This window comes from Misgurnus anguillicaudatus, chromosome 23 (genome assembly GCF_027580225.2).
Source record: "Misgurnus anguillicaudatus chromosome 23, ASM2758022v2, whole genome shotgun sequence".
Taxonomy (NCBI): domain Eukaryota; kingdom Metazoa; phylum Chordata; class Actinopteri; order Cypriniformes; family Cobitidae; genus Misgurnus; species Misgurnus anguillicaudatus.
In genome coordinates this window covers 16,755,047-17,015,651 of record NC_073359.2, presented here as the reverse complement: position 1 = coordinate 17,015,651, position 260,605 = coordinate 16,755,047, and the positions used below count along the sequence as shown (strand labels likewise).

Here is a 260,605-nt window from a genome sequence, read left to right as displayed (position 1 = left end):
AGCATGCTATTGAACCAAGTTCCTACTTTAGTGTTCATTGCTGGACCTGGACCAACTTTCTTATCAAACAATCATGGGCACAACTGTAACCAAGCTTTAAAGTTAATAGTCAATTGTAATTTAAATGTAATTTAAGCTCTTAACCATCAACCCTAAACATAACGTTAAAACCTGATTAGTTGATAGGATTGGATGTTAATCTTTCAAATCATGTTTAAAGTTGAATGTGCCACTAGTTTCACCCAACAAAACAGCAAAAATATGTATTTTTATTGGTGTCTTGAACACTCTTTTGGTGAGTCAAACAGACACTTTTGTCCCAGTCACAGGCCATTGGTTTGAAAATAAAACCGTTATCATCCCGTGCCAATGTCAAAAAGGTGAATTCTTGTAAATTGTGACATCATGTACACGTATTAAGGTACATTCACATTATAAGCGACTTTGTCACTGTGTGTCGCTCGTCTCTTTCAAAAGAGGCGTTTCTAAATCTGGTTGTCAAACAAATGAGTAGCGTCCACTAGTGTTGTAGTCAAGACCACCTAAACCGAGACCAAGTCATGACCAAGACCAAGACAGGCCGAGAATGAGACAAGACCAAGAGTTTAAAGGGTCGAGACCGAGTCAAGACCAAAACAAGCCGACACCAAGTCAAGACCAAGACCATTGCAAGTCACTCATTAAAACAAGCAAAAAAAATCTGCCAATGGGGTAAGCAAAAAAATCTTGAACTTTTTTCTTAAATACTAAATTCAAGAAAAATTCAAGAATTTTTTGCTTGTTTTATGTACAAAATCACTTAAATTTCATATTTTTGCTCTAAAAACTACACTTATTTTCTTGGTTTGTTTTGTTCATCAAGAAAAAGCATCTTCATTTAATAATTTATAGATATTTTTACTGAAAACATGACAAAAATACTAAGATTTTTTTCTTGTAAATAATTTTTTGCAGTGTGCCATCAGTTGTGGTCTTGGCCGGTCTTGAAATAAAATTCCGAGTCCTCTTTGTCTGAGACCGAGTAAAAATGCGGTCAATTCCAAGACGAGACCAAGACCTTTTAAAAGTGGTCTTGAGACCGAAACCAGTCTCGAGAACTACTACCGTCCACTCCAGTAACTGACGATAGACAGATAACATGAACTCCACTGCTTCGTTCTCATTGGTAGTCGCTCCCGAAAGTCGCTCATAATTTGTACACTTATGTTTATGCATTTTGGCAGACACTTTTATCCAAAGCGACTTGCAGTGCTTTACAAGGTATACATTTTGGATGGGTTTGAACCCTTGACCTTTTGCACTGTTAACGTGATACAGCAGCACAGTGTTTTTATTTGGATCAACTTTAACAACGTTGTTTGTATGCAAAAAACGCAAAGGATAAACGTTTCAGTTTTTAATACAATGTTCTTGTAAACCTAAAAGGGCATGAATTCGATTATCTGGACTCTAATGCTGCGTTTACACCAGCCGCGGTAGAGGCGGCAAGCGTGGGTGATTTACATGTTAAGTCAATGCAAAGACGCGATTAGGCATCCTGCGGCGTGTTAGGAGTGGCGCGGAACGCGCGGATTGAGCGGTCCCGCGGGAAACGCGCGAGTTGAAAAATCTGAACTTTAGCGTTAACCAATCAGGACCTTGCTGTAGTAGTGACATGATTACAGGAAGCGAGTCGCAGAAGCCCCTCCCATGAGGCGGATTTCCGCGTGAATGTCTCTAATGACTAGAATTTCACTCGCGGCTTTCACACACGAATGAAGCGAGTAAACTCAAATGTTCAAGCGTCCAACTACGCGCAAATAGCATGTTTTGCCGCTGGTGTTAACGCAGCATAAGGGTGAACGAGTTTTAAAGAGCCTGTAGTATGTTGCTAAAAATAACATATTTGGTGTAATGCAATGTGTTTGCATGGTTTATGGTTAAAAACATTATGTACTGTACAATATTGTTGCTCCTCTATCCCCTGAAACGCGCTGATTTTGAACCAATAGGGTATATGCGCAACTTACTTCCAATTTTTTTTTAAACATAGGCTGCGTCCGAAAACTTTTTGACTTGTTGCCTCGCTGCCTCATGAAGCAACTATTTTGAAGGCAGCTAATAGAAATACTTTCGGGCACACTTTAAAAGCAACGTGTTTGAAATGTAAACAGAGAGCACCTTTGTGATAACTAATCAAATATTTGAAAACTATAATACTAATTTCTCGCTAGAAATGCAATCTGAACTTTTATTTACACTAAATTTGTGCTCCAGCCGCTTTCTTGGCCGCCATTTTATTTTTTCGAAACTCGACCAGGCACAACCAATCACATTCCCCATGCGCGCACATGCATAGAATTGCGGGACAAGATCTCAGGAGTCAGGAAGTAAACCTAACATTGGATTCGGACATGCCTTGATGCCTTCCAGCCTTGGAATGCTGCCGCAGAAGTTTTCGGACGCAGCCATAGTATATCGCTTCCGGTTCTGTATGCTCTATGCCGACATGGTGCTGTTTTCATACATGAAAGCTTTAGGAGCTATCAGAGACGAAATTAACCGATTTATAGCTTTTGAGAAAAAGGTATTTTCCTCTCACATACATTCAGATATTAGAATTAAAAAGAACATAACACAAATAATAATACTACGAATAACAATAACAAGCTACGATTGCACATACTGGCAACCGGAAGCGATCAACCCAGTTTTCCGGTTTGTTCACGTGACGTTCGACATATACCGTATGCTCATCATTCTGAAAGGCATGTGTGCTCAGATTGGACAGCTATCCAGTGCATTGTGATTGGCCAAATACCGTAAGCATATGACACGCTCCTTACCATATTTGGAAGATTCGCTACCAATGCAATACTGACAGAAGTTAATATCGTCTTTACTGAGCACGAATCTGATCCAGAAAATGCAGATGACCCAGCTGATCGATCAACTTTGCCAGCGTTGCTTAAGCAGAACGTATCAGGTTGGTAATGTAAGGATCGTAAAACGACAAACAAGCATTACTTTACACTGCTAAAAACGCGTGTTTGAATCATGGTTTGAATCATCAGTAGCAAAATCTTGTAATATGAAAACATAGGCAGCGGGTGGAATTATAATAATGTCCGTCATGTCCACTTCAACTCTCTGCATAAGTTAACTGTTGCCTACAATTCTTGCGTTCATTGTAGTCCAAGAAAAGAGATTTCGGTTGGAGACGATAACTGTGTACACACTCTTACACACCAAATGTAAAATCATGAATCGTATAATAGTGGCTCTTTAAGTAAAAAAAATGGTGCCCGGATCTTGATTGCAACACACGTTCACAAAAACGGCCTCTACCTCAATCAACCCGTGGATGCTTGTTAAACGTGACCTCTATTCTCAAAGTGGAATGAAATCAATTGAGCGCTCTTGCGCGGTCGCATCTTGAGCTTCTGGTCCAGATGGAGGCATTGTTCTCACAGAGTGCAGGGCCAAGCAAGGTGCCAGCCTGATGCATTCAGCCGCAGACTCCCCTCTGCTCTGACACGCACACAGCCAAATGAATATCCTCAATAGTGGCCAGGCACAATAGCTCAGTGGTCCGTGCTTTGATCCATTGTGGCAAAGGGCCATTCATAACACGAGGTTCAGAAGAATACTGTAAACCAAGGCATTACACACTTGACGCATAAAGGATTAATGTTCTCAACATGGCATGTGCTGATTTCAAAGACTATTATAGGTTTATTGTTTTACAGTACCATTGGGGGTTTGGCGTCTTTTTTGTGTAACTGCTCAAGGTTACACGTTACAGAATCACTCTTGAATGTCAGTGTTGGTTGTTAATATTGATTCTGACACTTGAATCGTTTGATGAATGGATTTAATCATTTTGAATGTGCACAATGACAATGGTTTTGTAAAGGAAACAGTTTTTGCTCTTGTAAATGAGTTTGGTTCTTTTAAGGTTTTTTTTTTGGTCTTACCCAGACTGCAAATATCACTGTGTGAAAGAGAGATTACAGCTAAAGATGGTGAATTACTTGAAATGTCACACCTGCTAAAGGGATAGTTCATCCAAAAATTAAAATTCTGTAATCATTTATTCACTCTTATGTTGTTACAAACCTGTATACATTTCTACGAAGAAAATTTATTTATGAAGATAGATATTTTAAGGAATGTTTGTAACCCAACCGTTTATAAGCGCCATTTACTTACATAGTATTATTTATCCCTACTATGGAAGTGAATGGGGCTCATAATTGGATTGGTTACAAACATTCCTCAAAATATTTTCCTTCGTGTTCATCAGAACAAAGAAATTTATAAAGGTTTGTACAACATGACAGTAAGAAAATGATGACAGAAATTTCATTTTTTGTATATATTTTTTTAACAAAATGTGTTGTTTTCACAATGAACACAAGCCAGTATGATCAAGCCGCATTATATTATATAGATTGATCACGTAAAGCAATATAGAGTTAAATGTTTGTGCACAGCTGCGGTTAGTGTTTCTTGGCATTCATCATGATATTGTTGCAGCCAAAGTCATTTATTATGGGATACTTAACTACCAAGTGCTCAGATTGGATTAATAGATGAATTATCGTGCACAGAAAATTGCATCCACATTTGGTTTGTAGTGTTGTCTATTACAAAGTGATGCTACAGCTCCCTCTAGTGGTTACATACAAATGAGCATCACAGTCAAAAGCAATCTGAACAGTTACAGCCTTGCCTACCATATCTTTTAACAAATTAGCATATAAACACATGCTTTAGATGTCAGTTATCTAAAAATACTATTGATCAAAAGAAGCAGAACTTCAACATTCACACATTTGGCAGACGCTTACACTCACCTAAAGGATTATTAGGAACACCATACTTATACTGTGTTTGACCCCCATTCGCCTTCAGAACTGCGTTAATTCTACATGGCATTGATTCAACAAGGTGCTGAAAGCATTATTTAGAAATGTTGGCCCATATTGAAAGGATAGCATCTTGCAGTTGATGGAGATTTGTGGGATGCACATCCAGGACACGAAGCTCCCGTTCCACCACATCCCAAAGATGCTCTATTGGGTTGAGATCTGGTGACTGTGGGGGCCATTTTAGTACAGCGAATTCATTTTCGTGTTTAAGAAACCAATTTGAAATTATTTGAGCTTTGTGACATGGTGCATTATCCTGCTAGAAGTAGCCATCAGAGGTGGTCATAAAGAGTTGGACATGGTTAGAAACAATGCTCAGGTAGGCCGTGGCATTTAAACGATGCCCAATTGGCACTAAGGGGCCTAAAGTGTGCCAAGAAAACATCCACCACACCATTACACCATTGCATTAATGAGAAATTGAACAGGTGTTCCTAATAATCCTTTAGGTGAGTGTATATCCAAACGACTTAGTGCATTCATGTTATATATTTTATCAGTATGTGTCTTCCTTGGGAATCAAACCCACAACCTTTGTGTTGCTAACAGGTAAAGATACTCTATTTCCCTTCACGTATGAATCCATAGAAAATAAACCGTAAACATCCACAGTCTGAACAGTTCATCGTTTTTAAAAACACACTATTTGTTATGTATAACTTTTATAATAGTTAATCATTTGAAATGGTGTTTTGGTCTGTTATAGTAATAAACCATGAGGAAATATGTTAAAGGTCAGTCATACATCCATGGATAATAATGCATATAATACTGTTAAGGCATCTTCTTTCATATACAGTTTTTATCATTTGGATTATTCTGAAAAGATTGCACACCTAAGCTTTTCGAGTGATTATATTTTTTAGTGGCTCTATTTTTGTGCTTGGAGAGCACATGCTCAGTTTCATAAATATTAATGTAGAAGTAAATTCAGTTCAGTCAGCAATTGTTCAGTCAAGCTTTGTCCCTTGAAAAATGAATTTCAAGTGATGGCCTTCGTATAAAAGCAAATCCAGGTTTTGTAATCCTCGGAGGGTCGGACACGAAATCTAGTAGATGCTTAAAATATTAAAATACAGGAACCGTCACAAAGCATTTTGGGTAATAACACAAAATCCTGTAGTGTGCTTCCCATATTAAGGTATTTTAGAACTTTCCCAGAGAAGGAAGTGCGCTTGCTTTGATTAGCACAGCAGACAGGAGGTCACCTGGAGCTGCCGGCACCGTGTCCCCATGCTGGTGGCTCGAGTTTGCCGGAGTGGACACTTTACTTCTCATTATGGTAGATCTGGCTGCCCCACTAGGTGCCCCGGCCATACTAGATTTGCTGTTTTCTGCAGTGTTGATGACTATTCCTGGGAGTGCCGCCCCCGCTGTGGGCATCGAGTCCAGAGGCGTGGGATAGCAACAACAGCACAGCACGCGGACAAACGCGGCCCGCATCTCCCGGCTGGAGAGCGTGTATATGAGGGGGTTCAGGGCGGAGTTAAGAACGGCCAGGCCGATGAACCAGTCCGCCTGATACAGCACTGGGCACTGCTTTGGACCGCAGCCCACATCCAACAGCAGCAATAGAAAAAGCGGAGACCAGCAAAGCACGAAAACCCCAAGTACAATCACCACCGTGCGTAGTAGGGCGAACGAGCGATCCGAAGGCCGGGAACTCACTCTTCGCCCGCTAGACGTCACCAGCAGGTAGATGCGCACGTACAGCACCACAATGGCTGCCAGCAGGGCCGTAAAGACGCTTATGCAAAAGGCTAAGTAGCTTTTGTCGTAGAGTGGCAGAACGGTAGAGCAGTTGTGCATTCGCCCCAAACAGTTCCAGCCCAGGCTGGGCAGGGCGCTCAGCAATATTGAAACGACCCAACAGGCAACCAACAAAGCTAGTAACCTTCCCCTTCCTGCGGCCTCGCACGGCCTTAAGCGAACCATCGTCATATGACGCTCGATCCCAATGGCGAGCAAGCTGAACGTCGAAGCACTGAGTGCCACAAACATGCTTCCCTCCCTCAGCAGCCACTGATACTCAGTAAGGAAAAAAGTGTTGCCACCAGAGGTGAACATGTTGATCACGTACAGCACTCCAGCCAACAAGTCCGACAACGCCAGGTTGCCAATGAGAAAGTACATGCGGCTGTGGAAACGCTTGTTGCGCCACAGTGCCAGTAACACGGTTACGTTCTCCAGCACTATTAGCACACAGATGAAAATTAGCAAGGCTTTTTTGCATATTCCCGTGCCTCTTGGTCTGCCCCACTTACCAGAGTGGTTGTAATAGTTAACTATAATCTCATTCATTCCTGGCTCAAACTCACTATCCATTTTTTCCCGTGCTGCACTTCACCTTTCCAACAGCAGGTGGGGCCTATGAGCGTCTTCTGATGAGAGAGGTGCAAAGAGGATGCGTCGCTTCACGCATTATGGTTTTCTTTGAAGACCTAATGACACAAAGAAAGACAAACAGAAAGAAAATGTGTTAGCAAAAAGATCATAAAGCGGAAATCTGGTTTAGGTTGGTTAGGTTATGTTCAAATCAGTCTTTTTTTACTTCCAAATAAACCAAAGCCACTACTAATGCATAAATAGATTTATATTAAAATAAAAATAAAAAGATTACAAATCTAAAACGTATTTAAATGGTCAATTTTTTATCAATCAAAAATTTATACATTTGGATTTGCTATGTGAAATACCCAAATATGGTAACTATAGTGTTTTGGTTTATTTGAACTAAAATCCTACATTATGCACATATTTAACATTATCTTACTATAGTAATCCTACTTTAATCATGACTTTTGTACTAGAACTATAACAGTAGACAAATAGTAATCAATGCACCTTGGTTTCAACATAGTTGCTACATTTACTTTAATAAAAACATGTTTCATTTTCTCAAAGGTACCGTTTGCTAAATATTTACGTATTTCAACCTTATTTGCAAATGATCTATAGTTCACATCTGGCACGAGGACACAACAAAAACTGTATTTCACCCCCGAGCTGACATAACACTGAGAAATGTTATGACTTTCATTTGACTTATCATGGCATTAAGTTGATATATAGACTCTGTGTTATCGTTTGGTCCTTTTTATTAATCTATTAATCTAACACACCGACTGCAATACTGCCTGAAATAAAGCACGCTCATTTTACCACATTCTTATGTATGGTTACTAAAGTTTTGAAAATGCCAAAAAGAAACAAAAGGAAATGACAGGAAGACTAAAAACACACGATTTTTGTTTAGAAAAGTATTAGAAAGGTGTTTAGTCAATGTATGCTAGCCTACATCTCTACACCACTCTTAAAAGGGTTGCGTTAAAACTACACATTTTGTGTTTAGTTAAATCGTTAGACACATATCTGTAGTATTATTGGAACACATTTTGTGTCGTGTTAACACATCTTGTGTTGTCCCTTTTTTTTATTTGAACACAAACTCAACAAATAGCATAACAACACAAAACAATGTGTAAAAAAATGTCACATCCTTTCCGTGAATTCCATGTTACACGAAATAAGCTTTGCATAAATAATAAGCATCAAACTCATTTTTACATATTTATAACTTTTTCAATGTGTTGAAAACAAACTTACCGATTATTTATCCAGAGAGATGCACCTACATCGTTGGTCACTGGTTTATATTTCGCTCAGGTCAAAGTTGATAAAACTGCCAACATGCTGATGATAAATATCCTTAATTCTGCCTTTCTCACAAACCTTGAAACCTTGCCTTTTAATATTTCAACGTAAAGTTTAAACTTCAAGTGCTGTCAGTGTATTAATAGAAAAACAATTCACCTGTGTGTCGTCTGTCTAATGCTAACTCTAAACGCGCGTGCCCTCATCTCTCCTCCTCACAGTCTGGGCGGGAACCGAACAGCGCTTTCTGTTTTTTTAAGCAACGGAGCACCGTTTATAACCGTCTGTTTTTGAATTCACCTGAATTTAAATTCCTGTATTTGAGTCTGTTTAGAGCTCGCGCGCAGTCATGTTTCAGACAAACACGTGTGCAAGCATCCTCTGATGTTTGTGGGTTTCTGTCCACTCACGGGTGTCATTATCGACATACTGTGTGTACTGCGGGAAATTATCGGGATAAGTCACGCAGCAGAATGACATATATCATGTATGTCATAATAATGGCATGTGACTTGGGACGGTATGTTATAGCCTAATACATGTTTGTGTAAGTGTGTTTGAGAGAGAGAGAGAGAGAGAGAGAGAGAGAGAGAATTTCAAAGCTCACACCACAGTTTAAGAAGCAGATGAAATGCAGATGTTACTGAGGGAAGACAGGCACCCATCAGCTGCTGCTAAATTCATTTCCTCAGTTGCACACACTCAGAAACAAACTACAGGCCAATCTGTACATTGCTTATTTCATATTACATTCTTATTTCATATGCATTTGTTTAAAATATAAATTGATATACTTTGAATGTTTCCACCTTAGTGTTTGTTATTATTGTTATTGTATGTTGTTTTAAAGGGGACATTTCACAATACTTTTTTAAGTGTTAAAATAACTATTTAATGTGTCCCCAAAGTATGTATGTGAAGTTCTAGCTCAAAATACCAAGAAAAAACAAATAGAAAATTTGTTATAGCATGATAAAATTACCTTTTAAATGCAAATGAGCTGATCTCTGGACTAAATGGCAGTGCCAATATTGAACAGTGCACATTAAGAGGCGGTATTATTATTAGATGATCCCCTTCTGATATCACAAGGGTAGCCAAATTTCAATGACCTATTCACATTTTTAGGTTGATAAAAGCACTGGGGACCCAATTATAGCACTTAAACATGGAAAAGGTCTTATTGTCATGATGTGTCCCCTTTAAGGTAACTGAATGCTATTAAAAAGTGTTCATCTGAGGGTTGCCAAAAAATAGCCCATTGACCTTAGGTCAAGTGCCAAAACTCAAACTATGCCACACAAATACATATTTTACATTCACTTTAATGCATTACACACAATTTCTTTTTAAAAATCAATTATTAAAGCATTAAAGGTGACATATCATGAAATCTGCCTTTTTCCATGTTTAAGTGCTATAATTGGGTCCCCAGTGCTTCTATCAACCTAGAAAATGTGAAAAAGAGCAACCCAGTAACTTATTTTTGGTAAAGCATTTTCTGTAAGCATGTGAAAAAATAGGTTATCTAAATTTGGCTCCGCGATAATACCGCCCCTTAACTTGCACTATACAATCACGACACTGCCATTTAGTGCAGAGATCAGCTCATTTGCATTTAAAAGTTCACACCCAAAAAACGGCACATTTTTGCTCACACCTACAAAAAAGGCCATTTTAACATGCTATAATAAATGATCTATATGATATTTTGAGCTAAAACTTCACATACGTACTCTGGATAAACCAAAGATTTATTTTATATCCTAAAAAAGTCTTGTAAAATGTCACCTTTAATATGAACAGCAGATTGTTCCACCTTAAACCTAACAATAGTGTTTGCTGTAACTCTTTTCTGATAATATGGAGACGGTATGATAATTGTGTTGAAGAATTTGCGGATAAAGGTAAAACATAAAACAATCATCCCAATTTGACACTTAAAATCTAGTAAATATACACACACTGACAAATACTCCAAAAACTTTTAATAACGTTTTAACCATTATCAGGATAAATGAAGACCTAGAACTTGAAATATTGCCTAATGATGTAAATGGGTCATTCTACAAAAAAGGTGGAAATGCTTGTTCCTTGATTTTGGAGACCCCTTAATCATTTAATTTGACCCAATAATCCCATAATGATATATATTTAATAAATATAGACTGCCCTTAACATGATGAGAGTGTTTATTTATGTATTTTTCTTTTTTTCCCTTTTTAAACTTTTTTTTAAATGTCTGGTCCTGAAAATTGCCCTGTCCCTTTGATCATACATGGAAGTTGAACTGTGTACTTATTATTTAAAACCATGTTTTTATAAAACAATTTAATTTACATTTACCTTTAACCCTGTATGAATTTACTACAACACTGAAATTTAAAAAAAATACACTATTAATATGAATAATATCAAATAAATATTTGTCCCCCAAATTTATGTCATTGGTGTTACCCTACCCAAAGCACCTTTATTTTGAAACAATGCATCAGCTCTTTGAAGTTTTTCTTGGGGCAAGAGGTCAGTGGAAGATACAACGTCATGAATTCTTTTTTTTCATGGATTCTTTATTAAAATGTATTAAAAATTAAACATAGATTAAGCTCCCCGTTTTTGGGATTCATAGATTTGACAAGTTAATTAATGCTATTATAGAAGTTTTGGGTGTTTTGAAAGAAGTTCATTTAAGCAGATTTCCATCACCTGAATTCCACCTTTTCTGTAGAATGACCCAAATGTATCAATGTGCAAATAATTTTTTTATATGTTGATTCTTTTTTATATTATTTTAATTTAGGTTTTCACTTACTAAAAGTATTGGTACAATAAGAAATATTTTAATTATTCATTATCGTTGTGTATCATTGCATGTGTTTACAGTATATACTGTGTGTAGACTGTTTATACTGTGCCACAGTGCCATTAACACTGTTTTTGAACAATGATCATAAAGCCTCTTAATGGACCATCCAGAAAAACGCCCAAAAGTATGCAACAGGTTTTATTTATTGACTGAATGCTGACCTCATTTGATATTTTCCTTGAACGCAAGCCAAGGCCCACAACATTTGCGCGTACAACATTTCATATCCATTCTATGATCAAACATTGTTTTTCATCGTAAAATGGGAAATGCCATTTTTTTCCTCCTACTGGGCCAGCGGGTCATCACTCTCCCAGAGCCTCGCTTTACAGAAAACACACACACAAAAGCAAAAAACTTCTCTGAAATAACTTTCCATTCCATCCAATGATTAATAATGTAAAAACTTCAAAAGTTTCTTGTGTAACTTAAGCGTAGCCTCTTGCACACCCCTCTTCCAATGCTGTTCTCCCATGCTGCATGCAAACCAGACTTCACATTCTCACAGTATTCCCGAAGGATGTCCAATTTAGCACTCCAGCCTGGGGATGGTGCATTGGCAAAGGAATGTTTGGGAAGGGGGAGGTTGCGTGGACCACTATTACAAACCATTAAGAACATCACAGTTCTGATCTCCTTCACTCCATTCTGAAGTCCAATCAGATGGAAGATCTCAAATTGGGTGATGGTGAATGTAATTGCTACATTTGAATGGGAATTATCATGCCACTTAGTTCCTTTGCACACACTATTCCCATATTTCAACGAGTCCATTCAGCTGTGACTTGCCGTTTGATAGATTGAGGTCATTAATACCAATAAAAACATCCAGACGACATTGTTATGGTCTTTGTGATCATTACTTCCATGTTTTGTTTAACTTGGAGTTTGGGAAAAGGAGTTGGTGTAGGCGTCCGAATGGGCCTTGTAATTTCCCTTCAAAGTAATCAGGCAGTCATTTCATGGGCATGTTTTAATAGCAACATGTGCCAAATTTATTGTGCATGCTTATGGGCACTGCTGTGAGTCAAGACTTCCTGACACCGAACACAGCGGTGAGTTGGCTGGTTTGGAATGTGAAGTTCAGTGGGAACTGAAGGGGTATGTGTTTATGAATGTCGGAAAAAGTGAAATCTCCTGGGCCTTCACCTTTATCCCCCCGCCCATGCCTTCGTCCCTACTGCCCCATAGCCGCCACCCACCCCTTTGCGCTCAGACACCAAACATCTGGCTTTTGCTTATGCAGTAGCGTACCGCATTTTAATAGTTCCCATCAATAATGGCTTTCTTTTCCATCAGAAGCACATCCACATTAAAACATTACAGCCTGTTCTCACATTAACATTCTCATGATCCTTCATGGCTCCAAGCAAAGGTTCCTACAAGAACATCTAAGCTGTGTTGTTGTGTACCTTTCAAAATACCTCCAGGTTTTGTGATGATGTCTGAATGAGTATGATAAGTTATCTTATCTGCTGTAAAGTTCAGGACATTCTACAACCCTAAATAGCTGCGAACACTCCTGACGTTTGTTTTAGCATCTCCTAACGTTGAACTCATTATTTTGCAATGAACATTGACGTTTTAAATCATTATGAATGTGAAACAATAATGCTGGAAGTAAAGTCTAACTATCGTATGAAGCTGTGATGAATTAGTTTTAGCATGAAGAACTGTTGCTTCAACACAGTCTTGTGGCAATTCGTACAAATTTTTAAGAGGTGGCTAATTTGTATTAATTCATACAACCGCATTCATGTTTTTGTACGATTTGCCTTCACCCCTGTGATGTTGGGGTTATGGGGGTATTTTTTATTGTGGAGTTTGATTATTGTTTCTTTTCTAATAATCGTACATTTTCTATGCGTACAAAACTCTTTTTCAACTTAAATTTTTTACTTAAAGATTTTTAGGTGTTTTTGATTGTAGTAAATGAATCCAACTTTTACTTTTTACAGTGTATAGCTTATTTTTCTTTAAAGTACATTTCTAAAGTTAATTCTTGTTTACTGTTTTGTGCTTAAATACATTTTCTGTAAAGCTGCTTAGCAATGTAAATTTTAATGCTAATTTGGAAAAAAAATTGATGAATTATATAATCAGCATTTGCTTATAGTAATACTTTTAGACACCTGCTAAACTCCTGCCGTTGAAAATAACTTCTGGAAAAAATGTGGATTGCTGTTATATAAACAACCATCATCGTTCTCCTATTCAGGACAGCAAGAAGTCTGGGAATGTATTCCTAATCCAAACTAATGCTAGAAGGTTATGACATACAGTTGGGGAAATATATATTAAGCGTGTCAACATTTTTTTCAGTACATATATTTCCAATGAGGTTATTTACATGAAATTTTTACTAGACATCAGAATTAACTTAATAAATCCACAAATATAAAGAATTCACAACATTAAGGTTTATAAATAAAGTTATGTGCAATAAAGTTGAAAGACACAGGAAAAAAGTATTGAACACGTTAGGAAAAACCCAACAAAAAAGTGCTAAGAACGTTCCTTGAAAGTTTCCAACGTTCCCAAAAACGTGTCCAGTTTTTTAAACATTCTAAGAACCTTTCTGGGTTGTCTGAACGTTAGAGGTTCTACCGTTTTCTATATTTACTTTTTGCTTGTTAAAATGATAGAGAAACATTGCATTCTATTATTTTAAACTGTTATAAAACATTATTTCTGAATGTTCTATAAAAATATTGCTGGAGAAAACACAATTCACTTATTAGGTTTTGATGGTAATGTTTTGTTTCATTTAAACCATATTGGTGATCTGTGTTTGTTTTAGTTGGACACTTGCCCCTTGACATTTTGCTTGCTAGTTTTTCGCTAGTTCCATTAACCTTGTGTGTGTATAAAAAATTGGTCATAGTTATGTAAAGTTAGTGCAATTCTATGGTTGTTGGTAGATAATTGTAAAGATCATGATCTAATTGATTTACATATCAAAAGTTTCTTTCAAGTCAAAATGAGATCCAACACTCTCACAGCAGTTTGTCATTAAGGATTATTAGAAACTATGTACAAAAATGAACCGCTATATATTAGGGACGCACAAACATCAATATTTAGAGTATAAATCTCAACAATTGTGACAACTAAATGAAAACTTCATGCTGCAATGCATGCTGTGGGTATCAACAAATTACATATCTCACCCAGGACTCCCAGCATGCACTGCGGCATAGTTCGTTTTTAAGTTTCTAAAAATCCTTAATGACAAACTGATGAGTTACCGCATATATACAATAAAAAGTCTAAGAGTGTGGTGGAACGTTTTTGGGAACGTTGGGAACTTTCAAAGAAATGTTCTTAGAAATGTTAGCTTAGCGTAGCGTAGCGTAAGTTCTACCATGAAACTTGAATGTTACGTCATTCATTTCACAAGACGCAATCAATCACCCCTGATACTGAGAGTATATAAGCCTCGTACTCACCTGTCTTTGCGTTCGCAGATACTGATGCCAGCATTTACAACCCACCCTCCCTACCACCATCACCACGTCGGTTCCGTCCATACTCGAGAAGGATTAGATTCTGGCCTGTCTTCATCTTCAGACAGGAACCGCAAGAATCCGTGACCCCCGGATTTGAACTATGGTCGGGGCCTACGCCAAAGAACTATACTGTGTTACATTCCAGGGTTGCTAACTACTGTTAAATAAACTCATATCAATTCTTAACCTATCTTCGAGTCTTTCTGGTAGAACTTTGTTCTGTTAGCTGGGAAGCTAGTCACCAAGGCAAGGAACCAACTGAAATCCATAAGTATTTAGAAAGTAATTATATTTCCTATGTGAGCAAATTATTATCAGCTGGGTTATGAGCTATAAAAAGGCTTTTCGTTATCAAGGTGTCACACAAGAAACAATTCATGATGGGTTAAAGCAAAGAGCACTCCTAAGACCTTAGCAACCTTGTTGTTGCGAAACATATTGATAGAATCGAATACAGATGTATTTCAAACTTCTGAATCTTCCTGTAAGCACCATTGGAGCCATCATCTGCAAATGGAAGCAATATCACTCCATCATCAACCAGCCAAGCACAGGAGATCCTCGCAAGATTTCTGACCAGGGAGTCAGAAGAATAGTCAGAAGAATAGCCCAAGAGCCAAGGACCACTCGAAAAGAGCTCCAGATAGACCTGGAGGCAGCAGGTACCATTGTAACAGAGAAAACAATACACTGCACATCACCCTTAGAACACTATACCAACAGTGAAGTTTGGAGGCTTTACGAAGAGATTCTTGAGAAGAATCTGCTGCAATCCACCAGGATAATGAAGATGAGACGTGGTTGGACCTTCCAGCAGGACAATGATTCAAAGCATACAGCAAAGGAAACTCTCAATTGGTTTCAGAGAAAGAAAATCAAGGTGTTAGAATGGCCCAGTCAATCACCTGACTTGAATCCAGTTGAACATATATTTGGTAACATTTTTATAGCTCATCAGTGTACTAACCCAACTGATAATAACTTGCACAGATGGGAAAAATAATCACTTTCTAAATACTTATGGATTTCAGCTGGCTCCTTGCCTTGGTGACTATAGCTTTATCTTAACGTGTACAATACTTTTTTCCTGTGTCATTCAACTTTATTGCATATAATTTTATTTATTGACTTTAATGTATTGAATTCTTTATATTTGTGGATTGCTTGAGTTATTACTGATGTCTGGTGAAAATGTTATGTGAACAACCTCACTGGAAATATATGGACTGGAAAAAAATTTTGACGAGTTCAATACTTATTTCCCCCACTGTATATCTTACAGTATATTTCTTGACAAATTGCTAATTCATGTTTAGTTCACTCCAAGTTAGAGGTCAAGTTTGGAAATAGGTTTATACTGAGGTCCATGATAAATCAGACCGCATGTGTCCTAAAACATTAGACAAAACCATTTGTCTTTACTGGCGTTCAAGAAATATACATTTTTGGCACCATATGTCCAAACAAAAGTAATTCTATGTATAGCAACAGTATGAGACAAGGTCAAAAATGATACTCCCTCAAGATTGTTTAGGGAAGGCCTGAAGCAATTTTGAGTGTGTCTTACAGTATTTTAAATGTCTGCCAAGCTTTTACTGTTTTCCAGTCTTGACCTTCCACATCTTTTTATGTCTTTTCAAACATCTGGACCAGTACGTCTTCAAAGACTTCCAGTACGTCAGACAGACCTCACAACGATCTTCAGACAGAGCCCAAGAGTGTCTTTAGGAAGCGTAGGTTCGGTTCAATCTTCTCAACACATCACCACGTCTTCATTCTAATCTCAGTTAACAGTTTGTGCTTCTGTTTCAAGTCATAGTGGTATTCAAAGATATATTATTATTCCACTATTTTATGTTTAATTTGTTGTCAGATAGCTTATGCACAAACACAATGTGCATAAGCTGACAACACACAAATAAGTTTCTTGAATTATTTGACATAACAAACTAGAATTATTTGTGTGTTGTCAGTTTATGTCTATTGTTATGACCTGGATCAAATCACATTTTATGGCAAATCACTGTAGAAAACCAGTTTATTCCTAGGGGTACAAATACTTTTTCTTACCAGTGTATAGGACTCAACTGGGATTTATTTATTTGTAAAAACTGAACATATGGTTCATACGTACAATAATACATACATATTAAAAGTATAGGGTGCATGTCCCTAAACCGAATTGTCCTAGGAATGACCTAGGAAAATAAGTCTAATTTTTAGACAAAAAATATAAACTTTAATAAAATTAGTGCTTAAAACAAGCAAAAAAATTCTGCCAATGGAATGAGAATTTTTTTCTTGAAAAAAGTTTACATTTTTCATAAACACTTAATTCAAGAAATTTTTTCTTATTCCATCGACAGAATGTTTTTGCTTGTTTTAAGCACAAATTCGCTTACATTTTATATTTTTTGTCTAAAAACTAGACTTATTTTCCTAGGTCATTTTGCTCATCAAGAAAAAAATTCTTAATTTAAGAATTTTAAGATGTTTTTACTCAAAACAAGACAAAAATATTAAGAAAAAAAGGCATTTCTTTGCAGTGTGGCTTTTTCCATGCATTCAAAATCTATCAAACACACTCCTATCCGTTAACAACAGGGTTCTCAATCGTCTTTATTAGGATGTCAATTGTATATTGACGAAACATAAGGCGTGCTGCATCAATAGATACGTATATTTAGCTTTTGTTATATTACAAACCACTTTAGTGTTTAAAATGTTTGGTTCTTTGAGCGTACTGAAAGCCATACCCTTAAAAAAACAACGTCACCAACTACACTTCAAAAATGCTGGGTTATTTTTAACCCAATGTTCGGTCAAAAAGGGACAAACTCAGTCATTGGGACAAATTAACCCAGAAATTGTATATATTTGACCCAACAATAGATTAAAACAGTCCAGCATAAGAATTACAACCCAAGTGTTGTCTACAGAAAGAATAAAATTGAAGTAAATCAGCCAACAGTCAGTCTATTTCCTAAAGGTTGTTTAACATAACAGGATAAAGATCTGCAAAGGTAGCATGTGCCTCGCTGACCTTTTCACCGTATCCGATCGAGCTATTGAACTGACCTTCGTAAAGCTCCATGACTGTGCCTCACCATCTAAAGTGCTAAAAACAACATTTCACGCTGTATTACCCTCAATAACGACAAAATCCTGCTGCTAAGAATGGCTGCCAAATAAAAAATCCTTATTAGCCAAATAAGGGTTCTTGTTCATTCAGTGTTGATGTAGTTCAGTGATATTTACTTTTAAAAATGGAAATAGCTTAAGAAACAATCTATACTAATAATAATGTAATTATGTCAGATTTTCCACATTTAATTTTTCCTTCAAACCATTTTGTTCCCTTTATGCCACAGATAGCCAAGCTATGTTGTTGATAACGAATTCTTGTTAAGGTAAAATAACAGTTTGCCAAATCTCTTCAACTAAATTTGATACTTTTGTTGTGTAACTCGTGTCTCACTGTTTGTGGATGATATGATATGTTCATTGAGGAGAACTGTGCCGCTTTTGAGCAATCAGATTTTTAAGCAAACATGCATGGCAGCAACGTTGCCAACTTAATGATTCTGACCATTAAGCCCCTTAAAGCGTCTAGCAACAGATCTAGTGACTTTTTGGATAGCTGTGTCACCATTACTGCCCGTACAAAAGTACTTGGAAAGAACTTAAAAAACTTAAAAAGTTTCCAAGGACCAATTTTTTATCCATATAATATCAAGTACAAATATGATGTAATGACATCATTATTATGCTAATTGTGCTTGATATCATCTCTACACTCCATACAAAATATATAAATATACAAAAGCAGTGGCGGCACGTGACTTTTTTTTGAGGGTTCACGATGCGAAGCTCGCCACAACATGTATGTAGCCCATCATGTGTGTGTGGCTTGTCATTTCAAAATATGTGTTTGGCACGTCATGTAAACTTATGTGCATCACGTGTCATGTCAAAATAAGTGCCTGCTGCAGACGCATTTTATAAAATATTATTTTATAAAAAACCTGGGCCCCCCGGCACCATCTCAGGGCCCCGTTTGAGAACTGCTTTAATCCATTTTCTTAAAAGAAAAATCCAGATAATTTACTCACCACCATGTCATCCAAAATGTTGATGTCTTTCTTTGTTCAGTCGAGAAGAAATTATGTTTTTTGAAGAAAACATTGCAGAATTTTTCTCATTTTAATGGACTTTAATAGAACCCAACATTTAAACTGCGGTAAAGTTGGTTTGATATTCAGACATTCGGACTTCCGGGGTCAATAACTTTCTTAGTAGACATGGCAGAAGTTTAATCTTAGCAATTTCTAATTACCAAGTGTCTTGCCTATAACCTACATTTTTCACAATCGCTTAAAATATCCTAGTATCGTTGTAATGTCCTACCTTGTTGCGAATGTCTGTTGAATATCCAACTGGGTGCTGAGAGAAGCCTAGGGACCGTCTACAAAGTGATATTTTTCTTCATTAAGTGCGACCACTTAATGATTGAAGCTGTTTTAATTACCTATATAGACCTATCAGAAACTATCAGCTTGATTTGCTATGTCTGCTAATGATGTTTAATGACATTTTTAGCAAGAAGATTTACATTACAATGATATGTTGAATGCCTAGAGAATGGAAGATATAAAAATGTAGAAGAGTAGTTATTTGTAAGCAGTCCAGACAGAAAGTCAATTGTTACCTCAAGAACAAAGATAATCTCTGCATTTTACAACTCTTTATATGTTTCTGTTTGTCTCAAAATAAAGAGGCACTGTGTTGGTTTTCGTAATCATATGTTTCTGTTCAATAGGTTTGAAAGAAGAAGCCTGATTACCCTGAAATTTTCACTGGACCCTCAAGAAAATACTTCAGGCCACATTTTGATGTTTTATTAAGTTCTAAATTTGCGGTTGTGAGTGTGGTAAAGAGCAGTTATATTATTAAAGCATGTAACGGTGTTCTCAATAAATGAACTTATGAATTTACTGTTTATGATTTTTGGGTGTATTTGTTTTATTACTTGTATTTCTTAAAAAAATGAAATTGTCACAGTTTCATAATTTTTGTGCATGTATTGATTTTTAACATTTTGCAAAACAGTTCCCGTCCATGGTACTGAACATCATGTTGTTCACACTTAAAATTGTAGACAAGCAAAACGTGTGGCATCAACCTGTATGTTTATTTGAAGTGAATGATACCCAAACTAGTTTTCAACATGTTTAAGATGTGTAGTTGAGAATTATTTGTAGTAAAGTTTGACTAGAAATGCAGTATGCATTTATTTAATGACACATGATACGGTTCAATAGCTTTTCAAACGTGGGATGCATGATCTTTATTGAACTCTAAAGAACATACTATATCTCTTCTATGTACAATTATTTATAGTACAATTTATAACAGCACATTTCTCTATGGGAAATCTCTATGCAAATACATTCTTTTCAATAACTTTACAGATAAAGGGTTCACCACTCAATACAAGGATGGGAATTCATCAATGTGCTCCAGGGAACATATTACAACTCTCAGATGTTCACTTATTTGCTCACAACTGAATATTCATCACAGTTCATTTCTCTATGGGAAATCCCTATGCAAATACATTATTTTCAATAACTTTACAGATAAAGGGTTCACCAATCAATACAAGGATGGGAATTCATCAATGTGCTCCAGGGAACATATTACAACTCTCAGATGTTCACTTATTTGCTCACAACTGAATATTCATCACAGTTCATTTCTCTATGGGAAATCCCTATGCAAATACATTATTTTCAATAACTTTACAGATAAGGAGTTCACCGCTAAAAAACAACATGGGAATTAATCAATGTACTCCAGGGAACATATTACAACTCTCAGATTGTTCACTTATTTGCTCACAAATGAATATTCATCATAGAACATTTCTCTATGAGAATTCCCTATGCAAATACATTATTTTCAATAACGTTACAGATAAGGAGTTCACCGCTAAAAAACAACATGGGAATTAATCAATGTACTCCAGGGAACATATTACAACTCTCAGATGTTCACATTTTTGTTCACAAATGAATATTCATCACAGAACATTTCTCTATGGGAAATCTCTATGCAAATACATTATTTTCAATAACTTTACAGATAAGGGTTTCACCACTCTATACAAGGATGGGAATTAATCAATGAACTCCAGGGAACATATTACAACTCTCAGATGTTCACTTATTTGCTCACAACTGAATATTCATCACAATTCATTTCTCTATGGGAAATCCCTATGCAAATACATTATTTTCAATAACTTTACAGATAAGGGGTTCACAACTCTATACAAGGATGGGAATTAATTAATGTACTCCAGGGAACATATTACAACTCTCAGATGTTCACTTATTTGCTCACAACTGAATATTCATCACAGAACATTTCTCTATGGGAAATCCCTATGCAAATACATTATTTTCAATAAGGTTACAGATAAGGGGTTCACAACTCTATACAAGGATGGGAATTAATTAATGTACTCCAGGGAACATATTACAACTCTCAGATGTTCACTTATTTGCTCACAACTGAATATTAATCACAGTTCATTTCTCTATGGGAAAACCCTATGCAAATACATTATTTTCAATAACTTTACAGATAAGGGGTTCACCGCTAAAAAACAACATGGGAATTAATCAATGTACTCCAGGGAACATATTACAACTCTCAGATGTTCACTTATTTGCTCACAACTGAATATTCATCCCAGAACATTTCTCTATGGGAAATCCCTATGCAAATACATTATTTTCAATAACTTTACAGAAAAGGGGTTCACAACTCTATACAAGGATGGGAATTAATCAATGTACTCCAGGGAACATATTACAACTCTCAGATGTTCACTTATTTGCTCACAACTGAATATTCATCACAATTCATTTCTCTATGGGAAAACCCTATGCAAATACATTATTTTCAATAACGTTACAGATAAGGGGTTCACCGCTAAAAAACAACATGGGAATCAATCAATGTACTCCAGGGAACATATTACAACTCTCAGATGTTCACATTTTTGTTCACAAATGAATATTCATCACAGAACATTTCTCTATGGGAAATCTCTATGCAAATACATTATTTTCAATAACTTTACAGATAAGGGGTTCACAACTCTATACAAGGATGGGAATTAATCAATGTACTCCAGGGAACATATTACAACTCTCAGATGTTCACTTATTTGCTCACAACTGAATATTAATCACAGTTCATTTCTCTATGGGAAAACCCTATGCAAATACATTATTTTCAATAACGTTACAGATAAGGGGTTCACCGCTAAAAAACAACATGGGAATTAATCAATGTACTCCAGGGAACATATTACAACTCTCAGATGTTCACTTATTTGCTCACAACTGAATATTCATCCCAGAACATTTCTCTATGGGAAATCCCTATGCAAATACATTATTTTCAATAACTTTACAGATAAGGGGTTCACAACTCTATACAAGGATGGGAATTAATCAATGTACTCCAGGGAACATATTACAACTCTCAGATGTTCACATTTTTGTTCACAAATGAATATTCATCACAGAACATTTCTCTATGGGAAATCTCTATGCAAATACATTATTTTCAATAACTTTACAGATAAGGGGTTCACAACTCTATACAAGGATGGGAATTAATCAATGTACTCCAGGGAACATATTACAACTCTCAGATGTTCACTTATTTGCTCACAACTGAATATTAATCACAGTTCATTTCTCTATGGGAAAACCCTATGCAAATACATTATTTTCAATAACGTTACAGATAAGGGGTTCACCGCTAAAAAACAACATGGGAATTAATCAATGTACTCCAGGGAACATATTACAACTCTCAGATGTTCACTTATTTGCTCACAACTGAATATTCATCCCAGAACATTTCTCTATGGGAAATCCCTATGCAAATACATTATTTTCAATAACTTTACAGATAAGGGGTTCACAACTCTATACAAGGATGGGAATTAATCAATGTACTCCAGGGAACATATTACAACTCTCAGATGTTCACTTATTTGCTCACAACTGAATATTCATCACAATTCATTTCTCTATGGGAAAACCCTATGCAAATACATTATTTTCAATAACGTTACAGATAAGGGGTTCACCGCTAAAAAACAACATGGGAATTAATCAATGTACTCCAGGGAACATATTACAACTCTCAGATGTTCACATTTTTGTTCACAAATGAATATTCATCACAGAACATTTCTCTATGGGAAATCTCTATGCAAATACATTATTTTCAATAACTTTACAGATAAGGGGTTCACAACTCTATACAAGGATGGGAATTAATTAATGTACTCCAGGGAACATATTACAACTCTCAGATGTTCACTTATTTGCTCACAACTGAATATTAATCACAGTTCATTTCTCTATGGGAAAACCCTATGCAAATACATTATTTTCAATAACTTTACAGATAAGGGGTTCACAACTCTATACAAGGATGGGAATTAATCAATGTACTCCAGGGAACATATTACAACTCTCAGATGTTCACTTATTTGCTCACAACTGAATATTCATCACAGAACATTTCTCTATGGGAAAACCCTATGCAAATACATTATTTTCAATAACTTTACAGATAAGGGGTTCACAACTCTATACAAGGATGGGAATTAATCAATGTACTCCAGGGAACATATTACAACTCTCAGATGTTCACTTATTTGCTCACAACTGAATATTCATCACAGAACATTTCTCTATGGGAAAACCCTATGCAAATACATTATTTTCAATAACTTTACAGATAAGGGGTTCACAACTCTATACAAGGATGGGAATTAATCAATGTACTCCAGGGAACATATTACAACTCTCAGATGTTCACTTATTTGCTCACAACTGAATATTCATCACAGAACATTTCTCTATGGGAAAACCCTATGCAAATACATTATTTTCAATAACTTTACAGATAAGGGGTTCACCGCTAAAAAACAACATGGGAATTCATCAATGTACTCCAGGGAACATATTACAACTCTCAGATGTTCACTTATTTGCTCACAACTGAATATTCATCACAGTTCATTTCTCTATGGGAAAACCCTATGCAAATACATTATTTTCAATAACTTTACAGATAAGGGGTTCACAACTCTATACAAGGATGGGAATTAATCAATGTACTCCAGGGAACATATTACAACTCTCAGATGTTCACTTATTTGCTCACAACTGAATATTAATCACAGTTCATTTCTCTATGGGAAAACCCTATGCAAATACATTATTTTCAATAACTTTACAGATAAGGGGTTCACAACTCTATACAAGGATTGGAATTAATTAATGTACTCCAGGGAACATATTACAACTCTCATATGTTCACTTATTTGCTCACAACCGAATATTTAACACAGGTCATTTCTCTATGGGAAAACCCTATGCAAATACATTATTTTCAATAACTTTACAGATAAGGGGTTCACAACTCTATACAAGGATGGGAATTAATCAATGTACTCCAGGGAACATATTACAACTCTCAGATGTTCACTTATTTGCTCACAACTGAATATTCATCACAATTCATTTCTCTATGGGAAAACCCTACGCAAATACATTATTTTCAATAACGTTACAGATAAGGGGTTCACAACTCTATACAAGGATGGGAATTAATCAATGTACTCCAGGGAACATATTACAACTCTCAGATGTTCACTTATTTGCTCACAACTGAATATTCATCACAGAACATTTCTCTATGGGAAATCCCTATGCAAATACATTATTTTCAATAACTTTACAGATAAGGGGTTCACAACACTATACAAGGATGGGAATTAATTAATGTACTCCAGGGAACATATTACAACTCTCAGATGTTCACTTATTTGCTCACAACTGAATATTCATCACAGAACATTTCTCTATGGGAAATCCCTATGCAAATACATTATTTTCAATAACTTTACAGATAAGGGGTTCACAACTCTATACAAGGATGGGAATTAATTAATGTACTCCAGGGAACATATTACAACTCTCAGATGTTCACTTATTTGCTCACAACTGAATATTCATCACAGAACATTTCTCTATGGGAAATCCCTATGCAAATACATTATTTTCAATAAGGTTACAGATAAGGGGTTCACAACTCTATACAAGGATGGGAATTAATCAATGTACTCCAGGGAACATATTACAACTCTCAGATGTTCACTTATTTGCTCACAACTGAATATTCATCCCAGAACATTTCTCTATGGGAAATCCCTATGCAAATACATTATTTTCAATAACTTTACAGATAAGGGGTTCACAACTCTATACAAGGATGGGAATTAATCAATGTACTCCAGGGAACATATTACAACTCTCAGATGTTCACTTATTTGCTCACAACTGAATATTCATCACAATTCATTTCTCTATGGGAAAACCCTATGCAAATACATTATTTTCAATAACGTTACAGATAAGGGGTTCACCGCTAAAAAACAACATGGGAATTAATCAATGTACTCCAGGGAACATATTACAACTCTCAGATGTTCACATTTTTGTTCACAAATGAATATTCATCACAGAACATTTCTCTATGGAAATCTCTATGCAAATACATTATTTTCAATAACTTTACAGATAAGGGGTTCACAACTCTATACAAGGATGGGAATTAATTAATGTACTCCAGGGAACATATTACAACTCTCAGATGTTCACTTATTTGCTCACAAATGAATATTCATCACAGAACATTTCTCTATAGGAAATCCCTATGCAAATACATTATTTTCAATAACTTTACAGATGTTCAGAAGCATGATCTGAAAATTATCATTGTACTCCAAAGAAAATTTTACAACTCAAAAATGCAGAATTATTTGTCAAATTTTTAATAACACAGTTCTCTATGGGATTCTTCATTGCAAAATCATTTTGCTCAATAGCTCTTAAGAACAATAATCTGCTTTTCTTAAACTAGTTGGGAAATGTTGATTAGACCATCAATAACATATTACAAGTTTAAAATGTACAATTATTTGTTTAACATATCCAATTTATAATAACACAGGTCTCTATTGGATTCTTCAATGCAAAATCATTTTGCTTAATAGCTCTTAAGAACAATAACCTGCTACTCTAAAACAAGATGGAAAATGCTTATTGGACCCTTAAGAACATAATACAAGTTTAAAATGTACATTTATTTCCTTAGAATTCATTATTTATGACAGCACATTTCTCTATAGGAATTCTCTATGCAATATCATTTTCTTTACTAGTTCTTAAGAACAGGAACATGCTTTCCCAAAGCAAGATGTGTTTTGGACCCTGAAGAATATATTACAACTTTTAAATGTACAATTATTTGCCTCAGTTGTTTCATTTCTTATACAAATCAAAGGACCTCAACACAGTCTTAATGCTGTCCAAGATAGCATGAGCTGACTGGTGCTTTAGGCCACCAAGTCATGGTGGTCACCACTGTATTTTGCAATATTTATTTACAATGTCAAACACCTTTTCCCATGGCAGTTTGTTTTCCATGACTTCTCGGACTTGATCTTTGTTACTCTAATATGAGGCATACCTTTTCAGATTTAGTTAAATTTCTTTATCATACTATTTCAAAAGGGAAAGGGTGCAATGTAGGTGTCAAAAGTAAGTTTAGAATTTCTGGACAAAGGTACAGATTGTTTTCAATTGACATTGGCTTGTGTGACTGTCGTTCCAGGATCTCTTCAAACAGCTGAAGAAAAATGCTGTTAAAGGTTATTGACTTGCTTTTAAGTGATCCGCCTTTGGTTTTTCAAATGGAGCATTCACATAAATGCATACTTGGACACTTTTTATATTATGGTTAATCAACAGGACAGTTCACACAGCAGGGATTGGCATTGGAATTGCCTGATATGAGTTGAGCAGAGCTGTAGTACAGTGTATTGCCTGTAAATATATTATTTTCTATATATATTATTTTCCAGCAAATTATATTCTTTGTACAGATCAGTGTTGGGCAGAAAATATAATATTTTACCCATTACTAGTTACTACTTTCAAAAATAAAATGATTACTTATTACTGCAGCCAACCGTAATTAGTTACAATACTGGTTACCATGGAAAATAATATTATTACTGAAACTCGTTACTAGTAACTTGTTACTGCCCAACACTGGTCCACATAAGAAGTAATGTTTCCCTTATTAAACACTAAGAAAACAGAAGCAGAATAGAAGTGTGTAATGCTGCAAATTATTTTGTAGATTTGCAAATGGATGTACAGTCTTGTTCAAAATAATAGCAGTACAATGTGACCAACCAGAACAATCAAGGTTTTTAGTATGTTTTTTTATTGTTACGTTGCAAACAAGTTACCAGTAGGTTCAGTAGATTCTCAGAAAACAAATGAGACCCAGCATTCATGATATGCACGCTCCCAAGGCTGTGCAACCGGGCAATTAGTTGAATTAGTTGAAAGGGGTGTGTTCAAAAAAACAGCAGCGTGGCATTCAATCACTGAGGTTGTGAAGAAACAGGTGTGAATCAGGTGGCCCCTATTTAAGGATGAAGCCAACACTTGTTGAACATGCATTTGAAAGCTGAGGAAAATGGGTCGTTCAAGACAGTGTTCAGAAGAACAGCGTACTTTGATTAAAACGTTGATTGGAGAGGGGAAAACCTATAAAGAGGTGCAAAAAATGATAGGCTGTTCAGCTAAAACGATCTCCAATGCCTTAAAATGGAGAGCAAAACCAGAGAGACGTGGAAGAAAACGGAAGACAACCATCAAAATGGATAGAAGAATAACCAGAATGGCAAAGGCTCAGCCAATGATCACCTCCAGGATGATCAAAGACAGTCTGGAGTTACCTGTAAGTACTGTGACAGTTAGAAGACGTCTGTGTGAAGCTAATCTATTTTCAAGAATCCCCCGCAAAGTCCCTCTGTTAAAAAAAAGGCATGTGCAGAAGAGGTTACAATTTGCCAAAGAACACATCAACTGGCCTAATGAGAAATGGAGGAACATTTTGTGGACTGATGAGAGTAAAATTGTTCTTTTTGGGTCCAAGGGCCACAGGCAGTTTGTGAGACGACCCCCAAACTCTGAATTCAAGCCACAGTACACAGTGAAGACAGTGAAGCATGGAGGTGCAAGCATCATGATATGGGCATGTTTCTCCTACTATGGTGTTGGGCCTATTTATCGCATACCAGGGATCATGGATCAGTTTGCATATGTTAAAATACTTGAAGAGGTCATGTTGCCCTATGCTGAAGAGGACATGCCCTTGAAATGGTTGTTTCAACAAGACAATGACCCAAAACACACTAGTAAACGGGCAAAGTCTTGGTTCCAAACCAACAAAATTAATGTTATGGAGTGGCCAGCCCAATCTCCAGACCTTAATCCAATTGAGAACTTGTGGGGTGATATAAAAATGCTGTTTCTGAAGCAAAACCAAGAAATGTGAATGAATTGTGGAATGTTGTTAAAGAATCATGGAGTGGAATAACAGCTGAGAGGTGCCACAAGTTGGTTGACTCCATGCCACACAGATGTCAAGCAGTTTTAAAAAACTGTGGTCATACAACTAAATATTAGTTTAGTGATTCACAGGATTGCTAAATCCCAGAAAAAAATTGTTTGTACAAAATAGTTTTGAGTTTGTACAGTCAAAGGTAGACACTGCTATTTTTTTGAACACACCCCTTTCAACTAATTGTCCAATTGCACAGCCTTAAGAGCATGCATATCATGAATGCTGGGTCTTGTTTGTTTTCTGAGAATCTACTGAACCTACTGGTAACTTGTTTGCCACGTAGCAATAAAAATATGCTAAAAACCTTGATTATTCTGGTTAGTCACATTGTACTGCTATTATTTTGAACAATACTGTACTTAATGCAGGGAAACCCACATCAAACAAAATCAAAATTCACTCAAAAAAATAAAATGTTGGGTTTAATTAAAAATATTATGTCAACAGGTTCCACGCAATTTGTTTAAGTAATCTAAAAATAAAGTTAGTTAATTTTACAAAAGATATTTAAGTAAACTTAACAAACCTTAGTAGAGTCAACAAACAAAAATGTATTTATTTGTACATGAAAAATGCAATTGATCACATTTTTTTTAGTAATGCCATTTTTATTGATGGGCGATTTCGAAGCATGCTTCATAAGGCTTGGAAACATTTACAAATCTTCGGAACTTGTTTCAAACTGGCAAAAGTCACGTGATTTTAGCAAACGAGGCTTCATTACGTCATAACTGTTTCGAAACGTTTCGAAAATCCGACAATTCACCACTACGGGGAGTTGATCACAAATGACCAGTAGGTGAACTGGGGTCAGTTTTTTATAAAAGTTCATAAACATTCATCCTTCTGACTAATAGCACTATCATTTTGTCTACTTTTTTGTTTATAAACAGATTTAATGACAAAAATGTGCATAATTAAAAAGGGAGTTCATACGTTTTAATGATTTGTTTGCCCTAAATAAAACTAAAAACACATAATAGACATTTAACTATGTCTTAATTAAGTTTAATATTTTTTTAACATATTTTAATACAAATCTTGCTATTATTTTGTTAAACAAGTTTAAAATGTTTGGACATATCTGCTTTTACACTATTTGACCAGCAGGGGTCACCAGCGTGTGTGGTGTATCAAACTGCTTTGAAAAACTGAATCAATTTTTGAAGCAATTGGTTCAATTGATTAAAAGCTTCAAAAAGATCCATTCTCCCATCACTAGGTTCAATTGATTCAAAGCTTCATTTCTACCAACCCTAATTACAGTTTGTTAAACACATCAGAAACTAATTTGAACTGTGTGATTGTTTGTTTGTGTGTTTAACAAACATCCTAGAACAAATTTATTGCCTAATATATGGCTATTTATTACTCACATACCTATCTAATGGTGCTACACTTCTGCAAGAGGGTGCCAGAACAACAATTACCCATAATACACTGCAAAATCCTCAGCCAATGGGATGCAAGTCTGTATTGGTTACTTAACTTAATCTGTTACAATGTTATGTTGGCTAAACAAATAATTTCAAAGTAAAGCTGACAAGACACACTTTTTTGTTGAATGGACTAGATTAAATTAAGATATATTATAAATATAAAATGTTTTACCGGCGTTTTGCAAGTTTTTACAATTCATTGCATTGTGGGTGCAATAACCCCTGCTGCACTCTTTCACTTTTGCCACTCTATCGCCATCTCTGTTTAAAACCTAAAATTACAATTTGTTTGCAAAGTTATTTTCTAAACATGGATGATAAATTTCAAACTTCTAAACTGCTGTGAGAACAAGATACAAGTGCTCAACTATTTTAGCATTCACACACGTTATTTAGTAGAAAGAAATTATTTTTCCACCAATTTTGTTACATTAAATCAACAGTTTGTGTTTGTTTTAGATTCCTTTGAAGTCACCATTATCGCGATTACTGTTTCCTTTAGTTAGGCATTTGTCCCTTGACTCTTGCTGAACTGATTCTTGATTCTTCTCTTTCAGTAATTGCAACAGTGTATTATTAAGACTGCTTGCTAGCTGGTGGAGGAAAAAAAATGTTGTACATTATTCAAAAGGGCCATGGCATGAAAATCTGATTTTTTTTCCTGTTAAGTGTTATAATTTAAATCCAAGTACTTCTCTCAATTTAGAAAATGTGAAAAAGATCAACCCAGTAAATTAGTTTTTGTAAACCATTCTTTTTGCTTCGCAAATTGATTCAGTTTTTCGAAGCATTCCAAACACCATGCATGCTGGTGACACTTGCTGGTCAAAATAGTGTGAAAGCAGCAAGATCTGTCCAAACATTTTACACTTTTTACAAAATAATAGCAAGATTGTTATAAAAATATGTTTTTACGAAAAAAAAATTATTTAATTTACTTAAGACTTTACTTAAGAATTTACTATGTTTTTAGTTTTATCTATGGCAAACAAACCATTAAAACAAACTCCCTTTTAAATTATGCACACTTTTGTGATTTTCAAAACGTTTCGAAACAGTTATGACGTAATGAAGCCTAGTTTGCTAAAATCACGTGACTGGCCAGTTTGAAGCAAGCTCCGAAACAATGATTCGAATCAAAAGATTCGTAAATGTTTCAAAGCCTCGTGAAGCGTGCTTCGAAGATCGCCCATCACTACTGTGCTGTGGTTGGATAGTGCAGTTTAACGGGGCGGTATTATTATAATAATATGTCCTTATGACATCATAAGGAGAACCAAATTTCAATTATCTAATTTTTCATGTATTTGCAGAGAATGGTTTACCAAAACTGTTACTGGGTTAATCTTTTTAACAGTTTCTAAGTTGATAGAAGCCAATTATGGGAACCCAATTATAGCACTAAAACAAGATCAAGATTTAGCTTCCAGACTAAAGAATTCCAGAGTTTTAGGAATTTGAAAGTGCATATCACATTTTCACCCCCCCCCCCACACACACACTCAAGGGGGGGGTGTGTGTGACAGTTAAAGGGTTAAACATGGAAAAAGTCAGATTTTCATGTCAGTCCCTTTGAACATGTAATGAGAAAAGAAGAATAAAGCATATAAAGTAGATTCTCTATAAATGACACTTTATTGAATAAGACTGATGTAATGCGTTTTGTTTTTTGTTTGTTTCTATTGTTTACCTATTTCCTTAAAGCCACTTTCTATTTTGTGTAGCTCAACAATCTTTTGCTGACAGTCTTTGGTTTTACCCATTGTGATAAATGAATTTGTTACATCATATTTATTCTCCTGTGGAACTGGAAGATATGACTGTTGGGCAACATCATGTTTCTAGTCACCTTGATGTGCGAAGAAAATGTTTATATCAATGGGAATATAATTCAGAAATATTTTACTGATAAAAATTTCTGGGGGGGGGGGGTAATTGTATCCAGTGTGTATTAGAGAAAACCATTTATTTCTTAGTGTAATTCCCCCCCCACTTTTTCCCACAATTGTTTAACATCATATTTTTTATCATATATTTATTCAAACTCAAAATGAGAAACATTGTGGGTTTATTTTCACAGCTTTCTTTGCTCATATTTACCAAGGGGGGTAATATTTTTGTTCACAACTGGTACCTTAAAGGTACACATCTCTAATAAAATGGTACATGGGACCTTTTTTTCTGGGTGTGTAAATCTTCACATTGTCTTGGCCTGCATTAAGACTGTGTTTAAGTCCTTTGATTTGTATTAGAAATTAATTAAACATCTGAGACAATATAATACAATATATTTTTGATACCTTGTTTATTTAAAATGTTTTTCATTTAATAATCTCATAAAGAAGCATCCTTTTATAAATTGGAAATATTAAACAAATAATTGTACATTTCAAACTTGTAAACTTTTAGGGAAGCAGGATCTTGTTCTTGAGATCTATTGAACAAAAGGATTTTGCATTGAAGAATCCCACAGAGAACTGTGTTATTCTAAATTGGACATACTTTGCATTTCACCCTTGTAAAATGTTCTTGAGGGTTCAATACACATTTCCATCTTGTTTTAGAGTAGCAGGTTATTCTTAATTTGACATATAAGGGCCAAAACTTTATATTTCACCCTTGTAAAATATTCTTGAGGGTCCAATACATATTTTCCATCTTGTTTTAGAGTAGCAGGTTCTTGTTCTTAAGAGCTTTCGAGCAAAATGATTTTGCATTGAAGAATAAATTGGACATATTAGGCAAATAATTGGTCATTTCAAACTTGTAATGTGTTCTTTGGAGTACAGTAAGCCCCTTGTTTCCAAAGATATTAAATAAATAGTTGTATAGAGAATTCCCATAGATAAAATGTGCTGTGATAAATAATCAATTCTAAGCAAATAATTGTACATTTGAGAGTTGTATGTTCTTTGAAGTACAATGCTGATTTCCCATCATGCTTTTGACCAGTGAACCCATTGTTTTTAAAGTTATTGAAAAATAAAGTTGCATAGAGAATTCCAATGAAGAAATGTGCTGTCATAAATAATCAATTTAAGCAAATAATTTTATTTTTAAAAGTTGTAATATGTTCTTTGGAGCACAATGCTGATTTCCCATCATGTTTTTGAGCAGTGACCATACTGTTTCTAAAGCTATAGGAAAAAATAGAGTTGCATACAGAATTCCTACAGAAAACTGTGTTATTATAAATTGGATATATTAAGCAAATCAGGGCCGGCCCTGGCCAATTTGCTGCCCTAGGCAAGATTTTACCTGGTGCCCTTTAGAATCACAGAATCACAATTGTGTTCCAATCATTTTGTTCATAAACTTACACAGAAACAAACTGCACAGCTGTGTCTTGTTTTTCTTTATTTTGAAAATATTTTGGAAACACCCACAAACACACGCACACGAAAACATACACACAATACCCTGTTACTCAGGCATTTGATCTTGACATTGTTAAAATCTTATATAGATCTTTTTTACATGTTTTAACACTGTACATTTAACTTAAAATATTTAATTGTGTACAAGAAAACGGCTCTTATTAATGAATTATTAGTAGCATGTTGTAGTGTCTCGGGAGATTGTGCTCATTGTTAAATAGCTTTGTGGCTATACTGCACTGAATTCAGCGAAAGTCAAGAACAAGAAAAAAACAATAAGGCCAAGACGCGGGATTTAAATTACGTTACACGGACCATGTATAAATTTCAATGTTTCTGGACAGAAATACCAACTTTGTCTGGTATTAATAAGCTGCTCATTGGAGTGCTGGCTGCTCCCCGCGGTGCTGAAGACGCGTGATGGCACATATATACAGATATCTACGTGCAATCTATTGGAAAGCGAATGAGTCATTAGTTGGGTTAGTAAAATAACAAAATTACAGCTTTTAAATAGAAGAAAAAAATTTTTTTTGTAAAGAGATATTTTTTTAAAGTTTAAAAGTGCAGAACTCTTCTCAAGGGGAAGAAAGCTATACTTTTCCCCTTACATGCAACCTATCGGAAAGCGCAGATGAGTTAGTTGGGTTAGTAAAATAATGAAATTATAGATTTAAGTACAAAATAGTATTTATATAAAGAGAAATATTGAAATAAAAAGTGCAGAACTCTTCTTAAGTGGAAGTAATAAAGTAAAATAACGAATAATAATTATATCATAACGAATAATAGTTTCCATTAGGTTGCACGTAAATATCTGTGCTACCACTCCGTCTGAGCGCGTCTTCAGCACCGCGGCCAGCACTCCAATGCGCAGCTTATTAATCCAAACAAAGTGAACAAGTTGGTATTTCTGTGCAGAAACATTGAAATTTAAACATGGTCTGTGTAACATTATGTAAATTCCGCGTCTCTGTCTGATTGTTGTTTCCGTTTTCTTGTTCTTGACGTTCGCAGAATTCTGGGTTTATATTTTAAACTTCCGCTTCAGTGCAGTATAGCCACAGAGCTATTTAACAAGCCCGATCTTCCGAGATACTATGCTACTAATAATTCATTAATATCTGCTGTTTTCTTGTGCAAAATATTTATATTATAAAATATATAAATATTTATAGTTAAATGTTTATATACATATATTAAGAATTTGTTCAAAGTTAAATAAATTTTAAATAATAACAAGTCTTTATCTTTACAGAATAAAATTATACAATAACAGCCTCATGCAAAGCATTCTGGGAACCAGAAATCATCATCAACCTTTTTCTGTTTTTTGCTTCAGATTTTGTTTACCAGAATGTTTTGCTTGATGCTGTTTTTTTAGTTTTACTCTATAAAGACAAATACTTGTAAATGTTTAATGTTCATTTAACTTTGAACAAAATGTTGCCAGTTAAAAACAAATTTAAATCTACTGTAAATTACCGGCAACCCAGCTGCAATTTCTAAGGAATTTTTTTACAGTGTAGATCATATCTCACTGAAGTGAATAGAACACAGTGCTCGAAGACCAAATGATCTGAGACATAAATTGTTTACAAAACATTTCAACATTTTATTTTTAATTAGTTAGAATTGAATGATAATTAAATAAACATTCTGTTTGATGACATGCTTTCTGTGTAGTCAATAACATGATGAGTTCAGTACCATGGACAGTGAAACACTGTAAATATGAAATAATCAAATCATAAATTAATGCACAACACAACAGTAAATACTGTGAGAGTTTAATGTAATAAATAAATTAAAGAAAATCTCATACAACAGGAAAATATAAAAGATGGTATACCTTGTCATTCAACATTTAACACATGAAGAACACTGATACGTTTTATTATAATGATCTCAACTCTTTATTACACTTAACAAAAACAGATAAGAACTCGAAAAACTGGGGTGTAACTTGTTCTGTATGGTACAAAATAGGATTTTTATTGGAGCACTCAGTCCATCTTTTCCAAACCTATTGAACTTCTTTATGACATTAATAAATCAACACAACACAGTGGCAGAAAAAAATCTTCATCTAAGGCAAATAGTTATACAATGAAAACTTCACAGGACATCATCTGAAACGTTTTTAATCAATAGCAAAAGCAGAAATTTTCAGTTCACAATAATTTTAGCAGGTTATTGTAAAAGTATCATGTAATTTGTAGACGGTCCTTCAGAGACTGATGACGTCACACCATTCCATAGAGATTAACGTGTTTAAAAGACTCTTAAAAACCGCGACTTTTACTAAAATACGGCTTGTAACATATGCACATTTCGATTGGTAAGTGTAATCTAATGAAATTATCACTATTAAATGCATATTAACAAAGTTATTGAACCTAAAAGTCCGAATGTCTGAATATCAAACCAACTTTACCGCAGTAACATTTAATACTTAACTCAACACTTAACAGTTTTTTTCAACGGAGTTTCAAAGGACTATAAACAATCCCAAACGAGGCATAAGGGTCTTATCTAGCGAAACGATTGTCATTTTTGACAATAAAAATAACAAATATACACTTTTAAAGCACAACTTCTCGTCGTGTAGATCCGGTCGTGATGCACCAGCTGACCCCACTACGTCACCGCAATACGTCATTACGTCAAGAGGTCACAGAGGACGAACGCGAAACTCCGCCCCAGTGTTTACAAGCGTCTTAGAAGAGGACCGTTCCTACGTTGTTGTATGTGGAATGATACTAATTAATGTCTTTGTGGCAGTTTATTGTTTAAAATGGTCCGCAAATGTGCGTTTTATATATGTAACACGTGACCTCCCTACGTCACTACAAGCATTTACGTTAGGTCGCGCTGGACCGGACCTTGATGAAAAGTTGTGGTTCAAAAGTATATATTTTTTATTCTCCTTGTCAAAAATGACAACCGTTCCGCCAGACAAGACCCTTATGCCTCGTTTGGGATTGTTTATAGTCCTTTGAAACTCCGTTGAAAAAAACTGTTAAAGAGTAACTAAACCCTAAACCAACTTTTTTTAGTTAATGATCTGTAAGAATGATGCTTTATTGGTGCCGTTCATTGATTTTAGTTACTTTTTTGACATTTGGATATAGTGTTTCAATGCTACAATATATGGTGTAAAAACGTCTGAGTGCTGCCCTCTTCAGGTTAAACGGTGGCTACTGCAGTTGAATTTTCCTATTGGATGTTGGGTCCAAAAAATGACGTGACGCAGGTTCAAGCTCACCACGTCCTTGTTATGATCTCACCACACACTTGGTGCGAGCTTAGTTCGTCCCCTCTATCTCTGTTGGGATCTGCCCACTTTTCTTGCATTTTTCAAATATTGCCAGTGGGCGGAGTCAGGCTCTGACCAGGGGTTTAGTTACGCTTTAAGTGTTGAGTTAAGTATTAAATGTTGGGTTCTATTAAAGTCCATTAAAATGAGAAAAATTCTGCAATGTTTTCTTCAAAAAACATAATTTCTTCTCGACTGAACAAAGAAAGACATCAACATTTTGGATGACATGGTGGTGAGTAAATTATCTGGATTTTTCTTTTAAGAAAATGGACTAATCCTTTAACAGTTTAAAGAACCTTTGACTAAATGTTTTTTTTTGTGGAACCAAAAAGGTTCTTCTATTGCATCACTGCGAAGAACCTTTTAAGTACCTTTATTTTTAAGAGTGTGGCAGACAATTAAAAAAGAGTGAAAAACATATAGACATTGTTAGAAAAACTAGACTTTTTCTATTTCTTCAGATCAGATTATCACAGAAATTTAGAGGTGAGCTGTTTTAGACACCTCTTACTTGGCAAAATCAGGTTGAGCCAATGCAACATGTTGTTTTGAATAGAAAATGCTCTTGCAAAATAAATAAATTATAGCTTACAAATACGCCTATGATGGGGTGTTTCTAAATAACCAAAATCTTTTTCAGAGTCGGTATAAATTTAAAATGTCTTAAAATGTGTGCGCTTAAAATGGGTTGTATCCATTTGGTCGACATATTCCTAAACATCATTCCACAGAAGTACTTCTTCCATCACAAATATAAACAACACCCTTTTATTTAGCATGAAATTCCTCCGAGGTTGTGATGTGTGACGAGTTAAAGCTGCATTAATTTTGCACTCATCTGTAACATTTCAAGCACAAGATAACAAAGTCTGGCTCGATGCCTTTCCCTACGGGTCTAGAATCAGCCTACGCATCCCAAGCTCATCTCGGATCAGCTTTGAACTCTCTGAAGAGCATCTGTGTGGCACATTTTCTACCTACCGCCCATGTCAACACCTTCACCACCTGTGTTTATACATTATCTCTGTATCGGACACATTGAGTCTGAAAATGTTGTTTAAAACACATGGGTTCTAACAGGACTACATTTTGTCTTTCGTGGGTGGTCAGCGGGAACAACGTGCTTGAATTGGTGATTCGAACAATCTGTGGCGAGGTGAAGGTGTGGCGGTTTATTTGTTAAGATGCAGAAAGGTCATGTGGTATTGGGAGGGTTCCTTACGAGAATGTGGCGTGAAAATAAACTTAGGGAAGGAACAAGACTGAGAAAGAAACACATTATCTCTTTAATGAGCTCATCCTTTCCTCCGCATCTTCCCAAGAAACAGGCTGGATGAAAAGCAGTGTCTTTATGAAGCGAGAGTTTGCATGATGGGCAGTGTTGGGGAAAGTTACTTTTAAAAGTAATGCATTACAATATTAAGTATACTACCAAAAAAGTAACTAAATGCGTTACTTAGTTACTTTTCATGGACAGTAATGCTTACGTTACTTTTTAGTTACTTTTGCGTTACTTTTTCTTGGCTAAGGCTTGATCTCTTTCAGGCCTTGCAGGTGTTTTTATGACTGAATATTTTTTAGCTTTGGCCTGCCATTTCAGTTTCTGACTCAAACTGTTCCCAGACAGGCGTGAATAATATGACTATATGTTCAGTTTAAATCAGTACTTTTTTAAATCAAATGAATTAAACTAAAAAAGTAACTTGCATTACTTTTTTTAAAAAGTAACTCAAATATTAATGTGTATATTTAAAAAGTAATGCGTTACTTTACTCGTTACTTCAGAAAAGTAATATTATTACGTAATTCACATTACTTGTAATGCGTTACCCCGAACACTGATGATGGGTAAAATAATTTTCAGGAGCAGAAGACTTTAATACAGTTATCTGCATTTGATAATGCAGTCTAAGAGAAAAAATAAGGCATTAAAGAGATCTTATTTTATAATTCTTTGGGAATCAACACCAAAGCAAACTTTCCAGTTTGATCATAGACTGACATTCCTGTGAACCCACTTTGGTCTATTACATCCTGAAATTGGTCTGTGATATTACATCAGAGTTTTTAAGTATTTTTAGCCATTGGTCAGCACACCCATAAATGGTTAATGTTGAGGTGCCTCCAGGGAATGAATTTTATCAGCAATAAAGTGCCTCATATCAAATCATGCTGTCTCAAGACTCGTTTATTCTCACGACATCCATTGCATACAAGCTCTGAAGAATTGTTTTCTATGGACTGGAACCAAGAGATTATGAACAGAGCCCTCGAAGGAGGGCGACGGTCACGACTTTCTTTGCAAGGCTTGGCTGTCCTTGCTTCATTCGGAAAGTGTGAGGAAACATTAATAGTTTTTCCTTAGGATAGTCATTATGTTTAAGGATTATGTTTTGTTTAAGATACAGTCAATTTGCCATTCAAATACTTCCAGTCAAATTTTTGGAGGGCCTTATTTTTTATAAGTAGTAGTGTAATCCAACTTTGCAATAACACAAATGGAATTATAGGAAATATAAAGCAACCAAAAATTGTAAAGGGAACATTTTGTAGTTGTGAAAAAAAGGTGCAGTTTTTGGGTGTGATTTTTTTTAAATGCTAATGAGTTGATCTATGCACTAAACGCAGTGTTGTGGTTGGATAGTGCAGATTAAGGGGTGGTATTATCCCCTTCTGACATCACAAAGGGAGACAAATTTCAGGGTTCCCACGGGTCCTTGAAATCCTTGAAAGTTTGTGAATCTGGGGGAAAAAAAATTAAGGCCCTGGGAAGCTTTTGAAAATATATATATAGATACAGGTCATTGAAATTGCTTGAATCAATTTTATGCAAGACGTTTTCTGGAAAAAAATCGATATTATTCCCTGTGTAGTGTATAATATCATAAAAATTCTAGAATTTTTAAGCACACAATGCTAAACTGTTCGCTTTAAATGCTTATATCTTCTGTATGCGAATGTTGATTCATACCAAAATGCTTTTAGCATATTGTGTTTGACACATGAAAATGTCTCGGGTTACGTATGTAACTGTTGTTCGCTGAGAAGGGAACGAGACGCTGCATCTCCCTTGCCATACTTCCTGTGTCCCTGTAATGCCGTCTTTGGCAATATTTCAGATAGCGATATACTTCCTGGCTCCCACGTTACCCTGTCTTTGTCGTTAAGCCTCACCATTGGTTGAATTTGATATACACATTCAGACGCACTTACCCTTGGAGGTGTCCCCAAAGTGTCACCGCAGTGACGCAGCGTGAGTTCCCTCGAAAGGGAATTGTAACAATGTATCTTTAAAGGTAACACGATGTAACATTTAGTCCTTGAATTTGAGGGTATTGGGCCTGGAAAGTCCTTGAAAGTTCCTTGTGGGAATCCTAAAATTTCAATGACCTATTTTTTCACATGCTTGCAGAGAATGGTTTACCAAAACAAAGTTACTAGTTTGATCTTTTTTTTATACTTTCTAGGTTGATAGAAGCACTGGCAACCCAATTATAGCACTAAAACATGTAAAAAGTTAGATTTTCATGATATGTTTATTTCTAAGATCGTGAGAAACATAAATCCAGTGAAGTGCGTCTAAAAATTTAACTGGTGATGTTAATAAAACAAAACCTATCAAACACTTTAAGTTTTAAGGCACTGAATATTTTGCAGTTGGATTTTAATATGTTGCTTTTCAGGCCGTGCTCTGTATAAGACCTTCAACGTTGAAAACGACGGTTGAATGATTCCACGACACTTCAAGTAAATCAACAATGTTGTATAATGAGCAAACTCTGAGCAACTGAGTTCAGATCCCACACAAGTGAGGAATTGTGTCGGATATCTATGGCACTTGTGTACACCTTGGTCTTCTAGGAGAGCGTGAAAGCTCCGTGTGTCTGGGTGATTTAATGACACCACTCACCGCCCAAATTACCCTCAACACGCTGTGTACGTTTGGAAAAATAACACTTAAAATCCAGCAACACTGAATCTCTTGTGTCACATCAAGAGCTCAATTTAACATTACATGGCTAAACCTATAAACATAGGCCTATTTTGTATGTTTAGCCCCCTCTCAGCACACTTATTTTTTATTTTATCTCACTGCTTGGAGGAGCATTAGACAATATAAGTGAACTACACTTAAAGAATATGCGAAGAGAAGGGGGGATATTTTTTAAAAAACAGAGGGGATTGGAAACAGAGAGACTTCTGACAGTCTCTGGAAAGTTTACAATATACTATAAAAAACGAAATAAAAATGGCAAATAAATGCCATCCTGATTTACAACTAACATACATTTAATTATGGCTATATGTAATTGTCAAATGGGGACATATAGTGTTGTTTTGTATTACTGTTTTTCCTTTTTTATGGGAACGTGTGGGGTACTCGCAAAACTCACTACCGTGATGTTCATATATTAGGATGCTAGAAAGGTCTGGTTGGTTGCCAGAACTTTGTCTCGGGGTTGTTATGTTGAAATTGAAAATTTTATAACGTGTCTGAGCCAATGGTGTGGTGGGCAGTGCTTCACCTATGGTGACTTTTGGCTACCTGAGTTCGATCCCGGGTAGAGGGCCTTTGCTGATCCTGTACCCCTCTCCCCACCATGTACTTTCATGTCCTCTCCTTACATACTGTCTATCAAATAAAGGCAAATATATATATATATATATATATATATATATATATATATATATATATATATATATATATATATATATAGCGCACGATGCGAAGTTCGTCACAACATGTATGTAGCTTGTCATGTGTGTGGTTCGTCATTTCAAAATATGTGTTCTGCGCTTTGAGAGATCGTGTGTGCATCACGTGTCATGCCAAAATAAGTGCCTGCTGCCTCGAACTTGAAAAGAGACGCTCGCGTTTGCCAGATACACACATAATCTCATGCGTAATCAGAGTTTACTATTAAGGGAGTGTCTTGCGTGTATTTAGGGAACGTGAGCGTCTCTTATATCATAAACGGTTTTGACGCGTGTGCAGCAGACACTTATTTTGACAAAACACGTGATGCACACAGGATCTCTCCACCCGCAGGACACATATTTTGGAAAAGGGAACCACACACGTGACAATCCGAAACACTTATTTTTAATTAGCGTATCCTCGGAAGAGCAGTCACGAGCCGCCACTATATACAGTATATATAGTAAGCATAAAGCATAATGCTATGACTATTCACCTGTCTGCAAAATTTGTTAAAGGGGGCATTTCACAAGACTTTTCAAGATTTAAAATAAATATTCGGTGTCCCCAGAGTATGTATGTAAAGTTCTAGCTCAAAATACCATATAGATAATTTATGTTAAAATTGCTACTTTGTAAGTTTTTTGGGTGTGTCCTTTTAAAATGCAAATTAGCTGATCTCTGCACAAATTATGCTTTTCCATTGGTTCCATTATGTTTCCAAGGTTCCAAGCGACCCAAGCTGTTGTCATCTGTGCTTTGCTGTAAGTTCCCAAACTCACTTTTAGTGATGAAAAACATCCACAGGTTGAGAATCAGGAACACCATAACAGTTTTTTCCAGACTTGCAGTTTATGGCGGCACATTCGCGAAGCGCACGTCCGCATATATGCTTAAATGCAACTTAAATGAGGCTCAGCGGAGCATGTCGACGAACGCCACAGTTTTTTATACAGAAACTGTCATGTGAGACAGAGATAGTGATAAACGTGATGTGCAAACATCTATTTGTGGTCGTCAATTTAAATTTTGTCGCAGACTGAGAAATAAATGAATGTATGGGAATGTACACCGGCGCTCTCACTTGTGTGATGTCACAGCAGTAAGCAGCAAATATATAATGACATGCCTATAATCCCTTTCAATCCGAAGTGTAACTAAACTCGATGGAAAAGCTAACCAAGCCAAAATGAGCTGACCCGACCCAAACCAAACCGTGGAATGGAAAAGCGCCATAAATGGCAGTGCCATGGTTGGATAGTGTAGATTAAAGAGGTGGGGGTTATTATAATAAGATCCCCTTTTGACATCACAAGTGGAGTCAAATTACAATGACCTAATGGTTTACCAAAGTTACTGGGTTGATTCCCCCCCCCCAATTTTCTAGGACTGGGGACCCAATTATAGCACTTAAACATAGAAAAAGTCAGATTTTCATGATGTGACCCCTTTAAAACAGAACAGTTATGTCTGTAACACAAGCATTGCGGGTTTATAAACTACATTTACATTTATGCATTTGGCAGACACTTTTATTCAAAGCAACTTACTGTGCACTACAAGTTATTGTCCAAAAATTGTCCCAAGCTGTCACTGGGCCAGTACCCTTTGAAAAGGTACTAATATGTACCATTTAGTTACATTGGTACATGTAACTAGGTACTAATATGGTTCGTCTCTTAGGTACCACATATAAACTCTTTAAGTGCAAATGTGTACTTTTTGAAAGGGTACAGCCCCATTGACAGCTAGGAATAATTTTCTGACAATTTTCTGACTTATTTTATCAGTATCTATATTGCGGCTGATTATGTGTTCCTAGGATCGAACCCATGACCTTTGCCACACTAAAACAATGCACTACCAATAGACCTTTAGGAACATATCTAAATTTATATGCATATTTTTTATATTTTACCAGACCAGTTTCACTAAAAAAATTATCAGTACAATATGTTTAAATATGTTATATTTTCTATGCATGATTTTTGCATATGTTTGCAAATGTACGACGGTTACCACGTTTGCATTAATACACTACTACTGAACATATCTGCCAACAAAACTTCACACGTTCACTCTCCCTGACAATCCTGTTTTTCCAAGGGCTTAGACTCGGTGTTGGCGTTGTGAAAAGAAACCCATGCTAAGTGAAATATACACAGGCATATGGGATCTGATCCTAAACGTGGTAACTACCACTACAGGAAGTGCTTCAGCCCAGTTGAGCCCCGCGGCGCTCTGAACCTAAACAGAATAGAGGTTTAAATCCATGTTAATCTAGATTGGAGGACGAGGTTTACTCTGGGAACTCACTGAGGCTATCTGGCCATCAGTGCTGGGTTTGTCCGTGGCCTGCGCGCTGGCATAAACATCCTGTTTATACTGGGAGAGGGAATAAAGAGAGAGTAATGAATTCATCTTAGAAGGACAAAAACATTTCTTTTGTATGAATGCTTTCTTAATAGAACCCATAGGAAAGAGAAAAGAAAAACGAGATCTTCTCGAGATAAAATAATGGATAAGTCCTTACTTGAGTCTCTTTTAAAGGACACCTATTATGCCCATTTTCACAAGATGTAATCTAAGTCTCAGGTCTGCCTAGAATGTGTATGTGAAGTTTCGGCTCAATAACCCGTAGATGTATGTTATAATACGTCAAAAATTGCCCTATTTGGGTGGGAGCAAAAAGGCACTGTTTTCGTGTCTGTACCTTTAAATGCAAATGAGCTACAGCTCTCGCTCTCTTACCAACAGTGTTTTCAGTTAAAAATAGATCTGATTTCTATGAATACAGTCTGAGACAACAATATATTTTGCCGCATTAGCGCTACCGTGTGTTAACAAACACATATAAAAAAGCTTTGGGTAAAATTAACCAATCAGTTAGTGCCATGATCAGGGCTTTGTTTGTGTGATGTCACATTAACAAGAGAATCAAAACTGCATGTCTAACGAGACTGCTTTGGTTATTTTGGGGTTAAAATAGGGTGGATTTTTTCACTGTAGGGTTGCTGAGGGGCAACCTTCTGATCTCTCTGATGAAGCCAATACGGAAGTGATTTAAACTGCAATTCATTGACTGGCCGCTAGAAGCAGGCTCCAAAAGGAAGTCAATTCCCATAGACCTCCATGTTAAAATGTTCAACTTTACAGTAGAAAATAATATGTTTACAGCCTGGTACAAAAGTGTTTTTGGTCTGAATAGCTAATTTTTCCCTTCATGACATCTGTGAGGGGGTGAATTTTTTCGTAGCTCACCCATTTAAATTATATTAAGCCTTAAAGTTCTGCATAATTAAGGGCGTGGCCACTTGAGTGACCTTTGAACAGCCACTGCTATCACTGAAGTCGACCTAGGCGGGCGTGGTTTCAGCAACTAACACCTCAGCTTCACCCACGTCCCGCCTCATTACACATGTTTGGATATCGGCGAGTGGTGCGCGGTGATGCGCGACCAAGATGGCAACGGAAGACACCGCCTACTTTAAGCTTCAAAAATGATCTTCAAAAACCTATGGGTGACGTCACGGACACTTTGTCCATCTTTTTTACAGTCTATGGTTCACACACTACCAACACACTTTTATTTCCAAAAAGTGGATTTTACATAATATGTGACATTTTAGCATAAGATGTAACTCTTAATACAAAGTGTTTTTCCTTTGGTGTTTAAGAAGACAATTCAACAGTGTCTCAAAATGTTCACGATTTACCAGGATTTTAAAGTGTGCATTCAAGACTTCCATTATAAAGTTCACCTGATAATCAAAAATTCTCTCATCACTTCTTTATTCTGTTGAACATAAAAAAGATATTTTGATAATTAATGTAAGCACTTAGTTAATGGTACTCATTGACTTCCATAGTATTTTAGGGGATACTGTAAGAGATTCCTCTTGCTAAATATTTTGTTTTTATGTCTTATTGATCCTTAACAGATACATTTCAGAGATTGCAGAAAATATACACATTAAATACAGCGATTTGTCCAGCTTATTCACATGAGAAATACGTTACGCACATGGCACAAGGTTTAAATCAGATGCTTAGGCTTGAACTTGTGACATTCACATATTAGACCACAAAAACATGGACCACAAACGTTGTAACAGTATGTCATATATGTTCCTTATTTATCTGTAGGCTATGTCATGGTTTAACAAACAATTAGTCATCATTTCCCTAAATGGTCAAGGAAGTCAGCTTTTGCTTAAATCTGTCATTTATTTGCAAATTCACAGGTGCTTAACAATCCTGTACAGAAGAACCAATTCTGGCTGTATGGTTCCATGAAGAACCTTTAATATCCGAAGAAACTTTTTGTTTCAAATAAGGGTCTTTGTAGTGAATAAAGGTTAAAAAAAATGGTTCGTCTAAAAATCTTTAACTGAATAGTCCTTCTAGAATAACTATGAAGAGCCTTTTAAGCACCTTTATTTAGTAGATTACTTCTTATACCCACACATTTGTAAAAAAAATCCTTGTTGCAGTTAAATTTCTAAGTTTAATAAGCTTGAATTACAATTAATTTAAACTTTCTTGACTAGTGAGGAGTTGCTATAAATGATAAAAATAAAGTTAAATTAGCTTAAGTAATTTCAACTTTATTTTTATAATTTATAGCAACTCCTCACTAGTCAAGAAAGTTTAAATTAAAGGGGCTATGGTATGAAAATGTTAGCATTGCCACTTTGTAGGTGCGAGCAAAAATGTGTCGTTTTGGGTGAGTCCTTTAAAATGCAAATGAGCTGATGAAGTGCAAACACTGATCACATTGATGGTGATTTGATGCAATTCAAACTCAATTGTGCTGTCAATAATTTTTTCTCTCTCTCTTTCTCTCTGCACTAAATGGCAGTGCTGTGGTTAGATACTTATGGATAAGATCTCCTTATGACATCATAAGGAAAGCCAAATTTCAATGACCTAATTTTTGCTCACACCTACAAAGTGGCAATGCTAACATTTTCATGCCATGGCCCCTTTAATTGTAATTTCAAGTTGATTAAACTTAAAAATGTAAGTGCAACAAGGATTTTTCACTGTGCATGTTTTTAAAGGTACAATTTATAACCTTACTTGTATAAGTCACAAGTGGTTCTTGTGATGCAATTGTCTACATGTCTGTGGTCAGCATATTTCAGCACAATGATAGGAAATAATACTGTAGGAGACTGTTGGGACAAGCGGTTTATTGGAACTAGTTGAAATCAGACATTTAGGCCTTGATGTGGGATTTGACATTGGTCAAGTGTATACACTATATTCTATATTTGTTACTTTTCAAACTGATAATATGATAATGCCATGTATTCAGCTGGTCATGTGATCTCAACATGACTGGCATAGGTTATAATCTTTTTTAGGTCACTGATATGATCTGAATCTCTATCCTTTGTGAGTTTTATTAAACGTACAGTATTAGGTGTAAAACCTCTTCAGTCACTTGCTTGTTGATGACTTGCTTTTTGGTTATATTGCCCTCTTCTGGCAGTGCGATAGTGTCACAAACCACATGGAGAACCCTGCTTATCATGTGTGTGTGGTAGAAAACAAACATAATGCTGGAAAGCAATGAAGTTAAAACACTGATAAAGTTGAAATAAAAACATTGTGAATACCACACAGATATTTTACCGTCAACTATGATGGGGAACATTCTGAAAAGGAACATTCTGTAATGAAATGCTTATCTGTAAGTTATTGCGACTGATTATGATGTCAGATCTGGACAGGACACATTATTTATGTTTTTAAAGGCCCGACTCATTCATTTAAACTATCAGCGCTGCTATTTTAAACGTTCCAGCCGAAATCATGCAGTTCACTAAAAGTATGTGATTTCCGACATTTACTGGTAAAATATTTGAACAAAAAAAGGGGATAAAGTAAAGAAATTAAGTGGGAATGCATATACATTTATGTAAAACTCAGTTTTAAGATGGCAAAACTATATGGAAAATAGTAGCAGACACATCAATAAATAGTACACATGACACTATGGTCTCAGCAACACATTTTAACCATCTCTGTGCTTGTTCAAAGAAGTTACCCTCTTAAAAATCCAATTGAAGAACCATTTTTGGTTCCTTAACCATTTCTTTCATATCTTTTTATAATCTAAAGAAACTTTTTTTATAAATAGAATAAGCGCCTTTTTGGTTCTTCAGATGTTAAAGATTCTTTAAGGAAACATTCTGCCAAATGATTTTGCAGTACTCTATGCCTTAATCGTGTGCCAGGCAGGGATTGTATTTTCTATTGTGGGTTAGTACATGTTAGGGGTGGGGACATTTTGTTTATTTCTTTGCTTTGGTCTGTGCAGCCCTTCCCTTTTCCCAGAAGTTATTATTGTTTATTATTCACACTATTACTGTAATAAAAGCTTTGTTTTATATGGATATGGTTTTTATGTCCTTTTCTTGCACCATGACTCCATGCCTTCCTTGCTGGCAACGGTGGGCCCGAGTAGTGGGTTGTTGGGATCCCCTCCCTTTGGGAGCAATAACGTAACAGAGGTGATTTATTAACATTTGAGCATTTTAAGTAATGACATCAATAGTGGAGGACACATTAATATTGTGAGATAACATTGACGTTGGCAAAACTACCCCATTACAAGCACTTTTTAATCAGACATATCAGTAATGGGAACAATCTGTAGTCTACTAATGATTTAATAATTCACAACAGTTTTAGATGTTATCACAGTCGCCAAATCATGAGAAAAACTAAACTAAAAAGTTTTCTAATTATCCAGGACATGTGAGGTAAATAAAACTAAATTAAAACCCAATGGATGAATATCTGCTTTTATTTATAACAAGTGATCACTGAACCCAGAGCAGTATGTAGTACATGCATATAAATGTGGTTATACTCTATGGCCTGGTTTACAGACAAGGCTTAGTTAAATTAAGGTGTTTATGTATTTTTTATAAACATGCCTTAAGATGTATTTTCAGACAAATCAATGGCATTGGCATATTTTAAGATCTGCTTTAAGGACTTCAAGCCAGAGGTGGACACTACTTGAGTATTTTAGTAACATTTTCCAAGCATCTGAGCTTTATCAGAGTGTTTGTCTTTAAAAAAAATTTACTTTACTTTACTAAAACATGTTCACTACATTCTAAAGCATAAAATCATACTGTGTATTCCTTTTATATTGCATATTAAAATTGATTTAATACCTAATTACATAAAAATTGTGTACTTTTACTTTTCTTGAGTAAAAGAAACTACTCTTTACTTCAGTAAGAGTAAAAAAAATGACTAGATGTTTAATGTACTTAAATATTAAATATAAACCAAAAACTTGAAATTATGAAATGTAGTGGAGTAAAAATTTATATAATATGCTTTGGAATGTATGTTTTCCAAAGAAAAACACTGATAAAATACGAATACTTGAAAATTTACTTTTATGTAGAAAGTAAAAATACTTAAGTAGTGTGCTGCTTCAAGCCTTGTCTGTGAAACTGGGAGAATATCATTAGAAGTTTATCCCTGTTTTAGGATCCAGCAGACAGTGCCCTCTGGTGGGTATCAATACTCTGCACAGAAAATTAGGATTTTTACTATGGTTGTCTGCAGTCTTCATTAAAAGCACCTATTGACCGATTCACGATTTTACATTTCCTTTGGTGTGTACATGTTAACGTTATGCAAAAGGTACAAACCCCAAAGTAAACGATGATGCGAGTTATCGTCTCCAATGTAAATCTCTTTTCTTGGAATACAACAAACACACGGATTGTAGGCAACAGTTTACTTCCTGGGATTGGTGATGTAGACAAGACCGACATTATCATAATTCCTCCCGCTTCGGACTCACAGCCTGTAAGTTAATTTCTGTCAGAATTGCATTGTGCGCAAATCTTTCAAACATGGTAAGGAGCTTCACATTTCCGGCTGACGTCGGAGGTATTCAGGCCAATTTCAACGTACAGATTAGCTGGCCAATCAGGGACACAGAGCTTTTCAAATCAATGAGTTTTGTACAAAATCAATGCGTCTCAGGAAGAGAGTGAAATTTGGAGCTACAAAAATGTACGGTATGTGGAAAATAATGTGTTTTTTAACCATAAACCACATTGTATTACACCAAATACACAAAATAACATTGTTTTTTAGCAATGAAATAGGTGCCCTTTAAATGTATTATAATTAACATTCATGTAAAAACTTATTTTTTTTGTTTAAAATATACATTTAAAGAGTTTCGTGGCAAAACCAGATAACTCCGTTTTTTTTCAGAAATCTCGTTTTTTGGTTGTGCATTCCAATTAATATCAATTCAACTGCAGTTGGTTTGTTTTGATTTAAACCTTCAGCTAAGTAGCACCATAAAACAAAATAATAACATGATAACATAATAATTAACATGTTTCGATAAAAATGTTAAAAGCAGAGTTATCTCATTTTGCAACGAAACTCTATTTGTAACTTCATTCGAAACTTCATTTGTATTTTCACTATAGGTGGCTATAACTGTTCTCCTCTATGTTTTAAGTTAATTCATTTTAATTTATTTTATTTCTCACTGTCTTAATGTCCACCTAAAGAAGGTCTGTAACTGAGTTTTTGCAGTGCATGGGTCATTGGGTCCACATATCTAATTTCATATACGTCTGCAATCGATGTGTTTATTCTCTTCTGTGCATGAATCAACAGCAATTGCAAATATACAGCAATCATTATACTGTAAGTTCTCAGTTATCTCTTGCATGTGGTTTTGTGGCTTTGTTTTTTATATGTCCAGATCCTTTAGTCTAGCCTGAAATAACAACCCTTTCATGTGTGTTAACAGACGTTACATGCTAAATTGTCTGCACAAGGTGCATAGATAAAAGCCATACAGTCTAAAAAGTCATAATGTTTTTTTTAATTTTAAGTTGCTTTAGAAAGAGTGTCATAAACATGGTTTAACATATTTAATAATTGGGGAAATAAAATAAAATTGCTCTATAGCTTATATATCATTTAAAAGCATAGAGATGCACAGAAACTGTGGTCCAAATATTTTTTTCAGAGATGAATATTTAAGAATGAAAGCACCATGTCTTGAAACACATATGTAAAAGAAAACGTATGAATCCTTCACCCATACACTTACTGAAGTCTCATTTATTATGTGTGACTGTGAAATCCCATTAACTTGTATGTATAATTTGATGTAATGTGGGTCAATTTCATACACAGAACACGAATAAACTATATTTTGCTATATTCCACATATACATTGCACATGACAATTGACAAAAAAATGACAATTTTGTCAATTTTACAATAAACATAGACATGGTTTAAGCTGTTGAAGCATATAGACATTTAGGTTTGGTTGTGTCTCGTCTAAAATAAGACTAAGGAGATTAAAACTATTAAAATCTCTCTCCATGACCTTAATATTTTCCATAAGTCAAGTCAAAATAAAGGCAGTGACATAAAAGATCTTTAGATCTGCTACATATCACCACCGCACCACCTATATTTTGCATTGAATCTAGGCAAAGATTACTATTTTTAACAGTTTCTTTCACCTTCATGGAAGACCTCTGTGGCTGTCATAGTCAGCACTTCTCACTTAGACCACATCCTCTGACAAACTGATACACAGGTGCTTGCAGACTGATCTGAAACTGTTATCTTCTTTCTGTTACTCACTGTATAGGATTGGACTTAGTGCAGGGAAACCTCAGGGCAAAAAGATCACACACATGTACTGATACACATGATGAGTTTATCTGTGAGCAACACGCTCACCACTCCCTCCAATCAATCTCTATATCAGATTAGCGGATCACATGGAGTCTAAATGCCATCTAATGTCGAAACAACACTTCGTCTGTGAGCATTCGTGAGTCATGCAGGAATTTATGCCTTTTATAGATATCTTTTGTCTTTTTCTGATGTTACATTTGTAAAAAAAAAACAGGATAAAATATTAGGTTAGTTTCTTTGTGTGTTACCAAGTGGGCTTTGATTTTGGTTGCCAGGTCTTCGGATAACATACAATGTGTTGTTGCCTTAAATTTTTATGTATCTGATTGTATTGTACAGGGCAAAAAGTCTTTGACGTATTATTTTAAATCTTGACTAGTGATGCGTTGCTATATCTTACTGTAGAAAAATGTGCGAGTAATGTTACATTTTATTTTGGCATGATTTATTGATCACAATTGCTTTGGACATAAAATCTGCTACTGTTGAATTGTATTAAGCTTAACATGTTGATGGATGTGATCTTTAAAACCACTTTCTGCATGTTATTTTCATCTTCCTCGTGTTGTTATTTTATTTATTTTAATGAAAATAAAGAGGTTTAAAACCCAAATAAGCATTATTATATGTGTGACTCATATTCTTTACCATCTACATTAAAGTGTACTGAAAAGGGCTAAATGCATATATTGAACTTATTAGAAACAAATTTAAGTAACAAAACTATTCTACACATCTTAGTTTTGATCATTTGAAACATTTTTAATGTAGATTTTATACAAAAACAAAGTTTATACGTAAACATCAACTCCAGTAAAAGTAAACATTACATTAACCCCTCACATTAAACTTGCTAGAGTATCAAGCACTAACTAGAATATATAAAAGGTAACTATCATAAGTTAGCTACTTAGTTAGTTAAAGAATGTAGGTTCAATAGGAGTTCGTCCTACACAACATCCGGGCATTGCGCCGCTTGCGCAGAATCGGAATGGCGGAGGTAAGTAAGCTTCGGGTCTCGCGGGCACAAGAATATAACGATTATAAGATCCACGCGCTCCGGTGTGCGATTAAACCGCGCGTCGCGTGCGAACGGACACGTTAGGACCCCGGCCGTCTGATCGACCGAGCCCGACGGTGTCAGACAAACGCGTTCAACATTAAATAGGAAGTTAAAGTGTGGTCCACTCCTCAGTGTTTCGCCTGTCTCTCTCGGTCTCGAGCGTTTCATTCGCCCGATCGTGCGCCACGCGAAACAATAGCGTGCACCGTGGTGCTGATCCGCGTCCCAGGTGCGCGCCGGGCGGGTGTCAGTTCTGAAGTTTCACAAGTGAGTTGGAATAGATGTCACAGATACTGTCAAGGGCTATTGGACTTCCCCAAAAACTGTTTCCTTCTCGCGCCGGTTCAGGCTGACGATGCAAATGTTCAGCACCGACTCACAGGAAAGCGCCCCGTGCACAATTGATGCCGCTTTATTCATTTACATTTAGCTGACGCTTTCGTCCAAAGCTACTTAAAAATATGAGAGCTATTAACCATTTTGTCTAAGGAGACAACAGTAAGCACAGTCTACAATGCTAAACTTCATCAGTAAAGTCTCAAACTTTAGTAAAGTGCTTTAGTGAAGCCTTAAACTTTAGTCATGTGCTTCAATGAAGCCTCAAACTTTAGTAAAGTGCTTCAGTAAGGCTTTAAACGTTAGTAAATTGCTTTAGTAAAGCTTTAAACTTTTGTAAAATGCTTCAATGAAGCCTCAAACTTTAGTAAAGTGCTTCAGTAAGGCTTTAAACGTTAGTAAATTGCTTTTTTAGTAAAGCTTTAAACTTTTGTAAAATGCTTCAATGAAGGCTCAAGCTTTAGTAAAGTGCTTCAGTAAAGCCTTAAACTTTAGTGCTTCAATGAAGCCTCAAACTTTAGTAAAGTGCTTCCGTAAAGCTTTAAACTTTTGTAAAATGTTCAATGAAGGCTCAAACTTTAGTAAAGTGCTTCAGTAAAGCCTCAAACTTTAGTATAGTGCTTCAGTAAAGCTTTAAACTTTAGTAAAGTGCTTCAATGAAGCCTCAAACTTTAGTAAAGTGCTTCAGTAAAGCTTAAAACTTTATTAAAGGGGTTTAATAAAGCATCATACTTTAGTAAAGTGATTCAATAAAGCTGCAAACTTCAGTAAAGCTCTTCAGTAAAGCTCCAAACTTCACAAAAGCTCCTTAGTAAACTCGCAAACTTCAATAAAGCTCTTCAGTAAATTCTCAAAATTCAGTAATGTTGCAAAGTTCAAGAAAGCTTTTCAGTAAAGTTACAAACTTGTGTAAAGCTTCTTTGTAAAGTTACAAACTTCTGTAAAGCTCTGTAGTCCTGTGTTTTAGTGTGTTAGTTTTTAGTGTTTAGTGTTTTAGTAGTTGAGAAGAAGTTACAAATAGTCTTTTTTGTGTGTGTGTCCTGATCAAAAATTTTTGCTAGTCCTGGATCAACATTTTAATCAATGAAACACAATCTTACCCTTAACTCAAACCCTAACCATTTTTTACACTTCAAATTAGTGTGAAATAATAGTTTGAGAAGAATTTTTAAAAGTCCCTAACCCAATACTAAACCTAAATATAACATACACCCTAATCCTAATCCTTCAATCTAATTGGTTAATGAAAATGTTGATCCAGGACCAACAATGGTGTTGATCCAGGATCACATCCTTGGTCGTGAAATCACGTTCACCTTTAAATACCGTTGGCTTTTAGGTCAGGTCCAGAAATGTTGTTGGGGTGGTTTCCCGGACAGGGCATATCCTAGTCCCAGACTAAAATGCATGTTTCGGCTGCTTTAATTTAAATTGTTTGTCTTAAGATGCACACCTGTAGTGTTTTTTGTAAAGTTTGTTGGTAAAAACTTCTTAAATGACCTAATATAAATAAGGCCTAGTCCTGGATTAATCTAAACCATGTACGGGAAACCACCCCTTAATGTAGTGAATAATTGTTGAAATGATGTGTCATATAGCAATTTTTTGTATGAGGTTTGTTGTATAAGTGAAGTAGAATAAGTAGAAAAGGTTTCTCCTACTGTACCTATTTATTGGTTGTTATGGACACTTTTGCGTGTGTTGCTTGTTACGTCAGCTGGTAGAGCAAAGAGATGTTAAGATGGCGGCTGCGCCCTTTAATTATGAGGCCAAACCAAAACGTAATTACTTAACATCTTGGAAGCAGACATTTACTTGGGTAAAACATGACGGAAGAAATAATGCAATGTTTTGCACAGTTTGCCGTCAGTTTACAGGTAAAGCAGACAAGACAGGAGCCTTTATTGTTGGAACATATCTGTTGTATATGTAAACTTTTTTTTTTTAATATGTGACACTGAAATAATTTTTGGTTGGGCCAGTAAAAATTTTGGCAGGGCAAGTGAAAAACTGAACCAAAATAATTTTTTATAAAAAGTTATTTGTGTTGAGCCCTGCTAGATCACATTGTATAGTATAGATGTAGTAATTTTTACTCTATCCCTTATAAATACGAACTATTGTAGCCATAGTTTCCACCTAAATACTAGTTACTAGTGTGGTTTATGCAATAAAATAGTACCAACACTGTCATTAAAAATATATTTGAAACAAGATGACAGATAGCGTACAGTATTTCGATTTTTAAGTTTTTATTTGGTGAACAAAGTAAATTATATTTATTGACATAAAATCTTTTTTTAAAAAGGGGGTGGTTATATAAGTGAATTAGACTGTATATGGGTGTAAATGGATCCAAATTTATAATAATAGTAGGTCTAGTAATTTTAATTGTGTCCTTTAATCATTTACAGTTACCATATTTTCCACCTAAATTCTAGTTACAAGAGTTGTTTTTACTATTAAGTTAAGATAACTTGCTATTAGCTACTACTATCATCCAAAACATTGAACAAAATAACATTTGAGGGTATGTTTTTAAACGACAAACAAGGCAAATCATATTTAAATAGTCAAAAAGTTGTGTCTAAAAGAGTCTTGTCGTAAAAGTCAGGTAGAATGAATAGATCATGTTTTGTTATGATAGTGTGGAAAAAGGTAGTAATCTAGTAATCACAGTAGTATAGTTATTTGTAGTTATTTCTAGTAGTTTACTCAGATTTTACCTTACAGTTTAACTGTTGTAACTATGGTACTGTAATTCATATACCGTATTTTACGAGACGATAAGTTGCTCCAGATTTTAAGTCGCATCAGTCAAAAATGCATTTTGAAGAGGAAAAAACATATAAGTCACACTGGACTATACGTCACGTTTATTTAGAAAATTATTTCACAAAATCCAAGCCGAGGAACAGACGTTTAATCTTGAAAGGCAAGTTATTTAACAAAACAATGGCACACGGAACAGCAGGCTGAATAGGTCTTCGTACATGTTAACGTAACATTACCATTAATTCAGCTAACACAATAGCAAACAAAACATACCTGGGAGGCTGAATAGGCTAAATTAAGTTCAAAAAGGTCCCGAAGTCATTCCACATCACGGAATCCATTGAATTACATAAATACAGGAGCAGCATAGAGTGGACTCTCGCGGCTGTAGACGGTAATGGTTTCTCTTGGTCCATATGAAATAATTTTGACGTCTAAGTCGCACCTGACTATAAGTTCCAGGACCCGCCCAAACTATAAAAAGTGTGACTTATAGTCTGGAAAATATGGTATGATTGCCAATGCATTAGATATAGGCATTAACTTTATTATAAATGCTTAATTTAATCAGTTAATTATTTAAAAAGTTATGTGATTGTCAATGCTTGATTTCATTCAAAATATCATCTAATATATTACAGTCTTTTAAAGAATGGCTTTTTTTATTGTACCGCAGCTGTGCGAATGGGCTCCAAAGAACAGCGCCACAGTCGTGTAGACATTTTCCACCAGGGCTATGTGGGGCCACTGGAGGGTGTTCCCCGGGCATCCACATTCCTAGAGGGACAGGACAGGAGACTGGGGTCCCTTTGGAGGCAGCCGGCAAAGATGGCAACCCAGTCTCATACAGTGAGTGCAGACCCTCCACTCTGATCTGTTGATTTGTTAAGTGTATTCATAGTGAAGTGTCACTTTAATTAATAGATCAAGTTTAAAAAATATAATTTCTGTGATTTATTTATTCACACTCATGATTCAAATCTACACTAAATATGGCCCAGTGGGTCTGTGAAATCCCAAGTCAATTTTTTGTTTATAGAAAATGTAAAGAACGTTCTGTGAAAATATAACCTTGATATCTTTAATATTGAATGATTAAGGTCATGTCAAAGATTGATTCAATGAGTCAATGAGAGAAATCAAACTTTGATTCTATTCATATCATAATTATATTATATGACTTAAGCCTGGATTTCACAAGTTAAAACACATCCCATTGTGTTCTTAAAATCAAAAATGTTAAGGGTGTGTAAATAATGATGAAAAGTTCACCATCAAAATGTGTGTGGGTTGAAATGTATTAATGACCTGTTCACAGGGTGGTGAGATGCCCCTTGAACAATTGCTGGCACTTTATGGGTACAACCTGTCTGGTCCTGTCCTGAAGCAACAACAGGAACCCAATGAGCTGGCAGCCAGTCTGCCTGAAATGACACTGGACAAGGTGACTGTCATCTTATTTATAAAATCCCTGCTAAGAAGACAGTAGTATTTAATAATTTATACTGTGACCTGTTAGTCATGACATACAGTTAAACAATAAACTAATATATGTAGTACTGTGTACTGTATATACAGTACTATTCAAAAGTTTATGATTGAATATGTTTATGACTGAAATGTTTTACGTGATCTTAAAATCTTTTGATCTATAGAAATATACTAAAATATTTTACATTTAGTTTTGCAGTCAAAAATGTAAATTTGCCATTGTGTTATTTCTTCCATTGCAAAACTAACTTTTTTTAAAAAACGTTTGATTGAAAAAGCAGCCAAAAAGAACCCAAAATACACTCACCTAAAGGATTATTAGGACCAGCTGTTAAATTTCTCATTAATGCAATCATCTAATCAACCAATCGCATGGCAATTGCTTCAATGCATTTTTGGGGTGTGGTCTTGCTCAAGACAATCTCCTGAACTCCAAACTGAATGCCAGAATGGGAAAGAAAGATGATTTAAGCAATTTTGAGCGTGGCATGGTTGTTGGTGCCAGACGGGCCGGTCTGAGTATTTCACAATCTGCTCAGTTACTGGGATTTTCACGCACAACCATTTCTAGGGTTTACAAAGAATGGTGTGAAAAGGGAAAAACATCCAGTATGCGGCAGTCCTGTGTGTGAAAATGCCTTGTTGATGCTAGAGGTCAGAGGGGAATAGGCCGACTGATTCAAGCTGATAGAAGAGCAAATTTGACTGAAATAACCACTCGTTACAACCGAGGTATGCAGCAAAGCATTTGTGAAGCCACAACACGCACAACCTTGAGGCGGATGGGCTACAACAGCAGAAGACCCCACCGGGTACCACTCATCTCCACTACAAATAGGAAAAAGAGGCCACAATTTGCACGAGCTCACCAAAATTGGACAGTTGAAGACTGGAAAAATGTTGCCTGGTCTATGAGTCTCGGTTTCTGTTGAGACATTCAGATGGTAGAATCAGAATTTGGTGAAAACAGAATGAGAACATGGATCCATCATGCCTTGTTACCACTGTGCAGGCTGGTGGTGTGATGGTGTGGGGGATGTTTTCTTGGCACACTTTAGGCCCCTTAGTGCCAATTGGGCATTGTTTAAATGCCACGGCCTACCTGAGGATTCTTTCTGACCATGTCCATCCCTTTATGACCACCATGTACCCATCCTCTGATGGCTTCTTCCAGCAGGATAATGCACCATGTCACAAAGCTCGAATCATTTCAAATTGGTTTCTTGAACATGACAATGAGTTCACTGTACTAAAATGGCCCCCAGAGTCACCAGATCTCAACCCAATAGAGCATCTTTGAGATGTGGTGAAACGGGGGCTTCGTGCCCTGGAAGTGCATCCCACTAATCTCCATCAACTGCAAGATGCCATCCTATCAATATGGGCCAACCTTTCTAAAGAATGCTTTCAGCACCTTGTTGAATCAATGCCACGTAGAATTAAGGCAGTTCTGAAGGCAAAATGGGGTCAAACACAGTATTAGTATGGTGTTCCTAATAATCTTTTAGGTGAGTGTAGATGTGAAATCTTTCAGTAGGCTAGTGTTTGAAAAGCACAGGGTGAAACCTCAAGAAGCTGCTTGATAAAATGACAAGAATATAATTCTGCAAGGGTGGCTACTTGCTAAATATGAATATGCTAAATAGTATGCCAAATATGTATAATTTGTTGACAGAATTAAAATGTCATAATTTTGATAAGTTTAATATTATTAAAAAATGTGGAAAAATATTAATAACAAATGAGTAAGTGACTCTAAACTTATAAACAGTAGTGTATTTAAAAAGTTACACATATAAATATAAACATTACAAATTATGAAAAAAGTTAATTATATATAAAATTACAGATTTTTTTAGATTTTGGAATAAAAAGATTGATTCATTTTGACTATTAACTTCTTTTAGGTTCAGATAGGTAAAGATCTGTTTTCAAGAGAGAAGGACGGGGATAAAAAACGTCCCTCTGCTGATGACCTCACACCCTCTGACACATCCCATGAATCTGACCTCTTACAATGTCACCTACGAGGTGATGACATCACATACTGTTACAATACCTCTTAAGCTGCATTTATACTGCAAGCAACTGGTCTCTTTTTATGAGTTTGTTAGCATGCATTCCTAATTCTGGTTGTCCTAGAAATGGTTATGTTGCTGGACGTTGCCAAGCTTCCACTTAAATGAATGATATGTTACCTGGACCACAAAATCCCCCCCCAAAAAAAAGTTTTTTTATGCCAAAAATCATTAGAATATTATGTGAAAATTATGTTCCATTAAGATATTTTGTACATTTCCTACCGCAAATATCTAAAAACTTTATTTTTGTGAGGTGATGCAAGTGCTAAGGACTTCATTTGGACAACTTTAAAAGCGATTTTCTTAATATTTTGATGTTTGTCGCACCCTCAGATTCCGAATTTTCAAATAGTTGTATCTCGGCCAAATATTGTCCTATACCAGTGGGCGGTATTTTCATTATTTCTTGCAAAGACAAATGACAAAATATGTTTGCAGTTACATATTAACAAGTTCATAGACATGTATATTTACTAAAAACAAGTGTTACACAAAAATCTATCTTGTTGTGTTACTTTTGACTCACCTGTGTGCTACTTTTTTCCTGCTCACAGGGTCAAAAGTAACAATGCGCTACTTATGTTCAAAGTGAAATTATATTGAAGTCATTTTACATTTGTTGAAAATTCCACCTGGTATTGATAGACCACACTTGTAAGTTATTGACCACAGCAAAAATAAATATCTCTGTCTAAAACATTGGGTCTCATTCACTAATAATTGCATATTTTTCTCACGGAATCTTTCCCCCTAAGTCAAAACACATGCACTCACATGAATTTGTTCTTATACTTGTTCTTACGTTACTGAATTTGGAGTGTTCTACATGAGCGGCCGCGTGCACAATGTTGGTAATTTGCATAAAACACGCCCAAACCAGCTCCATATAAGGGCTTTCCGCAGCGCAGGTCCACAGAAAATTTTAGAGCAGTTTGTCACCACATCAAAAGAGCTTGAAAAGAAATCTATGATCATATTTATTATCGGTAAAGTTCAGTTTTGCTTTGCATTTTTTATTTCGGAGGATTTGCTGTCGCTGGGAAAGCCAGCTGCTGTGTGTCCACCGGAGTAACATTAAAGAAGTATTGGATGCATTAACAAATATGATATTTAGGGCGTTTTCACATTATCACTTTTGGTGCGCACCCCGGTTCGATTGACGTCAGAGTTTGGTACATTTGGATGATGTGAACGCTGTCTTCCAAACTCGGGTGTGCACCCGCGAAACATACTCGAGTCCGCTTAAAAAGGGTGGTCTGGGGTCCGATTCATGTGAACTTCAGAACGGTTCGCTGCTGATGTGAGCGCAAACATACCAAATCGCGGAAGTGAACCGCTGTTAGTTACGTATTATGTGGAATGTCCCACCAAAACAGACGTGTGCATGCACTTACCTTGACAACAAAATGCATAGAATGCTTTGCTTGACCTCTGTTCTTATTTTTTTTAACCTTTGGTTTTGTTTTCAAAGAAATAATACAGAAACACACTTGCGTCTGTCTGCCCCAAATATACTAAAGTCGTTTCGACGACAACGAGCTGTCCGCCGACGTCAATCATCTCTCTGCTGGCAGTTCGTCAATCACGCTTGTCGTCTTCTCCATTACAGCGGTTGCCAAGCAACATGAGTACGCGCCGGCTGCAGCTTGATGATGCAAGCATACCGCGGTTCGGATGCAAAAATAATATGTGAACACAGTCCATGGGGGGCATGGGGAGGGGGGAGCAATCGAACTCAGGTTCGGACCAGGCAATCGCACCAAATGTGAAACCGGCCTTAATTAATATGAGGAGATCTAGAGATTGACGTTTGGACTTTTGTTGAATCACGATTTGTTCGTTAAAACATCCGTATGCATCTAAATCACAATTATAATTATTATTTTTTTTTTTGATAATGGTACTTTCGCCTCTGCTCTCCCCTAGTCGCAAGACGCTAACTTAAAGGAACAGGGGCCCGTTTCAATAAGGAGGTTCAACCAACTCTGAGTTTAAACTTGAACTCTGAGTTGATTTACTCTGAGATAGTAAACTCTGAGTTTTTGGTTACAGAAAAGCTGATCTGAGTTAGTTCAATCGACTCTGAGTAGGTTGACTCTGAGTTAAGCGCGTGCACAGCCACAATGAAAAGCCATCATCAATGGAGCTCAGATATTAGGATTTACCATGGCAACAGCACGTGACAAAGAGGTCTTAATCATTTTTACTACTAAAATTGAAGGTGTTACTGCAAGTGTAATGCAACTACGAGAATATATTTTAAAGAAAAGAGTTGTTTTTGTAAATTGCTACTCTAGTAAATGCGTACATTAAATTTTTCATCACAGTTAAAAAATCCGAAGTAAATAAACTGAGGACTGTACGTTATTATATTAATTTACATGCAGATGCAATCCCATGGACAAAAAGATGACAGCAGCTCAGCTAAAAATGAAATTAAGCATAATACTTTGTCATATAAGGCTACGAACTTTACAAATGTTTGTCATGAATAAAACAAAAGTTCGAACTCCGATCGCCGACAGTACGTCTACCCTTACTACTGTACATAGCACTACCCACTAGACCAGCGATAATGACGAGTAGATGCGTAAGAAATGTCAAGACAACTGTATAGATGTAAGAGCACCACAAAGAGTGATATTAGTCATATAAGGATATTTATATATCTAAAATGACTGCAAAAATTAATTAAAAAAAAATAAAATAAAAAACTTTGCTCACATAAATGTAAGTGGATATGACAAAAAAACACTCGGGGTCTCAAAATCCACTCGCAACATAAATCTACGTTAACTTTCTACAAATGAATGCAACATCATCATCTACAGGATTCTCTATAAAAGTACATGACATTTTAGTCACTAAGACCATCTATGCACCTAAGTATATCATATTAGCTTTACAAGTCATTTCAATTTACTGTTTTAATTTTTTAGTTGAAAGTTTAGTGTAATATATAAAAAAAATAAACTAGTAAGTTAAAATGGTTTGCACTGGCAATTTAATTATAACTTAAAGACAGCTAATTTTTTTTTTACAGTGTACATGATAAAAATGTGCACAATGGATGAATGTACTAAAGCAACTAACAAGATTAAACACCGCTACTCCTTTAAAAATGGAGAGGAGAAACTCAGAGTTTACAGGATAAAACCTGCTCCCGACCAGGTTAGGTTCAGAGAGTATGTTACTCCGGAAACAGACTCTGAGTATAAGTTACCTCTCCTTCTGAAACAGGCTTGACTTACCCCACTGTCTCAGGTTTAACCTACCTCCCTTTTTGAAACGGAAAACTCCGAGTTTCCCTTATTTCAGGGTTAACAAACTCAGAGTTTTCACTTAACCACCTTTCTGAAACGGGCCCCAGTATGTAAGAAATTTATATCAATTAATCATAAAATGGCCCTGATATATCACTAGACATTAAGAAATCATTTTCATTTCAAATACTTATATCACTCACAACAGTGGTCTGGCCAGGATATTGTCATTTCAAAAGTGGAGTTGCAGCCCTCAACTGATGTTTATGTTGTCATTTCGTGTATTGGCCACCAGTTATGTGATTGCAGTACCAGTTTTAGCCACAAGTTTTGTGATTGCAGTACCAGTTTTGGCCACAATCCTACATACTGTTCCTTTAACTCTGATTACACATGATATTACGCAAGTATCTGCAAACGCGAGCATCTTCTCTTTTATTATAAACCCTTCGAAACATTTGCATCAGTTACATATTTTGAAATGATGCTGATGCACATAAGTTCACATGATGCGCCAAACACATGACGGGCTAAATACATGTTTTCACAAGCTTTGCATCATGCATCCTCAAAAAAGAAGTCACCAGCCGCCACTTCTCAGCTCAGAAGTGGATGTTCTTGTTATTTGATGTTTTCAGATATTCAAAATCTTACTTGGTCTTCATTTTTGTTTTAAATTTCAGAAGGATTTAAATTCGACTGTATCTATCTGTTTGAAGAATCACTTATATATTCAGATATTTCTTATATTTTCTTGTCCAGTCTGCATGGGTTAACTCTGTTCATTCTTTACGAGGTGATGACAAAGACACTTCAGTCAGCTCCTCAGAAGATGACTCAGAAAATTCTATCCACTCCAGTGATGGCCGCAAGGTAAAAATATGTTTATTGCTGGGGTGCGATAAAACCAAACACTTATGGCTTTTCTATTGCTTAGTACCCCACTGGTTGGTTCAGCTTAAGGGCTCATTATAGTTGTGCGTAGGTCCTGCGGCGTAGCCGCGACGGCGTAGGTTCCGCGTCGGTTTTCATTTATACTTTTGCGTCGTCGTCCGCGTAAACGTGCAAACACACACACAGACCGCTGGTAGGCAGTATCTACGCGTTTAACCACAGTAGCAGTGCAAACGTCAAAGAAGAAGAAGCTTTGCAAGTTAACCCACAAACGAAGAAGAAACAGCTACTTGTTGTGAATGATTTGAGAAGACCAGCAATGATGGAAGTAAATAAACAGCAACTTTTGTTGCAGTTTGAGTTAAAGGTGGAAAAGAGAATGTGTGTTTAATACATTTTTGCAATATAACTTGAAATTGTCTTTACTAAATGATAAAAGAGGTGCACTGAAAGTAATAAAATTAATATATGTCATCTGTGCATAAGGTAGGGCCTTAAAAACATCAGCCAATCGTTGACGCAATCATCACGTCAACGTTTGGCGCTCTGGCTTGTCAATCACTGCCATTATGTTCCTTGTGAGAGACGTGCACGCTCCAGTAACTTTACACGAGTAACGCATGTGCATAGCGCATGAAACTCCGTCTTTAGTTTCGGTTTGTTTGCATTGTCGCTCCTGCTTTCCTCCTCGAATTTGCACCATGGAAGAGAAGAAATCCGAAGGAGGATGCAAAAGAAATACTTTTTTTAAGTCGCTGAGAAGAGTAGAAAATTGTCAGAATAACATATTCTAACCAGAGTCGTTATTGGAGAAATAATATATAATAAGTATTGTTGTACTTTTATTCAGGTATATCGACGTTGTTCTTGTACTGTAGTTGTAAGGCAGTGACCAGTCTGCTACATGCTAGTTGAAATGGGAGTAGCGTCGACTGATCTAACTTTACCTCTTATGTGTTTATTATCATATCATTTCACATAATGAATCCGCGACACAGCATATGCCAGTGGTAAACAAACACTCGTGTTCAAATACTCGTGCACGAGTTTTGGATGGCATTCCCAAGAAATGAGCTGTGAAGCTTCTTACGCATGCGCTTATATAAAAAAAATCAGTAACGGTCTTTGGATTCTCAGTCGTCGGAAACATCCTCTTTTGCGCCTTTAAATCACTCCTCAACGTGGCTCATCTTTGTTTTCACCATCGCAAACGGAAATACCTATGACACAGTTTTTTTTACCTGATGGGAGGGGTTCTGGTGGACCAATCACAGCGCTTGCAGTCCGCGTAGATCTGGCTACGCAGAGCTACGGATAACCTACGACGTAGCTACAGCGTAGAGCTTACGCACGACTATAAATCGGGCTTTACTTCTGGGGGCTTTTCCACTGGGTACAGTACGTAGTACCCAATACTACTGAGCTGATACAAAAATGTGACGTGAAAACACTGAGAGAATCGTCACTATCAGCATCAGGCTAAACACAAGAGTTTTGCAACATTTAGCGTAGCGCATCGACTGACGACACGGGTGTTTGTACAGAAACTGTCATGTAAGACCAAAGTAGTAATAAATGCGATGTGCAAACATCTATTTGTGGTGGTCAATTTTGATATTGTGGTGGACTGACAAATAATAAATGTATGGGAAACACTGCACTCCAACGATGCTCGCTCCCACTTTTTGTATGATGTCACAGCAGTAGGCAGCGCAAATAATCCTATAATCCCTCTCACTCTGAAGTGATCCTAAACTCAAAAAGCTAACCAAGCCAAATTAAGGTTATTGTTTTCTACATAAAATCATCCTACACATTGTAAAGAACTTCTGTGAAAATATAACCTTGATATGTTTAATAACTTATCTCATATAGACAGGGTTACGTGTATAAAATGTAGTGCGATTTGTAAATGACAGTGTGATTAATTGCTTGTAATTATAATGCTTTTCTATGTTTTGGTTATTAGGCCATCATGGTGGGCTCCCAGTATCAGGCTGTAATTCCTTCTCTTAATTCAAACACATGTAATGAAAGAGGTGTGTTAATGTTTCCTGCATCAATATTTGAATACATAGCCCCAAAACACAACATTTTCATTAAGATGTGGGCTTATGATTATATTATAAAAACTGGAAAATGATATTTGGTCAGTAAATGCACAACTTACAGTACCTTTACAGTCAAGTTTATAACTGATGGCACATATGATAAAGCATATAAATGTGAGTTTTGCTGTGATATAAAAACGCAACACAAAATATACATTGGTCTTATGTCTGGTTTACTTTACTATGGATGGCATGTTGTGCATCCACTTGGGACTTACACCTGTTCTGTTACTGTTATCACCAGCTTATGGGTACGAGGACCAGTTGTTGTGGACCCCCGATGTGTTGTCCAGTCCAGCTGTAGAGAAGTTCCTGGTTGAAGTCCAGGGAAGAGGGAGTGACAATGGAGCTACAAACACTTCGATCACAGGGGACACAGTTAAAGATAATGAACAGGTTAGGTTCAACCGCACACATTTCAGGGCTGTATTATTATATACACTTGACTGTTCATGACTGAATATTTCAAATTGTCCAATTTGTGACAATTCATTGCGTAGGATTGGTTTGTGACTATTGAAAATGTACTGGTCAAAAGATAAACCCAGTGTACTCAGTAGATTACAGCATTAGGTTATAGTATTAGAACCAAGCATGTCATGGCGTTCATAAACCAGACTTTTTCTTAACTTAGAAGTTCCTGTCAATATGTATGTAAAGGAGTACAAATTGTTTTGAGATTAAATGAATAAAAAAGATGTCAGAAGGGTATAAAACTGTCCCTTAATCTGCACTATACAACCACGACGCTGCCATTTAGTACAGAGATCAGCTCATTTGCATGTTAAAGGACACACCCAAAATGGCACATTTTTGCACACACCTACAATGTGGCAGTTTTTACATGATATAATAAATTATCTAGATGGTATTTTGAGCTAGAACTTCACATACGCACTCTGGGGACACCAAAGACTTATTTGTCATCTTAAAAAAGTCTTGTGAAATGTACCCTTTAAATTTAATTGCATTGCTGTTATTCAGTTAAAATATATTTAATTTGTTGTCCTTTTGAAGGCTCTGTATGAACTAGTGAAATGCAACTTCAATGCAGAAGAGGCACTTAGAAGATTTCGTTTTAATGTCAAGGTTTTCAGTGGTAAGTCATTTTGATAATCCCTTTCTCTCTTTACTTTTCTATCTTGAAACATTGGTAACACTTTAGTTAATGCATTAGCTAACATGAACTAACAATGAACAATACTTATACAGCATTTATTCATCTTAGTTCATGTGAATTTCAGCATTTATACATTTTTAAAATCAAAAGCTGCAACTGAATATGAACAATTTTGTTGACTTTAACTCTTTCCCCGCCAGCATTTTTTTTTTAAATTGCCAGTAAGATGAAGCATTTTTTTTATATTCATAAGTTTAATGCCTTCCAGAAAATGTTCTTCTTTAAATATATAACATACAATATGTCAAACTAAAAAAGTTTCATCCTATTTTCATTTGTTTTTATCACCTCTCAAATATGGGTAGGTTTCTTCAAAAACACCAAACATACACAAACATACACAGTTTTTACTGTTTTTAAAACCATTGATGCTTTAGTGTTTTATAATCTTGTGAATAATAGTGGAAATATGGATTGCCGTAAAAACTCGTCATTGGCAGGAATGCGTTGCGCGATGCAAACCTTTTCTTACATACTTGTAAATTTTTTTTTATGATATTGGATAGCCATACATTTAAAACATTTAAAAGCCTGCTTTTTTACTTCCGTGACTAAAAGAAAACGGGTTTTAAAGGTTTTAATAAAAAAATAACAATTTCAATACAAGTGAAAAACAATTTAAACTGGGGATCTTCTTCCTCGGCTTAGTTTTTTACTTTACAAAGTCCGTCATCTAAATAGGGATTAGACATAGCACCAGGGCAACAGGCTTTTAAAGGGGATGAGAGCTGAGACTCTCATTGGTTTATTGCACGTTACGCCCAAAATACTCCCATTACTCATTAAAATAGGACCAACCCTTTTCAACCGTGCGCTCGGCGCACAAACCATTTTTTCCGTCGTTAAATTAGTGGATTCGGACACGCCCATTTAGACGTTGCGCTGTGCGCTTTAGACAACGCACTTAGATTGTTCAAATAGGGCCCCATAAGTTACATCCTACCTTCATAAGTTCTCTTTTATTACCTCTCAAATATGGGTAGGTTTCTTCAAAAACATAAAATTTTGAGCAAAAAGATGAGATAGTTTTTGATAGAGATCAGATTCAGAGTGATCCTCAAAACATACACGGACATACAACTGTTTGCCCTAGGGTGATACTTCCGGGTTTATAAGTTGCGGAAGAGCGCCACCTGGTGGATAATACGGATTGCCGGAAATACTCGTCATCGGCAGGGACGCGTTTTTGCTTAATTTACGAGTGAATTCGTCAATGACAGTGAAAGAGTTAACAATTAAGTTGACAATTAATAAAAATAAATAAATGCTATAAAACTACATTGCCCCAATGTTACTTTGTAAACAAACACTCCTGTGCACATACACTTTCTTCTACAGAGTGATAAATAGCAACAATACATTTTACAAGACTGCACAAGCATTTAGCAGTTTTGTTAAGAAAGATGCTGAAGTAGGTTTAAGTGACCCTGGATTATAGAGTGCCAAAACTTTGTTAAACAGCAGTCCTGTAGGCCGGCATTGTTATTTTGGTTATACTCGCGCATGACCAAATTAACAAATGCGGATGACATCACCATTATCACAGATTCATGTTTGCATAGTATACGTGGGGATGGCAAGGCGTCATTTTCAAAAACTTGAACGTTGAAACATGTCTTCAAAGTTTTTGTTTTTGATGTGTAAACAAACAGCTAAACCACATAAAACTTTTCTGTTTACGGCTGAAAATGTTGTCTTGTAAAGGCCCCCAGTAGTCAAAAAAAAAAAATTGTGACTACTGCAAGGTATGTACAGTGATTCATTTTCCAAAAATTTTCTAGAGGAACTCTGTGGCTGGAGTGAGGATGAGTGTCGTAACTTCGAACTTGGCTACCGTGTCCATGGGAAAAACTTTCACCTCATACAAGCCAACAAGGTGACCTTTTGATTTTAAATCAGGAACAGGTTTTCTCATAGCGTACAGCAATTTTGAATTGGGTGTAATTCTGATACTTTTGGCTTGAACATGTGACATCTCTCTTATTTGCCCTGTCTAAGGTCCGCACGCGCTCGGTAGGTGAGTGTGTAGAGTACTACTACATGTGGAAGAAATCAGAACGGCATGAGTATTTTACACAGCAGGCCACCAAGCTGGGTCGGAGAAAGTGCAATATGCCATCTGGGAACATGTGAGTAAACTACTTTTTCCTCACTGTGGACTTAACAAAGATTGAAAAAGTGGTTATAAAACAATGCAGATGGTAAACAAAGAGGTTTTAATACCTTTGTTGCCCTTATTAAAAAGATTCAGGGTACATTTGAACTTGTTGAAGATTGTATTTTCAGAGATGGTGGCATCAAAAATTCAGAAATATTTTCAATGGAAAAGAAGACCAAGCTCACCAAAGTCAGGAAATGCATTTTTAGATTCATTTTAATTCAAATTTAAAAATAAAAATTGAAGTGAATTTGGGTCCAAGGGTTTGATCTGATATATTCAGTCCTCAGTTTTAAAATTCATTAAACTACTGCAATTATAATGATCCGAGAATAGAGCCTTGTGGGACTCCATAGATTACAGTATCAGAAGGCCATTCCGTGCTAAATAAATCCAACAGTTTATATTGACATTAGGCCTCCAAGAGACCTTATAGAGGAAATAGATGAACAGATGAGCTAGTTTATGACGGTACATCTCTGTTCATACACATTATGAGAACAAGACGACATTCAAAGTGTGCATAATGTGAAACCAGCTCTGTGTTTTAACACCGCCTACGAGGGCACGAGCGGTTTCTGTAAACAAAACACTGATTATACCATGTCATCAATCTGTGCATGTAAGCGACATGTAAATGTACATTGAGGAAGTGGAAAAGAGAGTATTTTCATTCTCTTCAACCACAGTGTGTTTTCAGAACTGTACACCGTCAAGCCAAGACTTTACAGACTAGCTCAGTGTTTATTTACTACATGTATGGTTTATAAAACTACACAGAGCCAGTTCTTAAATTGCATGCTTCAGTATGATTGGCTGGCTTCTGCACTATTACACTATACTAATACTGCAGTTCTGGGGTTCACTTTGATGTTTGATATGTGCGTCTTAGAGAGGATGCTGAACCCGATGGAGATGTTGGTGAGGTGGAAGGTGCCAAGCAAGGTTTGCCAAGTAGATCCATTCAGCTCCAACCTGCAGTCATGAATCTGGATAAACAAGGTACTTTACTGGGTTCTAATCACCTTTACTTGTTCATCTGACACCAGATTCTTCATTTCTGTTTTATTTGTACATGTTTTACATAAAATGCCTTTTTCTGGATGATAACTGAGCTGTTATGGTTTGTTTCACTGTTGTTTTCCTCCATCTGCCAGCTATTGCCCATTGTATTTGTGTTCTTTTATGTTCCGTCTTCTTTCATTTGGTTGCTTGATCCAGAAGCGAGCCTCAATTGCACGGCTCAGGTTCAGGGTCGGCCTCGACGGAAACGCACACCGCGCTTCCTCTTAAAGCCCTGAGCTTCCTGATCACTGACAGCCTAAAACTGACAGATACGCAGGTAAAACCTATAGATAGACATCCAAGGAAATGCTAATATAATAAACAAAGCATTTCAATTGCTTAACCACATCTTGTTTTTATTTGCAGGTTCTGAGCAGAACGCTTGGGAGACGGGACTACGTGCAGATTCTGTCTGCTGTTCGGCCATTTTATGCCTCCCATGTAGGTTCTTCAGACATCAGGCAAAGATTGTCTAGGCATGGCCTCTCTGTCCACCCAGCTTGACCTCCCCCTACTCCCTAGTAGCCACACCGTCGTCCCTTCTTCCCAGCCAAACTCAGGGCTCCTCAAAGCAGGTGTTTACCAGCTACAGCTAGGGTCTTTTTCTGAAGATGCCGTACCTGCTTGAATGGAGTATGTTGCTTCCAAAAGACCTCAAATTGACTTTTCCTTACCCGTCTCATCCTATCCAACACCATCGCTCCTCCACACAGTGACTCATCTGTTCACCAAACATTCCAGTTATGAGCAAATAACTTTATTGCAATCAATGATAACGACAAGTGTTATGTACTGACACGTTACTTTGCTGTCCTTTTCTGGAAGTAGCGCCCTGAAGACGAAGCAAATGTTCAAGAGGTTTTTGTTTGAAATGGGTCTACCACAACCTACAAGACTGCAGCACACTTTATTAATGTATTTTATGGAATGGTAAGGTGCCAGAAAAGGTCAACTAAGATCAATGCCTAAATATTTTTCAATGTGGGCGTAATGGTGGTCTGCATTTAGATCACCGTCTAAACCTTAGTAGCGTGTTATAAGGAAATTGGTCATTGTCTGACTACTACATGCTATGAAAATGTTTTTTTTTTTTCATTTAATCTACCTTGTAAAGATGGCAGCCTTCATACCAATCCAAGAACTGTTATACATTTTTCTTTTCATTGCATGTAGTTCTTACAGCTAAAACCTGTTCTTTTTTTCTTTTTTAAGCAAAAAACAACTTAAGAAGATATTATCAATCAACAAATGAACTACTAACAAATTCGATCATTTTCGTAATACCCTCCATGGGACGTTAGCTTTCCCAATGTAGCTCCTCTTTGTGCAATAAAGAACTCAAGTTCCTCAGGGACTCCGATCGTTTCCCTCTCGGTCTGGTCCGTCAGTACTTCAGTACTAAGTGTTGAAGAGGGTTTATGAATGGTTTATCATTACATGCCCTGCCAACAATCCTGATTTGTCAGTGTTGCGACACTTTTAAACAACTCCATGAAGTTTCTCAGGTTTTGCGGACAGTTTGGAAACCTCTCCCTTTGTAAAGGGTCCAAAATCCTTCACCACCCAGAGAAACTGGCACCATCAAATCCAGTGTAGTGCCTCATTTACTGTCACCAACAGGACTGTTATTCAGGAATGAGGGCTTCACGTGTCATCCTCTCTATCGGTTTGAATATGCTCAGATTCATGTGTGTTGCTTTTAATCGGCTTTAAGTTTTGTTTTTAGTTTACACGAGGCTCAGAAGATACAAAAGGAACACACACACACTGCCTTTGCTTACATGACTTGTATTATGTTTTTTAGCAATTTATATATTACTGCTCATGTTGATTTATTGTCCTTATTATATTTTGTAAATAAAAAGATCTCAGCAATATTATTTTTGGTTTATGCATTACTACTTTAGCATTTGTAGTGTTTTTCTGAAATGATACTACACGTAAAACATAAAAATGCTGTTAACGCTGATAAAATGTTATTATTATGCTGTGTTTAAAAGTTAAGTGCCTAAACAAGCTTTTCCTGCATAAGCAGCTTCACTATGGTAAGTGGCATCAGAATAAATGTGGTTTATAAATTTGGATTACACATCATCTTGCTTCATAACATTTTGACATGAGAAATCATATTTAAATTTTTTCAATTCAAGTTTATTTATATGGTAATTGTTTCAAAGCAGTTTTACATTAATAGAAGCAGGGAAAAACACAGAAAAATCGACAGACAACATAAGTAGCAACATACAGCGGCTATGAATAAACTTTACAAGAGAGCGTATTAATAATGTAATGTATAGAAGAGGGTGCTAAGTTAAGCCAATGTCTGCTGACTCCCCGGGGTGAAAAAACGAGTTTTATATATATATATATATATATATATGGAATGTAAACGGTATGTAAATGGATAGAGGGATATTAAACGGGTTCCGTCGGTGGTTGTTGGTCAGGCATCGGCTGGGCATCATGTTGTGTGTTCACTAGAGGTCTTCTCGGGTCCAAAGAAATGTACCCGACCCGAAATGACCCGAATCACTTTATACCCGAACCCGACTTGCATAAATAATATTTTTTTTAAAAGAAAGACCCGAGACAGAAAAATAGACACGAGTCCGACCCGAACCAGTGGCATTTATTTTAACCCGACTGGACCCGAATGTAAACGGCACTAATGTGTGTGCAGTCTGCAGCCTCCACGCAGCAGTCAGACAGAAAGAAACCCCGCTGGTCTCACAACTAATTCGGGTCCATTCGGCAAAAACACATTCATTTTAACCGAACACCACACCTAAGTTCTTAACTGTGGAAGATGGCACCACAGTGCAGCCATCTATGGGCAACTTGTAATCTGACTATTTTGTTTTGAGCGATTCAGTTCAATAATAAGTATCTCTGTCTTATTGGAGTTTAGTATTAAGAAGTTATGTGCCATCTAGTCACTTATATCGCTAATACAGTCTGTTAGTTTACAGAACTGGTGTGTTTCGCTAGGATGAGAGGAGATGTAAAGCTGGGGATCATCCACATAGCAGAGAAAACGTATGTTATGTTTCCTGAAGATGTCTCCTAGAGGTAACGTATATAACAAGAACAAGATAGGACCTAAAACTGATGCCTGCGGTACACCGTATTTTACCGGGGAGTGATATGACTCTTCCTCATTTCCTTACCTTAACCTCAATCCTCTCCGCACCAGAAGGTGCATAAGGCCTGGACATTTTCTTTCCATTGCTTCCTGTTCTTGGCTGCTTTTCTTTCTCTCTCCCACGAAGACCACCTCTCTCTGTCTCATTCCTTTTCAACAGTTCTACACCATGTTGTTTTTGGCCGTCATCTTCGTCTCCGTCCTTCTGGCCTCCCACCCAAGGCAACAGCACAGTCACTAGTTGGATGTTTCCTCAGCACGTGACCAATCCAGGTCCATCTTCTCCTCCTCACTTCATCTCGGACTCTCCCAATCTCTGCCAGTTCCCGTACCCTCTGATTGGTGACATGTTGCTGCCGGTGAATCCTTAGGATTCTCTTGAGGCATTTGTTCTACAAAGTATCGAGTTTTTTTCATCCCCTTTGGTAAGCTTCCAAGTTTCACACCCATACAGTAGTGCAGACAGCACCAAAGTCTTAAACAATGTCACCTTGGTCTTCCTGCCGATGTCTCTGGCATAAAATACTTTGGCCAGCTTGTTAAAAACTGCACTAGCCAGAGCTATTCTCCTTTGGATGTCAACTGTGCCACCTCCGTCATGGGTAACTTCTGCACCAAGGTATGAGAAGCATTCCACCTCCTCTATGTCATTTTACCCTACTCACAGTGAACCTCTTCAGTTTAAGTCCTACCCTTCCTGCATTTTCTATCAGTCTTGTTGTATTCGTCTGCAGCTGGTCGAAAGTCAATGACAGTAGGGCTATGTCATTAGCAAAGTGTAGATCCTCAAGTACTGTTGTGAAGTTCCATCTTATGCCTGTCCTCTTGTTCCCTACTGTCTGCCTCATGACCCAGTCGATAATCATAATGAACAGAAATCCTGACATGCAGCCGCCTTGCTTGACTTGGTGATCACTGGGAATTCAGTTGTTTACCCTTCGTCTATCACTGTGAACTGAAAGTCTTTGTATAGTGCCTTGACGATAACGATCAATTTACTTGGTATGCCATATTTCTTCATAATCGCCCACAGGCTTCTTCTGTGGATGGAATCAAATGCCTTTTTAAAATCCACAAAGTGAACATACATTGTGGCATTCCACTCGTTTGCCTGTTCCAGAATGTTTCTCAGGATGAAGATCTGATCAACTGTGCTCCTTCCTGCCCGAAATCCGGCTTGCTCTTTCCGGAGGCATCCCTCAACTCCATCCTGAATTCTTCTGATCAAAATCTTCCCAAGTACTTTACTGGTTATCGGTAAGAGGGTGACCCCTCTCCAATTTCCGCAGTCTTGTAGGTTTCCTTTCTTTGGGATCTTGCATATCAGTCCCTTTTTCCATTGGTCCGGTACTCTTTCCTTCTGCCAGATACGGTCAAAAATTTCTTTTAATTTTTCACAAGAGCCATTCAGGTCTGCCCTGATCATCTCTGCTGTAACTTGGTCTATCCCTGGGGCTTTGCCAGTTCGCATAGACTGGATTGCCTTCTTGGATTCCTGTTGTGGTAGGCACTTTAACCTGAATCTGAGTTGTTTCTTCCCTCTCATCCTCTTCATCTTGTGGTGGTTCTAGAGGCTCTTGCCTATTTAACACTTCCTGGAAGTGCTCTTTCCACCTGTTCAATCTTTCTTCTTTCCTTTTCAGCAGTTTCCCATATTTACTCTTAACTGCAGCTGTCTTCTTAGGATACTGTCCTGTTAGTTGTTTTACTATTTCATACATCTCTTTTTGCCTGCCATTCTCCGCTGCGCTCTGCGCCTTCTCTGTCATTCATCTTCTTTTGTCCTCCCTGACGTTCGTCTTGACTTTCTTGTTCTTTTGCTTGTATATTTCTTTCAGCCTGTCCTTGATTCTTTCAGATTTTGTACTGTGGATTTTTCCTTTATCTCCTTTCTCTCATCAATTAGCTGCCATGTTGCCTTACTAATCCATGGTTTACTCTTTCCTTTTCTGTATCCTAAGACGACTTCTGCAGCATCAACATAGGCTTTCCTCTGCTGTTCCCATATGGTATTAATGTCCTCACTGTCACCACTTGCCTCTTTTAGCATGGTCAGCTTGCTTCTGACTGCATCAGTGTATTTCTTCCTGGTTTCCTCATCCTTCATCACGATGATTATGTCTTGCCTGTTGCATTGGTCTACAGTCTGCTGCTGCATCTTGTAGAACAGTTCTTTCTCCTCATCGGTTCGCTCATTGTGTGGAGTATACGCCTGGATTACTGTCAATCTTCTAAAACGAGAATAAAACCTTGCTGTAATTATCCTACTGCTGACAGGTGTCCACTCCACCAGTGCCTTCCCTGCTTGTTTACTGACTAGTATGGCAACTCCACCTTTGTGCAGTTCCTCATCTCCTGCATACAGCACTGTTTGTCCTGTTGCCATCTTCTGTCTGCCTGCTCCTGTCCATCTGCATTCGCTGATCCCAAGCAGGTCCAGCTTGTACTGATCCATCTCTCTGGTGATCTGTGTGGCTGTCCCCGCTCTGTACTTACTCCTAATATTCCAGTGCCCGATGGAGAGTTCATTTTTGGGTGTTACTATGTCATCGGTCGTTGAGCTTCCCGAAAGGTTTGACCCCACGCCGTCATACTGCCATCGCTGGCCACCTCAGCTTCACCCTGTTTACTTCTATCTGTAATGTCCATTGTATCTGTAACAATATTTTTTTGACGGGAGAAGGTTGTTAGCCTGCTGCCCAACCCCCTTACTAGGAGGACCAGTGGTTTTCTGTTGGGGTTTTCCTTCCTTAGACCATGTTGGTTCACGACACCTTATTTCGTATTATTCGGTGTACCCCCCCCATACGAGGGATCCCCTATCCACCACCCAGGGGACGTGCCTTTATGCTGTATGGCACCAGCACTTCCTCATTTACATAAACAAAATGATAGCGATTGGTTAGATACGATCTAAACCAGGCTAACGCCTGACCACTGATGCCAACATAGTTTTCTAGTCTATGGTGTGATCTATTGTGTCAAAGGCTGCACTAAGGTCTAGTAATATAAGAATTGATATTTCACCACGACCAGTTATTAAGATCTCCCTGGTCAAGGTGTGGTTTTTTAATGAGAGGTCTAATAACTGCTAGTTTGAAAGCTGTTGGAACGTACCCTAGTTTTAGCGATGAGTTAAAGATATTTAATACTGGGTCTGACACTACAGGGAATACCTCTTTAAGTAATTTTGTGAGAACGGGGTCTAATATACAGGACAATGATTTGGATGATGTTACTAATTTAGAGAGCTCTTTTATTGTAGTAGCCTTTAATGACTCAAGATGTTTGTATGGTAATCTAGTATTAAATGTACTAGCTGAGGCAATCAACAGTTGTCTCATTTTTTTAAGGACAGGAATATTTGATATGCCGTTCAAATATTACGCATTTATTTAAAATAAATCTATTTACAATAAATGCACTAATATTTTATGGAGTAAATAAATACATAAATGCAGAAATAAATAAATACAGGAATACATACATAAATAAATTAATAAATACATACATGCAGAAATAAATGTATAACACAAATGGTACAAAAATAATAAAATTAAACGTTGATACTTTTGACAAAAACAATATATTTATTTTATAAATCTTATTTATTTCATTATTTATTTTATTTTTTCATTCTCCATAATATTTGTCATAGCTGTGTAAAAATGGTTGCATTAATGCTGGTGCATTATAATCATTTTCATCTTTTTTAAATGTATCATGCACTGCCACATTTTTTCCACTGATAAAAATGCAGTTTTAATTTCAATGACTGGTGCTTCTGTTTTTTGAATAATATTTCAGTCAGTGGTTACCTTGAGTCTTAGTGCGTTTTAGTATAAGACATTTATGCATTTTGGCAGATGCTTTTATCCAAAGTGCTTACAGTGCCTTACAGGTTATACATTTTATCAGTAGTTGTGTCCACTGAAGCTCAAACCCATGACCTTTGTATTTCTAATTCAATGCTCTATCATCTGAACTATAGGAACAATATGGTAACACAAGAGCAGGTCTTACAATATAAATGCTCTTATATGTCTGCACTTTTTTGTTGATGGGGTTTAATTGTTGTTCACAATAGAATTGGTTTCAGTTGCCAATGTTTGTTCAGATTATAGTTGGCCTGTAGGATATTGATCTTTGGCAAGAAAACTTTAATAACACATTATTATTATTATTATTATTATCATCATTGATTATTGTTTATTTATATTAATAATTATTATTATTATTATTTAATTATTATTACAACAGAACTCTTTCCGAAATATATTTATGCTCTGTTGTTTGCAAATATTTATTAAAGTTAACGAATTAGTTTTAATGCGATAGTGCAATGCAAACCTGCAAAAACAGTTGTGGAAAAAAGTTACCACTGACAAAAAAGTGAAATGAATCATTTCCCAATTCTCATCATTTAAAACTAATAAACATTAGCAAAAGCGGGAGTAGAATTTGAATGTGAGTAAGCCTGCATATATTAACTTATGAGTGTGTTGACTCAGAGGGTGTGAGGAGGACTAATGTGAACTATTCTCCCACTGTGAGCTAATAAAAACCTAACACTGTCATCCTAAATAAATACAAACAGATACAGTAAATGCTTTGCTTGTGTTTAATAATTTGATCTCATGAAGTGTTAAGTCCATTAAGATGACTTATATTATTTACAAGCCATTAGAGCGAAGGATAAATATTTTTGTGGTTTGTTGACAAATTACATCATTAGGTGCATGTAATATTTATTAGGCTGTTTAGTGTTTTAAAAATGTTGTCTTTTAATTCAGATCAATCCTTTCTTAATTAAGATTTAATTAAGACGTTAGTCTATGCATCATTTTGTTTAATGAATCAAAAACTGTTTGTATAAATAATCCTATTTCATTAATCTGTAAAGGTTGTTTACGCACAGCTGCTATTGTCCACCAGGGGGCAGATGTACATACATATACACAATACATTGAGATACCTCTATCAAACTCCTTTTATTTTTATTCCTACGTTTCGTGGGTATATCATTTTATTGCATGCTGTGGGATGAGTTTTGTACAAAGCATTTCACTATATATTATTCATACTGTGTATGGTTATGTACGTGACAAATAACACAAAACAAAAAAAACTAGATATACTTATAGTACAAATATAGTCTTAAGCATTCAACAAGAAATGTTCAATAGATGTACAAATAAATAATTGTTTTCAGATATTATACAACATAAAGGCGTGCGTCATTCCAAAGTGTAGTTTACTGCATGCGCACCAGTTCAAAGTGCACACTGATTTTCGCCACGCAACGCGTCTGCGCAGACGCGTCCCACTCGCACACAAACACGAGCACTATCAGCTGAAAAAGGTGCGGAGGCGGCGAGCGGGACACACTGGCGTGTTTTTAGGAAACGCGCCTTCAAATACCAACCGGAGGAGTAAAAAACAGAGTAACAATATGCGCTCCTGCGGGGGATTATCATCAGCACACTTTGAAGTTTTAGACATATAAAGTTGCGTACTTCACCCCGACACCTATGAAGTAAAGTGCGCATCCATACAGGGCAGGTAGTGAAGCGGAGCCGGAAGAACTCGCAATACTGGTTGCGTTGAGTTTGTTTGTCCTTTTCCCAAGTGGATTATCGTTGACATTCATAATAAATGAAGTGACGTTCTAGTTTAAAACTTGCATACAGTTTGAAGAAATTATGACGGATTTGGGGAAAAGGAAACTCTTCGTCGTCGTGGACGTGTTGTGTGTTGCCGTAGGTAAGTTAAGCGAGTTTAAATTTGTATGTATGTTTCAGTTCAGTAATTCACATCCATTCCTTATTTCACTTCTATTCTCTTATTCACTTCCTTTGACTAATTCAACCTTTTTTTCTAATGTAAACATGTTCAGTCAAAGTTTTTTTTGAGTTTTTATTTTATATTTTCACATTTTCCAAATATAATTTATTATGTAACTGGGTTGCATAACACACATTGAATTGAAATAATAACATATATGTTCCTATTTAAGAGAAGGTGTTTAAAATGCAGTAACCTGTTATCGTATTACAGTTCAGAGTCCTGTCGTGCAAGAGACAAATATTGCAAAGTAGCCTAGTTTTATGTGAAGTACAGCAATACAGTGTACCAACTAACTTAAGTATACAGTTAATGGTGTTGATATAAATCAATATTATCTAATTTGATTTTAACTGGCTTAGATAGTTTTCCTCATTTCTTCAAACTTGCATAAGAACAAGACCATGCAAAACTGCTTTGGCAGTTGCTGTAACAACTTGACATTCCTCTTAAGAAATCTGTCTAAGCATCTGTACTTGACATTTAATTTACATGTAATATATGCACTGGATTACATTAAATGTTTGTAATTATGTTAAGTGTGTTTGTGTAGTGCCTTGGAAAGTTTTCATATTCGTATATATTTGGAGGTGTGTTTACTCATGTAGAAAAGTAGAAATGTTGCATTTGTCCTCATTTCTTGTCCCCTTATTTTGCTGGATACATTCATGCGTTCAGGTTCAGGAAGTCGAATATTTGGTTATGGAAATGTGATCCAAGGCTGTCAGTATTTCCCGCAGTGTTTGGCAGCTCGTACAGCCTCAGAAATGTTCCTCTTTTTGCATTTACGGCTTTATTCCTGGAATACCGACTTATACGCGTAAACTTTGTGTCTTGTCGTTGACCCTGTGTGGAGAAATTGTGCTGCCATGCTAATGTGATTGCAAAACATTGCTTCCTTTTGGAAGTGGTGTGTTTTTGCCTGTTTTCTTCAAACGCATGAGGTCACCCGACTATGACGTGAACAGGATGAAGTTACTTGTTGACTGCACCTGCACCTTAAAGTCTCTAATGTTGTGTCTGTCCTCAAATCTTTGAGCACCTGGCTCAATCTTTCACCTTCAGTCTCAGGTTAGACGTTTATCATTGTGAAGGTAACTTTATCTTGATGGAGTGATGACTCTTCATGTTATGGACAAGGACAGACTGTGTCACTCTACAAATGGCTGGGTTATTTTTAACCCATATTTGGTAAATATTGGACAAAACACACTGCTGGGTTAAAATTGACCCAATGCTGGGTTGTTTACACCCAACTGCTGGGTTATTAATAATGCATGCTTGCATAACAACAACCCAACATTGAGTCATTTTAAACCCAGCATGTGTTCTGTCCAATATTGACCTAATATGGGTTAAAAATAACCCAGCCATTTTTAACCTGCATAGGTTCATTTAAACTATGGCTGGGTTATTTCTGACCCATAATGGGTAAATATTGGACAAAAGACATGCTGGGTTAAAATGACCCTATGCTTGGTTAAAAATTACTCAATCATGGGGTAAAACATGTTGGTTAAAACAACCCAGCATTGGGTCAATTTTAACCCAGCGGTGTGTTTAAATAAGTAAGTAAATACACACGTAAATGTTTCTTAAATATAGGGCTGCACGATTACAGGAAAAATGATGATCACGATTGTTTTGCTCAAACTTTTGATCACGATTAAAAATTACGATAATTTCTTATTTACTTCAGTATTTTTATTACACTTTACAACCATGTATATAATATTATATACATTTTATAGGCCTATATTATAAAATATTTTATTGTTTTATAATATTCACAGATCCCATTCTCTTAAATGTTTTTAAAACATTTTAAATAATTCTGCAAAATTCTGCATAGATTTTACAAAAGAAATCCGCAGAAATAACAAAAAAAAAACTCCTTACACAGATTCCTTACAGCTGTACTACTATTGCATTTAAAGCAGTTCAGTTTTTTTTTTTTTTGCTTGATTCTAGACTGTCTGTTTTGTGCTTGGTCTTTACACATTAATCGCAACGATTGTCATTAATTAATCGTGGGTCACGCATATCGTTATCATGATAAAAATAAGATTAATCATGCAGCCCTACTTAAATACATACATAAATGTGTGTGTGTATTTATATTGTTAGACTTTTTATTGCATATATGCGGTAACTCACTGGAAACTTGTTGCCAGTGAGTTACTGTAACTGCCCCATTACAGTACCATAACTGTACATGTTTTTTACAGTATGATACCTTTACCGCAGTTCCATTTTACAGTATAATACCCTTACTGTAACCTAGTTTAAAAAAAATATTGTCTTGAAGGGGATTCGAACCCGGGTCCCCCGTGTCGTAGGTCCGAGTCACTTAATAAAAGTTACTCGGTACACCCCTCAAGTAGCCTCTTCTGTCACTCTCCCGACACCCTGAGGAGCGAAATCTGGCGTTGCTAGTGTTTTGAAGTCTTGAGGTCAAATTCAAATTTGACGGTCAAGCATTTATCCATAATCCCTTTCTTGTTTCTATCTACAATTCTCAATAAATTATTTACACTGCTGAAAAACAATTCACATTTTGAAATTTGCTTCACTGCTAAAGGCATAACAAATAAAATGTATTTAATTTCATAGATATATTTTATTTTTCCATTTTATATGCTTTTATAGCACTGTTTTATTCAACTACAGTAGCACTACTGCTGTTGTTTTACAGCAGTCTACCGCAAATTCAAAACATACAGTAAATCACTGTTAATTAAATGTTAATACCCATAATGCAATGCATATTAAAGTAATGCACTGGAAATGAAAATGATGTTTTTTACTGGGCATTTTGTGGTAAATAACTGTAGAAATCACAGTTAAAGGAACACGCCCACATTTTGGGAATTTAGCTTATTCACCGTATCCCCCAGAGTTAGATAAGTCCATACATACCTCTCTCATCTCCGTGCGTGCTGTAACTCTGTCTGACGCAGCCCCCGCTAGCTTAGCTTAGCACAAAGACTGGAAATGCATGGCTCCAGCTAGTATACTGCTCCCAATAAGTGACAAAATAACGCGATCATTTTCCTATTTATGTGTTGTGATTTGTATAGTCAAACCGTTTACAAATAACAAGGTGATATGAGACACAGCGATCTTTTAACAGTATACATACTGAGAACTATATTCTCTGAAGACGAAGCACTGCCGCATGGGCGGAGTGATCTGCTCGCAGCACACGAGAAGCCCCTGGTGAGGAGCAGAGAGTTCGGTCAGAGTTGTGCAAATCACTCCGCCCATGCGGCAGTGCTTCGTCTTCAGAGAATATAGTTCTCAGTATGTATACTGTTAAAAGATCGCTGTGTCTCATATCACCTTGTTATTTGTACACGGTTTGACTATACAAATCACAACACATAAATAGGAAAATGATCGCGTTATTTTGTCACAGCATTTTTTGGGAGCAGTATACTAGCTGGAGCCATGCATTTCCAGTCTTTGTGCTAAGCTAAGCTAGCGGGGGCTACGTCAGACAGAGTTACAGCACGCACGGAGATGAGAGAGGTATGTATGGACTTATCTAACTCTGGGGGATACGGTGAATAAGCTAAATTCCCAAAATGTGGGCGTGTTCCTTTAAATCTAACAGTGAACATAATAATTACACTCAGAACACACTTGTATATTCTGTTACAATCACTTTTATTTTGTATGCGATTAATCTTTGCCCAGCACTTTGCACTAAACACATCTTGAGAGTTCTTGAGCAGAATGAAGACAAATTTCTTTAAAATTAGAAATTAGGATTTAATTTTATTTAGGTTTAAGAGATCCTGCAGTTTCCTGCTACTGATCAAGTGATACATCACTTTACATTTTTATACAGTTTTTAATACTAAATACACATTTCCTATATTTTCTGGATGTATTCTGAGAAACAATTATGTGATTACTATAACATTGCAAAAACAACTAATTTAATTCTGGCATGGTGGGCCTAAGACTTTTGCATAATATATGTTTAAGCTTGCAATGCACTGTAAGTCACTTTAGATAAAAGGGTCGGCCAAACCGATAAATATATATAGTCTACTAAAGTTTATGCTTTCTGTATGAACACTGGCTTGAGAAAATGGGGTTATTATTTTCATGTTTGGTTTGAAAACTAATAATGTATTGTCTAATATAATAATGTTACTAATAATTTAACAATTACTAAACCCTATTAAACTTTTAACTCTTAAACTATTTTCTGCTAAAAAAAAGAAAGGAAAAAAAATGAAATATTCATGTGTTGAAACAAGGGCATTTCTGAGAAGGATGGACAATAAGTTCAGCATGTCTTCTTTTAATGATAATAGACCTACCCAATTATATCTTCTTTTGCATAACCATATATCATTGTTTATGGGTTTTTGATTGGTCTACAAAGAAATTCAAACCAAAGTTTAAATTCCTGTTAATTTGAGATGTTAGCCTTGCGGCAAAGCCAAAAATTCTCCCAAGTGCAGGTGGAATAATTCAGTCATTGTAAAATAAATATCAGCCTCTCATATTGCTTTAGTAACAACAAAAATTCCCCAAATCCAGTTGAGTTCAGCTACTGGAGAAATTCTGTAAGCGTTTCTGGCCATTTATATCCTTTTCCCAGCCCAGCGTTTGACATTCAATCCAGTCCCCCACCCTCTGCTCTCTTTTTCCCTTGTCTAAGTAAACTTTCCCTCTACACAAATCCAGTCTGGCTGTCGCTTCTGCTCAGTTTGTATTTTATTGCTCCCTGCATGCTGGTGGAGTAGGCATTCTGTAAGACTTTACATACTTCTGGTTATACACAGATATGTGTCGGTTTTGAAAACTGAAATGCAGCTTGCAGGATCAGCATTTTTTTGCTTTTTAGTGAAAGTGGCATTGAGCTCTGGCACGATCCTCTGTGTTTATCACAAAGATGAGCATTTGGCCCAAAACTAAAGGACTTTCTTTGGTCATTTTAATGAGTCAGGCATTCATAGGGTTTCACGGTGGGATAATGACAGTGTTTCCATCGTTACAGACATCCTCAGTCATGAGATTTCATGTGATTTGTGCCAGACAAAGAAAGGATTGAGTCAAATGTGAATCTTTGAATGATTCAGAGTTTTGTTTGTGGTGCTTAGTAGCCAGTAAACTTAAACTAGTAAAAAGCAGAACATACAGTTCTGCACATGTATGAGTAAAGTTTTTGAACTTTCAGTTTAACCCCATTCACAACACTTTGATCCCCCAAAATTTCTGTTAAATTGGCAGGGAGCCTTCTATGTGAACACTTCCCGTAAATGTTCTGGGATCACTCCCGTAAAGGGGACCTAGTAACATTGACGTAACAATAAGTACATTTACATGCACAGAATAAGCGGATAACTATCAAAAATCTGCTTATTATAAAAAACTTTTTTCATGCATTTACATGCGAATCAATAAACCGGCTATGCAGACAACTGCGTTTACATGGGACTTGGAGATTTGTCAGGTTTCTCGCAGGTAGTGACGTCATCGCCTATAGTACATAATAGTCGATCAAAAAGCAGACGGCATATCTGTCTTAAAGGTGCAGTGTGTAATTTTTAGAAGGATCTCTTGACAGAAATGCAAAATAATATACAAAACTAAATTATCAGGGGTGTATAAAGACCTTTCATAATGAACCGTTATGTGTTTATTGCATTAGAATGAGACGTTTTATCTACATACACAGAGGGTCCCCTTCATGGAAGCCGCCATTTTGTGCGGCCATGTTTCTACAGAATCCCTTAACGGACAAACTTTTTTACTAAGTTGTCTCCAATGATGACATGTTTGTCTGGTGGCGGCTACCGTAGCTTCTCTATGTGTTTCAAAAGCAAGAGGTGAGTAGTGGACTGAGCCGTTGGCTGCAATTCGCAACCTCACCACTAGATGCCGCTAAAATTAACACACTGCACCTTTAAGCTATATTGTTTTATCTCTTTTCGTGTCTCCATAACCTGTAAATATAACATCAGTTATCACTGCTTTAGTAGAGCAGAGACTTTTATGCGTTACTTTGCACTTACTTCCGCGTCTGGCGTTTATCTTTCACACGCGGAGACATGCGCACATGGACAAAACCGTGAGAAAGCCGGTTAAGTTGTTTACATGCCATGCGAAATTGGGGTAATGACTTGAGCAAGAACTACCTGTGCCAATCGGTTTTTGCTTACGCCGTTTATGGGCTTTCCCCGATTAAAGAAAACCATTTTATGCATTTACATGACCCCACGTTGTCAGTTTATTAAGCATAATCGGCGTAAGACTGTGCATGTAAATGCACTCATTAAGGCAAAAACAATGCCGTAAGGGCGTGCCTTAGTGAGGACGTGCGTGTCATCGCAACAAGAATATATCGTTCAGCTCTTTGACACAGGGGATTGCAGATTAACATTCACGACGAGAAATATCTGCAAACTGGACTGAAGCAGAGATCAGGGTGCTACTCACTATCCACGCAGAAGTTAAGATCATGAACAGGACGTAAATGCATGCGACGACAATAAGCAAACTTCAGACACTGTGGAAAAAACTTATCGGGGCGGTTTCCCAGACAGGGATTAGACTAGTATACTAAACTAAATGTAAGAGCTGTCCAAACTGAAAACAACTTGCACTGACATATCTTAAAATACATCTGTGCCCTACCATTTATTAAGATTTATCAAGTATGCAGGGAAAACAGATGGAAAAATACTTGGATCATGCATAGTGCCAAATAACGTAAGGTAGAACAAATATATAATAGACTTTCAAAATTTTGTTTTACTTGAGAAAAGATAATATTTATATGAAACTTACCTAGTTTTTTCAATAACTAATTTTGCTTTTGTTACTTTTGCAATAGACAATAAACAATGAATATTCATAGACGATTCATTGTTACATTGTTAATCTATGACTTTACGATTACGATTTGTAGATAATTTTTCTTTTAGAGGGTGTTCGCATCAAGTCGCGCTCAAGTTTATTTTAAATCTTGAAGCCTGGAAAGCATCCTTAAATATAGACACGTCTGAAACAAAACTCACAGGCGAGTGCTTTGAAAAGCAGAAGAAAACGGCGCATACTGCGTTTAAGATGTTAATGCAAGAATTCTTCCAATTTGGACAATTTGGACATAAAGCGGCGGGGATATCTCCCACCCACAAATTACACGAGTGGGGCTGGATAATATTTTCAGTGCTGGCAGCTTATAGGGACAGCAACCTTCAAACCGGTGGCATTGACAACACTGGTCCTTGTGGTTAAATAAAACAGACCGGCCCACCGGGAATACTCCCGATCCTCCCAATGGCCAATCCGGGCCTGAATCCAAACTTCTTTTAGTAATTGTTTAAAGGAGAAGTTCAACAGAATGGCAGCACGTTGGTAAAGTTGAGTTCTTTGGTTCTCGCCTCTTGAGATTGTTTGTAATGAGACACAAAAGAAGAACCAATGAGATTCAACAATATTGATGTGCCGCCATATTTGAAATTAGTTACCATTACGATCCCTGTTGCCAAACTTTTGTGACATAACGATCACTAAATAAGCTTAAAATATGAATTGTTTTCTCTAACAAATGTATTGTTTCCCTTCATACAACATTTATTAACCCATTGGGTTTTTTTACATTAATGATTGATGGATGTGCTTTTTGGAGCTTTACTATATTGACCCCAATTAAAAATCATAACATGATATTGTATAAGTATTTGTTTAAGTTCAACTGAAAAAAGTCGCATATATTTGACGTGGCATGAGAGTGAGTAAATTATGAAAATTTTAACATTTGAATAAACTATTCCTTTAAGAGTAAGTGCGTTATAGTTGTGTCGTGTGGATCTTGTAACTATAATTTAATTAATGTCGCCATGAAATGGAAGTAGTGCCTTATTTTCCACAGGGGGATGTATATCCGAGTGAAACCGTCTTCTGAAATGAAATAAGGCAGAGCTATTTGAATTTTTCCATTGAGATCTAATTGGATCATTTGAAGTCGGGTCGTATTGCTAATTGCTAATCGCAGGGATTTTCTCCCGGACTCTTAATCGCAGAATTATAGTTTTGCCGCTTTCAAAAACATATTGCCACATATTTGGATTCAATCCCTAAAACTGTCTGTGAGACATGCATTAGAGGTTTGTGCTAGCAAGGAAAAATTTGCAGATTGCATGAACCCCCATTTATTATATTACAAGTCATGATACAACTTGTTCTGAAAGGTTTCGCGACATGGCAGTTGCAACACCAACAAAATTGTTCACAAATTGGTCACATCATGAGACTATTTAGATAATGATGCTGTTACCCTTGATAGCAAAAACAAATATTTTAGGTAAAATACATTTGCTAAATGTCTCCTATAGCAGACAGCCAGTAATCTCGTTTCCTACACAGTGTTATAAATTGTCACGATGTTCAGTAGTCTTGCTTTCATTAGCGTGGGGAGGTGTGGGGCTGGGATGGATAGAAAATGAAGTATGTTGAAAGCATAGAGGGAAAAGAAGGGCGTTCTGGTTTGAAGTAGGATTGCAGACTCTCCTGTCAAGGTTGTACGCTCAGCACATAGCTTCCAAATGAGTCAGATGGCCTTGCCAAACTACAGTCGAGGGTGTGCAGTCGAGACAGACCGCCCTGAAAACTCACACTTAAGGGGCGACAGGGTTGTATTTTTAAACCACTTACCACGGACCTCCTAAAAAAGCCACAAAACATCAAGAACTTTTAATTTTCTACTGGAGTAGGAACGTTGTAGTTGACCATTACGGATTCGGCCCGTATTATTGAAATGAGGCCAGTTTGGATCAAGTCTGGTGTTAAAAGCCAACTGCTTTTGTTGACTCTCCCACAAACTAGCTTGGATTGTGGTAAAACCACAGCTGTCGATAAAAACAGAGGGTGTGTGTGATAATGAAAGGCAGCGAACCACTTTAGGGTGAAGGTTAAAGCTGGGAATAAGTAAACAGGCCATTCCCTTTACAGGCTGTGGTCTAGTCAAAACCAAAAGCTGGATTTATCCTGCAAAAACTTTTAGGATCTCAATTATGAGATTAATTCATATAACACGCCGACAAACAGTGGGGTAACTAAATATTTAGTTACAAGATGATGATCCAGAGTGCCACACAAGGTCTTCTGTATAGGGACTGATTCAGGATTTTTTCGAACTGTAGGGGTTTTCAATGCCACATGTGAAAGAGAGTTATTATTGAAATTTTTTCAATGTATCCCCTTATTTTGTTGATAGTTGTAGATGCTTACATTGTAAAAATTGCGTGTTGGACTTTAATCAACTTTCTTGACTAGTAAGAAGCTGCAATAAATTATAAAAATAACGTTGAAATAACTTAAGCTAATTCAACTTTATATTTAAAATTCATAGCAACTCCTCACTAGTCAAGAAAGTTAAAATTATTGTAATTTCAAGTTGATTAAACTTAAAAATTTAAGTCCAAAAAGTAATTTTTAGTGTAGATGCCTCCTGAAACAAGTATTTAGCGGAAAAGCTACCCTAACAGCTAAGCTACTGTTTTTACCATTACATTTTTGTAAGTTAGTTCCCAACACTAAATCCAACTAGTTATTTGATTATCACCTCAATTTGCTCGGCTGTAAAGCTCAGCATGCAATAGAAAGTGGCAAAAAATAGCATTTTGTAGCATTACGTCAAACTTGTGGTGAATGCTGAATAAATGTGAATGAAACTGGCGCATTTGTTGAGTAATGCCTCTGGGTTTCCTCCAATGGTTTTGGGAGAGTGTGACTATTTCAAACTCTGACCGTTTACTTAGATTGCCATCCAATTATTCCACATACGGTAACTGCACATCAGTTTAGCCTAAATAAAGCAACACTTCATTTCAGCCCTTTGTATTTATAGCGTTCGTAAAGGAGGAGAAAGACGCGCCAAACATGAAAGAAAGCGTAAATGAAGAGGCGGAGACTGCAGGATTGGTGGGCTGGTTTTATCAACGTTCGTTGCCAACATTTGTTTGGTTGCGTTTTGCATGGAATACTGTAACTTATTTTGTACTATATACTGTGTATTATACACTTGACTTGACTAATAAAAAATAGTGAGGTCATTAATGTTGCATACCTCTCTGTTACTACATGTGCAGTTGCGAAATAAAGTTACGTAATAAATTTGTCACTCTGGAAAAAAGATCAGGCTATGTGGATTGCATCATGGGATATGCTGTAGTGGCACGATTAAACAAAATGTTATGTCATCTGAGTATACAGAAATTGTGCATACTGTGATTAGTATGCATACTAGATACGTCAGAAATAGTACAACTTATTAGTATGCTATTCGAGACAACCACTGTATCCTTGACAGCTTGGTTTAGTCTCCATGCTGATATGTTGCTGTTGCCTTCACATACTAAAATTGCTTTGCATTTAAATGTCTGCTTTAGGACTTCATGGTTATTCTCTAAACAGTTACAGTACATTGCTTGTACTCACATAGCATGAAGAAAAACAGCGTATAGACTCGTAAAAACAGCCCATACCAAAATAGAGTCCTGTAATCTTTAACAGGAAATTTCACATCCTGTACCTTCTAATGGAAGAATTTTCACTCAGGGTTCATTGTTGAAGAATGACGTCTGGCAGCTGTCAAGGTTCAATTTCTCATAAACGTAACCCTAATATTGCAACGTGTTGGGTGTAAATCGTGACTTTCTCGACGTGTCGATTGTATCTAACGCCTATTTCCCTCCAGTCCTGTTTTGCCACCATGCTCACACCTGCCAAGTGAGGCTTTGAACTGAATCTGTTTGAAGCTCTGCCATGTTCACAATTTTTATGTAGCTTACGCTGCCTGAATTCCCAAAAGTACACAGTCACATTCCATAGGAGTAATATTTATAAATTTAACTGATGAGAGCTGGAATATACTGTTGTATTTTTGTTGTATATGTACAATTTTATATGTTGGACTTAAGTGTTGCTTGTTATCTTGATTAAGTTTCCCATTTTCCATAGATATGTTGAGCAGTCTCTTTGTTTTTAGTCTTATCTGTTTTAGTTTTCCAGCAATGTGGTTCAAGAGTTAAACAAGAGTCTGGAGAGGAAAAGAAAAAATAAAGCAGTTTTATTGGGGATTTCTGTTTATTTGTTTGGAGTGTATTGAGCTGGCAAAAGGAAGGTTCATCCAAACTCGGCTCCATTTCCTGAATCCTTGATCCTTGAATGTCTAAAGAGTGATAAAACTATAGTCATTGTTTGGGGTCTTTGTCAGTCCTGAAACAAAAATGTGCTTTAATGGCAACAACGTGTTTTCAGTTTGCACATTTGATAGCCTTGAGGCTGTAACAGTTAAGGCCATAGTAGTTTGTCTTTTTTACGTGTATATGAAGAGACGTGCACGGTTGAACACACAGCCTTGCAAAGCATAAGTTATTGGACTCGCAGACTTTTGACGCATTCCTGTATGCGCTTGCGCGACCTATGCATACAATGTAAAAATTGCGTCACACGCACTGTTCGCGGATGCCTGTACCATACTTCGGTCTTTAAAGGTGCATTGTGTAACTTTTAGAAGGATCTCTCGTACATGTACGTAGACTTTGGACGCATGTGCGTTGCGACAAAATGCAATGCATCTTCAGGGGCCTCATTTATAAAACTGTGCGTAGGATCCTTACTAAAAGTCTACGTACATACAAAAGCCAAAAATGGCATACGCCAAAAATATCAAATGGGCGTACACGTTATGATGAAAATTATGAAAATATTCTTATTTAAAAACACTCAAATAAAACTTAATTTTGAATAAACTATGAGAGAAAATGAACACATACTAGATTATTAATGAATTAAATGTCTTTACCTTTAACGAGAATAGCTGCGTGATGAAGTGAAATTAAGGGTTAATAAACACAAAATTAAGCAGATGTTGTAGAACTTCTGGCGAATGATGATAGATAGCGCAAAAATTGTAAAAACTAATTATTTCCCACTATTTATTACATTATCTTAAAGGAGTGTAACTACTGTAGCATGTAAATAATGCACATAAATAACGCGAGCAGAGCGCTCAACAATTCTGTTCTAATCAACAGGCACATGAAACCTAGCTAGCAGGTTGCTCAAACAACAAAATCACCAGCTAACTTACTTTAAATTTGCAAGAACTAATACAATAACAGGCTAAAATAAACCCAAAACATAAGTCCACTTACAGTTCTCACAGACATGCGTTTTTATCAACTTGCTATCTTCCAGACAGTGACGGACCATTTCGGCGCGTGCCCGCTCACAGTGTGAAGAGCGTCCGCATTATTCTCCGAGATGTACTTGACGGCCTTTGTGCAGCGAATTATTATTATTATTATTATTATTTTACAAACTAGTTAAGGCGGTAGGGTTTCCCAGCTTAGGCGGGCCGCCCAAACTGCAAAGTGCCCACGGGAAACCCTGATTTAAATCAAACAATTAAAAGTGTTGAATTCATTGAATGAATGTTTCTACTTCAAAGTTTGTCATCATGCATCAACACCGTCCAGACCACATTGTGTGGAAATGCAGTGTCATTTCACACATCATTGTACTGTTGTTTTGCAACACAAAGACCTCTTCTTCTAAAAGATCCTTTTATGACTCTTCTTTATGACTCTAAGTCTTAGTTGTCATGAAAACAAAGCCACAAAGAACTACAAAAAACTCAAAACAATGTTTTATTATAAGTTCTGTCCATGATTGTTACACTTTTTTTGTACATTTAGCTTTAAAGTGAAATCTATAATTTGGGAAAAGAAAATTAAAGAATTTATTTCTATGTTTGTGTGTTTTGTTTGTTGGCTGTTTTATTGTTTTGATTTATAATCTTGTATGGAAGGTGGTTTATAGTAGTTGACCGATTTTTATTATTATTTTTTTTTAATGGCTGATGGCGGTGCCGATATTAAGAAAGCAGTATGGTCAATTGGCCGATATGAGGCAGATATATAACGTAATTATAGTAAATGAGCGACAAATTGGTGAAACTAAATAAACAATTGTTAAGCATAATATTTATAAATATATTTTTAAAATACAAAACATATTTAGAAGAGATAATTTATATGGATCTGACATCCCACGGTACTGTTTGAAGACTTTAAAAGTCAAATTATATTAATATGGGCTTGTTATGTGTACATTTAACTAACCCTTGTTGACAATACACTGTCAGAAAAAACTGTAAAAAAAATGGTCCCAAACTGTCACTGGGGCAGTATCTTTTTAATAGGTCCTAATATGTAACTTTTAGGTACATATATGCATACATTTGGTACTAATATGAACTCTTTAGGTGCAAAGGTATACTTCTTGAAAGCATACTGCCACCAGTGTACTAAAGAATAAGCCATTCATAAACATATAACTCAGTCTAAGTCAAAGCAACAAATCATATTAAGAACAAACAGAGTTAAATATGTGATAACTTGCCCAAAGAGATACGTCCTCTTGTACATCATGACACTGCAGTAGTATAAATAAACAGAAATGAGCAATGCTGCATTTGTGTGGGATGTTGGCCATCCATTTTAAGTTTAATTTTGCTTCTTGAATACCTAAATTAAAATTTTAACCATTTTTGTCATGTATTCAAATATAACATGTTGAACTAGATGGATTTTGTCACAGAGGTATTTTACATTTACATTTATGCATTTTGCAGATGCTTTATGTAAAACAACCTCTGTTTTTAATGAAATGTCACTATTGTGTGTGATCCCAGGGATCGAACCCATGACTTTTCCTTAACAATGCTCCACCAGTGATCTGCCAAGTGAGCTACAGGATCATATTCTAAAAAATATCTTTTAGCAGGAAACCTATGTGGGATTAATACAACAGAAACATATACCACTTTATCAAAACCAATTGGAAATACAGGAAATGCAAACGTTCTGGCCTTGCACAGGTTCACACGGTCGATGAGTGATTTCTGACGTTTCCGAATATCCCAAGGACATTTTCCAGTCATTAAACAAATGTGCATCTACAACCACATCAGTCCACCTACTAAGCAGTGGCGGCAGGGATGTCTGGGCTGTGGGTGTGTAGGGGCATGTTTGTGATGGGGCTCACAACGTGTTTTGGGTTAAGATTGTCCGGTCAGATGATTTACTCCTGGCTGTGGGACCAATCTTTTCCATGTGACTCACTAATACAGCTTCCACGACTAAATTCAGATTGAAATCTCTGGATGCCTGCCAGGTTTAGCTAAAAATAGCATCTGGATTTCATGGAAACGCCTTTTTTGCCTAAGTGGAAGTTAATTGCAACATGATAAATTTTCGTACTTTTTAGACGGTGTTTATTTTTCGTCTAGGGAAGTGTTCGATTTTGGCTGAATTTTATGTTATCGTTCAACCATAAATCCCTGCAATGAAGAATGATTTTGCTTAACATCTTAATGAAGCCTATTTTTATGAACTTAATGTATTTTTTACATTGTGACCAAATTTTATTGACCGTTAATTTTGTAAACATTTACAGTAATAAATATTATCATATATATATAAATTTGTTTCTATTAAACATTTAATAAAAATGATGATGGAAATATGTGCTTATTTTCTTTCTCTTGATATTGGGATATAATTTGTCATTATGAATCACATTTATTTACATTTCATCTCTTTCTCTTTCCTCTAGCTTCTCTGCCCTTCATCATCCTGAACATTGTGTATCAGCCGTACGTGCGAGGCATCTACTGCCAGGATGAGAGCATCGGTTACCCCCTACGGCAAGACACCATAACACACGTAACCCTGGCTGTGGTCACCATCACCTGTACTGTGATTATTGTAAGTCATCCATTATTGCTCCCATGATGTCACATGAAGGGTCACGCGCTGACCCTCAACAAAGTCTTCCTTCATGTCTTTGCACAGCGGAGGGTTTTATTATGCGCAGCACTGCTGAACAATGAGAGACTTTGAAAATCTGGGATTTAGGATTCCCAAAGAAGTCATTTTCTTCGGGAATGCAACATTATGGATAAAGAATTGTTTGTGAATGGCAATTTTTATAGATTTTAAAGCAGTAAACCACTCTGTTAACATACTTAAGAACACCTTTTACAATGGTCTCCTTTGCTTTCTTGCTTTTACGAATGCTCGACCAACTCTTATGGTGCGTTCACACCAGCCGCGCTAGAGGCGGCAACATAGACGCTTTAACATTTTAAGTTTACTCGCTTCATTCGCGCATGAAAGCCGTGCATGAAATTCCAGTCATTCGAGACATTCACACGAAAATTCACGTCATGGGCTTCTGCGACTCCGCTGAAACTCTGCTCGCTTCCTGTAATCACGTCACTACCACAGTAAGGTCCTAATTGTTTAAGGGGGCGTGGAAATCCGCCAAAGTTCAGATTTTTCAACTTGCGCTCAATTCGCGCGGAACGCGCCATCTGCGCCGCAGCATGCCCAATCGCATCTTTGCATTGACTTAACATGTAAATCACCCATGCTTGCCGCCTCTATCGCGTCTGTGTGAACGCCCAGTTATAATGTCAATGGGGGCGGTTTTCCAGACAGGGCTTATCCTAGTCCCAGAGTTAAATATATGTTTAAGCTGCTCTAATTTAAAAACACCTTGTACTTACATATTTTAAGATATGTCAGTCCTATTATTTGTCTCAAAATGCACACCAGTATTGTTTTTTTGTGAAGTATGTTTGTAAAAACTACTTAAATGTCCTAATATAACCAAGGCCTAGTCTTGGATTAATGTAAACCCTGCTTAGGAAACGTTTCTAAATCGCTTAAGTGTTGCTTTTTATAGTGTTAAATAAAACTGCATCACAAAGATAACCAATACAATTTTCTCTATCTGTTTCCCCTTTAGATATCATCAGGTGAGGCGTACCTGGTGTACAGTAAAAGAGTTTCATCCAACTCTACCTTTAATCAGTACGTGGCAGCCATCTATAAGGTGCTGGGCACCTTCCTGTTCGGCGGAGCTGTCAGCCAATCACTGACAGACATGGCAAAGTACACAATTGGGCGACCACGGCCACATTTTTTGGCAGTGTGTGCTCCCAAAGTCTGCAAAGGATACGTGGCAGCAATCAACTGCACTGGTGATGCTCGGGAAGTCACTGAAGCCAGGTATGTGTTCATACTCTGGTGCATTTCATGTGAACCATTAAATATGGTACCACCTAGCAAAGCTTTATGTATACATTATATATACATTTGTGTGTTTTAGGTTATCCTTCTACTCAGGGCACTCCTCTTTTGGGATGTACTGTATGCTGTTTTTAGCGGTGAGTGCTACAATCAAGTTTTGTTGGGGGCTGTCTGTCTGTCTGTCTGACCAATGGCAGATGGGGGAGTGTTTGCTAAACCTGTTTGAAAGACTTTAAGGCTTAAGCGATAACTAAATTATATAAATTCAGTCAAGACAAGTCTGACATCATTCCTACAGAATGGTTTCCTGATGGACTAAAAAGCAAACTTTGCTGAGTAATGGGGTTTATTATAAACATACAGTAATAAGAGTCATCTGAGATAATCTAAACTTTGTTTTCCATCATAAATTTTTTCCATACATGTGTCCCACTCTTTAAATGCATTTAGATTTCTGTAATGAAAATCTGCTTTTCATTGACAATGTCTTTCTTTTTCATTGAATCCAGTTGTGAAGTTTAGATAATAAGACCAACATGGACATCAGTCAGTGTTTGGGTGGGCATTAATATGTGTGCCAGTTTAATATTAACACTACGATTGGTCCTTAGTGCCAGGTTAGGTCATTGTGGTCTTAAAAGAGTCGTTAAAATATAATATTTTTTAAAGGGACACTCCACTATTTTTGAAAATATACTAATTTTCCAGCTCCCCTAGAGTTAAACATTTGATTTTTACCGTTTTGGAATCCATTCGGCTGATCTCGCTAGCACTTTTGGCATGGCTTGGCACGGTCCATTGAATCTGATTGGACCATTTGGCATCGCACTCGAGAATGATCAGGGAGGTTTGATATTTTTCCCATTTGAACTGGACTCTTCTGTGGTTGCATTGTGTACTGAGATCAACAGAAAATTAAATGTTGCGATTTTCTAGGCCGATATTGCTAGGAACTATACTCTCATTCTGGCGTAATAATCAAGGACTTTGCTGCCGTAACATGGCTGCAGCAGGCGCAATGATATTACGCACTGCCCAAAAATAGTTCTCTTGGTAACTTTCAATAGCTGGGGACTATTTTCGGGCACTGCGTAATATCATTCTGTTGGTCTTAGTGCACGATGTAACTACAGGGGAGTCAAGTTTTAGATGGAAATAATATTAAAACTCTTTGGTAATTTTTGAGCGCGATGCTAGTGGTCTAATCAGATTCAATGGATGATGCTAAGCTATGCTAAAAGTGGTACCGCCAGACCCCGAGAATGGCTGAATGGATTCCAAAACGGTAAAACTTGGATGTTTAACCCTAGGGGAGCTGGAAATAAATTTTTTTTTTTTAAAGTGGAGTGTCCTTTTAAGATTAAGCATTGAAAATGTATGTAATGGTTATCCCAAATGTTGTCATTACAACCTTGCCAATCCAAATGTGCAGGTTTGAGTTTGGCACCTCTTTGCTATATCTACCAAACAAAAGCGACATCCCTCCGTCCGAAATTGCATACTGTGACAATAGGTACTGAATTAAATGAAGTACCTACTCATCGACCGTTGAAACAGTAGGTACTATATGAATAGTATGAATATGGATAGTATGAATTTGGACATATTACATCCGCCATGTTGACACATTATGTGACAGATAAGTTAGTCGTTAACTGAAATGATGTTAAACAAGCGCAATTTAATCACAAGGGACAGCTGTTTAATATATTTGAATTTGAATAGAGCCATGTTACCGCTTTCTGACATTTTGTAATAAAACAACGCCTATCCTTCTTTTTTATTGGATGCCTCCTCTCCCGGGGGCTCACGGAATAGTAAAGTGTCCATCAAATGAACACTTCGGGATCGGGAGTAGTAGGTCATCCTGGTATGTTTCGCCTACTGTTTTTTCGAATAAAATGTGGACATATTACTCGCCTCGCCTACTGCTTTTAATCTACTATATAGTATGGAAGTAGGCAGTTTCAGACGCATCATGTCCCCCCCAAAACTTTAAGCAAAATTCCTTTATTTTATATACTATATTATACTTGTAAAGGTTGGATGTATAATTATAAGGCATCAGGATAAATGGCTTACATTTTTTAGATATAACTTTATAGATATCATCTTTCTCTCTCTCTTGCAGTTTTACGTTCAGGCGAGACTGAACGCAAAATGGGCCCGTCTCCTCAGACCCACCATCCAGTTCTTCCTGGTGGCCTTTGCTGTGTACGTAGGATACACCCGCGTGTCCGATTATAAACACCACTGGAGCGACGTACTGGTTGGACTCCTCCAGGGAGCGCTCATCGCGATTCTTACAGTAAGTCGCACCTTTATCTCCTGTGCACTTGATTTCTGTTTCTAGGACTCACACCCAACGCTGGCTTTATTTTCTACCAGAAACACTGGTATACAGGTTTGAAACATATCATTGGAATGTGGTTCACGCTTTTAATCGTCTCTATCTCTTGCAGGTGAGATATGTATCAGATTTCTTCAAGGTTCGCCCTTTACCACAGTGCTCAAGTACAGAGATACCCGAAAGAGAGGCTTTAGAGCGGAAACCCAGCCTACATTTGGGAGAGAGGGAACACAATAACCATTACAACTACTCTGGACCCGTGTGAGTAAATGGGGCTGAATACCCGCACTACAGCTCCCATAAACCACTGGACTGACGGAAGGGGGCGGAGCAAGACTGCACATGCTCACAAATAGTCCTGCAGCACCAGCCTCCTCAAAAAAAACCTTTGGCGTCTCTTTCATTCCTTTTGTGTGAAAGAAAGACTTTATATATATATATAAAAATATATTTAATCAATTTATTTTAATCAAAATGATTTGCAGAGGATTCCAGATGTTGGGGGACCGAATCAAGTTTTTTAGGTTGGTACCGTATGCTGGACCAGGTTTTATATGAACTTGTATATGACGCATGAATCTTCTTTCACTGAGCTATACAAAATCTTGCTGAACTAACTTACAAAATGGCTTGCCTTTTTTTTATATCATCCGACGAACCCAAGTGATTTAAATGGTGAATATTACTAAGTTTTTTATTGTTCATTCCCCAAATATTGTGCTCTTCAATCCTGATACTTGATTGATCTGGCCCAGCTTCCAAACAGGTTTGGACACCCAATGCTGACTGCAAAATAGTAGAAAATAATATAATTAAATTGTATTGTAAGGATTTTGTTCCCCTGTTTAAAATTTAAACGTAAGATACCACTACAGCTTTTGCAAGCCTTATATGCTTCTGTCTTTTTAATTTTTACATTTTAAAAAGCTGGCTTTATTGAACTTTTGTTTTAACTTGTTGGTTGCTTTTGTCCAAATTTGTATTAAATATTTGTAATAACAATTTGCTTGTTTGTCATTGTGGTAAATGGCAGTTTGTATATCTACACTACATTTCCAGTTAATCCAGCTATGACTTTTTAAAGGGCACCTATTATACCCATTTTTACAAGATGTAATATAAGTCTCAGGTGTGCCCAAAATGTGTCTGTGAAGTGTCAGATCAAAATACCCCACAGATCATTTATAATAGCATTTCCAAAATGCACCTATTTGGTTGGGAGCAAAAATTTGCTCTGTACCTTTAAATGCAAATTAGCTGCTGCTCAACAAGAGTCAGTGAGCACATTCAGGTAAAATAGATATGAATCCTGTTAATACAGTCGGAGACAACAGTATCTCACTATTGAGATATGGCCGACAGCATACAACTTGCCAATAGTGGAAACTGGTGTGCAGGACCGGCAGTGAGTTGTCGTGGGCGGGGCTTTATCAGTGTGACATCACATTAACAAAAAATCAAAACGGCATGTTTAAAGAGACTGTGGGTGGATTTTTTTCATTGTAGGGTGATTTTGTTCACACACTGCCAATACACATTTATGTCAAAACATTTAGTAAAAGTGGATTTTGCATTATAGGTGCAAAAATTTAATATTTTATTTGTATGCTAGTAAAAAGATGTCAGCACATCTTTAGTTCATTTTTTATATATCCAGTAAATACATTTTTATCCAGAGGTACTTAACAGGTTGTTTATCACTTTTCATTTATTTCAGTACAGCATTAGCCAAGTCTCCACCATTTATTCAGCTTTAGCTCTGACTATAAAAGGTTTTTTTTTTAAATAAAGACGTTTGTCCTCCATTAGAAATGATGTATATTATATAATATTATTTTTATCTAGCTAAACTTATAACAAATAAAACTGACAAACTGCACATTCTTTTTATTACTGGGATGGTACCTACCTCAAAGGTACCAATATGCATCTTTTAGGTACAAAATGGTACTTTTGAAAAAGGTACTGCCCCATTGACAACTTTTGTACCTTTTATGTACCTTTTATTCTGAAATGAGATCTGAATCCATGTTTTTTAAGTCTAGGTGTGAACGCAAAAACAAGTGTGTTATTATTTCACTTTGTTCACTTTTTGCTCTAGTAGTCAAGTGGGTGATTCTCACGAAATCCAGACTTAGAAGGTGTCCAGAATCAGATATTTTTTAAAAGCCTATAAAGCCTATTTTTTTAGCACATAAGATTAAGGTCTGAACTTACTATTATTTTTAGAGGATTTAAAAAATATTTCCTATAGAATTATTAAAAATTTTTAGATTATCATTATAAAAATTATCATTACCGCAACATGATATTACATTAAATATATGCATTTACAAACGTTAATAAGAACGAAAAAGTTGTGTAGGTACTATGACAAACAAAATTTCCACTTTTATCTAAAAAATAAGAACTGCTTACCTGGTAGCCATCTGGTGTCACAATCATTTATGTCCCTACCAACAATGTTAGTTCATTGATGGCTTAAACAATGATTGAAAATTGTTGCGGAGGATGAGAAAATTTTTCTTGGACACATTTATATTCCTTATTATTGCCTCTACATTTACCAATGATCACCAAATACCACATGTTTCTTTACTGTAAATGTTTATAGTATAACATGCACTGAAGCTTTTTATTTTTTAGATTTTTAAATTATAAATATTATTTCCATGTCAAAGAACCCAAATCCAGTAATGAACACGTTGCGGTAATGAAAATTTTCCCCTTAAATGTGGAAAAAACAACAAAATTGGTTTGTATGATGTCATTTGAAATCATGTGCAAAATAGTACATGAAGAGATGTTTGTAACTGTATGCTCCTTATTTTGATACTCTTACTTTGCTTTTACTTTTTTTATCAAAATGTTTCATGACACCTCGTAAGTCTAATTTCGCAAGAATCACCCAAGTGTAAAAATGTCAGTAGAAAAGCGACATGTTTTATCTGTTATCTTTCGAGTTTTTAAAACACTAAGTTTTGATGTTAAAGTCATTATTAAAATCACACTTTTAAAACAAGTTTAAGGTGCTCAATCTGCTGTAAAATCAGTGTTTACTTTTAGGCACATTTATAATTGTCTTCTCATTAATATTTACATATTATACAAATGACATCTTATATACAAAATTATAAGAATTATAAATATAAGGGTTGTGTTTTGGTGGATGTGCTGACTGGGCGGGCCTAAACCCAACCCTAGCACTATAATATGAGCCAGGGTAGTAACAATGCTTCCATCCTACCCTTGTGTTCCTAAGCTTAGCACGAAATCTTCCTGCTCCTCTGCATGGTGTTGCTTTCGTTTAACCTCAAATGCAAGTTGTTATTTTGTGGGTTCCAACTGGCCTGATGCCTGTTGGCTAATGCGAGATTGGTTTTTGGTATTTAGATGATGTCAAAATAAATTTCCCAACTTTCTCCCTCTGGGTATAATCTAGGTCAGTTTTCACACCACCCTTTGGCTTTGTATTGTTGGTCATTCTCCTGATAGCTGATTTTGGGTTTGTTTTGTGTCACAATATGGAAACATATTTAGTCAAAAGTTTCTTTTTAAAGTGTCACATCCCATAACATCCCAACTTTAGTTGTTTTGCACTCTTAATCGTAAACATTTAGAGGCACCACAACCTAAATGCACTAAAACCATGATAGAGGTTTTGGTCTGGTGTGGTTTCATCTTTTGTTATATTGTAATAAAGTCTTCTTTATAGGTTTTGTCAATGCAGTACAAACTTTTCATTTGGATTTAAACCCACAACCTTGTTGTTTCTAGTTGTATCTCACATATTCAAAAATGAAAGCTAAACTATCTAAGCACCAGCCAGACTGGGAGACCGGCTTTACCCAAATAAAACCAGTAAACCACCTTCAGCTCATTTAAGACGATTTGTCAGCAGTAATATTTTGTATAGAGCTCATTGTGTACCAGAGGAGGTCTTCTCCTGGCCTATGGCAGTGGAAGTACCTCTGACTCATACAGTATGTGGCATAAACCGGCAAAAGCAAATAATCCAGGAGAGACCTGCCCCCTGACTCATGTACATTTTTAAATACACCGAGTCAGAAGCGCCTAGAGAGACAATGCTACACTTCTTTCGGCCCGGGGTCAGTGAAGCCTGGCTCCCGGCCATCCTCACCGCTGGCCTGATGGGTTTATATATATTTACACTCCCTTGCTGTCGCTTGCATTCACTGCTGCCCTGTGCAGAATTATTAGAAATTGGGAAAACAAATTTTTGGTGGGTCTGTTTATAATGCAGAAACGGTGACTTTAGCTTCTAAAAGCGATGATGGACAGGTTCAGCTGAGTGAACGTAAAGTCTGCACATTATTGCTTGGTGTAATGAACAATATTTCGTAATATGTGACATCCAGGTTAAAGTCTCAATCTATTTATGAGATTAGAAGCATCAAAGTTTAATTTCAATCTTTGACATGATCTTACTCAGTCAATATTAAAGATATCAAGGTAATATTAAGAGTTCTTTATTATGTAGGATGATTTTATGTAGACAACAGTAAATCACAAAAAATATGAAGGGTCTCATATATGATCTTATTATTCTTGTAAAAATATAAAAATAGTTCTTAAGCAGACCCCTCCAGTTGAACTGAATTTTAAAGCTACAGGCTCTTGAGAAAGTGTGTCTTTGAACCTAAAATGAAATCCTGCTGATTCTGTGGCAAAGTATATTTGGCTCTGTGAGATGAAAGAAACCACAGCCTACCTTCAAAACTGGAGAAACACCTGGACTGGGCAGCAGTGGCTCCGGTGTGGAAAATCCCTGTCTGTTTATCTGCCAGACGGACTGCAGATTGTAAACAAAGACGGAGGGTATGAGATAGTGTCATGAAAAATTCGTTTTTTTTCCATAAAGGCCAAAAAAAATCAAGTCAGAAGGGCATAGAAAGTTGGTGACCAGATGTCCCTGCTGAAAAAAAAACAATAAAACCATTAAAGAAAATTCTAATGGTTTCCATTAAAATACCAATAGGAACCATTAGCTTTTACCATTAAAACCACTACACTATAGTGTGTTTTGGGCCATATTCCATTATACATACCAATACATACCATTAGAGACCAACAAAAACCAATACAGTGTCGTGTGTTTTGGGCCATATTCCATTAGAAACAATAACATACCCAATAAAACCAATAGAATTTCTGTTGTTTTTTAGCAGGGGTTCCCGTTTCCGAGGACAGTCCCGTTTTTTGGTGTTCGGTTCTCTATGAACTCACAACAATAAAGAGATGAAATCATTCAAAAAGATTTTGTCCTTGTAATCAAATTCATTGACAATAACAAATAAGATTTAAAGGATATTTTAACCATTGAACTATGACATGTTCCTACTTGTCATTTAAATCTGGTCACGGTTTATGTGAGTTAGATATAATTCGCAGCGAAATTTGTCAGCTAACAATTAGCAAAACTTTTTTTGTGTGTGTGAAAAATAAACATTTTGTATTGCTGTAAATGATAAAACATTTAATTACATTTGTAAATAATACATAACAGTTTACAATCACAACGCATTCTCGTTGTTTAACTTACCTGAATGCATTTTAATATGTAGGCTATACATTTATGTTTGTGTAATAAATGTATCAAAATACATAAAAATGCCGTTATTACATACGTATAATAAAATGCATGCACACATTACCATATTCGTGTTTAGAAAGCAGTGAATTAATTAATTAAGATGTATTTTTTGGTAAAGAGTTTTCCACGTTTATGTATAATGTCATATACTGACTCCTCGTGGGCTTTTTAAGAATAGCATCTTAATGGTCACGTGACTACATTCTGAAAACTTGGAATTTTACTTTCGTAGTTACGAGTTATTGCTTAAACTTCTTTATTTGTGACCCCCAAAAGAAAACGGTAAACCTTTCAGGACAACCATTTGAAAATATATATTTTTAAATAACATTTACCAAACTACTCATAGTTTTATACTTGCATTACTATAATGTGCATAACGTGTATTTTCTAGATGAAATACTAAGATGACATACTAAATGTACTAAAAATTATTATTATTAAGATGTTTTTTATGCATTAACCTAATGTAGTCTACTCATATTACACAAAACAATTTGAAAGATTTGTTGTTTCAAATACTACACATACTAGCATTACAAACGCAGCCAGGAAATTCTCTCATTGTGTTGACTCCACTCTGGTTGATTAGCAATGTTGTCCTGTGCTAAATGTTTTCTGTGTGCATATTAACATTTGCGATACAACAGTATCGATAAAAACGAAAAAAGCAGGTTCTACCGAGATTTGAACTCGGATCGCTGGATTCAAAGTCCAGAGTGCTAACCATTACACCATAGAACCACGTGCACGATAAATGGAATCTTGTCGTAATATTTCTTAAGGTCTGTGGGAAGATTTAGTTTTTCGTTCGAAAGTGGTAATCGCTACTTTGTTTGTGTCTAAATGAAAGTGGAAAATGAGCAGTTTTTTTTAAACAGAAATTAAATTTTGTATAAAAATACAGTGTAAATGTGATAACATTGTCCTCTCAACTGAGTTTAAATGGCAGCAATCGAGCAAGTCAACGATCTTCAATATCTGCCAATAAATACAAAATGTATATTTTGAACTATGACAAAATGTATATTTTGTTTTTTACGAAACGTTAAACGGAATTTAATATATCGCGAGAATAGCATAAACCCTCGCGATACCTGGGTAAAGTTAACATTACATTTGTAGCTACATTGTATTGTGTCCAGAATTCAAAATGTAAACATATTCTTGGACAAACTAAAGGCAAATTGTCAGGTTTGCACGCCCACCGTGAACATGTTCATAACACTGTATGCTACGCATCTTTTATGAATTTTAATATGTAGTTGATGTTTGCATTAACCTGTAGGGGGAGCTCGGAACACATATCGTGTATATATTCATTACAGTTAATATTAAAGGGATAGTTCACTTTAAAATGAAAATTCTGTCATCATTTACTCATCCTCATGTTGTTCTAAACCTGTATGAATTTATTTTTTCTGATGAACATATAAGAAGAAATTGAGAAATTATGGTAAACACACAGCAGATAGTGACCATTGACTTCCATAGTAGGTAAAAATATTTAAAAAGTATTGTAATAAATGATGAAGATAAATGATTTTGATAAATGATTGTAAGCACACAAGTTACATTACCCATTAAATTCCATCATATTTTCTTATTCCTACTATGGAAGTCAATGGTCACTACCTGCTGTGTGTTTACCATAATTTCTCAAAATAACTTCTTTTGTGTTCATCAGAAAAAAATAAATGTATACAGGTTTAGAACAACATGCGGAAGAGTAAATGATGACAGAATTTTAATTTTAATGTCAACTATCCCTTTAAGCTCAAACTATAAGCTCAACTAGAAAGCATATTCGACACGTTTTGTTGTTTTTATATTTAACATGATACAAAAGGAAATAAAATTGATTATTAAAATTGTAGCTAAATGTATATTACAGTTATTAGCAAAATATATTAATAAACAATCTGAGAAATCAAATATAATTTAAATTGGTTTATAAAATGCATTAATAAAAATAAAACAATAATATTAGGATCCATTTTGTCCTATTAAAGGGCAGATGATACCCATTGCCAATATGCCTATTGCCAATACGAGTCTTAAAAGAAGAAATGAACTGAAAGCAGCCAACAGCAGGGAAAATATCTGTGTTTTAAGACCTAAATCTCTGTATATGCAAATATACAGACTTGGTTCCAGCTCATTAGAAGGATGCTTTCTAGATTTCCGTTATATGTGTGGTATTCAAGCATCCTTTTTAGTCTATATGAATCATAAGCTTTTGGTTTCACCTAATTACCATTGGAGTAACTGATGCAGTGGAATTTCTGAATCTTGTGTTTTTGAGGTTTGATATTGCATGTGGGTGCTTTAATGATGGTGTGTGTGTGTGTGTATTTGTGTGTAGCTCCTGATGTGGGTCATTACCCTTCTCTCCCCCTGGGGAAACAGGAAAGAGGAGGAGGGATGGATGGATGGGGAGGTGAGGTGGGGGATGGAAAGGGGGGTTCCCAGGGGAGGAGAGTCCAATAAATCAGCCTGCCGTCTCTGCGCTGACATGAGACTTGTCTGCAAGGGGTGTGTTTGTGTGTAAAGTGTGTGCGTAGAGAGGCATCACAACAACAGCATAGCCTTGTCTAGCTGTCAGTCAACCTCATACTGGCCATGCAACATACTCGCACGCCTCCATTGGGAGGCCAGAGACCTTCATTATACCATCCATCGCCATCCATTCATTATTACTTCTCTGTAAATTCGGGCAGGAGGATACATCGGGTGGGCAGTTTTTTTGTTTTGTTTTATTTTGGAGTTTTTTTTTTTTTTGCTTGGCTTGTGCGTTTAGGCTTTTATTCACATTAATATTTATTCTATTGGCAGGTAATTGCCTAGCAAGGTCGGCGTCTTGTAGGTGCATTTATTGCAACACTAACTATGCAAATAGTCAAGTACCAAAATGAAACCTCAAGGGCCACACCAAAGCAAAAGTATGACCACAAATGCAAACGAATTCTCACTCTGACACTGAATTAGCAACTATTTCTGCTCTAAATATAGTACAGGATGTAAAGATACTGATGTCGGTGTGCAGCATGGTAAATTGTCTTTGTTGTGATTTATTTAAATTTAATCTTTTGCCAGATTTACCTGGCAGTAAATATGAATTTCTTTAAATGCTGTTTTTCCACTGTATTAAATGGTTTTGCAATGTATTGTATTACAATGTCAGTCAAGGTGCGCCATTAGATACTATCTTGTTTATACAGGTGCTGCAGCTCCCCCTTGTGTTTTTTAGAGAGATATGCAATCATTGCTGTGATTTAAAATCAGGTCAAACAATCGCAATGAGACGATTATTTAATAATTGTGACAGCCCTAAGAACAACGTGTATATTCTTCGAAATTAGGGATCGACCGATATGGATTTTTCAGTGCCAATGCCGATATCGATTTTTGTTTCATCAGCCTTAGCCGATGCCCGATACAGGCTGCTGTTTTTTTAACAAACATGCCTAACTAAAAACATTACCTGTGTCCATTTTGAGGACAAACACAGGGCACTGATGTATTTTAAGATATGTTCAAAAGAGATGTTATTAGTTTGGACAGTTCTTAGGTCGAGTTTTCGATGTTGTCATGAAAAAGTTGGTTGTTTTTAGACACATGACCTGCAATCTCTTGCGGCTTCCAGCACTATGTCTGTAAATAATACTATATCGGCCAGACGATATATCGGTGTATCTCTATTCGAAATATATCATTTTGTGTCCCACTGGAGACAACTAAATATCCAGTTCAGAAATTTTCCAGTAGCACAGGGCATAAACAAGTGCAATGCAATTGCATGGTCATATATGCTATATTTATTTAAAAACTCCCATTTTTTGTATGGTAAAGTTGAATATGCATTGATAAAATATTGTGTGAGCTGCATTTAGTTGACCATCTGAAAAGGGTTGACAAGTTTGAATGAATAAAATAAAACCATACAGATAAAAAATGTCTGTTGTTCTGGGGTTATCTAGGCTCAAAAGTATCAAAAGCTTTTTTGCCTTAACCGAAACATTGCTGTTGCTTGTAAACGTTTGTGAAATCTGAGCTTTAAAAAAGCTTTACTCTCTCTTCACACACACACACCAAACATCATCAGACGTCCTGCAGCATGACTCTATAATATGTCATTTTCTTATGACTTTTTCCTAGACATATGGACCACAGTGGCTGGAAGCAGACCGTCTCGTGCATTAAAATTCATGGGAAAATGGCAATAATGCCCCTCCTCCTTCAATCCCCTTACTACATCCTTTAAATCTGTATCTCTCTTTTAACCAGATCCCTCTATATTCCTCCTTTCCTCTATTTTCTCTCCTCCTCCGCATCCCTTCTTTGTGCATTTCAGCCCTGCTGCCAGGTAGTGATTTCTACAGTGGGAAAATTGCTTTTTCAATATCTGCCTCTCTAATTATGAGCCCAGCTAAAGGGGTCATGCCACTGGAATACTAATAAATGTCTCCTGCATTTTCTTCGCACTGCAAGGGAGTTTACATTTTACATTAGATGCGTCACAATGGTGCTCATTGTCTTACCTTGCAATTGTCTTGTCACATAAGTAAATCTGAAGATTTGTGCTGACTCAAATTCAGCAGATTCCTCGCTGCTCATCATGCCTTTGCGGGCATATTAAGATGTATTCCCTGACACGGTGCACAAGAGATTTGAATTAGGTCACACACACTGCTTCTTATTGCCCCGGGTGCCTGTTATCTTTATTGAAGAGTTGTTTCATGTAGATCAAAGATCAGAATGTCTGTGCATTTGAGGAATCATCAAATCGTGAGATATTTCATAAACAGATTGATGCTCCGAACAAAATGGTGCAATTTGCATAGGAAACAAACCCTCGATTTAAAACACAAGCCAGCTCATTGTGTGCGTCCTGAAACAATGCGACGTGATTTAAAAATAATAAAAACAAACAAAAAGCTGTTTTACATCACAAAGGGACTTGAATTTAAATCTCTCAGCGCGGGAACCGAAAGAGTTAAACGGTTTTCTTGCTAGTTCTCCTCAACGCTTGATTGACGTTGGGGTTCTATAATCGTGACGCAAACCTATCAGCAAACGGTCAGCGTAGCCCACGTGGGGCATTTCAGGCGCTGATTGGCTACCTCCGCCAATGTTGATTGTAGCTGGGTCAAACCCCACGTGGAGATTTCATTCAATCATTGTACAGTTAGCTGCGCCCTTATTTTTCAATCGAAAATCTCCAAGTCCTGTGCATGAAATTAGAGAATGTAAAGGATGTGAATAGGCTTTAAAAATGTGTATATATAGCCCACACGGGATTTTCTAAACATTAAAGAGGACAATAAAACAAAAGCCCTTATTTTAATCATTAAATATATACGTATACATGTGGATACATTTTTTTTGTCGCACCTTGCATCAAGTTGTTGTTTTTTTGCACATAATTTGCACAAAATAACCCATGCGTTTAAAGAGTCCCTCTTCCCACCACAGCCTAAAATGAATGTAACATGAGAATTTAACCCTTTCCTGGTTACCACAAGCCAAACCCCTTCTCTTGGCACGGGGGGGCATGCGTTTCACTTGAAGAAAACAACTCGCATGTCCCATTGAAAAACAGCTGAGGACCCGAAAGGAAGGAGCGGATGAAGAGAGAGCAGCAGACAAAAGAAGCCGCGGCTGCGTTGAGCGTCGCGTCTCGGGAGCAAGATTGCCGGCCAGCCACTTCGTTTCTTTTTTATTTTCATCAGTAAAGCACATCAAGGGCGGGGGAGCTGTGAAGGCCGAGCGCGTGCATTCTGATATTTCGAGGTGCGTCGCGTCGAGGGACTCCATACAGCATCTTATATTGCGCGTTAAAGCAGAACAAAGGGAGTCTTGCGCGAGGAATGAGCGAGGCGAGCCTGGCGCCGCTGAAACAGGGCCAAATGTTCTTCTGAGACGCGCAAACTCTTCTGAAACAACATTTAAGCGAGCCTGGAAGAGACCCGAACCGCAACAAACCCGTTATTTACAATGTTTCCTCAGAATCGAACACCGGTAAGTTGCTTACACACTCCATGCATATCTGCTTGGTGCGCAATGCGTTTCAATGTATTTCACGTTTAAAATGAAGGTTGTTTACACTCTTTGTCTAAACATATTTTGGGTAAGCGTTCACGTGGATTGTATAACTGTAGTTGGTCGAGTAGTGGGAGTAAAGCATGACTGGATTAAACCAAGCTAATGTTACACTGAATTAGGATGGGTTAATTCATATATTATCCATCGGTTACGATTAATCGGTATTATTAATTAATCGGTCACACGAATCGACACTGGATTAATGGAATATGTTGCTTTAGGTAAAGTTTGTAATTATTTACAACGTAACCTTCAATGGTAACACTTCCCTTGCTGTTGTTGTTGACCCCCTTTCTGCACTGGGTATAGCTGTTTTGGCCAAATGTCTGGACTTGTTTTGAATTTTACTGTGTTTGGAGTTGTAAGTGTCTGTGCACTGCCTTTTCATCCTTTTTATATTTGTGTTATGAATTCTTACAGTCTTGCTCTGTCATTGAACTTCTGTACTCTACCTTTCTTGCTAGGTCACCTTTACATCGACCTGGTTTTGGTCTTCACCAAAACGCATGATAAACTTATTAACCTGTTAAAAAAGGTTTAAACTATCCTTCCTGAGATTTCCCTACAGTCATCATCCACCCCTCCCCCATCACCCCCCACCTTCTCTAAGAATGCTTTGACATTCATTTCCTAAGGGATGGAAATTAGATTCCACTGGGGTGTGCAATTTCATGATCTGAAGGAGGTGCACGATACATTGGTCAAGTATTTGGGGTTTTCGCCCTTTATAGCTGTACTCTACACTGAGCAGGTTGCTTGTCGTATATGTCTTCAGTAAACGTGATTGGTCCAACCAGTTTTCCCAGGATAGAGATTTTGGTAGGTCAAAACGGTTTTTGGCTTGAAGAGCTCAATGGCCCAAAACATGAATTGGTGGTTGGGCAGTGAAAATGTTGTGTTTTGGCCAGGACTATGTCAGAAGCTTTTCGAAGACCACACCACTACATGCTTTCTTAATGTGGAAATAAATCTTCCATCACGTTCCAAGTAATAGGTTTAAGTTTGTAGTCATTATCTTTACATAAACATCTTAATGGCTTTGGCTGAGTAGTCCTATAATACCGTGCGTGGGTAGATTCAAACGAGAAGAGACTTAATACTGCCTAATCTTTAAAATAAGTAAAATATCTCCTGTTGTAGAAAACACGCACATTACTCAATGTGAGAGCAAGGTTATTATAGCTAAACTGGGTTAAAATAAGCAGTTTAATAGAAAAATATGTTATTGTTGTGGTTATATTTTGGCGGCTTTATTCAACAAACTGTTCACTTTCCCTCTCATCAAGTACAATAATTTTTCATGCTTATTAGCCAGGAGATCGTTTAAAGTGCTTTAGACAATGAATGCAGAAGTGGTTGTTGTACACAATTTGACTTTTGACTAATAGGGACACCCATACCAGTATTTGATGTGTTTATGTAAGGTCTTTTTTGTTTTTTACAAAAAACTATTTGTTTGCACCTGCTAATTGCTACACAAGTAATTTGAACTACCACTAAATAGCTATTCAACTTTAAGACCTCAATTTTGAAAAAATCTGTAAATCGACTTTGCATGACGAATGTCAGAAAATTGGGTATGTTGCAAATCACTTAAATTTTAATTGCCCAGTTGAAGCACTCAGCAATCCCTACAGTTTACCTACTGACACCTGAGATGATCTTTGACAGTTAGGGTGTCCCCCACAGAAGTGCACCTTTTATCCTTCCTATGTGAGGTATTTATCAATATACCTCCTCCTGTGACCTTCCCATGCCCCCAGCCTTTTCCTTCCAGGGAAATCCGAGGGAAGTCAAGGGATTGCTTATTCCAGCCATGGCACATGTCTTGGCACCTTCAGCTATGAACAGAAGCATTCGGTGCCAGCTTTAGAAAAGTCATTGGAAGAAAGTGCAGAATTTCTTAAAACAGAAAGAACAAACAGACCGCGGGTTACCTCATAAAAGGAGCACCTAGAGCAATTACCACAGCTGACAAGCCAGCATCGTGGTGCTGCTAATGTATCCTGACAGCGGGGAAATTTGAATAACGAGCTCGCGGAGAGGGAAGAGAAAAGATGTGTGATGTTAATGAAACAGGTGCCTGGCACCATACCACCTCCCCCCGCGAGTAAGGGATTACTGGGGCATTCCATAAAGCTTCGTGCTGCTGGAGAGTACGAAATCAATGAAACAAGGCCGCGCCTAGGTCAGGTTCCCGGGGAGGTTTTTGAAAATGCAAATAGGTGGCGGTTGTTGACACTGTAGTTGAGGGATATTTCATATAGAATGCCTGAACTTCAAATGTTTCTGCAGAAGGCATCGTCTGGTTCCTTGGAATCATGTGTGCACATTAAAACAGGTTCTTCTGTAGTTGGTTCAAAAATAAAGTCTTTATTTGGAATCCTCTATCTGTCCATGGCTGGATGGTTATGTGATTGTTCCATTTTCATTTTGATAATTGGCGGACTTAAAAAGTCCTTTAAAATGTAAATACTGCTTCACTTTAACATAATGATCTCGGCAAAGAATAAGAAAGTTTAGAGAATCCCAAACTAGACTTTTCCGCTATTGTCTGGGAATGGGAAAACACAAGCAAGTGTGTGGTCAGTTCTTTCAAAGTGATTTGTGTGTGAAAAAAGAAACTGCTTTATCAAAGGTTAGGCCACTGTGTTGACAGCTTTTGGGATGTTGGTCATAATGGCCGGCCACACCATTTCACAGGCTTTGTGGCATTTCTCGGATGTAGGCCATGTGGGAGTCATGTATGTCCCTCAGCCAGACCTCTGACAGAAGGGGAGAAGCTGTGGTTTGGACAGGAAAATGGGCATATAAGCAACAATTCCGTGTGTATGATTGGCTGTGGTCTTCCTTGTTTCGTGTTTTAGTAAGTGGGTGGGCAGGAGGGTTTGGTAGATCATTTTGGTTTGATGCGACACAACATGTAATTAGAGGAAAAGAAATAAAAACATTGCATGCACGCTCACACTTTCCAAGACTTGTGTGAGCGTGTAAAAGAAATAGAATTAAACATGCCTATAATGTAGGCATACTGGTCTTTTAATAGTAGCCAAACTGTTCAGGCTATAATTTCCAAATGACTCCTACTTATATCCCGGACTGTTCCCTACCAAGTGTCATGTCAGGGTTTCTTTGGGATTATTATTTATTTAAAGTCCCAAGGAACTTTCTTGTTTAAGCCATGACCTTGGCACAATCAGGAAGGTTTAATTGGTTAATCGATTCGGGTGTTCTGCGATTTGGTGACATGCAGATGTCTCACTATGCAGTTGATGCCCTGACAAAGCCGTGGCAGGTTAAATTCGTATTGTAAAAACTGTCAAGGTCAAGTGATCCATTTGTTCTGACAACTATCAAGAAACTTGCACAAAGCAATTTAACCCAAGGAATGGGTTATAAGGGTTTTGAATCAAAATGGCTGCCATTTTGAGGTTGGACCCAATGTAGAGCCACAAAAATGTCTAATTAATCAACTTTCAGCCTCCAGAGAAGCTATGTGCGACTGGGTCTTTGCACTTACCCTTTCAGCAATGGCCCACTTTCTTTTTCATCCCCTTTTCCCTGTTCCGGAAGTCTTTTTGCACCTGTACACAAAATTCATTAAAAAGAGGTGAATATCAGAGTGAGAGGCTGGGTGGGGTAGATAGAGGGGAGATAAAAAGGATGAAGGGAATAGAGCCAAGTGTCATTCCCCCTTTCTCCCACCTCCCCATCAAATGGCCTTCCTCCTCCAGAGCCTTTTCTTTGGCTCACGAGGAGTAATTGTGGTGTGTGTGCGCTCCCTGCTAGGCTAGAGCTGTGAGAGTCTGGGGATCTGGACAGTAGATTGAAATGCAGGGCTGGAAAGAGGAGCTCGTTAGAGACACTAACAATGCATTGTGTCTCTCGTGAGCGAAGTCCGAGGGGCTCCTTTTCCCTCGTGTAGTTCACTCCAACCCCCCTTCTTTAACGCTCAGTGGTCGAACGCACCGAGGTTATTTCTATGAGTGTTGTTACTAATTGTGATATTTCTATGAAACGCATGGTAATACAAATTGCATTTAGCCAACACGGTTGCTATACTTTTTATGTAGTAAAACTATGGTTTTTATAAGGTACACTTGTGATATTATATCAAAATATTTCATTAGTAGTGTTCTCAAAATCTGCCTTGATATATTATTCTAAATAAACCACAAACAAAACAAGTACATTTTTTAGCAAAACATACATTCCTCGCATTCTTGTAGTTCCCCCTCACATACCTACCTGTGAAAGGCTCATTATGTGGCTCATTATGCAAGTCTTTGTTTCCTCAGGTGTCAATCATAGATTATTCATGAGCTTTCACGCCTCCTCGCATATGGCCTTTCTAAGCAAAAAGTGATTTAGAAATTCTAAATCAATATATTGTTTTATGCGAACGAGTAGGCAGAATGATTTTCACATCAATTTGAAGAAAAACCTTGTGACTGCTAGATCCAGTTTTGAAAAGTCTTGTGAAAACATGTTTAGTCTAGGTTTTGTGGCCTTACATCATTGACTTAAAAGTTTAGATTTTCAAAAATATTTTCTTTAAAAAATACAAACATGAACATACATGTTGCTCACATATTATTGTAGCCCAGTTTGTGCTGAGCACAATGTTGAGCCTGTTATAAGCAACTGAAAAAAGCACAAATGTCAGTGCATGTCTTTTCAAGGGGGGGCAATACACTTAAAGACCCCAGAGAGTTAACACAGTGACCCCTTTTACCCACAGACACCCCTACGCTCATTTGATATGTTTAGCTGCCCCTATCCATTTAAGACAAGATTTAGGCTTAAATTGTCAATGTACCAATTTCATTTTTCTCATTAACTCTTGGCAAGGTCAAGGTTTTTCCCATGTTGATGTGGGTCACACACGCTCATTATAACCTATGACACTGTACCGATGGTTAGTTGCATTTGGCAGTAAATGCAACAACCGTCAAAACCAAATGTGCCATACTAATTGAAGTAATAGGCTTTATGCAGTTTCACATTTGATCAATATCCCTATTAGTGCTCCTCTCCTTTAGCTCATTAAAAGAATAGATTCTCATGAGAAGTGCAAGAACCTCTACAAGGTACAGTCGCAAGGAAGGGGACCTTCATCGACTGAAGTGCTTTGGGATGGATAGATGGACGGACAGGTCCTACTATATGGCAAATAGGCTTTTGTCTTTGTCTTTCTGTGTTACCCTAAGGCCAAGCTCCTCTAATTGCTGGAGCCAGTGGGATTCGGTTGGCTTGGCGGGGTCCCTCACTGTTGGGGTGGTCCTTCTCGTACCCTCTTCTAATCCATGAGTAATTTTAAACAAATGTCTTAATTTTAGCACCGAGCCTGGTCCTCACCCTAATCCACCCCCATCCTTAGCACACCCACAACCATAGTAATATAGACACGCATCTGTCTGTAATGCTTTATCCCTTTACAATGGAGCCTATGTCATGGAACTACCCCAACCCCCATCCTCTCTCATTCTTTCATAGCTTTCTTTTTCTCATTCTGGGGAGCTTGTCTTTCATCAATGTCCTTCATTTCTGCTATATGCACAGCACTCTCTGTCTTGCACAGTGACACAGCCCTCTATGCAAAGTGCTCCTCAAACCATGTTCGCAGTAAATGATTCTCATCAGTACTAGGATTGTCTGATTTTTGCAGAATGCCTTACTTAGAAATTTCTTGAGATTTATTACTAGTGTCAAAATTGTTCTAAACAGCAAGGTCTTGCATCAGGAGTGGCAGCCTTTTGCTTTTTAACCGATTCTGGTTTATGTTTTAAGGAAGTTTTAGATGTTAACCCTCCTTCATTTTTTTGCAGGCACCTCTGCAGCCACCCCCTGGGTCATCGGCGTCAGCTGCAGCAGCAGCAGCTGCAGCCGCTGCAGCATCGGGGTCAACCCAACCTCTTAAACTCACCTACCCTGAGACCCTGGATCGTATAAAAGAGGAGTTCCAGTTCTTGCAGACCCAGTATCATAGGTACAACCCTTTTGGCGATGCATACACTCATTAAGATCTAGGATGTCCAATGTCAATATTATCCAAAGGTATTTTTTTAACAAGTCTGTTATTCAGTTCACCCTTGGGAGGACTTCTTTGCAGAATTCCTGATGCAATGTATTAGTAGGAAGAAACCTGGGAAGATGGGTTAAATGTCAAGTGTTTCTAACCCAGTCAGAGCCCTGGTGGAAAAACCAAGTCATAATAGTTTAAGGTTGGATTTATTTTGGTGAAAACTGGTATATCAGCTCTAACCACCCAGAAAACATGTTAAACTGGTTACTGTTTGAAACTCCAGGCAGTTTAAGCTGGGAAGGCTATGAAACGTGCTTAGTATTGCTTTGCTCCAGTTTTCGAATGAAGGGGCCACCACTTTCTCAAAATGCACACTTGCACACACATGCACCTTTGATTCAGTAGTCTTGTATTTGATGTGTACTCTGAGGCTCAGGAATGTGGCCAGACCAGGCATGACCTGCATGTGATTTTTATTTTTTGGGTAGGTGCTGGCATCTACTCCAGTAGTCTATGCCCCCGCTGCACATCCGTGCACCCCTCCTTATTCCTGGCATGCCTTCACACAGCTCTAGCTTTGATTCCACACTCCAGAATCTGCAAATCCACAGAGGCTCCACATTCCTATTGTTAGGTCTCCTCTGTTCCCGCCTTCAGAGTTTGGTTAAATAAGCTTAGAAATCCTCTGTACAAACAGGGTTCAGTCCTTCTTATGGCTACATCTACTGCCTGTAGCGTCATGGATGCATTTGCTCAAAATCTTCCCCTGAAGCAGTTCCTTACCAGATAAACTTTATATAACCAAATCAACTTTAAATAATATTTTAGTTATTAATTTGTTCTTGGCTGGTAAAACTAAAAACAAATTGCTCAAGTCTAATGCAGAGGGCCAAAGACCTGTACGCTGCTTGTTATCAAATTTGTATAGGAGCCATTTGTTGGATGCATTACCATTACGTAATTTTTACAAATTCAGACTTTGCTCTAGATACTGTATGTTTAACTGAATTGCATTTCCTGAGATAAAGTTTAATTGAATCACAATTCAGTATACAATAGTAAAGTAATGCAATCTTAGAGAGTTACTTTCTAGTCATCCTGGGAAGTTTCTTCTAGAGGTTAAATGTGGAAATCGTATCTGCACTGTGCGTGCCTTTAATTGATTTTTAGTCTGAATAAAATAAATGTGTTAGGAAATTTCATATTCAATTTCCTTACACGTACAGGAAGCTTTGAGTGCTAAAGCAGCACACGTAGAGCAATAGATGCACATGAGCTGTTGAAGCATGATGGGAAATGTAGTTTGGTGCAAGCCAATTTATGATCAATACAGCTTAGCTTCTGCATGTATCTTTAATTGACATGCACCCACCTGGGAATGTCTGCAGGGATCCCACGGGTGTTTGAAATCCTTGAAAGTTTGTGAATCTGAGGGAAAATATCCAAGGCCCTGGGAAGTTTTTGAAAATATACATACATAGATACAGGTCATTGAAAGTGCTTGAATCTATTTTATGCAAGAAGTTTTCTGGGGGAAAAAATCCATATTTCCTGTAGTGTAGGATAATATCATAATTATTCTAGACTTTTTAAGCACACATGCTAAACTGTTCGCTTTAAATGCTTATATCTTTTGTATGCGAATGTTGATTCATACCAAAATGCCTTTTGGCATAGTTGTGTTTGACACATGAAAATGTCTCTGGTTACGTATGTAACTGTTGTTCCCTGAGAAGGGAACGAGACGCTGCGTCTCCCTTTCCATACTTCATGCGTCCCTGTAACGCCGTCTTTGGCAATTTCTCAAATAGCGATATACTTCCTGGCTCCCACATCACGTTATCTTTGTCGTTAAGCCTCACCATTGGTTGAATTTGACATACACATTCAGATGCACTTACCCCTGGAGGCGTCCCCAAAGTGTCACCGCAGTGACGTAGCGCGAGTTCCCTCGAATAGGAACTGTAACAATGTGTCTTAAAAGGTAACACGATGTAACCTTGCTCTCACTTGAAATGTGTCCCCACATTTAGTCCTCGAATTTGAGGGTATTGGACCTGGAAAGTCCTTGAATTTGAAGTTAACTAATGTGTGGGAACCCTGTGTCTGGACTCAAAGGAAATCCAGTGTCCCACTGGCAATCATATATGTACACTTGCCCCCCTATCAAACATTTTGAGATTGCAATAGGTGGTTAACATCCTAACTATTAAATTTGTTGCTAAACAAAGCAAGCTAGAAAGTTTGAGATGTCAAAATTTAGGCCTTCTTTTGCTTTCTGCTCCAGCTGCCATTTTATTTTAGACCAATCACATTTCCTGTGCACACACACGCACGCACGCACGCATATAATTGTGGGACAAGATGATGAAGGTATCTCAGGACAGGAGTCAGGAAGTAAAGCAAACCTTGGATTTGGACATGCCTTGATGCCTTACTGCCTTGGAATGATCCTTCCAAAGGCTTCTTTTGGATGCAGCCAGGGTGTACCAGACAGGCACAGACAGCTTTTAGCTATACACGGTGTGGCTTAGATTTTAATTTTAGTTCTCGTAATTTGTGTCTGGAGGCTGATTGATGTTGGATTAAAGGATAGGAAAGAGATTTGGCAAGATGATTCAGGGTGAGGTGTGTTTGGGTGTGTGTGGCTGCTGGGCTGTGAGAAACACACTTAGACCGAGGTCAAGTTACAGAGTATGGTCCGGCAGGAAATACGAACCGGGCAGGAACTGTATAACAAAGAAAGCAGGCTCATATGGTGTTAGCATGCCGAGTCGCACATGTTCTGCGCATGCCTTGTGTGCGTGTTTGCCAGCGCGTGTTTAGGTTTGGGGTTTTCTGTGTAAAAGGTCTCTAATCAGCAGACATGAGGGCTTTAGACCGGAGGTTCTCATTACAGTAGTTCTTGTTTTTCCTTGCCCTTTCCAAATCTGTTCCATGAGCACACGTACCTTGCAAATGTCCTCCCTGTTCTTCAGACAACCAACCCACAGGCAGCCACCCGCACACAAACAACAGTACCAATACCCATTATATCTTCTTTACTCCTCCATAACAGTCTTTTTAGTGGATTTTAGGCATCTTTATGATGAAGTCTGGGGTTTGTGGCTTATGTCTACTGTGGTGGATCCGTGTCTCCATGTGTGTGGCCCGGCATTCCCCCGTCGAGCGTGTGTGTATTTAAGCGCATGTGTTTGTGGTAGGTGGTTTGGGTTGTAATTGCGCTTTAATGTTGGTGTGTGTCTGACAGAGAGTTTTTTTGGGAGGAATGTTTACTGTATATGTGTGTATTGATGATTAGACGGCTTGCACCATGTAGAAAGGCCTTGTTTGACACAGATATGTTTTGTGTACTTTGTGTGTGGCCATGTTTAGAGTATCATACTACTGCTCTTATTACTTTTAGTACTGCTGCTGTACTATTTTTGAAGTATATAGTGTGTACTGTACTGTGAATGCTGTTTGAAACACTATATCCCACAATGCAATGTGCTCAACTTGAACTTACATTTTCAGGTTGGCAAATAATCCAACATTAATAAGTAGTATTGTGTGATTTTTGTTTTCCCCTCATAATTTGTTATTTATCTAGACTGTCAAGATTTTTACCCATAATTAAATGATTACCCATAATAAGAATACTTGACCCTGATAAGAAAATTCTCTCAAAATTAACTCACCCTTATGCTGTCCCAGATGTATATGACTTTAGGTAAATTTAAATATGGCAGCACAGGGTTTCCTGCAGAAAATTTGTTAGTTAAGGTAGTATGGTGCCGGGGGCGTGGCAATCAAAGGGGTGGGGCATACGCTAGGGTTGCCACGATAGTCGGTGAAACGGTGACTACCGGTGCTTCAGCCTCTCACTGGTTAGATCACTTGCCCACCGTGACCCCGTCTTTCACAGTCGTTTTGATTTTTTCGTGTAATTAAATAATTTAGTTTTGTTAGAGAGAGCAAACACTAACAACTGAATGTGTCTACTGCCTGAATTCAGCGGAGCAGGCGGTGTCAGGTTTCATTTATTTCTGTCAGTGTACGAGGCGAGCTGTTCGAAGAGACGATGGCAGAAGCCGCGTGCTTACTCGTTTTAGATATAACATACATATATATGATGTTTAATAAGCAAGATCATTTTGTTGTTGTGTTTTTCATCAAGAAAAATAATAAACCCATCATTCAAGCAGCGCTTTATGGAGAAGTAGCCGGTTGCTCTGCTTGGGACTGACGGATTTTGCGAGAATTACTTGTGCACATTGACTCAAGCACTTAATTAAACCAGCTGTTGCACTTGCATTGCACGCAAATTCATACGCGATTTAACGCAGCGTACGCAAGCACTGCATAAAATGCGCACGTCTGCATGCGTATTTATAAGCCCCTCCCACACGTTGATACCGGGATCACTTTGTTTGTGACGCGCCGATTAACCGGTGGGAAAATTCTGACACCGCGGCAACCCTAGCGTACGCGTCATGATGAAAATGAAAATATTTTGATTAAAAACAATTAAATAAAACTTAATTTTGAAGAAACTATGACAGAAAATGATTGTAAAAACTTGTAAAATCTCTTTTTCGGCTGTGTGGCGTGTGTGCCCGCTCGCGGTGTGAAGCGTGTCCGTGCTATTCTTCGTGATGCGCTTGATGGCCTTTTGTGCAGCAAATTATTATTTGTATTTTTTTGACGACCTAGTTAAAGTGGTAGGGTTTCCCAGCTTAGCCGGGCCGCCAGAACTGCAAAGTGATGTGGAAAACCCTGCAGCACGTTGATAACTTGTATCTCATTGGTTCTTGCATGTCTCATGACCAAACATGCAAATGACAACTAGCCACGAGACCAATGAGATTCAAAGATATCAACGTGCTGCAGGGTTTCCCGCAGCACTTTGCAGTTCGGGCGGCCCGCCTAAGCCATATTTGAAGAAGGCCTTAAAGAGCACCTATGGTCCGATTTCACATTTTTCATTTCATTTGGAGTGTAAGTGTGTATTAGTACATGTTAACAAAAGGTACAAACCCCAAAGTAAACGATGACGTAAGTAATCGTTTCCAACGTAAATCTCTTTTCTTGGACTACAACAAACACACGGATTGTAGGCAACCGTTTACTTCCCATTGACGTTGACACGACGGTCATTCATTATCATAATTCTTCCCGCTTTGACTAACAGCCTGTAAAAAATAACAGCCTGGAAAATAATGTGTTTTTTAAACCATAAACCAGGAGAACACATTGTATTATACCAAATACACAAAATAATGTTGTTTTTAGCAATGAAATAGGTGCACTTTAACAATATTGGTTTAGAAACAGACACTGCAATGTTTAGTTTTTCTGCAATGTATATTTGATAAATATAATTGTCTCACGCTGTATCACATCTAATTTAACTGAAAGTGCTCTTTGTCTCTTTTGGTAAGGGGGTGAGGAGCTGTAGCTCATTTGCATTGAAAGGTACAGACTTGAAAACAGCGTGTTTTTACTCCCACCCAAATAGGACATTTTGGACATGCTATAATAAATGAAATGTAGGATATTTTGAGCTGAAACTTTAGACACATTTTGGGTAGAACTAAGAATTATATTTCATCTTGTAAAAATGGGCATAATTGGTGCCCTTTAAAATGCAAGATAACTTTGATGCCACTCACTGAGAGTATACTTGCAAAGTAACAAGGTCATGTGACGGCACTATTTATTTCATACTGCTTGCACATTCTTACGCTTCACTACGTATATACTATGTGTACTCCGCAGTACGCAGAGTACCATATGCTAGTTATTAATTCCGAACACAGCCGGTGCCATAAATGCAAATTTGCCATAAAGGCAAAATCTTCATCAATCCTTTCTCGGGCAGTAATGGGGTTTAATTTAGCTCTGAACTGGACTATTTCACTAAGTAATTACTGCGTGTGTGCGCACGCTTTAAGCAGAGAGATGAAAAAGCACTAAGAGAAGACAGAAGACACAAGGGCTTTTACTAATGAGCCGCAGGCATGGCAAATGAAGACGAGATCTGTGAGGAAGTGTCCTCACTTCCTCTAATTGGACTGATGCTACTTGGCGTCAAACAGAATATTTGCTTTTTATTCCGACGCTTCACTTTGAGGCGTCGTCACGAATTCGCTCGGTGTCGCATGAGATGATTAAAAGTGCAGTTAGCGTGCGTTTACATATTGAAGTGATGCTGCTTGGCTGACAGAACTGTTGGCCTGCTGATTTGTTGCCCGTTTCGATGATTTTCAGAGAACGACCGGTCTTCGTTTATATCTTTATTACCTTTACTAATTTTTACTACAGTAGTAAACTAACAATTTTTTATGTGGCTATATGATACAACACTACTTAACAAGGCTAGGTGAACAGAGATGTATTTAAATAAAGTACATTGCAGTTATGGTATTTTTTATAAATAAGACACCATCAGTGTTCACTGAATATAACTGTAGTTACACAAACACTGTTCTTTTAATACTTAGTTAATGAAAATGCCATAGTATTGGCATTAAAGGTACAGTTCACAGAAAAATTTAAATTCTGACATAATTTTTCACCCTCAAATTGTTTCAAACCTGTATAAATTAGTTTGTTCTGCTATAACAAATAAAGATATATTTTAACAATTAAAAAAAATTAATAAACAAATGGACCTGGTGCACCATTCACTTCCATAGTATTATATTTTTCTACTATGGAAGTCAATGGTGCCCCAGATTTGCTTGATTACAAACATTCTTTAAAATATCTTCATTTGTATTTAGCAGAACAAAGAAATGTAATTTTAGAAGTTAATAAGTTCGGATCAACTCAAGGGTGAGTAAATAACAGAATTTTAACTTTTCAGTGAACTATTCCTTTAAAGGGATACCCAAAAATGAAAATTCTGTCAGTTACTCACTCTCATGTTGTTACAAATCTGCATAAATTTCCTTTTTCTGATGAACGCAAGGAAGATATTTTGAGAAATGTTTGTAACCAAACCGTTCGTGGACCCCATTTGCAGGTATTGTTAGCAGTGTTGGGAAAAGTTACTTTTAAAAGTAATGCATTACAATATTAAGTTACTCTTAAAAAAGTAGATAATTGTTACTTAAGTTACTTTTCATGGAAAGTAATGCTTACATTACTTTTTAGTTACTTTTGCGTTACTTTTTCTTGGGTTAGGCTTCATCTCTTTCAGGCCTCGCAGATGTTTTTATGACTGAAAAGTTCTGCATTCAGAAAATGTCGAACTCTAGCCTTCCATCTCAGTTTTCAACTGTTCCCACACAGGCATGTACACACAGAGTGCATAATGTGACTATGCTCAGTTTAATTCAGTACATCATTTTTTTTAAATCAAATTAATTAAAATAAAGTAACTGGCATTACTTTTTTAAAAAGTAACTCAAATATTAATGTGTACATTTAAAAAGTAATGTTACTTTACTCGTTACTTCAGAAAAGTAATATTATTACATAATGCACGTTACTTGTAATGCGTTACCCCCAACACTGATTGTTAGTACTATAAAATTACGATTTTACTTTTTTTGAACTTATTGTTTGTGCAAAACCTGCACTACTATGCTACTGGATTTTTTCCACTCGATTTATATTCTTCAGGTGAAATTTATTAGTCCAGTCACTTAGAAGAGTATTAGCGTTCCTCTCCGCAATAAGCCACACAATTTGAGTTGTCATTCATACCGCAGGTCTAATACTTCGGATTAGGGATTTTCAAACTCCTGACAATAGTTACAGTGAATAGAGATGATTGTAAGAAGCTTTTATATTCTTTGTCGCTGTTATTTCTTAGTCACAGTCAGAGCAGGTTAACTATGGTTAAAATGGTAATGTTTGTAAAAGGTGATAAAGAAAGTCAAGTCACCCTTTGTTTATTTTGGGTCAAGCAGTTGCTTTGCTTTTTAGTCCAGTTGGTTATTTTGATATAGCAAAGTTTAAATTTTATTAATAAAATAAATATGTTTGTGGGTCCCGGGATTGATTATACCCATTTGATTGGGTTGCAAAAATGAAAAGTTTGGTAACTCCTGGTTTAGTGCATATCACGGCAGCCTGCTTGCGTTTAAAAGATTTGACCTTTTGAAGCTTAATTGCACATTAGCCTTGATTTACCTTTGTAAATTCACTCCGGCCTCGTGGCACACTGAACTCTCTGCACCCTTTCACATGGGAGACTAGAATATAAATGATTGCGTTTATATGTATGCATATGTAAGCCAGGAAACAGATCCAGCATCTTTCTCCAACGAACCTGACAATCGTTGGAGCCGTCATCATGCCATTTTCTTCAAATTCCTCCACGATTTTCCACAAGGGAGCGATGTCTTTGCCGCATCGCATAATTGAGGCCAACTCGTTCAGGCGGGAGGGGAAATAAATAAGCAAAGACAGTCTCGGCAAAAAGCGCACCGATAGATTTGTCAGTTCTCGGAAATGCTGCGACGGGGGTGACTTTTGCAGCGAGGCAATTCCAGCGTAATAAATTCTACCGGGGGAATGAATTTAATCCTCCCCGGCTCCCTCTCTCACTTCCCGCAACCTCCCAGCACCCCACGCCCATCATCTTTTTTTTCCCGCCTTTCCGTGCTCTTCCTCACTCGCTGTGATAAATGAGTCAATTATCGACGGTTGTGCGCAGTCAGTGAAGGAGAGCGGATGTGCCGTTATTACCTGTTGCGGCGCGGTAATGTTGCAGTATTAATCATATTCTAATTTTCCCAGGCCTTCCCGCGTGCTCGCATAAATCTGACGCCTGCAAACAAGTCAGTGTGTGTGAAGTGTTGAAATACAGCCAGAAGATGAAAGTGTGTGTGTGTGCTATGTGCTTGCATGCTGTTTGAACTATAGAGAAATGACCGTAGTGCTAGTCTTACTATGTAATCTTGTGAAAACCCAGTTTACAAGTAATTTTTTGTTGATTTACTGTTTTCTTCATAAAATTATCTTTAAATAACATCCATATAATATCTTTAATATTGACTTGGATCATATTTAATTTTGACTTAGATCAATGTGAAATCAATGAATTAAACTTTAATGTAAGATTGTAAGATTATGAGATTTTAACCTGGATTTCACAGACAGGGTCATACATATCTGTCTGTGTCCTACGTAGGGTATGCATTTTACCCATCAGCACAATTTTTGCATATGAGATGACCAGATATGTCTGTCAGCAAGCATTATAACATGATGTCTTATTCGATAAAAGAAATCAATAAAACTTAGATGGAAAATATTTCAGTTTTATTTTATTCGGTAGTGATAAAATGATGCACCACTGGTCCGGCATGCTCCAGTGTGCAACTTAGAGGGATAGTTCACGCAAAAATAAAAATTTGGTAATTTTTCATCCTCGTGTTATTCCAAATCTGTATGAATTTATTTTTTCTGATAAATACAAAAGAAAATATTTTAATAAATGATGGTAATCACAAATGGCAAGCTAGGGCTGTCACAATTATGAAATAATCATCTCATCGCGATTCTTTGACCTCATCGCCAAGATTTCAGATCACCGCAATGATTGCACATCGCTCTTAAAAACACAAGGGGGAGCTGCTGTGCCTGTATAAATGAGACAGGGTCAGATAACGCAATACATTGCAAAGCCATTCAATACAGTAGAAAAAACAGCATTTAAAGAAATGCTGCAAAACTTTGATAAGCAGTATGAACTGCCAGGTAAAACATAAATTTCCAAAACAGCAATTTCAAATTATGGGAAATGAAGGATGCTAATCTTAATTTTCAGTTATTTTTCAGACACTGTATTGTGTTTATTTCTTATTAAGAATTTTCAGTTTTTTAAAGATATATTAAATAATTGCTTTTAAATATGTATTGTGTATTAATAAAATATTTTTGCAAAATATTTAATAAAAAATTAAATAATAAATTTATTTCATGAACAAACAAAAAAGGTTTGAGTATTAAATGTCAAAGCAATAAAACAGACAATTAATTGGCATAATCGTAACAATTTATTAGGCAATTAACCATCAGCAAAATTTCATAATCGTGACAGCCCTAATTGTAACCATTGACTTTCATAGTAGGAAAATGGGTGCCGTCAAGTGTGTGTTTGCCATCATTTATCAAAATATCTTCGTCATAATTTATCATAATACTTCTATAATATTTGTTTTCCTACTATGGAAGTCAATGGTTACAATCAGCTGTGTGCTTACCATCATTTATCATCATGATTTTGTGATTATCAGAAAAAAAGAAATTCATACAGATTAAGAACAACATGAAGACGAGAAAGTTATGAAACAATTTTCATTTTTGGGTGAACTATCCCTTTAATTCCTAATATTTGCATGACAAAAGTAAAGCGCCAAGCTGTCATTCTGAAACCTTTTCGTGTTTACATCGAGTTAATCTGGACCTCAAAAATATGAATCTAATCTAAGAGGCTTGTTCTAATAAAACCGTCAAACTATCTTCTGAATCCTTCACCACAAATTATATAAACCAGTCCTGTGAGAAATAGCTCTAGCATTCGTTCAAATTGGCTTGACACAAATAAAACCTGATACAGCATGTCTGAGTTAAATCCAACAAAATCTCTTTCCAGCAATCCAAAAAAACTCTTTTTTTCTCTCTCTCACAGTCTGAAGTTGGAGTGTGAAAAGCTGGCCACGGAGAAGACAGAAATACAGAGACATTATGTCATGGTAAGACAAACACACACACTAACTTTGTTTCGCGTCAGGCATCGGATGCTGCACACATCCGAAAATCAAACGTCTTCAGAAGTTGTTCAAACACTGCTTGCCCATCACCGAGGATGATTTCTGTGCCATGTGCCCTATAGTGCCCACAGATATGGCAGCTATGTGTGCCTGGCATGCCATTTGCTCTTGGCAGACGGCTTAACCCTTTTTCTCTGGCCGTTTTCACTCTCGTTTTTTTCTTCTTGGCTCATAATTTTTTTAGTGTCGGAGTCGCCTAGCAACACCGTGGGCTCTTGGCAGAGCTGGTGAATACAACAGGCAGCTGTCAGGATGGCTTCTTTCATTGCCAGGGTCTTTCTATCCCTCCATTTCTTGTTTTGGCCCTTTTATCTGTTGTTTTTTCTTTTGCTGTCCACTGAAAATTTTAATTTTTAGCACACAGCTGACCAAACTAGTTTCAAGAGTCCATCTTAAAATTCTGCAATTATTTATTCAACCCCTATGTTCCTCCAAACTTGCATGCTGTTGTTTTTTATGTGAAACGCAATCATGTTTGAAGTATCAATATGCAGGTTTTTTCATTTAACAGCAGTTTATAGTAACCAGGAGCTGTCAAGCTTTTAAAAAGGATAAAAAAGTGGTCAGTGTGTGACTCTCACGCAATATTTTCGCCATATGCGATGAGCCGACTGTAATGCTTGCAGATGTTTGCGTCCTAATTTTCTTAATCTATCATTTTTCGATTTCATTCTTTTTTCTTTTTTGTGAACTTTTAATATGTATATAATTTCTTATCGTAAACTGTGGGAAGAAGTCACTACATGTCATGTTATGTGTGTGTGACCGTTAAAAAACATAAAACTGCATAAAATTTTCTTTTAAAGGGATGGTTCACCCAAAAATTAATGCAATTTTTGTTAGAAAAATTAAAATATTTAAAATTTAATAAATCGACGCACTAGGGGTGGGCAATATGACCAATATCTTCTATCACGATAAGATACATTTTATATCATAAAAACGATATGTATCACGGTAGAGTTTGTTTTAGTAAGGTTTTTCTGTTATTAAAATCTTTAATACCATAGAAATGTTTATAATTCTCACAAAAACCTTATACAAACATAAAAAGAAGATAAAAACAAACAAAACTCAAGCTTTTTGAAGATAAACAGTCAATGATTAAGGGATGATAATAAATAATTATGTATGCATGTATGTAAATATATATATATATTTTTAAGGTATAAAAGTGATTTAGTCAAGAGCAGTGAGAGATTTTCTCTTGATGTTGTTTTATAAACATGAGTGACAGACTAAATAAACTTCCCCTTTAAGACCAAAGTCGGGACCCCATCTTACACATGGGTTTTCTCTTACGTCCTAAATGGTCGTGTTTATGAGGATACTTGCAAAGATGGGGATTTTGACGCATATATGTATTTAAGGCCCATGAAGCGGGAAAAATGCTCACGAGCTTAATGAGCAGCGGTTGCGCGACTTGCGCGCTCCTCACACACAGAAAGAGCGTATATAGATTTGTTGTTTGATTTTAAATGGCTTAAAATAACTTGTTTTAAAACTGCGGTGTTTAAATACGTGTACAAACGTTACGTTTTCGTGACCACGCGCACAGGAGCGTGATGTGGGTGCGTAACCTCGATAGAGACGATAGTCGAAAATCTCTACCGGTTGACAAATTTCTACCGGTTAATCATGTCCAGTGTTGGCGGTAACGCATTACAAGTACCATATTTTCCGGACTATAAGTCGGTCCGGAGTATAAGTCGCATCAGTCAAAAATGCGTTTTGATGAGGAAAAAACATATATAAGTCGCGTTTATTTAGAATTTCACAAAATTCAAGCCGAAGAACAGACATTTATTCTGAAAAGGCAAGTTATTCAACTAAACAATAGCACAGAACAGCAGGCTGAATAGGTGTCCGTACAACATAAACAGTTATTTACATGATACACAATATCATACAGAACATACCTGGGAGGACGAAAAGGCTAAATTAACACGTCAAGCCAAATCAAGTTTAAAAAGGTCCCGAAGTCATTCCACATCACTGAATCCATTAAATTACATAAATACAGGAGCAGCATAGAGCAGAATCTCGCGGCTGTAGATGTTAATAGTTTCTCTTGGTTCATATAAAAATAATTTTGACATATAAGTCGCACCTGACTATAAGTTCCAGGACCCGCCAAACTATGAAAAAAGTGCGACTTATAGTCCGGAAAATACGTTAACGTGCATTACGTAATAATATTACTTTTTTGAAGTAACAAGTAAAGTAACGCATGACTTTTTAAATGTACACAATATTTGACTTACTTTTTCAAAAAAAGTTACTTTTTTAGTTTAATTAGTTAGATAAAAAAATATGTACTTAATTAAACTAAACATAGTCACATTATGCACTCTATGCATACACGCCTGTGTGGAAACAGTTTGAGTCAAAAACTGAGATGGCAGGCCAGAACTCGACATTTTTGTGATGAAATATGCAATTTCTGAATGCAGAACTTTTCAGTCATACAAAACATCTGCAAGGCCTGAAAGAGATCAAGCCTCAGCCAAGAAAAAGTAACACAAAATTAACTAAAAAGTAATGTAAGCATTACTTTCCATGAAAAGTAAGTAAATAACGCAATAAGTTATTTTTTTGGGTGTAACTTGATATTGTAATGCATTACTTTTAAAAGTAACTTTCCCCAACACTGATCATGTCTACCAGTTTATCGCCCACCTCTACGACGCACGTTCACACGAGAGTGCATTTTTAGTGTAAGAGACGAAGTTTGCGGTTCAAGGTTGGCTTTATTGCTTTGTTCAGCTTTTCAAACTTCAGCCACATGTTTTTTACACCATTCACCTTCACAAACTGCACTTTGTTCAGTGCTAAAGAGTCAATTGGGGCTTTGCGACTTCTAAATGATTTCCCGAGCTAATATCTTAAAATAATGTCACTATTAAAAACAGCCATTTTCGATGCTATGCCTCACTTAATGCACACATTTAATGATCTCTTTCTTTTTCAGTACTACGAAATGTCCTACGGTCTCAACATCGAAATGCACAAACAGGTAAGACTGGCGTTTTCCAGCAATTATACGTAAATTGACTTTTTGTTTTTTAAACGGCTTTTGTTTTTTAGCTGACCTCACCACAATCTATTTTGCATTACCAACCATTTGTTATAACGACTGTTTTTTACAATCCAAATCATTTCTGATAAAGGACTCAAAACCCACCCTACTTACTTTAGTTGTGTCATTATTCTTACATATATTATTATGTTATTTCATGCCTTATCAGGTCACAGTATTAAAAATTTATTAAAACCATAGTTATTTTTTAAACTTGTGCTGATAGTGATGTTGAAATTTATGGATAATCTTGTCTTGGGTGGAGTTTTGTGGAGCTCATAACTGAAATTCGATTACTCAAAGTCGGAAAGTTGTTTTCTCATGTTTTTATACGTTTACGTCGAAATCCTCTTAGGTCCGACCCATGGCACTTGTTTTAAAAATTAATCTGCAAGCAAACTAATTAGATCTACAAACATCCCGTCTGCAGCACACACTTCAGCTTTAAATACACACACCGGTGTCTAAAAGTAGCTAGCTGTGACTTTCCTGCTCTCCTTCCTCATAAATTGTGTCTGCTACTGCATCTGCATTTCGCTCGCTCGCTCGCTCTCTCGTGCAGATGTCAGGTCAGTTTAAATTAGGTCACTGCTCTCCAAGGTCTGTTCTCTTTCTCCATTTCAATTGCACTTCTTTTTCGACATGCTCCACGAATTCTCGTCTCCTAATGTAACCCCCCCCATCCTTTCTTGCATCTCCCATCACTCTGTAATTTTCTTAACTGTGCCTTTCTTTTCGCTCGCTCGCTATCTCTCTCTCTCTCTCTTGCTCTCTTTCCTTCTCACCCTCCTATTTTCCCAGCCTCCCCCACTCTCTCCTCTGAAGATGTCATTTTGTAGTTGCCGTTCTCTAACAAGAAATCATTGTGCTTCCCTGGGGAGGGCTGTGATGGATGGATGTTGGGGGAGGTGGGAATGGGAAGGGGGGCAATTTCTCTTCTCTCGAGGGTTGGGGGGGTGTTCACACAGCCACTAATTCACTTAAGGGATATTTTGTGGCATACGGCCCACATCCGCGCATGCCGGCGTTAGTCCGTTATTCTACCTGCCGGCAAAATAAACAACCACAGGGACGGATGTGTGCATACCATTAGTGTGCATGCCATTAGCCAGGGGAGCTTTTGTTTGGGTAGCTGGTAAATGATTACAACGGTACAGAAATAGATGTATTGCAACCCACTGCCTCCTAAGACGGGCAGATGAGCTGAATAGGGCGAGAGCACTGACCTCCAGAAAGGGAGCTCACAGGGGGAGACGCTGCTGCTCATCTCAGCAGATGCGGAGCATGAATATTTTAGGCATTCCCTCTCCTCACTGCGCAACAATTAGCATGAGCCAGATGTGAAGGTGTGAAATATTTACTAGCTTTATTTGTATGTGTAGTGGTTGCAAGAAACACTTGTGTAGCATCTTGGTTGAGGTGGTATGATTTTTTTGTTGCTGAAATATCAGTGATAACGCAAATTTATACAGGCCTGTAACTATACAGTAGTGGCCTAAAGTGATGTTCAGACAGCATATTTGTACATTATTTGGATTGAATTATTAAATATGAGTAGTGTGGTACAACATGGAAAACCCTAAACTTAAAAGTGGAAAAAGTTTTGGGCAAAAAAGGTAACAGGTGCAACAACTAATCGATAAAAATGTAAAAATTGATTATGAAATTCGTTGTCAATTTAGTGCCTTATTTAGCTAGAAGTAGTGAAAATTCTAATTGAGGAAATTTTTAGGTTTTATCTGATATTAGTCGATTAATCGAAAAAAAATAATAAGAATAATCGCCTGATTAATCGATTATGAAATTAATTGTTTGTTGCAGCCATAGGTTTTTGGCAAAAGTCAACAGCGTATCAGGGAATATGGGGGGCCACAAAAAATGCATAAAAAATAGGGATATCCCGATCCGATATGCTGGATCGAGGACCGACAACATGACCAATCCAATTCCGATATGCGTGTTAGCCGTGGTTGTTACTGACAAGCTATTAAAAGGACAACATAATATAAAAGCACCATAAATGTTTTTGCACTATATTTAAAGTCTTTTAATGCACTCAATAGCTTCATGTGAAGGAACAAACGCACATTTAAAAACAAAGTTCACAGGATATAAAACGTACATTGACTAAAATATAGTAATTTATTCATATTTTGTTGATCTCCTCTGTTGTTTTTAATTACAGCATTAATTTCCTGTTCTTGACTTGATAAGCTTTGTACATGTGGTGTATTTTTTTTTGCTAAGCCTTCTTAAAATTTCAAAGCTGATCAAAGCTTAGCTTCACTCCAAGCATAACAATGCAACATGCATACAAAATGTTTATATTTTATATATCAATCATATATGTGAATAAATGGTAAGGGTGTCAGTTTTCCAAAGTTGGACATCATTTTTTGGCCACTAAATTATGTAATTATAGTCTTATTCCATCGTCACACTAGACTTTCAGCTTGCGAAATGTCTACCCAGACCCCTGCATACACTGTAAAAAAAAGTTTAAACAACTTAATTATGCAATTTAACCTATTTTAAGTTTAAGTTTTTTGATGAGTTGACAATTACTAAAAATTTTTTTAAAAGAAAACACCACCGTTTTTCAATATTTTACTGTGTTCTTACCTCAACTTAGACAAATTAATACCTATCTTTTTTCAATGCGCACACTTATAATCTTTGTACAGCGCTTTGTGAAGGTGTTAGCATTTAGCCTAGCCCCATTTATTCCTATGGCTCCAAACAGGGATGAATTTAGAAGCCACCAAACACTTCCATGTTTTCCCTATTTAAAGAAATATGGAGGCACAAAATAAAACTTTTGTTTGGAGCCATAGGAATGAATGGGGCTAGGCTAAATGCTAACGCATTTAAGAAGCGCTGTACAATCTTTTTGAAAAAAGATAGGTATGTATTAATTCATCTAAGTTGAGGTAAGAACATAGTAAAATATTGAAAAATGGTGGTGTTTATCTTTAACTTAATTTGTTTAGTTATAGTAACAAAAAAATTTTTGGTATGATAAAGTGCCGTTTTATTTACACATCATGGATTTCAACGCGCTTGCACCGTTATTATTGCTTTTGTTGTACTAAATGAGATGCTGTTATTTTCAAATTGATCATTTACTGGTCATGGTTTTACATGATACAAATTTGCAGGTCAGAGTTCACAAAACTTTGAGACATGCTTTAAAAAAAATCATGTTTCAATCTACCACATTCACAAGCACATAATTAGAAGTAAATGGAACGAAAAGTCCATTGCGACCCATGGATAAAAACACCAGTCAGTGTATTCGCAAACTTGCTATGCCGATGTAATTGAATCTTTGAAAAGGTTTTACATAATTAAGTAAAATAAATATTCTTAAGCAACTAATTTCTCTAAGTAAATCCAAAAGTGTACATTTAACTTGTTGAAAGTTCCTGTCACGCAAAAAAAACAAGCGGTGGGTGGTTGCTTTTTATGTTGGTCAGACTGTCTCTTCCTGTCTAAGTGGGCTGTTCTCAGTCATAAAAAGCTAAAATGTTGGGCTTTGTTGATAACTAAAAGTGTGTGAGAATAGCTTGTAACGTTACATAATTCAGCTTTAGTTTTTTTCCTTTCAATTTGTTGTAAAGAATGAAATAGTCGACGCTGTTTTGCATCCCTAATTCTATCTCCATATCTCTGCAGACGGAGATCGCCAAACGGCTGAATGTGATTTGCGCCCAGCTCATTCCATTCCTGTCACAGGAGGTGAGATGAAACCAACACGCATACATGGATAAACATGCTTAGTCCCACAACGACACATCATGAGACTCACACATGCCACATTGCGTTCATACAGTCTGTGATTGATGCAATTCTCTCACTTGTTGCCCACACACACATGGTATCGGTTTATTTCTATCTCACACACACACTTTTTTTACTTCCTCTCATTTTTCCTCACATTCTCTTTTGTATGCCTCTGGGAAACTTATTGTTAAACCCACTTCCACAAAAAACGCTTACGGTTTGCCAATAGCATTTCCTGACTGACCCTTTCGTTTTAAGTGTGTGTATTCAAATAAATGTTAGTGTGTGTGTAAGTGTATCAGAAGGTTTACGTACACACACTACAGAAAACTCACACAACACAAAGACGCACTAGGGTGGCCATCTGCCTTTTTTGTTGGTTGTTTATTTATCGTTAACGGCCGTTTTTCCTCTTCCACCTCTTTATCCACAGCACCAGCAGCAGGTGGTCCAGGCCATGGAGCGCGCCAAACAGGTGACTATGGGGGAGTTGAATGCATCGATAGGGGTACGTGGACTCCCCCCTCTGCCACCCACAGTGTGTACTTCCATCTTTTCATCCTTTTTGATTTTATTCAACACTTTACTGTTGAGTTTTTTTCATGGCAGTTTTTTTGGGCAGGGATATTTGGCTTAAAAGGTTTGTGGATGGCAGAGTCGGATTGTTTGAAATAGTTGTATTTAGAAATGGGGAGATTGAAGCACCAGATCGCGTTTTCTGTATGGATTGGAGCTTTGGTCAATCACACATCAAAGCATTGATTAAAGGATTAAAGGAGATAGATAGATAGATAGATGGCTAGATAGATAGATAGATGGCTAGATAGATGTCTAGATGGAGAGAGATGCCTAGATGGAGGGATAGATGGAGGGATAGATGGAGGGATAGATGGAGTGATAGATGGAGAGATAGATGGAGAGATAGATGGAGAGATAGATGGAGAGATAGATGGAGAGATAGATGGAGAGATGATAGGTGACTAGATAGATTATGTGTGTCATTACATATTTGTGTATGGATAGATAGATGGATAGGTAATGGGTGGATCGATAGATAGATGACGGGTGGCTAGATAGATAGATGTGTACAAATATAGATATGGATAGATAATTGATGGGTAGATCAATAGATATCTGTGTATAGATAGATATGGATAGATAGATGATGGTGGATCGATACATAGATAGATAATGGATAGATGGATGGATAGGTGGATAGATAGATGGGTTTCCCGCAGCACTTTGCAGCTCGGGCGGCCCGCCTAAGCAAGGAAACCCTACCGCCTCAACTAGGCCATCCAAAAAAAATACAGATAGACAGACCGACAGATAGACAGACCGACAGATAGATAGACAGACAGATAGATAGATGATGGGTGGATCGTTAGATAGATGATGGGTGGATTGTTACATAGATGATGGGTAGGTAGATAGATAGATGATGGGTAGGTAGATAGATAGATGATGGGTAGGTAGATAGATAGATGATGGGTGGATCGTTAGATAGATGTGTACAAATATAGATAAGGCTACATAATTGATGTGTAGATCAATATATATGTGTATAGATAGATATAAATAGATAGATGACGGTGGATCGATACATAGATAGATAATGGATAGATGGATGGATAGGTGGATAGATAGATGGGTTTCCCGCAGCACTTTGCAGCTCGGGCGGCCCGCCTAAGCAAGGAAACCCTACCGCCTCAACTAGGCCATCCAAAAAAATACAGATAGACAGACAGACAGATAGACAGACCGACAGATAGATAGACAGACAGATAGATAGATGATGGGTGGATCGTTAGATAGATGATGGGTGGATTGTTACATAGATGATGGGTAGGTAGATAGATAGATGATGGGTAGGTAGATAGATAGATGATGGGTAGGTAGATAGATAGATGATGGGTAGGTAGATAGATAGATAGATGATGGGTGGATCGATAGATAGATGTGTACAAATATAGATATGGATAGATAATTGATGGGTAGATCAATAGATATGTGTATAGATAGATATAAATAGATAGATGATGGTGGATCGATACATAGATAGATAATGGATAAATGGATGGATGGGTGGATAGATAGATGGGTTTCCCGCAGCACTTTGCAGCTCGGGCGGCCCGCCTAAGCAAGGAAACCCTACCGCCTCAACTACTGTAGGCCATCCAAAAAAAAATACAGATAGACAGACCGACAGATAGATAGACAGACAGATAGATAGTTGATGGGTGGATCGTTAGATAGATGATGGGTGGATTGTTACATAGATGATGGGTAGGTAGATAGATAGATGATGGGTAGGTAGATAGATAGATGATGGGTAGGTAGATAGATAGATGATGGGTGGATCGATAGATAGATAGATGTGTACAAATATAGATATGGATAGAAAATTGATGGGTAGATCAATAGATATCTGTGTATAGATAGATATGGATAGATAGATGATGGTGGATCGATACATAGATAGATAATGGAAAGATGGATGGATGGATAGATAGATGGGTGGCTAACAGATGATCGGTGGATCCTTGGATAGATGATGGGTGGATAGATAGATGGGTTTCCCGCAGCACTTTGCAGCTCAGGCGGCCCACCTAAGCAGGGAAACCCTACCGCCTTAACTAGGTCGTCCAAAAACAATAAAACATACAGATAGACAGACCGACAGATAGATAGACAGACAGACAGACAGACAGATAGATAGATAGATGATGGGTGGATCGTTAGATAGATGATGGGTGGATCGTTAGATAGATGATGGGTGGATCGTTAGATAGATGATGGGTGGATCGTTAGATAGATGATGGGTGGATCGTTAGATAGATGATGGGTGAATCGATCGATAGATGTGTACAAATATAGATATGGATAGATAGAAAGTGTATAGATGTAGATGTGTATAGATATGGATAGTGTGGTTATGGGTGGATTAAAAGATAGCTGTGTGCAGATTTTGATATGGGTAAATGTGAATAAATGTGATAAAGATGGTGAGTGGATAAATAGATATTTATTTGTATAGATATAGAAAGATGTGTATAGATATGGATAGATAGATGATGGGCGGATAAATGTCTAGATGGATAGATGCCTAGATAGATAGATGCCTAGATGGCGAGATAGATGGCGAGATGGATGGCGAGATAGATGGCCAAATAGATGGAGAGATAAATGGAGGGATAGATGGAGGGATAGATGGAGGGATGGGGAATAGATAGATTATGTGTATCATTACATATCTGTGTATGGATAGATAGATTGATAGGTAATGGGTGGATCCATAGATAGATGACGAGTGGCTAGATAGATAGATGTGTACAAATATAGATATGGATAGATAATTGATGGGTAGATCAATAGATATCTGTGTATAGATAGATAGATGATGGTGGATCGATACATAGATAGATAATGGATGGATGGATGGATGGATGGATGGATAGATAGATGGGTGGCTAACAGATGATCGGTGGATTGTTGGATAGATGATGGGTGGATAGATAGATGGGTTTCCCGCAGCACTTTGCAGCTCAGGCGGCCCACCTAAGCAGGGAAACCCTACCGCCTTAACTAGGTCGTCCAAAAAAAATAAAAAATACAGATCGACAGATAGATAGACAGACAGATAGATAGATGATGGGTGGATCGTTAGATAGATGATGGGTAGGTAGATAGATAGATGATGGGTGGATCGATCGATAGATGTGTACAAATATAGATATGGATAGATAGAACGTGTATAGATATAGATGTGTATAGATATGGATAGAGTGGTAATGGGTGGATTTAAAGATAGCTGTGTGCAGATTTTGATATGGGTAAATGTGAATAAATGTGATAAAGATGATGAGTGGATAAATAGATATTTATTTGTATAGGTATAGAAAGATGTGTATAGATATGGATAGATGGATAATGGGTGGATAAATAGATATCTGTTTATAGATATGGATAGATGGATAATGGGTGGATAAATAGATAGCTGTGTATAGATATAGATTGATGTGTACAGATATGAATAGATAGATAGCTGTGTGTAGATATAGATAGATGTGTATAGATATGAATAGATGGATAGGTGATGGGTGGATAGATAGATATCTCTGTATAGATAAATAGATAGCTATGTACACTGGACAGATATAGAGATATAGATGTGTATAGTTATAGATATATGTGTATAAATATGAATAGATAGGTGATGGGTGGATAAATAGATGATGGGTGGATAGATAGATATCTCTATATAGATAAATAGATAGCTGTGTATAGATATAGATAGCTTTGTACACTGTACAGATATAGAGATAGATAGCTTTGTATAGATATAGATATAGATAGCTGTGTATAGATATAGACATTCATAGCTGTGTATAGATATAGATACGGATAGAGGTGAAATGGATAGATGGACTGAGGGGGCGGGGGGTATTGGCAGAGCTGTTAGAATTTTCGTATGCCATTTGTTTTTACTTGCTTTCATGTTTTGATTTCTGTCATTGATCACTGGCCAAGTTTCTTTAAGTTTTGGTAACATTCATTTGATTCATTTAGATTTTTTTGAGTTGTGCTCATTACTGCAGCAGTGTTGCTGTAAACCCGGCCTTTAAAGCAAGTCAGCATCAGTGTGAAGGCCTCTCTCACTAGCAGAACTCTGGGAACGGGTCATGAATGCATTCCCTTTGTAACAGCTTTTTAGAGCTGTGGTGCAGATCCAAGTCTTAACTCTTGTTGTTTTCTCTCTGTCTCCCTCTCTCTCTCGTCCCCATGCTCTTTATTTCCTGTGGGTATCTGTTTCTTCACTGCACTTCAATCTCTCTCTCTTTAATCTCTTACACACCCTTCATCTTTTCTCTCTGTGACCCTCCGTCCTCCTCTTCCTCTTCTTCCCTCTAGCAACAGCTGCAAGCCCAGCATCTTTCCCAGCATGCAGCTCAAGGCCTGCCTATGGCCCCTCACCCCTCCGGCCTTGCCCACCCGGGTCTGGCTCTGGGAGGAGGCTCTGGGCTACTGGCCCTTTCCGGGGCTCTTGGGGCCCAGCTGGCCTCCAAAGACGAGAGGGCCCATTTGGAGGCCGTGGCAGCGGCCGCCGCAGCTGAACACCACAGAGGTACAACAAATAAAATCATAGTAAAATAACAAGCTGTTTAGAGCAGAGTACTAACTGGATTAGATGGTTAAACTTGAGTGTCCACTACACATTTCTGACTCAAATTATTGCTGCGAATTATTTTGTTTGACCGTCATAGTCACATTGTTTGTTTTTGGTTTGTTTTGACTGGCAACGGGGACGTTTACCCACCCTTCCCATGATCCCTTCAGACCGTGAACCTGGACCAGTGAGTATCCGTCTATCTAGCCTCTCTCTCTTTCTCTCTATCTCTTTCTCAGTGCAGACTGGTATGCATTAGGCAACTCTATTGCCTGTGGGTCCAGCAGTTATAGAGCTGATTTGATTTATCCCTCGTCTCCTACATCATTATCTCTTTCTTCTCTCGCTGCTCGCTCACACACACACACACACACACACACACACACACACACACACACACACACACACACACACACACACACACACTCTCTCTCTCTCTCTCTCACTCATGTTATAATTTCACACTCTACCACTCTCATATTCTCATATCTCTTTTCTTCTTCCTCTCTCAGAGCTCCCTCTCAAATGGAGACAAAGGCAGGCCTTCAGACTACCTCAGCAATGGAAAAAAGAGGAAAGCGGATGAAAAGGAGTTTATGACAGACTATGTAGGTGCTTTTTTGATGCTTAAAAATAAATGTGATTCAACGTCATCTTATTATCGTTCACATGTTTTATTTAAAAGAATTGTTTACCCCAAAATATTAAATGTTTCCCTGTTATTTCATTGCAAGCATGTATGATGTTATTTAGTCCATGGAGCATATGTGGTAAATTTTTGAAGAATATTGTGGGTCATGACTTTTTTTTCCGAGGAGGCACGAATGCGAACCTCCTCATGTGTGGTCGTAATGTCAAAATGTGTGTTCCGTACGTCATGTTAATCTATGTGCATTGCGTGTCATGTCAGGGTACGTGCATGCTGCAGACACCTCGCAAGGGTTTATGATAAAAGAAACGCTCGCGTTTGCTAGATACTCGCTTAATCTTAAGTGTAATCAGAGTTTAGTGTTAAATGGACATTCCACCTTTTTTGAAAATATGCTCATTTTCCAGCTCCCCTGGAGTTGAAGATTTGATTCTTGCTGTTCTGATGTCCATTCAGCTGGTCTCCGGGTCTGGCGCTAGCACTTTCAGCATAGCTAAGCACAATCCATTTAATCGGATTAGACCATTAGCATCGCGCTGGGATATAACCAAAGAGTTTCGATTTTTTTCCTATTTGAAACTTGACTATTCTGTGGATGCATCGTGTAGTAGGAGCGACAGAAAGTTAAAAGTTGGGATTTTTTTAGGCAGTTATGACTAGGAACTATACACTCAAATTGGCGTAATAATCAATGACTTTGCTGATGTAACGTGGCGCCAGCAGGCGTAGTGATATTACGCACTGCCTGAAAATAGTCCCCTTGGTTATTTTCAATGGCAGTTGACTATTTTCGGGCAGTGCGTAATATCACTACGCCTGCTGCCACCATGTTACATCAGCACTTTTAATTTCCGTCAGTCTTAGTACACAATGTAACTACAAAAGAGTCAAGTTTTAAATAGGAAAAATATCGAAACTCTTGGTTATTTTTTAGCACTAATGGTCTAATCAGATTCAATGAGTTGTGCTGGGCTATGCTGAAAGTGCTGGTGCCGGACACGGAGATCAGCTGGGTGGATTCCAAAACGGTAAGAATCAAATGTTTAACTCTAGGGGAGCTGGAAAATTGGTATATTTAAAAAAAAAAGTAAAATGTACTTTTAATTAAGAGATATAAACATCTATCATGAACCCTTTCGATGCGTGTGCGGCAGGCACGTGTTTTGACATGACACGCGATGCACATGTTCCCATAATGCACCAAACACACATTTTGACATGACGAGCAACACAAGTGACAATCCGAACACGCATTTTGTTTTTCGGAAGCACTGGCCGCCACTTGATTGTGGTCACTCTTTCCCAAAAAACTACTAAATGATAAGTTATAGTCCCCGTACAATGGTTTTCAAAGAATATTCTATTTTATTTTTGGCACAAATCAATGCTATGACTATGCTATGCTATGATGAATATTATGAGTTATTTTTTGTTTATCAATAAAAATTTTATCCTTTAAAAAAACGATTGATTACTGACAAGTAATTATTCAGTATAAATATATATTTGTAGATCAAAAGGTTCTTGCGCTGGAATGAGCTTTTCTCCTATGTTGGCACAGATTTACGATTAACCTGAAATTTCATTACGACTGCCACTAACAATCTCTAACAATCGTGTCCGGTTGTAGTGTACAATGAAAAGGCGGTCTAGCCTATATATCTTTAAAATATTAATAAAGAAAACAGGAAGTGCGGTTTTAGTCATTAGGTGAAGACTGACTGACTATATGTTGTGTATACTTGAAATATAACGATTTATGAAAGTTAAACAGTTATAAACAAAAGAAGTTTAAGAGCTATTATTTACACTTACACTTTTTGTGCAGTGTTCATAGAGTGCCTTTACATGCACAGTCTTACGCCGATTATGCTAAATAAACTGATAACACGTGGGTTTATGTAAACACATCAAACGGTTTTCTTCAATCGGGGAAAGCTCATAAACGGCGTAAGCAAAAACCGATCGGTACAGGTAGTTTTCTGCTCATTACCCCGATTTTCGCGTGGCATGTAAACACCTTAACTGGCTTTTCTCACGGTTTTGTCCATGTCTCTGCGTGTGAAAGATGAACATCAGACGCGGAAGTAAGTGCAAAGCAACGCATAAAAGTCTCTGCTCTACTAAAGCAGTTGGCAGAGAAACTGCGAAAATAAAAACTGATGTTATATTTACAGGTTCTGGAGGCAAGAAAAGAGATAAAGCAATATTAAAACAGATATGCGGTCGACTTTTTAATCGACTATTATGTGTACTATAGGCGATGACGTCACTACCTGCGAGAAACCTGACAAATCTCCAAGTCCCATGTAAACGCAGTTGTCTGCATAACCGGTTTATTGATTTGCATGTAAACGCATCAACACTGTTTTTTTATAATAAGCTGATTTTTGATAGTTATCTGCTTATTCTGTGCATGCAAAGGTACTCCTAGTTGAACTATTAACATTTGGCTCTTGCAGTGTTAAACTGCATTTGATTTTGAAATATTAAAGAAAATATGAGTTTTCAGTAATTAAAAGGCAAATTCTGGATACAGAAGTGTGTATCATTTTTTAAAATGCATGTTTTTTTATATGACCTATAGCAAAAACAACAAAGTTATAACATAATAGTATATTTAATAGGTAAAAAAAAAAAGGTAAAAATAGGGGTAAAAGTTTGGCCCGCATCATAAGTAGTTTTGACGAACAAACCTTACAAAAAACAATACAGGTGTGCATCTTAAGACAAAACAATGGCACTGATATATGTTAATATATGTCAATACAAGGTGTTTTTAAATAACATCAGCTCAAACATGCTTTTAAGTTTGGGACTAGGATAAGCCCTGTCCAGGAAACCGCCCCAATATGTTTTTATTTCTATCATATGACTTTTAAAAACTTTAGTGGTCTGGTCTGCATTATGTTTTTGGTCATTTTGTTCTCATGTCAATTATATGTAAAACAATTCTGTGTTTTCCAGTAAAAGCTTGGAATTATGTAAATGAGGACAATATACATTTTTGGGTGAACTCTTCCTTTACGTTCCTTACGTAAAATGCATTTTACCTCTGTTTTGTTTTAGGGCAGTGACGCGGAGAAAAGTGACGATAATTTAGTCGTTGATGAGGTCAGTTCGTTTTAACGACAAACTATAAACCTGGCCGACCATCTGAGCGTCGCGTTTTCCCCTAATTAATCCATCCTGTTTTGTGTGTGTTTTCCACCCTCAGGATCCTTCTTCTCCACGGAGCGTGCAGTCTTATTCCTCCAGAGAGAACGGATTAGATAAACTCCCCCCTTCCCGTAAGGAAGCTCTGCCTCAGGCCAGCCCGACCTCGCTGGCTTCCTCCAGCAGCGCCGCCTCCCCCTCACGCAGCAAAGAGCCCCCACCGGTACATTACATACATATACGCATACACATGTACACGCAAACAAGCACCTTTTGAAGTTATGCGCAAGCATCTCATTTATCAAACTAGTTTTGCACCCCTCCGCTTTCAAAACTAACACATGCATGCTTTTCAAGGACACTTTCATACAGTTCCCCCCCAACACACGCACACTTTGTTCTGCAGTTCTCGCTTTAGTTGCCAGTCACTTAAAAAACGCAAATACAGACAGTTTCAGCTTGCAACCGCTGCATCTTTTTCTCGCTTTTCATTGACTATACCGTCCTTGAATAATTAATGTGTGCAAATGTGCTTTACGACCTTTCAGAGAGAGAAGTCCAGCACTCCGGGGATGAAGCCTGGCACACCCATGTCGCAAGAGTCGTCCACCACAGGCCCCAGCGTCCCACCTCAGTTTCGCCCCGGAAAACCAGGCGTTGACCCTCTTGGTATGATCGTGTAATCCCAATAGTCTTAGTCTTCAATTTGACGGTTTAATACAACCAGGATTGAATGTCTATATTAAAGGGTTTCTTGTTTACTCAGCCAGCAGAGGGCAGTAGTGGTTTTTCAATGTAGTGAGCACAAGCTTACTGTGCAGTATGCACTTGCATGCTCTTTAACAAAAAACCTAGAGGACATTATGCAACAATAATAGTATATGGGTCAAAAAAACACAATGCTGACCCAAAATCAAATGCTCGCCTTTTAAGGTGAAGTATATATTAAAATGTAAATCTGAGCCCTTATTACATTAGAAAAGATTTTATGAACTTTCTGTTTCTGACTTTCTTAGCATTAGGTCTGAGGAATCCGTTAGCGGTGCAGGGCGCCTACCCTCCGGGTGCTTTCGGACTGCCTCCACCGGGAGTTAACGGGGATTTGGCGGGAGCTGCTGGATATGGCGCGGGTCTCCATCTTGTTTCTCCTCAGATGAACGGTTCAGCCGCAGCTGCTGCCGCCGCAGCAGTCGCTGCGGCCGGATACGGACGCTCACCCGTGGTGAGGGACACGCTATCTGTGCATCTCTATGGTGTTTATAAAACTGTTTAATGTTCATCTAATCATTGTTTTTGCTTTTCAAGGTGGGCTATGAGTCTCCTCACCCCCACATGAGAGTACCGGGGTTACCCGCCGGCCTGCAATCTGCAGCTTCCGGAAAACCGTAAGTATCTCTGCTAATGTTTCTCAAACTTGGTTGCGTTTAATATTTGTTTTCATTCTTTTGGTTTGACTGCCAAAACTAACACGCACAGAATAGCGTTTGCGTGATACCAAAAAGCACTTACGTCTTGATTTATCATTGACCTTAGTTTTTATCTCTCCCCCAGTGCTTACTCGTTTCACGTGAGTGCAGATGGTCAGATGCAGCCTGTGCCCTTCCCTCCCGATGCCCTCCTCGGTCCTGGTATCCCTCGACACGCCCGTCAGATTCACACCCTCAGTCATGGTGAGGTTGTGTGTGCGGTCACCATCAGCACCTCCACGCGTCACGTCTACACCGGTGGCAAAGGTTGTGTCAAAGTGTGGGACATCAGCCAACCGGGCAGCAAGAGTCCGATGGCCCAACTGGACTGTTTGGTAAGAGTCGTGTACCTAAACTGGACAAGGATGAACTTGGGGTGTATAATGGGGGGTTTGTCTAATTGATTTTGACTCTTTCCTCCAATCAGAACAGAGACAACTACATTCGCTCCTGTAAGCTGCTCCCTGACGGGCGGACTTTAATAGTCGGGGGCGAAGCCAGCACGCTGTCGATCTGGGACTTGGCCACGCCCACTCCACGCATCAAAGCCGAATTAACGTCCTCGGCTCCGGCCTGCTACGCTCTGGCCATCAGTCCAGACAACAAGGTCTGTTTCTCCTGCTGTAGTGATGGAAACATCGTGGTCTGGGATCTGCACAACCAGACGCTTGTCAGGTATCTAAACACTTTTGGCTGAATGTTCTTCATGTGTGTTTGAACTTTTAGAGATGATGTAATGTTGTATCTTCATTTGTAGGCAGTTCCAGGGTCACACAGATGGAGCCAGTTGTATCGACATCTCCAACGATGGCACCAAACTGTGGACCGGAGGTTTGGACAACACGGTGCGCTGCTGGGACCTGAGAGAGGGACGACAGCTCCAGCAGCATGACTTCACCTCACAGGTACAGCACAGTGTTTATTTTTGCGAATGTATTACAAGCCAATCATATGGCTGCAGTTTCTAAAAGTTTAGTCGTCTAAATTGAGAAATGGGATTAAAGTGACATTTGCCGTGAAGTGTTTGTTGGTGCCAGATGGCATGGCTTAAAAACTCCCTAGAGACTTTTCTCAGGAAAACATTAGAGATTAAAGAAAATGAGACGAAACAAAAAACAAACACTCAATGGGCGGCGTTTTTGTGGATGAAAATGCTTTGGTTCAGAGCTCAGATGGTTCATGTTAAGAGAAAGCAATGCATTACAACAATACAAGAGTATCTCTAAATGCCCACATCTTAGCTATAGATGTAAATTTGTTTGTTTTTTAGATTTTTAATGAATTTATGGCACACAAAATAGGTCTGTTCTTTTTGTGCAAATGGGGATTTTAACCTGTATTAAAATATCATGAACAGTGATGGCCTTAAAGTACTTGGCCTCTATTTTCGGTATTAGTTAATTTTAATATTTCATGTGCACACACAGATCTTCTCTCTTGGTTATTGTCCAACGGGTGAATGGCTTGCGGTCGGGATGGAGAGCAGTAATGTTGAAGTGCTGCACGTCTCCAAACCGGACAAATACCAGCTGCACCTTCATGAGAGCTGCGTTCTCTCGCTCAAGTTTGCCTATTGCGGTACATTGACGTTTTTTACTCGACACTGCAAATTATGGAAAATTATGTCTGTTTGGAAATTTAAAATCTCTTTTTTATTATTACAGGTAAATGGTTTGTAAGCACAGGCAAAGATAATCTACTGAATGCATGGCGAACTCCGTATGGATCAAGCATATTCCAGGTATTGTGTTGTGTTCGGACAAGGTGGTGTCTAGTTAATTATAGACCCTTTTACAGCCCACATGATCAAATAGCCTGTGCGCGCATTCTGGCAACAGAAGTGGTGTTATTCCCCATCAGTTCTAACGTGTTAGTAACTCTTTATAAAAACTGTTTCCCAGCATCAAATGGTCTGGTTGTTGCGTTTGGTTGCACTAATATAATATACTAATATACGTATATATGTATCTGGCAACTTTATTTTTTGGCCATCTGCTAATGTCTATAGTACACGGATCTGGTAACTGTGTTGAAAAAGTTGATAGTCAACTTTTTAAAATAACTTTTTTCTGTGTTGCTTTACTGTTGATTCTTACCATACTTCCGTTGCCTAAATGCGCGCGCATACGCTGCCACGTCATCATTGTGTACAAACAGTTAAAGGGTCTATATATGTGTATATATGTATTTATTTCTTTTTATCAGTATGTGTGTTCCCTGTGGATTAAACTCATGGCCTGTGCACTGCTGTTTTAAAGCTATAGCAATTGTGCTACAGTAAGAAAATATAGTTGAGGGGTTTTCAAACTTTTTGTAAGCCGAAACCCCTTGAGTAAATATTGAAATAATTTAATAGCACTTTTAACTTCAAAAACATTTATTTTTATTGCCACATAAAACGTATCTGTCCATTTTGCATGGGTTCTTTATATTCTGATGTATTGTAATGTAGTGTAATGGGCGTTTCTCACTGTATGCGGCAGTCGCTAGTGTCTAGATCATTTTCAATAGGAGACGTGGAAAGCGGCAAACTGGGTGGAGTTGGTCCACACGCCTTGCTTGTGCACCGAAAATATATTTTTTTTAGTATTTTAGATTTTTTATTTAAAATTATTTACATTTGAAGAGTTTGTTTCCAAAACGCAATAAATCCATTTTGAAAAATTCGGGTAAAAACGTGTTTTCTATACCAAGAAAGTGATAAGATGAAAACTACTATTGTCTTTCACAAACTTTCACATAGCATCTTTAGGTTATAATAACATTGAAAAACAAAATATGAATTAGAATTTTTAAAGATTTATTATAAAAACTGATTATTTTTTTTCTGCAAAATTCAATAAATTCATTAAATTTTTTTTTTTTCAAAATGCTAGAAATCTATTGAATCAATATATAAATGTGCATTCATCTTTGCCATGTTATATTCATTTAGAGGCTGTTAAAACTTGGCATTAACATGCGTTTTCGTCGATTGGATCACAAGTGGACGACGTTAATGCCAGGTGTAAAGGGTGTTCAAAACGTTTTGAGCTCGTCCACTTTCAACCACATCCAGAGGTAGTCGAAACCACTTTCGATCGGATCGCTTTGGAGTTGCGGAACGCACATGTGGTTGAATCTGTTCGAACAGCCACATGCCTTCTCTCCGCCCATTTATCTAATCTGAGGTATTAAACACAAGTTTTATGTCTTTTTTTACTTCTGGCGTGAACATACGATGAACAGCGCTATTTTTAGCCTTTCATTGATAAAACTAAAGCGGCTGATCTCCGTAATTTCGTTTTGAAAGCGTGTGAAAGTTGCGCGATCCTATTTCATCAATTGCGCAGAAAATTCAGAGAAAGCTCTTACATACACACGTACATCGTAATCACTGTGCAGCATGTTTACTTGCTAAACAAGCAGTGGACTCCGACATAATATTAGTTTGCGTCCATATAAACTCATAATTACTCCCGCAAAAAGGGCGAACAGATGACAGAATAACATGGCGGTTATCGGATTTTGCTTAAAATGAAGAATTTACTTTTTAACACTGAAGTGATACAATACTGATTTTGGTGGCAACCTTTTTTTTCTTTTTAAAAAGCTTTTATTGCGTTTTGGTACCAAACTCTTCATTTCAATATTTTACACATTTTTATTATTTAATAATTACATTTTTTCATCAACTCACAAACCAACTGCAATTCCCAAACCCAGGTTTAAGCTATTTAAGTCCCAAAAATATTACTGATCTTGCATCAGATCAACTTTTCATTTTATATTGTTTATGTCAGCATTCATTTCGCAAATACTGATCCCGGAGCTGCACATACAACTTAAATCCTAACACCTATACCTTTTTGTTTCTAGTCTAAGGAATCATCCTCGGTCCTCAGCTGTGACATCTCTCCTGATGACCAGTTCATAGTCACTGGCTCTGGAGATAAGAAGGCTACTGTGTATGAAGTCATCTACTAAACTGAATGTGTCCGGATCGACATTCGTAACGAAAAAAAATCTGACGGAGATCGGATCCCTCTTTATTTTGCCTCTGATGGACACTGACATAAATATGGACTCCGAGACGGCCATACTTTTCGTCGGAATGCCGCTTGGAACAATGAGCCCTGGGATCAGACTGTTTTTGTTGTTTGTTTTTTTTAATGCTGTGAGAAAGCTGGTAGTCTAGCTTCGAAAACATGGATATTCTCCAAAGACCTTCTCTTTATCTTCTTGTTCTATCTTTCTTTTTTTTAAACAAGATGAAACCTCTGTAGTGAATATAATAGTAAAAGAAATCTTATTTTTTTAGCCTTTTCACGGAAATGGACAATTTATGGAGCCGCGGCGTATGAGTGAGTTATGACGGGACCTAAAGGAATAACTTCATTGATCAAGTTTCCAAAAGCTCACCTCCATGTACTGACTGTATTATGATTGTATGGATGATGTATATGATGGGCTCTGATGTTGAACAAAGATCTGGATTTTAATGTGTCTTCAGGGAAACTGCTGTAAAGACGTTCAGTTAATGTCCTTTCACATGAATACTGTATGTTGGAGCATGTTGAAATTTATTTCGACTGTTTGGTCGCAAACTTGGTATGTATGAACTGTAAATAAAGCTGTTTAAAAGCCGAAAGACGCTCGCTGTTACTTTTATCGGTGTAAAATTTTCACTGCGAGATTTATACTACTAAACGTTCCATGATGCAACCTTTGCTCTCAAAATTTGTGTTTGCTATTTTTGTAGTGTTTGAAACCTGTTGAAAACAATCATTGCCATTTTCTTTGATCGATGCTAGACACCAAGAAATATCGCTTTACATGCGGCTTATTCCTATATAATAAATAAAGGGTCTTCCATTTCTTTTACTCTCTCACTGTATCTATATGGTTTATAAAGGCAACTCCAAACCCCTGAGCTGTTTCAAAAAGAATAAATAAACATTTTTGGGTTTAAATATTTTCTATGTCTAGACCCCCTTATGCCATTTTTATTTTTTGTACAATAATTTCTTATTTCTGCATGTGCAAAGTGCTGCCATAGCTCAATTTGTATGGATATGTGGGTAAAAATGGCATAAGATAAAATTTTGGGTTTGAATTTTAAGATTTTGATCCGTTCAAAAGAAAAAAAGGGACGTGTAAACTATTAAGTTTGGATTTTTGCTTTGAACTTTTCAAATAGATCCACTCCGGGGTTAAAAGTTGCTTCTATAAATATAAATGCTGATACAGTATAAGAAGAAATAAGGATATTTTTTGTAACATGAACTGTGTCTGGCAATGACAAGTGCTTGATTTTTCATTAAGATATATGACCGTGCTACATTTACGGATATGAAAATTCTCAATAACCTGTCAGTTGGTATCAAGCAACCTGTTTCCGCAAGCAACAAGATTTTCACAGTTACACTGCCTCTACCATTTGTATTTTTGTGTCGTGTGTTTCACAAATGTTGACTAAAGACCACAACTTGACAAGATGAACACAAGTTTAATTTTCAATGTATACATATCTTTTACATCACATGGGAAGTGCTACAGGGGGATATCACAGCGATGCCTTTGGAAAAAAGTTCCTTGGCTTTTAACAGTCTTTAACAAAAACAGTGTACGCTGTTCTCAGTATAGAAACAATGTGTAACGTAAGATTATATAGATACAGATATTATTGATAACATGAGGTCAAAGACAGATCGTGCAGTACGACGGTCCATCTTGAAACAAAAGACAAAGCCCGCTGTTTGTGAGCAGCCATATATTCAGCAATTTATGAAAAAGAACACATTGGACATTTTGAGTAATAACAGACTGATCAAAACACTGTAGTAATACCGCTTACTATTGCCATAAAAATGAAAGAATCTATTTTATACAATTCTTCCTTTAGTTTGGAAAGCTCACAAGCAAAACATAATTTGACTCATCTAACAATCTGAGGATTGGGGAAAAAGCAGTATAGATCAAAAGAATCAAAAACAGAAAAAAAATATTTCCCATGTGGTATATAAATCCTGTTGAATCCATCCTTGAACATTTCCCGGTCAAGTTGGCAACCACAGCTCTTCTTATTCATGGTGTGCACCAGGGACCTGTATTTAAACCTCTCACATTTTAATCAAACTAATGCGAGTAGAGGTCGCATTACACTTTCACCTTAATATTTCATTTTTTTCATACAATTGGTAACCCAAATATTCAAAGTTAATAATTAAATCACATGAAAACAAGTACATCCCTATGATAATCCACGGGAATTAAAATGAATTGTAAATATATGCAGCAAGACTCCTGCATGTTTTAGCCTTGCTCCTCATTAGACAGCAGCTTGTGGGAGAAGGAAAATTAAATGCGGGTTGGAGAATAAGTCTGGGATCTGCCACATGAATGTCTAATTGGGTTGAATTGGAGAGCAGAGAATTGTTTGCATGCCCGTATCGTGTTTAACCGGAGACGCCCCGACGTGAGCTTCAGAACGGTTCGTTTTTTTAGGGGAAGTGATGCGCTGTCTTGCCTACACCCTATTATGGAGGGAGTTTGAGGGTAATGAAATGATTGTCTGGTGTTGGTGTATCTATAAGTAGGCAATCCCTAAATACCCACTGTCTTCTATGTGGCTTTCTCTGCGCTAATTAACTCTAACTTGCTATATGTTTGGAATCAAACACTAGATACTGCTTACTAGGCAGTATTTACACCATAAACTGCAAAAATAGCACATTTAGAGATTATACAGTATGCATTTATTGCAGTTTAATAACAAAACATATCTAGTTGGTGGTTTTCATTTAAATATTTTGTACTAAATCTCATACACCGTACACCTTCCATGATTTTGTCACATAATCAAGTAATTTCACCATCATTAATCATTATTTCAGTCCATTTACATATTTATAAGTAGCCGTGAAATAATCATTATAATAGACAGTAATTATCGCAAAATAACCCTGAACGCACTAGGTTAGTTTTTGATTGTATTTAAGTGTTTTTCTTACATATGGCTTCTTTACTGTTGATAATTGCATCATGGGATACCACTCATCCCACTCAGTATCCTCTGGTTAGCTTAGCCTGATATACAAATTTTGCCAATTGCATTATGTCAAGGGTCTTCTTGATGCATACAGAAATGTATTCCTACCGTGCTTAGTATAAATAAGTTGCAACAAACCCATTGCCTTCCTCTGTCTAACTATCAAAAACAAAGGGGATTGGATGGGATAAATGCACCAGAATGTATATAGCACACAGCAAACAGAAGAGCCATGGTTGCTTGCCGCTGCTGCCATGATTGCGTATTGCTCACCCGTTCCCGTCTATCCATCCCTCTTTTCTGCATTCAGTATACCACCTCATACACTGTGGCTTTCTTATCCCCAGAACCCGTTACAATATACTTGTCGTCCGGGGAGACGTCGCAACTTAGCACGGACGAGGACTCTTTAGACTAGAAGGAGAGAGAGAGAGAGAAAATGAGATTCACAAATAATGATAAGATCAAGTTAAATCTCACTGTGTCACTAGAGGCGTGAAACCATTTTCGAATTTAAATCGACAACAGCACGCATCAGTGAAACAAATGGCGAGTCAGTGAGCTACATCATGCGTCTTGTTTCAAAAACAAGTTTTGCTCTTTTTTAGGTTGACTTCGATAAACAGACATTTCGTGTCTGCATACAGATGGGCTTTTGTTTCGGTGTGTTAATTGTGTAGCACAATAAAGAGAGGCATTCTCAAGAGTGAGCAAAGAAGCAGAGAAAGAGAGTGAGCGATGCCCAAGAGTAATGTGAAATTGCTATACTATTTTTTGGAAGGCGAAATATAGATTTAAAGGTACACATCAACTAAAAAATGAAAAATACATGCACACTTTCTCAACCCTCATGCTTCTTATGAAACACAAAAGGCTTAGTAGTGTAAAAGCGATATTTCAGCCCAAAAATATTTACTTACCCTCAAGCCATCTGAGTTACACATCTTTTTTATACGAACACATTTAGATATTTTTGGAAATGTCCTAAGCTCTTCCAATGAATATATTGGTCCAGCTCCTTCAAGTTCAAGAATGTGGATTCATCCTTCTCAAAAGTAATCCACATGGCTCCAGGGCCATAAAGGCCATTTGAGGGTAATCAATGCGATTTTGTAAGAGAAATATCTAAATGTAAAACTTTACAAACTAAACTAACTAGCTTCCGGTAACAGCGCCATCTTAGGGGCCAATCACACAGATCTTTTTTTAATAATTTTCTATGTGCAGTGAGCGTTATGCGCGCTGTTTATGCACACTGCTTATGTGCGCCGAACGTTTTGTGTTTTTTGTGGCCTGCAGAAAAGCACCTGACGTCACATCACTGATCTATATAAATGACTGGATTGCGCATAGAACGCTTAACGTAATGGCATGAGGTGAAACCAGTGCAGAGTTCAAGCGGCCATCTTGGTAAGCCCAACCAGCAGAGGGCGTCACTGACTTACATTCAAAATCATGATCTAAATTCATCCGGTTTACAGCGTATCAGTCACACAAAATAAATTTTTATGTGTACGTAACTTAATGGTTACTTCTGGTGTTATTTGCAATGTTTATGTTTTAATCGGGCGGGATAAGGGATTTATAAAAAACGTTAAGGTGAGTGTTCATTCTGTTTATGAGACGGGTACGTTATTTTTCTGAATAAGTTTAGGTAACTTGTAAAGATAACATAATTACAAATGATTGCATGCACATATGGTACAAAGCATGATTATTGATTTAGATTTCAGAATGAGCACGTTTGTCATTAATACTAAATATGCTGCCGTCTGTCCGCTGATCTGATACTGTAATGAAGATGAATGTATAGTAATTTACTGTTTAAAAAGCAAAATGTACAACATTTAGTAAAAAACTATGTAGATGATTAGGCCATTTGCGTTGTAATGTACAGGGAGACTTTAGATATAAAAACGGAGACTAGTAAAGTAGTGTTTTATCATTAAAATCTGATAACGTCCATTGTTTTAATAGAATGTTTCGGCATACCAACATGGCGGCGCGATGGCTTCACAATTGTGACGTCATGCGCAATCCAATTATTTATATAGATTAGTGCGTCATATGAGTTTTGCCATTGTCCAATCAAATGGACAGAGGATTAATCGCATGTTTTCTCAATAAATGAATTGTATTGAATTACGGTGAAATCCCTGAACATCCAAAAGCCAGAGGGCGCTCTCGTGCAGAAACTTCAATTGTGCCACAGAAGAAGTAACATTACAAAACGCTATTACAGGAAATGTTTATAAGAAAATGTTTTTTTAATTGTTTCAGGTATTTTCATGATTGTTCGACGAGTGTTGCTTTTTTTAAATGCACGTTATAAACGACTCAGACTCATAATGATTTTAGATTGATAAGGACTTACCTACTGACCAAAACGCCGTAGTACACGCACAAGCTGCGCATGAAACACAGAATCAGAATCGATTTCAGACAGGTGTTTTTAAATGGGACACGCGATTTATCGTCACAGCCCTGTACGTCACTTAAAAAAAGTTCGTACACTGGGGATGGATGGACGCACATTCCTTGGACTTGAAGGAGCTGGACCCTATAATCCGTTAGAAATATTGGTAGGACATTTTCAAAAATATCTGAATATGTGTTCGTATGAAAAAAGGATAAACATATGAAGAGTTTCGTTGCAAAACGAGATAACCACAGTTTTTTTAATTGTTCAGAAATCTCATTTTTTGGTTGTGCATTCCAATTAATTTCAATGCAACTGCAGTTGGTTTGTTTTGATTTAAACCTTCATAACTTAAAAAATACAGCTAAGTAGCACCATAAAACAAAATAATAACACGATAACATAATAATAAACATGTTTTGACAAAAATGTTAAAAAATGGATTTATCTCGTTTTGCAACAAAACTCTTCATATGTAACTTGGATGGCATGAAGGTGAGTAAATCATGGGGTAATTTTCATCTTTGGGCAAACTATCCCTTTAATAAAGTGGATAGTGATTTAAAAAATTAGGCATGTACTGACACAAAATTTCTGTGCAGATACTGAAATATGATTACTTGGATGAACCTATCGATACAATAGATACCAATAGTTGCCTTTTTTACTACTACTAGTAATCCTAGAAGTGCAGAGCGTGAGTTCTGATTCCTTTTTTCTCCCTATTTTTGTGGGAAATAATGCTTTTATCTGCCGATACCAATTATAGGTTGATATATCAGTGCATCTCTAAGAAAACAAAACCACAGTATTGTGCTTTTGTACTTTTAGAGTTTACAACACAAAGAGTATAAAGAAAAAACAGCTTGAACATTCAGCAAAATATGGTTCGTGACACAAAGAAAATCTCGACAGAAGAAAATCACGCATTATCATTGTTTTTAGTGCAGTAAACATGGCCAAAACCTTACAATAATACCACACTCTTATGGTGCGTTCACACCAGCCGTGGTAGAGGCGTCAAGCGTGAGTGATTTCAATGTTCAGTCAACATGAAGACGCGTTGACGTGCGTCTGGAGGTCTCGCGGTGCGAATGAGGCTTTTAGCGCAGCGCAGTAGACGCGATTCCGCCTCATTTGTGCGTCTAGTTCGTGCAAATGGTGCGACTTGAGCGGTGCAGCGAGAAACGGTGCGTTCAAAAATGTTAACTTTGACGGAATAAACGTGCCGCGTTAACAAATCAGGCGCTTGCTCTAGTAGTGACGTGATTACAGGAAGTTGCAGAAGCCCCTCCCATGACGCAAATTTCTGCGTGAATTTCTCGATGACTAGAATAAGCGAGTAAACTCAAAATGTTCAAACGGCAAACTAGACGCAGTAGACGTGAATTTGACGCATCAAAATTACTTCTTACTTAGTATTTTTGTCTTGTTTTCAGTAGAAATATCTAAAAATTCTTGAATCAAGATTTATTTTCTTGATGAGCAAATGACCTAAGAAAATAAGTCTAGTTTTTAGACAAAACAAATCTGCTAATGAAATAAGATTTTTTTGCTTGTTTTAATTACAAATTCACTTAAAGGAACAGTATGTAAGAAATTTATATCAATTAATCATAAAATGGCACTGATATGTCACTAGACATTAAGAAATCATTTTCATTTCAAAAACTTATATCACTTACAACAGCAGTCCAGCCAGGATATTGTCATTTAAAAAGTGGAGTTGCAGCTCTCAACTGATGTTTATGTTGTCATGTTGTGTATTGGCCACCAGTTGTGTGATTGCAGTACCAGTTTTAGCCACAATCCTACATACTGTTCCTTTAAATTTGATATGTTTTGTCTAAAAACTAGACTTTTTTAGGTCATTTCCTCATAAAGAAAATACATCTTGATTTAAGAATTTTTAGATATTTTTTACTAAAAACAAGACAAAAATACTAAGTAAGAAAGTCAGTGTGGTGTGAACTCACAGTTACAATTGACTAAGAGCATACAAAGACAAAGATTTTTTGGTTTTTTTAAGTTATTTTTGCCTTTATATGATAGATAGTATGTAATTAAAGGACAGGAAAGTACACGGTGGAGAGAGGGGTACGGGATCACGAGCTGGGATACGAACTTGGGGCTCCGAAAAAAATAAAAATTCCAAACACACCTGGAATATACTTGCTCCATATGGTGTCCTCCATGCATTGAGCAGATTGTCTTTTCCTGTACTTACAAACCACTTTCCTTAAACACACACACATAGAAACATCATCATCATCAGTCATTGCTTTACCTCTAAAATCACTTTAAGATAAATGCTATTCGTACGGTTTTAAACTTTTAAACTTAAAGACAGTGTTAATAATAAATGCCTATATACATACACAGGATGGGTAGAGTACTTTAAAAACCGCAAATTATCCAGGAAATCATTGTGTCACAATTCATCTCTATAACATTTTATAACACAAGAAGCTATGAGGCGTACCGCAGTAGGCAAACTTGAGCGAGAGAACGCAGCTCTCATGAAGGTGCAGCTGGTATTTGTCCGGTTTGGAGACGTGCAGCACTTCAACATTACTGCTCTCCATCCCGACCGCAAGCCATTCACCCGTTGGACAATAACCAAGAGAGAAGATCTGTGTGTGCACAAATAAACAGATCAATAGACGCCAGACTGATTCGACAAAACACAAATACACCAAAATTGGCCACAGTACCTGTGAGGTGAAGTCATGCTGCTGGAGCTGACGTCCCTCTCTCAGGTCCCAGCAGCGCACTGTGTTGTCTAAACCTCCGGTCCACAGTTTGGTGCCATCGTTGGAGATGTCGATACAACTGGCTCCATCTGTGTGACCCTGGAACTGCCTACATATGAAGATACAACATTACATCATCTCTAAAAGTAACTTCAAACACACATGAAGAACATTCAGCCAAAAGTGTTTAGATACCTGACAAGCGTCTGGTTGTGCAGATCCCAGACCACGATGTTTCCATCACTACAGCAGGAGAAACAGACCTTGTTGTCTGGACTGATGGCCAGAGCGTAGCAGGCCGGAGCCGAGGACGTTAATTCGGCTTTGATGCGTGGAGTGGGCGTGGCCAAGTCCCAGATTGACAGCGTGCTGGCTTCGCCCCCGACTATCAAGGTACGCCCATCAGGAAGAATCTTACAGGAGCGAATGTAGTTGTCTCTGTTCTGATTGGGTAAAATGATCGAGATCAAAGATACGACTATGAAGTCTAGCTACAAAGAGAGTCTCAGATCTTACCAAACAGTCCAGTTGGGCCATTGGGCTCTTGCTGCCTGGTTGGCTGATGTCCCACACTTTGACACAACCTTTGCCACCGGTGTAGACGTGACGCGTGGAGGTGCTGATGGTGACCGCACACACAACCTCACCATGACTGAGGGTGTGAATCTGACGGGCGTGTCGAGGGATACCCGGACCGAGGAGGGCATCGGGAGGGAAGGGCACAGGTTGCATCTGACCATCTGCACTCACGTGAAACGAGTAAGCGCTTGGGAGAAAGAGAAGGTAAGTTTGGTTAAAAGTGATGTTTTGTGTGCACACCCAAAAAATACTGAAGGTGACAGAAAGAAAATAAACTTACGGTTTTCCACCAGTGGAACCGGGCAGTGAGGAGGACAGCCCTGAAGGCCTAAGATGTGAACGGGATTCATACGCTACCGGTAAGTTCATAGAAAATTTTCAACATTCATGTATAAAGTAGTTACCTGGATTAGGTACTTGGATTGGTTAATGCATTTCCAATACAAAGTGTGTGCTGTTACCATAGGACTGCGTGTGTAGGCATTGGCCGCGGCATTGATTTGAGGCGAGAGCGTGAGGGAGCCCCCGAACCCGCCCGGACTGGCAAGCTCTCCATTGAGCCCAGCGTGAGACACCACCCCAAAGTGAGTCGGGTAAGAACCGGGTGTCATGGTCAGGGGACTCCGCAGGGCTAAAAAACAGGCAGCGTTATTCATTTTAACATTTATAGGACTTATAGTCAGGCGAATGAGATATAAAACGCACCCAAAGGATCCGCTGAGGAGGCCGGTTTGTTGACCAAGCGTAAACAGGAAGTGCTGGGCCCAGGTGGACCAGGGGTTAGGGAGTCATGGCGAGAAGGAGAGGAATTGCCCGATTTAGAGGAGGGCGACTGGGACTTCTCTGTCTGCCAAAAAACAGATAGACAAGTTTTACAGTAAAGCATCACTATACACATGTGACCTACAGTGCATTACATGGTATTGATTTTATCAAGGTATATGTATTACAACATTCCTACTTGCACTGTGTCCTTGCTCTTGCCAGGAGGTGGACTGTGTGGTGGGGTAGTTGGTGGGGGACTGGGGGACAGTGGGAGCTCCTTCCTTAAATTTGGGACTCGGTCTAAACCGTTCCCGTGAGGAGAGAGAGGAACACTGCCCACCGGAGAGGAAGCCTCCTGGCGAAGAAAGAGAGAAAGACAATTTGGTACTTGCATATATTTGCATACAGTGGCGCAAAAAGTGGGTATGCGCTATATGCCGGTATATAAATCCGTTTTTTTGTTTGTATTTTCTATGTAGCTGCTGTTGTGCATTTCTAAATCATTTCTGTATTTCCTCAACATTATATAACATTTTAGATTACAAACAGGCTAGAGTAGGCGCCCTCATAAGATTCCATAATAGAATTTTGGATTATAATGGAATATCTCAAGCGGGCGCGCCGGCGCCGTGAGCGCGCAGGTACATACAGTTGTCACAGTACGCACACTGTTGTCGTCGAATGATGGATAAAGCAAAAAGCTTTCGGGGGCTAAAAATAGAAAAAGAAAGAGGGAAAAGGAGATGGAAGCATGAAGTGAAGCGCTCTTGACACTGGAACCCATCGTAATGTTACGTTTGTGTTTTTATCCGGAGTCGTTTGGGGCGCTTTGAGCAGGGGAAAACTGAATTGGCGTCCGCAGATTTCCGCGCAGATTTCCGCCGATTTAATGTCCGTCATTGACAAGCACACATACCCCGCGCTTGAGCAACAGGCACACATATAGTCTATCTCTCGCGTTGTGAGCGGCATTGACAAACCCTGCCTGTGCTGTTTGCTGTGATTGTTTTAAATGATAGAAAGCACAAACCATTTTAGATTTGAGATGAAATAAAACCTACCCCTGATTTAAGCAGATTTCACTTGACTCTGTCCCTCTATGTGATGATCATTTCAAATCCGTTTAAGTTACAAGACGAATGCTTTTGTTATGTTTAATATGAGGCTTACATTGCGTTGTAAAAATGATGAAATTATCTTCATACGTGCTAAATTCATAATGAGAATGTAACCTTTTTATTCTGTTTTAATATATAACATTATAAACAATAATATATGTCAGTTAAAAAAAGCTAAGCATCGTTTTAAAAGAAACCTGCCACGTTTGCTTAAATAAACAACAGTCCGATTTTCTGTGTGTGTGTATATAGTGTGTATTACATTAAAATGTGCATAGCACTGCACATGTGTTTAACTAAACAGACTAAGTTTTCACAGTTTAAGTTTGGATTAAGTTCTACTGCTGTTTTTACACTGTTGTTTTGCAAAGCAATTTAAAATTAAGAAAAAAAGAATGATTTACATGCAACTGCAAAATATAGCCCCATGCACTGCCATTCTGTGTTTCAGAATTCAGATTCATTAAATTCAAGCAAATATAGGCCTACAGAGAAAAGTTAAACATTTTAAAGTTTTCAAAAGAAGCCATTTTCGGCTTCTGTTTCGTTTTTCGGCCAAGTGAATCCTAAATTTTCGGATTTGGGCCAGAATTTTTTTATATTGGTGCATCACTAATAGCAGCCAAATAGGGTTTTAAATTAAGACTAGCTTAATGCAAAACCGATGTTGCTGAGCTGAAAACTGGAAAATAAAAGTTAGCATGGGAAAGGAGGAGTTACTACCGCGGGTGGAGCGAGTACGAGTCATGCAACACTATACAACACTTATAACTTATGATTCACTACATGTTCGTGTCATTTATATAATATGCACGCGCCTATTTCCAACATAAGACAAAAGTCTTACGTACCGCATGCAACTCGTGACCCGGTTGGGAAAATCCAGCGCATCAAACACATACGCAAAATTCTGCTGCTACCCCGGATAATAAACTATATCCATTGTTTTCATAAGGCTGGATTTCTTCTCCTTACATCCAAAAACACACTTCATCTTTCGTGCCATTGTTGAAGTTTTGAAATTAAACAAAGCTAAGTGGCGTGATAAAATATGTGCAAGCTCTAGCCTTTCCCGCTGATTGACGGGTGGGCGGGGTTTTCCGGGGGATACGTATCGAAAACCCCTGAAACGTCAGTTGGACCTGTAATCGAAAAAAACTTTCCGAAACTTGTACGAACCCTGGCGAAGTGCATTCGGCACAGAAATAGTCCGCTTTTTTCAAACTGCTTTTTTGACACTTTGCCTACGTTTAGCATGAGGAAAAAACTCTATAACTGTGTTAATAAGTCAGAATGCTTGAAATACCATTAAACCCCCCTTTAAAGTAAAAAGTACTTGCATTACTTTTCTAAAAAAGTAACTCAAATATTAATATGTACATTTAAAAAGTAATGCGTTACTTTACTCGTTACTTCAGAAAAGTAATATTATTACATAATGCATGTTACTTGTAATGCATTACCCCCAACACTGTTCATTTGATATATTTGTATGTTTATATATTTTTAGAAGAACATTTTCCTGGAAGGCATTTTGTGAAACTTTGGTGAAAATCACAAAAAATGCGGACGGGCAACTTCTCAAAAAATGGCTGGCGGGGAATGAGTTAAAGTATCAGGCGATAGCCGATAGTGTGAACTACTGCTTTTATCGAGCAATACCGGCTGTCGAGCAATACCCATTGTCTATCTGTTAAAAGTTGTACATGTAATAGAATTTAAATTAAGTCTCATTCACATCTTCGTGTTAAAGTCTTACTTATGCATGTTAAAGCAAAGGCCAAAGTTAAGTATAAAAATTATTAGAGTTAAGCTTGCCATAGCAAACACTGCTAATTAGTTCACACACACATTTATTAATCTGGATTTCATCACAACAAGGCCTCATCTATTTGCTCTCTCTAGCTCTCTTTATCTCATTATGTCAGACTCTGTTTACTCGCATTAAATGAGAAAACGACTGCTGAGATTTTCTTGTGTAATGCTTGGTGTAATGTTGCATGAATTCTGATATTTTTGTTTTTAAAATGCTGCAATTATGCAGTGGGGTCACGTAATAAATAAAAACGCTGCGGTCCTGAGTGACTCCAGCTGCTCGGCGGTTAATAAACAATACTGATTTGCCTGTATGATGTTATCAGCAATTACGATATGAGTAACATTTAATAAACCAATGGAAATTTTCGTTCAGTATTGTTGTTGATATTTCGTGTTGACGGATAAAATACAAATGTTATTAGGATCAGTGACTAATCAGGTATAATTTATAATATCACTATTTACGATTTCTCCCTTAAATATAATTTAGTTTTAGCGAAGGGTATGGCGTGCTGTCCGAGGGGAGGGCTCAAAGCTTATATATATATATATATATATATATATATATATACATATATATACTTATATATACTTTATGCAGAAGACATATATATGTCTTCTGCATAAAGTCAGTCAAGTAAAAAATGTATAATTTTTTTTAACTAATCCTTCAAATCTTCGCAAAATGCATATCCAACCTATTTTACCTCATAATGTGACACATTTTTTATTGAAACGTGTAAAATTATACATCCCTGAATGCAAAGTATGTTAAAATATTACGTCAATAATTGTTTATTTTTTTATATCATGGTGACCAGAAATCAGATTTTACCATACCAGTACACATATTAGGCATAATACAAACATGTCATGAAGCGAATTAATGTTAATTGTTTGTCTTTTGTTTGAATAATTTAAATAAATATGGTCTCACCTCATTTGAAACATCTACCACGAGATTGTCTTCACTTTTGTCCCCATCACTGTCCTGTGAAACACACACAAACATACAAAACAGGCATAAAAATAAACCCCCCTATGGGACATATCTAACAGATACATACATGTACAATATTGCAGTGTCCTGTTTTTGCCCCCTTTCCCCCTCCCTTTGCATCTAATTTCACCAGTCACAGCAGGGGAAGTCTGCCCCCCATCCGCAACCCTCTGCTCCATTTCTCTCTGTCTTTCACCTTGACCATCTCTCTCACACGCCTCACTCTCACACTCCTCTTTCGTCCATCTCTGTGAATCGGGGGGTGACAACGCACTTAGTTGTCATGGCAACAGGGCTTTGATGTGATCATGGGCTGATGTTCCTATTGACATCACCCAGTAGTGACATCATCTCCCAATTACTCGCTCTTGTGACTCTTCACAACACACATGGACAGTATACTTTATATGTATGTATGGGATGTAAAGTGCAGAGAACCTAAAAAACTGTCAAGTGTTCCAGAGAAGAATATTACATTATATTATATGAGGTGTACGAAATATCTCTAGCATGTTGTTGATATCCATGGAAAATAATATCTCAGTTGTATAACTTCAGTAAGCAGTTAAATGCATGCTGACGGAGATAAGTGTGATCATTGTGACTTACATAGTGTGATGGAAGGACGTCTTTCTCATCACAACGCCTTCGTTTGGCATCGCCTCCCGTCTGTGAGGCATACGACCCCGACGGGCCTTGCCGATCCTCTGTGACCTGACTGTCCGTTGATGATACTGACTTACTCTACAACCAGAGAGTGAGAAATCACAGTATTAACACACATGCATTTAGCGACCTATCCATATAGTTACATAATGCACAGTACAAATATACAGCTAAATGTAAGTACTATATTAACTTTTTCAGCATGCGGCCCCCCTTGTATATGGTGCATCCCTTCATGGCCCCCCAAAGAAAATTTTATAACATATTGCTGTTGGTTAGTAGCCTTATTGTTCTAAAGGTTTAATTACACAGAATTCATGATAATTTAATGTATTTTATAAAATGTCATAAAACTGGGGCCCCCCTGGCACAATCTTGGGCCCCCGTGGGCCATGGCCCCCAGTTTGAAAAACACTGCTATAGGCGAACCCTATATACTAATCATTACAGGACATGTAGCATTTTAGTGTTTTTACAAATAAGGACATACTAAGGGACCATTTTGCCAGATTTATCTCACCTCTGGGGAGAAAACCGTCCCCAAAGGTCTCTTAAATACAGTGTTGGGGAAAGTTACTTTTAAAAGTAATGCATTACAATATTAAGTTGCTCCCCAAAAAAGTAACTAATTGCGTTACTTAGTTACTCTTCATGAAAAGTAATACTTAAGTTACTTTTAAGTTACTTTTGCTTTACTTTTTGCATTACTTTTTTTAAAAACTAAAATATTAATGTGTACATTTAAAAAGAAAAGCGTTACTTTACACGTTACTTCAAAAAAGTTATATTATTATGTAATTCACGTTACTTTTAAACCCAACAGTGCTTAAATATAGGTACATACACATGCACACACATCCAATGCCCAAAAAAAGTGTAGGTTGTACAAAAGTTGCATTTCAAATAAAAATCCTGTTTTCTGTACCCTTTGCCATCACTGAAGTGGCCGAAACAGTTGCTTATCATCCAGTGTGAATTATACATCTCTGAATGTTCATCATTATGAGCGTTCGGCAAAACTGGTCTCAGATCAGTGACTTCAAACGCTTGGTTTTCTGCAACAGTGCAGTTTTACGACCCAAACAGGATGCGCATTGGACTGAGATGAGAAAGGTTGCACAAAGGAGCCCAGTTTTCTCTATAGACCTGTTTTCTCCAAAACCTTTGTATCTCTTTTTACTCCCCCTCGTTCAGACCTTTCCTTGACTCCTTCATTTTCCTCCTCTGCTGTCAGCAACAAGAAATTTCCTTAAAAGAACCTGAACCTAATAGGACTTCTTCCCTCCTCTTCCCTTTTTGTTTTCGGTCTTGTACTCCGTTTAGCTTTGAGAAAACCGCTTTAGTATTTACTGTTAACGAAAAGTATTTAAGGAGTATTACGCCAAAATATTTAAGGAGTTTTCTATTAATAAGCTGGATTGGCTTTCAGTTGCATTTTCACTTTGTACGGTACAACTACGAATCTTTGCTGTCCTGATTTCTTGGCATGGTTAAGTAACCATGCTTAACCCTGTAAAACCCTCGGTTGCAATATTACAACATCAGTTTAAAATCTAATAAAGTATACCTGTACATGTTTTTTTCTCTTTACAACCACATTTACACAACTGATGAAGTCCTAATGTTTGACCCTGCAATGATTTTAAATGGTAGACTTTGTAAATAGGTTTGCTTTGCTGGCCATGAACTTACAAAAACCTGCAAAACTGCCTTGAGGAACACAACCTTTTTTACTGGACTAAATAAATCAACAATCATGTAAGTAAAATGCCTAAAATATTTTTTTCTGTGATCATTTATTATATAAGATTTTAAGCTTGTTATGTCAATGTTGTAGTTTTACAACGTTGGGTTGAAGGGTAACAAAATGTACCTGTGCACCTTGCACATTACATGAATTTGCTGATATTTTTAAACTGTTAAAAATTTACTTTTTTATCATTTTTTGTAGCAACAAAATATAATATTGATGTTAAATGTCTATTTTGAGTTTTAATAAAAGTTTTAAGATTATTAAATAAATTGATAGGAAATGAATAATTTATTTGAGAATTTTAAAGTATTTATGCGGCAATATTTGAAATTATTTGTATCTTATTGTTTATAAAATATTCTTAGTTGGTCCTGTTATCTTGCCTGGGCTTTGTTTGCTCAAATATCTGTTTTCTGCATGACGGTCAGGTAATAATGTTTTGGAATGTGGGGTGGGGGGTATAGGTGTTATTAGCATTATAAATAGAGGACAAAAAGCTTCCTAGACAGTATTGGTGAATTCTGTGAAATGGGTGAATCCTTTGAAATGTAGAAATGTGATTGGAAAGATTTGCATCAAGATTAATAAACATGAAAATAATCAGTGTTTTTTTATTTCAGAATTCTACCAGCCATGACTGTCTTATCTACAATGTGGTATGATGTCATTTATATCATCTAAATTTGAAAAAAGTGACTTTGAGATGAGACTCTGATATAACTGATGAAGAGGGATGTGGTGATGCCTCTCAACTATAAAAGAGAAATTAAAAACTTTGTCCATATGATGATAATGTGGACATGATGCCAACAAAACCAAGCCATTTATAAACACAGACCTTGCCCCATTACAGGTATTACTGTCTGAAAAAGGATTTTATTAGTCTCAAGACTGATATTTCTGTTACTGGCATCACTAATGATGCCATCTACTTTCCTATTCCACTGGAGTACCTCCGAAGGTTTGCGGCAGAAGACATGATCACGGCTCTAACAGATAACACCAATGAGTACCAAAAGAGAGAAGTTTTCATAAACAACAAAATGGGATTACTATCATTGAACATGTCTGTAAACACAGCTAAACACCATTAATACCAGTTTCTTTCAGTTTATCGGGTTTTGTAAATACAAACTGAGCATATTTTTATAATAAATGATTTTTCATACAAATATGGTTTTGTCTGGTTATTATGTATTCTGTGATTATGTTTATGGATATATAGGCTATTGTTATTGAGGTTCATAAGCAGTACACCCTGCAGAGTAACTCTTAGATGTTATTAACATTTGTTAAGGCAGTGAGTGAAATCACAGCAATTCTGCTACAGCAAAGGCCCAATGCTGTAATATTACAACATATTTCCTTAAAAACTTACCAAAATGTCAAAAATGTAAAAACCCAATGATTTTCGCATTAGAGGACTCCTACAACCACATATAAAAGGTTAAATATTTTTTCAAAGTTTTTTTCTATATTTGGGTCTTACAGGGTTAACCTTGCTGGTGACATGGCAGCTCATAATTGGTCACTTTTTAGCAGCTGTAAAGGTAACTCGGTTGTATTTAAGCTAAAGTAGTACAATATTTGGGTAAAATCAATAAGTAGGCTAAGGGATAGTATACATCCACATGGTTGCTGTTGTTACAGAATAAATCCTGACATGGATTTTGAAATAATATATTCTATTCTAGCTTCTTTGTTAGAAATGCAAACCAATAAGGAAAAATCATTTCCTAACGGCTTTAAGACAAGTTGCACAGTTCAATTATTCTTAAATAAGTTTTTTATGTTATTAATTATGCATATTAAAATGTAAGGCCGCAGTCACACTACCCAAACAAACCGCGCCCAGGAGCATTTGCCGTCCAAAGCTGGCTTACAGAAGTGGGCTCGAGCGCGTTTCCTTGGGCTCAGACGCGGAACGTGCAATGTGATCGAAAATCGCGCCAGAGCTTGGTTCAAAAGGAGAGACCTCAAGTGCGCGACCACCCAACTTTATCTGCCTTCTTAAAAACCTTCTGATGCACGCAGCAGGGTTACGTGAATGTCTGAGCTGCACACGTGACAGACCAACTAAGCAATATGATGGCATGTGAGAGGGCTGTGTGTAATTGCGCACCAAACGACTCCGAATAAAAACACAGACTTAACATTACGATGGGTTCCAGTGTTAGGAGTAGGGCTGCAACTAACGATTATTTTCATAACCAATTAATCGGGCGATTATTTTTCAGAATAATCGACTAATCGGATAAAATATAAATATTTATCTAATTAAATGTTTTCACGTATTATAGCTAAAAAGGCACTAAATTAGGGTATTTATGTGTAGAAGTGTACTTTTAAATGTGCAAAAGCCATTGTTTTCATCAATCGGATAAAAAGTGGACAAGAGAGACACTATGGGGCGGTTTCCCGGACCAGGATTAGCTTAATCCAGGACTAGGCCTTAGTTTAATTAGGAAATATAACTAGTTTTAAACAACATGCCTTACTAAAAACATTACCTCTGTGCATCTTGAAGTAAAACAAAGGGCCCTGATGTATTTTAAGATCTGTAAGTGAAAGTTGTTTTCAGTTTGGAGAGCTCTTAAAAGTGTTTAAGTCTAGGACTAGTCTAATCCCTGTCCGAGAAACCGCCCCATTATGTTAACACCTGGTATTTAAATCCGTATCTTTTGTCCACTTTTGACTGCTTCTGTCCTGAATACTGTGAGAGGGTGGTCTGTCGAGACGGTGGGCGAGTCTCTCTGCTGTCATTTAAACGCAAGCGGAAGTAATGAGTTTATATGGACCCGCACTAATATTATGTCGGAGTCCTCTGCTTCTGATGTAAGTAAACATGCTGCACAGTGTTTTGTACAGGTTTATGTTAGAGCTTTCTCTGAGTTTTCAGCACAATTGATGAAATAAGATCGCGCAACTTTCACACTGTTGCAAAATGAAACTGTGGAGATCAGCTGTTTTAGTTTTATTAATAAAAGGCTAAAAATAGCGCTGTTCACCGTGTGTTCGCGCCAGAAGTCAGAAAAGATGTGAACATTGTATTCAGTACCTCAAATTAGATAAATGGGCGGAGAGAAGGCGTTTGCGTGTGGCTGTTCGAAAACATTCAACCACATGTGCGTTTATACTACAAAAGCAATCCGATCGTAAGGGTTTTAGACTACCTCTGAATGTGGTTGAAAGTGGTTCGAAAGTGGACGAGCTCAAAACGTTTTGAACACCGTTTAGACCTCGCATTAGTGTCGTCCACTTGTGATCTGATCGACGAAAACGCATGTTAATGCCAAGTGTAAACAGCCTCTGGGTGAGTAGGGAGGGGGACAATTGCACTGGGTCACGGTTCCCTACTGTAAAATACAGCTAAGACCAGCATAAGCTGGTAGCTAATTTTTGCTGGTTTAAGGTGGCAGTAGCTGGTTTAGGGGCGATTCACATTTCGCATCTAAAACTGTGTAGAAAACGTGACCGTCGGTTGGTTCTTGTCACATAACCTGCCGTGTGCTTGTGGCATTCTGAAAAGTTGAAATGTTTTTAACTCGATGCGGTGCAGACGCTCCTGGAAAAAATGTGCGCATTGCACTGCGTCAATCCATTATATGCGCACATACCGCGCGCCTACATTAGAAATAATGAATTTGAGCACGCAAAAGACACGAAATGTGAATCGCCCCTTAAGCTCGTCCTCACAGCCTGGCAAAGCTGGTCAAGCTGGTGGGTCAGCTTGTCTTCCAGCCTAGACCATCTTAAAAAGTGACCAAAGCACAGCTAGACCAGCTTAAAAAGTGACCAAAACACAGCTAGACCAGCTAAAACCAAGCTGATAACCAGCTAAAACCAGCTCACCAGCTTATGCTGGCCTTATCTGGAATTTTCAGTAGGGTTTGGTTTGGATAGTGTGAGTGCACCCTAAGTATTCAACTGTACTGGTCAAGAAAACTCACAGTACATGTATGAGGAGGTTATCAGTTTCAGGCAGTGATTATCTGGGAATAACATACTTCGGAATATCGCCACTAGCCAATCAGAATCAAGCATTCCAGAGCGACATGAACAAAAATTTTATAAGTGCTGCCAATTCTTCCATAACCAAAGTAACAAGCAAGCGATGCTTTTGATTGCATTCATTGTAATCCTATTTTCAAAGTGGCGTAACTGTGCCAGCTGACCAAGATTGAAGTGGAAAAAAGGTACGCTTTCACAACAAGAATATAACCCGATGGTGGGAAATCTCAACAGTTTAGAATTTTTTTCTTTAGTGGATAACAAAAGGAATTGCTACACAGAATATTTTATCCTTTTTTTGGCCTGACAGCCCCATCCACTTTCGCTGTATTCAAGAGAGCACCTCAGAAGATCTGCAAAACATTTTGGGTGAACTATAAGGATAATAGGAGTACATGAAAACGAAATGACAGGGAATTAAAATGTGTATATATTAAAGTACAGAGTGAATGTTTTTCATCAGAGATGATGGCAAAGGGCAAGAACAGTGTTGTTTAGAAAGTCAGGCAGATTTCATAATCTGTTCCTTTCTTTAAAGGACTCTATATTTAGAGTAATTTATCAAAGTCAACGGTAAAGGCACACATACACACAAACATACTATCACAAGTTTGATACTCACCCTGCTCGGTGCACCCTCTGGGATCGGAGGAGAGAGAGATAGAGAGAGCGAGAAAGGAAGAGAGAGAAAGAAAATTAAGGTGGGGTTTGGCATTGACGTCAGTCTAGATAATAATAACAACGATTGCATAACAATTCAAGGTCATGCTCAAAACTCTAGTCAGGGTGCAATAAAAATACCTTCATTGTATTAAAGCTCCCAGAGCTCTCTGGCCCCCAGTGCTCATCTATAAGTGCTCAGGCTTCTCATCTACAGTACTGTGTGATCCAACTCACCCTCCTTATTTCTATTTATTCTATTCTGTTTGTCTTGGGCCAGCTGTTTCTCCATTAGTCTCTTATGACTTCATACTGCCTTTAAGTCATGTCGACATAATAACATTTACCAGATAAGTGTACATGAAAGCCATCAGAATGTCAAAATTAGCAGCAGGAAACTCTGGGTTTTTTCTAAGCCCTGACTTTTTAAGGGCATTTGCAGTAGCTAATTGGTTTTGATTAGGGGTGCACCAATAGGATTTTTTTGGGCCGATACCGATTTAAACAGACAACTTCTGGCCGATACCGATATTAAATACTTGTATACAATACTATACAGTTGATCTATTAGCTAGTTTATTTTTGCATCAAATTATTTTTACTGAACATGGATTGGATCTAATTAACATTCAACTGACCAACATAATAAGAGAGGCACAAATTAAGCTAAAACAAATATAAGAAGACAGCATGACAAAAGGTGGTTTTTGCTATTCAGCATTTATTTTATTAACAACATTAACTAATTTTTTTACATATAATGGATTTCTTTATGCAGTTAATTAATAAACAATCGGTATCGGCCTTTCTCGTGCTTCTGCCGATATGCCGATGGTTTCAAATTCATCAAAAATCGTCCGATAAATATCGGCGGCCGATACATCGGTGCATCACTAGTTTTGATGGTAAGAAAGATTTAATTGTGAAATTAAGTTTGTACTGTATGCGTTTGGCAAAAAAAAAAAAACACGTTCTGTACGGCAAAACATTTTTTCCCATCATTTTCACTGGCAGAACAAGAATGATAAAATCAAATGCACATTAAATGCCCACTACTTAGTTTTTAATTTGTTGCAATAGCTATAATTGCCCAGCATTCTCATTTCTTTCTGATATAATATCGTAAATACACAGTTCACACTCTCTCTGAGACTTTAGATTTTACTACAAAAGAATATTAGGCTTTAGAACTCATATCAGACACTTCTGTAATAACTTAAAGATGCATTTATGGTCAGAAAGCCTACCTCTAAGGTGTTCAGGGTCTAGGTGGTTGCGTTCATCTTTGTTTGCCAGGTGAGCAGAGACACCCAAAGCTCCAGTAAGGGCCAGCAGCCCGGAAGTGCTGCCCAGGGACAGGCCTGAAGGATGAGGGGTGAGAGGGATACCTGGAGTGTGGTGAGAAAGGTGCTGGAGCTGCTGCTGCTGAGAAACAGACATTAAGACAGAAAGAACCAAGGCATCAGACAGGTAACAAAGATATGTTCTAAAGAATAAAATAGACATGCAGAGATACAGAAAGATGTAGAGTAAAACAAAGGCAAGAAGAGTGAGATACAGAAAGACAGGTAGAATGAGAATGAGTCAGAGAGTGGGACTAATAAATACATCAGACAGGCAAACGTGTGCTGGAAGAAAAACAGGCAGTAAGATAAAATACAAAATATGCAGAGATACAGAAAGACAGGTAGAGTAAGATACAGGAAGACAGATAAAGTGAGAAACATAAAGACAGTAGAGTGAGAGACAGAAAAACAGGCAGAGTAAGAGACAGAAAGACAGGGAGAGTAAAACAGAAGGACAGGCAAAGTAAGAGACAGAAAGACAGGTAGAGATGAAGAAAGACATGTGGAGTGAGATACAGAAAGTCAGGCAGAGATGCAGAAAGACAGGTAGAGTGAGAGACAGAAAGACAGGTAGAGTAAGAGACAGAAAGACAGGTAGGGAGAGATGCAGAAAGACAGGTAGAGTGAGATACAGAAAGAAAGACAGGTGGAGTGAGAGACAAAACGACAGGCAGGCAGATATGCAGAAAGACAGGTGGAGTAAGAGACAGAAAGACAAGTGAGGAGTGAGAGACAGAAAGACAGGCAGGTGGAGATAAAGAAAGACAGGCAGAGTAAAACATAAGGACAGGCAAAGAAAGAGACAGAAAGACAGGTAGAGATGAAGAAAGACAGGTAGATTGAGAGACAGAAAGACAGGCAGGCAGATATGATGAAAGACAGGTGGAGTTAGAGACAGAAAGACAGGTAGAGTAAGAGACAGAAAGACAGGTGGAGTGAGAAACAGAAAGACAGGCAGAGTGAGAGACAGAAAGACAGGCAGGTGGAGATGAAGAAAGACAGGCAGAGTAAAACAGAAGGACAGGCAAAGTAAGAGAGAGAAAGACAGGTAGAGATGAAGAAAGACAGGTAGATTGAGAGACAGAAAGACAGGCAGGCAGATATGCAGAAAGACAGGTGGAGTTAGAGACAGAAAGACAGGTGGAGTGAGAGACAGAAAGACAGGTGGAGTGAGAGACAGAACGACAGGCAGGCAGATATGCAGAAAGACAGGCAGAGTGAGAGACAAAAAGACAGGTGGAGTGAGAGACAGAAAGACAGGTGAGGAGTGAGAGACAGAAAGACAGGCAGAGTGAGAGACAGAAAGACAGGCAGGTGGAGATGAAGAAAGACAGGCAGAGTAAAACAGAAGGACAGGCAAAGTAAGAGAGAGAAAGACAGGTAGAGATGAAGAAAGACAGGTAGATTGAGAGACAGAAAGACAGGCAGGCAGAGATGCAGAAAGACAGGTAGAGTGAGAGACAGAAAGACAGGTAGAGTGAAAAACAGAAAGACAGGTGGAGTGAGAGACAGAAAGACAGGAAGGTAGAGATGCAGAAAGACAGGTAGAGTGAGAGACAGAAAGACAGGCAGGCAGAGATGCAGAAAGACAGGTAGAGTGAGAGAGAGAGAGAAAGACAGACAGATAGAGTAGAACAAAAAGACAGGTAAAGTGAGAGAGAAAGACAGGCAGAGTAAGACAGAAGGACATGTGGAGTAAGACAGAAGGACAGGTGGAGTGAGAGACAGAAAGACAGGCAGGCAGAGATGCAGAAAGACAGGTGGAGTGAGGGACAAAAAGACAGGTGGAGTGAGAAACAGAAAGACAGGCAGGCAGATATGCAGAAATACAGGTAGAGTGAGAGACAGAAAGACAGGTGGAGTGAGAGACAGAAAGGCAGGCAGAGTAAGACAGAAGGACAGGTGGAGTGAGAGACAGGCAGGCAAAGATGCAGAAAGACAGGTGGAGTGAGATACAAAAAGTCAGGCAGAGATGAAAAAAAGACAGGTAGAGTGAGATACAGAAAGACAGGTAGAGTGAGAGACAGAAAGACAGGCAGGCAAAGATGCAGAAAGACAGGTAGAGTGAGAGACAGAAAGACCGGTAGAGTAAGCGACAGAAAGACAGGTGGAGTGAGAGACAGAAAGACAGGCAGGCAGAGATGCAGAAAGACAGGCAGAGTGAGAGAAAGAAATACAGGCCAGCAGAGATACAGAAAGACAGGTAGAGTGAGAGAGAAAGACAGGCAGAGTAAAACAAAAAGACAGGTAGAGTAAGATAGAGAAAGACAGGCAGAGTAAGCGACAGAAAGACAGGTGGAGTGAGAGACAGAAAGACAGGCAGGCAGAGATGCAGAAAGACAGGCAGAGTGAGAGAAAGAAATACAGGCCAGCAGAGATACAGAAAGACAGGTAGAGTGAGAGAAAGAAAGACAAGTAGGCAGAGATGCAGAAAGACAGGCAGAGTGAGAAAAAAAAATACAGGCCAGCAGAGATGCATAAAGACAGGTAGAGTGAGAGAGAAAGACAGGCAGAGTAAAACAAAAAGACAGGTAGAGTAAGATAGAGAAAGACAGGCAGAGTAGAGAGACAGCTAGGCAGAGATGAAGAAAGACAGGTAGAGTGAGAGACAGAAAGACAGGCAGGCAAAGATGCAGAAAGACAGGTAGAGTGAGAGACAGAAAGACCGGTAGAGTAAGAGACAGAAAGACAGGTGGAGTGAGAGACAGCACGACAGGCAGGCAGAGATGCAGAAAGACAGGTCGAGTAAGAGACAGAAAGACAGGTGGAGTGAGAGACAGAACGACAGGCAGGCAGAGATGCAGAAAGACAGGTAGAGTGAGAGACAGAAAGACAGGTGGAGTGAGAGACAGAACGACAGGCAGGCAGAGATGCAGAAAGACAGGTGGAGTGAGGGACAAAAAGACAGGTGGAGTGAGAAACAGAAAGACAGGCAGGCAGATATGCAGAAATACAGGTAGAGTGAGAGACAGAAAGACAGGTGGAGTGAGAGACAGAAAGGCAGGCAGAGTAAGACAGAAGGACAGGTGGAGTGAGAGACAGGCAGGCAAAGATGCAGAAAGACAGGTGGAGTGAGATACAAAAATTCAGGCAGAGATGAAAAAAGACAGGTAGAGTGAGAGACAGAAAGACAGGTGGAGTGAGAGACAGAAAGACAGGCAGGCAGAGATGCAGAAAGACAGGTAGAGTGAGAGACAGAAAGACAGGTAGAGTAAGAGACAGAAAGACAGGTGGAGTGAGAGACAGAACGACAGGCAGGCAGAGATGCAGAAAGACAGGCAGAGTGAGAGAAAGAAATACAGGCCAGCAGAGATACAGAAAGACAGGTAGAGTGAGAGAAAGAAAGACAAGTAGGCAGAGATGCAGAAAGACAGGCAGAGTGAGAAAAAAAAATACAGGCCAGCAGAGATGCATAAAGACAGGTAGAGTGAGAGAGAAAGACAGGCAGAGTAAGACAAAAAGACAGGTAGAGTAAGAGAGAGAAAGACAGGCAGAGTAGAGAGACAGCTAGGCAGAGATGAAGAAAGACAGGTGGAAAAAGATACAGAAAATCATGTAGAGTGAGAGACAGAAAGACAGGCAGGCAGAGATGCAGAAAGACAGGTGGATTGAGATACAGAAAGACAGGTAGAGTGATTAAGAAAGACAGGCAGAGTGAGAGACAGAAAGACAGGCAGTGTGAGAGACAGAAAGACAGGTAGAGTGAGAGACAGAAAGACAGGAAGGTAGAGATGCAGAAAGACAGGTAGAGTGAGAGACAGAAAGACAGGTAGAGTAAGAGACAGAAAGACAGGTGGAGTGAGAGACAGAAAGACAGGCAGGCAGAGATGCAGAAAGACAGGTAGAGTGAGAGAAAGACAGGCAGAGTAAAACAGAAAGACAGGTAGAGTGAGAGACAGCTAGGCAGAGATGCAGAAAGACAGGTGGAGTGAGATACAAAAAGACAGGTAGAGTGAGACAGAAAGACAGGTAGAGTGAGAGACATCTAGGCAGAGATTCAGAAAGACATGTGGACTGAGATACAGAAAGACAGGTAGAGTGAGAGACAGAAATACTGGCAGAATGAAAGGAAGAGAGAAAGAGAGAGGGTGAGAGAGAGAGAGACAGGCAGATATACACAAAGGCAGGTAGGGTGAGATACATTAAGACAGGTAGTTTATCTGAGGTAATAATAAAATTGATCACATCCAGATAAAAGGAGGTGTCTCTTTTTCTTGTGTGCTAAATTATAGCTTGTTGTGTTTCTGTCTGTTATGGAGACACATACACACTCTCTCTCTCTCCATAATCTGAACTCTGATCATATTACTGCACTTAAACCCCATGATACAGCCCACACAGGACAATAACAGCATAGAGAGACAAGGAAAAATACAGATTAATGCTGTTCATGGCCTGATCTGAAAGCGTGCAGATTTAAAAACACATTTCCTAGAGTTTATTTTATATCTATTTATAGTCTAACTATATAGAGATATAATTACTTAAAATTAAATCTATCAAAAAGGTGTAAGAAGTCGAAGCTCACTCACCCCTATGATGGCGTTAAGCTCGGCCATGGTGACCTGTTTGGCACGTTCCACTGCCTGAACAACCTGTTGCTGATGCTGCTCACACCCACACAAAAAACAGTATGAGAAGGTTTAACCACACAAAAATAAAGTGCCAGAGTAGTCAAACACCACACATAATATTCACAATCACACATGTGAAGGCCCCAATTACAAACACGCTTGTGCACTTTTGTTAAGTTAATTTACACATTACTCCTCTGTCCGTCAAACACGTAGTCAATATTGACAGATGCATCACACTGTCCTTCTTCGTCAGCAGATGCTAATGCTAAAGGTGACCTGATCAATACAGATCTGTCTGCTCTTTTATTGCTTTTCTGCCCAAATAAAGCCCACTAATTGGCACTGAACTCAAATAAAAAACAGGTGTCTGCACATTCAAGTGTATCAGTATACATGCTATAATAGAAAAATACGTCTCAGAAAAAGGAATTTAATCAATACTTGGTTATTCACAGAAGCTTTTCATAAGCTAAAGATTGATTGATTGACTGACGAAAAAGTCATGTGATGCACACAAGTCATGTCACAAAATCTAAGTGTGCTGACATCACATATAGTGACAAATATATATATTTTAAAATATATAAAATGAAGTACAACAAATAGTACTAAGGATATGCTGTATGAATTACAATGTTTTGTTATTTTTTTACAGTTCAGAAATAAGAATTGTAGGGAAAATTTGACAGTCACAATGAAAAAATGTGAAGTGATCCTAAGAGCTGATTTGAAGTTTTGTGATACATGACAATATTAAGCCCATGTGCAAAAATAGTTTTACAGGAAAGGTTTTAAATTCAAAGGTGAGATGCATTCATTCATGGCATGCCGTGCATTCAGTACACTGTACAATACACTGTGGACTCCTCAAAATACTGCGGCTTAAAGCTGTAAAGTTAAAGGGACATAATATAATCCGAGGTAATAATCAAGGATTTGCAGCCATACCATGGTTGCACCAGGCGCAATGATATTACGCAGTGCCCGAAAATAGTCCCCTTGGTTACCTTCAATAGCAGGGGATTATTTTCGGGCACTGCGTAATATCATTGCACCTGCTGCAGCCATAGTACGGCAGAAAATTCCCATGTCGACCTAGAAAATCGCAACTTTTAATTTTCCGTCGATCTTAGTATGTTACCACACAAGAGTCAAGTTTTAAATAAGAAAAATGTAGAAACCTTTTGGTTATTTTTTTAGCGCGTATGGTCTAAATGGATTCCAAAACGGTAAAAATCAAATGTTTAACTCTAGGGGAGCTGGAAAATGAACCTATTTTTTTTTTAAGTGGAGTGTCCCTTTAACAATAAATATATGGCTCCCTGACAAGGGACCTTGAACTTTGTGTTAGTAAAGACAGCTAAGGATGGAAAGGTTCATTTTCTGTCTGAGCTCATAAATAACAAAACTTGTAACACATTTTCAAAGTCTAAACGCTTGACCTCGAACAAAGTCATTCTTTGCATGTAATAAAATAAATTACAGTATTTATTTATTTTTCAATTTAAGGTGCATTGTGTAACTTTTAGGATGATCTCTTGACCGAAATGCAATATAAATGTACAAAACTATATTATCAGTGGTTTACAGACCCTTAGCATTCCTGAAAAATGCTAAAATACACCTAAAAAAGACACGAATTTTGCCTGCTGTGTTGATTGTATCTTAATACGATTTACATCACTTAAATCACAAGAATCTCAGCCTTCCAAAAATATGTAACATGTTTAGCTTTTTGTTTTTGACTTGTTGTATGTCACAATGTTTACTGTCAAAGGATGCAACAGTGAAACTTTAAGGGAATAAAGACGTTATCAAATGACCTTGTGGCATTTTATCTACATACAAATTCAAGGACCTTTCAAGGACTTTCCAGGTCCAATACCCTCAAATTCAAGGACTAAATGTGGGGACACATTTCAAGTGAGAGCAAGGTTACATCATGTTACCTTTTAAGATACATTGTTACAGTTCCCTTTCGAGGAAACTTGCACTGCGTCACTTTGGTGACACTTTGGGGACGCCTCCAGGGGTAAGTGCGTCTGAATGTGTATACCAAATTCAACCAATGGTGAGGCTTAACGACAAAGACAGGGTGACGCGGGAACCAGGAAATATATCACTATCTGAAATATTGCCAAAGACGGCGTTACAGGGACGCAGGAAGTATGGCAAGAGAGACGCAGCGTCTCGTTCCCTTCTCAGGGAACAACAGTTAAATACGTAACCCGAGACGTTTTCAAGTGTCAAACACAACTATGCAAAAAAGCATTTTGGTATGAATCAACATTTGCATACAGAAGATATACTGTAAGCATTTAAAGTGAACAGTTTAGCACGTGTGCTTAAAAAGACTAGAATTTTTATGATATTATCCTACACTACACAGGGAATAATATGGATTTTTTTCCAGAAAACTTTCAGCACTTTCAATGACCTGTATCTATGTATGTTTTTTTCTTCAAAAAAAGACAATGACATGTTTGTCCTGTGGCAGCTTCCGTAGCCTCTCTATGCATTTCGAAAGGGAGGGGTAAGCTGTGAACTAAACCATTGGTTGCAATTCAAAACAATTCAAAAAAATTTGATTGGGCAAAAATAAGTGCAGTGCATGATGGGTCATCAATATTTTAGTCTGGTTCCCGGAAAAGCAAAACTCAGATGCATATAAATGCGAAAATTGAATAGTGTCAACGTTTAGGAGAACAGTAGCGTATAGAGATGACCTCAAACGGACAAGAACTAAAAGCTTCAAAATCCAATTTCAGTTTAATGGGGTCTTTAAGAGCGGCTAATAAAGAAGACAATAATGCTAAATTCATTGCCAAACAACCTAAGCTCATCAAGTTAGAGCAGATGACTTTCGGTAACAGATTTTTTTTCTTTGTTGAAAAATGCAGGATATCAGCAAACCCTGTCTGAGATTGTGAAACAAGGTCGTTAAAATCTAAAAGCTGCCTGTCGTACTTAGGAGGAATCAGTCTGATGTGCACAAATGTGTATGTGTGTGAGGAGACCCCAGAATCCTGATGAGCTGTCAATCACTGTCATCGTACCTCCTGAGAGAGGAAAGGGATGATTTGAGCACAGATAGCGCTGAGCCGCTTCACGATCTCTGCCTACAAGAGAACACACACACACACACACACACACACACACACGGTTAGAAAAAAGTGACAGTGATAAACTTATACAAACGCAGTGGGCTCTCAATTCACCAGCACAAGAGGTTATTATAACAATGATATCTAAGCAACACTCAGACAGAATAATAAAATGAAGGTTGTTCAGCACAGCCGTGTTGTTAAATTAGATTTTATTGTTTGTATGGACGAGCATTACTATTGAAATGCTATAGGTTTATAGCACTTATCTAAAACTGTGATATATTGCTTTTAGTTTATATTGAATAGAAATGATTAGATGTGCACTCACAAATGCCAAAGTACATTTTGTCGTCTCACACTTGAATAATGAATAATGATCAATCTTCCATCTATTCATTTTCCCATCTGCTTATCCTGTGTGGGATCAAGGGAAATGCCGTAATCTATACAAGAATATCTCAGGCTGGAGGCTATTCTGATCTTCATTTTTCCAAAATGTGAATGTGACAAATGCATCTAAAAGTATGAAATCTTGGTGTTAGAGTATAAATGAAGAGTTTGGTTCCAAAACGCAATAAATTTAGGGTAAAAATGTGTTTTCTATACCAAGAAAGTGACAAGATGAAAACCCCCTTTTTTCTGTTACAAACTTTCACATAGCATCTTTAGGTTATAATAACATTAAAAATTCAAATCCATAATTTGATTTTCAAAGATTTATTATAAAAACTGAATATTTTTCCTCAAAATGCAATAAATAAATTTACAAAAAAAGTCCTATAAATCTATGGAATCAATATATAAATGTGGGTCCGTGTAACGCTTTGCAGTTCTTTTTTGAATTTGCACCACCAAAATGAATCAAATGATTTCAAACTTTCATTTTTCAATTTTCAATTTTATTAGTACACTGCCATGTTTTTAACACCACTGCAGAGCCGGACAGTAACGGAGTACATTTACTTGAGTACAGTACTTAAGTACAATTTTGAGGGATCTGTACTTTACTCGAGTATTATTTTTGTGGAGTACTCATGACTTTACTCAAGTACATTTGAGAGGCAAATATTGTACTCTTTACTCCACTACATTTCTATCCATAACCGTGAGTACAAGTTACTTCTTCTAAAAAAAAGGAAAAAAGAAAAATCTCAGAAACACTTGATTTGTTGTTTCCCTTTTCTCAAACGTGATTGGATTGTGCAGGCGCCACTGATTGGGACAGCCTATAAGCTATCACCTTCAGCTTTCCGCCAAAGTCCCAATAGTCAGATTTAGATAAGAGAAGAAACCATGGACAAAAAATGGATGAAGACACAGCAGGTCCATCCTGGGAATGTGACAACCCGTGGCTCCACCTCGCCAGACTATTTTAATTTTCTAAACAAGTTAATGGTAGTTTTCGCTTTAAGTGTTTGCTGTGTTTAACAAAACAGAGCTTCATCACCGCTTATAAAAAATTCATTCCTTGAGGGCGGCAGGGATCACTGGTGATCCCGGATTATTGTTGTTCAAAATTCATTACTCTTCAAAACATCACACTCTTACTTGATCTGGACAAACTCAGCATCACAAGACAGGTTTAAGACTCCAGCTTCGACATTTGACCACCGTTTGTTATTAAACTGGTTTGCAGTGACATTAATTTCTTAATTTATGCCATGAGTGCAAAATAATTAATCTGTAACGTTCGTTATTTTGAATAGAAATCATCACTCATAAAACATTCATTCTCGTCTTCTCCGGATTATTTGTATTCAAATACATAAAATATACAGAACCCGCTAGGGCTATTAGTACAATGGTGCGCATATTTGAAGAAATAATGATTAATTATCACATGTTATTAAAATATTTAGTCTTACAGAATAAGATTTCTATTCGTTTTCCACTGAATTATGCGATCTGAAGAGCTCAAAGAGCGAACGGAGTGAGATGTGTGTCTCCTCTTCCTGATTTGTGTCAGATTTGACCTCAGAGCTCTATCATTTGCTGTACAGCTGTCAATCATCTCACGTGGTTCAATGTGCACTGTGACAGTAGTAATGCAAAATTTAAAAATGTACTCTTGTACTCTTGATACTCAAGTACTTTTAAAAACAAGTACTTTTTACTTTTACTTGAGTAGACATCTGACTGCAGTACTTTTACTTGTACTTGCGTAAAATTTAGCAAGGGGTAACTGTACTCTTACTCAAGTAATGAAGCTGTGTACTCTGTCCGCCTCTGCACCACTGTAGGTGTGATCCGTTAGCTGGTAGAAGAGCTGGGAATGGATACACTGTGGATATCACGTTATTAGTAATTTATTAGCTAATAACAGGACAGGCGGCACGGGGTGGGCATTCGCGGCTCATACCCTAATTAATTTTTTTTAAAAAGGAAAACAAAAGTGAAAGTGACATGGTTTTCAAGTATGGAATGCATACATTAAATAGTCAAGACACGCATTGCAAGTCATGAACACATGACTTGCAGTGGGGAGCAATGGGGTTAAGGTGCCTTGCTCAAGGGCACGTCAGTCACAAGCGGCCGGCCTTGAGACTCGAAACGGCAACTTTCAGGTTACAAGCCTGACTCGCTACCTCGTAATATCTCGGGGTAACATGATTAAACTTTTCGAACAATTATGCAGGCTGAACTGCGGCAGATTTTTTATTCAAGTGCATGCACTTACTGCCAGGCCGTTACATCGCCATCTACTGATAAAAACCAAAACGGCAACCAAGGTTTAATAGATAAATGTTTACAGGCATTGTTGTTATTCAAAAAAAATTTATAAATGTGTAATATACATAGAGGAGATAAATATGGTGAGATTTAATGCAATAGCGCTGTGGGTCCGTGACCGGCTGTAGACTACACCCCACCACCGGCAATAATGGTACGTTCCAGCCGCAAACACAGAAATGGAAAATTAGAATAAGTCGTAATTTTTCTGTTTGTTCCAAAACCTGAAATTCTAAAGCAACAACCTAAACATGTAGAAGACAATTAAACCGAGAGACAATTATATGTTTCTGAAGTACTCATGAAAATTAAAAAAATGAAAGTTTGAAACCAATTTTTCATTTGATTCATTTTGGTGGTGCAAATTCAAAAAAGAACTGCAAAGCGTTACACGGACCAATGTGCATTAATCTTTGCCATGTTATATTCATTTATTACACGGCTCTCTGTAATGCTTGATTCTGATTGGTCAGTTGAGACATTTGCAGGTTCGTTCTTTTCAAATAATAACCGCTCCAAAGTAATAACGCATAGCTGGTACTACTTGTACGAGTAAAATCGCTCCGCGCCAATAAAGATTACTGTTTGGCACCATCTTGTGACAAACACTGGACAACCACAATTAAGAATGCAAAATTTTGACATTAATTTTAACATGTACGGAAGAAACAAAACATTTAAACAGTGGATAGAAGAACGAACAACGACAAGACACAGAAAGCTTACTGAGACTGAACTTGACAAAATAGAGCATGACAGCTATGAAGACAACACACAAAAAAATACAGAATGGGCATTAAAACTTCTCAAAGACTGGCTAAGAGAGAAAAAAATGGAGACAGACAAGTATGAAGCAGAGGATCTTAATAAGGTATTACGATTAGGGATGCACCGATCCACATTTTTTCACTTCCGATCCGATCCTGATACCTGAATTTGGATATCGTCCGATACCGATACTATTCCGATATCAGCGCTGTATTTGCTGCATTTAATATTATCATTATTGTTGATTTTATATGATACTGAAATAAACTCCTCTCAACAGGCAAGTATGATATGTATGTGTATGTATGCATGCATGTATGTCCCAAAAGGCAACTTGAGGTAAATTTAAGGTCAGAAAAGGAAGTCAGAAAAACAGGGAATCCTGTTAACAGGAAAAATCCCATTCTGAAAACAAATATGCAACTGTAAGGGTTTCAAATTGATTGTCGTACAACACAACAAACGCAATCAAACATTTAAAAAAACACCATGTTAAAGAGCATGACGAGGGAGCTTCCGCCTCTCTGAATAACGGCTTTGCAAACATTGCATTTTGCCGTCTTGCTTTGCGGTGTTTCCAAGGTAAAGAATTTCCACACAGCGGACATGTTGTCTAGCCTCAGTCAGCGCTATCCAGCTGGCTGCAAACTGCAGAATGGATTTCCTGTGTGGGGGCGTGTCTCATAACTGTGTCTCGTTGAGGCGCGCCTCCGTTCAGGAAATCCATTCCACAGTTTGCAGCCTGCCGGCGGGAATCACTTTCGGAGTCATTTCAGCAGACAGCGTTAAAGCGCAGACAGCTCGGATATCGGATATATAAGCATGTTGGATCGGAAAATCCGATACGTGAATTATGCAGTTATTGGTCCCGATACCAATACTGGATCGGATCAGCCCCATCCCTAATTACGATCATTTTATGCATCTGTGCAAACTTTCGCGGAAGGATAAAAATGTTAATTTAAAACAAATATGGCAATAAAATGTTTCAAATTCATTTTCATGTCCAGTTTTTTTCTTATGTGGCAAGTAGCCGTGTAATAAGCGGGATAATGTAGAGGCAGCCGGTAGTTATCGGGAAATAAGCCCCTTCAGTGTGATGCAAGACCCTCCGCTTCGCGTCAGGTCCTGATCACACTGTCGGGGCTTATTTCCCGATAACTACCGGCTGCCTCTACATTATCCCTTACTTAGTTGACTAGTGATATGGGCCATTCTACCGAATTCGTGCAAATTGCTGTCCCGGAACCAAAAAACTAATTTAAAAAGCATTAATGTAGGAAAATGTTTGATAATAAAAAAATATAAGCAAATACCAATCAAAACCCAAAGTAATATTTGAGGTAGCGGCAGGCTTTATATATAAAATATCATCATTTATATGGTGCTTTCAATTGAGAGGTGGTTGTCCCAAACCCCAAGGTCTGAATTTCACCATAGGAAAAAAAATATGAAATAATTTTTGTAATTTTTTTTATCATTGTTTTAAGAAGTATCACTTTGAATACTTTTGTTAATTTAAACCAAAAATATATTTATTGTATATTTTCATTAAAAAATCATGTAAAATCATGTAAAAAAACACTGTCCCGCATTTTCACGTCACTACCTAAACATTGCATAGTTTGGTCAATAATATAATAATGCTTTAAGCCACTCCCCTCCATTTTGAACCAGAAACTTTGTCTGTGTCTCTCTCCCTTGTGGTGACATGGTGATAAGATCAGTCCCATGGTTTTGAAGTAAATGTGATCAAAAGTTTGGAAGTCAGTGTGTGACATTTATGAATGTCACTACCGATCACACGTTTTTAATGATTAATTAAGTTTTTTTTTTTATTTTTTCAACTGGTCATTTAGGTTTTACTCATGTTTCAATGTTGAGAACTGTGCTAGTTAACTACGTACTGATTAGCATCTTAGCAGTAGGATCAAAGTTAGCTTAAATCGTCACTACCGAAACAGTCACAACCGAAACGTTTGTTGACATTTCGGTTGTGACGTGATTGTTTCGGTAGTGACAAAATGACACTTATTTCTTTATTTTAATAAATAAATAGAAACTTTCAAGTGCACATATATTATTTTTCAGTACAAATAATTTGTTAGTCATATTTCTGTAATGTTGTACGTGATTTGACTAGGACTACAAACTAAGATAAAATGAACTAGGCCAGATTAATTTAATTAATTCATACAGTAGTAGCTTGACTCATTATTGATATAAATGAAGGCTATATGATTCTACCTCTGGTCTCTAGGAAAACTTTCTGCGCTAATTTAGCGGGACTTTGACTGATTGCTTTATATAAATGACATAACAGATAGCACTTATCAGTATCATTGTAAATTGACATGTCATTGTTAAGTGTAGACAGGGCAGGCTCACACTAATAATGTAAATGTAAATATCTTTGGTTCATTTGTAGAGATAGCTACAGAGAGAGAGGAATCACCAACATGCATAGACGGAAAGATGAAAGTAAAGCGGACAAACTGAGAGAGCCTATTTACTTGAGCCGATACTTATTTTTCTCACTTAGTTTACTTGTAACATTTGGCATCATCGTGTCATTTTTATAAGTCTCAATTTAAAAAAGTAACATTTACTGAACTTAAAAAACTATATTTCTGTGTGTAAATAATCCTGGAAAAACTCTGTGAACACAGCAGCCACAAATCGGCCAATGCCAATACACATAAAACTCGCAAAAATCGGCCAATATATCGGTCTATCACTAGTTCTTTTATATGAAAATGTATTCAACCTACCTCAAATCAAATAAATAATTAAGTTTACTTCAAACTCAAAAAAGTCAAACTCAGCAACAAGAGAATCAGTTAAGGAGGTTTAGAGAAGTTAGAATGTGTAATGGAAAAACAGGCACACATGTGTACACCAACATTACAGATGGACATGGGTGCACACACACCAAATTCTGTAGTTTATACTGTGGGCCTGAAGTTTTATATGGACATACATTGTCATCTTTTTCTCAAGAGATGTGAAAATCAACACAGCATCTTGCATCCCTTCAAGGCCTGAACTATGCGCCATCTCTTCAGCGTAATTTCAGTGCAAAGTGCTTTTATGTGGTGTTGCGTTAGATATTCTTTGTACTGTATGTTTTGACTGCATAATGCCAACCATTTTTGACTAACTAATTACTTTTTTTTTACACAAAATATGGACAATCCAATATGGTCGTCACTACCGAACATTTGATGTCACGACCGAAACAAATAATGTTCTGGAAAAATAAAATAGGTTTTGTTATCAGAAAAGATGACATAATTTTATTTAGTTAGATAAAAATTTAAACTAATGAATCCTTGAATTTGAAAACTGTATCAGTGCATGTATGGCAATTACAGAGAAATATTGCTTTCAAAATGCATTTAATTTGATGAACCACTTTTATAGTTTTGTTAAAATAATATTTCTAACCAATACACCCATGACACTGTTTTTATAAAAATGTAAAAAATATATTTAGAAGGTTAATGTAAAGAAAATCAGAATAGGCTATTAAAAACCTAATTTTTATATCAAATGTTGTTGTGTTTCGGTAGTGACACATTTTGGGAGAGAGAAAACATTTCGAAACTGTATAAAAACATGCTAGGAAACTAAAGTGTCCAATCAGTAGATTAATGTTCCTTAGATGTTCTACTATGTTTATGTCTACAAAGCTTGCAGGAAAAAACACACTTTTTTCAAGAAGTTTTGAAGTGTCAATTTGCACCAATTCGGTAGAATGGCCCATATACACAAAAAATTAAACATGAATGGCACTAATCAAAACACTTAGCGTCCTATTTAAAGGATCTAAGCGCATTGTCTGATTACATTTTGCAGAATTTATAAACTGAAAAACTAAGCGAAGGAAGAAGACCACCAATTTAAGATTGATATTTTTTTTCATTTGTATTGAAATTTTATTTTTTTTGGTATTAAAACATGTAAAAGTCGTTTTCATTCAGTCATGGAAGTAAATTAGCATGCTTTTAAATGCTGTAAATGTATGGACAGCCTACAAATGATCAGTGTAATCTCAAAGAATAATTTACAAATATGCAAGAAAAGGTTTGTACTCCAAAAATACTTTATTTGAAAACAAATAGGACATAAAGACTTACAAACATGTGGAGTTAAATAACAATTAAATAACAATATTGCGGCAACGCGCCAACAATGCGCCTGAACACACCTCGTTTTAGACCAGAACGCCCATGGGCCCTATTTTAACGATCTAAGCGCATTGTCTAAAGCGCACAGCGCAACGTCTAAATGGGTGTGTCCGAATCCACTTTTGCTAATTTAACGACGGGAAAAATCGTTTTTGCGCCGAGCGCATGGTCGAAAAGGGTAGGTCCTATTGTAATGGTAGTATTTTGGGCGTAACGTGCAGTAAACCAATGAGAGTCACAGCTCTCATTCCCTTTAAAAGCAAGTTGCGCTGGCGCTATGTCTTATCCCTATTTAGATGACGGACTTTGTAAACTGAAAAACTAAGCGGAGGAAGAAGATCTCCAGTTTAAGATTAATGTTAAATAATTGTGTTGTTTTTCCCTTATATTGAAATTGTTATTTTTTTATTAAAACCTTTAAAACCTGTTTTCTTTTAGTCATGGAAGTAAAAAGCAGGCTTGTAATTGCTTTAAATGTATGGCTATCCAATATCATAAAAACATAATTTACAAGTATGTAAGATAAGGTTTGTACTCTAAAAATACTTTATTTGTAACAAACAGGAGATAAAGAAATTACAAACGGCTCTCCTCACGTTTCAGCACTTTGGACAGTGTTTTTTTAGCAAAGAGTTTTTTTAAGCATTACTTACAAATGTTTCTCATCTCACCATATCCGCAGGTACAGAGTCATCATATACAATAAATCCGTGAGGTAGCATTTAAAAAAAAACATTTAAAAACAGACGCATTTGTTTAAAGCAAAGCATTTATTTACTTATCAGGCTGCAGGTAAAGCAGCTCTTTGCGCCTGCTAACGTCTCATAATCAGTCCTCATTTATAAATATGTCCAAGAGACTCAATAATAATCTCTTAAATTCAATCCTTTAATCTTTCATATTTAAAAGCATTTTTGTGCTGCTGCGCATTTATGTACTTTGTGATAAGCAAACCCGCGTTGTCCTCCCGTTTATAGGCGCATATTACTAATGCGCTCTTTAAATAACATAAAACATATTGCGCCATTGACTTTAGACTAGGTTTTTGTTGGTCAATGGCGTAGTCTATTTTAGTTGCCTCAAAATAGCAACGCGCCAACAATGCGCCTGAACACACCTCGTTTTTCAGACCAGAACGCCCATGAGCGCAAAGGGGGCGCAAATGCATTTGCTATTTAAACAACGCGGCGCTAAACGTGAAAATTAGGGTGGAAACTAGCGAAAGACACTTGCGTCGCGCATTGCGCTGCATTGCGCCGGGTGTAAGATAGAGCCCCATGTGCGCAAAATTGGGCGCAAATGCATTTGCTATTTAAACAACGTGCCGCTAAACGTAAAAATGATAACTGCGACGGGTTAAAACTAGCAAAAGACACTTGCTTGGTTTTCGTTGACTTCGAGTAAAATAATGAAAGTTTTTCATAAGATCCCCTGGGGTCAATGTGTTAGCATGACAGAAGCTTGATGCTGTCGTGTGAGAACAAGCAACAACCGGCATTTTTCCTTCGCCTGAGTGCCTCTCATGTAAATGATTCGATTTTGATGGCTTACGTTTCTTCCCTGCCACAGAAAACGACCACATGTTTATCAATGCCATCAAAATTATTATTTTGTTTTTTGTTTGTTTGTTAATTAGAAAGTACAAAGTAGATGAGGAAAACTAGGATTCTGTGTGTATTCAAAGTGTCGCCATTATTGTGTACATACGTGGAATGGTGCGCTGTGATTGGTTAAGCAGATTTACTGCATTCTGCAGAGAAGGAGGACTGGCATTTGTCACCGTTTGGAAAAAAAGGGAGAAAAGATGACAGAATAACACGTTGACGGATATTGAATTTTGCGTAAAATGACTTGACTTTTTAATACTGACCAAAAACAATACTGATTTTGGCGGTAACTATTTTTTTTAAAATGGTGTTTATCGCGTTTTGAAACCAAACTCTTCATTGCAATACTTTAAACTATTGATTTCTTGTCTGCCGCTGTTTCTCATTTCATACTACTTACTCCAATGGGCTTTTTTGAAATTAAGCAACATCCCACAACACCCAAGCAACCATCTACAATAGAACAGCCTAGAAACGGGAGGAACACCGTAGCAACCGCACAGCAAGGCCCTGCCAACCATTTACGCTAATGTGGTGGTAACAACTGCACGAGCAAGCAACACACATTTTCATAAAAAGATGCAAAAATCTAGTTTACATCTTTAGTTATTATCGTGTATGTCTGTGCGCTCAGTGTTATTCATTCAGCCATTGAGGGCTGAAAAGCTTGAATAGTCTCAATCTCCTTTCAACAGAGCATACACACACACACACACACACACACACACACACACGTTTAATTATAGTCTCACTAAGAAAAACAACACAGACAGGCAGACAAGTGTTTCACACATGCTGCAACACATGACAAGTTAATTACTTTCTCAACAAAACACACACACGCGCAGACACACAAACACGTTTCTTTCAACACATTCCCCACGGGGTCCAGTCACTATGCACCTTCATACTCAAGCTATTATCTGTGTTTTACTCTATTTTCACTCTTTTCTTCCTGTCTTGTGATAGGGGTCTGTCATGTTCACACACACACACACACACACACACACACACACACACACACACACGCACGCACACACTAATGGAAAACCATGATGGAGTCTAAGTGCACTCTAATACGTACATGACGGATAAAGGAAACCTCAATCTATTCTGTGTGGTGCTACTTTTTAATACAAACACAGTCTCATAATAACATAACGTATAATTAATTTAATTTATTGCTGAATGCAAAGCATAGAACCTAATTTAATACTGATATGTTTACTAGCATAATTTCAATAACTTTATTTAACAGTTTTGTTAGATGCTTGTTTAGATGGATTACATATTTGAGTTTTAAAATGGCATAAAATGTATGTTGAGAGCAGTTATGTTTCCCTATCAAAACAGGAAAATGGAATGTATTGAAGGGTTTGTCACCTGCTGTAACTAAACTACTTTATGTAACTTTTATTTTAAAAATATATCCATGTATTCATCCATCCATCTATTTACATTCAATCCACTTATTCATCTATATATTCATCTGTCAATCAATCAATCAATCCACTTATCTATTTTTCTATCATTCTATCAATCCACCTACCCATCTATCTATCCACTTTTCCATCTATCAATCCACTTATCCACTTATCTACTGTGTCACTCTTTCCATTAATCCACCAACCCATCTGTCTATCAAACCATCAATCGATCCACTTATCCATTTATCCTTCACTCTTTCCATCAATCCACCTATCCCTCTTTTTTAACTAAACTACTTTATGTAACTTTTTTTAAAAAATCTATCCGTGTATTCATCCATCCTTCTATCAATCCATCTATTTACATTCAATCCATTTATTAATCTATATATTCATCTGTCAATCAACCAATCCACTTATCCATTTTTCTATCATTCTATCAATCCACCTACCCATCTATCTATCCACTTCTAAATCTATCAATCCACTTATCCAATTATCTACTGTATCACTCTTTCCATCAATCCACCTAGACATCTATCTATCAAACCATCTATCTACCTATCCACTTTTCAACCTATCTATCCATCCATCCAATCAAATCAATCAATCCACTTACCCATTTATCTTTCACTCTTTCCATCAATCCACCTATTCATCTTTCAATCTACTGTACCTACACAGCTATCTATCAAACCATCTATCTATCAATCCACTTCTACATTTATCTATCACTCTTTTCATCAATTCACCTATCCACCTTTCAATCCACCTACACACCCATCTATCCGTCTATTAATCCATTTATCTATCTATCAATCCACTTCTTCATCTATCTATCCGCTTTTCCATCTATCCATCCATCCATCAATCCACCTACCCACCCATCCATCCATCCACCTATCCATCTATAGTATATATCGATTTATCTATCTATCTGTCTGTCTGTCTGTCTGTCTGTCTGTCTATTTATCTATCTATCTATCCATCCATCCATCCATCCATCCATCCATCCATCCATCCATCCATCCATCCATCCATCCATCCATCCATCCATCTATCTATCTATCTATCTATCTATCTATCTATCTATCTATCTATCCACTTCTCCATCTATCAGTCCACTTATCCATTTATCTATCACTCTATTTATCAATCCACCTATCCATCTACAGTATCTATCGATCCATCCATCACTCTATCTATCCACTTCTCCATCTATTAATCCACTTATGCATTATTCTATCACTCTATCTATTAATCCACCTATCCATCTACAGTATCTATCGGTCCATTTATCTATCCATTTATCTATTTATCTATCTATCTGTCTATCTATCTATCTATCTATCTATCTATCTATCTCTCTGTCTGTCTGTCTGTCTGTCTGTCTGTCTGTCTATCTATCTATCTATCTATCTATCTATCTATCTATCTATCTATCTACTTACGCATTTATCTATCACTCTATCAATCTATACATCACATATCTATAAAACCATTTAACTTTCTTTCTATTCATCTATTAATCCATCAATCTATTAATCTATCAATCAATCAATCAATCAATCAATCAATCAATCAATCAATCAATCAATCAATCAATCAATCCACCGAACCATATATCTATCCACTTATCTCTTTCCAATAATCCACCTATCAATCTACAGTTGTGTTCAAAATTATTCAACCCCAACTGAAATTGATTGTTTTGGCCGGTTTGACATTGATTTTGATCATTCAGTCATCCTGCTTACAATTACATCAAAAAGGGATGTGTAGGTCAGACAAATATAACATAACATTTATAATGAAATAACCACAAATGTCTTTTCTGTGCTCACATCATTATCAGTTTTATTCAACCCCCAAGTGACATTCAATCTTAGTACTTAGTACAACATCCTTTTACAGTTAAAACAGCTTTTAAACATGAAGCATAGCTTGACACAAGTGTCTTGCAGCGATCTACGGGTATCTTCGCCCATTCATCATGGGCAAAAGCCTCCAGTTCAGTCACATTCTTAGGCTTGCGCACTGCAACTGCTTTCTTTAAGTCCCACCAGAGGTTCTCAATCGGATTTAAGTCTGGTGACTGCGATGGCCACTTCAAAATGTTCCAGCCTTTTTTCTGCAACCATGCTCTAGTGGATTTGGAGGTATGCTTGGGATCATTGTCCTGTTGAAAGGTCCAACGTCTCCCAAGCCTCAGGTTTGTGACGGACTGCAACACATTGTCATCCAATATCTCCTGGTACTGAAGAGAATTCATGGTACCTTGCACACGCTGAAGTTTCCCTGTACCTGCAGAAGCAAAACAGCCCCAAAGCATGATTGACCCCCCACCATGCTTCACAGTAGGCAAGGTGTTCTTTTCTTCATAGGCCTTGTTTTTCCTCCTCCAAACATAGCGTTGATCCATGGGCCCAAACAGTTCTAATTTTGTTTCATCAGTCCACAGAACACTATCCCAAAACTTCTGTGGTTTGTCCACATGACTTTTGGCATACTGCAGTCGACTCTTCTTATTCTTTGGAGACAGCAAGGGGGTGCGCCTGGGAGTTCTGGCATGGAGGCCTTCAGTACGCAGGGTGCGCCGTATTGTCTGAGCAGAAACTTCAGTACCCACATCTGACAAATCTTTTCTCAGTTCCTCAGCAGTCACACGGGGACTTTTTTCCACTCTACGCTTCAGATAGCGCACAGCAGTCGCAGTTAGCATCTTTTTTCTGCCACGACCAGGAAGCGTTTCAACAGTGCCCTTTGCCTTGAATTTGCGAATGATGCTTCCTATGGTGTCACTTGGTATGTTTAACATCTTTGCAATCTTCTTATAGCCATTGCCCTTCCTGTGAAGATTAATCACCTCTTCTCTTTTCTTCCTGGACCATTCTTTTGACTTCACCATGTTTGTAACCACACCAGTAAATGTTTAGAAGGAGTTGAGTATCACAGTCATTTTAAAGCTGCCTAATTGGTGCTTATTAGGCTTTATTGCTGTTCCCTGACATCCACAGGTGTTTTCAATACCTGATTGAAAACACTTCAATGAACCTCTTTTCTTCAGAGTGGTAGTTCTTTAAGGGGTTGAATAATTGTGTCAATGAAGAATTCACAAAAGAAACATTTACTACTATATTACAAAACCAATTGATGTCATTTTAGTTGCATATGGTTCTTTAAGAAGTCATTGTAGGATTTCATTCTGAATACAATTACAAATGTACACTAAATTCCCTAAAACCCTTAACAGCATTGGGGGGTTGAATAATTTTGAACACAACTGTATCTACCCATCTACAGTAACTATCAACTTATTTAGTTTATCCACTTATCTAGTTATCTATCAAACCATCTATCAATTCCCTGTTTAATGCTACAGTATTAACTTACAACTGAAGTGGTTAAATGGAAATAACACAGAATATCATACGAGACTGCAGATAAATGAACAAAACTGTGTACGCTTGTTTGCCTTTTTTGCCAGGACACAGTGTAGCAGGGTAACTGAACATCTGTCGATTAAAAGTGTGTGTGTGAAACAAGTAAAACAGAGCTCATTTGTGTATAATGAGGTTGAGACAGCGAGTGATGTAACTGGCCTGGAATGAAACAGAGTGTGTTAGTGAGAGAGAAAGTGAGCAGGAGGAAAATTATGGAGCGAAGAAAGAAAGCAAGACGTGCGTGTGTTGGGGGTATTTGTGTGGAAGTCCCAGGGTGCCAACCTTTTAGCATAATGGTTTTGTCACTCGATCAAAAAAGACCTGGGTAGGTGCAGATGTCCTGCTGTGTGTGTATGTTTACCCAGAATTCATGTGTGTGGTTACCACATTTACATATTTGACTTGCTTTATGAAACAGTTTGTGTGGCCAGTTAATAATACCTGTCATCTATCCACACATAATCACTATATTTACATTATTTCATGACATTTGTGACAGTACTCCAATGGGTTGTATGCTCTAGTTTGATGTGTGAAAATAATATTTGAGCTGGACTGTGTGTATATTCAGAGGTATACAACTACTCTATAGAAGCCTAGACACAGTGCTTAAAAATAAACCTTGGCAGTTTTGGCAGAAGGACGTTTGCACAGATTCCCCATTAAAGGTTTTTATTTCAAGAAGTGTGTGTGTTTATGTGCGTGAATATTTATGTTTGTGTACACCTGCAGAAAGGCATCCACATCACTCTTTTAAAGATTTTTCCCGTATTTTTCTATATTATACCCATGTACAGTGGTGTGAAAAAGTGTTGCCTCCCCTCCAGATTTCTTATGTTTTTGCATATTTGTCACACTTTAATGTTTCAGATCACCAAAAAAATTTAATCTTAGTCAAAGATAACACAGGTGAACACAACGTGTAGTTTTTAAATTAAGGTTTTTATTATTAAGGGAAAACAAAACCCAAAACTACATGGTCCTGCGTAAAAAAGTGTTTGCCCCCTAAGCCTAATAACTGGTTGGGCCATCCTTAGCAGCAACAACTGCAATCAAGCATTTGTGATAACTTGCAATGAGTCTGTTACAGCGCAGTGGATGAATTTTGGCCCAATCATCTTTGCATTTTGTAATTCAACCACAATGGACGGTTTTTATGCATGAACCACCTTTATAAAGTCATGCCACAGCATCTCAATAGGATTGAGGTCAGTACTTTTTACTAGGCCACTCTAAAGTCTGCATTTTGTTTTTCTTCAGCCATTCAGAGGTGGACTTCCTGGTGTGTTTTGAATCTTTGTCCTGCTGCAGAACCCAAGTTTGCTTCAGCTTGAGGTCACAAACAGATGGCTGGATTTTTTGGTAGACATCAGAATTCATGGTTTCATTTATCACAGCAAGTCTTCCAGGTCCTAAAGCAGCAAAAAAGGCCATCATAATACATTCACCACATTTTACTGTTGGTATGATGTCATTTTTCTGAAAAGTGGTGTTACTTTTACGCCAGACGTAATGGGACACACACCTTCCAAAACGTTCAACTTTTGTCTCGTCAGTCCAGTATTTTCCCAAAAGTCTTGGGGATCATCAAGATGTTTTCTGGCAAAACTAGGACGACCCTTTATGTTCTTTTTGCACAGCAGCAGTTTTCATCTTGGAACATTTTTGCCCAATGTCTTTCTTATGGTGGAGTCATGAACACTGACCTTCACTGAGGCAAGTGATTCCTGCAGTTCTTTGGATGTTGTTGTGGGGGCTTTTGTGACCTCCTGGATGAGTCGTCACATCACTCTTGGGTTAATTTTGGTCGGCTGGCCACTTTTGGGAAGGTTCTCCACAGTTCCATGTTTTCGCCATTTGTAGATAATGGCTCTTACTGTGGTTCGCAAAAATTCCAAAGCATAAGAAATGGCTTTATAACCTTTTCCAGACTGATAGATCTCAATTACTTTCTTTCTCATTTGTTTCTGAGTATCTTTGGATCTCAACATGATGGCTAGCCTTTGAGGATCTTTTGGTCTACTTCACTTTGTCAGGGAGGTCCTATTTAAGTGATTTCTTGATTTCAAACAGGTGTGGCAGTAATCAGGCCTGGGTAATTGAACTCAAATGTGATAAACAGTTAAGTTATGTTTTAAAAGACAAGTTAAGTATTTACACTTAAAGCCCGGTTTTCAGATTGTTTGTTGTTTCACCTCCCACTTCTACAATGGCTGTATAGGTGCAATGGAACAATCCTTCCTAAAATGCATTAAACTTTCGTTTACAAAGACGTGAAACTTACCGAGTGGTCAGGGGTGTTCACTGATATGCTCACACAAAAATGGCTGCAAAAGATGCTTTCCAACAGCTGTTTTACCATTCGTTGTAAACTTGTGGACCTATTTTTACAAACGCCTCACGCCCGTACATTCTTCCGTTGAGAGCTTGAATAACAGACACTCCAGCCCAGTTGGTGGCGATAATCCACCTTTGCCAATTGCAAGAATACAAACAACGTTCCCGGCGCGGAGTAATACCGTACCTCACAACACATCTAATACAAGCCAATGGAGTTGGACAAACACTACAATAAAACCTGTTGGAATGCGTCTTTTGCAGTGATTTTTGTGTGAGCATATCAGTGAACACCCCTGACCACTCGGTAAGTTTCACGTCTTTGTAAACGAAAGTTTAATGCATTTTAGGAAGGATTGTTCCAGTGCACCTATGCAGCCATTGTAGAGGAGGTGATACAAGAAATACCCGAAAATTCTCGGGCCAGCATCATCTGTCGAAATTTCAGTCAAAACCGTTCTATTTCATCATAAACAATCTGAAAACAGGGCTTTAAGTGTAAAATACCGAACTTGTCCTTTAACCGGGGGGGGGAAACCCCTTTTCACACAGGGCCATGTAGTTTTGGATTTTGTTTCCCTTAATAATAAAAACTTATTTTAATTTAAAAACAGCATATTGTGTTCACTTGTGTTATCTTTGATTAATATTTAAATTTGTTTGATGATCTGAAACAACAAAGTGTGACAAATATGCAGTAACATAAGAAATTTGGAGGGGGCCAACACTTTTTTCGCACAACTGTATATATGTATGTATGTATGTATTTGTAAGCGTGTATGTGCGTTTTATTTTTTGAGCATATTGCTCTCCTTTCCTCACACATTGTTTTTTTTCTTTTTTTTTTAATGGAAGGGCCATCAATCAGAGACAGAGAGGGAGAGAGAGAGAGAAAGAAAGAAAGAGAGAAAAGAGAGATTGGCAGAGTGCCGGGGAAGAGAGGCTAGCTCTTACATGAAGCCCACAGAGAAAGAGAGGGTGAAAAAGAGAGAGAGAAAAGAGAAAGGGCGAGAGAGATATTGACAAAGTGCTGTGGAGAAGCTGGCTCTCTGCCCAGAAAGAGACAGGGGAGAGAGGGGGGGAGAACTAGAGCGAGCCAAAATAAGAGAAGGAGGGAATTTAAAGGAGAACAAGCTCATAGAGAGAAAAAGAGGCAGTGTGACAGATGAGAGCTACGGTAAATGAGGGCTTTATTGAATACCTCTGAGCCTCTGACCACAATCAGTGATTAGAGTGTCATTGCTTAATATTTGCCTTTAAATGTTTGGAGAGAGAGAGAGAGAGAGAGAGAGAGAGATAGAGAGAGAGTAAACAGCTCTATTAGACGTGATGGGGGCATGTTGATAAGACCAAACCTGCATCCGGGGGCATCAGGCATCTTTAAAGGCTCATATGCGTGTGTGGCTATATATTCCCCCATCTCAGTCCTACTGTTGTTTTGTGTGGATATTTTTGTCTCATATCCCACCTCACACACACATGCACACAGCTGGCGGTTCTCACACAAACCTCACCGGCTGTGATTATAATGCCAGAGTCATTAAAGGGGCTGTTACACACCACTGTTAGGAAATAACACACACACCTTTAATACACCTAATTAACTCTTATACAGACAGTTCTGTATGCCAATTGTGTATGCCTGGTTGGAAACTCCCATGAGCACCAGGAATAACTATTCGAATTTCCATAATCCGCAGTATGCGCTTTTAAAAATACTTCTTGTACAAGAGCACAAAATCATATCAGATGGAGATTACTGGTATGATCAAATATGGAGTCAATACTAAAACATATACGAAAGCTTTCATCGGAGTGCATCAATAAACTCATCCAATATCCCAGCAAACAATTTTGGGTTTAAAAGACGTCTAATAGTCGTCCAAACACAGCCCTGGGAGGCTAAAATATAAGGCAAAATTTGGGATGTTGAGTGAAAATTTAATAGATGTCTAACTATAGCCAAAAATAAATAAATGAAACCAAACACCTTTTTGTTTACTTACGTTGTGAAATATCATACATCTCGCAAGTTATTTTGACAAAAATAACATGTAACCAAATTCAAGGTTATTTTGGCTAGAAGTGGGCCACTCATAGCCGAACTAGATTGGGTCTATAGTTAAGCTAGACGGGTGAAATGATGGCTATTGCTTGCTTGGATTGTCTGTGTTCCTTTCATTTTGTCCAAAACATTTTGTCCAAAAAATGGTAAGTACTAAACATACTATTTACTGACCACGCCACAATGAAATATTTTCGATTTATATGCTGTTTGAAAATTGTAGTTGTACACAGCTAGTTCACGCACCAACATTTGAATAGAGGTCAATGGTAAATCTTGATGATGTAGTTCCAGAATTGGCCAGCAGGGGCGAACTAGACCGTCCTAATAAACCAGTGTTTCTCAAAGTGTGGGGCGGGACCCACTGGTGGGGAATAGGAACATTACAAGTGGGGCGTGACAAATGGGAGAAAATCTATTAATTCAATATTTATTGACCATACACTCAAAACAGCACATTTAAACATAAACCTAGCTTAAAAGAAAATGTCACGCGGTAACTTAAACCAAACCCTGAGGATCCTACATTACTTTATTTACAGTTATGAACTGATCTGCGATACCCAGACCTTCAGTGATCTGCTTAAAAAACAGACATTTGATCCTGGATTGGCTGTCTGCAGTGAGAAGGCCTGTTTGTGTGCATGACATTAAGCCTGGCCTGGAGTAACCTTGAATAAGCCATCAGCGGGCTGGATAATGTGATCACTTAGACACTCATACACACACACACACACACACACACACACACACACTGGGGCTCTGCTCCTCTAAATGAACCGGAAATGAGAAGGAAGTGAAAGAGAATTGCATGTGTATGAGCTGAGGTATGATCAAAGGTGAGCGTGTACAGTTATGAATTTGAGTGAATATTTCGACTGTGCCCCCTCCCTAAAACCCCCAAACTATTTGATTCCTTCAAACACTGAAGGAGGTTCAAAGAATGAATTGTGCGCACTGATAGTGTTGTTTATTTGCTTGCGCTGTCTGCGTTGTTTTAACAGCCGCTTTACTCAAGTGAATATGTAAATCAAATAACAATATGAACATGCAACTAAAATGTAATATGCATGATGCAATACCTGAGCTAGTTAAAAATGTTGGTTTGTAGGTAACAAATAAAGTTTCTATATTGTTAATCGGTTATCGGCCGATAACTGCTTATTTTTTATATTATCGGTTATCGGTATCGGAAATCGGCCCACAAATATAAAGAGTTATCGGTTATCGGCTAAAATTTCCATATCGGTGCATCCCTAATTTATTTACACTAAATTTGTGCTCCAGCCACTTTCTTGGCCGCCATTTTAATTTTTCGAACTCGATCAGGCTTGACAAATCACATTCCCCATGCGCGCACACACATAGAATTGTGGGACAATATCTCAGAAGTCAGAAAGTAAACCTACCTTTGGATTCAGACATGCCTTGATGCCTTACTCCCACAGAAGGCAGCAATTTAGAGTTTTCGGACGCAGCCAATATTACAGTATGGCGTGACTTTGACATACAGATTTTTACAAAGTGGTAATAAAAACAAAAAATAAACTGTGTTCATGTAGCTCAGTGGTAGAGCATTGTGTTAGCAATACAAAAAGATTGTGGGGTTGATCCCAGGGAACACACTTACTGATAAATCGTATAGCTTGTAATGCAGGGTTTGGATAAAAGCGGCAAATGTGCATATATGTAAATGTAAACTACATAAAACATTATTCGATTATGCAAAGTGATCATTATTCTTACAAGAGGTTAAATATTCTAGTTTTATTCCCCGGGAACACGCATACTGACGAAAAAAGTATACCTCCAGTACATTAAAAGTAACTTTGGATAAAAGGGTCTGCCAAATACATAAATGTAAAATGGCATGTTTTAAAAAACGCTATTGACCAATCAACATCCAAAAATGAACTACTTTGTTCGACAACATCTAACAGGATTGAAAGTTTAAGCTCAGTCAATGCTACAATGTACGTAAACAAATTTACCTGCTTAAGAAGCAGACAATAAAACGTTAAGTGAAAAAGTGTCGCAACCGTTTTTAGAATTGGTTTCTTACCTGTTTGTGCATCTCGATGTTGAGCCCGTAGGACATCTCGTAGTACTGTGGGAACAAAAGTGCATACGCATCAGTCAGCGGTGTGATGAATTAAACAGGAGTAAATCATCATCAATCAAATTAAAACCTCGGCGGCCTGACGCGCGCTAACAACTCGCCGAAAACAGAGGAAGACAGAGAGTTTGAAGATGTCGGCATGCGTTACTAAGTCTATTTCAGCAGGCAGATGAGCAGCAGAGCGGCTGATGGAGATGAAACCCGACACAGTCGTCTCTCCTTCAAACTGTCTGTCACGCTCATACACTCAGTATAGCTGCTCTCCGAGGAGCTCAATTCCAACAATCCTTTTAAATTTCTCTTTTCGTTCCTTATCTATTATTTTCGCTTTCTAATCCTGCTCGTCTGTGCCCTTCCTCTTTATTATTTCTTAAACCCCATTACCCGTCTGTGATGTGTCTCTCTGACCTCGTCTCAACTATCAAACCTTAGTTTCAGGATTAAAGCATCATCATATCTAAAGACGATGGATGAAAAACCAAAGGTGTTGATATGAGATTAAAGAGACAGATCACTCAAAAATGGGTTGTGATTTGCATTCATTTATACAATAGGATAGATTTAGAAGACTTTAGGTTCACAATAGAGGCCCATACACCAAATCAGGTCCTGCTTTTCTTCCGAAACCAAGTGATGGTGATTGTAACAAAAGGAGTGAGTCCTAAGGAGCAATGCAGCGATTCATCTTGAATAGCGTCAATGTAAGTCCATAAATTGTAACTCTCAAAATGATTGAATCCATTCTTAAATTTATTGCAACTGGAGTACTGTTTGCTTCACCGAATGATGAATTTCAGGCAATGCACGACATAACAGCAGATCTGCTGAAGATCTCTGTTTCCCCATCTATCTGGGTTGCTTGCATCCATGCAGACAAATATAAATCACGTCTGGAGGTTCGTCATGCCGTGTGGACTGCTGTTTGAAAAACCTCTGCGTTGACCCATGGGGCTCTTCAGCGGGCTTGTGTTACTATCACTATACGGCCAAATGAAAGTATGTACATCATGCAAAGTATGAAATGTTACTTCTCTGAATGTTTTATGTGAAATACATACTGGATGTTAGTAAGAAATTACTTATTGAAAACTCTATGTATCATATGACCCAAAAAATAATATTGGAAAACTGATTACTTGATTGGAAATGTCTCCAAATGTCCTAAACAATATCCTTGCTAAACTCCAAAACAAGATGGTTGGTTAAGTTAGGTATATGCGTTTCACCACAGCTTATTGTGATTGAGTTGTTGATAATAACTTATTTTTTACCATGCCTCATTGTTACATAATCTCATGTCATTGCATTCTTATTCTAAAGCACTGACATGCATGCATGTATATGCGCATAATCCCTGAATAAGTGCTGTCTGGAGCAGATTGCACACGGCATGTGGCGGATATAGCGCGGCTCAGTGCGACGGAGGTTCAACAAAGCCTCTCCTCCTGCAGCATTCGCTGTGTGCTCGCATTGGTATATTAATCCTAGCCGGTCTAGCGAGGGGCAAAATGTACTAAGTGTCCCCTGGTTCAACCCGGCAGCTGTTTGGCATCCGGCGCTTGTACACATATCCTGCTGAGTATCTGGACGCTGTGCTCTTACTGAAGTCTTAGCAGATATCCTGTGCACGCATATGTGTGTGTATGTGTCCACTGGATGCAAATGTGATCATGTGAATTCGGATGCGATAACTGGCTTCAGCACTTCCTCTGACCCAGTAGTTCAGACAGGCAGCATTGATAGGATATTATTTTCACTGGCCTGTCCTCTATGGCTCATTGCATCTGTTGTGACCCTATTAACACCAAACTCTTCACATTTCCTTACTGATTTATAAATATAACCACACACTGTACTGTCTGACCAAGAGAAGAATATGAATAAAGGACATATTAACTTAATGTCCAACAGTAAACTTTGTCAAATCACTAGTGAATTTCATTAATTTCTTGGTAATGCTCATGTAAGTCAAATCTGCAGTTTTAGCGTAAATACTCAAGTCGTGAGTCAGTACTAAATACGGCATTATTATGCAGCATCTGTACATCTCTGGCTTACTTGAACATACCCGTCACTATACAACAAACAATGGTGCGCTAACCTCAAACATAAGAATGTGGTGATACTTAGCTGGGGTAGTTTAAATACCACATAGCAAACTGGGCGTGAATGGCTCGTCTACAAATCAGATAATGTATTTTGAGGACTGCTGGACATATGCGTTAGAAAAGTTTGCTTCGATGCTTTGTTTGAAGTTAATTGTATTGTGTTAATTTCGTTACCTAAAATACATTTTTGGTTAAAAGACAAGGATGAAAGAGGAAGGGAGGAGATGGCAGGATAACAGAATTTTGTTTGAATAACATAAAAACTGTTTGTAGCTATGAGATAATAAATGCTTTAAAAATGGAGTAAAGCAGAGGTGGCCAATCTAGTGCCCGCGGGCCAAATGTGGCCTGCTGGGCCCTTTAATCTGGCCCACAAAGCAGTTTATAATTGTATTAAACGTAGGGAAGGGAACGAAACGCTGCATCGCCATAGAGAGGCTTTGGGAACGCCTCCAGGCGTGAGTGCATCTGAATGTGTATATCAAATTCAACCAATGGTGAGGAAGTACTGTATAAAAGGCGACCTGAAAAACGCCCTCGCTATCTGAAATATTGCTAATTACAATGACAGCTTAACAGGTATGCAAGAAGTATGGCAAGGGAGACGCAGTGTCTCGTTCCCTTCTCAGGCAACAAGGGTTACGGTCACTTTCGAGGAAACTTGTGTTGCGTCACCATAGAGATGCTTTAGGAACGCGATACCCAGTCCTCCAGACTACGAGTGCCTGTGTGTAAAAAAGCACAACTAAGACCTAAGCACCCAAGATCCAGGAGTAGAAGTGAGATCCAACGCATTCAACTGTACAAAAGTGAGTGTTGAGGACCCGCCTGCTGCATCACAAACATCCTGAACTGAGGCACCTGCCCAAAGGGCTTTTGATGCTGCTATACTTCTATTTAAATGCACTAGATGGTTAAAGAATAGGGCTGCCCAGAGGCTTCATAAGCAAAAGAGATAGCCTCGACTATCCATTTACTCAATGTCTGCTTGGTGGCTGGGAAACCTTTCTGGGCCTAACCAAAACAAAAAAATAACTGCTCTGCTTTCCTGAACTTAGATGTTCTGAGCACATACATGTAAATAAAGCTTCCTTTGGCTCATATCCTTAAATAGTGGAGGGCAGAATGCATGCAAGACTACAGGGCGTGGTATGTTGTTAAAACCTTAGAAATGTAACACGGCCTAGGGCATAACAAATCCTTAACCATGCCTGGAGTGAACTTGAGAGAGGTCTGCAAAACTTAGAAAGCCCCTAAATCTCCTACCCTCCAGAACTGGGCAGGGGTAAAACACAGCGCCCCTCGTCTGAGACAATAGGTCCCTCCTGATCGGCACCTGAAATGGGGAGCCGTCTAGAAGGGAGACCAGGTTCGAAAATCATACTCGGGCCGGCCAACACGGGCTACAGCTGTGCCTTCTGTTGGCGGACCCTCTCCAGAACTCCAGGTGGCCCTCGGGCCAATCCTGTACCATGGCATACAGCCCGAGTGGGGCCAGATAACTGAGAGAAAACCAAAGAGGACAATGCAAGTTCCCTGAGTTGCAAACAGGTCAGCTTTCCCTTGGCCGAACCCGAGCCAAATCTGCTCCACCACACCCGAGTGGAGTCTCCATTCCCCTGGGCTCAACGTCTGCCTCGACAGAATGCCTGCTCCGATATTCTGTGGGCAAACTATGGTGCATGTTTAGCCTGCAGGAATGCGCTCTGATAGTTTGTGGAGCGTCTTTCTGCTTATCTTCGGGCTAATCCATTACACCATCTAAATCATCATATGCTGGGAGAGAGGATAACTGCGCGTCCTCTACCTCCACAGCTTCAACATCCACATCATCAGAGGAGGATTACAACATATCAGCACCTTCTGACCGGGGGGAAGTAACCATATGGTGGGTTTCCGCACCCAGAGAGAGAGTGCGAAGCTGCCCACCCTACACGAAGAGTGAGCAGCGAGAACACTTAACACACATTTCGTGCAAATCCTTCCATTGTTATAAATCAAGAGCAGGGAGGAACACACTGCCTAAAGTCTGATTTAGCAGTTGCTTTCATTTTTCAAATCACCCAGTTAAAGGAATAGTCTACTCATTTTCAATATTAAAATATGTTATTACCTTAACTAAGAATTGTTGATACATCCCTCTATCATCTGTGTGCGTGCACGTAAGCGCTGGAGCGCGCTGCGACGCTTCGATAGCATTTAGCTTAGCCCCATTCATTCAATGGTACCATTTAGAGATAAAGTTAGAAGTGACCAAAACACATCAACGTTTTTCCTATTTAAGACGAGTAGTTATACGAGCAAGTTTGGTGGTACAAAATAAAACGTAGCGCTTGTAGCAAATGGCTCGGAGTCAAATAGAGGCCATTGGGCATCTGGATTTCAACAGCCCTAAAATTGTGATAATTAGATAACCCTGTCTCCTCTATCACCTATCAAGGCTGTAAAGTGGGCAACAATTAAAACAAATGCCGTCGTAAAAGGACGTTCAAAGGAATTCCATCAGAGCCGTTCAAACGAATATCGCCAGAGACACAACAGGGGGCGCAGACTGTATGTCTGTGATGAAACCACATTTAAAAATCACAATGAGCTGTTTAAATGTATATATATGTTATATCCCTTTACTGCATGATCAGGTATGTGTGATGTAACTGTGTGTTAACACTTTAGTTAGATTTTGTTCACTGTAGCATGGTTCATATCTTAGGTATGAAATTATTATTCAACGTGATCTTAAACCCATGTCTTGTCTAGTATCGAATTAATCTACTCTTTATTTCCCAATCATTTCTATGTATCATATTACCATAAGCCGCATCAATGTCATTTAGTATCGATTTGAAGAGTTATGGAAACAAAGTTTTATCCTTATGCAATTACGCAAATGTGATGTCTGAAAGAACAAAGGCTTGTTTCCCCGCGCGACCGAACACTTCACGCATTGGTCAAACACCCAAAATGGGCTGGGCGTGTGAAAGGTCAAAACGGCCTATCGCCCAAGCCATCATAGCTCAATTGCTCAGTTCGCTCAATAGCTCAATTCGAACGATTCGCTCAGTATCTCAGTCAGTGGCTTAGTTCACTCATGAGCGCCCAGTCGCCCGGTTACCCAGGTAACCCGTCAGCGCAGTTTGGAAACTCGCTGAGACTCAACCAGAGTCCCTCGGATTCATCATCTTTTCTCTGAGCCCGTATCTTTCTTCGGGACAGTCTTCCTGGCTTGCACTTTGCGCTAGAGTTCGGAAAACCACGCGGACCAATCCGCCCTACGAAACAACTTAACGGACTACATCTTACGAACACATCTGGACTCTCTCTCTCTCTCCTTGCTCGCACCGCGTGCAGCAGAAACTTCGCAACGAAAACACAAAGAGCCAAATGCAAGTATAAACTTGTTTTACTCGCTGATGTTTAAGCTTTACCCCTTATGAAAATTAAGGCGCTACTTAGAGATTTTCCGATGGTTTGTGCAGATGTTAAGCAATAGTGCTTTGCCAATCTTTACTCTCTCTCTCTAGATTTTTCAATCTTTTCTTTCTCATCTATGTTTTATGTTATTGTATGTGTGTATGTTTAGTTAGTCGTTATGTGTACTTTATTTTATAGTTAATAAACCGGTTTGCATTTTCACAATTGAATTGTTTCTGTGTTCAATGCTCACGAAATTAAAGTCACTATTTCTGCCTTTTGATCCAGCTACACGCTGCGAGTAGCACTGTATCAGTGAGATGGTTAATTTTAAAGGCCATGAAATTAACATTTCTTAGACGTTAATATACGATTATGGATATATGTCTTCGGTGGACGAACATATTAATTAATTGTTATTATTAATTCTGCTACGCCAGGTAAAACCTGATAAACTTGTATAATTAATTACAGTTAATTATACCTAATATTCCCTTTTGAGCTAAAATCTAAGAGTCCCTTGCGAATCCCCGTAGTGTTTCGGTCGGAGGTTCATAGTGTTTCAAATAACGTTATTTCCCTCTTCCCGCAAATTCGCTACATATAATGGTGGAGAACGCGCGGGCAGATTTAAACATTATTTTCTGAGCAAACCAGTTACAAATCAAATGTGTTTTTGCATTGTGTGAATGAAAAAGAACTATCAGCTATAACTGATTTCGTTCTTTATTTGTATGAATGAAAATGTATTTTCCTGTATCATTTTCAGGACGTAACAGACTCGCGCCCCTGTTATGTATATTTAACTGCAGTCTTTAAGGTAACCGTATTAAAAAACCCTTTGATACGCTGTACCGTCTGATTCCGCCTAATAAAGAGTAGAATTCCTTTATTTAGAGCGAAGCGGTGGTCGAGTGAATACTCCCATCTGATAAGGCCTTTTTGTTAAATCTCCAGGAAATGATTTACAATTAGAGAAGCTGTCTATTGTATTTTTCCATTTTATTCACATACGTGGATTTTTAAAATTGTAAGCACCGAGGGTAAGACTTTTCAATTTTAAAGGAGATGAAAACTTGATCAAGTATTTATAGTCACAACGTATGATAAAGCACGTTGGATTCTTGTTTATTTCGTGTCCCGGTAACGTAAGCCAGAAGAGGCACCGGCTGAACACGAGCGAATTACATCCGTCGTCTTAGCAACGCAGCGGCCGCCGATGTAATTACTGTATAGAAGCGAATCTTTGTCAGTTTAAAGCGTACTACCTAGTTCTAACACTAGATGTCAGTCTTGAGTGTCTAACACTTCTTCTTCTCCATTACTCTACGTCTGACTTCCGCTTTCTTTCTTTGTTGGGCGAAATATCGCCATCTAGTGGGAAAAGCTCGTTTGGTCCTCTCATAAACTCTTTTGGGAGTGTATGACAGGAATCCAACTTGGATTTTTGACCTTACTTCAATAACTAGGGTATTCTACTACTTTGTAGTTTTATTTCCTACATATTGAATGTTATGGTTTTAAATTATAAATAATAATTAATATTGCTGTGGCTTTATTAATGTATTATTTCTTTATTTAATTTTTATTTTATTTTTGATTGATTTTATTTTTATTTTATTTCATTTTTTTGCTGGTCTCTCTCACTCCTTACTCTCCTGTTCTATTTTCTATTGTAGAGATTGTATTTTTAATTAAGTTTAAATTTAAATTCAATGCAGTTTGATTTATTTTAAATTTTAATTGAATCAATTCTTTACTGTGAATAGAATTCAGCCCCATAAGTCCCATTCTCAGTGAATTCATTTATGTTTTAACTGGTGCAATAGGATAAGCCCCTGTGCATCTCTTTAAAGCTAACACTTGATAGATGAATCAGAGGCTTCGCCAGCGGTGAGTTCTACAAGAGACCGGTCCCGCTGAACTGACTCGAGTGTGTACAGTCGGGGTGCTGCGGTAGCTCCCTCCTTTAGCACCTTACGCAGCAAGACACAGTGCAACCTCTGCCACCGGGCACTCCAATCGCTAACCTTGCCAGCTGACACACAAAAGCCTTAGCGGCAGTGCCAGTTGGTGGGTGACACCTTTGAGTGCGGCCCGGCGGTGTGAAGGGTGTGACTGTTGAGCGGTCGAGGTGGGGAGGGCAGAAGGCCCGGCACTCTTGGCTGCGTGCTCAGGGAAGCGCCTTGTCTCTGTGTTCCACCCTGGGTTGTTTTAAATAGTCAACAAGTGTTGGTGTAAAAGAGATGCACTTTTCTCCCCTCTGTAGCCACTAGAGGCACCAGATCCCTATCAGGTTGGGTCTAGCCCAGCCAATCTAGCTAAGCCACTCCCCTAACTCGCATGACTCCATAGTGCCCTCTCCCTGTAAGGCCCTGTCATCAAATTTAGGGTAGAGAACCTGCTAAGCTGAAACAGGAAACCCCTTTTTCCACCTCCTATCCTCTTCATTCCCCCAGCCTTAGGACTTCGTCTGTTGGCTGTCTCAATTCACATTTTCAGTTTATTTTATTATTTTTATTTATTTTATTTTATTATTTTATTATCATGTATTTGTTTTTTCCTCTCTTTTCCCTTTCCTGTTTCATTACATTTCCAGCAACCTATCCTCCTCATTCTTTATTTTGTGTGTTTTATTTTATTTTTATCGTTATAATTAATTAATTTTAATTATTTTGATTCATTTTATTTTGGGCTGAAAGAGCAAAACTGCACAAACCATTAGGAGAATTCATTAGTAATACGCTCGAATAACCAAATGTCCAAGGCGACCTATAGGTTTTAACAAAGCGACAAATTACTAAAATTTTTCCCTTATTTCCCCACACTGATTATCTGTGCCGCCGGAGAAAGGCCCTGATAATAAGCTCATAGCCCACGTATATATATTTTATTGCCGTAGCTCGCTGAACTGTGCGGACTCGCATTGGCTCTTTGTGTTTTCTCTTCTACCAGTGTGTCAACATGTCCAGATTACCAAGCCCTGTCAACCACTGGGACCAGCTAGAGGCCTGGCTCAGTGCTGTGACATCTGAACTCCTGCCCAACCTCGCCAATGAACTGCAACACTTGGAAAGAGAGCAACTCGACGGCACCCTGGACAAGTTCATAGCCCACGACCCAACGAGGAGCTACAGTCACAAGGATATAGCCAAGATCACAGGTGCCATCGCTCACAACCTCATCATCCAGCTTAAACTGGGCGAAAGGAACATCGCCCAACTGGAACAGGATGCAGCAGCTCTACAGCTCCAAGCAGCAGAGGCACGGAGGAATCAGGAGGACGCGCAGAATCGTCTAGATCAGCTGACACAGGGATTAGAGGATCAACACCCATCGATGGAGGAGGAACACTGGAGGCTAAAGGACAAGATTGGACAACTCCAAGAGGCCTTGTCAAAACTCCGCACAGACACAGAGCACAAGGAGCAACAGGAAAAGACAGCCAGAGAAGAGCTGTCTGGAAAGCTCCAGCAGGCTGAACATCTTCTGGTGAGAGCAAAGGCAGAACTGAAGGAACGTGATGCCAAGCTGAAGGCCTGTGAGAATCACCTGCGAGCATCTCGAGATGAAGGTCGAGCTCTGGCTCAGCAACGAGACCAGGCTAGGGACGACCTTGACTCCGCCCAAAGAGAACTCATTTATGCATATAAACTGCAAGCTGAACAAGTAAGAGAAAAAGCAACCTTTCCCTTTCATTCAACCAGTGAGCCTGCACCCCCCCACCAAAGCTTTTCTGTTGAAAAGGGGGGCGGGAGCCCACTGTTAAAGACATCAGCCAGAATCCCAGAACCTCTCACTACCACAGGGGGGTGGGGACAGACAAATTTCCCGAGGTCACCTGCAGACATGCCCGGCGTGGCACCCAAAGACCTCGACAAGCTGGCTAGAAATATCCCAACATTTACCCCAGAGCCTGCAGGTGGCCATGATATCCACTCTTACCTGCAGGACATTGACTTTTATTTGCAAACACTGCCAAATGTAACCACAAGAGACAAACTGTATCTGCTACGGGTTACTTCCAGTCGTGAGGTGAGGAGTTTCCTTGACCGGCAGCCAGAAAACGTCAAGATGGATTACGAGCAGCTGCAAAAGGCCTTAATAGAAGAGTTTTCGGATCCAGAGTCAGAACAAGGACTTGTTACGGCGATGGACCTCAAACAGAGCCGAAACGAAACTCCACAGGCCTACTACAACAGACTCAGGCGAGCTTACTTTGGCTCACGGAATGAGCCAGGAATGGAGGAGGACTTCAACTTCAGGACCCTTTTCCTGCGAAATCTTCACTTCACAGTAAGCCAACACTTAGGGGTTATGGCCTGCCCTCGCACGATGACAACCAGGCAGCTGCGGGACTTGGCCCAGAAAGCTTATGGTAAACAAAGAGCGGCCTCTGAAAAGACTGTTAAAAACCCTGTCATTCTCCCTGTCTCTGAACTGTACCCTGAACTACCACTGGAGGGCGCACGACAGCGCCACAGTGAAAGACCTTTCAACAGAGGGCCAAGAGGGTCAAGAGACTTTACAGCCAGCCAGGAATGGTACGGCCATGAAGGGGCTCGTCCCAAGCACCAAATGGGACGCGCCGAGAGGTCATGGAGCCGGCCAAACTCATCAGACAACCAGAAGGGTGGCGGCTCGTGGGAACCTGGCCGACGACCTAGAGGTAACCGTCCTGCACCTTGCAGATCAAATACTGGTAACAGTCAACAGAGAGATCAGTCTCGATACACACAGAGCAAATCTAAGTCTGAGCTACCCCCGAAACAGTGTGACACAGACACGTCTGAGACAGCAGAGATTCTGAGAATATTGAAGGAGTTAATGCAAAAGAGGCCCCACAAAGAGGACCACGAAGACAAACCCGACTCCTTATTCAAAGACTTTGGCATACAAACAATATCTCAAACACCAACCACCCAAAGCCTGCAAGTACCAGAGAGTGCTGTGTTAAGTGTCTCTTTCCCTACAGAGTCACAGAAAACCAGCCTTGACTGCCTTCCCATTAATACAACAGCCCCAGTACCAAGCCTCCTGGGAAACCTGATCGAAAGAGGAGAAGCTAAAAAGCTATATCTATCCATCACCTTGGAAAATGAGGTTGAACTAGAAGCCCTCGTCGACACCGGAGCTGACCTAACGCTGATGTCATCCCAGCTTTTCACCAGACTCCAGAACAGAGCTAAGGCCCAAAATTTGACCCTTAAACCCCAAAGGTGTATGCTGAATGTGCAGTCTTACAGCCAGACTGAAGTTCAACTGCAACAGGTGATTCCCATCCACCTGACGATCGGTCCTATGAGCATTATACACCCTGTGTACATCTCACCAATGGACTCATACCCTCTCCTCATTGGCAAAGACCTGCTAGACCGCTTTGAACCCTTAATGGACTTTAAACAGTTAAAAATTTGGGCTCAAGTGCGAGAACCTTTACCCTTTCAATCAGCCAGATCATCTGAGGTAAACTGCCAGGTCACACAGGTCATGGACGACCCCCCAGCCAGCCGCGGGAACTTCGTCTCAGACCTAAACTTCAAAAGTTCACTGCTCTGCAATCTGCATCCAGCCAAAGACTCAGAGCCATACCCAGGACTTGACACACAAGTTCAACAAAATTTAAAAGATGCAGATGCCATGCAGGATGATGCAGATCATCAGAAACTACAAGCCTTTAACATCGCTACCCAAGCTATGTTAAACCACCTCTCAGACCCCTCCACCTACCCTATCACAAACTCTGACCTGTCTGCTGCTCCAACCCGCAAACGTCTCAACGATGTCAGGCACCTGCTGCGCATACAACACAACATCCTCGAGTATGTCCCTGATGACCGCACTACACCTGCGCTTGTGGTTCCTCAGGCCCATAGGGGGGTCATACTAATGTATGCGCATGACACAGCATGTGCCGCACACCACCGCACAAAAGCCACTTATGAAACACCGAAACAGGTGGCATACTGGCCTGGAATGCAGCACGATGTAGCAGAACACATCAAGAAATGTCTGGTTTGCTGCCAGTTCCAACCGGCTAAGCCAAACCATGGAGCACCACTTCAAAAAAGAGGTGTCAACTTTTCAGTGTCAGACCTCCAGATAGACTGGGTTGGACCATTACCCAGGCCAACGAGGGGCAACAAACACTTTCCACGGTCATCGGCCAATTCACAAAGTTGGCAGAATGCTTTCCAGCACCCAATGACACCACTCACCAGTATCTGGATGAACTTCATCCGGGAACGACCCTCTTTTCGAACAACCAAGATCTGGTCCTACAGTTTCGCCCCGCCAATTCAGACAGCTCACCGACTGCTGTCAAAGAAATTTCTGCCACACTGGACAGGACCTCATGAGATTGTGGACAAACTCTCCCCCATTGCATACCAGATCAAGATGGGCAGGAGTCAGAAGGAACCAATTTCCAGATGGGTCCACCAGAACCAAGTCAAGAGACACTCAACATTATGGCATGATAGTAAAGGGGGGACGAACCAAACTTCTCCACACTGCCTCATCACTAGAACTCTGCCACCTAGGGAACAGCCGCCAATGAAAAGAAAGAGAACTGTCCTGACCAAACAAGGACCTGTAGCGCTCGCCTATTGTTCTTTCTCTCTCTCCCTCTCTGTCACCAGGATGCTGCTGTGGATCACTGTTCTGTACATCAGCCTACATGGGGGATGGCCGCAACCTGAAATCGTGTCGCCGGGTCCCGCCTCAGGCATCGTCCTTAAAGAGCAACCTGGACTCCTGATCACGAACTGCAGAACACATAGCCAAAAAGTCTATGTCCGACTCAACCCCCGTGATGTCTACAGAGCACACTACACCGCATCAGCACCAGAAACCAGTTGGGCAGGAGAACGATGGGCGCAGAATGCTATGATTCACGCAGAGGCTGACATCAAACACATGCTGTACCAACTTCAGAAGATGACTGTCACACAGGCAGGTCTTGACGGACAAACCAAGCGTCCCAAGCGGTTCCTGGGAGCCCTACTCGGAGCCGCTGCAGCAGCCATTCCACCCTGCCTGGTACCCCTAAGCCTGGTACAGACCATTTTATCCTCTGCCACTGCAGGCCCAACAAACACCCTGCAGGCACATCTGGCCTACTCCCTAGGTAGCGCAATCTCACTAAGCATAGCCCCTGAACAAGGCGAACTTGCTTTTCTGATAAACCTGCCAATCATCGAGTCACACAACATCTACAGACTCAAAGACATTGTCAATGTTGGCTTCTGGCAGGGAAACACTCACATCAGAATACGCACCCCCACTGTTGTGGCTTACCATGACAGCAACGAACAGCTGTACCTTGCACCAAACCTTTGCATGTGTAGCCTCACTAAAGACATTCATTATCTCTGCCCCAGCAAACCTTTCCTTCGGGACAACACTGACGGCATCTGTGGGCTGTGGCCCATGAAGATTGACTCTCGTTGTCCTGCCTCAGCTAAACCACGAGCCGAGGTCACTAACACCCAAGCTGAAATCGTAGGTGACCGATGGCTGGTCAACACCCCAGCCAGCACGGCCACTTTGACCTACGACCAACACGACACAGCCACCCGCATCAGTCTACCAAACCAGACGATGTGGATCCAAGTTCCAAAAGGTGCGATTCTTCACATCGATGAACTCGCACTCTATCACCTTTCCAGTGAGGAGTACCACACCGAACTGGAAATTTCAACTTTTTTCAGGGACCACAACTTCACTTTAGACCCTGAACTGGAGATGAGGATTGCAGAAGGGGGGACCCAACTAATTGATGTCACGCCCATCGACACTGCCCTCCAGGCACTTGCTCGCATGCCAGCTATGCACAGCCTCCCTGTTTTCCGAGCCTGGACCGCCACTGACACAGTACTGTGCCACTCCACAGGAGTAGGATACGCCCTTACTCTTGGCCTCACTTTCATCCTGTACCGAAGAGTCAGCGGGATGCAGGAAACAGTGAACAAGTGCACAGCTGCCCTCCCTCGAGCCTTCAAGCGGAACCATAGGAAGCAAGACACACAAGCCAAGCAAGAGCCAACCTCATCGAAATCACCCCTCTGCAGGCACCCCGAAGCGCTGCAGAAAATTAAGATACACCTGCCATCCAGACCAAATGACCTGTCCAACCATCGCCTATTGAACCATCGCCCACCAAAGTCTCTCAAGACCCTGGTGGCCATGAAGGGGGGATATGTAGCAAATGGCTCGGAGTCAAATAGAGGCCATTGGGCATCTGGATTTCAACAGCCCTAAAATTGTGATAATTAGATAACCCTGTCTCCTCTATCACCTATCAAGGCTGTAAAGTGGGCAACAATTAAAACAAATGCCGTCGTAAAAGGACGTTCAAAGGAATTCCATCAGAGCCGTTCAAACGAATATCGCCAGAGACACAACAGGGGGCGCAGACTGTATGTCTGTGATGAAACCACATTTAAAAATCACAATGAGCTGTTTAAATGTATATATATGTTATATCCCTTTACTGCATGATCAGGTATGTGTGATGTAACTGTGTGTTAACACTTTAGTTAGATTTTGTTCACTGTAGCATGGTTCCTATCTTAGGTATGAAATTATTATTCAACGTGTTCTTAAACCCATGTCTTGTCTAGTATCGAATTAATCTACTCTTTATTTCCCAATCATTTCTATGTATCAGATGACCATAAGCCGCAGCAATGTCATTTAGTATCGATTTGAAGAGTTATGGAAACAAAGTTTTATCCTTATGCAATTACGCAAATGTGATGTCTGAAAGAACAAAGGCTTGTTTCCCCGCGCGACCGAACACTTCACGCATTGGTCAAACACCCAAAATGGGCTGGGCGTGTGAAAGGTCAAAACGGCCTATCGCCCAAGCCATCATAGCTCAATTGCTCAGTTCGCTCAATAGCTCAATTCGAACGATTCGCTCAGTATCTCAGTCAGTGGCTTAGTTCACTCATGAGCGCCCAGTCGCCCGGTTACCCAGGTAACCCGTCAGCGCAGTTCGGAAACTCGCTGAGACTCAACCAGAGTCCCTCGGATTCATCATCTTTTCTCTGAGCCCCGTCTTTCTTCGGGACAGTCTTCCTGGCTTGCACTTTGCGCTAGAGTTCGGAAAACCACGCGGACCAATCCGCCCTACGAAACAACTTAACGGACTACATCTTACGAACACATCTGGACTCTCTCTCTCTCCTTGCTCGCACCGCGTGCAGCAGAAACTTCGCAACGAAAACACAAAGAGCCAAATGCAAGTATAAACTTGTCTTACTCGCTGATGTTTAAGCTTTACCCCTTATGAAAATTAAGGCGCTACTTAGAGATTTTCCGATGGTTTGTGCAGATGTTAAGCAATAGTGCTTTGCCAATCTTTACTCTCTCTCTCTAGCTTTTTCAATCTTTTCTTTCTCATCTATGTTTTATGTTATTGTATGTGTGTATGTTTAGTTAGTCGTTATGTGTACTTCATTTTATAGTTAATAAACCGGTTTGCATTTTCACAATTGAATTGTTTCTGTGTTCAATGCTCACGAAATTAAAGTCACTATTTCTGCCTTTTGATCCAGCTACACGCTGCGAGTAGCACTGTATATCAGTGAGAAGGTTAATTTTAAAGGCCATGAAATTAACATTTCTTAGACGTTAATATACGATTATGGATATATGTCTTCGGTGGACGAACATATTAATTAATTGTTATTATTAATTCTGCTACGCCAGGTAAAACCTGATAAACTTGTATAATTAATTACAGTTAATTATACATAATATTCCCTTTTGAGCTAAAATCTAAGATTCCCTTGGGAATCCCCGTAGTGTTTCGGTCGGAGGTTCATAGTGTTTCAAATAACGTTATTTCCCTCCTCCCGCTGAAATTCGCTACATGCTTTTCTAAGGGGATTTAAAAGAGGAACTATATTTTATGGCGTAATAGCACTTTTGGGAGTACTTCGACTCGGCGCAGTAACACCCTCCCTCTCCCATTATGAGAGTGAGAAGGGGAGCGGACTTTTCAGGCGAGTCGAAGTACTCCCAAAAGTGCTATTACGCCATAAAATATAGTTCCTCTTTTAAATCCGCTTAGAAAAGCGCTACGTTTTATTTTGTACCACCAAACTTGCTCGTATAACTACTCGTCTTAAATAGGAAAAACGTTGATGTGTTTGGTCACTTCTAACTTTATCTCTAAATGGTACCATTGAATGAATGGGGCTAAGCTAAATGCTATCGAAGCGTCGCAGCGCGCTCCAGCGCTTACGTGCATGCACACAGATGATAGAGGGATGTATCAACAATTCTTAGTTAAGGTAATAACATATTTTAATATTGAAAATGAGTAGACTATTCCTTTAAGCTATTCAAACACTCTGATACACACACATACACAGATTAAGGAAATAGAGATAGCGAGGGCGTTTTTTCAGGTCGCCTTTTATACTTCCTGGCTCCCACATCACCCCAATGGTTCAATACGATATACATGTACACATTCAGATGCACTCATGCCTGGAGGCGTTTCCAAAGCTTCTTGAATGATTTATTGGATGCAATACCACCAACGTCCAAAAGATGTCGCTGGCAATGGAAAACGCGACTGGAAAATGGAACAAAATAGAGCATATAAAGCATATTTTTGCATTTATTAAGCATATTTTTATTTGTGTTAACCACAAATTTACTATGGTCTTACCATGGTATTTTATTTGTAGTAAAATTGTGTAAAACAAATGGGAATTAATCTGCTAAAAACATGGTTACTACACTAATAAAACCATGGTTACCGTATTTTTCGGTCTATAAGCCGCGTTTTTTTTTATAACTTGCTGGTGCTGCATCTTATAGTCAGGTGCGCCTTATAAGTCAGTATGAATTCATTTTGACATTTATGAGGTAAGAGACAACATTACCGTCTACAGCCGCGAGAGTCCGCCATATGCTGCTTCTGTATTGATGTAATTCAATGTATTCTGTAATGTCGAATGACGAGTATGCGAACTTCACGCTAGTTGGCTTGTTCGGTTAATTTAGCCTATTGGACCTTCCATGTTAGTTCTGTATGCTATGGTTTAACGTTTAAATAACTGATAATATTACTTTAGGATACAGACATCTATTCAGCCTGCTGGTCTGTCTGCTATTTTTTAGTTGAATAACTTAGAGATCTAAACCTTTCCAGATTAAATGTCTGTTCTTCGGCTTGGATTTTGTGAAATATTTTTCTAAATAAACGTGACGTATAGCCCACTGTGACTTATATATGTTATTTCGTCTTAATGATGCATTTTTGAATGATGTGGCTTACAGTCTGGAAAGTACGGTACTCTTCTTTAAGATGATAACTTAAAAAATGCCTCACAATCTTATATTACTTATATTACTCAATATATTACTCAGACTTTACTTTCAGATACTTTAATACTTTAAGACTTTTTTCCAAATATGAGAGTAGTATTCATAAGAAAAGTGTGTTCATAAGAGTAGGGTGTAAATGAAAATATACAGTACATTAATAACTGAGTGTAGATTTGGAATAAAAAACCTACATTTGTCATTCATAGTATGCGGCCTTTATTTCAAAACCTGATGTGGCCCTCGAGTAAGAAAAGTCACATAGTTACCTACCCAGTTGGCACACGACTGACCTTCAACATTGAAATTTGGTTGAAATAATGTTGTAATGTAATGTTTGTTCAACACTCACTTGTTCAATTTTAGGTTGAAACAACGGTTAACTACTACTTAGTTTTCTAAAAAAATATTAGTGATTGCAAGTCAACAACAAACTGTGCTAATTTTCATATTTTTGGATGAACTGTTCCTGGGTTTTCACAACCAGCATGTCAAGACATTTATTTGACACAGAAGGAACCTCTTTATACATGAATTCCTATGCATTAAGGATGAATTTTCATTTTACTACTCTGAAACTGCCGACATCTAATGAAGCTGCTTATTGAGACATTCATATTGTCATATTAAAGCCAAGACGTACGATTGAACCACAAAAGAGCTGAATCATCAATCTTCCCACTATATTTCCTCTTCCTCGAGACATTAAAGTATCATTACACATCAGCCACGAACACTGTTAGCGACAGCTCAGTTTTTGGCTCATCTTAAATCCGAGACCGAATTACCAGATACCTGGCAAATTTCCTGACAGATGGGGAGAAATTGCGGGTGCAGAATCTGCCACACTTTAAACCAGAGACATGATTCACAGTCTGCCAATTCATATCAACCCAATTATAGATGAAGAAAATTACAGAAGCCATTTCATCAAACAGTATTTCAAATTGAATACAAAGTAATTAGATAACAATGATGAGGATGGGAAAGAAGTACTATTAACTGAAATACAACAAACAAATAACGTGATAAACATTGCAATAATATCTCCCATTTGCTATTATGGTTTTTTTGTAATTTCTCAGTTGATTCTCCATGACCTTAAAGAGATTAAAAGAAGAAAAGGAGTTTGGCACACCCTGAGTGCAGCAGTACGTCTGGCCTTTTTCCATTACATGAGTAGTTACACGAGTAAGTATGGTGGCGCAAAATAAAAAAGTTAGAACTATATTGTATGACGGAAGACCACTTAGTTTGCAGCACTTAAAACTCGGTGCACAGTAACATCATCACTCCTGACTACTCCGCCTCGGGCTCAAACTTCTGTCAATGTTGCTGCGCCTGAGGTCGAAGTTCTCTTCCGCCATACAAAATAGTTCTCATTGTTTATCCACGTAAGAAATCGCCACATTTTATTTTGTGCATACATACTTACTACTCATGTAACAGTCTTTAAATAGGGAAAACATGGAAGTCTTTGGTGGCTTCTAAACTCATCCCTGTTCGGATCCTAAGGAATGAATGGGGCTAGGCTAAATGCTAACACATTCATGATGCGCTGTACAAAGATGAAGTTCATGCATTAAAAAAAAGATATGTATGTATTAATTTGTCTAAGTTGAGGTAAGAACATAGTAAAATATTGAAAAACGGTGGTGTTTTCCTTTAAAACAGGAGCAGTCCATTAGTAAATGTACATCTGCCTTTTTTCTTTTAAAACTCTCTACTCTCCACCTTCTCTCTCCCTCTCTTTCTCTCCCTCTCTTTCTCTCTCTCTCAACCACACACACACACACACACACGCACGCCTATCTCTGACCTCATATTTATCAGCGTACTGTCGCTTTAAACGCACTCACTCTGTCAGTTCACCTCCTCTTCATCTTCCCTATCAGTCTTTATCTGCCCCTCCTTTTTTCTTTACTGCTGTGTTTCAATCAACTCTCTCTTTTTCTTCTCTTTGCTGCAGATCTCTCCTTATGGTCTCTCTCTCTCTTTCTTTCTCTCTCTCTCTCTCTCTCTCTCTGCGAGAGGGCAATCTGTGGCAGAAATGCTCTTTAGAAGAGCAGAGAGCATCAGTTTAAATCAGAGAGATCATTTTTATGTTAAGTCAAGGCATCTTTACATCCTTGGCCGATCTGAGGTCTCAACGGTACACGAGGGAACAACAAAAGATTGGCAGGAGTCAGATGCTTGTTAAAGGTGAGATCAGGACCCTGCAGTGCAGATAACACACAGACACAGCTCAAGACAGGTGAATACCCCAAAAGCACCTTTTTATGATCTTAAAATCAACCAATCAGCATCTTGCAAAAACATAACGCAAAATAATGATTCACATTTGGGTCTGACTTAGATCAAAATGAATTGCTCAGCTTTTGCTATCCAAACCTGACGGATACACTTAAAAGTGCATTGTGTAACTTTTAGAAAGATCTCTTGACAGAAATGCAATATAATATACATAACTATATTATCAGTGGTATATAAATACCTTACATAATAAACTGTATTGTTTTTATTACCTTAGAATGGGACGTTTTTATCTCCATACACCTTGGGGTCCCCTTACATGGAAGTATCCGTCACGTTTCTACAGTAGCCCTAAACGGACAAACTGCTCTACAGAGCGTGTCTAACCCTGCCTTCCAGTTCGTTTTTTTATGACCTTCCCTCGCTAACTTCCCTCAGTCTCGTTCACTCGAAGGTACGTCATTGCTTACAATGTACGAGTGCCCACTACTGGCGGAACACTTGAAGTGGGTTCAAATGGATCGCCCTAAGCCCTTGATCACATGGAAAGTGGATACCGCCCCCTCCATCATTTGAACTGTGCAAAGCGCGAGCTTGCTGAAGTGACGTCACAATCGTGTTGCATTGTGGTATATGAAGCTGCCTGAAGTGTACATATGAAGTAGACTCGCCCAAGTAGCAGTGCTGCACCTTCTGAGAATATAGTTCTCATTATATATACTGTTAAAAGATAGCTGTGTCTCATCTGACCTTGTTATTTGTACACGGTGTGACTATACAAATCACAACACATAAATAGGAAAATGTTTGCGTTATTTTGTCACTTATTGGGAGCAGTATGCTAGCTGAAGCCATTCACTTCCAGTCTTTGTGCTAAGCTAAGCTAGCGGGGGCTGCGTCAGACAGAGTTACAGGACGCATGGAGATGAGAAAGGTATGTATGGACTTATCTAACTCTGGAGAACACGGTGAATAAGCTAAATTCCCAAAATCTGGGCGTGTTCCTTTAACAAATACATAAGGATTTCTACTTTATGTTCGGACTTTGAACAGATCCGAAAGCGTGTGCACGTGCGAGAGAAAGAACGGCGCAGCTGTTTATGGAGCACTGGATTTATAACACAAAACAAAATGACAGAAACGAAATGCAGCACACTAACTGAATGACCTCGATTATCTTTTTTTGATATCAAAATTGAAAACCGATCATGCAATAGCACAAAGGCTAAAAGTTGTACAGTGGTAAGCACTGAAAGAATCAGCACTATTGGAAAAGCAAGACAACCACCAGATTTGAACCACATTTCCCACACAAGCACCGCAGTAAAACACTAAACTGTATATGAGGAGTATGTACGCTCATCCCTATCCCACTGCTTTAACCTCAACAAGGATTTTTGCTTAGAAGATAGTGGAGAGTGACAAGTCATTTTAAGGCAGAAAGCACCTGCATCACTTTGTGCTGGTTTGTTATGTTACCCCATTAGGCTGTGGTTAGATGAAATTCATAACTTTTTACAAATGCTTTGTGAGGGGGAGGATGGAATTGATGCAGGGCAGATTTGAACCTGTACAGTATCTCCAGCATGAACACTACGACTCTGATATATATATGAAAATTATCTAATTAACCTTCCCTTTGCTTTTGTTACCCAAGATAACCCGCCATCTCAAATGAGCTGAAAACTATTTAATGCCCATCAACAAATAAATCCTTCACTAAAGAGAGACAAAAAGAGCATAAAAAAGAGAGAGAAACAGAGAGAAAATGTGGTAAACTATAAATGCATTAAATAATGCTGATAGAACAAGTCTTAGTGTACATGGCACTCCTAGCAGGCTAAATATAACCTACTGAGTTATCTGCTCTCCGCGAGCACCGAATCACTTTCCCCCCCATTATTTACAAGTCTGTGCTTGTGTCCTCTCTCGATCTTTGTTTCTCCCTATAGCCGTTTCCATCCACATCTCTCTTTCCGGCTCACACATACCTTTCCTCTCACTTTGTCATCTCCATCAACCTCCACCCTGATCCTGCTGGCGTGCCCTCAGGTTAACCAAACACCCCGTAATGCAAGATGGAGCACAAGACCCGCTGTGTTCTTCAACACGGATGTTCTTTCATGCGGGTGTTGGTGTGTATTAGAGCGAGGGCAGATATGAAAATTAGGAGGACTGAACTCACCATGATGTAGTGTCTCTGCATTTCGGTCTTCTCACTGGCCAGCTTCTCGCATTCCAGTTTGAGACTGCGAAAACATGGTAGGAAAAATTCAGTTGCAAATTCCAGTTGCATAAGTGTCAGTTATGATTTATTACACCAAGATATTTCCTTGTAAGTTTGTTAGTATGGGCAACTATATAAGCCAAATCTGTGCATTTTGGATGTTGTAAACCATCAAAATGTAAGTTGTTTTTCTTTATACACCGTAAAAAGTGAAAGCTACCCCACTTAAAAATCGTACTGCAATTGGTGACACCAAATTTATAAACTTTAATTTTCTCACTTAAAGGGATAGTTCACCCAAACAAAGTTACTGGGTTGATCTTTTTCATGTTTTCTAGGTTGATAGAAGCACTGGAGACCCAATTATAACACGTAAACATGGAAAAAAATCTGATTTTCACGCTATGACCCCTTTAAAGTTTTCACTTCAAATTTTACTTTTAAGTTTTAACGTTTACTTTTTACAGTGCATGAGATTTTTTGAGCCTAATAACACATTTCACTATTCAAAGTGGGTATTGGTCAATCTCAGGAAACTCACTGGACATGATAGTTTATCTGAAAGTAGTGCTATCAGTGAAATTTACCTATCAGTTATGTATGTAAGGGTATTTCTGTGGACAATTTATGCTAACAGCTGTTTATAACTCTCTTACAGGTCTGCATCCCTCTCATCAGTACAAAACTATGAAGTGGAAAAATAATACTATGGATGTAAATGGGGTCCACGAATGGTTTGGTTACACAAGTTAAGTTTTTGAATAGGGTTTGTTTCCAAATAAACTGAAAATGTCCTACTGACCTTCATTTCTATTTTGATTATATTGTTAACTTAATAAACCTCAAACAAACATTTATACATGTGTCCTCACATTCTTTACTGTAGTTCACTCTCAGATTCCTGCCTAAAGACTCATTATGCAGCTCATTATGCGAGTCTTTTGTTGCTCAGCTGTCAATCAATCCTTCTCGCATACTGCCCCTCTAAACAAAAACTGTCTTACAATTTGTAATAGTAATATCATGTAATTTATATTTGCTATCATGCAATATATCATGTAAAACTCATGTATGTTTCAAATTGGAAAAGTTTTTAGTATAGATTTAGCAAATAGATGAAATATAGCTGCATAAAAAATAGCATGAGGACATAGAGCAAATTCTAGAAATGTACCAAAAATCATTACTTTTAAAATAAACAAATAACATTGAAAAAATAATATAGGTAACGGGACAGTATTTTAAAGCAACACTATGTAGTTGTTTGACCTTTAAATAATGTCTCTAAAATTATTTCAGTGATAGAACAACTCTTAACTGGATGAATTCTACTGCTGCTGCAACCTGAGCAGCCTCCTAGCTGAGCCAGAAGTCAATCTTACATGGAAAATACATAGTGTTGCTTTAAGATCGACACTCACAGTATTAGCTACAATTTCATAAAAAATACAGACATAAGAAAATTAACTTTTGGTCTTCTTGTACCCTTCAGAAGATCCAGATGATGCAACTTCCTGTTGAAAATGTGACTATTTTTTATGATAAAAACTATATAAAGCAAAGATGTGATATTGAGTCACAAAAATGCAAAAAAAAAACATCTGAAAGACTGTATGCTTTATATTTAAAGGTAACAGAGAGAGAAAGGGCCCTATTTTAAAGATCGAAGCGCATTGTTTCAAAAGCGCATAGTGCATAGTCTAAACAGGCGTGTCCGAATCCACTTTTGCTCATTTAACAACAGGAAAAATGGTTTGCACAATCATAAAGGGTTGTTCCTATTCTCGTAATAAGTAACAGGTGTGTTTTGGGTGTAACATGCAATAAACCAATGAGATTCCTAGCTCTCATCCCCTTTTTCATGGCTGGCGCCATGCCTATTTCCTATTTACTGTAAATGGCAGAATTTGTAAACTTGTTTGTTCATAGAATTTGTTTAAAAGCTCATATTACTAGCACGCTCATTAAATAACAAAAACAATAATGCGCCTTTGACTTTAGACTAGGTTTTAATTGGTCAATGGCGTAGTCTATTTTAGTTGCCTCAAAATAGCAACGCACCAACAATGCGCCTGAAAACACCTCATTTTTAGACCAGGGGTCTCGTTTATAAACTGTGCATACAAAACGGGGCTGGAAACGTGCGTACGTAGAAAGGTTGTGATCTATAAAAAAAAAACTTAATGGGAGAATGGGCTTGCAGGGTGGGATCTGAGGATGATTCATGTGCGCACACTTTCAGGTGATCTTTGATTTATAAAGGGAACATTGCTGTGTTTTATAAGTCTTAATATTTTTTGCCGTATGCCATTTTTGGCTCTTCTGCATACGTAGACTTTTAGTAAGGATCCTACCCACAGCTTCATAAATCAGACCCCAGAATGCCCATGGCGCAAAATTGGTCGCAAATGCAGTTGCTAATTAAACAATGTGCCGGTAAACGCGAAAATGGTAATTGCGCCGGGTTGAAACTAGCAAAAGGCACTTGTGTCTCGCATTGCGCCGGGTGTATGATAAGGCCCGAAAAGTGAGGACAGATATCAAATACTATCTTTTCAGTGTTCTTTAGGTTTTTTCAATTTGCAGGCAGATTGATGTGTAGGATGCTTTTCTCAATAATAAAATGTATTTGGTGTATTAGTGGATTTTCCTGCATTTTTATACATATATGGGCAGTTTCCTGGACAAGGTTTAGATTAATCCACGACTAGGCCTTAGATATATTAGGACGTTTTTAAGTAACAATGGCACTGATATATATTAAGATATGTCAGTACAAGGTGTTTTTAAATTAAGGCAGCTCAAACATGCATTTTAGTCTGGGACTAGATAATGCCAATAATGGCACAGATTTGGTGGAATAGCCCATATTGATTTATCATTTTTAGAAAAGCATCTTAAATCAATTTTTTACTACGTCCTGACACTTTTCCCTTGGGTGGTTTGTAAGGCACTCTTCTTTGTAAGGTAATTTGGAAAACATTTATTGTGAATATCTATAGAAAAAAACTGAACATCTAAATTGACAAAAGTGTTTAATGCAAACAGCTTGTCAGCGTGAGTGCCACTTTAGTGGATAGCACATCGCCACGTTAATATCACACTGCTGTATTACCTGACAGTAACAGTAATTCAACACACATCCATCAGGTTATTACACTGTGGGCAGAGATTCATAAATAATCAAAAGCTTTTCACATGCTGAGATCAGTAAATAAGAGCTCACCTGTGGTACTGTGCCTGAAGGAACTGGAATTCTTCTTTAATGCGGTCCAAAGTCTCCAGAACCGTAAACTTAAATGACTGACCAGGCTGCAGAGGTACCTAACAAGAGAGAGAAAAGTTTGTTCTGGTTAAAGGGTTAAAACGATGTATAAAAGTAAAATAATGTATCTATTTTTATTACAACCAAGACAAAACATTGTGAACATTGAAAAACATCTCCATATGTGTGTTTCACAAAAGTAAATAAGAATTGATGATGCCAAATATAAAAAAATTGGGTGCACTGTCTCTACATAGGTTCCATAAGTTTAGGTATCTGACAGCCTGTACACTGTCCCCTGTACCCTTTAAAAATGGTAGGCTACTAATATGTACCATTTAGGTACAGCCATGTATATATTTGGTACCAGTACGTACCTTTAAAGTACCAATATGCACCTCTGAGGTACTAATATAAAAGGTGCAAAGATGTACTTTTTAAAGGGTACCAGCCCAGTGACAACTGGACACCATTTTTTTTCTGTTGACAGTGTAGGAAAGAATATGAATATGCTATGTGTAATTTTTAGAAGGATCTCTTGACAGAAATGCAAAATAATATACAAAACTATATTATCAGGGGTGTAAAAAGACCTTTTTATAATGAACAGTTATGTTTTTATTACCTTAGAATGAGACGTTTTTATCTACATACACAGAGGGTCCCCTTACGTGGAAGTCACCATTTTGTGCTGCCATGTTTCTACAGAAGCCCTTAAAAGACAAACTTTATTTACTAAGTTGTCTCCGTCGATTACATGTTTTTCCGGTGGCGGCTACCGTAGCTTCTCAAGCTACACCACCTCACCACTGGATGCCGCTAAAATTTACACAATGCACCTTTAAATAATATCAACAGAGATTTGAGGTCATACTACACTCTTGGTTCACGGCTAGATTCTTCAAGTCTCACGAGACCATAACCCTGACCTCACCCTTAACCTTTGATAGCTTCCACTGAATTAGTGTTCCCATAGACATCATACACTTGCTCCACCAGTCTAGGAGGAACTAATCCCTACAATAGTTGGGACGACGCCAAAATCTTATCTTATAAACATATCATTAATCTCAGATCAGAAGTAATGAGTTCTACTGCAAGGAATCTGCACTGGCAGAAATCCACAAAAAGATTTCCGCAGAATTAAATTTATTACATTCATAAAATTTCATACATCTCGAGCTCACTGCGTGTTGGTTTCTTTAGTTTAACGTAAACGCCTTCAAGCGATCCTTACCGAATCAATGCAACACTCCAAGTTTTATAATTCCATTATGAGACTTTAGCCTGGATTTCATAGAACAGGTCACATATTTAAAACTATTTAACAGATTTTCCTCTATGATCACACAAGTAACATGTCAGGCAAGCCCTACATGCTTTAACCCAATCGTACTGTACCCTTATCTATTCCTCCTCCTCCTCATTAAAACCTAAAGTCCTTTCCATGGCTATTTTTAAACACATTTCCCATTCTGTCAGCCGTTTCCTAAAATGGCCACCTTTGTCCTGCCCACCTCCGGGCTTTCCATTCTCCCGAGTGCTTTCTTTGAACCGCGGCGTGCGTCCATCGGCTGAAGATTGGCGGTTTCAGTAGGAGCTTAATTAGTCTAGACAAGCGAAATTCAATTAAATTTCAATTAGGCTAACGGTAGAGGTCAGACTCTGTGAGCTTTCCAGTAATTAAGCTGCAGGCGCACCGCTGACTGGATGAGTTCGGTACACACACCACACTGTGCGTGTGTGTGTTTGGGGGGCTATCATCATATCCCTGACCCTTATTCATTTACAACAAGCGAGTGTCTGTGTACAGTAGCTATCCTGAATGCCATGCAAACCACATGGGTCTGAGCTTATTGGAGCGCAGAATCGCTTTGGATTTCCACAGAGTTTCACTAGAATATTTTACTGAAATCAACCATTACAAAAGCCTATAATAAAGAAACCATTTCGTATTGCCATGGAGGAGCTTAATGAATAACACATTATCTTTTTTGATCAAAAGTGTCTGCCACAATGAATTCAAGTACATTTAAGATATGCATTTAATCTGTTCCTTGGGAATTGAACATATTACCTTTGTGGTGCTTCGCAATGCTCTACCATTTAGGCTACAAGAACTTGCAGATTGCTATGATTCTCTGCTCCCTAGATATGGTTCAGGTCCCTCATTCGATGTAAATAGATGGATATGGTTTCGGGAAGACATGCCACTCAGTTAATAATGCAAGAATTTTCATTTTTGGGAGTGTCCCTTTAAAAAATACAATTATAAGAAACCAGTTTGTGGGGGATAAAAAATACTTATCAATGGATTTTTTTCTATTTTATTGCAAAATTCGCAAGTCTAATATTTAAAAAAAGTAATAGCAGACATTTCCTCCACCGCTCCAGTGCACAAACTATTCAAGATAAGTTTCACACCATAATTAAGGGCTGAGTTACACTGTCCCAAAAAGCTGCCCCCGATATTTTAAACTTTCTAAAACTGGCTGTTGGGTTTATATAAGTTTTACACCGTCCCAACAAACACAAATAGGGTGAACATTCTGATTCAACAATAACAAACATTTGGAGTTTAACGTGTTTTCTGGACAAGGATAAGACTAGTCCTAGACTAAAATAAATGTAAGAGCTGTCCAAACTGAAAACAAGTTACACTGACATCCTAAAATACATCAGTGCCCTTTGTTTAGCCTCAAAATGCACACAATGATGTTTTTACTAATGTTTTTACGAAGGCATGTTTGTTAAAACTAGCTATATTTCCTAATTAAACTAGTCCTGGTTTAAGCTAATCCCTGTCCGGGAAACCATCCCTATAAGTCACACTTTTTTCATAATTTGGTGGGTCCTGGATTTTATAGTCAGGTGCGACTTATACGTCAACATGTTTGTTAAAACTAGCTATATTTCCTAATTAAACTAAGGCCTAGTCCTGGTTTAAGCTAATCCCTGTCCAGGAAACCATCCCTATAAGTCACACTTTTTTCATAATTTGGTGGTTCCTGGATTTTATAGTCAGGTGCGACTTATACGTCAAAATTATTGAACTAAGAGAAACCATTACAGTCTAGGGCCGCGACAGTCCGCTCTATGCTGCTCCTGTATTTATGTAATTCAATGGATTCAGTGATGTAGAATGACTTTGGGACCTAATTTTTGAACTTGATTTGGCTTATCGTGTTAATTTAGCCCATTCAGACTCCCAGGTATGTTCTATATGCTATTGTGAAAATAACTGTTTATGTTACTTTAACATGTATGGACACCTATTCAGCCTGCTGGTTCTGTGCTATTGTTTAGTTGAATAACTTGCCTTTCCAGATTAAATGTCTGTTCTTCGGCTTGGATTTTGTGAAATTATTTTCTAAATAAACGCGACGTATAGTCCACTGCGACTTATATGTTTTTCCTCTTCAAAATGCATTTTAGACTGATGCGACTTATACCCCGGAAAATACCATAGTTGTTTTTCGGGGAGCGTGAAGGTTGGTGGTTTGTTCAGATCTTTACCCAAAAGTATAAGCAATAATACCACTGTTAATAATCTTAGAAAGCACAGATAAACTTGTTACTTCTTTTTTTGCTTTATTTACAAGTTGTAAGTCCTTATAAGATACCGCCCTGATGGACAACACATTGTGGAGTGTAACTGAGGGGGTGGACTACTTATGAACATGCATACATGTACAATATATACAAAAACGTGTATACACGACACATGACGGAAACCTAGGTTACAACGTTTGTTTAAACATTGCGTGTTAGACAGGAGGAGTGGGAATCCTGAAATCCAAAACTGATCCATTTAATCTGCTGAAGGGGACTGAGGCTCGATGAAGACGCAGACAACCATGTGGTGCAGCGCTATAGTCAATCACAATTCAGACGAGTCGCAGCAGGCTAGCCTAGAATTACTGGAGATTATCTTCTGACGGAGGTCAAGGGGGAGCGAGAGAGCCAACCAGATCCAATAACAATGGTGAGAAATGAAATCCCTCCCAATCGCCTACTGATCATCTTGTCTATCACGGCAGGAGTTGCTATTTTGGACAGTGTTTAAAATAGGTTTCAAGGGAGAAATAGAGAGAGAAAGTGAAAGAGAGACATGCATGCTGTCTAAAATAAAAGCAAAAGAAGCAAGAAAGAATGAAATAAATCATACGAAAACAAAAGCAAGTGCATAAGTTAAAAAAAACGAGCAAAAAACTGCTAAAGCTAGAAAAAGAATAAAGTGCAAAAGAATAGTAAGTAATAGTTTGGTTAAAGAAAGAGAAAAAGAGCAAAGTCTCTCACAGTCGCCAACTCTGACCGTCTCATCTATCACGGCTGAAGTTGCTATTTTGGACACCGTATTTTAAATTGTCTTGAGGGGAGAAAGAGACATCGAGAGAGAAGCGCTGACAGCTTTGGAGATGTCTACGAAACTGTTTCCACTTGCATACTCGCAGACAGACTGCGGATAGAAACATCCATGAAATAATCATCCGCCGATGAAATATTTAGTGCAAAAAGGCACATGAATAGATGAGGTACACAAGGGAGTGGGTGGAAAGGAGGTGTCAGTATGATCTCAAGGGGACCTGAGTGAATGTATGAGCGTATGTGTTCCTGCTTCCAAAAAAAACCCCATCTCTATTTTCTGGCCGGTTCTGCAAGAATGATCACAGCCTTATCTCCAAATAACTACTGGAATTCCCAGGACAGAACCATTTCTAGTTGCTCGAGTTTGGCAGATACACCCCTCCAAAGGTTTGGTTACCGAGGCATGAGTTTCGGGCTGTCACTTTCGTCACAACCTCATTAAACCACCTGAGAGAACATCCTTCGCCCTTCATATCAGAGGCTTTCAAAGATCTTAAACCCCGCTGAATGCTGGGAAGTCGGGTGACTGCACAGGCTATCTTGGCAAGTTACTGACAATGCAGCTCTGGAGTGGCTCATTTTAGCATGGTGGCTCCCATTGTGAGGCTGAGCAAAGCCATCGCCGTCCAATACTGGATTAGGGACTGCGAATTGGCAGGCAGAGAAAACAGCTTTTATACAGAAAAGAGCTAAAGGAGGACAGTAAATGAAGATGGGGGAAGGAAGGAAGAAAATGTACCATGGCACAGTGATGTTGCATGATAGGTAAATGTTTTTTCATTTACCTATCATGCAATTTTACATTACTTTTTTAAGTTATAAGAACTCATAAGTGGTCAAAATAAAAAAGCACAGCTAATTTGACAAACTTAAAAATTTAAGACATCAACATTTTTACAGTTTATTTCAATGGTACTCTAAAGAATGCTGTACTGTTACCATACAGTCCAAATTCGAAACAAATAAGAAAAATGCAGGCAAAGTTCCAAAAAGAAACTATAAATAAAACCATAAAACTATAACTTATGACATTAACATGAATACTAGTAAAAGAAAGAAGGAAACTGCATGAAGATGTGAAACTAGAAACCGACAGAATTAATGTCTAAAAGTGGCTTAAATGTATTAAAACAATAAGGGAGTAAGAAAAAAAACTGTAAAACTATATAGAGAAAAGCATCATTAAAAGAAATTTACGACCAGACATTTGGCTACAATTCTTTTTTGGCCCCCACATCAATGCAGCAAAAAGTGGCTTTTTCAAACACACAATAACATACTCAAAAAGAAAGTTTATGTATAAATACAGTACAAGCAAAAAACAATTTCATTCCTAAATCAAAGAAGTTTTAATCGGATAAGTGGTGTTATAAATTAGGCCCAAATGTAAATCATATGAACTGACATTCCTCAAAAGCGACATAACCACTAGAGTTTTCGAAATTAAGTACTTTTTATAAGCCCACACAAACTAGAAAAATTCAATGTGATACGACTCAGCCATAACGAAACAGATATGTTTTACTGTTTAAAATATAGCACCGGCTATTAAGATACTATTTACACTCAATGAAAATAGCGATATATTCTATTTACAATAAGTGACAATATCATAATTTTCTTAGTGACATCCTATTTACATTAGATAAAAATACTGTAGCTATATATTCTACAGGGTTCTAACACCTTAGTTAACTTCAAATTGAAGGACCTTTCAATGACTTTCCAGGTTCAATACCCTCAAAGTCAATGACTAAATGTGGGGGCACATTTCAAGTGAGATCAAGGTTACATCGTGTTACCTTTTTAGATACATTGTTAAAGTTCCCTTTCGAGGGAACTCACGCTGCGTCACTGCGGTGACAATTTGGGGACGCCTCCAGGGGTAAGTGTCAGAATTTGTATATCAAATTCAACCAATGGTGAGGCTTAGCAACAAGGACAGGGTGACGTGGGAGCCAGAAAGTATATCGTATCTAAAATATTGACGGCGTTACAGGGATGCAGGAAGTATGGCAAGGGAGACGCAGCGTCTCGTTCCCTTCTCAGGGGACAAGAGTACATACGTAACCAGAAACATTTTCATGTGTTAAACACAACTATGCCAAAAAGCATTTTGGTATGAATCAACATTCACATACAGAAGATTTAAAGCAGTTTAGCTAAAACAGTTTAGCACGTGTGCTTAAAAGGCTAGAAATTTAAGATACACTACACAGGGAATAATATGGATTTTTTTCCAGAAAACTTATTGCATAAAATAGATTTAATCACTTTCAATGATCTGTATCCATGTATGTGTATTTTTACAATTTTTTTGAATTTCCGCCTCCAGATTCACAAACTTTCAAGGATTTCAAGGACCCGTGGGAACCCTGATTCTAGCTACACCATGTAAAAGTAGTTCTTTGCAATAAGTGTAAATAGTAATGAGATGCTATCTATATTGGCAGATACTATTTTCAGCTCTGTATTTTTGTACATTAACAGTATGCAATAACAATAGGTTCATGATTATATTTATTAAATTATTAAATGGATGCTTCATTATTGGGATAATAAAAGCCCTCCCTTACATCAAACCCTAACCCATAAATACATTAATCCTTAATAAAAACACGTTAGGCATTTTATTTCCACTTTTCATTTTTTTTAATTAAAAATAAATGCCTTTTTGATGTGTTATGTAATGTAATAGGAAAAGGGAGAAGACATCCAGGGATGTCGTGTCAAAACCCAGTTCCACGAGTCATATGCTTTATTTCCTGCACCACTTAAACTTGATTTACATACATCTTTTTAAAACGTCAGTGCCCAAGCAGACATTGCTGGATGGAGCTACTGTAGTGCAATTAGCGTTTGCCAACAAAGACGCTATTTGCACTTAGTGTAAACAGACACTACGTAAAAATGCTATGGGATGTCTGAACCAATGAGATTTCACTGTGACCTTGCTCACTATTTAAATACAAGTGACCAAACAAAATGTGCTGTCACTTGTCACACTCTTGGCTGGTTAGGACACAATGCTAAATGTCACACACTGATGCTGTTTTTGGCCAACCCTATCGGACTGACAGCACTGGTCAGCCAATCAGATGACTGCTTTTCCTAAATCCATCAAGTCATCAGTCCAGTATCGAAATATACTCCTGTTTGATTAATTTTGAAACAATGTAGACAAACATCTACCTCTAAAAAACTCTTAAATCTGCAATGCAAAGACACATTAGTGAGAACAAGCATGCAAATGCTTTCACGCAAAAGTGCTACGCACATAACAACACACTCACATTAACAACATGTTATTTATATCGTGTTCCTTAAAACAAATGTCAATCCATCCTATGACTCCTTGCAGTGTGAAGGGATCCCATTTCTAACACCTTGCGCATGACATTTGTAGACTTCTCACCCTTTTCCACTGATTGAAGCACAGCCACTAGAACCAAGTTACTAAAACTGATCTGGGATCAGCCTTTAAAACTTCTAATTGACATTTATGCATTCGGCAGACGCTTTTATCCAAAGTGACTTGCAATGCATTCAAGCAATGCATTTTATCAGTACTATAAATTCCCTGGGGATCGAACCCATGACCATGCTAACGCAATGCTCTACCACATGTGGTACAGGAACTGTAGCTCACCCTATGCAACATGTATTGTTTCTCACCAAGCAGTCTTGGAAGTTTCTGTTTTGTAACTATCGGAAACTCAAAGGTGTGGCTGTCGCAGATTATGAGCTTTCCCAGCTCGGAGTCTTTTTATTGTTATTGTTTTTGGCTCGAAAGCACAGAGCGCAGTTATCCCTCTCTTATTCCAAACCCCCTCCCTCCCACAACCCTCAATCCCCCTGCTTCAGATAACGCTAACCACAAAAATCCAGTGGAACCAATTACTAGTCTTTCCGATGCAGTTTGCCTTGCAGGTCTTAACCCTTTTACTGTGCAGGTACACATACGCACACTTGCATACATGGTCAAAAAAGTGAATTCATTCTGGAGAGGTCATCACATCAAAGTTAGCATTTTATACCTATAGCCTCTATTTGACTTGGACTTTAACTACACAGAAAACCTTGGCTGTTGAATGGTCTTCATACAATAGGATTGATATGGGGTTTACAAAACAAGATCTGGCGTGATCACAAAAAGCAATGTTGATGCATGGTTGAAGCTTTTTTCACACCTTTCACTGTTGAAGATCATGTGTCACAGGGCACAGGGTATAAATAAAATCTGGCTGGAAGTTTAACTGGTGCTTTGGAGTTTGTTAAGTGTATTATTATGAACACTCTCAGACTGGAAATTCTAGAACATTAGTGTATGGTTTAAGGAAAATTCTAACAGTAACAGCATTTGTGACAAGTTGTTGATAACCACCAAAAAAATACTTCCAACTACCAGTATCTAAAAATAGCTTACACCTATAAATCCCACAAATAAATGTTTATTTTAATAAGCATCATGCTCGTGTATTTTGGATGGCAAGATAACCTGTACTTCTCTTGACAGTTTTTCGGGAAATGGGGTAACAGTTGCGGCGTTTACTTAAATGCACTTCTGTATACATGTACATATTTTTACAGACTAAAGTAAAGATCATAATAATTTTCTGTGGTAGAACTGACCGATAGCATGCCAAAGACGCTTAACTTGTATTTAACCCCGAGAATATATATATAAAAAGTGTCTCGTAACCTAAACCCAATTTATCAAATAAACAGAAATGTATGCAGTTCTTAAGGTGGATGTCATCATCACATATTACAGGTTTTGGCTGTAATGCTGAACCACATTTAAAACAGGCTGCAATGTGGATACTTGGTATTGTAAACCCACTTCAATCAGTTAACTACCCTATTTACTTATAACGGGTTACAGATAATAAACTTACCACTGTCAGCACCATACAACCCCACCCACTGCATACACACATACATATAAACCACTCGAAATCTGTCCAAATGCAGTGCACTGTCTGTATCTATTAGAGGGGGTGTTAAAAAGGTTTATTACACAATCTAATACACTGCATATTGTTTAATTCCTCCTCCACAACTTTCTATCAACTGGCTCCAAAGTGCACCTAGGTGTGTGAACATGTAAGTCCACAATCACCTCTTTCTTATATTCAATTGCTTCATCAGGTTTTTTCTATTAACAGCGACAACATGGGAAAATAACAGTTAGTGTGAAACACTTACCGGATGTCTACCCTGTGGGTACATGGTCACCGGAGAGAAATGCCCGGTTTGGGTTTGATTGCCAACACCCTACCCTGACCCTCCACACCTCTGGGTCCCCAAACCACCGGGGAACGAGCCCCGGATCTAGCTCTGGCACTGGCAGCCCGGCTCTTCTCTTTTCCCAAGCCCGGATCCCACGCAGAACAAGACTGTCAGTCCATCCAACAAGGGGTACACATAAAACAGATCCCCTTACTCACACTTTGGACTGGATTTCCCCTCAGAAATCCTTGGGGTGACGTTCCAGTCTTACAGTCTCTGTTTGGTTGTCTGACAGCTCAGGAGCAGCAGGGAAACCCGAAGAATGATGTCCAACTGTCTCTGATCCTGTCCTTCTGCGAATGTCCCCAACAAGCTACAGAACAAACACGTACCTCCATTCGAATGTGCCAGAGTCTTCCAACCTTGTTCCTCTTTTAACTCTACCTTCAAACTAGAAGACCTTCTGTGCTTTGCTCTACAAGGATGAGGGAGGAAGAAGAACAAGCTTTGTTTTTAATCGAAATCCAGGGAGGAAGAAAAAACACACAGGAAGGCAAGAAAGAACAGCAGGTCACTGGAAGATCCAGCAGGCTTTTCAGCAGCGAGCCCTAGACTGTAATATATTGTGCCTGTTGGCTTCAACACAAACACGACAGCCTGCTCAAGCTGCTCTTAAGGTGGACTGGGTGAGATAGGGGATAGATAGAGCTTTTCAGACGGGTAGAAATAGATACCGAAATAGATACAATGAATGACACCGTACATACTGTAACTGCTTGTTGCTTTGAGATGATGACTCTTGAAATTAACATTATCATATACACCCACAGGAAAAAATACAAAAATAGTTTTTATATCTGAAATGCTTTAAATCTGAAAAGTGAAGAAAGCTCAACAATTTTTCGAAACTGTACCAAATATATGATACTGTACCAAATATATATTCATTTCAAAATGATCTTAAAGTTCTCATCAAAACTCAAAACATCCGATTTATGCAATCCACAACACCAAATTACTCCATGCCAGTGGCGAAGCCAGAGGGGTGTTCGGGGTAGCACCGGACCCCCCAAGATCTGACTGGCCACCCCCAGTAGCACTCCAAATTTATTGCGCTACTTTTACTCCCTCCAATAATTCACTTTTTGCTAATCGACATGCTTATTCTGACATGTGGCATCGCAGCACATTGCTAAAAACAAATATTAAGAGAATATTAATGTACGTTGCAAATTTTACATTATGATACAATCGTAGAATGGAGGAGTGTGTATATTTGTGTTTCTAATATAGATATAATATAGATTTAACTTTCTTTTTCTGTTTGAACTGTTTCAACAACAAAATTCAAATTAAATGATTTATTTATAAATTAAAATGATTTTTTACTGTATGATGATTCACTGTGTTGGATTGGACTGCCGCCTTGAACTTGAAGCGTGAACAGAGCTTAAATTAGTTAATGTTCTTTTTGGCTTAAACTGACAAATCCACGTAAACATGTCAAAATAGCTGTCTTAGTGAGTTTCATAGTAAACAATCGGTTATGTCTTTACTAGATGTAAACATTTTATTACATTTGGTATAAGCCAAACAAAGAGTCAATACAGAACAATAAAGTTAATTAAGTAACAAAAGAAGTGAAAATCACTCACTGCTACTGATTGACTAACTTCTGTAACTTTATAACAAAGACTAATCCATATTTACTTTTAAACAGTGGTGGGCCGTCAGGGCCAGCAAAGCCTTCTTTGATTTATAATCACTGATTTATATTTTTATATATTTTTCTATGAATGTGTGTTAAATTATTTACATAATATAGTCTATTATCTTTATTTCATGGCTTTTTTCTTGATTGCGCTGCTTCCAGTAGTGTATATTTATGAGCATTTATCCAATCATATTTCAGCCAGCGGTTGACATGTGTTGCCAGGGTCAAAGAAATCTGCCTAGGACTTCTGAACGAACAGTGCGGGCGCCTTCAGCTTAAGATAAATGGCAATGAAATCATTGCATTAACCAATCAGATTTGTTCCCGGGGCATAACACTTATGATGTTATTTAATGTTAAACTATGTGAGTGGCGCTCTGTGGCGCGACAGGGATTAGAACAACTTCCTGAGTCACAGCTGGACGGCGCGGACAGGCGCCACCTGGCGGCGCCGGTGTGCGTACACTCATAGAAAACAATGTGTTACATTTTTTTAGAACGGCGCGGCGCTGCGCGGCGCTGAGCTGCGCGGCCGGTGTGCGATCCCCTTTATTCCTTGAGGTGTAAAATACCGTATACTTTCTATTTTACTTTGCAATTAAACGATTGATGTGTTTCTATTCCCATGACATCATAATGATGGAATTACGAGATGGATTAATTCAAATACGACACCACTGAAGGCCTAGGTGTGAAATGTACATGACTGTTTAAGGCCATTTAAAAAATGACAAATTTTAAGAATTTTTTTGTCTATACTCTTATTTAAAGGTCAACGATAGCCTCACCTGTAATTCCTATTTTTATGAATATATTTGGATATTGTAATGAACCATGACAAAAATCTCTTACAAGTCTTTTGAGCTTAATCTCCGAGCAATAAACCTCTTCTGAAAACCTAAAAACATAGGAAAACAAAGACAAGACAAACTAAATAAGTAATAATTAGCTTTGACACCAATTTTAAGAAATCAGGGTTTGTATCCAGCCTATTTTTACCTGCACCTCAGATAAGCATTTATCTCCCTGTTAAGTAATAAATTAACAAACTTTCTTACGACAAGAATGTTTATGACCTTGATTTATCCATTCATCCAGCGAGTTCAATTTGTATGTTCGTGTCTGCAAATCGACATCAGCACATTCTATTTTGGTAGCCCAGCCCTTCCTCAACCTAGTTTTGGCTCTCATCTCTCTCCATTATTCTTTTGTTTTCCTACATGCTATTGACTTGATCTCCGAGGCATTCCCTGTTTGTCATCCATCAGTCTCAACACCTCTCAGGTCAGGGATCGCCCTAATCGCTGTTATCTAATTGTGAGGATTAGGCAGGTAATTATTCACACGACTTCTTCCCTTCCACCTCGTACCGCTGCGTGATAATGATGCTAGCTGAGAACAAACAGACATCAGAGATGACAGATGCTTCACTTTGGAAAAGATCGCTTCTGTAGTGGTCAGGCATTTGTGCAAGAGTCAGCAGGTGAAAATGTGAAGAGTAAAACCAAGTATGTCTCATGGCTGGTCGGCAAAATATCAGAGAAATCTTTGCTTTAGGTAAACAGGATCAACTGAAGAGTGTATGAATGTTCATGGGAGATATTTTTGTATAATTTTGCTATAATAGCCCTAAATAGCATACATTGACTTGAATGAACTTGTGTACATGTACAAACACATTCGGTAATGAACAATTCAGATCATTGAGCATTTTGACTTGATTCACATTCACATCTGGAAAGAATCAACATAAATGGAACGAAGTTCCCAATAGGGTTTCAATAAAACTATTTAACAATAAGACAAGAGGACAAAGAGCATTGCAGAAAACGCAGTATGAACAAAGCTGACCAGCTAGACCAGCTTAAAAAGTGACCAGCTTGCTTCACCAGCAAAACAAAGCTGGGAGACCAGCTAAAACCATCTCACCAGCTTATTCTGGTCTTAGATACCATTAGGGGTATCCAGTTAAAACAGCTAAATCTACACTTTACACTTTAGTCCGTACTTTATACACTGATTATTTAAAACATTAACTCTTAATTTTAAATTTAAAGTTGATTTCAAATATCAACATTGGCTTTCAAACAGCATGGACTCCGCCTTTAAATGCTGTCATTGTAAATGTTAAACAGTGGCTGTGAGATACAAAAACTTTCTCTCACTAATCTATTACAGTCGATAAAATGACATTAAAACGTGCAAAACAATCGATAGACCTTCTGTATTTTATATCTTCTACACATGTATTCGTGTTTTAGATATGAAACACGTTATCTAAATATTAGCGCTGTCCATTTTCAGTGATATTTTCACTCACCTCAGTTTACATTTCACCAAACCACCTTAAATGCTCGCGGCTGTCGAGAACTCTCCAGGCGTCCTCTGATTGGATACAGCGCTCATCCGTTGGAGCCAATGACATCGACGAGGACCCACGTTGGATCCTGACATCAGCACATCAGACCAATCGCGCGATTGGCGGGTTATGATTGGCTGCGGGCTGTGTGGAGGGATGTGTGCGGTCCACAGGGATTGTGGGCATTGAAGTTTCCAATTATTCTCCTCTCCCGCCTCCGACAGTCAATCACGCGGCATAAATGATCAGTAAATCCCACTGTTCATTTTAGCATCACCTGCTAATGACAAATGAGCAACGTGTAGCACAAAGTGTTTACTGCCTTGAACAATTACGACAAAGAAATAAACATCATTTGGTGAAGTGTCTCTATGACACGCTTGTAATTTTATGAGCAAAAATGGCAAATTAAAGGAATAGTTCACCCAAAAACGAATATTAATAAGGTGACCAGATGTCCCGTTTTTTGGTGTTCTGTCCTCCACAAACCCACAACATAAAAAGAAGAAAACATTCAAAAAGGTTTTGTCCTCGTTTTTTTTATTCTAAGATAACAAAAAATAAGATTTCAATGATATTTTGACAACTTAACTAGGAGTCCCCGATTTTCATTAAAAAAAAATCTGGTCACAATTGTCAGACTTGACAAAGAAATACCAAAATGAAGTCTAAATGTATTGCATGTCTTAAAAGGAGAATATAAACAATTATGTATAGCTATTAACCTGTAGGGTTAAATAAAACCCTGATTTTGAGGATAAATTGACAAAAATAAGCAGGTTGGTTTTCTTGTAACTATTCCTATAGTATTCCTTTAGCTCAATATGTAGAGCTTTGTGCGAGCAACACAAAGCTCATGGATTCGATCCCTAGGGAACGCACATACTTATAAAACATAAAAAGCAGGTTAATGTATTGCCACAGTTTCTTCACCATGTAATGTTTTGGACCATGGAATAAACACAGTATAAGTAGCCTACTTTGGAAAACCACGTAGGCTATAGATGCTATAGACGCATGTGTGTAGTAGTTGATACTATTTAGCTATGATTTGAACTCAAGTAATTTACTTATCAGAAATAATCTACTCTAGAAGGACTCTGTATTTGTTTATGCTGTTGCCGCTAATCTATATGAGTGCAGTACTTATATGCTAACAATTAATATACTAAAGCACCATTCAGACCGCCAGCGACCTTCTCGCTGTGTGTTGCCCGTCTCTTTCAATGAGGTCATTAGGAGGCATTCCTATTTTTGGTTGTCAAAAGAAGTACCGTCCACTGCAGTAATTAATGAGAGATGGATAACGTGAGTGCCACTGCTTCACTCTCATTGGTAGTCACTCCCAAATGTCGCTCATGATTTAAACTTTTCTCAACTTTGTTGAGTCGCTGGACATGCCCACTTCCTGTCCCTAATGGTCACTTTCGCTTGTGACGCCAGAAGTCGCCAAGCTTCCATTACAATGAATGAAATCATGTTGCTCTGCCACTTCCAGTCGCTGGCCTTCTGAATGGGGCTTAAAGGGATAGTTCACCCAAAAATCTTGAAGTAAATGAAGTCTGTCATCATTTACTTACTGTCATGTTTTTTACAAACCTGTATAAATTTCTGTGTTCTGATGAGCACAAAGAAACTTGTTTTGAAGAATGTTTGTAACCAAACCTATCAGAGGCCCCATTGACTTTGATAGTATTCTTCTATAGAAGTCAATGGGGCCTCTGATCGGTTTGGTTACAAACATTCCTTTATCTTCCTTCGTGTTCATCAGAACAAAAAAAATTGTAACAATATGAGAGTGAGTAAATGATAACAGAATTTTCATATTGGGTAAACTATCCCTTTAAGATCATCAGATACCATCTTTACCATGGTGCCGCAAAATTATTTTGTCAGTGCAGACAATTTTGCCTAACCTGGTCTGGATTGTGTGTGTGCGTTCGACTGCCAACTACACACATGCACCACACAGTGAACCAGAGAGACTTCTTTTGTGCGTATCGATTGCTGTGATAGATGGGGTTTATTCTTTAACTGAACTAAGCTCCAGTTGCCAGCAAGCACATCAATGTGGCAAGGCCGCCCATTTCTCCAGTAATTAACTTCAGGCTTCACCTGTTGTGGCAGCCTGAATCTGAGTAGCGTCTTGCACCATCAAACACGACAGTTTTTTCCCAGTCATCTGCCTGTAGGCGTGTCATGAACTACACATCTTTATACAAAGATGCTACTTTATGGTGCACGTTTTGTGTAGTATTTATGCCATCTTTTATGTCACCAGTGCCTGGAAGTTATACATACAAATTAGGCCAGGACACAGGCACACAGAGCTTTTGAAAAACAAATGGGCGTGCTAATGAATGTCACTGAAAATGTTTCGGTCGACGTTTATTGATGCGGCTGCTCTTATATTTCCTGTTAGAATGAAAGACGCTGGGGCAAGGTTATGGAAAATCATCATGCCGCGCAAACTCGCCACAGCAAGATCAAATGCAAACAGAGAAACACAGCGTGTTGGTTTGTGTGTCTTGATAAACCCTTTAACAGAATTCATGGAGTTTGTGTGTGTGATAGGAGAGCATATCCACAGCAGTAAAGCTCAGATGGGAAGCAGGCAAAGGGTTTGTGTTTGTCCCTATACACATCTTCATTCATTTATTTTGGCAATTTATTTTATTGTTGCTGTGAAATGTGATCTAAGTATGAATATTAGTAATACTGACATTTTAGCAAGCAGCACACATAAAGACCAAGTTAAGTGCTTCTTAATTGCTGATCCAAGATCAGCTCAAGGAATTATGAGGTAATCCGAATGTATCTGTGACGCATTCTGAAACTGCTTCCAGATCAGAAGGATGAGCATGACGTACAGCATGTAAATTACTGCGAGATCTGTTAGTTATAACCTTGCTTTTACGGGATGTGGAGGAGGGTCAGAATGAAATATTACTGAGATTCTTTGCCGTCTCGTAGCGTGGCGGCTCTGAATTTTAACATTGTTGGACACATTTGCATAACACATTAAGCTGGAGACTACAAACGTTTCGGATGAACTGTGCAATTCAAAATGTGACCTGTATTAAAGTTCACATGAAGGACATTAGCAACCTACTTTGCTTTTGAAATGTAATATATGATAGATACTGTACATATACATGTGTGTGTGTGTGTGTGTGTTTATCCAGAAATGTTCATCCTTACTAAATCTTGCATAATTTTGTTCGAAATAAACACTGTAAAAATTATTCGATTAATTCTTGACAACATGTAAGGAGTTCAGATGCAAAACCCGCTAATTGCAACTGACATGTTTTCCTGTGAATTAAAATGTTTTTATCAGACTCTTATGTTTAGGTACAGTAATTCCACTTTAGTGGCAATGAAAAGGTAATTACTCAGTAACTGAAATGCTTTATTTTCACAAAAATCTCTTTAGTCATTTCATTGGTATTAAAAGGGCACCTATTTCATTCGCTAAAAAACAACGTTATTTTGTGTATTTGTGTATAATACAACTTGTTCGCGTGGTTTATGGTTCAAAAAACACATTATGTTCAACATAAGTACATTTTTGTAGCGCCAATTTTCACTCTTTTTTCTGAAACGCAAGGTTTTGTACAAAAACGCATCGATTTAAAAAGCGCTGTTTCCCTGATTGGCCAGCTAATCTGTACGTTGTGATTGGTCTGAATACCTCTGATGGCAGCTAGAAATGTGACGCTCCTTGGCATGTTTGAAAAATTCGCTCACAATTCAATGCTAACAGGAGTTAACTTACAGGCTGAGTCCGAAGCGAGAGTAATTATGATAATATCGGTCTTGTCTACATCACCAATCCCAGGAAGTAAACTGTTGCCAACAATCCGTGTGTTTGTTGTAGTCCAAGAAAAGAGATTTACGTTGGAAACGATAACTTTCGTCATCATTTACTTTGGGGTATGTACAGTGCCGGTCTTTCCTATATACAAATTACGCAATTTGCATGGGGCCCCGCACCACTAGGGGGCCCCCTTGATCTCAAAATAATTTAAAACCATTATACCAAATTAAAATAATTATTATGTTTAATGAAAACAAGACGCTATAATTTAAATAATAAGCAAACATGCGGACTCGGACAACGTGCAGGCCGTTTCTCAATCCGAAGGCTGCACCCTTCAGAGGTCACATTTGTAGGCTGCATGCGTCATAAAAACGTATTTCAGAATATTAACAATTATAAAGTTGACTTTCATTCTTAGTTAATGGTTAATTGTTATGCTTCACTTGCAAATGAAATTCTTATTTAACTTAAATAAACCAGGCTTGATGAAGTATGCAGCGCGCATATGCGACCTCCGAAGGTTGGAGCCTTCGCATTGAGAAACGGCCGCGTGCACTTTAGAGGACTTTACTGAAAAATCTTCGATTCTGTCAACAAAGCAGGATGTCTCAATGCCCTGAGGCCAGGATTAAGTGGATTTGAGGCTAAGATATTTGATGAACATGTAATACATGCAGAGAGCTTTGGTCAATATCATTATCTCATTTTTGTAAATACGTAAACAGGGTTTATTATAAATTCTCCTAGTCATTTGCATTTAACATTGATGCTGAATGTCAAAAGGCATATCTGTGTCTTTCTCTGGTCTGATCCATTATATACACCACCATTTTTTTAAAGATATCTTTTACAACAAATAATTCTTTCAAACCAACAAGCACTTTAAACAAAAGTACACAAAAAATTGTGTTTTAAATTATATAAGTGTACAGTACATTGACCAGCTGCAGACCGTGTGTGTGTGTTTGAATAAAAAATAGCTTACGAACAAAATCATAACATTTGAGCAAAATGAGAGGCAGAAAGATTGTGCGTGTGCACTAGGATGGTACCTTTTAAAAAGGTCCTTTTAGGTACTTTTGAGGTACCAGTACGTTTTAGTGTAGCCTACTTTTTAAAAAGGTATCACCCCGGTGACAACTTTTGTAGTTTCACGTACCTTTTCTTCTGAGAGTCTGAGTTTGTGCCCTGCCTAAATGTGTAAACATTGAAGAATTCCAGATACCGTGTTATAACAATCCACGGGGAATTCTGTGGTTAAAATTGCCTAAAAACAGCTTGGATTGAACTCATTGCGGAAGAGAATTAACAAGAAAAGAGGAGTAAGTAAAAGACGATTTATGCGTTTTATTACAGACACATGTTTCAGACTAAAGACATGACACAGCACGCAAAAAACAAAGACCTCCGCAACATGCTCTTGTTTTGGCCCAAACCATAAAGAATTGAAATCAGGAATATAGTTATGTTTCCAATAAATGTGTAACTGATCACAGTAGTAATATTTCCTATTTTCGTCTGTTGTCATTCTACAACAAACAATTTATCACTGTATGCGCCTACATTTCCCCTCCAGGATCTAAACATAATCAGTTAGGCTACATCTTAAGTGTAACAGATGGATCAGGAAAATCCCATGGCTTCAGAAATCTGAACCGTAATGTCCTTCATTAGTGGGTCAATGTGGCGAGAAGCGGCCCAGACTTTTTTTATAACACATTTTACCTTCCATAATCCCTTCTATGAGACACATTCACCTACATGGTAAAGATACAAACAAATTATAAGAGAGCAAGAGAGAGAGAGAGAGAGAGAGAGAACTATACCTTTATAATGGTTTTACAATTACGTAGTGTTTTGTTGTTGTCTTTGTTCAAAGCTATAATAAGACAAGGAAAAAATCTTGAAAAAATAAATGAGATGAAAGTTCTATTCTGCATACACAGCTGCAGAGGGCTCTGGCCAGTTGGCACGGTGCCCGGCCCATGTCATGCCAATTAAGTTCATCAGCTAAAAGTCTTCCATCTGGGAATGCCAACATTAACGCTTTCCTGATTCACTCGTACCCCTTCCTTGCTCTTTTTTACATTACCGTTTCACTTTTTTCTCTCAACTGGTGTCATTTTCTTTCAGTCTGAATCCAGCAATAACCTTCATTGTTTGTAACAGTGTCAGATAACAGGCTTTAACTAAAAACGGCTCAGGGTAGCAGCAATGGGGTATTACCGATCACAATCTAGCTAAATAACTCCATCTGGTGGGAGGCTTACATTAAAGAGGGAAATGAAAATTACAAGAGCGTTCAACATCAAGCACATTGTTGTAAAACTGACGCTTGAATGTACCGTACCACAGCGCAGCTGTAAAATGGATTTTCGGTTCATAACGTTCACAGTCGGGCTTTCACATGAAGCACACTTAAAATAAAGACACAGTGAGCAGTGGCCGCGTTTGAGATTTGGGGCAAAGTAGCTCTAATTACAGAAGGGCCACCCTGAGGAACAGAGAGGGTGAATGCATTCACAGTGATAGACATTTTCAATGACAAAGCAACCGGAGGTCATTCGTTTTCAGGAGTTGGCAACAGCAGATATTACTGATGTGATGTGGATTTGTGGAAATTATGGATGAGAAATGATGTCAGATGATATTCAGGTCCAAGTACTCACAAGGGACACAAGATTGAATGTGATCCACGGTCGTTTGGCGCGCCATCGTTCATCCAATTCTTCCAAATCTTCTGCGCACTTAGAGGACTTTGCTAAAAAATTGAAGTGGTGTTTAGCGGATTCTATGAACAAAGTGGTATTTCTGATTGGCTTGAGGCACCCCTTAAAGGGATAGTTCACCCAAAAATGAAAATGATGTCATTAATGACTCACCCTCATGTCATTCCAAAGGTAATAAAAACATCATCAAAGTAGGCGATGTGACATCAGTGGGTCAGTTAGAATGTGTTGAAGCATTGAAAATAGATTTTGGTCCAAAAATAAAAAAGAATTATGACTTTATTCGGCATTGTCTTCTCTTCCGCATCTGTTGTGAAGCGCATGAGCGTGAATAAAGACACGTGACTGCAGTCACGCGGATGACATACGTGTTATCTGGTGCGCCCCAGCTGTTTTTTTGTGCGCCTGGGCTTCGTTTACAGTCTGAGGGAGATGCCCGCTGTAAGTTTGAAGGAAAAAAATTTGCAAACATGTCTGAGGATAACACGTCATCCGCATCACTGCAGTCACGTAACTTTAGTCTCGCGCATGCGCTTCACAACAGATTTGGAAGAGAAGACAACGCTAAATAAAGTTGTAATTTTTATTATTTTTGGACCAAAATTTATTTTATAAAACGGGCAGTTCCGGTTCTTCGTTCTGATTGGTTGAAAAGCGTTCTAAGCCGTGATAAAATACCCCGGTAAACCCACGGTTCAGACCGCATTACAGGAGTATCACTGCGCCACTGTTGCTGCATACTGATTTATGAAAATAAACACCACAGTCTTTAATCATATTTTTAATTCTCCCTGAGGAGTTACTTACTCAAAATCATATTTCAGCTATCCACTGGGTGGCGATCTTACCCAACTTAAACACTGACCCATTCACTCAACACTAAAAACAGCGTGTTTTGATCAGGCTCTGAATCTGATCTCTTACAAAAGTTATTCACATAAATGCAATTATCTCCGCATTTAGCTAAAAAATTGAGAGGTGATAAGAGAACAAATGAAGGTAGGATGAAACATTTTTTTTGTTTGTTTTTGTTTGAAAGCGAATGGTCTGTTCTTTCATTTGATATTTTATGTTTATTTAAAGAAGATAATTTTTCTGCAAGGCATTAAACTAAAAATGGGTGGCAACTTAAAAAAAAACGCTGACGGGGGAAGAGTACAGCATGCTTCCAAGCATATTTGATCATCACTTCAACAGTTGCACTATATAAATGTTAATCTATAAATTAGATGAATGGTGGTTTATAAAAATAAACACCACTTAAATCATATTTTCATTGTGTCTTTGCTGCATGTGTGTTGGTTGGGAACTGCGCTCTGTTGCAGTCACACTTGATTCTGAGGAACTACTTTGTTTGGTGGAAGAGTAATATTTGTACTAATATAATTACAACTTATCTGTGTTTTATTTTATAAAATCCCGCTAACGTTATGCATATGAAGTAACATATATAAACGTAATAACCCCTGCGAAGCAGTGGGGTTACAGTGCATTGTTAGGCACTCCGCTTCGCGTCGTGCCTAACAACGCCCCTTAGCTGTTATAAAATGCACTGGTAACCCACTGCTTCTTGGGGCTTATTGCTTTATTCGATGCTTCAACAGATTTAACTGACCCACTGATGTGACATGGACTACTTTGATGATGTTTTTATTACCTTTCTGGACATGGACCGCACGTAGATTTTCAATGAAGGCTTAACAAGCTCTTTGACTAAATATAAAACATCTTAAACTGTGTTCCCGAAGATGAACATAGGTCTTATGAGTTTGGAACGACATGAGGGTGAGTCATTAATAACATTATTTTCTTTTTTGGGTGAACTATCCTTTTAGACTCTGCAGACCCACCAATGGTTCCAAAACTGCATCATCTAATAATAATAAATATTATTTAAGTTGTGGAGTATAACATTTTCTGTAAAATAAGACATTTTTTTATGAATTTACTCCAAAGTATAATAGTTGACTGTTTTAAAGGCAGGCATGTTGAATTATGTCCAGATTTCAAGTGAATTTATTTAATGAACAATACGTGCTGAGAGCATTCAGTCAACATATCTTATCGGCTTTTGCATCTGAACTCCTCATACTGTTTGCATTGAAATCCGACTTATGACTCTCTTTCTCTCTCAGATTTATCATCCTTCCAGTGATCTGCTACTCACTTTTTTTATCTCCCTTCCTCTCATCAGCCCATTCTTGTACCTCAAACACCCTTTGATGCCAGTGACCTGTTCTCCTTTGGCCCCCTTGAGAACCTTCTCTTCCTTGTCGTCCGTACACACAGCCACAGTCCCTTGTCAATCCAGACTGATGCCTCCACTAAATATTGCATGTAGAGAAACTTTGAGTGCAGGATTATGAATCGCATTTTATATTCTGACAGTTTGAGACACAACACTCACAAGCTGCACTGTTGGATTGCGCTTGTCTTTTATACACACACGTTACTGTAGCTCATACCTGAGTGTCAGGTAAAGAAATATCATGTGTGATGAAATAACCTTTTGACTGACTAGTGTTCTATAAACAAAAGTAACAAAAATATAAGATCTTTAAAAACCCTGTGAGAGGAAATATTTTAGTGTAAAGGAATACAGGAGTTGTAAGTTACTGTGACATTATTAATGTACGTTCCCACCAGATGTGAATTAAGTGAATAAATCATGCTACTTGCACGTAGTTGGACACTTGAACATTTTGAGTTAACTCGTGAATACGCTCACTTTGCCGGCTTTAGCTAGCTTGTAGTCTCAATATGTATGTATATATGAAGAGTTTGGTTCCAAAACACAATAAATCCATTTAGATGAAAACCATTTTCAAGATGAAAACCACTTTTTTCTGTTACAAACTTTCACATAGCATCTTTAGGTTATAAAAACATAAAAAAATTCAAATCCATAACTTTATTTTCAAAGATTTATTATTAAAAAAATATATTTTTTCCCACAAAATGCAATAAATCCATGACAGTTTTTTTTTCAAAATGCTATAAATCTATTCAATCAATGTATAAATGTGCATTCATCTTTGCCATGTTATATTCATTTAGTTGAACAGTTGTACACACTGACTAAAAAAATAAACATTAATGTCATTAATCAAAACACTTACTTTTTCATATTAAGAACACTGTCATTGCTGCGGTTATACTTGACGTCGTCACTTCGTCGATCAGCTGTAAAATGTTTTGGTGCTGCTCAATTTTCATTGACTTTGAGTAAAATAATGTAAAGTTTTTCATAAGATCCTCTGGGGTCAATGTGTTAGCATGAGAGAAGCTTGATGCTGTCGGGAGAACAAGCAACCGTCTCCCCGAGTGCCTCTCGCGTAAATGATTAAATGTTGATGGCTTACATTTCTTTTCCTTCAAAGAAAACCATCACAGGTTTATCTATGCCATTAAAGTATTCTTTTGTTTTTGTTTGTTTGTTGATCACGAAGTACAAAGTAGATGAGGAAAACTAGGATTCCGTGTCCTCAACGCGCCGCCATTGTTTGTTTACATTGCGAATGGTGCGCTATAATTTGTGGAGCGGATTTATTGCATTCTGTAGAAAAGGAGGAGTGGCGTTTATTGCGTTTTGGGAAAAAAGGGAGAAAAGATGACAGAATAACACAGCGTATTTTCTATTTTGCGTAAAATTAAGAATTTACTTTTAAATACTGACCTGATATAATACTGATTTTGGCAATAACTCATTTTTTCAAAAAAAGGCGTTTGTCGCGTTTTGGAACCAAACTCTTCATATATATATATCTCAATTTGACTATATTATACAATTTACCAACCTACTTACTTTCTTCCAAGCAACATCCTTCTTATTCCTGTTTTTATAAAAGTATGAAGATGTGTCATACAGCTCCGGCTGTCCACATACAGCGACAATGATTTTGTCCTCCATTGTTGTTTCGTATTTCTGCGTTGTAATCACGTCACTACTGGAGCAAGCTCTTGATTGGTTAACATGGCATCATTCGCGTGAAACTCACCGCAGGACGTCTATCGCGTCTTTGCATTGACTTGTAACATCACTTGCGTATAACACTGCATTAGCGTCTGGTGTGAATGCAGCATAACAGTTTATATAACCATGACTAGAAACCCTCTAAGTGCATCTGACATGTTTTTTCGTAAATGAGCATTTTTATCAGATATTTTTACCAGATTCTGCCAACAATTTCTAATGAAGTGGATTTGAAGTGAAAATGTTTGATGAACGTATGATACATGCCAAGCGCATTCGGTTAATATCATTATCTCATTTTTGAGTTACAACAATATACAGCTTTGTATTAAAGTAAACATTATATTTTTCCGGTTTACTTTCTTAAGGATGAAGTGTGTAATTTTTGGATACAATGCTTACTTATATTTCACATATACATAAGACATTTGAAGGATAAATTGCCGGAAAGGTGTAAAAACAATAGATATACATATACATAGATTCCTCATTAGCGGCTGTTTCTTTTGACGGTTTTATCGGACACACGTGCGGTGACGCGATTACGCGTCTGGTCGGAACTTTACTTCCGGTTTCTGTTTGTTTAATGGTCTGACTAGTTGCTAAACTGAACTCTTGAACAAATACCTTGTTGAAATAACAAATGTTTTGGTTTCCTAGGTAATCTACGTGTTGTTTATTTTGCTTGTTATATCAATAAACTACTTTAAAATGACTTTGTTGTTATTTATTATTAGATGTTTTCCACTAAAGCCACTTGATTATGTTGTTACTGCTGAAACCGTCTATGGGCTGTGATCGTCCGCCATACTGGATTAGTCACTGACAAAACAACACTAACTTAACCATGTCATGTGAGGGATCTGTTTTACCAACCATTGGAAAAGTGTTTACGCTTAGTGACAGTAGATGTGCATGCATAAATTATTTTACATTTAATGTGTTTTTCCAGTCCTGCCCCACACTTATTTTGTGTCAAATATTTATTTATCTATTCTGTGTAGCTCTGGGCATTGTCAATATAGACACGCAGAATGAAAGATTTATGTAAAAGAGATGAGTCCTTTAACTTGACAAAGCTCTTTTTCTTAACACACATATTATATACATTATATTACAATTTCAGCCTGTGCGACTGAAACACAACCGCCCTGGGAGCATAAAACTGACCTCATAATGACCACATGCCATTTCCCTTAGCCACCAATGTCTGGCCGCATCCAAATGCACAGCCTCATGGGAAATGTTCAAATGCAGAGCCGTGGTAGAGTCATCATCGGCCAGGGACTCATTTAATCTCATAAGCCACTCCCACCATCATTAGCCACGCCTGCATGACTTCCCCATAAGTTCATAGAGCAGACTGCAGTCACAGATGTGCAATCGAGGTAACAAATAGAATAAAGAACTGCAAATTCGGAAAGAAGTACAGTCAATGAAACCAAATAAAATTTGTACTGTCACTTTAAATCTTACAATTTCTCAAGAGGGAACAAGAGAAAGTGATGAGAGGATGTTGGGAAAGATGATACGGGAAGAGTGATGGAACTGTCTAAAAACAGGAAGACAGAGGTGTGGAAAAGTTGAAAGGTTCAAAAGACAGACAGAGGAAGTTGGAAAGAACAATATGAGAAAGAGTGACAGATTAGGAAGAGAAGAGGATGGAGAGACTGTCAGCAAGAGGTGGAAGAAGAGGGCAGGAGGGCAGTCCTGCACTGGTAGCCCAAGGTGTTTTCCTACTTCAGACGGCTGATGGATGGAAGAGGCGGTAAATGAATGAATAAAGAATGAGAATACAGATAAAAGAGCTCTCGAATGACAGATTCTCCTCTAACCAGGAATGAAAGAGAGAAAGAATGAGTCCAAAGCTGACCGAAGTTTCTTTTAGTAACTGATCTACGTCAATCGCAGCATTTAAAAAGGCACGGTTCAACAAAAAATGAAAAGTCTCTTTCATGTGCTTATATATAGCTACAGTATAAAGATAGCTTTGTGTGAGGAACAAACTGAACTTCACAGAAAATCTTCACCTCCTCAACAGGCCTTAATATTATCACACATTTCTAGCTAGTCTGCAACACACCCAGTTTAAAGGGATAGTTCACTTTAAAATGAAAATTCTGTCATCATTTACTCATCCTCATGTTGTTCTAAACCTGTATGAATTTCTTTTATGATGAACAAAAAAGAAGATATTTTTAGAAATGATAGTAAACACTCAGCAGATAGTGACCATAGACTTCCATAGTAGGAATAAAAAATATGATGGAATTTAATGGGTATCGTCAACTGAGTGCTTACCATCATTTATCACAATACTTCCAAAATATTATATGGAAGTCTATCTGCTGTGTGTTTACCATCATTTCTCAAAATATCTTCTTTTGTGTTCATCAGAAAAAAAAATCATAAAAGTTTAGAATAACATGAGGATGAGTAAATGATGACAGAATTTTCATTTTAAAGTGAAATATCCCTTTAATGGCGTCTTCATTAGACCGGAAATTGCACACTGCATTGGAAGATAATGGCTGAATCCCGGACCGCCTACTTCCATACTATAAAGTATGCAAAGTAGCGCTTTTTGCATGCTATATAGTATGGAAGTAGGCGGTTTGGGATTCAGCCACAGTTTCTACTATGCTTTTTTGCATACTGCATAGTTTCCTGTTTTTTCATCTCACACATAGCATAGAAGGAATACTTTAAAGCGGCCAATCACATCAAATGTGTTTTTAACGCTTGAAAACGCGAGGCAGACCGTATACTGCCTTTATTTGATTGACTTCAGAAAAGAGCAGCCGCTACTTTTTTTCTTGCTAGGTGACTACCGAATCAGCTTGAGATTCGCAGATTTCATTTTCCAGCAGGACTTGGGACCTGCACACAGTGCCAAAGCTTCCAGTACCTGGTTTAAGGACCATGGTATCCCTGTTCTTAATTGGACAGCAAACTCGCCTGACCTTCAGTGTTTCTCAAAGTGTGAGGGTGAAACCTACTGGTGGGGAATAGGAACATTACAAACTGGAGGAAGTTTGGTCATTTTTGTGCTCCCTATTAATTCCTTTATTTATTGACAATACACTCAAAACAACACATTCAAATATAAGCCTAACTTAAAACAACATCAGACTGAAGAAAATGTCACGCGGAGCTACAGCCTGCAAGAATTAATAGATGTCAAAATGTTAATTGAAGTGAAACAAAAACGTTAATGTGGAGAGGCGATATACAGTAAAAAGTGAAAGTGGGATCTATTTAAATTGGTAACACTTAAAAAATGGTTTTATCAACATACTTTTTTTTACTTTAAGTGAAATTTTTAATGTTACTTTTTATTACTTCAATTGGTAACAACCAAAATATTTAAAGGAACAGTATGTAGGATTGTGGCTAAAACTGGCACTGCAATCAGACAATTGGTGGGCAATACACAAAATGACAACATAAACATCAGTTGAGGGCTGCAACCACTTTTTAAATGACAATATCCTGGCCAGACCACTGTTGTGAGTGATTTAAGTATTTGAAATAAAAATGATTTCTTAATGTCTAGTGACATATCAGGGCCATTTTATGATTAATTGATATACATTTCTTACATACCGTTCTTTAAGCTTTATTAACTTATAAAGTGAGAAAATTTAAGTTGAAAAAAATCTATTTTTAGGTGTTACCAATTAAAGTATTTTTTTAAGCTAATCCACCTTTAACATTTTACAGTGTAGCAGGTAGAAAAGTTAACAATGGATAATTTGAGACACAAAATGAAAATAACTGGAGATTCGGCATCAGCAGAGAAAGATGAACCTAATCACCATAAAAGCCAGCCGAAAAGAAAGTATGATGACTTTTGTCAGAGACAAAATGCAAACACAGTTGCATTATTATCAATTACTTTTAAACAAAGTCTTATTTCATGCAATACATTTGCATGTTTATTTTCTCTATTGAAAGTGTTTAATGCTGTTATGTGATTAAATACATTTCAACAGTTAAACTTAAAGCCTAACTGATTACCATTTTGTTGGGACAATCAGGGACAGGCGGGGCTCGGAACCCTTCCCTACTTCTAAAGTGGGGAATGGCAGAAAAAGTTTAAGAAACACTGCCTTAACCCCATAGAAAATCTATGGGGTATTGTGTAGAGGAAGATGCGATATGCCAGACCCAACAATGCAGAAGAGCTGAAGACCACTATCAGAGCAACTTGGGCTCTCATAACACCTGAGCAGTATCACTGATCGACTCCATGCTCCGCCGCATTGCTGCAGTAATTCAGGCAAAATGAGCCCCAACTAAGTATTGAGTGCTGTACATGCTCATACTTTTCAGTTCGACAAGATTTCTAAAAATACTTTCTTTGTATTGGTCTTAAGTAATATTCTAATTTTCTGAGATACTGAATTTGGGATTTTCATAAGTTGTCAGTTATAATCATCAAAATTAAAAGAAATAAACCTTTGAAATATATCAGTCTGTGTGTAATGCATAATATACAAGTTTGACTTTTTGAATGGAATTAGTAAAATAAATCAACTTTTTGATGATATTCTAATTATATGACCTGTACACCAAACAACCCAACTGTAGTTTATTGGCCATGCACTGCATGCATTTGTAGTTGGATCAACCTTAAACTAACCGTAAAACTAAAACTACAATGTATAAGCATATGAATCTTAATAATATTTTGGGGTTGGCTTTCTTTTATTGAGTGAAATGTGAGAAAAATACACTTTAAAATTATTAATAATTTTAAACTGACTGTTTTGGTAAAAAGGGTTTAACCCAGCTGTTGAGTTAAATTAACCCAGAAAATATTTATATTTGACCCAACAACGGTTTAAAATAACCCAGACTTTTTGGCTTTAAGGCCAGTTCACACTGGTCAGACAACTACCAACTCCAACAGACACCAACAGACCCAACAGACACCAACAGACAACCACATTCTAAAGTCTCATTGACTTTGATCCAACAACTGCCAACAGGGGTTTCACACTGGTCAGACAGAGTCCAACAGACGCGTCTGTTGGAGTCTGTTGGAGTCTGTCTGACCAGTGTGTAGTGGCCTTTAAAGGGGACATATTACAAAAATCTGACCTTTTCCATGTTTAAGTGCTATAATTGGTAGGGATGTAACGATTAATCGTGTGTCCCATTAAAAATGCCTGTCTGAAACCGAATCTGAATCGCAAGGCTGCGATTCTGTGTTTCATGCATAGCTTGTGCGTGTACTACGAATTTGGTCAGTAAGAAGTCCTTATCAATCTAAAATCATTATGAGTCGGAGTCGTTTATAACGTGCATTTAAAAAAGCAACACTCATTAAACAAAATCATTCAAAATATTTTTTATTATCATGAAAATACCTGAAACAATTTGAAGAACAGCGTGAGAGTGCCCCCTGGCGTTCAGATGTGCCGGGATTTCACCGTAATTCATTCATTGAGAAAACGTGCATTTGCATGGTTAACCGTTACACCCCTAATAATTGGGTCTCCATGCTTCTATCAACCTATCAAATGTGAAAAAGAACAACTTAGGAACTTAGTTTTGGTAAACCATTCTCTGCAAACATGTAAAAATAGGTCATTGAAAATTGTCTCCCCTTGTGATGTCAGAAGAGGATAATACCGCCCCTTAATCTGCACTATCCAACCACTGCACTGCCATTTAGTGCAGAGATCAGCTCATTTGGATTTTAAAGAACACACCTAAAATGGCACATTTTTGCTCACACAAAGTGACAGTTTTAACATGTTATAATAAATTATCCATATGGTATTTTGAGCTAAAACTTCACATATGCACTCTGAGGACACCAAAGACTTTTTTTTAAAGTGTATGCAGCCAAAAAGCATTTTGACTCCACGGTTTTGAGATCCAACGGCTCTCTGAAGTCCGATTTCATTGTTTTAGGGACCCGATACCGTTGTTTTTTTCCCTTCAAACAAAAGTGCTCCCAAATCTCAATGCTGTCAACCGAGCGGTGCTTTCCATTTACCTGAGAGGTACAAGGAGCAAAAGATGAATGAAAAAATGGATGAATTAGGAAAAGAAAAAGATTAGGAAAACAGATCGCTAGTCCTTTTCCCATAGTTTTCCATTTCTAAGCAGAGTCAATAGAGAGAAAGAAATCACAAGAATAGGGGGACTCTGAAAGATGAAGATTAAGATGAGTACAGTCAGTGGCCATCACAGAAATGAATGAAGGAATAAAAATGAAATAGACTGGAAAAAGAGAACAATAGGATGAGTCAGGTATAAGCCTGAAGGGAATGAAAAAGAGTGAGCGAGACAGAAAACGAGAGATAAAGAAAGCAAAGGATGAAAGGATTGATACCCCACACTCACACATGAATAAATCAGACCACTTGTGTGTTTTGATGTTAAGCTGCTTTATCATATATGAGTTTGTTGTGGAAGACAAAATAATACAGTTTGAGTTATAGCAATTACGTAGTAATTTACCCCCGGTTTCACAGACAAGGCTAAATAGTCCTAGACTAAAAAACATGTTTGAGCTAGTAACATCTTTTTCTAAGGCTGCGTTTACACCAACCGCGTTTCAGGCGTCAAAATCGCGTCTTCCACACCTAGTTTGCCACTTGAACAGTTTGAATGCATTTGCGGGTCTAGAGCGAAGGGGGAAAATAAACGTCGCGGGTCGATAAACGTCACGTGACTCAAAAGTGAAATGTGTATTACAACTTACCAGGTTGCCCAATGTCCTCACTGACACTCTTCCAAGCGAGGTCCTTTTTATTCCTGTCTCCTCTATAGAAATAAGAACTTGTGTCGTATAGCTCCTGGGTGACCGCCCACGGACAACATCAAGCGTTCCCTCAGGTTGAATGAGTGACTCTGGGCGGGACTGCCGCCACAGCAGCAAGCAGGCTTGTGATTGGTTAATGCGGCGTGAAATTCTGCCAAAGTTCCAACTTTTTAACTCGGGCGTCAGCCGCAAATTCGCGTCAAACACAAAATGCACAAAAAGCACCATTTGTGCGAATGAGGCGGAATCGTGTCTTCCACGCCATGCCAAATGCCTTATCCGCGTCGCGAGACCTCCAGACCGCGTCAACGTGTCTTCACATTGACTTAAAGGAATAGTCTACTCATTTTCAATATTAAAATATGTTATTACCTTAACTAAGAATTGTTGATACATCCCTCTATCATCTGTGTGCGTGCACGTAAGCGCTGGAGCGCGCTGCGACGCTTCGATAGCATTTAGCTTAGCCCCATTCATTCAATGTTACCATTTGGAGATAAAGTTAGAAGTGACCAAACACATCAACGTTTTTCCTATTTAAGACGAGTAGTTATATGAGCAAGTTTGGTGGTACAAAATAAAACGTAGCGCTTTTCTAAGCGGATTTAAAAGAGGAACTATATTTTATGGCGTAATAGCACTTATGGGAGTACTTCGACTCGGCGCAGTAACACCCTCCCTCTCCCATTATGAGGGGGAGAAGGGGAGCGGACTTTTCAGGCGAGTCGAAGAACTCCCAAAAGTGCTATTACGCCATAAAATATAGTTCCTCTTTTAAATCCGCTTAGAAAAGCACTACGTTTTATTTTTTAACACCAAACTTGCTCGTATAACTACTCGTCTTAAATAGGAAAAACGTTGATGTGTTTGGTCACTTCTAACTTTATCTCTAAATGGTACCATTGAATGAATGGGGCTAAGCTAAATGCTATCGAAGCGTCGAAGCGCGCTCCAGCGCTTACGTGCACGCACACAGATGATAGAGGGATGTATCAACAATTCTTAGTTAAGGTAATAACATATTTTAATATTGAAAATGAGTAGACTATTCCTTTAAGGTAATAACATATTTTAATATTGAAAATGAGTAAACTATTCCTTTAACATTAAAATCACTCGTGCTTCACGTCTCTAATGCTGCATTTACACCAGCCGCGGTAGAGATGTGAAGCGTGAGTGATTTCAATGTTAAGTCAATGTGAAGACGCGCTGACACGTGTCTGGAGGTCTCGCGGTGTGGATGAGGCATTTGCCGCGGCGCGGAAGACCTGAAGGAACGCTTGATATTGTCCGTAAGCAGTCACCCGGAGCTATACGACACAAGCTCTTATTTTATTTATTTATTTATTTTATTTAAGTTTATTTGTATAGGGACAGATACAATAACATAGACAAACTTGAGATACAGTCCTCAAATGCATGTACCATAGTGCTTGTAGCCAAAGCTAATTTGCAGCACTTGTCCCTAGAAGGGCTTTTTTAACTATAGTGATATTAACAATATAATGGCAATCAAGAATAATTTAAAAAGGAAAAAAGAAAAGAAAAACTATTTAGCTAGACATGATTACAAGTTTGTTGCTGGATTAGCCATGATCCGGTTGCTTTTTTAAAAATATTAAAACTGGCCACAGATTTTAAACAATAAGGTAATGAATTCCAAAATTTTACACCTTTTATTGAAAGAGCCATCTGAGCAAAGGACGTTTTACAGAAAGCAATTTTACAATTTCCACTAGAAGCCGATCTAGTGACCCTACCACACCCCTGCAATCTCTCAATCAGTGCACATAAAGGCTTAGGGGCAAGACCATTTAAACATTTGAAAATAGACTTTACATAATGAAAAAAAAAAAAAATTCAAAGCTTAAAATCTTATATCTGCTTAAAATCTGACAATGGTGATATTTTATTTGCTTTCTATCCAGAATTTTCAGGGCTCTATTATAGAGTCGCTCAATCCGATTATTTGTTGAATAACTTGTCTGGGACCAAACTGTCAATCCATATGACATATGAGATAATATCATAGAATTTAAAAACAGAAATGCATGATCATAAGTTAAACAATTTCTTATTAATTTGAAGCTAATAAGATTAGTCTTTATCGTTTTACAAAGCTTTTTCACATGACTTTAAAATTTAATTGAGAATCCAGAATTATACCCAGATATTTTTCTTCTGAAACTTGGTCAATACGCTCACCTTTAATTTTAATATTTAAAATTTCTGACTCGGGTAATTTTTTAATTGAAAAGCATATAGACTTTGTTTTTTTAGTGTTTATGGTTAGATAAGAGGCATCAAGCCAGGCTGACACATTTACTAAAATTCTTGTAAGTTTTTCACTTATCTCCAGACAATTTTTACCAGATGAGTATTTCTACTAAAATTCTTGTAAGTTTTTCACTTATCTCCAGACAATTTTTACCAGATGAGTATTTCTATAGAGACAGGAATAAAAAGGACCTCGCTTGGAAGAATGTCAGTGAGGACATCGGGCAACCTGGTAAGTTGTAATACACATTTCACTGTTGAGTCACGTGGCGTTTATTGACCTGCGCCGTTTATTTTCCCCCTATAGTAAGGATACCAAATACAAACTGGTAACTCTCTCGATAAATGCACAATCACATCAGTTATCTTGCAAACAGACAACCGCGTAGCACTTGCCCCTCCCACAAGAAGCGGATTTTGCCTCGGACGCACGTCAAATGCTTGATTTTTCCACGCGTCTACTTCGCTCTAGACGCGCGAATGCATTTAAACTGTTTAAGCTGCAAACTAGGCGCGGTAGACACGATTTTGACGCCTGAAACGCGGTTGGTGTAAACGCAGCATTAGGCATGTTTAATTCAACTAAGGCCTAGTCCTGGCTTTTGCTAAGGCTTCCAGGGCTAAATCTATATAAAACTATATAATCTTTATAGATATGCTTGATTGTAGGCTAAAACGTTTTCTACCTCTGAGATTCACCTCACAAATGTATTTATATCACGATCCATTTAAATCACAAATTCTGCTATGATCTCATTTTCTTCTGAAATTTCATCACAACGGCTCTTAAGCGTTAAAACGACATGCTAAACGTGAGAAAGCGGGAAGATATAAACAAAACCCTGCCTTTCCGACAGTATTCTGACAGAAAATAGGGCACTTTCATATTTATTTAGGCACTGGGCTCAGATCCAGAGAAACCCTTTGAGAGTTTGAGACAAACATAGACAGAAAAAAGAGAGAGAGAGAGAGATGGAGAGAAAGAGAGAGAGTGAGGGAGCTTTCAGGCTCTCTGTGGCTTATACCAGCATCGACACTCACAGAGACAAGGGCAGACTGTCATTCAAAGACACAATCAGGAGAAAGTGTGCGAGTGTGTATTCCACAGAGAGAGAATAAAACACACACACATCACACCATCACATTTACACTCAGAGAGTTACTGATCGACAGAGGATTATGAAACCAAATCACGCTGAAAATCCCGACAGCCTGATTAAAACATCATCATGTTCGAATTTCAAACATGCAACATGATTCCTAACAGGATGAAAATCGTTTTAATAGAGTTCAATAAAAAAGCTGTGGGGTGAAATATATCCAAAGACTGTAATTTGTGACCCTGTCTGTGAAATCCAGGCTAAAGTCTCAGTCTAATAATGATATTATAAGCATCAACGTTTGATTTCAATCTTTAAAATGGCCTTACTCAAGATATCAAGGCTGTATTTTCACTAAACCTTCTATACATTATACATTTTTCAATTAACTATTTCAGAGGGTGTCAAGGGTTGATGTGAATGCTCCACCTCTGGACTAAGCCTGAACTATATCACTTTTAGTATAGACGAAAACTCAAGGCAGTGACTCGTTGCCTCGCTGCCTCATGAGGTAATGACTTCGGAGGCATGAAGGCAGCTCAGAGAAAGACTTTTGGACACACTTCAAATGCAGCATGTTTGAAATATAAACAGAGAGTGCCTTTGTGATAACTAATCACATATTTGAAAACTAAAATACTAATTTCTTGCTAGAAATGCAATTAAATGGTGTAAAAAGTGAAAATCTACCTTTATTTACACTAAATTTGTGCTTCAGTCGCTTCCTTGGCTGCCATTTTATTTTTTCGATCTCGACCAGTCTCGTCCAATCACATTCTTATTGTATGCCCAAGGTATCTCAGGAGACAGGAAGTACAGTAAACCTTACATTGACTTCGGACATGCCTCGATGCCTTCCTGCCTTGGAAAGCTGCCGCAGAAGGCAGCAATTTAGAGTTTCAGACGCAGCAATTCTGCCCCCTTAGGACCCCCGCGTGATTCCATTGGCTGAAAAAACTCCTCATGGGTAGTTTTCTTAGGGCCTAAATACAATTACTACAAAATCACGTTATGATTTATGTAGTTAGAACATTGATAAAATTACAATTGATGTTTTTAACAAAATCGCGTTATGATTTATGTAGTTAGAACGTTGTTAAAATGACAATTGATGACTTTTAAATGTGTTTCATATATTATTATATAAATGAGGCTATAGGTGGGAGATCTACACATTGCTTGTGTCATTGCTTGTGAATCATACATTAAAATTATAATTTATAAGCCATGATTACTACACTTTTACTATTAAAAAAATACATTTCATAAGGTATGTTAATAATTTACAAAAATAAAAGTATTGTTTTTGTAAAGCAGGTGATGACACAAAAGTACTGACGTGTCTGCAACATGAATATTAGTTTATTATATTTTTTGTTAACTTTTATTTAAAACAATTTGTATGCTTCTACTTTGTACAACGTAATTAGCTTTCTAGGCCGCTAACGCAGACGACATATCGCAATGACAAATTTTTGACCAGGCATTAGTGCTAAGTACCATTTGGGGTCCTAGGGGAGACCGAATTGCACCTGTCGTTGGCTGTAGGCTTTGAAAGGGTAATTCTGTTGAAGAAAATATATCACCTGGCAGTGAACTTTGAGTTTTATCACTTTGCAGGTATTATTTATGCTATTAAAGCAACATTACACACTAACTAGGGTTTAAAAAATGGGATCAGTTTAGCCAATAGCCAGACCATTAAACAAACAAACAGAGACCCGAAGTTAAGTTACGCCCAGGTGCGTAACTGACAACGCATGTGCATCCCATGAAATAGTTTTTTTTTTTTTTTTAACTATGTCACATATTTATTTATAAACATGTATTAAACATTTTTATTATAATTTATTATAAAATCTGAAGTACACATCTTTCAAACTAAATTTTGTTATCCTGCCATCTTCTCTATTACTCTTTCATCCTTTTCACCAAAACAGTTTTTAGGTAAGCAAAACAATACAGTACAATAAACATCAAATAAACCATCAAATATATTGCACTACTTATATATTTATATACTAAATAGATTTTCTATTTAATCTTTTTTAAAAGTCTTTTATTTTTCAATGATTATGCTGATAAATGACTACTTGGTTAAACCTGTGGCTTACATTTGTTAGCCATTTACTCACTTTCCAAGACAATTTTAATATATTTCATCTTTATTGTGAAAACCCATCCTATCCTGTATGCGGAAACATTTCTGGAATCTAAAATCCCACCACCCAAAACAATAAAAATAACAACAACTTGACATTTTCTACATTGATTTGATTGATTTTATTTGTAAGGCACCAGAAGCATTTCCTTACTGCAAAATTTCCATTTATGTATAGTAAATGTTTATGTACTTTGTTTTAATATGGAATGAAGCTATTTTATAACACAATTATTTTTGCACTGTATGTTGTACAATATACATAAAATTAGAAGTTGAGAAACAGAAAAGATTTTTATGAAGCACAAAATGCTTACAATGCTTTCAACAAATGGCAAAAGGCAAGCAATGAATTCTGGGAGGAGACGGTTGTCAAGGGTTCAGAAAGAAAGGAGGAGGAGGAGGCGGCGACAACCTGTTCTCAAGTACCTCGTGAGTAAAGAGGCCTCGAAAACACAGAAACATCATTCGAGACTGACACAAAAGCATCCGTTTGCACATAAAGCTTTAGGTCTATGTATAACGTATACATACACGTACACCTGCTGCTGCTGTCCACTTTAATAGCAAAACACTTCGAATTTAAAATTTAAAATAAAGATAAATGGTAATAGAATAGACAAATTTGACTGAATCGTGCAAGTTGTGAAAACCTGGCACTTCTTTTTGTAAGTACACGGGCAACAACATAAGCCAACATTTTCCAACAAGATCACAAGTAAATAAAAAAAAAGAAGTTGTTTTGCACTACTATGACATCACCAGGAGCACCATTTCTCACAATGCCACTTAGACTTGAAAATCTGTGTTGGTGTACCTTTAAGACTAAAACATGTACATGAAAGAAAAATGTTGTGCTCAATTTAATGACGATTAATATACTGTAGTTTGAATCCAGACTGATCTCACGCAAAATCGTGTTATAGTCACGCAAAATTTGATACATTTATTCGTGTTCATGGCACGAAATTCAGACCTTTTACATGCCTTAAGCATGAATGTTTTTTTTGTGACACTCGCAAGAATTTCTATAAATAGTTTTTCTTGTGTGTTGCACGACTTTTTTTTCGTGACATTTTATGAATTGTTTTCTCATTGTTTTTTACTGTTTTTAAACATTGTCGCTTGGGGTTAGAATCACTTTTAGACATCATAACCCAAACCCAACATCTAACCCCAAGCGACAATGATTTAAAAATAGGGGGGAAAATAATGAGAAAACAATACACAAAATGACACGAAAAAGAAAGTCGTGCAATGGACAAGAGAAGTGTCACGACAAAGACATTCGTGCTTATTTTTGTGTTTTTTTGTTTGAAAGCAGAGGGTCTGTTCTTTCATCTGATATATTGTTTGTTTATATATTTAAAGAAAAACATTTTCTGGAAGGCAGAAAATGGAAACTTTTGTGAAAATCATGAAAAATGCTGGCGCTGGCTGGCAACTTTTTTTTAAAAAACGATGGCGGGGAAAGAGTTAAGGCACTTCAAAAATCTGAATTTTGTGCCATGGACACAAACTTTTTTTTTCAACTTTTGCGCGAATATAACACGACTTTCCATGAGATCATGTTGTTTGAAAATGTAGTCTGTTACGGGTTAAGCTCTAAAACCAAGCTAAAGGCAAACAACATTCAAACCAAGATGAAAGTTTGGATTTCATCAAAATTATTTTTAAATTGTTTATAAGACCACTCCTAAGTAAATCTTTCAAAAAGAAATGTAATTCACAAATGGGTTTTGTCTAGACAAGAACATCCATTTATTCGCGTTCATGGCACGAAATTCAGCTTTTTTACATGCCTTGAGCATGAATGTGTTTTTATTGTGACAAATTTAGCACGTTTTTCTTGTGTGTTGCACGACTTTCTTTTTCGTGTCACCCCATGAATTGTTTTCTCATTGTTTTTTACTATTTTTTAACATTGTCGCTTGGGGTTAGAATCACTTTCAGACATCCTAACCCAAACCCCAAATCTAACCCCAAGCAATAATGATATAAAAATAGGGGGAAAAAATGAGAAAACACATAAAATGACACGAAAAAGAAAGTCGTGCCATGGACACGAGAAACTATTTATAGAAAGTTGTGCGAGTGTCACGACAAAGACATTCGTGCTTAAGGCACTTAAAAAAATCTGAATTTCGTGCCATGGACACAAATAAATTGATTTAATTTCTTTTTTTTCAACTTTTGCGCGAATATAACACGACTTTCTATGAGATCATGTTGTTTGAAAATGTAGTCTGTTAAGGGTTAAGCTCAAACCAAGCTAAAGGCAAACAACATGCAAACCAAGATGAAAGTTTGGATTTCATCGAAATTATTTTTAAATTGTTTATAAGACCACTCCTAAGTAAATCTTTCAAAAAGAAATGTGATTCACAAATGGGTTTTGTCTA

At 37.8% G+C, this 260,605-nt stretch overlaps 5 protein-coding genes and 1 non-coding gene across 14 annotated transcripts; 3 read left to right on the top strand and 3 right to left on the bottom strand.

Moving 5' to 3' along the window:
- Nucleotides 1-4,509: 4,509 nt before the first annotated feature.
- On the bottom strand, nt 4,510-9,006 carry s1pr3a (sphingosine-1-phosphate receptor 3a). The gene is made up of 2 exons (XM_055216592.2): nt 8,520-9,006; nt 4,510-7,354 (listed from the first exon to the last, which is right to left on the bottom strand). The coding sequence occupies exon 2, from the start codon at nt 7,236-7,238 to the stop codon at nt 6,060-6,062; it is 1,179 nt and encodes a 392-aa protein (XP_055072567.2). The 5' UTR covers nt 7,239-7,354; nt 8,520-9,006; the 3' UTR covers nt 4,510-6,059.
- Nucleotides 9,007-51,922: 42,916 nt separating this feature from the next.
- Nucleotides 51,923-71,383, top strand: mier2 (mesoderm induction early response 1, family member 2). 3 transcript variants are annotated; one of them, XM_055217847.2, is made up of 13 exons: nt 51,925-52,089; nt 55,940-56,112; nt 56,582-56,707; nt 58,662-58,785; nt 62,895-62,971; nt 64,962-65,031; nt 65,348-65,499; nt 66,121-66,202; nt 68,065-68,159; nt 68,282-68,412; nt 69,334-69,443; nt 69,663-69,783; nt 69,873-71,383. In XM_055217847.2, exons 2-12 carry the CDS (start codon nt 55,948-55,950, stop codon nt 69,740-69,742), a joined length of 1,212 nt encoding a protein of 403 aa, XP_055073822.2. In that variant the 5' UTR covers nt 51,925-52,089; nt 55,940-55,947; the 3' UTR covers nt 69,743-69,783; nt 69,873-71,383. The 3 variants fall into 3 exon arrangements, with proteins under 3 accessions (XP_055073824.2, XP_055073822.2, XP_055073823.2); XM_055217848.2 differs by lacking the exon at nt 51,925-52,089 and adding an exon at nt 52,129-52,419; XM_055217849.2 differs by lacking the exon at nt 69,873-71,383 and having other exon boundaries at nt 51,923-52,089; nt 69,599-69,690.
- A 6,676-nt stretch (nt 71,384-78,059) lies between these two features.
- On the top strand, nt 78,060-97,974 carry plpp2b (phospholipid phosphatase 2b). Its single transcript, XM_055217846.2, has 6 exons — nt 78,060-78,411; nt 93,142-93,293; nt 94,339-94,601; nt 94,702-94,759; nt 96,754-96,930; nt 97,085-97,974. The coding sequence occupies exons 1-6, from the start codon at nt 78,351-78,353 to the stop codon at nt 97,235-97,237; spliced, it is 864 nt and encodes a 287-aa protein (XP_055073821.2). The 5' UTR covers nt 78,060-78,350; the 3' UTR covers nt 97,238-97,974.
- A 5,284-nt stretch (nt 97,975-103,258) lies between these two features.
- On the bottom strand, nt 103,259-103,330 carry trnaq-uug (transfer RNA glutamine (anticodon UUG)). The gene has a single exon. It is a non-coding gene; the product is annotated as a tRNA-Gln (tRNA).
- Nucleotides 103,331-108,046: 4,716 nt separating this feature from the next.
- On the top strand, nt 108,047-147,418 carry tle2a (TLE family member 2, transcriptional corepressor a). Of its 4 annotated transcripts, none has more exons than XM_055217843.2 (20): nt 108,047-108,607; nt 114,520-114,680; nt 125,347-125,410; nt 128,460-128,504; nt 132,243-132,305; nt 132,784-132,888; nt 137,262-137,475; nt 137,688-137,704; nt 138,030-138,125; nt 141,236-141,280; nt 141,384-141,545; nt 141,871-141,991; nt 142,339-142,544; nt 142,628-142,707; nt 142,874-143,123; nt 143,216-143,463; nt 143,546-143,693; nt 144,216-144,366; nt 144,453-144,529; nt 146,647-147,418. In XM_055217843.2, exons 1-20 carry the CDS (start codon nt 108,584-108,586, stop codon nt 146,752-146,754), a joined length of 2,385 nt encoding a protein of 794 aa, XP_055073818.2. In that variant the 5' UTR covers nt 108,047-108,583; the 3' UTR covers nt 146,755-147,418. The 4 variants fall into 4 exon arrangements, with proteins under 4 accessions (XP_055073818.2, XP_055073819.2, XP_055073817.2 ...); XM_055217844.2 differs by having other exon boundaries at nt 108,048-108,607; nt 132,784-132,825; nt 137,643-137,704; XM_055217842.2 differs by having other exon boundaries at nt 108,048-108,607; nt 132,784-132,858; nt 137,643-137,704.
- Nucleotides 147,419-148,256: 838 nt separating this feature from the next.
- tle2b (TLE family member 2, transcriptional corepressor b) lies at nt 148,257-235,535 on the bottom strand. 4 transcript variants are annotated; one of them, XM_073862297.1, is made up of 21 exons: nt 235,321-235,535; nt 231,263-231,761; nt 221,648-221,745; nt 218,380-218,443; nt 197,020-197,064; nt 176,340-176,402; nt 173,239-173,313; nt 168,608-168,785; nt 167,323-167,339; nt 160,880-161,014; nt 160,208-160,261; nt 156,531-156,689; nt 156,275-156,416; nt 156,032-156,200; nt 155,850-155,927; nt 155,507-155,756; nt 155,186-155,433; nt 154,952-155,099; nt 154,720-154,870; nt 154,399-154,475; nt 148,257-150,232 (listed from the first exon to the last, which is right to left on the bottom strand). In XM_073862297.1, exons 2-21 carry the CDS (start codon nt 231,284-231,286, stop codon nt 150,125-150,127), a joined length of 2,283 nt encoding a protein of 760 aa, XP_073718398.1. In that variant the 5' UTR covers nt 231,287-231,761; nt 235,321-235,535; the 3' UTR covers nt 148,257-150,124. The 4 variants fall into 4 exon arrangements, with proteins under 4 accessions (XP_073718398.1, XP_073718400.1, XP_073718397.1 ...); XM_073862299.1 differs by lacking the exon at nt 231,263-231,761 and having other exon boundaries at nt 235,321-235,515; XM_073862296.1 differs by lacking the exon at nt 235,321-235,535 and having other exon boundaries at nt 231,263-231,917.
- Nucleotides 235,536-260,605: the final 25,070 nt, after the last annotated feature.

Bases quoted from the DNA above. Each gene is read 5' to 3' on its own strand.
- plpp2b (XM_055217846.2), top strand. From the start codon at position 78,351: ATGACGGATTTGGGGAAAAGGAAACTCTTCGTCGTCGTGGACGTGTTG. The intron at 78,412-93,141 runs GTAAGTTAAGCG...TCTTTCCTCTAG, and splicing joins CGTGTTGTGTGTTGCCGTAG to CTTCTCTGCCCTTCATCATC. The intron at 96,931-97,084 runs GTAAGTCGCACC...TATCTCTTGCAG, and splicing joins CGCTCATCGCGATTCTTACA to GTGAGATATGTATCAGATTT.
- tle2a (XM_055217841.2), top strand. From the start codon at position 108,584: ATGTTTCCTCAGAATCGAACACCG. The intron at 132,889-137,261 runs GTGTGTACTTCC...TCTTCCCTCTAG, and splicing joins TCCCCCCTCTGCCACCCACA to CAACAGCTGCAAGCCCAGCA. The intron at 141,992-142,338 runs GTATGATCGTGT...TGACTTTCTTAG, and splicing joins ACCAGGCGTTGACCCTCTTG to CATTAGGTCTGAGGAATCCG.
- mier2 (XM_055217847.2), top strand. From the start codon at position 55,948: ATGGGCTCCAAAGAACAGCGCCACAGTCGTGTAGACATTTTCCACCAG. The intron at 65,032-65,347 runs GTGTGTTAATGT...TGTTATCACCAG, and splicing joins AAACACATGTAATGAAAGAG to CTTATGGGTACGAGGACCAG. The intron at 68,160-68,281 runs GTGACCTTTTGA...GCCCTGTCTAAG, and splicing joins ACCTCATACAAGCCAACAAG to GTCCGCACGCGCTCGGTAGG.
- s1pr3a (XM_055216592.2), bottom strand. From the start codon at position 7,238: ATGGATAGTGAGTTTGAGCCAGGAATGAATGAGATTATAGTTAACTAT.
- tle2b (XM_073862297.1), bottom strand. From the start codon at position 231,286: ATGTACCCACAGGGTAGACATCCG. The intron at 176,403-197,019 runs GTAAGAAACCAA...GTTCTCTTGTAG, and splicing joins ACATCGAGATGCACAAACAG to GCAGAGATCGTGAAGCGGCT. The intron at 156,201-156,274 runs GTGCGTTTTATA...CCTGTTTTTTAG, and splicing joins CTCCTCAGCGGATCCTTTGG to CCCTGCGGAGTCCCCTGACC.